The sequence below is a fragment of the Daphnia carinata genome, chromosome 4, assembly GCF_022539665.2.
Source record: "Daphnia carinata strain CSIRO-1 chromosome 4, CSIRO_AGI_Dcar_HiC_V3, whole genome shotgun sequence".
Taxonomy (NCBI): Eukaryota; Metazoa; Arthropoda; class Branchiopoda; order Diplostraca; family Daphniidae; genus Daphnia; species Daphnia carinata.
In genome coordinates, this window is record NC_081334.1 from 6,119,179 (window position 1) to 6,385,484 (window position 266,306).

Consider the following 266,306-nt stretch of genomic DNA (forward strand, 5'->3'; position numbering starts at 1 on the left):
TGCAAATGGCTTTTAAATGGGTCAAAAGCTTTGTTGATGTGTCTGTTGTTTTGCGCGCGCCCCCCCCCTTCTTCTTTCCTTGCGGCCCGAATTTTTTGTGTGTGCTGCTAAAGAAGAGAGGCAGCAAAAACAGAAAGACAAGAAGAAGAAGGCCTCTACTGTTTTCGCATCAAATACGACGGCAGCCCTTTTCTTTCTTTCATTTTTGCTTTGCTTATTTTTTTTTTCCCTAGTTCCCTTGTATGTATAATAACTTTTTTTTTTCTTCTGGTGCCCTTTTCCTTTTGGATGATGGGGATGGAAGCGGGGCGAGAGAGTGTACAGGAAAAAGGCACTTGCACCATTTGTGTCTTGTTGTTGTTGACTCTCTTTCCAAAGTCAGCATGAAACATTGGGGTCATTTGTTATATCGTCTTGCCTGTCGATGAGACAATTTGGAGGCTCCGTTTTTTTTTTTTTTTTTTTTTTTTTCTCTCCTTTGACTATGGAAACAACAAGGAAAGAAAATAAGAAATGAGAATCGACTCGTAAAAAAAATAAAGGGAAACAACAGTCGGAAGACTAAGGGATCCCCCGTTGTGTTTTTTAACGCTCGATGAATTTGCAGAAAAAAAAAAATAATAATAAATAAAAATTAAGACTTTGAGAAACACTTTGGGTGTCAAATGTTAAACACTTAAATGCTGGCAGCAAATTACGATGACTTTTGTTTCATTCTCACATTTCACGTGTCAAACGATATTATGAATCTATACGTCCCAATTAATAATCGCCGTTTTCAAGGTTCTCTCCGCGACACAACAAAAACATTAAGCCAAGAGGTAACTAGGGCCCAATCTAATAAGAGAAGCCTTCGATGTATCCCGAGCGAATGGCAAATGAATCGAAAAGGACGTAACGAGGGGAACACCAATTGCCTTTAAACCTCCCCCCCCTCAAAAAATAGCCGATGGGGTAAACAGCATAACAAAGTATGGCTTCTTCTATTCTTTCATCTTCGAAATAAATAGCTCATAATGAATGACACACACACACACAAAAAAAAAAAAATAGGTCTAGCTATTTCTACGTCTATGTGAACGATGTCGGGACTGAAATCAGATACGATGGAGCCAAAGAAGCAAAGAAAAAAGAAAGGGCTTCTTCTTAACCATTGAAAACTGTAATAATAATAATAATAAAAGTTAAAGCCTGAATGGGTCAAAATACACAGACAAACTATGTTCTCTTTTCTTCTACACATTCACCCATCGACAGGTTATTTTTGTTTGTGCGAAAAAGAGGTTGCCCCCAGACGGAAGTTGGGCCAGCATAACAAGTCAATAAAAAAGAATAAAATCAGAGGGGTACACACACACACACACACACACACAAAAAGAAAGAAGCCCGTCTCCTTCTTATAACCCAGCTGTTAAAATAGATATCATGGCGGCCAATGCGCAAGTGCGTACTAGCGAATATAAGAAAGAAGAGGCTCGACAAGAGAGTCATCAAGCTGCGACACAACAAGTTTAAACGAGACACATAATCATAAAAAAAAAGTTCCTTCAAGTACTGGAGACGATGGGTCAAAAACCATCTATTGCAAAAAATTAAAAAAAAAAAAAAAAAAAAAAAAGGATTTCTTTTTTCGCTAAAAGAGAAGAAGGCAATTTAAAAGAAGGGCCGACCTTTCTAAACGGGTCGTCTTATAACTCCCTCCGCTTCGGAATTGTACACCGACCAAAGTTCCCAAGCAACCCATTTTTGAAGCAGAAAGTGGAAGGCAAATAAAAATATCAGGTGGAAGTCTCTTTCTTTTGAAAATCTCAACGTAGAACTGGACCAAACATGGCGAAAAAGAAAAGGATCACAAAAACAATCTAACGATCTCTTTTGTTTTCTATCCTCAAAATAAGGACGTTAACCATAACCAGAAAAAAAAAATTCTTTTTTTTTTTTCTAAATAAGGGGGGGGGGGGGTATGCAGTTAGTTGCTGATGACGTGACAGACGAGATAGTCCTCCCTTCTTCCTATTTTCAAAAAATGTTGAAGAAAAAACGAATGACCAACAGACATAGAAAAATGATGTTTATCTCATAACGGCCCTTATATATATTTGTGTCTATTTTACCCTTGTACAGCTATGCCCAAACTGTGGGCAAAACAACAGCGATGATGATGACGCAACCCCTCAAAAGAAGAAGAAGAAGAAGATGATATGCATCGCCGAGTTATAGATGAGCAGACCCTTCTACCCCAAACCCAAGATTTTTCTAGCGAAAGAGAGAGAAACGTACGATGGATTGTTGCGCATATTTTTGCATCTCTCGCTTATCCCATATGAAAAAAAAAAAAGTGGCCGTTATCCGGGAGAAAATGTTGTTTACTTCAACGTAAGGGGAACGAGGAAGGTTCGCGGGATAAATAGAAAGGGCGCTGAAAGAGAAAGCCTAAAGAAAAAGCACAGGGGGGGGGGGGGATAGAAACCACCCCCCACCCGAAAGAAAGGTTTGGAGGGATTTTTCTCGTGTTTGAATGTAACAACACGAAAAATATCAAAAAAAAAAGAGGCAACAATTTTTCTTGCAAGAGGGCGCGAGCATAACAACATACAATGTTCCTTTTTTTTTTTTTCTTTTTGCCCTTTAAAAAAAAAAAAAAAAAAAAAAAAAAAGAAAAACGTCGACCAAGAAGAGATTCCTGGCCGGCTCTTGACTCCGGAGCGTTTCTTTTTCAAACTATGCGTTGCATGTTACATAGTTTTTCGGGTGTGCGGGGGTATGTTCCAAACTGAACCGCTTTTGGCCGGGGAACCGCCGACGTGTTGTTTTCTGACCTACATTCCCTTTTATTTTCTAGACTGTTGCGCCAAAATAAGGGCGGTGAACGCAACTTTTTTTTTTTTTTTTTTAGGGGGGTAGGGGTTGCGGTAGTGCGGGTTTTAGAGACACACACGTGTCAAGTTCACCCAACTCCTCGTTACACCCTCGACAGTGCACGTTTTAACTACACCCTTCTCCTTGTTTTTCCGCTTCCCTCACGAACCGAGACGCAGAGACATTGAGACCTTTCCCAAAATTCGAAAATAGATTTGCTTCTTTTTTTTTTTTTTTCCTTATTGCTGACGATTTTTTCGGTGTTTAACGAGGCGTTAGTCGCAATTGCATTTCGCGGGAAAAATGAGGAAATGATTGCACGCGTTACGATGGGCGACAAAGTCACAATGACGAAGCGAATCGTGCGATTGAAAAAGAATTTTTATGCAAGGACCTTTGAAACGATGACATTTGGGAAAAAAAGGCAAAGGTTGCATAAGCCATTTCGAGATCCGCATCGTAATGTCGAGATAAAGTACATCTTAACATTTTCTAGACACAATATCCACACGCACAAAGGAATTTTATCTACGCAATAAAAGCGAACTTTGGCATGATCGAAACATCCGTTTTTAAAAATGATTTTATACAACGGCTCAATCATAAAAAAAAAAGATCAACGTAAATCGTCAAATGGCGATGAAATGCATGACAAAATTGCCGCAAAAAGGTGAATAGGAACGCTTATCGACTCTAAGAAAATCCAAAAATAACATCAGGGCAACAACAGGAAAAACAAAAACTAAATTCAAAAATGCAAGGCGATAACGAAAAAGTTCACGGGTCCAATTTCTTTTGAATCGTTATCATCAATTCACACAAATCATTCACGAATCCTTGCTATTTAACCAAAACCACATTTCCCAATTTCTGTTTCTCCAACGGCCCATTTTTTTTTTTTTTTTTCGTTTTTCATTAATAAAAAAACAAAAAAAAAACACGATGGTGACGTCACATTCAAGGACACGGGAATCCTGAAGGGGGAATCCCTCTCGTGTTTTTTTTTTCCTCTTCCATTCTGTTTTTTTTTTCTATTTATATGCCCCTCTTAAAAAAAGAAAAAAAAAAAACAAATGAAAGGGGAGAGGGGCACTCTGTTATGTATTACATCACACACACACACACACAAAAAAAACGACGAGCTCTCCTGGCGAGTCAAAAGGAGCCGAGGGGAACACACACAAAAAAAAAGTTTGAAAAAAAATGTAACAAGAAAAAAAAAAAAAAAACACGCACGCGCTCCCGTCTTTTTTTTTGTCCTACACAAAAAACACGTGCTATTCGATAGCACACGCTCAATTTTTTTTTTCCTTCCCACAAACACAAAATAGAAGTAGGAGTCTCTAACACCTTGGTTTGTTTTTTTAAATGTATTTTCTCTTTGCCTACGTACAACAATCGACGAGTGGCCTACGACTATAATTATAGCCGAGAGGTAATTGACGCTTTTGGACAGTGTTAATGAGTTGGGGCAGAGTTTCTTTCGAACCACCCAAGGGCTAAACTCTTCTTTTGTTTCACGAAAAAAAAAAAAAAAAACACCTCCCCCATGCCCAGAAAAAAAAAAGAAGTAAAAAGCCAATTAAGAATCGTCTCGATCGATTTTCAATCGCTGATGAAGAGGCGGAGTTGGTTTGAAATTTACGACTAGTAGAAATACAATCTTCTCGCCTCTCTTTTTATAAACAAACCAGAAACATCTTCCGTCTTATTTTTACGTCTGTGATTGAATTACACTCGAGTAGCGATGCCAAGCTGCTGTTATTGCTGCCGTTGTTTTACCTCTCTTCAACTAACAATAGGGGCTTTTCAAAGTTAACGGAAATAAGTGTAACGAGTCAGGTTGTTTTTTTTTTGTTTTTTTTACTGCATTTCCCCTCGTTGCCGCCCCCACGTACAAACACACAAAAATCGGCAAAAAAAAAAGGGTGGGGGGGGGGATTTCTTTTCAAAAACCCGAAATTTTTTTACTGCCAATTTTTCCAATCGCCCTTTGCCACCATCTCATTTCCTTCCATTTTTTTCACAGCTTTCTTTATTCTTTATTTTATTTATTTTTTTAACACAAAAGCGCCATTTACCCTGTACCTGAACTCGTTAAATGGGTAAAAAAAAATAAAATAACGAAGGGGTTGAAAAAAAAAAGAAAAGAAAAGGTAACACAAAGATGTAAAAATAAAATAGGCTATTCACATCTGTGTAATGTAAATGAAGGTTTTCTTTACCTTTTTTTTTTCCGCAACAGAAAAACGAAAATGGATTCGGCGTATATATCCAGGCAAAAAGAATTTACGACGACGACACAGACACGCCCCGGACGTCTTTTTCGGTGTTAAAAAAGAAAGGAAAGGGGGGGGGGAAAGAATTCTTGATGCACCCACCACCACGCAAATCGGATGGTGCTGATTGCCACTTGACCAAAGACGAGAAACGAACAACACCGAAATGAATCGACTAGTAACCTATTACGTGTGTGCCCAACGAGTGGGATCAGACGGTCTCTACTGACCCGCTTTTATAAAAAAACAAAAAAAACACGAGAAAATGAAAGAAGATAAAGCAAACCGCTTTGAAATAGTTTTCTTCAAAGATTAAAGAGCAAAAAACTAAAAAACAAAAGGAATCGATCTTTTTGGCATGTTCTTTTCATAAATGACGCAATCACGGATGAAGGAAAGATTCATTATCGGGTCGGGTGAATATTGCATCTTAACTCACGAGATAAATTCAAGTTTTTGTTTCGTCAGATGACTCAACTCTTGCGTCTGTTTTCCGCGTGACCGTTTGGCCAAATTAACAGAGATTACACAAGGAAAAAAAAAAAAAAGGGGTGGGAGACTTATCAAAAGTAAACCTTTGTACACTTGTCTAGCGTTACCATGGTAATCGTATTTGTTTCTTAACCGACGCAAAACGAAAAAAAGAAAAGAGATTTTTGTCCAGACATTCCACAAGATTTTTCAGATGGACGCCAAATCGGAAAGTGCAACGGTCAAAAAATAAAAAAAAAGAATGGAATCAGTTGTGGAAAAAAAAAATGGACTGAAATCAGACACAACAACGGGATTGTTTGAATGGTGATGGACATGTTCTTTTCAAGCCTCCAAACGGGGGATACAAGAAAACAAAATGTTTTATTTCATTTTTTTTTTTTCAATTGAAAATATATCGGTAACAAACTAAACACGCACATTCCATATGACTCAACATCTGCTTTCGTTCCAAACAAAACAAAAACGCCAATATGTTGGTATGAAATTCGACCATTTTTTTTTAAAACCCCCAAAAAATGTAAAACTCAATCAAATAAAAATTGAATAGCAAAAAAAAAAAAAAAAAAAGGAAAAAATATTGCAACAGCTGTGGTTGCATTTATCTTTTAAAGAGAAGCCCCTTAAAAAGGAGATGAATCGAAACGTATGGATTTGTGGATGCAGAAATGAATCAAAACGAAGGCCTACCAGAAAGGAAAGGAAAAAGGTTTTTGTTACACATCAAGTCCGAAAAAGTTGAGAAGGTAAGCAAAAGAAAAAAGGATTGAATGTTCAGAAGGGAGGGGTTTGTATGGAAGACATCAAAGGGCTTGACTGGAACACCCCTGTTGTGCAATATAGCTTTCAAACTCGCCAACCCCTTTCTGCTAAAGGTCCTACGCGCCCAGGTGGAGGTTGAAAACCCTTACGCACAATCTATCGCATTGAATGAGTCAATTTATGTATTTAAAAAAATTCTTCTCACATAAATCGTCCCTTTAAAAGAACCCCCATTCCCCTCGTTTTCCATGTCGGAACTGAAAACAAAAAAATCTCCCAACGTTTCCTCCTCGAGGCCTCCTCGATCGAAAAACATTTAATGAACAAGCGATTCGGTATCATCATTGCGATGCCTAACGGAAAACGTATAGGGATATGCGTCGAGTTACGCATCCGGTAAAAAAAAAAAAAAAAAAAAAAAAAAAAAAAGATCCTATTCCCATTTTCTAATATGGTAGCAACTCGATCCACACAAAAACAAAAACCAGGTAAAAAGTCAACAACCCAGAAAATAAAAATAAAATGCGATGGGTCAACGAACGATCTAATCACAAAACTTAACCACTAAAAAAAAAAATGAAATGTTCCCAAAACTCTTTTACATCGCTCTTTCGTGAAAAAGGGAGCCTTTGATCGTCCAATCTTTCCCCCCACCACATCTAACAACATCCAATAATGGAAAAAAAAAGGAGGAACGACAGACGCAAGAGCAGCCGGTTAGGTCATCATTGGCAGATGTTACAAAACTCTTTGATGTCGAAGAGGGACACAACACGGCGTGTTTCTATAGAAGAACCACGTGAAAAATGAAAAAAAAAAAGGGAGGAAGCAGAGCGAAAAAGGCTTTCACCCAAACAAAAAAAAAAAGGACGTAAGAGTTATATACACCAAAGAGTTTCTCCGGTTTGGTATAAAAGAGTTGAATAGCATTCCGTAAACTGCCGCAATGGGTATTCCCCTCCCCCCTTTTTTTATTTTTATTTTCTAAACTCGTAAATCCATAAAGAATTTTCTTTGACCAGCAGATCGCGGCTCGTACGACACCCCTTTTCCTAGTCCTTCTTATGTAACAAACGTCGCGGGTTCTTTTCCATCCATTGAAAAAGGGGGAAAAAGAACTGAAATCCTTCTATTCAAACATGGGGATGATGTACCCTCCGCTGGAGAGCGAGAGAGAGATTTCAAAGACAACTTGGAAACCGGAACTCGGCTTTGCTAATCAGCAGATTGTCCCGTGTTAGTAAACATTTCTTTTCTTCATTCGTACACCACAAACAACAACAAAAAATTGATCCTCTTTTCAAAATGCTGCGCATTACAAACCATCGATAGCCCTCTGTTACTCTCCCACTCCTCCCAAACATCTCCTAAAAATGCGTGCGTTATTCCATGATAGGTAGGAAGAGAAAAAAAAATAAAAAATAATAATAATAATAATAAAAGGAAAACTAGATGGATTTTTAGATGTTGGGTTGGGCCTAATAACGAATGCATGAAGCGTGTGTGTGTCCCTAGCTTCGATGTGTGTGTGTGTGTGTCTATGCATCCGCAAGTGACATCAAACGCAACGGCCAGTTCTGTAACGAGAACAGTTCCGCAACTCTTACCTTCTGTATCGATCGTTGCTAAGAGATAGAAAAAAAAAAAAAAAAAAACCTAGGGAGATATTGGTAGGCCTACCTACCCCCCCCCCTTCCACCTACCCCCTCCCATTTGATACCATTCACCGCTGCCACCACGACCACCGCCCACGCACTCTGCAACTGTCCCTTTCTCCTTTTTCACTATTTAACAAGCTCAGTGCATCGGTGAGTAGGCCTATACCGGATGACGATCTCTTATCATACAATTTCCTCTTTATTTTCACCAGTCTCTCTCTCTCTCGCGCTGTACGTGTGTGTCTGTTTGGTTATATATATATAAAACTCTCAATAGGCCTACCTCCCTCGTGGTTCAGGAGAGCGCAGAGTTTCATTCATTATTCAGAGAAAAGCAGAGCTAAACCTTCGTCTCATTGACACACACAACAACCAGCAGTTGCTACTACCCCCTCCCCCCCCCCCCCCCCCCCCCCTTTTTATTCATTGTACGTCATACTAAATAGCAGCAAGCAGCTGAAATTAGTTACGTTTTTCAAACCATAAACCTTGACCCATTTCGATAAAAACAAATTTTAAAACAAAACAAAAAAAAATGAATGATATCTCGTTATCTTTTGGGTTCGGAGCAAAGTGATGGGCAAACGACGTCCGAGTCACGCTGATGAAATGGAAACAAATGAAAGTTTCAGTCATCTTGCACCTTTGTTAACAAGAAATTTCGATGGGTGCCCCGAGTTCAAAAACGAGCGGCTTCAATCCCCCCCCCCCCTTCCCGTTCTTGGGCAAATACGAACTTTGGAACCCAATAGACACAAACGACAACGAGAGAGACGGAGGGGATGCAAGAACGACATAACAAACAAAAGGAAAAAAATTTTTGTTTGAAAGATAAGATTGGGTACATTTTTCTTCTTCCTTAAAACACCCATTCCCTCGTGTTGTCGGCCGACCGCAACATTGTTATTGATTTACCCATTAAAATAATAGTTTTTCATCAAACAATTGAATACAGTTTTTTCAACAATCAACGTGCGCGAATTGCCATTGATCAGATATAAAAATACCAAAAAAGAAAACAAAAATGAACTAACGAAGCGGGTTATTGAAATCGACCGTTCCAGCGTGATCCACGTGTACGTTCCTCCCTCCCACCCTCCACCCTTAAACAAAAAAAAACCTTTACGCGATAAGATAGGCACCCCTTGGCGACGACGGAAGGAGCGCCCGTTACCAGAGGGGCCAAAACTGTACAAGAAAAACGGAGAAAATGTTTGCGCAAGAAGTCGAAGAGAAAGGCCTCTCTCCCGCGTTCTTCGCTATTTCTGTTTCGTCAAAAACACACACACACAGGGGCATCAGCACCCTCAGAAAAAAGAAACAAAAAAAAAAAGAAAGGCCCAGCACTTTTTAAGGTTTCTCTGACTAGGCCCCCTTATTTTTTTCCTTCCCCTAAAAAAAAAAGAAAGAAGCGTAGAGCCTAAAATATATACACACACACACACACAACATAACAACAAGCAAGATCTTGTATAGTTTTGCAGTGCTCACAGGAACTAGAAACCCAAGCGGAGCATTGATACATTTTTCGGGGCTATTTAGAGGTGTCGTTGTCGGCTAGTCGTCGTAACAACAAGAAAAAGAAAATAAAAAAGAGGAAAAGTAGTACAGTTATCCACACTGTTAAGACCTTTAGCTGAGATAAAGAGTCCGCCCCCGCCCTTTAGTACGTTAACGGGAATTATAGAGAGATGTCATTTGTCTTTTTTTTCTTTCCTTTCTATCCCTCAACGCAATAAGACTCGCTTATGATCCGCATGGATGAACTCTGATCCGAAACAGCGCAATCCACCTGGCGGCTGGAGTTTCTTTTTTTTTTTTTTCGAGATACCCTACACGAATTAGCATCGTTGGAGATTCTCTCTTTTTTTTCTTTTTTTTTTGCCAATGTTACACGAGGGCAGAGCTGCGCACAGTCTAGATGGCAAGCCCCACTTTTCGAAAGCGCCAAATGTATACAAGGGAGAATATGTGTGCAAGGAGAGAGGGGTGGGGGGAGAGAATAACAAGTTAAAGAAGAAGACGAAGAAATAAAAGAAGTAGAGGACCCCTTGCCTGCTTTTTTGGCCTATATCCACCACCCGTGGTCTCTCTTCTCCTTCCAAAAAACTTTTTCTCTCCAGTCCCTTCGGCCTATGCTGCAACCCTCCCCTCCTAGAGGCTCCTTTACGCGCACATTATCGTTACCCACCATCGGACACTGTATGTCTGCCGACGCGCTAATTCTTTCCAAGACATTTTTCAAAAAAAAAAAAAGCTGCACTACGAGGGGATCAAAAAAGTAGGCAGGAAAAAAAAAATGAGATAGAACCTTAGGCGATTTTGCGTTCTTATTACGTATGTTATGTACGCTCGAATGGTGCAGCGGCAAAAAACGAGAGGGGGGGGGGGGGGGGGGGGGCAGTTACCCGAAACTCAGCGAGATTTATACTTTTTTTTTTTTCGAGTGTCAAGTAATGAGACGTTGATTAGGGATAAGCTTTATCTCTGACCAGAAATAAAAAGCTGATCTTTCTTACAATCAATCATCAATTTAAAGCTTTTCTTTCGAGAGAAAAAAAAAAAAACCAACAATAGCGGTGAGCAAGTTGACAGCCATCAATGTTTAAAGAAGAAATATTTCGTATGTTTTCACTTACCCGATTCATGTCGATAATGGGCCAACTGCCATCACGTCGCCACCGGCTTTCGTGTTTCCCGTGTTGAAATCACCGAGACGAACTTGCACGCGCTGCTTTGTGTTTACGACCTGCAAAACACAATCAAAAATAGAAACTGTTAAAAATATAAAACCACGAATTTATTCCATCCATTGCTATTTTTTAAAAATGTATATATTACTACGATTTTTATTTATTCTCCGATTTCAAAAAAAAAAAATTATTTTTCGGGAGTCACCGATGGATCATCACCGGACGCGTTCAACTGAAATACTGAGTCCTCGGTTCACGTCGCTCGGCGTGCTAGTACACACACACACACACACACACACGGACTAGTAAACGACGACGACATAAACTAAAGCAAAAAAAAAAAAAAAAAAGCAGAGGGAGAAACGGAATAAGCCGCCGACGCAACAACAGAGGGCCTTTCTGGTTGAGAACGTAAAACCGAAGCGTTCAGAGTAGAGTCAAATAAGCATTACTACTAGTACACACACACACAGTGTGTTTCAAAGCGGCAAGTCTTGAGCCTATATGCAACATTTTCATAGTTCGGCCCCCTTTTTCACGATTTTTTTTTTTCTCTTTCTGGGGTGGGTGTGGGAGGTGTTTGCTTCCTCAAACATATCTAAGAGGGGACGAGTGCTGTCAATCCATAGAAATGTAATATACACACACATACAGAGATAGTAGAGTTAGTTGTCAAAAGACTATAGAAGTAGACCTACGTTATAGTCGGACGTGTTATCCCTTATCTTCTTTCTTTTTTTTTTTTTTCCTCCTACTTCCTCTTTCGGTACACATATAGAAAAAATACAGGCAAGTCGTCTCAGCAGGTACACAGCCGAACATGCACACACCTTAATCTCCCCCACACCCCTACAAACTCGATTTTTTTTTTTTTAACGTTCGGCCGTTACACACACACAAACGTTTTTTTTTTTCTTACAAGACATATCAGTAAAAACAAAATAGAGGCGTAATAAATAATAGTAGTAACGAAATGCCAATGAACTGAATTTAACTACTGATCTTATTAATCTGTGACGAAATCAAACGTATGCGATAATAAATATTGACCGTTATTTTTTTTTACTTTACTCGTATTGAAAAGAAAAGAAAAAATTGAGGTTGTTGTTGTTGTTTTAAGGAAAGGGGGAGGAAGACCCCCTTAAGTAATAACCACCTTAAAGGCTATTTTATCTCCATTACTTTCCTCTCTCTCGTACGTTCTTTCCTTCAGGGCTTTTTTGGCAAATTTTTTTTTTCCCCACAAAAAAAAAAATCCCCTTCTTCTTCTTGTGTTTCCTTGACGCAAGGTTACATACACATAACAACAGCAGGCCTTTTTTTTTTTTTTCAAGGGGAAAAAAGGAGGGGGTGAATTTCTTTTTTCTCTCGGTTATAACGCGCGGTCGGGAGGAGGTTACACCCACCGGGGTAGACTTTTTACCCTGCTTTACTTTGGCCTATATATTTTCTGGTTAGAAGAAGTCGTCCTTTTTTTTTCTCTCTCAACAACAACAACAACAATTCCCCCACCCCCTTGCAGCCCCTTCGCGGGCGAAATGCACGTATTCCTACAACATTCTGGCAACGCAATAGAAACCACCCTACTACACTCCAAAACTATTGCTTCGGTTGCTATCTCTTCGTAAATATCTTTTCTTATTTCCTAAAGACGGAGAGCCGTCATGGACGTTCACATTGCGATACGTGTGTATGCTCGGCCACACGTCACACACAGAAGAAAATAACAAACCCACCCTCCTCATCGAATATAATAAAAACACTTCCTGTCATTATATCAACTGGTACAACTGTCGTAGACGTATCCTCCTTCGTCTATTATTTGGGGTAGTCACCAAAAACCTAATCTAACGTAAATTTTCGGTTAGTTAGTTGGAAAGACGGATCGATCGGTTTCCCCCCCCCCCCCCCCCCATGTTTCGCCTTTTCAAGTATGGAAGATGTTGATTGTCCTAAAAGTCGAACGCACAAAAGACAAACAAATCAGTTGTCAAGTTGTTAGCGAATCGAGAGGATTGCCATCGTTGTTCTACCCTCAGAAATCGACATTCAATTTCATCGAGCACGATCATTGGCTCGAGAAGCTTTTGGCCTCACGCTGGCCCAAGATTGGTGAAAGGTAAAACTAACGTGAGATTGCGTGATAGTAGGCAAGGTTTACTTGGCTTTTTAGTTCAATTGCTACTGCGCCGTTGGGCGGAGACAAATCACAAACTGACAGATAGATATATAGAACTGAAAATCTAACCTTTCATCGTGAACTGGACAGTCCTCTGGTGAATCATTGATTCGCCAGCAGCAGCAGTCAAGAGAAGATGTTGGCCAGACGGGATTCACCCAGCCATTTTTCTCTTGTTGACTAATACATCGTGCACAGCTCGCCTCATGGCCGTTCCACCATGAAATCTATCTTACATGAAAGTTTGGTATGTGCATTTTTCAGTCTCAACCGGCGTCCAATGGAATGACGAGTCCTCCGGAAATGAAATGGTGGCATTTTTCTGTTTCTTTTTTTAAAATTCGTGTTTTTTTCACAGTTTCCATAGAGCCAGTTACAAGATGAAAGCACAAAGTTGCACGCACAAGCACTGAACACACACAAAATGGGGTAAATACACAAGTGGCTGTCTCGGGAACGACGCACAATCTCACATTGAAATATTTAATGTTGCACTCTCAACCGTCAATCGACTGATTCTGTTCGTACACTGATCTATTGTTCGACGTATTCACTAAAACAGGTTCTCATTTAAATAGATGAGTTCAATCAAAGATATGCCTTGACAAAACGTGGTCTCTTGATCTAGCACATGATTCAGGTTCCACCATAAAAACGAAATCATCGTTTTTTAGCCATTTTTTCTTTGGCCATTTTGATTGCAATGTTGTACATCTTTTAATCCATCTGTTATTTCCATTACATTTGTGGAAAATTTGGCGGATGGTTAAAGATAATAGTTCCATTATTCAACTTGTAATGTGAGCGACCATGCGTAACCCTTCTTCTTCGAAAACTGACTCACACATGTGCAGAATAGCCACCTAGCGTTGAATTGGCAAACTCGATTGGCTGATCCAAAACGGAGAAATTAATTGCCAGATAATAACAAATAATAACAAATAACAAAACACATACCAAAAACAGTTATTATATTATGGCCTAACGTTATTTTTTATGCAAGGAAGTATCCCTTTCATGTTTTTTCGAATGCAACGTAATGACTGGAACCTTTTTTACGACTTCACAACCTCTGTTGGGTAGGGCAAAAATCCTTTTCGCGACTAGCTGTCGTTTTACTGGCTGTAAACATACCAAATAAAATCGAGCTTTGACGGCTAAACCAAAAAGAAATGTCATGGAAGAGTTGAAACGCAGACACGAAAAAAAAAAAGTCATTTGCAATCATGAAGGCGGAGAGGCGGTTCAATTACGATCAACAAAAATAACTGGATATGTCATAAACGAGACAGCCGTGTACAGGTTTTGTTTGGATTGGCGATTTTGTTTGGGCACATCACATAGCCTACAATGGCTACAGAGTACGCCGACCTTGAGAATGGGATATAACATGTGTAATTGAATGCTTCCGCGTACTTGCTTATTATATACTGCTGACTTTTTTGTTTTGTATCTGTCTCGTCTCTCCCTCAATTTTTGCCCCCTTCGTTTCTGTCTCTACATTGTTGAGCAATTACAAAACTGCACATCGTCCGGCTGTCGTGTCCCCCCTTGGCGTTTGCAGGTCGGCGGGTGGTGTGTGGGAGAGCGGCGAAAGAAGAAGAACGCGGATTGTACAGGCGAGAGGAGAGGACTTGTCATTGAAATCGACAAAGTCAGGTTCCTCATCTCATCGTCTACCTGAGCTGCCAGCACAAAAGCCCCCGATGCTGTCTTCTGGAACAGACACAACGAAACCCCATTTTACCTGTTTCAACCCCTCGGCAGACCCTCTTCGTCGTTTTCAGCACCCCCCTCCAACCAGCCTCCTTCGACGGGCGGTCGGAATTGTTTTGTTTTTTCGCGTACATGTTGAGGGGGCAGCGCATCTTCTTCACCCCCACTAACTCCAGCAGCAGCTCATCCCCCCATGACGCTCAGCCGAACGTCACAGAAGCGGTAATTACGTCTGGTATGTTGAAAAGTAGCTAGAGAAAAAGAGAGAATGTAACCGACCAAGGTAGACGCGAGTCTTCGCTTGACTAGACAACTAGAATCCCATCCAAGGCCAAAAAAACGAAGATGAAACTCACCAAGTTGTTATCTGTGACCAACGGATGGAAGGGACCACGCTTTGACCAGCATCGGCATGTATTTCAGCGAATTCATTTAAGGTAAACAACAGAGGAAGTAAAGAGGCCGAGTTTAAATGAGAATTGAATCTAGAGAGACGAGGGAGGGGAATTACATATATCGCGATTTGACTGAAAGCAACAAATTCGGCGATTCCGCACGAAGAGGAAGTTACGGATTATCACAACTAGCTCGTTAGTTTTTATAAAAAAGGCAATTGCAACAGAACGTACACACTGCGAAATTCTGAGCGGTTTCGTCAAAAGAAAGAGGGAAATAATCCCGACGTTTAGAGAGGTACTTTTTGTCTGACGAGAGAGAACAAAATATTACACATTTTTTTTTTCTAAGGAATAAAATGACTTTAAAAACTTGAGGTTAAGTATTTGCGATTGAACGTGTCGCAAATACTCGACGGTCCAAAAAACTGTTTGAAAAATAAACTAATTAGATTCTCTATGCCAAGGAGATTTGTTACGCATCTTCTTCTTCGACGCTTTCATCTTCTGCAATATGAATGTCGACGAGCAAACTTTGATTGCCGCCATTTGGCACGGGTGTTGAGGTACGTTGAAGATCAGATGGTGGTTGAGATGCTGTCGACAAGCCATTGGCTTCTTCTGAAATGATGGATAAGGATGGATTTCGTACCATGGCTGATAGTTGACCGGACGAGCTAACTCGCTGACGGGATCGCCAATAGTCACGAGGGTTGTTCCATCCTTGAGCAGGCGGGCGAGGAGCTGGGGGCAGGATGTGCCCGTGCCCTGGAATGTAGAGCGTAGGCATCATACGACTGTTGAACAAATGGCGTGCGGAGAATTCCGAATTTTCAGAGTTGGTGGAACCACTATTGCTCCGACTTCGGGACGTACCCCCCAAACCCAAAATATGTGCGTTGTCATCAAAGACGTAGCTACGTAAAACTCGATAAGGCGAACCAACCGAGTGGCCACCGCACGCACCAGACAAACTCTGTAAGCAATAAATGTTATTTTATTTGCAATTGTAATTAAATTTGCTAAATGTAAACATACGCCACTGTGACTGGTTGCTAAAATTTCTGAATAAGATATGCCGGTTGGAAGAGGCTCGAGAACAGCTAGCAACGACCATATTGGCAAGCAAAATTTGAAGATCATGAACATGAAGAAAACTGGAGAATAGATAAGCTGGGTGTGAGCAAATATTCCACTGCAACCAACAACCTCATCCCCCACTGTAAGAAAATGAACATTTTTCTTTTAGAATTTGGTGCAAAAGTACAGGGAAACTCTCACTTACTTATTTTGATAGTGACATCATAAACCAATCCAGTGATGGCTGAGACTTCGAAGGCAAAAATTACTGCCCAGAGATTTCTTTTTTGTGTTTTCTTAACACACTCTAAGGTGGAAACTTCATTGATTTTTCGGGTAATGTAGATGCCTGCTATCAAGAAAAGCTGAACACCCAAAAAATCTGCTGCTGAGAGCATGACCCAATAGGGCTCTGCCATAGAAGCATTGAGATGTTAACTTAAAGTACATAATGTTGCAGCAATAAGAAATTTTATTACTGAGGCATTCGGTCCAGCTGGGTCCCACATCTAGGATGCCAATCGCTGCAACAGCAACTACGTAAGTTGAGAAAATACCCATCAGAGGGAACCAGACAGTTCTTGCAATGGTTTCCCTGTGAAGGATCCTGAATGCTTGAACCCAATGGAAGTGGCACAATGTAACAAGTTGTAGAACCTTCAGTGCTGTGGCACCCAAATCAAGTTCAGGATAGTGACCGCTGAGCATCCAGTTAACAACACTGCAATAAAATAAACAAAGCCATTTGAGGTGTTGATGTGAGATGATTTCTGAATTGTAGGATTTACCAAATAATGCACTCAACAAGTGCCATGTAGAAAATGACATAATGATGAATTTGCTCATGATGTACAGCATGGAAGCGTCCGACTTTGAATAAGCACAATACGAATGTTAATACCATAAGTGCTGACAAAACGCTCCTTCGGACACAGGCAACTGTGTCATAACCCACAAAACAACCTTTGATAGACACGTCCATCGAGTCATTGTGCCATGGAGGAACATGATTTTTGTCGTCGAACATGTGGAAATGATGCATTCTCTAGCGTACGATTCGACCCAATAGTCAGGGAAAAAAAATATCACGTGTTTACATCACCAGTAGCTGATTATCGCAAGAAAAGTACGTGCTGCTCTTTGATTCTTCTTCTCTTCTTTTGGTAAACAATACAGCTTCCGAATTGAAGACAACGCCATCTGCCAAGAGAACCATGAAATCGTCGCAATTATGCTAGAAACGTAAAAACCCAATTCAACTCAAGGGACATGCAAACAAAGCTTATGAAGTGATCGATAAAAAATTTAATCAAGTTACCTTATTTACTTGAAGAAAATAAAACGCGATTTCACTAGGATGGATGGACAAGAATGCTAGCAGACGCGGGACGCCTGATTCGATCCCGTCCTCTTTGAAAATTGAACTCAATCTCGAAATGGAACACGCCAGATACAGAGAACTAGGGAAGGAGCACAACAAATAACTCTTAAACTAAAACATTAAAATTTATTTTTCACCGCTACTATATTAAAAAAGGGCGTTAACCCTTGGATCGATGGCCACTCCAATTTGTTCACGAATTCAACAACTCTGTTATTTGGAGCACCCACTCATTCACTTGAAAAGGGTGGCGAAAGAAAGCAATTTAACTTATGACATTTTTCGCCTCTTCTTCTTCCAGTCCAACTAAAAAAAAAACTGTCACGCCACATTTTTCACTAGCAAATCGCCCTTTTTAAACCCACCAATTATTTAGAAGTGATGACCGCAGCAGTCAGCGGGACGTCTGCGCATGGCTTTAGATTTTTTTCACCCCACTTTTTCTTGAACATTGGACGGGACAGTTAACTTCTGCTTCGCAACCTTTCGAGACTCATTTTTTATTCGAATCAGAAAGCAGGTGACACGCGCCTATTTCGGTTATGCAGCGTTTCAGGTTAACATTGCTGCTTTCCCTCGCCCTAAACGGAACAATTACAAGGTAAAAACACATTTCATATTCAAAGTATTTTCTAGATCTAATTTTTTTAGTCAGTAAAAAAAAAAAATAAGACATCGGAAAAGAGTGTAAAGCATGCATAAATTATGGATATTAAGAAAGTATTAATTTATCACACATGAGATGTAAAAATTGCGAAATTGATACCATGTGAAATGAGTCGGAAAGGACGGATGGGTCGTACATGATTTCCCCGAGGTACGACAATGATCGTGCTCAGCTGGCCGGAACTTGCGTTCAGCAGAAAATAGTGCCTCTAGATGCGTTTTCCGCCGTCAGCAACCGCCCCGTGCTTTTCACGAACTTTGAACGAGTCTCCCCTTTTTTTTTGTCGCTTTTTCTTCTTTGTTGCGTTTTGTGCCCTCCATTGAATGGCGTGATCCGGACAAAAGAAGTTGGGAGCTGTTGAAACCTTCAACGGTATCGTTCGATCAATGAGGGGGGATGGGGGGACGACATAAGTGTAGCCCAGTAACATGAGAAAATCTCACAGTTGCCTCGTCACCATACGAGACCTCATCTTTTTACTTTGTTTCTTGCGCGAATCCCTAAAGCCAGGCGCTGGTGATAAGTCCAAGCAGGATCAGGAACAATAAGGAGAACCGTGAAGGGCGAAAGGGGACGTCTTCGCTTCCTACACCGCAGCACAATCGCACCAATGACGCTCTGAGGGCTCTTAGTCGAAATATAACTTCACTTTTGGAAAATCTCCTCAAAGATTATGATTCCAATCATCATCCGGGCTATGATTCAGGTTTCAATTTCCTAATCCATTTCACAATTTTGCAAAGCTCCATGCGTTTGCTGTTACATTTCTTTTTCAGGATCACCAACTGTGGTCAAAAGCAATATATTAGTTAGATCCATGGGTCCCTTCTCTGAACATCGAATGGTAAATCAATTTTCAGATATTACCTGCCATCTTAGTTTGTTTCATCACCTAATCATCTTTTGGTATCATCGACTAGGATTACTCGATGGACTGTTATTTTAGACAGGTATGTTGTTGTTCTTTTAATTCATACGTCTAGCGCTTTAAATGGATCTGAAATGAAAATTCATACAGTCCTGGCAGGACCGACGCTTGAGCTTTAATGGTCCCATCGAAACACTTAGTTTGAGTATCAAAATGCTCGAAGGGATTTGGAAGCCTGATACTTTTATTTATAACGGGAAAAAATCTTACCTCCACACGATTACGACACCCAACAAATTGCTGCGCATCAACAAGGACGGCAGCATCCTTTATTCTGTTCGGTTCGATTATATAAACCAAATGTATAGATTTGGATGTGAGTCATCAGAATTCTTGCATGTTGAGTAGATTGACCATCAAAGCCAAATGTTCCATGGACTTGAGAGAATTTCCAATGGATCATCAATCCTGTCCACTCATCCTCGGAAGCTGTAATATCAGAAAAATAATGAATAATAATGTAAACTAAAAAGAAAAATTAACTTTAAACAGACAGTTACACCAAAGATGACGTGATTTACGTGTGGGATGAAGACCAGGGTGTCAAGTTCTTGGGTGACGTGGAACTTTCACAGTTTGACTTGATCTCGAGTCCTTATCGTAATGCGAGCATCTCGCGCAAAAGAGGTATCATCGATTGTTTGCTGAAAACAAAAAAGCTGATATCCAGACTTCTTTTGTCTCTGGATGAATGCAGAGCTTTACTCGGTGCTCCAAGTGAGTTTCAATCTGCGCAGAAAGCAAGGATATTTTCTGATCCAAGTCTATGTACCATGTATCCTCATCGTGGTTTTGTCGTGGGTCTCATTCTGGCTCAACCGTGAAGCAACGAGTGATAGGATCAACCTAGGTAAATTTGGAATTATTGTTTGAAAGAAATATGAGATATAAAAAAAATAAAAATCGATCTGTGTACAAAGTGACACCGTGCCTTATCCATTCTCCAGTCGCAAATAATTTTCAATGTTTGTCAAAGGGATCACAACTGTTCTAACGTTGAGCACACTGGCTATCGACACGCGGACGGACTTACCCAAAGTGCACTACGCAACGGCCCTCGACTGGTTCATTTTCATCACCTTCGGTTACTGCATGGCTAGTCTCATCCAGTTTGCATCCGTTCACTATTTCACAAAGGTGATGTTAATTCTCATACAAAAAAAAAAAAAAAGAAAATTACCCCATCATCCTGTCAATCGTTTATATCGATTCGTGCTTTTGCTCCTTTGGATTCGATGAACCGGTTTGGTTATGGATTGATTCGGTTGTTCGGTTGACTGAAGCCACAATGTCGGCAATCGTCAAAGCCGAATGAGAATTTTTCTTTAAACGTCGTGACCGATTAACGTGACAAGAAACTACTGCAAACTTCCGGCTTTCAAGCCAATCATTCGATTTTCGATAGACTTCATTATAATCCTCAGCGGGACGGGGAAGAAAAAACTTCAAAGGCACGTTTCTCATTATTGGCCATTGAATGGCTCATTTTTCATCGGTCGTGAGTCTAATTCTCTTGGCATATGATGTCATATTGATCCGCCTCTTACTTGATGCCTGCCAACAACAACAAAAAAAGACTATTCATCCTGTCATTAGGTAGCATGTTTGGTCCCAAAAGTTCTCAATGACATTGCCGGATAAAAGGGGTCTACACAAAACTAAACATTATAAAAGAAACTGTACTACACAATGTGCCCTAATTCATCAACAACATGACGAATATTAATTTCCCCTCTCTAATGGGTTGAAATTCTTTTTAACGGTACATTTACCTCTCAAATATTTTTGAAAAGATTGGCAGCGGGGAGAATTATCAGACGCAAGAGATTTCGGTCTTGCATCGTAGACTAATGGAAATCAACAGAAGCTCTAGCTGTGAACCTGACGACGGTAGGATAATGACGACCGACTTTGCCGATTGGGAAAAGCTCGGGGCTGAACTGCCTCAATTGTTTAGCGCTGCCCCCGTTGCATCTATTCCTCCTGTTCCTCCGTCCACACCTTCCGGCAACGACGAAGAGGTACTAAAAATAAACAAGAAAAGAAATGTTGTTATTTCACAATTGAAATTTTTAGAAAACATTTCTGCAGACTAATGTACAAGCGATTCTCGAGGAGATAAAACTTAGCATTGAAATTTCGGACGAAGACGACGAGGACGGCGGTGCAACAAACAGCAAAGCAAAAATGCGCACCAATCGACGTCATCACAGTTCATCTTGCATGAAACAATTGTATTATTGCTTAATTGCTAATGACTCATTCCGAGCGGTAGGTCAATTACTACAACATTAATATTTTTTCAATCTGTCTTAACCGATTCTCAAAATTACGTAGAAACGGAAACGCCGTGCACTGGCCAAGGGGAACATCATCAATTCCGTCAGCAAAATCGACTCTGTTTCACGCGTTCTCTTCCCGGTGACCTTCTCCATCATTAATGTTATCTATTGGTGGGGCTTCATAGCGCAGAACAACGATTTTACTTGGAAACATTTGGACCATTATAAATTCTATTAAAACGTAAACAAAGATAAAAAAGAAAAGAAAAACGTTTGACCTAAAATTGACCTTCTCCGGTACAAGAGAGCCCAGCGGAGGATAGTAACACGATCAACTGGCATGTTGTGTCGCCATTGGTTGTGATGTTGCGCAAGGAATTTTTATGTCTATCATACTTTGCATGCTGTTTTAGCTCCAAGCTTCCTCAAGTCTCCCTTAAAAGGCCCATCCTAATAAATGAATTGACGGCAAGCGTTTTTGTCTCGATTTGTAGTTATTATTCACCTTTCGAGTCTAGAAAAACAAAACAATCCTTGAAACACGGTTTATGCAAATGCGCATTTTTGTTCTTCCAGCGGCTTCTGCGAAAAGAAGCGCTAAAACAAAAATTTACAGTTTTTACTTCTTTAAAAAGAAAACGAATCATTAGAGTGTTGAAATTCCCCGTAAGCGACAATTGCGCAGGTGTACATGGCAATGAGGGAAAGCGCAATATTTCCAACAAGAGAGCGACGTGGCAAACGGGCACCCAGCGATTAGGTCAGTTGCTCTAGGGCTTGGGTCATTTTCTTTTTCGTCTGGGAGGCTGGTTCTAAAAGAACTCTAGTCCCTTTTGGGGTAGAGACTCTTATGGCATTTCACCTTGGAGCTGTTTTTCTCAAATAATTCTCTTACATTGTTGGATTGAAACGAAGTTGGGATTCATTTGCGACTCGGCCGCGTTGCTCGTCGGGCTACTCTCAAAAAAACTCCATAACACACCATGGACGCCTCTTTCAAGGTAAGCAGTCGACGCCACTATGGCCCCCCTCTTTGTTGACATGTTTAACATGCCCTCACAATGGAGGCGAGTGAAAGCTCAACTTTCTATCGTAAATGGTGGGGAGGCTTCAGACTAAAATTGCACAAATCTTTTAAAAACGAAGACGTCGAAGGCCACAAAAAGAAAGCCCTCCCAAAAACATTTTGTAAAAAAATTTAATAATGTTTATTATCGACGCTACTAGCTATGAAATGAACTACTTTCCCCCACGCCAATTTAGTCAGGATTCTCAGCTTCGTTTCAGTTGTGAACCCATGTTGGCCAAAGTTACAATAGTGAGCCAACTTGTGGCATGCGACGCAATCTTCAGCTTTCCAGCATCCTTACAATATCTCTAGCAGCCTACACTGTATTTTTTTTCCCCTTGTGATTGTTTAATTTGTTTCCACAAAAAGGACAAGTCAGTTCAACGGAAATTGAGTTACATCATGGATAGCCCCAAAGCCTCCAACAAGGAAATCTTGCTGTTCAGTATGCCAGAGGAAGTTGGTGCACTGGCAAAAGCTTTAAAAATATTCGAGGTACCGTACCCTTTTTTTTTTTTTGTAACGAAAGGGAAATCCGCCTTTCCGCCATTGAATCTGCTTGTTGTTTATAAATCTTCTTTTGGAACCATTTTTCATCAGGACAACAAGGTGAATCTGCTTCACATTGAGTCCCGCTCGTCCAAGCGTTCAATCGGAGATTACGAATTCATCGTCGAGATTGATACTCTTTTGGGGGACGTGGCCGGCGCCCTGGAACAACTCAGGAAGCAATCCTCTTACTTCCAGATCATATCACGCGATCACAAGGATGGAAACGGTTGGACAACGAAAAAAAGAGATTTTTTTTACGTTCTTTTTCTCTAAACTTTAAGAACAACAAAATCGATTTAAACGAAATATGAACGACGATTTTTTAATTAAAAAAAAACAAACAAACAGAGGAGACTATTCCCTGGTTCCCCGGTCGCATTCAAGACTTGGATCGATTCGCCAATCAGATTCTGTCTTATGGCTCCGAGCTCGATGCTGATCATCCTGGATTCACCGATCCCGTCTACCGTGCTCGTCGCAAGGAATTTGCAGACATTGCATTCCACTACAAATAGTAAAGCAAAACAACAACAAACAAAAAAACAAACTTTGCATTCGTTAAACTATTTTTTGTTTGTTTTGTTTCCTGAATTTGCAGCGGCGAGAAAATCCCGCAAGTGGAGTACACTCCCGAAGAGATTGCTACATGGGGAACCATCTATCGGCAACTGACGAAACTTTACCCAACTCACGCATGTCGTGAATTCAATCACAATTTCCCGCTACTGATTGAAAACTGCGGCTACAAGGAGGATAATATCCCCCAACTGCAAGACATTTCCGATTTCCTTCATGGTAATCCGATCAGCCCCCGTTCTAATCGCGCACGATTGATGAAGTAATTAATATTAGATTGCACTGGTTTCACATTGCGTCCGGTGGCTGGATTACTATCGTCGCGTGATTTTCTTGCTGGATTGGCATTTCGTGTGTTCCACTCGACCCAATACATCCGCCACGGAAGCGTACCATTGTACACGCCAGAACCAGACATCTGTCACGAACTCTTGGGTCACGTTCCGCTCTTTGCCGATCCAGAATTTGCTCAATTCTCCCAAGAGATTGGATTGGCTTCTCTAGGCGCGCCCGATGAGTTCATTGAACGCTTGGCCACGGTATATAATAATCTGCGCTAAATTGCTGACCCACTCTCTCTTTTTTTTTCACACCCAAAAGTTTTTATTACCATTCATAATTTATTGTCATTAGTGTTATTGGTTTACTGTCGAATACGGAATGTGTCGTCAAGGAGGCGAATTAAAAGCGTACGGAGCTGGCCTGCTGTCATCTTTTGGTGAACTCGAGTATTGTCTGACGGACAAACCGGAAATCCGACCTTTCGAGCCAGCCAAGACGGCTTTGCAAAAATATCCCATTACTTCTTACCAACCACTCTATTTCGTATCAGAGAGCTTTGAGGATGCTAAAGAAAAAATGATGTAAGACTTTAAAAATCAAATTCATCTTCAGCTGTTACCATTGAATTCTTTATTTGTTTTTAAATTAACAGCGCGTACGCCAAAACAATCCCGCGGCCTTTCAGCGTTCGCTACAACCCGTACACGCTCAACGTCGAGATTTTAAATTCGAAGCCGCAATTGGAAAATTTATTGAAAAACATCAACTGGGAAATAACACGGATCACCGACGCTCTATGCAAAATGCGCTAGGATAGAGTTTTATTCCCTTTCATTTAGTTCAATAATAGCTACTACGTGATAGTATTATATGCCTTACATCCATTTTGTGAGGGGTTGTGGCATTTTTAATGTAACCCGCTGCTCTTTAGATTTACACGCAACACAACTTTGTTATCTTCGCTATCGTCAATCGTCTTCAAATAAATAGAGAACTTTGCTACAACCACCCAAAAGTTCCAACATTCAAATTTGAAGAGTCTCTCAATTTCCAAGTAAAACGGCGCTCGCTCCGCCAATTTCTTATTATACTTTAGGGAAATACGGGAAACGTTGTGACATGTAAACTAAGAAAATGAAAAGTTCGGTTTGACAAAAGATATGGCTTCAACTTAGCTGTATAAGCAATCCCACGCAAAGCCATATGCCGCGCGTAAAGGGGCTGGTTATATTAGCTCGGAGAATTGGAACCAAAAAAAATAAAATATTTTAGAATTTTGAATTCAAGAAAAGAGATTGAAATTTAGATAAGAAAAGTAAAAAATTCATAGGGTACAGCGACGAGCATTCAACGTTTTGTCACACAGAAGCAAGCTATCGTTGTTAAACGACTGTAAACGACGTTTCTGTCAATAGCTGACGCTTCCATCGAATCACAAGACAATTCGTTTCTTTTTATCCTGTTCTGCACGTAAAAAAATTTTCCCCAACAGCGAGTGACTTTACAATCGACAGGTACGCATCTGACAAGAATCTCACGCTACTTAGAAATGAAATCCGCTAATGATGGAACTGACATAAATGTTGGAAAGGCTCGTAAACATGGCGGTAGCGAGGAAGGTAAGAAAAGTGTAAAACCAAAACAACAGAAACCCTCTACCTCTACGCATCGTAACATATTAAAGAGTCTCCTTTGTTATGTTCTCCCTTTTTTTTCCCAGAACGCACAATATGGTTTCCACGTCGAGTACAAGATCTGGATCACATTCCAAGCAATACACTTTCGTTCGGTATAGATTTAGATCCTGACCATCCCGGCTTTAACGACTCCATTTATCGCGAACGCCGCAAAGAAATAATCGAGATTGCCGTAAACTACAGACAGTAACCTACATTTTCGGTGGCAAACAAATTCCGCAGGAAACTAATGAGATTCAAAATTGATAGCGGACAACCAATACCCAAAGTTGAGTACACTCCCGAAGAGGTAGCAACATGGAGTACGATTTTTCGTCGCATGACTCAAATGTATCCCACTCACGCTTGTCTCGAATTTAATAACATTTTCCCGTTAATGGTGGAGCATTGCGGTTACAGAGAAAATGCCATCCCTCAACTTCAAGATGTCTCCGATTTCCTTAACAGTATTTTCTTTTTTTTTTTTTTTGCACATTCGTTAGGGAATTTTTTCTGATTTAATTTTACGTCAGGTCGAACGGGTTTCATCTTACGACCAGTGGCTGGTTTCCTATCGTTTCGGGATTTCCTTGCGGGCCTTGCCTTCCGCGTGTTCCATGCGACGCAATACATTCGCCATAGCAGCAAGCCAATGTACACGCCCGAGCCTGATGCCTGTCACGAACTTTTAGGTCACGCTCCGCTACTTGCCGACGCCTCGTTCGCCGACTTTGCTCAACAAATTGGACTTGCTTCGTTAGGTGTTTCAGACGAATGCATTAAACGGTTGGGAGTGGTATGTTATGAAGGCAAAGAAAAATTGAGAATATTCCATTTAAAAGGTGCTATTTAAATGTGAATTCAGTGCTTTTGGTTTACGTTCGAATTTGGCTTGTGCCGCCAAGACGGAAAATTAAGAGCCTATGGTGGTGCTTTGCTTTCATCGTTCGGAGAGCTCGAACACTGTTTCTCTGATCAAATTGAAATGAAGCCCTACGACCCACCCAAAACTGCGCTAGAAGAACACCCGATCAAGAAATATCAGCACGTTTACTATGTCTCGGAAAGCATTGAGGAAGCAAAGCAAAAGCTGCTGTATGACGACTAAGAACTGTGAAAAAGATCGGCTTCTATCCATTCTCTTTTTATTTATTTACAGTGACTATACGAAAACCATCCCACGAAACTTCACCGTGAGTTACTACTCATCCAACCGCAGTATAGATATCATGAATTCGTAGGACGATTTATACAAGACGTCTTTAAGAAGAGTCGCAGAAGGCTAGAAAAAATAAGACCATGGAAAATTTTTGGGTACCATTAATAATCAAACAGTCTTATTTTGTCTTTTACCTTTTAAAAATGGTATTAGGAAAACATCTGTTTTCACGTTGTTGCTTGTGTAACTATGACAAGGTGAATAATACAACGCCAGTAGCATGGAAGCGACTATTGATTTTTTTTTTTTTTGAATGGGGAAGAATGCAATGAAATCTATTGAATTTCAACAATTTTAAAATCGTCACTGCATCAAGAAGCAATCAGTGAAAGCAAACCAGAGCTAATCAATTAAATTCTTTATCAAATTGGATGCAAGGGAGTGCCTCAATGTTTTATCATTAGGAGAGGAAGAAAACAATGGAATGAAAACGTTGTGCAAGGGCGCCATTGAGTAGCAGATCAAATAATAAAAGATTTTCGCAGGCTCGATTATAAAAAAAAAAAAAGTTAAAAGGTTAAAACAACAGTCTGTAGCGACACAAACTTTCATCACCAGAAATCAACCTCCCCATCGGAAGGGTTATTTTCAGTAATGGAATGTGCAACATTTCTATTTTCAAAAGAAGTGGAAGTAAGTTCTCTAGAGGCCATACATTATCCAGTTAAAAAGTTCATCTCAGCCATTCGTGACATTTCCCTATGTGCTTCTATGCAAAAAGAACATTTTGATTCAATGATCACAGCCGTAGTTGGTTTCCACACTTGAACAAACCCTTCAACTAAACCCTTTACAAGGCCAATATCTCATTTTGTTTACATTTGGCTTACCTCATTCAGAGATTGACAGTCATAGCAAATTGTTACCACCAATGGAGACTGCTTAATTTCTGCAGATGGCTGTTTGCAGACAATTACATGCACGAAATCTAAAGGCCATGCAACAAGTTGTGAAGGAACTTACCCTGAATCTGTGTACTCGGGATAGAGCTGACCTGTCCATAATAGGTTTCACGTGGTTTCAGGAAACACGTTCGATGGTTGCCTCGTTTGACGCCACAAGACACTGGAAATTCCCAGGTAAAGGAGAAAAGGTTCGTATCAATTTCTTTTCAGTTTTTGCTTTTCTTCTTTGTTTGCCTTTGTCCCCAAGCATGAGGTTACTCGGTTTCACTTCAAATGGAACTAGAACTGTCATTAAATCAATGGCTGCCCTAGTTCTACATTATAGGCAATTACCAACAAATAATTTTTAATAGCAAAAATGTGCAAATTGCCAATAAATAACCGAAAAATAGATCATTTAAATTGATTTCTAATAATATAAAAACTGATATCAATAACCCAAACGTTGTCTCACCTCCTTCTTTCTTAAGATTGAGATATTTCCGTAGCAGAAGTACAGCATCCGTTCCCCATGTTGCGTTGACATTGTAACTGATTCCTGCACTACCTACTGTTATGATTACGAACTCATTGTTTTTTAATCAAACGAAAGACAATGTTGCTTAGTTATATTTCCTGTCTTATTGGACAATAAAACAACACTTACTTCCAATAAGAGGCAAAACGAAGCTTAAACTTTCAGTCAGCAATTTTCCAACACAAGTTCCTCCTCTCAATAAGATCCTTTTGAGCCATATGGATAAGTTATATCTTTACTTTGCAATAGTATTGCAAAGCTTCGTAAGCATCGATATTGATAATCGATTGGATCTCGCAATAACCGACTTTCCTTATTTGGTAATATCGCGACACTTGATGACTGAAATAATAACTTCGAAGAGCTTTTGGTCAAGATATTGTTCAAGAATCCAAAGAATAAACGGGGGGCAGGCGAGTGCTGGAGAGTTCATAACCTTCTATGATATTGCAATGACGTCATCATCTGCGTTTGCAACAGCTGACCCAGCAAATTGGTTCTCTCTTTTCCACGCTAGGATTTCATGCTGTGAAAAACAATTGTACGTTTACGACTTCTTTTCACCCTACCAAAGTCATCGAAAACTATTCCCCTGTTCCGATTACTAACGCTATCAATTATTTACAGTTGCATACATACCCTGGGAGTGAACATCCGATAAATTGATGTTGCCACTTTCAAGTGACAATGTCTCCAATGACGATAGAAACTGTAACTCGAAAAAAAAAAAGAAAGATTTAAAAAAAAAGTGAAGAAAAACACGCAACACCCTTGCATTTCGATTGTTTGTCATCTGCTAACATGTTGCCGAGAAGAACATTTGAGATAGCAGCAGAATTCGCTCGAATAACAACAACGGAACACATATCACATCGTTGCACCGCCAATACGATATAGTTCCGAACACAATAGTTGGGAAATCTTGCACCATGGAGAAAGATTGAAGCCTAAAATTGATTTGAAAAGAGAACGGCCACGTACGCCATCGATTCGCATCTATTCGGGATCAGCGGCGTTCAAGGCATAGCCTAGTCGCTGTAACGCTTTTTTAACGCCAACATAAACGGTGGGATCTTCAATGGTCGGTGGAATCTAAAATCAAATGAAATGGGGGATTAGTGGGGAAATCGTAAACATTTTTACAACGACCGAAACTTATACCACAACAGATTTGCCTCGTGCCAAATCGGCAATGGATTTTCGTGCAATTTTTCCCGAACGTGTTTTAGGCAAGGCTTCGACTCCGCAGATAAGCCGGAATGCCGCAACGGGTCCCACCAACTCTCGTACCAATTGAACAGCCTCTTTATTGATTTCCTCTTCAGGTTTAGTGTTGGCTAAAAAAAATACGCATAAAACGGGAAGATATGCACGCCCTATCTAATGAAACACTGGATATAGCCTAAACAGTTTTTATGCAAATGATTACCTTTCGTTGTAACGTACAAGCCCAAAGGGAGTTCTCCTTTCATTTCATCTGGTACGCCCACAACGGCTGCCTCAGATATGCAAGGATGTTCGAGCAGAGCTTCTTCCAGCGCTGAAGTAGATAATCTGTGCCCTGCAACGTTTATGACGTCGTCGTCACGTGACATGACATAAAGCTGGCCATCAGCATCCATGATACCTGCATCCATACTATCGTAGAAGCCCTACGAAGCGATGATTAGAGTTGATTAGCTCAACTGGAATTTCTTATTTAAGATTCATTTACTGAAATCATACCGGATAGTCTTTGAAATAGATGGAGGAAAACCGATCATCAGCTCGATAAAGCGTGCTCATTGTTCCAGGAGGAAGAGGTAATTTGATGACGATGCGACCGAGTGTCCCTCGCTCTGCTTCCACCTTGTCTGCGTTTAGAACCTTCACTGGAAAAAACAGAATTTGGTTTTGCGAAGTCTTACAAAATCAGTTGTAATCTACCATTGTAGCCGGGCACTGGCACTCCACTGGCATCACGTGGCGGACTTAGAGAATGTCCCAATCCAACACAGGTGGATGTGATCGGATGACCCGTTTCTGTTTGCCACCAATGGTCCAACACTGGAACCTTCATAATATATTGTTTCGATGTAGAAACATGACAGTGAACAGAAAATCGATTGGACATACTTTGATCTTATTCTCTGCCCAGTTTCGTGTTTCGTAGTCACAATGCTCACCCGCCAAAAAAACAAATCGTAATCTAAACGAAACGAGACACGTAATATTACATAAGGAAAAGTGTCATGTTTCTTTTTAAAACGTTAGCTTACGAGGAAGTATCGTATTTTCGGCCGTATTCCAGCTCTGGATCCTCTCGACGGATAGCACGTAAGGCCGTTGGGGCGGTAGAAAATCCTTGGATACCATGATCTTGAATGACACGGAAAAATTGGCCGGCATCAGGAGTACCAACAGGTTTACCCTCGTAAACTAAGGTGGTCAATCCGGCCAAAAGAGGGCCGTAGCATATAAACGAGTGTCCGACAACCCAGCCAAGGTCGGACGCCGCCCACCTATAATTAAGGATCAAAAGCTGATACAGGCTCGCAAGAAAATCAATCAATATAATTGTCAAACTCACCATTTCTCTCCACTTTTCATGGCGTAAATGTTCTTCATGACCCACGATAGAGCAACTAGATGACCACCTGTCGGTCGCTGAATACCTTTTGGATCACCTACCAATTAAAATGAAATTAAAATGTTAATTTTACGGTTAAGAAAATTGATGTTGAAATGAAAGAATTATCGTTTTTAAATGCGTGCGTTACCCGTAGTTCCCGAAGTATACAAGATGTACATCGCTTGGTTGGCCTCAACGGGAACGCAATCGTGTGACCGATCACTATCCATCGCATCGTCCCACGACACGTCACGATCCGGTTTCATCGTCGCTACTTCCGGCAAGCCAGGCCGCTGATAGATGATGCAACGCTTCGGTTCAATGCCCGACATGGTGATGGCTTGATCCAGCAAAGGCTTGTACCTGCATGGATTAAAAGGAATGACAATATAGCGGTCCGACAAATGCGGTCCAACTGCAACACCCCAATCACTCGAGATATAACACACACACACAAAAAAAAAAAGGAAAATGTTTGGCTCCGTCCGGGGTTAGACTGATCGTTGTGGCAGTGGGACTAACTTTCAATCCACTTTGCACTTGCCAAAAACTTCTGTTCGTACGCAATAGTTTTATTCGGCCAGCTTAATTCAATTTCGTATGGCCGCCGGAGTCGGCCTTTTCAGTCCGACTAGCGACTCGTGGTGATTGAGGGAGCGTTCACAGAAATGGAACCGAACGGCCAGCGCATCGAGTACGGCAAAAACAAGGACCCACAATTGGATATGTAGTCCAGTTTTGGGATGAAAAAGAAGGATGGATAAGATATACAAGATATAAAGCAGGAAGGAAGCAATAGCGAAAGAGAGAGAGTGCCAATGTCCATAACAAGTTTTTACCGAATCAAGCGAGTGGGTTCTACGCCGCAAGAGGCACTGATGATCACTTTCGGCTCAGCGTGTTTGATGCGGACGGACAACTCACGGGCGGCGAAACCTGCGAACGAAACGCGATCGATTCTAATCACCATTGGCGCAACAATTTCTTTTCATTTTTGACATAAGCTTATTTTGCGCAACAGACACGCCCCATTTTTCTATTGTTTACCGCCAAAGACCAGCGAATGGACGGCGCCCAGTCGAACAACGGCGAGCATGGCCACGACCTAATAGAAAATTATTGTCATCAATTTTAGCAAACGATGTCACGACACATACATCAATAATGTTTTACCGCTTCAGGAATCATCGGCATGTAGATTAGCACATTGTCGCCCTTTTTCACGCCGTAAGAGGACAACGCGGCCGCTAACTTGGAAACCTGTTATTTATTGCAAAGAGCTCAAGTTTATCTTAGAATGTCAATTGCATTGACCCGTTCAATTTCGATTTTTCCTTTTTTTTTCACGCTAAAAAATAAAGACAACTTAAAGCGTAAGGTCTATCGACAAGCGACCGGAGGGGGGGAGCCTTGTTGGCTTACAAGTCGGGCGTAGGGGATAGACGTATGGCCCTACTAAATCGTATCACGCAAGAGCAGGCCTGTTGTCCCCCGATAAAGGTTTGGGACATAATGGAAGACTTCCGCTTTAAATGGGAAGTGGGTGGACATTTCTTCCTCATCCTTACACATTAAATTTTTTTTCCTAGCAGCGTGTGTTAAATCGACCCTTGAATTGCGTCATGATTCGTCATCGATCGTCCAGATTGTTCTACAAAATCTGTCGAATGTGGGGAACCTATTAACATCACAATTTCGAAGAAGATGAATACTGAACACAACAAATGCCGGATACGTCATTGGTGATCCGGAAACAATCACACAAAAGGCAGACAAATAGGACAGGGTGGAACGTGGACAACAGACCTGCTGCTGCAGCTCAGCATAAGTGATGGATCGTTGAGTGGACGTGACTGGACTGTCGTGAATGAGGGCGGCCCGTTGTCCATGTCCGTCAGCAACATGGCGATCGACCGCGTTGTAACAGGCGTTAGTCTCGCCGCCAACAAACCTAACGTGGGTGAACCCAAAAAGAAAACAAAACAAACGTAGAGAGTAATCTAAAATTGGAACCGCTGCGTCATGGATTACTGACGTTAAGCCGAGAAAAATAAAGCCAATACCATTTGGTGAAGGGTGGATTAGTATGATCTAACACCCGACTCCACGGCTTCATCCAACTAATTTTTTCAGCTTCTTCGGCCCAAAACTGTTCTGGATTAAGGATCGATCGTTCGTACACATCCTTGTAAGTTGGAGCTGCTTTTGCGTCTATTAAAGAAACATATTGATGTGATTAAAAAATTCAAAAATACGCGGTGCGAATTGAATGTCAATATCACGTGCTTACGAAAGAGATGGTTTCCTCCATGACTGGATGCTCCATGGCTACACCTCTGTGATTGCCACAGGCCGCGAAAATGTCCGACGCCTAGAAACGTACGTTGCTTGGACAGCAAACATCGCCTAGCACAACCCAACATAATCTTGTCACGACTGTATAGAGCCAAGACAAAAACAACGTAAATAAAAGAAAATAGAAAACTAAACACGAGATGAAATATTATCACATGCAACCTGACGGTAAAAGTTTCGTAACCACTGTTATCAACGTATCAAATAAGACTTATTTAATACAAATACACGAAGGGGAATTTTTCAGGTCCAATATCTTGTTTGTTTTTAGAGCTATTGAGTTGTTCTGTGCCTACTAGGCTAATCCACTGTCTGCACAATAGGGTTAACCCATTGGACTGAATTAGACTTTTTTTTTTGCTAGACAATTTTAGTTCATATGAGATAACAATCATTCAGTTAAATTGAGCGCAAACTACGCAGCTCACTGATTTTCTTGCTTTGGCGCCATATTCTAAAATTATTTTACCTCAATTGTTCCACAAGTAGCAAGGGATGAAGATGAAACTAGCACCAGACCAATGCACACACTTCTTCGCTTCACGTCTCAAACCTTGTTTTCTTCCACAAAAACCACACGTTCTGTTGCACGCCTAGCTTGTTGTTGACGACAAAAGCTGTAAACCACAGCCGACTGTATAATATGCAAGTCTTGTTCAAGGTCTCCTGACCAAAAAATGCTGTGGACTAAATGGAAAATAACGAACCTCACTTTTTCTTATCCCAATTCGCTTGTTGGTCGTCTTTTAGAGCCCTAAGGCAAAGGGCCAGTGACGTCACTCAGCTCACTACGAGACCCAAACACATATGGATGCTAAAAGATGGGAACAAAACAAACGATTCAAAAATGAGGCCAGTCAGAAAAACTTTCACTCTCAGCATGTTCGACCGAAATCGCTGGCGCTGAAAATCATTTATTTACAAATTGCGTACTTTGATCGTTCCACCAAAATGCCCGTCTGGTTACGACAAGCGTTGAAACGTGTACAAGAAAATAGTAGCCTGTGCAAATACGCGAATCCAGGTATGAAGGAACACATTAAATGGGTGGATCGAATGTCAACAGGCAAAGACAATGAGTTGGGGGCAACAACCTGCCAGCGTTGCAACCTCACCTGTCTTCTCTACAAATAGAACAAAATAAAATAAATGAACTGACCGAGTTGCCAAATTTAGATTTAAAATCCGTTTGTCAAAAAAAGTTCGTCTGTTATGATGTGTGCAAGAACAAACAAAAATCACACCCCGTTTTTTGAAAAAAAGGAATCAAAAATGTTAACAAAAAGAGTTTACCATTTAAAACGAATGGCTAGATTGAAATTGACATTGCACTTGCCGCAAATGGTGTGCCAAGTAATAGTTTGTTTGTCATGTCCATCACAAATATTGACTCGTTTTTTTCAATGTACACCCAGTCTGTTGTTAATGGATAAAATTGCAACCAACGAGGTAGAGTTGTACCAGATAACCGCATATCCTTATCTGCCTAGTACAAACTTGTTTATTTAGTTCGTCTCTCTACATATCATACTCTTTGACTAGCGGTATGAATATAACTTGATACGTCCCCTACCACCAGATACCATTTTCGACACACCATTTTGAACCGGACGGATAAAAGCCAACCACAAATGGATGTCCCTATGATTGAAAAAAAATATATACAACTAGCAATAGTCGATTGCCAACAGATGGTTAGCTTCTGGTGAGATATATTGGGCCGTCAATTAATCAAAGAACACTTTACCCTTCCTTTATACCGGCCAAGGGGAGATAAGGTCAAGAACAAATGCGTCCAGTGTCTGCCTTTATCATCCCATGGATTGTTCTTTAACGTGCTGTCGTTTTTCCAGTTGGTTGAGTTGATGACACTTTCGATTTGGACCAAATATTGCTCCATCGCGCTTACTATAGCCAATATGTCCAGCAGCAGAAATGCGGGGCTCAAACAAGGCAAATTCCGGGCCCATTTACTTCTCGTTTGTAAGCAACTCGTTCAACGATAAAGTGGAATTCCCCGCGAGGGATCAGCACAACAGGGAAATTTCCAAAGAAAAAAGAATGAAAGGAATAAAGCAACTCGTTCTGTTGTTTTCATCCAAGGCAACTCGTCATGATTACTCCACTAAAGGAACCCGTGAGCTGATAATACGAAAAAAAAAAACAAATTAAAAGAATAAAAAAGAAAAATACCAAAAGGTTACCTATGTCAGTTCGCCTTGATGATGACGGCCCTTAGTGCCTGATGGCTGGACGGCAAACTCATATAAATGGTATGCGTCTTCCTCCACCAAAAAAAAAAAAAACGGAATGAAAGGAACGCTACAGGTCTAACGGAACTAGCGGAGGAACGATATGGATACATGTGTTGGCAAATTGTCAAATTAAAAAAGGGTGATGACGGATTATGCTGTCGGAAGGGAGAAAAAAGAAAATTGCGTCTAAAAAAGAGCGAGAGAAGCTACGCCATCCTTTCGTAATTATTTCTTTATCGAGTAATTTTTCTTGTTTAGGGCATTACGTCAGTCCTTGCTCGATTGTTTCTTTCACGCCCTCTGTTGAACATTTCTAGCTACAGTTGTGCAACAATGTAGGCGGACTCTTTTTCGTTTGTAGGGACAGACTACGACGTCGCAATATGAACTCTATAGGGAACGACTGCATGCCGTGAGTCAAGAATACTAGTGCATTGCGGCATGCACGAATTAAAAAAAAAAAAATTTGATTGGGCAAGCCACAGATTTCCGGGGAATCAGACGTGAGGAAACTTCAGAAAGAGCCGTTCAATATACGTAACTGAGGGCGTCATCGATACGTACACACTTGTAGTCAACAATCGCCCGTTTAACCGTATGTTTGTCGACAGAAGATGAGCCATCGAGGCTGATATTGCATTTCTCAAGCATTCTCCAATGGCTCGTTGAAGATTTTGGATCGCCGTAGAAAAGAGAGCGATGAAAAGGGAGGGAAGATGGCAGACCAGACTGCGCTGCGTCATTCCTTAAAAGGTATGAAAATGTGATGGATAAGAGGGCAAGAAGACGAAGCCATTGTACAAGAAGGATGCGAGGATGGCCGTCTCAGTAGGACGACGAGCAACAATGTTGTTGTCTGCTACTACGTAGGCGGGATCCAGCCCAGGATGCGTCGCAACTCACAGGACCGGTTGTCTGAGGCGCAGCGCTACCCGCCCGCACGCTCTTTGGCCCCATAAAAGATGCGCTCCCCTACTGAAACAGACTCTAGTAAGCAGTTAACATCCGAGTGATCCGCTCTCTTCTTCGGACTTCCCGAGGTCTTCCGCATCTCCATATCCACTAAACGAAACTTAAACAGGTAAACCAATCATTGGAAAAACACAAGTTTCATTTAAGACGAAGCGTTTCCCTATCGACGGAAGCTGTTAAATGCGTTTTAGAACGGGAGGGTGCGGTAACGGGATGCGGGAGTGGTTCCGCTATCGCTGTACATCCATTAGCGTCGTTCACGGAACATTATCCTATGGCAGAATTGATGGGCCCCATTTCATTTGGAACGCTTGTTCAAATAACAATTCAGGTCACGGGGACACGTCGTAAATGGAAAGCTGTAAAAGGGTATTTGACATACTGTGACAAAATTCCAGTTGAAGGAACGAAAAAAAAAGTTTCTGGAACAGCTGCTTCTTGCCACCTTCCCACGCCTTTCCCTTCTTACGTTTAGTGGACGAATTACTTCGGCATTTTTCAGAAGATATTCTTCAAACGCATAAGCAAAACTCGTACTTTTACACACCAACTAATTGGATCAAGTACTTATTTGAATAGTTCACAGTTCTTACCTGACTAGTTCTCCAGTCCTCCTTTTTTTTTAGAAGAAAAAAAATTATCCTTTGAAGGAAATTCTTCGGTACGTCAAGGCAACTTGAACATTGCCTAACCGTAACAATGCAAGATGATCGGATTACAATCAAAAGTTGTTACATTTTGCTGTCCATATCAGCGTCTATCTTTTTCCTAGAAAAACATGCGGGAAAGCAAAAAGCCAATTCTTTATTTTAAGCGAAAAACAGTTTAAGAAAGGATTACTACTGTTCACCTGTTGGCGCGCTGCCTGGCTGGAGTTTGTTGAGAACAGACGACAAAGTGGAGACCTGCCAAAGAAAAATTGATTAACTCCCGAGTTTAATTGACATCTTACAGGCGGAAAAAAAAGGAAAGACTTTATCGCAAAAATCAAGAGCATAGCTTTATGTGAAAGATTACAGTACCCCAATGAATGACGTTCATTACGCATGGAACTGTAATTTATGTCCTTTTAATTAATTAGAGTTCTTTATAGAGAGGCTGAGAAATGAGGGTATTCTAATTTTGCATAAGCAATTAGCTTTCCGGGTGTAACTAAGGAGCCAATGCATGGCCATAAATTTCATTAAAAGATTGAATGAGACAGGAAATGAGCAAGTGTCCAGAACGTAAAATGAAAATGCACGAGGCCGTAGGAATAGATACTTTGAACAATATTGCTAATGAAAGAGGAAAAGACTGTACCGTTGAGATGCAGAAACAGCAATTTTCTTCTCACTTGTTTTGTCTCGTGCGCTTCTCCCTCGAGAAACGTAGAGCTCGATTGAATTAGAAATGTCTATCTTTCTTTTTCTTTCCGGAACGGGGGAGCAATTCACGCGACCTGCATTTTAAGACGAGACCCACAGAAGAAAGTACAACGCATTAAACCGAAATGCTTAAACGCTATTTTAAATGTTGAGGTTCCGAATCTTCTAAAGCGATCGATAAAGGCTGACTAATAAGCTTGAACTTACCGTTGCGGAGGCGCACCCATCTCAATTATAAATGTCATTTCCCACACATGTCAAGCTGTTGTCTTATTTCTCGGTTGAACAGAAAATCTCCATCCCCTAAAAAAGAAAATGCTCGCAACACGGGGTACTCATCAAACTGCAGCTATGTTGGCGACCGCGGCCGTTCTAGCCTTCGCAGTGATGGTCGTCGTCGGATCGCCAGTCGCCGAGGCCGGCAGCATCCCACCGCCGCACTGCAACCCGGAGGTCTCGGACGCTCTTCCGCCTAGGCTCCGTCGGATCTGCGCCGCCCTTTACGGCATCGCCGAGATTTCCAACGCCGTTGAACAATACCTTGACGATAAAAGTAATGCCACTTAATTATTGCAGTTTATACCTCTGCACGAAGCGCTCCAAACTTATTGCTTTTAAAGCTACTTACGTAGAGTTCCATTAAAGTAGTAGGGGATTTTTTCTTTCTTTGTTTCCATAAACAACATGGCAATATCACGGAGCTTTGATTGCCGAAAAGATTTATTTCCTCTCTATAAATCTCCCAATTTCAATTGCAAGGCGAACGCTGGATAAACAGAGAAACGGCGGAAGTGCACTTAAGACTATGGTTTCCACCAATTCATTCCGTGCTGTTCGAAATGTCACGATCAGTTGATTTCATTTTTTCCGTCCTGCATGGCCGCAGATTGTGGTCATTGCCGTTTGTTTTAAAGCTTTTAAAGTGTTTGATGAAGGACGTAATGGCTCTTAAGAGTTCTGACCTCCACTTGTGTGTTGCATGCCTCTTGACTTCTAAAGCGTCCGCACGTTTCCATCGCTACGGCTTTTACTTGTTCACATTATTGCCTAATAGTCTCTGAACGAAAATAATTACCATTCAGTTCGTTCTCGAATTGCAGCCATGCGAGATCCAATGATGGACAGTGACCGCGGCGTTAAACGACAGGACGTCGATCACGTATTCCTGCGATTTGGCAGACGTTAAAAAGAACATGTGTTAAAGCAGCCAACATACGTATCAATCAAAAGAAAAACGAACATGCAGCGTCCACATTTTTAAATCGAACGATGACATCCTCCAGGACGTGGGTGGCATACGTTAGCGGACAAGAACATCGGGGTCCTGACGACTTTTCCTCTTCTAAGCGTCTTCAATTTTCTTTGTCTTATTTTTTATCTGTATAAACACATGTATAAGCACATATTCACACGGAGAGACATACTTACAAATTACTAGATGTTCCATTTCCAAATAGTCGTAATCATCCGCAGCAAGGACGCGCACGTGGATCTCATCCATAATGAATCAACTGAGAAACATAAAGAACACAAGTTAGCAGATCATAAATCAGAAACTACAATATCCACAAAACACAGAAAGAAAACATACCAAATTTACGATGGCCATCTGTGTGGATCTAGTCAAACAGCGCCCAATTCCAGTCGGATTCATTTCCATGTCTTAGTTTTTGTACTTCCCCATTCTCTATTTGTCCTTGTTTCGGCTTTAATTGATTGTGTTCTCGCACATTCCTCCACGACATCAACCATTCCCCATCGGTTTTTAGACTCTTGGACACCATTACGCAACAAGCTAACAACCAGTCGTGGTCGCCGTTATGAAGGCATGAGGCCGGTCGTTTCTCTCTCACTTGTACTATTTGGTATCTATTGGTCGATATATTTATTCGATTTGTAACACACGCGGCAGAGGATTAATGTCCGCCAAGAATTAATGTTGATGCTTCAGAAAATAAATGATGATATTAATCACTTGTCTTCCATTAGCTTTCCACATTCGATGTCGTTATCAGCTGTGGGGTTCAGTGAAACAACTGATTCCACTTTTGACATCTCGCGAAAATTAAGACAAGATTGGTTTCCATGTGTTGGGCCGGGAAAAAATGGGGTACACCTCAAAGAGATAAAGGACGTTTGAACGCAACGTCGAACTTGAACGATCTACAGAATTCTGTAGTATATATCCTATTAGCCAACAAGGCAAAAGAGCAAAAAGGGAGTTAATATAACATGGCATGCGACATGAGAATAATACACGCCTCGCCTAGGATATTTCTAAAACCTAATAATGGAACAGGAGAATCTATCAATGAGCAATGAGGTTAAGGGCATGAAGATTAAACAATTGAAATTGACACCTTTCCCTCGGATGGAAGCGGTTAAGGAAGAATTCAAAGTAATCTCTTTACCGTGGATACAATCTACCGAAACAATTGTATAACGCCATCTAAACATCCTTTTCGTGAGTGCAGCGGGCAGCCTGGACGACATCCCCACCAACATTGATGAGACATTGACCCTTTTAAAGATAAAACAGAAATTGAAGGTCGAAAGAAAAAAATCTTATGAATTCAACATTCATAAACTTTTCCCGAGTTGAACCTGATTTTTGTGGGGATTATGCAGAAGCACACACTGCGTCATAAAGTACGAAACCATGGCATTTCCTCCTAGTGCAGAGACGTGAGCACGTACGATTCCCAGTACCTCCGTAATAAACGATTGCATGAAACCGCTCAAGCCGCCATCCTTCAATAGAAAAACGGCTATTCGTTAATGTTTGAATTACCAACAGAAAACGAAAGTTACCTCGCGAATGCTAGTGCTCTCTCGGATGAAGAAAAAATTGAGATGGCCTAGGTAGCGTTCGACTCGTGAACCGGGTAAATGGATTAGAGTAACGATATCCACAGGCTGCCGCTCCTTCTGTACCTAGATAAGAAAGCGTGACGTCAGCTTACAAGACGTATATACAGTAATTCTTTTTTTTCATTCAAAAGTTAAAGCAACTTTTGCTTACAAAAATCTTGGCTTTGTCGCCAGGAGTTTTTAACAGGCCCTGATTGGACGGAGGCGGAATATGACGGTTGGGTTGATTTACCCTTGAAGCGGCTTGCTCGTTTGACGTTGCCAATTGAACGTCATCCTCAAGATGAAAAATCATTTCGTTTTCAGTAGAGCCTTTTGACGACAACAAAAGAATTTGACGATGCCGTGATATTAACAACGTGTCAAATTTAGGGTGGGGGAAAAATAGTTTGGGAATGTACCAACGCCTTTGAGAGAAGTTCCTATGCATGGGGCAACCTCTATCATAGTTTTGTTGAAGGACGTGATGGCAGTACCTGATGTTTATGAAAAGGAAAAAAGGATAGATTAATATCCTGAAAAAATTAAACGCCAACATCAGCTATTGCAGCTGATGGATTACCTAGCACAGTAATTTGAATTTCATCATCTTCGGGCAAATCGACGCTGAATTCCAGGTTAGTGATCACACACGGACGTGCCTTACGCAGTTTGAAGTAAATGCTCTGACACAACAAAAAGAAAACGTCATCCTCCAACAAAAATTAAATGATTTAAAAATTTTTAAACCCGTAATATCATTTCAAAGCAGCGGTTTAGATATCGTGCAGAGTGTATGGTGGGGATCTTTCCCTTCCAAACACGGTTGAAGGCTTGAAGATTAAGACGCCGGCGAATGCTATCGATCGGTAATCCAGGAACCGACTCGGTAGTCACCACGTCAAAACCTTCCGGTGTTTCAGGATCGATCAGTAGCTCAATCACATCAATGTCTTCTATGTCGTCGATCTACCATGAAAACAAGATCAAACGAATGTAAAAAACAATACATTAAAAAATGTGATTAATAAACAAGACTACGCGTGTTTACCTCTATGACGCATGTATCTTTATTGCCAGTTGTTAGATCGAGATCATTGGCATCCTCGTCGGTATCATCCGAGTCAGTCCACTTGGGTTCTTCCACGTCGTTTACTTTATTCAGTTGTTTATTAAGACCATAACGTTCTTGGCTGGCCGCGTGGGCTTCAATCAATAACTTGTGAATACGTCCTCGTTTCGTCTGTTTCGAAGATATGCTAGGATTGCTTGGCTTAGGTAACGAGGGAGTCGGTAATGCGCTTAAAAAGAGCGCCGTACCTGTAGCTACTCCAACTACATGTCGTTCACCGATGCTGACTTGTACCTGAAGAAAAAAAATTGTAAGCATCTTTTACAAGCCAATTCGAAATTCTTTCATCAATGTTCTAAAACCAGCACAACATTGTGTTGCATAGCTAGAGTGACGTAGTTTCTAACTTGGTTACCTTTAGATGGAAGATGGCGTTCATGCCTTTGGTTCGTAATTTATTGATTAATTGTCTATGCAATTCGTATTCAAGGAACGGCAGTCCTTAAACCATTACCGAGTTAAAAAGGAAAATTAGGACGGTATATCACCATCATATTAGCATTATTTAATATACCGTCTGAAATTTCTTTCGCTTGCTGATCGCCTCGAGATTCGGCACGTTTCGGGCGGCAGAGCCGTGCCTGTATTAGACATCCGCGGCCCGACACGAGCATTCCTGTCGGCGGCTCGATAGTAGCTATTAACACGTCAGGAACTTTACCCTTCCTATGAAAGAGTTTAAAGCAGTCACCGTTATGCGCCATAAAATAAACAAAGGGAACTACAAAAACTTGCCTGCATACAGCACAGCGAGAGAGTTTGATGGGGAAAGGAATGCTGGCCTTGCTATAAGGGATATGGCACACGCGGCACGGCAGATTCACTTTGCTATCATCCATGTTAACGGAATTGCTTTTTCCATGGTTTATATCTTTGGTATCCACCTCATGTTGAAGTTTGACGACGGCAGCCGTACCGGAGGCACTCAGAACACAAACTTCTTCGCTGTTTAACGATACGCTCTTTCAATTTACGAAGAATTACGATAAACTGCGCTGCATAATACATACCTAATACTTGTATGCTCCTCATAGCCGAGAATGACGGAGCAACCGAGCGCTCGTGCATGTGAACGAACTTCCATTCGTATCTCCGTCCACCAATTATCTCGTGTTTCCGGTTCCTCTGAATTGTTGATTCGATCCAGCAACTTGACAGACCTTGCACTTACTGTGCCTCCTATAATTAGATCTTTTAGCGCATCTGTTGATGAAAAATTCCACCTGAAATTACCAACGTGAACGATGAATCCCGGTGGATATGTTTTCATTGTAAGAAAAGGATATTCGAGAGCATCCAAATTCCTTGTAACATCAACGCCATTGAGATATGTGTTAGTGGAAGCAGCAGGTACTGAAGTCTGGCGATGAGCCGCCGGTCGGCAGTTGGATGATATTCCACCTCCAGATGAACCAAAGCTATCAGACAAACTTGAAGCTGTAAAGGAATTAGTTTGAAAACAATTAAAAGTGTCAACTCTAAAGATCATTTAATTGATGAATTACCTTTTGGGGTTGTGTTGATTTCAGATTCGGATGAACGACGCGCACAAGGAGTTGGCCGTGAAGGTGTTGTTCCATGAACGACAGCTGGAACAGTGACGGTGGTACTAACGAGCGGTTTAATGACATCGACTGGCGAAATGGCTGTACAGCGGGGAGATCTAGTTTGGTAGGGAAAAATTGGTTGCATTTCAGGCGGGTAAGTGGTTGCATTCAACACTACGTTAGAGGAAATGTCTTCACTATCATCTATTAATAGGGACGATAACGACTGTTCAAACGATTGCCCAGCTTTTGATTTTGCTTGTAGAGCCAAGGAGTTAAGAGACATTTCCGAACCACTTGAGCAGGTCTCATCTTGGGCATTTGAAAAACGACAGCTTGATGATTTTTGGGGTTCTAATACGCTAAAGAAGCGTTCTGTTGGATCTAGCAAATTATGCGCAAGTTCAATGGGTAAACTTATGATATCAGTCGGCTGGATAATGGTTGATCCAAGTATCTTGTTTATAGGACTATTTTCTTGCGATTCGGTGACTGAGTCTCCATAACTCTCTTGTATAGGAGACATTTCGCAAATCATTGAACGCGAACGAATCCGAGTTTTTGGGCTGCCTTTGCTCGTTTCATCATCCCCGGGAACTAGAAGAGTATTTGATGACGTGGGGGCTTGCGGTCTAGTTATTTTTCCTTTGACACTGGATTTGGCGAAAAGATTACTAAGAGAGAGCTTGCGCTTTGCGGGCACCTTCACAACACCACAACTGTCCAACAGTTTAACGGACGAATTAGAGCCAAGAAGTTGAGGAAGTTTCTTTGGCAATTGTTTGGTATCTTCATGCATCGGTAATGATTGTAGCCTATAAAAGCGGGGCAGAGGGGTAGCCAAGCGTTCGTAATCATCAAGCTGGAGAACGGGCTCGCTGTGATGCAAACGGAGCCTATCGCTCTCGTGTCTATCGGTAATAATCGTATGTAAGGAAACCGCAAATCGACAAAAGCAATGCCAAAATGTTAAAGAAGTAGCAATGCAATTGATTGGCAGATGTAAAAAAGAGAAAAAAAAATTAACGAAGACGATGGTAAAAACGTAGCAGGTTCAACGGAGGGGATATTGAAATTAATGATTAGCGCGGAAAATAAAATGAAATTTTGTGAGAATTTCCTTAAACAAGAGATAACTTACTCTCGGCCGTTTCCATGATGCTGGTCTTTAAACCACGTAACAGCTGAGTTACCATCAGAATGGCACCGAGCCAAGGTTACAGCTGTCCCTATGCCACGCACTACTAGCCCAGTAACTCCTTCAAGGTCAAACATCTGTTGATACCTAAATTTTAAATCAAGTTTACCAATCTGGAGTTGAAGATAAGAGATTGAGCCATTTGATTTCACCCAACTACGGCATTCCCGCCTAATTCCAGCACCTTCAATCCGATTTTGCGACGCACTTCCCCAGAGAGCTGGGAAAAAAGAGTTTGTCTGGCTTCATTCGATGCTCTTGGTGTGCGGATTTTGTCTATCCATTGATATTCTGGATCGTCGTTGACAACAAGTTCTTTCACGAAACCCTGAATAGACTGTATTTTGAACCCATACGGTGTTGAGGGAGCTATACACAAAAGACATGTAACTTAAAAAGTACATATGCTTTTAAATCAAGCTGCTTACTGCTAAAAAACTGGACTCCACATGAACTTTGACGAAACTTGTTTACATCAGAAAATAATTCAACTTTTACTATAACAGACACTTCTCCTCTCATTCCATGCATAGTGTCATAAACTGGAAGCCACCCTGATAATACAGAACCTCCTTTATTAATATGAATAACAATTAATTCAGTTTTACCCACACAAGTATGCAGTACTTAATTTTTACCTGACGATGGGACCGAACAAGTTTCTGCTCTAGCAATTCCTCTTCCAGACAGGCCTGGAGTGACCAGAAGAGGATTTAAATCCAAATACACTTTCCCTATGGCATCATTAGCTGAATAAGTGTCATAATCCATCAATCTTATTTGGAGGGGCTCGTCCTGAAGCTCTGCATCATCAACCTAAGAAATACAAATAAACAACAAAGTGTGCAATATAATGTGTTTCCATATAAACTAATGGGAAGAGAAAATATGCCAAACATTTACTTCAAAGATGAACCACTCAGAGTTCCACTGAGGGTTGAGTGACTTCCGGAAGACATCTGTCTTGTGTGTAATATTTCCTAGTTTTATTTCAACATATGCATCCGTTGTGTCACTGGATCGATCCATTACAGGGAGATTCCTCCCAGCAAGGATTTTTACTTTTACTTTTCCCGGCATTGTTTTTTTATTTTGCAGCATGTGCGACGAGCTAAATTGTCAACAACTTGAAAAGGTTTACGGCTAGCAACTAATTAACCAAATTTTTCAGCTCCCAATATTCTAATTATTTGTCGACGCCCTTTTCTTTCTTTTTCCATTTACTCCCTTGTCAAACAATCATCTTTTTCGCTCCTTTTTACGAAAAAACTTGAAATTAATCGCTAATGAGATCGACAAACCGTCTGCTAGGAAAACACAAATCCAAATGTAAACGGTGGGAACTGTTTTTGCAGAAACTCATATGACGCTGAGGGGGATCGGCCCCGTGCCAATCAAGGAAGTTTTTTGCTGCGAGCCCCCTTTTTCGGGCGGGGCTTTCCGATATTTTACGCTCCCATTCAACCGAAATTATTAAAAATTTTAGTGATACAGTACTCAACATAAACGAACATGCATCACATTACAATGTAATCGAGCATATACCGAGATAACAAACCAAAACATGCTTTTTTCTACCACGTTCACCCCGAAGTTGCCCCGATTAGTAACCCGAAACTTGATTATTGTTTGCTCGTGCTTCATGTGAAAAATTTTCGTTTCTTTTCATTTGGATACAGGACGTTAATAAAAGTTCAATGTTAAAACGTTAATATGAGAGGTCTACTTGATGGCGACATAAAGCCTGGATGATGTACCAACAAACTTATGACAGGTTCTTGATTTGGTTATTGAACTCAAAGGTAAACTATATTGATAGATCAATATCCATCAACTATATTGATGGATCCCTTATTCTAAATATAGTTTCATACTACGCAATCCGCCTGTTTTTGAAAATGGAATCGGGTGGTATCCCAATTCCCAGCCTGCCCCACCTACCCCGGCGATGAAGTATTCGCCCCAATCGTGCTCGGTTCGGTTTTTGGGGCCGGTGCGAGAATCCGGATTAAACCCAGTAATAGCCATTCGAGTTAATTTCTAGAGAAACGTGCCACACAAATCAAATATTACGCTATTTTTGCAAAAAAATCAATGCAAAATTTATCGTAGAAATGCCCCCAGATATTTCTATTAGTGATAATTAACTTAAGCTATCTCCTTTTTTCATAATTTTGGGTACAAAACCAGGAGCTCCTATGGGGACTCCCACTCAATAATTTAAATATAATGACTTCACAACCATGTATTCTAGGACATACATATACTAATTATGTTCAATGAAGAGGCATAATTCGAATAATACAGTGACATTTCGAATTTAATACATTATACAATATCTTATAACACAAGGTTAACTTGAACTTCATTCAGAGTGACGGCTGACTTTTGAAGCTGAGCGCGTTCACCGTCTGTTAAAGTTTGTTGGATGATGTCGGTAATACCATTTTCACCAACTACGCAAGGGACGGAGAGGAAAACTGGCTGCTCTACTCCATGGACTCCCTATTTTTTTTTTAAAGTTAAGGCTTATGGAAACGAATCTCAAGGAAGATTAAGAAATAATACTTGGACAAAAGTAGAGACAGCGAACACGTTGCGAGTGTTTTTCAAAATGGCCTTGGTAAGAATGGACACGCTCAAACCAATAGCCCACGAAGTGTAGCCCTTCAAACGGATGATTTCGTAAGCACTAATGAAAAATGAATGATTATTAATTACTTTAGAACAGAAAGTTATTTCGAGAAATATGTCAAACCTTTGCACGACTTGTGTATGGATCTGACCCCAGTTTTCGGTGTCGGCTTCAGTTCCTGCAGCCGGGTTGAGATCTCTCAATCGAACGCCGGCAACATTGACACCAGACCAGACGGGAACTGAAAAATGTTACGAAATTGTAATGAAGCTGTGAAATGAAATGCAAATTATGATTTCAAACATACCACTGGAGTCGCCATGCTCTCCGATGATCCAACCATGGGTGGAGTTGGGTGCGATATTAAATCGCTCTGACAAGAGGAAGCGGAATCGGGAAGAATCAAGATTGGTTCCAGATCCGATGACACGTTCTTTGGGCAATCCACTGAGTTTCCAGGCAACATAGGTCAATAAATCGCAAGGGTTGGACACGATGAGGAGAATAGTGTCGGGGCTGTGTTGGACAAGTTTAGGGATCATGCCCTTCAAAATATCTGTGTTACGTTGAACCAAGTTCAACCGGGATTCACCCTCACGCTGGCGAGCTCCAGCTGTCACGATGCACAATTTTGAACCAGCCGAAAGGGCGTAATCTAAAACGTAGAAAGAATGGCAATTAATGACAATACAAGGATGAATATTGAACTCCTAGTACCTGAGCCAGCATTAATTTTAATATTGCCGAGGAAAGCCAAACCATGTTGCAAATCCATGAGTTCGCCCTTGAGTTTGTCCTCCATCACGTCGATCAGCGCCAACTCAGAGGCGATACCCTGTAAAATAAGGATTTCACTTCATATAATGCAACCAGGGATAACAACTGTAAAACAGCGTTTACCTGAGTCATTATGCTGAAGGCACAGGCCATTCCAACCTGAAAAAGCAAACCCGTTAATAACGTTTAGCATAAAACAATTAAAAGGATTCCTACCTGGCCGACACCAACGATCGTAACTTTGCTTCCTGAGTGAGCGACTGGGGCTTGGATTGCCGTCATGAGTTTCTGTTCGCTAGTCGCCATTTTTGTTTTTATCTGTATTTGAGAAGTAATAACAATGACAGTCGATCAACACAGCACCGGCAAAACGTCCGTCAGGGTTGTTCGCACAATCAAGACTAATCTAACATGTAACAACTGCCATCCGGTCACGATTCTTATTTTCAGCTACCCTAGCGGTTGGCAACGGTGTAATATAGGAATCCCGAAAAAGCTTCAGACCTGCACGTGAGCACGAAGGGCGCGCAGCCGCGTAACATTTATGAATGTCAAACTAAAGTCACCCAGAACACGTCTACCCAATAGTTGGCTCATTCGTTCTCACCGTAGGGCTACGCCCTTGGATTTTCAATGGATTAAAATCGTTCAATTGAGATTTCCCCTCCCACAAAAATCTTTCTTTGTAAGTTAATCTGGCTTCAAAATTAGAGAAGCATGTTGTACTAGCTGCCTAGAGAGTGGCAGATATCTGTCAATACTTAGCTTAAAAGTGAAAGAATCGTGATCAACACAATGTAAAACGTTGATCATGATAAAACTATCTTGAAACATAAATGGAATGTCGTTCGACAAACGTAAAACTGCATCAATATTTAAGCAAAAATAATTTAACTTACGTATAAAATTGACGTGAAAGAATACGGAACGTCGTTGTACAAGGGCTTCTTAGTGAATGATGCAAGTCCCGGTTCTCGTCTCTTGACCCACTGCAGATCTCTTTGTAACAATGCCTGATGGAACAGCTGATTCTGCTGTACACGCCGAGACAACCAGCCTGCTGACTATAAACTGCAGTTTCGTTATACGCAATGCCGGTAGCGCGTAGTATACTTTGCTATCGATTTTCTCACCTCAGGAAATCTTGGCGGTCATAACTTCATTGTTGTTATGAAACATCTTGATCAGCTGACAGTATACGCAAATGCACCGCCATCTATTTTTTACAATTAGCAAATAGATTTGAACTATGATGAAGTAGTTTTTTTTTTTTAAGGTTTTTGTTTCCTTTATTTTTCTTTTTTCATTACTAGTGACAATTACCTTCTTCAGTCGGAGGAAAGAGACCAGCTCTGAAAGCAAGACTAGGCTATCGAACACTTTTGTAGCAATTTAATTGAAACACTTGCAAGTATAATGAATTAGTTGTTAGTCTCTAGAACTGAAAACAACCCTCTGCTTCCGTAAGATCTAATCTTCTTTCTACGTCAAATTCAAGATTCTTTTTTCTTTGTTAACGCTTTAGTTTTGGTCCATTCAAACGTGTGCAAATATGTAGAATGCACTGATCGACCATTTCATTCTTCAACTAGTCTGCTTTATGGGCCCTACGCTTCTTTGGTTTGGATGCCATCGGACTTGATCGTGGCTTATTATCTGTAGTATTTTCAAGATGGCTAGCTTCATCTGGGTTTTCGAGGCGTTCATTCGACTCCGGGCTATAAATACCAAGCTCTATACTTTTGGCTCGCAACCAAAGGAGACGGCGGCGCTGTTCCTCTAACCATCTATCAGCATTCCTGGAACAGCAAAAGCAGAAAATGGGGTAAAATCGTGCAATAGTATTATTCCATGGTTGAATTACTTTTGCAGGTCACTAGCAATGAAGAATCTAAACACCGTCCATGTCACCAGCAATAAGAAGAAAATTGACCAAAACAGGACGACGTGCCTAAACAATAATTAATTGTTTTTAAAGTCATAATTTTGCTGCTCTTAAATTTTGAATTATTTACCAGGGCAATGGTTTGGTGATCGTTTCCCAATCAAAGCGCGCAACAATCAAAAATTCAGTTACGACAATCGCGAGAATAACCCAGGATTGGCGTCCAAAATTCTCGCAGTCTCTGTATAATAAAGAAGTAAAAATTTTAGCAACTACTCATTGCATGAATGTAATACAAAATGTTCCTTACGGATCATCAAAGTACTGGAAGGTTTCACGAAGGCCGACTGCTCCCCATAGCAGGACTAAGAATAATCTCACTAAATTGAGCCAGTGATCAGGAGGAACCCATAAGACGAACTTCAAATAAAATGTTTGAAAAAATAAATAAGTAAATAAAGAAAAGAAAGTAAAAGTATTATAAATACCTTCAAATAGAAGGTGTTAAGCTCTGTCAGCAAGAACTAGAGAAAACAAATTCAGGTTAGAGGCATCCTGTAAGATGTTTTGTGGCGTATCTATGGGACTACTCACAATGAACATAATCCCCAATGTAGCACACCAACGACCGAGTGAAGAGAGTGGTCGCCATTCGAACTGTACCCAGTTATAAGGTCCAAATTGAGCAATCATCCGCTTCAGTTTACCCCTAACGTGGAAACGTTAAGTTAAATTTTCGTTATGAGTTTATCGTTCCTTCAAGTTTTCACCTGTATGACGGTATGTTCCACAACCCCCGCCAATAGTAGGTTTTCATGGAAAAATATTTAAGGGTTTGAATTCCGATTATTATTCCGAGGCCATTGCACAATAATGCATCCATAATCCACTTTTTTTTAAATTTGCAAAATACATTATGCTTTTTTTTATACAAGCAAATAGTAAGTTAAGGGACAACTCACATGGTCCCACCAGCATTCACTGAAATTGGGAAGTTGATGCTCCAGTGTATACTCAAGGACTTCAAACATTATGGATATTATAGTACACAGCCACCAATCTCTCAGGATCAAAGTTTTCAACCACCAACCTATTTAAAGATATAATGATAAAGTGACATGAGAAAAATTATTTCCTTATTTTTTAAGTGTTACCAAAAAAATGGGTGGGAACAAAAGCATCAAATTTGTCTAGGACATTATGCCATGGGTTTTCTGGCACAGTCTCGTCATAGATTACACAGCTGCCACCATAGCTCCGTTCAGCTAAGGCTTCCCCCAGTTTGCTGTCAAAATGTTTCAAAAGTTTTCTAGCATCATCAGCTGTCTAAAAAAAATATCAAGATTTGTCTAATTAAATACTTTTTAAAATATAAATTTGTTGCCAAAGTACCTGAAACAGCACAAATATCAACACTAATTCATAAACTATGCTCAAGCTAAATGTAAATCTCCATAAAGCTGGATGGGGCCTTTTGAATGGCCCATTAGGTGTCACGGTTACACAGAGAAGAATAAATACAATTACACAGGCAACTAGTCCACTGTGAATAAAAATATTATTTTCAGTTTAAAAAAATATATTTCTTTGAAATTCTGTTCCATTGGGTTTACCGTTTGGTGTTGTATTGAGTGTCAAGAATAACAGGTTCAAAAACTGCAACATAAATTAGAGCTGCAATCATAACAAATAGCACTGTCAAAGTATGGGCTCTCCTAAAGATGAAAATAAAGTGATAATTGAATCCCGGTAAAACAACAACAAATGCTATTACCAAAAGAATGTCACAGTTCCATCATCATAAAATTCCACTTCCACAGGCGAGATTCCATCACTTCCGATTCCTTCTCTATTACTATATTTCCTCCAATCGTGAGCGGTTTTCGCGGGACTTGCTTCTTTAACGAAATTGCTTTTGCTCGCTGGCTTTTTTGTGGGAGATTTTTCATTTTGTTCGAGACCTGAACCCATCGTAGCAGCTTAACAACCTCCACCCCCACAAAGAACGACGATTAGACGCCCAATTTTTTCTATAACAAACGAAAAAGCCTAGATATAGGGTTTCAAAAGTAAAACAAATTTGTGCTTTTTTTGTGCTTTTCTAACAACGTGGTGGCCGAACATCACCAGACGAACTTGAGCTAAAAAAGGATGTCAAACACTAAGGCTAAAACGTGGAAGACTGGGAAACGGAAACTGCCCATAGCCAAGTTGATAATTCTGATCTCTTAAAATACAGCAAAGTTTACAAAGCAAAAATTATATTAAAAACGGAGTATGACTTATCAACCAAATTCCTTTATGGGTTACATAATAAGCAGTCAGAATCTATGAAAAGAAGGACTAACACTCATCCCCTTGGTAAGAATCGGTAGTCTTCGTTTAAAAGTAGTAAAAAACTAGAGTAGGTCAGACGAAAAGAAAGAATTTTTTAAAATGTAAACATTTACGGATTTTCGCCTTGTATATTGATGATCCACACAATCCGACGGAAAACGAGGTTTCTGGAACATAATGGGCGTTTTAGAAATGAGAAGGATGAATGAGAAAATTATTATATGGAGCGTCAGAGAGGTACAAAACCCAAAAAGAGTTTTGCATTTAAACTGTACAAATGTGTTTGGTAAAATCGAAATAAAAACGAAAAAAAAAGGAAAGTTTGTTGAGCTCCAACAATCCTACTCTTTACTGATTCCTCTATTTGGCATTGTGCTTCAACAATTATAGACTTGCTCGAAAGATATGAGGAAGCCACTCAATCCTGTAGATTCATCTGAATGAAAATGGAATTCCAAACTGGTAGCTCCGGGTTGATATCGAGCAAACCCTAAAAAAAAGTAGATCGTACAAAGAATTGCTAAAATTAGAAAAGGAAAAAAGTGGGACATACATGAAAATTCCATTTTCCCACAAAGGAAACCACAGGAAGGCATATGGAAAAAATCGGAACAGGCGCCACCAAAAGGTGTATCCATTGGAGATTGCAAATCAAACTTGATTGTCTTCATCCGCACTCCGCACAAATTCGGATTGGTCCTGAAATTATCTACAAAAATTAAACTGCCGAGATAAAACTAGCAAAGAAAGTGGATGTCAATACCTAACGAATTGGTAGACGCAATCCAGGTTTTCTGGATAATTTTTCGGATGGTAAGGAGTGTTGATAGTGCCGGAAGCCTCAGAGATACGCGTGAAACAGGTAGCCGAGCCCACATTGGGCGGAATGCCTGACGGCTGGATATCGAAGAAATAGCTACTGCAATCTTCCACCATTTTGTAGCGAATGCGGAAGCCTCGACCGTTACCAGACGAGTCGGAATGAAAGGCAAGTCGAATGGCCGTCGCTCCCGGTTGGAAATTGTAATGATCTGTTTGCAACAATACGATTCATAATAACAGACGTCGACTACCGTGGTTTTTACTATTATTGTTTTATTACGGGAAATGGCGGATTCGTTGCCGCAAAATCTGGCTCCTCCTTCCGGCACGCAAGATTCCACCGAGATGTAATCGTTCAAACAAACATCACCACCCTTGATGCTTCCCGGAATGTTCAGGTCTTCAACTGATAATGTGAAAAAAAAATGATTATTCAAGCGAATGAAGAGATAAAGAATGCATCAGTCACCATCAACGTACTGTAAAGACGGATGCCGCAGACGGATGAAGATGTCCGCACAATGTCATAATTACAATCCTGATTGGATGGGTAATCCGACGGATAGTTGGGGGATTCTAAAACACCTTCCTCGCCCTCCAAACGTGAGTAACAGGAAATGCCTAGACAATAATCACGAAAAGGTCACGTACACGGTCACCCTTATTTCAAAATGATTTTTTGTTCCATCGTTTATCAATGCGGATTTCCACCACTCATGTTAATTCAAGTCGTCATAATAGACCAACGTCAGGCCTATGTACTTTACGGCGCTAACTAATTGACAGCTGGCTGTAAAAAGGCCTTGTTTACGATGTGATAATGGAGTGGACTTGCTGCGGCAATCGTCCGATAAAAACACGTTGTGTAAGTGAAATGTCCACTCCGGACATTCCACATAATGATTCCGGCTTTCGGCCAATGAGACGGCGGTGTCATGCGGTGCGCGCTAGCAAGAAAGATAAGCTTTTACGACCATTTCCACAGTGAGAAAAAAAACTGTCGGTTCTTCTTTTTTTTTCTTTAAGTGCCGCCACCGCTTTGCAACGTGAATTTGATATTTAATGTTTTGTTTGGCTTTTTTGTTTCTTTTTCCTGAAATTTTTTTTTGCATTTAAAATTTGACACGCATCAAGGCGGAAAAGCCCAAGCCTTAACAAAGAATCCAACTAGCTACTTAAAAAAAAAAATAGACATATTTTTAAAGAAAAATATGGGTTCTTGAAATTCTTATAAAAAAAAAAAAAACAAAGCAAGAAAAATATCGAGAACGATTCGAGGAATGTGAGGTCGTCTGCGACTATCGGAAAGAGTTTCATCAAATGAGCAATTGATGGCATCGATCAATCACGCCACGGCCGTGAAAAAAAAAATACACGCTGAAAAATGTATGCCGTATAAGGAGGACCTCACGGGCAAGTCTTTCGACTAGCTGAGGTAGAGTAATAAAAAAAAAATCAACCATTCCATTCAAAAACAAAAAAGAACGAAAAGACAAGGACTATTGTTGTCCTCAGGCTAGCAGTCAACACTTTGGCTAGTCTATCGTTACCACCATCATCATTAGAACATGACGAAAGTGCAGACATCGAGGCAAAAAAAAAATTGCACAGGTTAAAAAAAAAAAAAAAAAAAAAAAAACAGGAAAATACCTTTGGAAGAGTTAGTCTTAATTTTGACTGCGTCAGTTTTCAATTGCGCCGTACATTCACCGATGAGAATGCAGATGAACGATGCCACTAAAGGTACTGTACTCCGCATGGTTGGCACACTGGATAGCGCTCTACTTGTTTGCAGGGTATACGAAAAAAAAAAAATATCCGTATTCGTTTTAAAACAATCGCAAAGGGAAGGCAACACGAGAATGACGAGACGAAAGGTACGTGGTGTTGAATTCTTTTTGAAAAAGACGGGACCGGAGAGGAGTCAGCAGCGTCGGCGACTGGCGGTCACTGTCCAAAAGATGCAAGACGCTCACGAGGGTCTTGAAGGTAGAGGGGGAGAGGCCACGTGCCTCCTATAGGTGATGAAAGTGCAAAGGCAAACATAACTCTCAAAAGAAAAAGAGAGACTCCTCCTTCCGCTTCCAGCTCTTGTTTAAGATCGCTCACAGAATAAAACATATTTCAAAATAAAAAAAAAGAGACGAAATAATAATAAAAAAAAGGCAACAAACTAGCAGATGAGTAAAAGTTTTGTTTAGCGTTTACAGAGACGCTTTATTATTCTTCCAACCATTCGGATGGCGAATGAAAAATGTAAGAAAAACTCGGGACGAGTTGGCAACAAGTGGGTCCGCGTTTGTTACGTATGGTAGCTTAATAGTAGGGAGCCAGGGTTTCTTTTTTTTTTTTTTTTTAAGAGACTTCTTTAAGGTGCATAACTGGTGGCATTGGACTGTTTTTTCCTTTTGTTTCGGTGAAGGCGGCGCAAGAATTCAAAAGAAAAAAGAACCCGTTTTCAGCTGACGGCCTCGTGTGGGCTTGTATAGCCTACGTGACTATTGAATGCGGGCTGCGTCCGTCATAGATGCAAGTAACGGACAGCACGATTGATGGGCCGACAACTAGTAAAAAAAAAATACAAGACAATGCGAGACGTGAGACGCATTTTTTGACCCGCTCGCGATATTATTTATGCACCCAAGTTTTTGCGGCGACGTCTCATCACGTCGCTCCCTATTAGGCCCGTGAACTGTCAATACGAAACAAGAATAATATCTAGAAAGGCGTGTACAGGTGAAATGCGCTATGTGAAAACCTATTACAAATTCAGTTATGTTCTGCTTCGTTTGTTTTTTTGGCTTTCCAAGTGGGTCATGGAGAGCTTACGAAATATCACCAGAACAAAGAACAAAAAAAAAAAAAAAAAAATGAAGCGTTGATGTACAGTCAGGAGCGGGCTATACAATCCCTTTTGTAGCAAAGAGAAAGAAAGAATACATAAAGCATTAATCTATAACGGCTATGGTAAAAGGACCAGCAAGTTGTGTAACATTTTCTGTTTGACGGATTGACAACTACTTATTAATTTGCATCTCTCGATAGCACAAGGACATCTGTCGAAGAATTTCTGTTCTCTGGTGTCTTTTCTTACAAAATTTACATGGTAGAATGGTCGACTGCGTCCTATCACGTTTTAGAGATCGATCAGGGTCGCAGCTAGTCGATGATGAAAGTTTCCCGTTTTTCCAGACGGATCATGGATGTGTTCTTTTCTTTGAAAAATTATTGAACAAAAATTGATAATATATTGCAGGGTTTTTCCCTCAGTGGCTCATCTAGAATTCACAGCTTATCACGAAAGAGCACGATTCCTCTTTTTTTAAGAATCGTAAGTACAGGTGCAACGGCCAAGCTAATATTGATGATGCAGGATCAACCTTGACCAGGTGGGGGTAGAAAAAAAAATTGTATCTAAAAAAGAAAATTACACACTCGGTTTGAGATCTTATGGCCATGAAAAGCACTCAGTCCCTCTCTTTTTAACCGAATTTTTCAGTTCGTTGGATATTGTGACTCTCCCCTATTGCTACAACGAGTGGATTGTCCTGTTACAACCTGAAAACACAGACAAAAGAAAAGTCTCACACCTCGCGTACGCAAGCTGACATTTAGTCCTTCCGTCCGCAGTAAATCATCAAGATTATCAACACCTGAGTGCCCAACCCCTTCTGGTTTTGCCCCGGCGTGAAAAATGGACTGCTGTCGTGTCTATCGTTATTAGTCTTGGATAATATGTACAAAGACCTTGACTTTCCCATAACACTCTCTCAGCCAGTATTTAAAAAAGGCCCTCGTCTTACTAATTTGGGAGTTGATGAATCGTCAGCAGTTACAGGTTTAGGGTTAGCGGCCTGTCAGGTCCATTCAACATTTCAAGGCGGGGACGGCAGGAGCGGCGACCGCGGCAATGTTGTTTTCGTTGTCATGACTGCCAGTCCCTTGTTGATTTTTATCAATACACACATAAAAAGAAACTTTTCGCCAGTGGATGGCATCGTGAAATATCACGAACGCTGTCTTTCTTTCAAAAAGGGCAACAGCAGACCAAGCCCCTTCTCTCCTTTTCGGATAGTTTCAAAAGATTCGTTTTCAACATAGTGACGAAAAAAAGGGAATCGATCGGCCCAGTCATGAAGTCGAGGAAGCAGTTGGAAGCGCAGCAGCGTTACAAAAAAGAACAGGAGGAGAGGCAGCGGATTAGAAACGAAGAATTGAGGTAATTCATCCATCATGCTTTGGGCTCTGATCGCTGATAGACGCAGGTGAGGCTTAATTATTCATGTGCACCGGAACTTTCAGCCACCTGCGGCACGCCCGTCGTTCGCTTCTCACGAGGCGGACGTTTCCATTCATAAATGATTACTCAATCTTTTGTGCGTGAACGAACTAGGGAAATTCCACAATGTCGTTTAAAACAATAGCACGTTTTTTTTTTTTTTTGGTTTCAAATAATGGACGATAGGTTGGAGATGGAACGTCGGAGGAGGGAGCAACAAGAAAAGGAGGAACACGAAGCCCGGATCAAAGAGGAGCGCCAAATCCGTGAGGTTGAACTATGTCGATTGCATTGTGAACGATCGACAGCTCTCCTAACACTATGCTCGGCAAGCGTGGCCAGCTGGGCCATCCAGCAATGGCAACTAAAAAAAGTAGGTGCGACCGCATTGATCGATGGCCCCCTTGTTTTTATTGATTCTTGTTTGAAATCCATCGCGCCCTTTTTTATCGACAAGTATCATTTCTATCACGTTTTTATAAGTTCCACTGGTGTATGAGGTGTGACGGCCTTCCGGATCCGAGTCACCTTCCGCAATTGAACGCCTACCGTTATCGATGGATCGACATTAGCCAAACTACAGAGCCATCTATGGAGCGACTACTCTCAAGAGCTCCCGAACTTAACCAAGTTCTTCACGACCTCAACGATCTACTGGAAAACACCCACGACATCCCGCAAAAGAAAGTCCAACAGCTCAGTCAGGTAAAAACAGAGACGTTAAAAACATTTTATCAACGATTGTTAACGATTGATTACGGTCTCAGATGCAACGAGAGTTGTCGAAACTCTTGAGCCAAGAAATCGAAGCCGCAGTTAAAAGCGTTTTGAGTGACGTGGAACGACATCTACTGCCAGACGAAACACAGCTTAATGTTCAGGTGGGATCTAATTGTAAACTACATCACTTGGTTTCGATATTTCATGCTTTTCAACTGTTCTAGACTTGTTCCAAGCTTTTCACACTGGCTTTAGGTACTGACACAGCTAAAAACAGTTCCCTAACATTACACGACTTTCCACGATTGGGCGTCAGGTTGGACTTGCCTCAAATTGTGTTAACTAACGCGAAACCTGTTGTGGCATCATTCGTTTGGTTTAAAGAGGGCCATTATCTTGAACCTCCATTGATAAATGGCGTTCCAAGTCTACCATCGATACTTCATCCCCGTACACAATACATTCTTAACATTTTAATAAAAAAAGAAATGTCTTTCACTCACCCATCACACGTTAACAGTTACTGAAGATGATCCATTGTACAATCTGGTGCCTGAAAATATGCGAGCAAAGCAAAAGGAAACTCCAACTGATGTTGACTTGGTGGCTGTAGACCATGATGAAGATCAGCGTGGTTCTCCAGCAGACGACGTTAAAGCAGACGTACTAGACCTGAACAGTTATCTGTTGGTGATGGGCATCTTGGAGCTCCAATTACTTCAACTGCCTGTACAACCGAGACGATTTGCTGACTGGACAGTAGCCTATTGTAAGTTGTATAAATAACATGTTTATCTAATGAAAGTAAATTGCGAAACGATGTTTAGTGGAGGATGGAGACGCTATCAAAACTTGCGAATTTCGAGCAGTGTTCTGCGAATCGGGAGCTGCTAAAGAAGCTGAAAAGGCTGGCAAAAGGGGAAAAAATGACGATGATGATGACCCTGGTGATGGAAAAGAGTCAAACGAAGAGCTTAGAAAATTAATCAGCTTCAAAATAAAGTATATATGAATTTATTATAATCAATGAACTCCAGTCACGACGTTGTCATACAGGTTACCACCAACAGCATTCTGGCTCGGTTGTCCGCGACCAGTCATTCATCAGAAAGATTCAGGAACATGGAAGAGCAAAGGTGTGTGGGACGTTCGCTTCTTTGAAGAAATTGGAGGTATCGCCGGATTCAATTAAGGACATGACCGTGTTCAGTAATAACCGAATAAATTGCAGGTCCTACGGTGCAATTTCGTCTGGAAGAACCTGCCATCGTAGCCTTCTCGCAGGCCAAACGTCTCAACTTGCCACTGGTATTTACGTTACGTGACTTATCTTTGAAGAGCTATGGGCGTGCTCGTAGCATGAAACTAAGCCAACACTATAAATCGACGCTTGTTATTGGAGAACACCTGGTGTTAGGACTACCAGTGTGCAGCAGTGGGGGACACCATAAACACAAAAAAGATCTTCTGGATTAATATATTTAATGCCTTTGAGTAAACAAAACATCCCCGAGGGCAAATCGTATTCGTGGTGTTACACACCCAGTTGAACTGCACACACGCCGATGATGTCATAAAAACATGCACGGAAGCCTGAACGTTGCCCATCGGGGATTAGCTTTAATTCTTATCCTCACAATGTTATTGTGTAAATCTTCGTAGTATTTACCAGTCTGATTTGTTCTAGTTATTTATGATGCCTAATTTAAATGCAGCAAGGATGGACACTGGTTCCTAGTCACATGAGGAGCTCAATAATTAATTCACTGGTGAGCAAACCTCCTGCTGAAGCTGCTAAGGGATCAAATACCAACGAAACGCGAGGTACTCTTAAAACAATTTTGCGTTAAAATAAAATTCTACAACTTACCTTATCCATTATAAAATCAGGTGCTGGAGGAGGAGGGGGTGGAGGAGGCGGCGGAGGTGGAGAAGGAGAGGATTGGAGTGATGACGAAGGCAGTGATGATGAAGGAGGGCGAGGTAACGGAACCGCCGTAGTTGAGGAAGCCGCAGACGAACCGGATGAAATCGAATATGATCCGGAAGCACGTTCCATCACGTTGACGCTCAACGGAGCTATAGTTTCTCTTGACATAGAAATTCAAGTAATTATTCAACTAATTGAAACATGTAAAAAACATTTCATTTTGTTTTACCTTTCACAATAGGAACATCAAGTGTTGCTCCGTCGTGTTAGGACTTCAGTGATTGTTAACGTTCAAGACTTGACTAATAAGCCGATGACTCCATTTGAGCTCATCAAATCGCTGAGACGTCGCGGTCTAGAGATTTCACCTAGTTACGAAGTCAGTTCTACAATTGAAGAATTGGCGAAAAACAAGAACAAGGCAGTTGAAAATCATCTCTATCGATGCATTGCAATATTAGCCGCTTCTGAAAAGTTTTCTTTTTTGCATAGTCGATGGAATCAGATGGCAGGCGACGAGAATTTTGTTCTACAATATCAAAAACTAGAAAACGAAACCATGGTATATGGCTGTCTCTCAACATCTGTTTCAGCCTAATTAAACGAATCCGCTTTACAGAGTCCACCTGCACTTGCCCAAGTCTCATTGGATCGAACACGACTTTTACCCTACAACGAGAGCAGCCTATCACTCGAGCAAGAAAATGTTAAAGATGCTGAACCACAGGTATGAATTTGTTCTTTCGTGTTGAAAACAATTAATAGACTTACCTTTTAGTTTTATGCCGATTTGCTCAACGCCTTATTCGAATCGTCGCCTGTTGAGTTACGTAACCAGATACTCGATCCATCCCCAGCATTTGTCGGCACTATCTACACCATGTTGGCAGCCACACGACCGGCTTCAACTGCATAATGTCTGCCATTAAAGCGAAGGTTTTTACGACTTCGCTACAAATACAAGTTGTGGAAAGGTTCGATCCGTTCTGTATTTTTTTTAATTTACGAAACTAGCCTTAAGCGAGGGCTATACATTTCTCGAATTTGCTATTTTGATTAATGATGAAGCTTTCCATAAGCTTCAGACAAAATCTGTAGACATGGTGAAGGCAGTTATGGTGACTAAGGTTTACGAAAGAATCTTATAAGGAATTTCATTATTTTCGTCTAAGTCTTCCAGGCGTCGAATAGTTCCAGCTTCGAGACGTTTGCTTTCGACCAGATAGGCCCGACGGCGATGCTGTCGATAACAGTAAACGAGAAGAACAGATATTAATGCAAGAAGAATTATAGAAACACTAACGCCAATGACTCCTCCGCGTAATTCTTTGGACATGTCCGTAGACTCGGTAGTTGTTGACGAAGATATAGTTGTGCTATCTGAGTCGCTAGAAATTGATAGTATAGTGGTGCTGGTAAAATCGCTGGAACTGTCTGATGCGATAGAGCTCTCGGAGTCCGTGGACGTTGTCGGATATGTGGAAGTGGCAGGGCTCGTGGAAGTGGCAGGGCTCGTGGAAGTGGCAGGGCTCGTGGAAGTGGCAGGGCTCGTGGAAGTGGCAGGGCTCGTGGAAGTGGCAGGGCTCGTGGAAGTGGCAGGGCTCGTGGAAGTGGCAGGGCTCGTGGAAGTGGCAGGGCTCGTGGAAGTGGCAGGGCTCGTGGAAGTGGCAGGGCTCGTGGAAGTGGCAGGGCTCGTGGAAGTGGCAGGGCTCGTGGAAGTGGCAGGGCTCGTGGAAGTGGCAGGGCTCGTGGAAGTGGCAGGGCTCGTGGAAGTGGCAGGGCTCGTGGAAGTGGCAGGGCTCGTGGAAGTGGCAGGGCTCGTGGAAGTGGCAGGGCTCGTGGAAGTGGCAGGGCTCGTGGAAGTGGCAGGGCTCGTGGAAGTGGCAGGGCTCGTGGAAGTGGCAGGGCTCGTGGAAGTGGCAGGGCTCGTGGAAGTGGCAGGGCTCGTGGAAGTGGCAGGGCTCGGGGAAGTGGCAGGGCTCGTGGAAGTGGCAGGGCTCGTGGAAGTGGCAGGGCTCGTGGAAGTGGCAGGGCTCGTGGAAGTGGCAGGGCTCGGGGAAGTGGCAGGGCTCGGGGAAGTGGCAGGGCTCGGGGAAGTGGCAGGGCTCGGGGAAGTGGCAGGGCTCGGGGAAGTGGCAGGGCTCGGGGAAGTGGCAGGGCTCGGGGAAGATGTGGAGGTACTGGACAAGCTTGAACTAATAGCGGTAGTAGCAGGCTGTGTACTTGATGAAGTAATAGAAACAGACAAGGAGCTGGAGCTCGTAGGTTCGCTGCTGAAAAAGATTACGAATTAAACCTCGCCAGTTTTTAATTGATATTAGATAAACGCCAACGTAAGATAGAAATAAAATTAAACATTCTGAGACAAGCGCCTTAGCACAGTCACATTACGTTGGAATTTATGTGAGATTTTGTTGGACCACATAATCCGTGACATGCAGAAAATGAATTGCATTACCTAGTGCTCAAGAGAGTTGTTGTTGAAACGGTATACGAAGTGCTCACATTCATCCCATTCTTGATGATGATTTTGCTAACAGCTAATCCAGTACTATTCAGGTTCGCCCTGTTGCCATCGAGACGGAGCTGTATGACAACGTTTATGGTTAGATGACTTCGTTTACATCGTTCTAACGTTTAACATGCGATAGCAGTTAAGTTAGCAATTAAATTTATCAACTCCACGTTATTAAGATGACAACTATGTGATACCTGCAGTCTAGACGGTGTGTTAATCCTAAGGTCAATTGGAACAGTAATCCAGCCGGATGATGGATCAGCTGGTGGTGGTGCGTTGAAAACCTGTACTATCTTAAATACATTTTCAACAGTGTAAAGATTAAGAACAGTGTTCCTTTGGAGGATAGCGGAGGCAACTACGTTCCAGTAGGTCAACGCAACAAAGGCGCCGGGCAATAGCTCGAACTCGTTGGAATAGATCTGTGCTGGTGAATCAGAGATTGGCACAACCTCGAGATAACCACCGCCATTTTCTTCCATCGGTGGTCGCAGCGAGTCGAATCCAAATGGAGGAGAATCACCGTGCATCGCCAAATTCCAATAAGTAAACGAATTGTCTTTTGGAATTTGCCAATAATTTGCAGTTCCACTGTCGAAATCGTCCACGAGTGTTTCGTTCTCATTCAGACCCACAACAACTGGTATTACAAAAACCATTAGATCAATTCCCCAAAACACAAACCTTACGGTTTTGGTTGAAAGAATCATTGTGGAGCTTAACTACTTCAAAAAACAGAAATTTTGTTACGTAGCTCTATTCAAGTCAACTAATAAGACGGATGTGACAGCGGACGCTTCTTGAACATCAAAAACGTAATAACGGAGTAATATAAAACAAACTACTCACATGATTGTTGTTATCGTCTGACGGAAAATGTTCAAAAGACTCACACACGTCAGTGTCACGTCATCAACTGTGGCAAACAAAGGAATTTAATTCATTTCCTACGAGTTACATCCTTGTGTTTTAGTTATATTACACGAAATGTCAAAGGAATTGTGAAAACTATACTTAGTAGGTGCATCGTTTACAATTACACTGTGACCTTTTCGCAGTGTTCGTAAATGTCAGACAAAACTCAACCACGTATATCTAGTGCAGTCAAAGACATTTGAGCAATGATGTCAGAACAGTATGATATAAATTAAAAGGCAAAAGGGGAAGATCTAGAAACCCAACGAAAAAGGATGCGTTGAGATCGTAAAACAGCAAAGAAATTCTAGACGTTACCCAATTCAACTTAGCTAAGTTGTAATATTTTCAGGTCAAACATCACCTACAATTAGTAAAATTCTTTGAGAAATACTCCATTCTCTGGACCCCATGAACCTAAGAGGCCTACCTCATTGCAAACTTTCCCAAACACACCAAGGTGTACGTGCCTTATCTCTGTGAAGCATAAGGCGTGATTATAGTAAACTAAAACTCACATAATAGTGAACAACTGGAGTCGGTGTCCGCCATTTTTGTTTTCACTTAAAAGTCAACACAATAAATGGAGCTGTTTGGTTGGTCGAGTAGAAACGCACCTGGTAGAACTCAATCACTGTTTACCGGGGGAAACAAAATTATATGACACGAACGACCATAAACAGAGCTAATAGACTTCGGTATCTCTATCCAGGGTGTTTGTTTTCACCATGATTGTTCTTACTAGATGTGGAACTATAATATCGGAGAGCATGTTTTGAGAACAAAATGTAACACAAGGATGTGAATTACTAATACATGCTGAGCCACTTACCAAATCACTGAAGGCCATTTTAAAACATACACCAACTAAAAATCCTAGCAACAATTTAAGCTTAAGACAAAATGCTAACGATACCTGAATTCCCACTGCGGGTTGGCAGACGACGGCAACGATGAAACAACGTTTAAATTCAATGACATGGCCATTAGCTTCAACGAGTTACGACTATACCTGTTCACGACAGATTCGTACAGTCAAATGCAAACTAGTTGGACAGTTGTAGCTACGTCACCTTCAAACGAAAAGCAATTCAAGAAGGTAGGGTGAGCAACGCGTGAAAACTCACCCTTCCCTTTTTTGTGCTACAATTCTTAGAAAATTTGTTTTGCAGCTAACGTTGCCATATCTTTGTATTTATGAACTAAATAATTATAATATTTAAGTTTTTATTGCGTCATTTGCCAATTGGTTAAAAGTAAACTGTTCATTTTTTGGCGCTTACCAAATTTTCGTATTTCATCTTAATTCAGTAATGAATACAACATTAATAATAATGTCGGTATATATTTTGCACGTATAATAACAAAGGATTAGAGATTGACATATAATACATATTTTCGAAATGGTAAACTTTTAAATGAAATTTCAGTTCATCTTGTAGAAGTTGCTATGCTCAGAGGAGAAATGGGCGGGGAAACTTCTGACGGGACAAGAGGAGCATTGGATGAAGTAGTTGAAGAAATTGAACGGCTATCAAGATCAGCTTTGTGTGGACTTGAAGGAATATAATCCGGTTGTTCCAATTGGCGAATCGTACCAGCCTCCAGCTGTGACTTCTCAATAAGATAGACACGGCGTCGATGGCGTCGGTAGAGGAAACCAAATAACAAGCAGGATAAAACAAGTAAAATAATAGAAAGACTGACACCAATAGCAATTCCACGTAACTGTGCTGACGTCAGTCCAGATGGCGCCGTAGTTGGTGAAGGAGTAGTTTCCATTGTAGACATGGTCGAGCTCAGTGAATTGGTATTACTTGATGGCATCGTGGTAGTTGAAGACCTCAGGGATGTGAAAACGGTGGTTGTACTTTCGCTTCCGGATGTAGTGGATTCAGAATAGCTGGTGCCGGTGGTAGGTGACTTTGTACTTGATGAGGAGGTAGAAACAACTGATGTAATGGAGCTAGTGGACGTATTTTCATTGTTCAAAGATGTTGTTTCGGCCATCGAACTCAACGTTGATGTTGAGGAGGACGAAGGCAAATATATTGTACTTGACGGTAAGGTTGTTGTTGAAGTTGCTGATGTTATTAATGGTGATGTTATTGATGACGTTGTTGACGTAGTAGTTGACGGAGGTGTTGATGATGATGTTGACGTTGTAGTTGACGGAGATGTTGTTGATGATGTTGTTGACGTTGTAGTTGACGGAGATATTGATGGTAATATTGTTGGCATTGGTAGTAAAGTTGTCGAAGTTGTTGAAATTTCTGTAGTCGTTTTTTCCACATCAAATTTCGATGGAGTTGGAAAAGACGTAATAGTTGTGATACTGGTGCTGTTGGTTTCCGTTTGACTTTCTTTTGTTGACGAACTAATGTCGTGTAATGTAGACATCATTGTCGTCGTTGATGTAGAAGTTGTGCTTCGATCTTCCCCGTTCTTAATGACGATCTTACTAATAGCTAGACCAGTGCCATCCAACTCAGCTCTGTTGCCATCCAAACGCAGCTAAAGAAAGAACACATTTTCATAAATTTCAGACTAGTTATCATTATTTTCAAAAACATTTCTTTGATTCAATGTAAAAATATTAAATGTGTTTTTGCAAAACTAACCTGAACTTTAGAGGGCTGGTTGATTTGAAGGTCCACAGTAACCGTAGTCCAGCCAGGTGAAGGATCAGTAGGCGTTGGTGCTCTAAAAACTTGCACAGATCTCTGAAAAGCATCGACCTGATCTTCGATATTGTCTACAAATTCAGTGTAGAGGATCAAGACCGTGTGTCGTCCTAACACCGTTAAAGGAATGAGGTTCCAGTATGTCAATTCTGCAGTTGCACCAGGCAATAGATCGAACACGTGGGTAAAGATTTGAGCTGGTGAGTCGGAGAATGGAACAACTTCTATGAATCCTCCTCCATTTTCTTCCATAGGTGGTCGAATGGATTCCAAATCGAATGGAGCTGGATCACCATGCATCGACAGACACCAAATGGTGGACGAATTATCATTTCCGTAGCCTTGCCAATAGTTAACAATGCCGCTGTCAAAATCGTCCACGATCTCTTCTTTCTCTTCAAGGCCCTCAACGAGAGCTGGATGACGCGCAACAAACACTACAAGGCCAGCAGCAATGATAAACATCAACCGTACGCTCTTGGTTGAACGGCACATTTTTCGTCAATAATTAGACAGCTGTTGAAACTCGATCTTAACCGTGGCTTTGCTTGGCGTTTTCTAATGATGCAAATTGAACAGCCATGCTTCTTAAAGACGCACCTGAATCTCTAAATTAAAGGGGAATCATCAAAATGCACTAAGATCTTGTTATCATCGGTAACATCAAACAGTTCATAGCCACCATAATCATACGAAATTAAGCTTACCTACATTGTTTTATCCATTCTTCATATCCCACCCCAAAATCTCCGACGTCACTGAGGCCATTAAAATCTCTCGATTGCGTTGTCATTTGCTGTCTGACGTCTTCAGTTGTGACGCCGAAGAAATTTAGAAGTTAGAGTTGCACGGGAACATTCTTTCACAACCTAGTGACGAAAATCGAACCGCGCAGCTTTTTGTTTTCACATTGCGGCAAGTAATACACAATGTTGGGTACGGGTTGGCTTCTAAACAGCACTAAAATCAACACATCGCACGTGCGTGCGATGTCGGCAAAATAATAAAACAGCGCATTTCGGTTTGCGTCCATTTAATTTCTCCGTAAATGTGCAACCATTTACGGAACTTCTTTTTAAACTGGAACTGGAACTTTGTCATTCAGTGTATAATTCATGACCAATACTGTTTGAATTTACTTTGCGCAGCTTGTTAATGAATTATTATCTCGCTTTGTAGGCAAGCATAATGGCATTAACATTTTGTAGATTATGAATTATGGTTAAATAGCGAACATGTTATGCGAAAGGCGCTTGAGGAACATTATGAAATAAAGAGTTTTGTTAAGGAAGATATTTAAAATACACAATTTCACCATTAGTTTCAGGCCAAGCTCTTTGTTTCCAGGGTAGGGTTGCTATAAAAATGTGGATCTAGCAGGTTGTAAACAAAGCAGCGAGATACGGAGGCGTGGACAGCTGAGAGTCTTATCTGGCGCTAGAAGATGTTGTAATACTAAACTTCTGTCAAACCGATTCCGTCGTCGTCTGCTCCATCAACCTGTTCAGCACCTTCGTCAGTATACACACACAAATTGCGCTAGATGATGCAATTAACGTAATTTAAAAAATTAAGAGACGTGGGTTTTAAATGTCATGCAAGTGTACCGGCCATTTTTTTGATGGGGTTTCAATGGACGTCGTCACTAATTCATCCGCCGGACCAGCAACGTAAAGCGCTTGTAATCTCTGCGCATCCTGTAATTGCAAAACAACACATGCTTTTGTCTTCCATAATCCAAATAACTTACAAATTACACATACCTCGATGTGAGATTGGAGCAACTTTGTAATGTCAATATCATCGTCGTCTTCTCCGAATGGATTAGACGCCATAGCTCCAAATCTCAACCAAGAAAGATAAAGAAAATACTTCAAACAACGTAATGCCGTTAGATTGGAATGCGTAAGGAAAAATGATAATTTTCATTCATACCTGAAAGGTGTTGAGCATTGGAAAGTAACCCGTGATAAAAGAAGTAGCCGGATTTTTATCAGCAAGCTGACGTGCCATCAGCGATGCTACGCCGATAGAGTAGACGGTAATAGTCACGACCTTGAATATTTGCAATTGTTGTGATGAAATTTGTCAACATTGACGTCTATTTCCGTACCTGAATCAAAGCAACTGGTATGTTCTTGGACGAAAACTTGAGAGTATTACAACAGCTTTTTTTGAAGGCCATCAGCGCATCCACTTGACGATTACAGTCGGCTGGAATCGTGAAAAGACCTTGTCGGCTACAACGCTTTAGCATAGCCAAGTTCCAGTCCAGTACCGCTAAAGAGAGGTAATGGTCGCTCTCGCTAGCGTGCTTCGACTGCACCTGTTCCAGGTGTACCCGTTCGTGTTCCAGCAAAAGCCCTAAAATGTAAAATTTGCTGGAGGAAATGAATTACTATATTTTTAAAAAATGGGAAATTCTTTTTACCAGCATTTTGAAGGGACTGTAAATCAGGATAAAGTTTCTTCAAAGGCTGGCAGATTAAACGGAATGTAAAAGTCCAGCTCAATAAAACCCATCTAGAGTATTGCTGAATCATCTGCGCTCCCTATTTTGGTTTTAAAATATCGTTATAACAAAGTCTCAACGATCAACAAAAGTCCCTTACGTCTGCTGCGTTTTCTTTCAAAGCGAGAACGAAAATGGCAATCACTTTAGCTGTTCCAGGCATGGTATTGAAGACAGAGAACCATCGCTACATTGAAATAGTCCCGCAAAAGAGACGAAACAAAATTAAAGTGGAAATAACACAAACTGAATTTTCGTACTGACCTGCATAGAAGTGGATGTGAAAAATCCCAACAATAAAACGATGGGAAGTGAAGACGTATATTTGGAACAGTAGGCGGCTATGGCTTCAAAGTCCCTAAAAATTCAATGTCATGTCTACAATTACACGCAGGCCAATACGATAGGAAATTTTATATTGCCATTGTTACAATATCTACTCACACTCTTGCATTAGCGCTGAGCACGTAATCGTAGAGCAGCGAAAGCGAAATGTAGGAAATCACGTAGATCAAAAACGGCTCCCAAAGAAGGCGGTAAACACTGTGTTTCCATCTGAAATAAACATCGTTAGTGTTCAACAGCATAATTAGTGACATAAAATTGCATAACGTCGTATCCGTTGCGCCCTACTTCCTCAATGATCAGTGCTAAGCCTACCAAGCGGAAACATGAACGGAAACCGAGATAAAGTGCCGACTGTTTCCTTTTAGTAAGTCTTGCTTCAGTAAGATTGGTGCATTACAATTAGCTTAACAACAGTCTTTGTTAGGAACTCGAATAATTTAAGACCAATCGAGATTTCCTCGTTTGTTATTGTTTACCTTGTTGATCAGAACGTAATTAACATTTTAGTGCTCAGTGAAGCGTTGCAAAGACTACGATTGGCACAAAATGGGAGTCATTAAAGAACTTGTACGACCGGAAATTTGCATTATTAAAAGGAGCATTGACTTATGAAGAGAATCGTGAATATTTCGCTATCAAGGAAGCCTTGAGGGCACTGGAAACGCGTAGGGGGTTAGCTTGTTGGTGATGTAAATGTCCTGGAATGCTTCTGCATTTAGAAACGGCTCATCGCAAGCTGGCAATGCCAAAGGTATGCACGAAAAGAAACTAAAGAACTATGACTCACTAAAAACGTACCTGAATAATATTTTGAAGCTCTCGCCGAATCCACTTGCTCTTCCCGAATTACTCGGAGATATATCGTCAAACATTGTGCTAAAAGAGGTTTCACTAAACCCGTTGCGTACAGACGACTGTCTGGAGCACACTGAGGAACCTTCTAAGCTCTTACAAACCAACAAGAGGTCTTGTCTTTCTTTCTCCACAGCAATACAGTTCCTTTTTGGTTCCGCAACTACACCTCGTTCAAATTCGTTGTCGGGAAATCCGCCTCGCCTCCACGCCTGGTTGCACCACCATGTCTTATTTCCGATTGGTCTTCATATCCAGGACCTTTGTGCTTGCATAATGCAGCGGATACCGAATTTTGCATCCAACATATTTCTTTGAAGTTTTATCTCATTGCAGACTGGTCAGAATGGGGAAATTCGATTTTTTTTTTGTCTGAGAAACGTGCCAAGGCTTTTTTCGGATGAGTGAGTATCACACTGCGCCTGTAAGTCATAAAAAGTAAACGTGAAAATGTCCAGACCTTGCAGGGCCTGTAGCCTGAGGATAGGCCCTAAAGGGATACATGGAAATGGTATACAGCATGTGGCTTTTCACCAGGAATACCTTCACAAACCGCGAGGCCAGTGGGCACTTAATGAACGATTTTTCAAGATTTCTAATTTTCATGTTGCCTTCACACAACTTCTACTATCTCTTATTCAACCCTAGTCCTACCAGTTCGTTAGCTTTGCCTCGGTTTTTAAAATGTATGAATTGAAATCTCTGAACTGGGTATCATGACATCACTAGCACACTGTGCAGCTTTGCCAGAGTTACAGATTGTTCTATAACTCATTTCAAAATTCAATTTTCAATAACTAATAAAAATGTTATCTGGCAATGCCGATAAAAACCGTTGTTTACTAAAGACCAGACGATCTCAGTGGTCTTTTTTGATTCAGTGTGAATTCAAAGAACTTTTTTTTTTCTTGAACTTACAATTGCCGGGGCAAGTGACAGAACTAAACCGGAAGAAAATGACTTCCGATTCGTCTCTATTACCTAGTCTCAAAACTTTGTTTGCCACTGTCACTGCTGGAATTACAGGAACATTAGTGTATCACTACATGAAAACAGTATGATACTTTCTTTTGATCTGTACATATGTTTTCGGTGTCTAATGCTACACTAACAAATAACCATACTGTTGTTTCCCAGAATTTCTTTACTGCAAAAGACGAGGAGAAAATTAAAGAATCTTTATATGTTGAGGTTCCACGGGACACAGTAGCTCACCTCATTGGAAGGAATGGTACTAGTATTAAACAGATTGAGGAAGAAACCTGCACAGCTGTCTCTTTCATTGATCCAGGTTGGGTCCCTTATAACAAATTTCAAATGATAATTCAATAAGTTAATAACCATTTTGAGTTTAACAGGTGGTGCTTGCAGACTTGCAGTGATAAGGGGTAGCAAAGATGGAGTACAGCTAGCAAAAATGCAGCTTTTAAAATGTGTGGAAGAACATGCGCAATTGGAAACCACTGAAATATTTGTTTCTGAGGTATTACCTGTTTTGTTTGATGATGAAAACAAAGCTGTTGTGTGCTCTTCTAATAGTTTGTGACAATAGAAAACTATTGATCGCCTGACAGCGCAAGAAAGCAAAAAATTAAGAGAAATTGCGGCTTTATCAAAAACACGAATTTACATCGATGGCGTCCGAGAAAAACGGACAAGCCTTCTGGTAAGAGGAACCTACCATCAAATAGAAAAGGTTAGAGAATTTTTGAAAGAAATGGTTGCAGAAGAAATACCTGCAGCAACTGAAACCAGTAACAATGTGCCAATGAAACGTTCGCCGAATGCTGCGAGAACTCAGCCAGTGAGTAAACGCACATCATTTTAATCTGATACGTTCAATATAGTGCAATTTTAAAGATTCATTCAATTAGGAGAAAAGTACACCCACGGAGTACGAAAAACTTGAGCCGACTAGTTCCGACGGGTGGGAGAAAAATTATATCAAATACCGTGTAACTAGTTTCCTTATCCTTCAAATATCCTTGATCGCATTTCTAGATTCTGCGAAGTGATGGTATCTTTTGTAGAAAGCCCATCGAAATTTTTCGTCCAGAAGGCTGGACCCTGCTCCAAGGAATTGGATTGTCTGATTGATGACTTAACAGACTTTTATTCTGTGAAAGAAAATCGCCAGCAATACGCCATCTCAAAGGTAAAGCTTTCAGTCATTAAATAAGATTTTCTTCTAAAAAAAAATCTTACGTTTGTCGTTTAGTACGTAGTCGGTTCTCTAGTTGCTATCCTGGCACCGGACGACACTTGCTGGTACCGCGGTAGAGTTGTCTCGATTGATTTGGAAGAAGATAGCGACGACGATGGTATCCTTTCGGTCAATCTCGTCGATTTTGGTGACACCGTCATTGTCAAGCAGCCTCATGTCGCTATTTTACGTCCGGAATTTTTATCGATGAATTTTCAAGCTATCGAATGCCGCATGGCTTACATCGAACCCATAGGGTAACAAAATTAATAGCGCTTGATTTTGAATAGCAGTGGTGTAAAATAATGATATCTAGGGGTGGAGAATGGAGTGAAAAGGCAATCGAAGCATTTGAAACTTTGACGTATTGCGCCAGTTGGAAAATTTTGATGGCTCGCGTTGAGTCTAACGCCACTATGAACAGCAACTGCATCCACGTTTTGAAGCTCGTTGATACCAATACGGAAAAAGTAGCCATTTCAATTTTTCTCTACGTTCTTCCTCGCCATCTAACGTACTTTTTTTTCTACGAATCTAATAGGATATTGACATCGCCACTGAACTTGTTCGGCTGGAATTCGGATACAGTACTGCCTAAGAACGTTAATGTGATATTTGCGGCCTTACTTTAAAACTCAGATTACCTTTTGACCAGGAAGAATCTCAAATTTGATGCCAATCCATATGTGACATTACTGTTTTTAAAATTAAATTGGCTGGACTAATTAGCTGGCAATTGCCAAATCTATATTCACAATATTATTTAAATTAAAATGGGTAATTTTGAATGAGTTTGTAGCCAACATCTGAGAATGTGCTGACAATACATGGCTGAATAAAATTGTAAAAAAGAAAAAAAAAGATCACATCTTTTCGTACTCTTGCTGAAAAGAGCACGTACTGCACTTGCGATAGTAAAGATCTCTTTCAGCATCAAACTTTTCCTCTCCAAAGACATGCTGGTGGCCGGCCGTTTGTTTTTTGTAAACGCTACTGCGTACTGCCATTCGCAAATCTTTAGAAAACTTAATTTTAGTGACTTTAAATTAAAGAGAAACTTTAAGCTATTTACTTTTAACTTGTTGGTTGAATTTCTTTATTTTGGATTTTTCTCGTTTGGTTTCGCGAAGTTCTTTTTCTTCTTCTATCTTCTCCAGGGTCTCCCACAATTCGAGCGCTCGTTTTTCAACCTACATCGAAACACAAAGACAATGAAAGTTTTGACGAGCTAGTTACTTAGGTATAAACTAGCCTGTAATCTCAAGTATAGTTTCATATCTCCCCAGTTGGGATTGAGAGGGTTCTTGCGCAAAATGTAACGTAAAATTGGCTCTCGCAAGTCCAAATCACAATCTTTTAGGAGGTACTCTTGACGTGCTTCTGTTCGCGTAATTAGACTGTACTTTTCGTCATTTGTATCTCTGAAGATTGGATGAATCAAGTTAAAATAAAGTTTTGAATTTCATAATCAGCCACCTACTTGCAAGGGTCACAAACAGGATACGAAAAAGAGCGGTAAAGTAATGAATCGTGAAGGGGCTGCTCGCATTCATCACAATGGGGACGATCAGGCAAAATAATTGGGGCAGGGTCTTCAGTGATCACTATCTAATAATTCCATTTAAAAAATTGCATTAAAACATTTGCATTGCACAATGCATTTAGCGAAGTTAGAAAGATCAAATACTTCTCTTTGTTGTTCGTCTTCAAGTTCTTTCTCATTAATGAGAAATCCACCCCCTGAATCAATAAGTCTTGAATTTTTTATTCTGATTACAGAATGCTCGTCTGTGTTGCCACTAGATTAGAACAGTAAAAAAAAAAAAGAGTAAAAGTGGTTGTACTTAGGATTAGAGTCAAATAGTAGTCAGGTTCAACAAGATAGTGAAATATGAATAACATGCATGGTTGGCTAAACATAAGAATTTTTTTATTAAAAAAATAAATACCAACAAATTCTATAACTGACATCGAGAATTTTCTAAATAATTTAGCTTACGTTTTATAAGGATGAGCTTGCAATCTTGCCTGGCGAAGGAGGAGAGCTTTCTGACGATTTCTTTCTATCCTGGCCTTCTGAAATGCACTTAGACATTGTATGTTGTCTCCGGTGTCTTTAACAGGTTTAGAGGTATCGGGATATTCTGGAGATAAAGCAATCGCTTCCTGTTGGTCGAAGTTATCGCCAGCTACTTCATGATTGACTCCTTTGTTATTCCGTATGGGACTGGCTTCAAATGAGGCGGCGAGACCGCTATCACCCTCATTATTTTGGGTTTCTTCATCTGATTCCAATTCAAATATCGATTTGGTTTTTGATTCAATGGCGTTCTTTGCACTCTCCATCAGTAAAAGATGAAGTATATAGAGTTTGTTACTGAAGTGCACTATTCGTTTTTAAGTTTTGACTCGACTGCTCACGCTAGCAGACCAAAACCAAATGACAGAAAAACGAAAAAAGATTTCGGCAATGCCAGACTTGGAAAATCGTTGCATGTATTTACAATATTGCCCCGTTTGAAAGGAGTTATGTAACAAGACATAAAATTTATTTTAAGGTTACATAAGAGCACTTTCCTGATTGTTGCCATTTGCCAAAGGTTCGCTTATGAGGCCTCGTTGTGCTTTCGGACATGCAAGATTCTTTTGATTTAAACGGATTATAGCTTTAACCAAATTTTGCTTCAGACCAAAATAAAATTATTTACCATCCATTCGTGTGAAGAACTGTGAAGAGAATGCGACACTATCTGCTCTGTCAAACCGGGTGAAGAATAAAGTGATTGCCACCGGACAGCATCCTGCAAAGAAGTACAACATGGCAAGGATAGATGTGGTGTTCTCCTGCACGATGCCCATTAGAAAAATTAATAAATATCTTACGTCTACGTGGGCTTGCAAGAGTCGCTTAATATCAATATCGTTCTCGTCATCTGAAAAGGGATAGGCTGCCAATCGACCGAATTGCAACCACAGGTAATAGAGAAAATACTGCCAAAAAATAGCAACAGAAATTTCAAAAACAAACGTGGTTTATGCACATTTATGAAGGCTACCTGGAATGCGTTGAGGACAGGAAAATACCTTATGGTGAACGAAGTTGGAGTATGCTCATCTGTCAGTTGGCGCGCCATCAACGATGCTAGTCCGTAGGAGTAAACGGTAATCGTTACGGCCTAAACGTTAATTACAAATAATGGAAACACTCAATGAACAAGTCAATAACACTATAGAATACTTGAATTAATGCAAATGGGATATTTTTGGCAGCAAATTTGATTGTGTCTCCGCAACTCTTCTTAAAAGTCATCAAATTATCTTGGTTGCGCTGGTAATCGGAGAAATCCATGAATATTCCTTGTCGGTTACATCGTTTCAACAGGGCAAGATTCCACTGTACAACCACTATAGGATGGTTGGAAGCGAGCTCACTTTCGAGTTGCAATCGTTCATGTGGCAGCAATAATCCTAAAAATGCGATTAAAACTCTATTGAACGAGGAATCTTATGACATTAAGAAATCAATAAAATATGTTACCAGCATTCTCGAGAGACAATAGAGTGGGGAATACTCTTTTCAACGGTTTGCAGATAAGACGGAACGTTAACGCCCAACCTAGTACGATCCACCGTGAGTATTGCTCCACTATTTGATAACCCTTTCGGCACAAAAGAGCAATGGTAATTTGACAATTGTGCAGAGCAACAAGCTTAATGGCACAACTTACTTCTGGCTGACCTTCTTTGATTGACATGACAAAGCTGGCTATAACTCTTGTCGTTCCAGGCATGGAATGCACCAGTGAAAACCATCGCTACAATTCCCCAGGCGAAAACGGTTGATCGTGATTATCAGAAACAATAAAGTAATATACTGTATTTTATGTTTTTAACCTGCATAGAAGTTGAAGTGAAGAAACCCAACAGCAGAATAATGGGTAGTGATGAAGTATATTTGGAACAGTAGGCGGATATATCTTCAAATCCCCTGTAGATACAAAGAAATGATGCTCATTAAATAATCGATTCACTGAATCATATTAAAATGAACCATATACTTTTTGCCGTCGTCATCCAGTGCAAAATCGTACACAATTGAAAGTCCTATATACGCCATGGTGTAAATGATGAATTCCTTCCAAACAAGCCGGTAAGTACTCCCCGTCCATCTATATTACCAAGATTAAATAAATTAGTTAAGAGCTGCTAAGTTGATGAATAAAGGAAATCTGCAAAAGAACGATACCTGAATAACGTTTTGATATTATGACCAAATTTAACTGTGGATCCAAACGAAGAATTATCACACATTTCTTCCACAAAGTTTGGATCTCTAAAGGTTAATCTACTCCGTAACTACTGCACTTGAAAACAACCTCACTATAGCTAACAGTGAACTGATCTACAAAACGCAACAAAAGAAACTGGTACATGGAGACCTACTGGACATAATCCTTAGGGAATTTCGACCCAGCTATCGGTGGGCATTACTCTGTAACTTTTCCAAGACGTTGATATTACGCTACTTTTCCAGAGGGCTACGAAAAGAAATTTCGAAGTCGCATTGTTGAGGGAAAGAGTGAACTCGACGGAGTTAAATCTCGTTTAAACCTTTTTTCCAACATTAGATGTTTGCTCAACTGTACAGTACTTACAATTCTCTATAGTGTTTGAGATATAGATAGGACATGTTGAACTTATTACTTTTATCAAACTTAGTTTAACAGCTATTAGCATTTGCAACTTAGACATGTCATTATTAATAAAAGATTTAAACATCTTATTGGAATTCGTGGTTATTTCTAACGCTAGACTGTCCCGTTTACGGAAAGCACCTCACAATAGCTGACGCTACCACAATTGGACGGCATTATTACAAGATTTGATTTCAAAGAAATGAAAATACCTATTTTTAATTGCTACCTGGAAATGAATGGGATGTCTGTCATATAAAGGAAAGAAAGAGCCATACGATTACCTGTAGTGCATATTCCTGTTGAGCAGAGAAATGACATTGGCTTATGTCCTTTTCTTACTGGCAATCGGTACCTTTCCTGTCATCGCCCAAGGTAGTATCCCAATTCAATCTAAGACATCCGAAAAACGTGATCATTTGTCTCGAATTTGTTTTCACTTTACTGATGCGTACTAACAGATGACTTTTGCACTAATGCACAAGTTGATCCGATGCCAGCAATGAAAACACACTTTCTCCTCTGGACCAGGTGATGCGCCCACTGGCACCTATAACTTATATCCAATCGCTTTTTCCTTTTGGGGTTTGTGTGCTTATTTGTTTGTTTTAGACGCAATCCTAAAGTATTTGAAGAATTACAAATCGGCGATGTATTGGGCCTGACGCTTTCAAATTATGTTCGGACGAATCCCACAAGGATCTATGTCCATGGTTGGACAGAAAATGGCCAAAATAGTTTAAGCCGCAATTTACGCGATGGTAGGTTACTATAAGTAAAAAAAAAACAGAGGATTAACCACTGACCAAATTAAGTTTAAATTGAGAATACCATTTCTAACAGGTTTCCTACTGAGAGAAGACTGTAACTTTATTGCAGTTGATTGGAGTTTGCTAGCTCTCGCCCTTTCCTATCCAACAGCTGCCTCGAATGTCCAGTCAGTCGGTGTACTTACTGGAAATCTGGTGAACTTTCTCATTTCACAAGGAGCTGATCAGAGCCAATTTCATTTGATGGGTTTCAGTCTAGGGGCACACGTTGTTGGCCGAGCAGGGCTAACCACAAACGGCAGACTCCCTAGAATAACAGGTATTACAGTATACGAAATTAGCTTATTGTCAGGCAAGTTAAAACTCCTAAATTACGTTTTACCTATACGAAGGGTTTGATCCGGCATTTCCATGTTTTGATAAATCCGAAGTTGACGATATCCTGGACAAAACGGATGCCCAATTTGTTGATATTATCCATACCAATGCCGGTACCATTTTAGACAAGCGTTTCGGATTCCCACTGGCACTTGGACATGCTGATTTTTGGCCTAATGGTGGGTCCCTGCAGCCGGTATGGGATTCAAAAAGCTAATTCCTTCCAGTTGTTACACATTTACAGTGTGCCATGTCGTAGGGATGCGGTCTGGTCGAGGAAAGTACTGCTGTAAAGATAGGGAACATTCTTGACATTTTTGACGAAGGTAAAATTCTGTTGCATTATTTTTACCATGTTACGATGGAAACAAGATGATTCTTACATACTGATCAAATTTTAATACTGCAGCGTGTAGCCACCGACGGGCGGTGCAGTATTTTGCAGAATCAATCAACAGTGCCGTTCCGTTCAACTCCACCCAGTGCGACTCGTACTCCCAGTTTCAGCTTGGATCCTGTCCTGAAAATCTCAAGACCTCAATGGGTCTGTTCGTGTCAGCAACGTAAGCACACAATTCTGCCTATGATACCAGTTATAATTTAAAGTAATTTTCTTTAAACTAGAGCCACTGGAAATTTTTTCCTCAACACGAACTCTCATAAGCCTTTTGCAGAGGGTTAAAGAAACCAATGCATTTCAAGAAGATCATTTGAAATGTATGATTATTTAAAGTCATTCAAATAAATTAATACTTAAAAAGAAAAGGTTAGATCAACAAGCAATTTTTTCCATTGGGTTTCCTGGTGCTTACACATGTAGTAAGCTACTACTTATTGAAGCTTATTTCGTTAATTCGATGTCACCGAAAGAATTGCGCCTTTCCTCCAACATTCGGCTCTTGGCGTGCTCCTTGATGATAAAAACCCGTTATAATTAATACAAAGGTTACTTCCCTTGGCAAGCTTTGAAACTACTCACAATCCAGATATGAGATGGATTACGAATGGAAGTCATAACCACTTTTTCGATGGGAGACGCCTCAACGTAAATTGACTGTAATCGAATGGCGCCCTGGAAATAAGGGAACAATTTAGTTATCTATGTCAACTGAATGTAGCGTATAGTAAGGGCTACAGAAATAAATAAAAAGCAATACTTCAATATGGGAGTAGAGCAGCTGCTTCACATCGATATCATCCTTATCTTCGCCGAAAGGATAGCTGGCCATGCGTCCGAATTTCAACCACGAATAAAACAGGAAGAACTGCATTTCGTTCAAGAAAATTCGTGACAGAGCACAGTAAAGGGCAAATGCGGCAAACGTGTTTCTAATAACTTATGAATAATTGCGAGTCAATTTACATACTGGAATGAAATTGGCGACAGGGAAGTAGCCAGAAACAAAGGACACGACAGTGGATTCCCATCTTCCATCAGGCGCCAGTTTTGAAGGCATACGAGCCATTAATGACGCTAAACCATATGCGTACACAGCAATAGTGACTACCTGTATTTTGAAACCGATTAAACGAGCAAAATTGATTGACTATATACCGTTTGGCAATCATCTGTAGAAAACGTACCTGAATAAGGGCATGCGGAATGTTTTTAGTGGCAAATTTGATGGTGTTATTGCAATTTTTCTTGAACAGCATTAAGCAGTCGAGGTTTCTAGTGTAGTCAGCTGGGACGTAATACATACCCCTCCTAGCGCATACTCGCAATAAGCCCAGATTCCAGTTGACGACGATGAGGGAATGATTTTTAATGGATGGTTCCATCTCCAGTCTTAAACGTTCATGCTCCAATAACAACCCTGCGTACTTAGGCCATCTGAAACTGTTTTGGCCAGATTAGACGAGGTGTTATACCTTCGTTTTGAAGGGACATCAAATCTGGGTAAGCTTCTTTTAGTCCTGGGCAAACCAAACGAAATACCAATGCCCAACTCAAGACAATCCATCTAGCGTATTGCTGAACGATTGCTTCTCCCTTAAAAAAAAGTGATATTTTAAGAAGAATTATTCTGTGCAAGTGATTTTAACACAATCTTACGTCTGGTTGATTTTCTTTGAGTGAGTTGACAAAGTAAGCTGTTACTTTGCTGGTGCCTGGAATGGAATTTACCAAGGAAAACCAACGCTAAACAGAAGCATTTTCCGTTTAGTGGCATATTTTACTAGATCTGTTTCATCACCGTACAGTACCTGCATGGCAGTTGAAGTAAAGAAACCTAGAAGCAAGACGAGTTGCAATGAAGAGACAAACTTTGAACAATAGGCAGCTAGATCTTCAAAATGCCTGCAAAGCAGAAAGAACTACGTGAGTGAGAGTTGAAAATTACAATAAATAGTTTTACTATCATCTGACTGTTTATCGGCATTCGTTAACGCGAAATCATGTACGATGGTGATAAAGATGTAGAGGGACATGTAAACCAGGAACTCCTTCCATATAAGACAGTAAATACTTCTTTTCCACCTGAAAAAAAGGGAATAACAATAAATAAGATGCTAAAAAGACAAAAATGTACAATTTCTTCAGCATTGCTGTATGGAATTCAAACCTGAAGACAATTTTAATGTTTTCACCAAAGCGGCTAGCCGTTGCTGTTCCAAAATCATCATATTCTCGCGAAAACTTTTTAGACAAACGGAGAGCGTGGCCAATTTTTTGCATGTTTGTCCGTGGTTTTGGAGGTGCTTCTCTAGCTGGTGTATGCATATTGGCACTTGCAGGCCGTGCAACAAAACGATCGTCTGTTCAACCTAGTTACAAAAATGTTTCTGTTAGCTTCAATTGGGAACAGCGATTTACTCAATGTAAGACCTATCCCTGAATGCATTATTTTCTTCGTTTATCGCACATCATCCGGAAGTTGTGGTAGACATTTTGGCTTCACCCTACCCCCGCCTAACAAAGGGAATGTGGTAAGGGGTGTAGAGGTCGTCGTTAACCGTCAAGTCAACGAAAACCTTTAGTATACGGCCAATACAATTTCAATATTTCAATAAAGCAAACCAAAAATGCCATTTTTTTTCCATGGTTCAAGGGTTCACCACCACTTCCTTTACTGTATACCATTGTTGTGTAACTGTGTAAGTTGTTCTTGAATTTCATTGTGCAATATTTATCATTGCTGGAGAAAAACACAACAATACCGAATTTCAAGTTCTTAAATTTTTCATACATTCGTCAATCCTCACGACCCAGCGAATAAAGTCTCAGAGGGTAGATAGGAGACGACACTACCTGAGTGGCGGGAAAAAATCATAACAAAAATGGCGCGAAGGAGATTGCTATTAGTCGGCAGTACAATGTGAGGCGACGAAAAAAATTGGTCAACTACGTTTGATGTTAAGACACCTTGCCCAATGAATCCTACAACAAATGAAACATATACACATAAATATTATGGTAAGAACTAAGTACTGCTTTCCGATGCAAAAATTTCTTATTTACCGGCATGGTTCGTAGCCTCCACCGCCTCCAGCAATGGCGGCAACTTTGCCATTTGAAGCCTTTCCCCAAACAAAAAGTTGAGGGCTGCTTTACAGAAGCTTTCAACCACACACTCTTTGAAAAGATAACACATTTCCGAATCGACTCATATGATTGCCATGCTAAATGTTACTTGTTCTAGTGTTTACTGGTTCTAAAGTATGATGAACTTTTTGTTTTTACCCTTTTTGTACCGATTGGTGAATGACGATACGTTGTTTCTCCAAAATAGGAAAGCCAACATGTAATAACCAACTCCTCAAGGGCTTCGTCCACTCAGTCTTCTGGGTGATTAATACATTTTTTTTCCACTTTCAGGAATTGCTGGCCGGAACTATTACTGAAGAAAGCAACCTGTAACAACTAACGAATACGCCACACTGGAGATAATAACCAGGACGTCTATGGCGTGGGCTGCGGTAATTGGAATTTGCTGAGCTCTGCACTGACACCTGACGAGAAAGATTCGACCTTTAGGATACGTAAATAATAAACGAATGTTTATGTGTGCTCAGTAAATTTTGCTATTTGTAAGTGACTGTAAATAAAATGCTAAACACATATTTGGTAAGAAAAAATGTAATTTATTTGACTTTATTTGCCGAAAATGTAGAATTTTGTGGAGAAAGGTTATCGTGAAATAAAATTTTGACAGAGTATGAGAATTGAATTTGAAATATATACAAGGAAAATGGGAATGGAATTTTGAATATGTACACGGAAATTGTAATTGAATTTGGAATGTGTACATGAAAAATGGGATAGAATTTCTTTACGGACTATATACAAATTTCACCAAGCATTGTGAAGAAAATACATCACAAAATTCGTGACAGGGGCACCGTTTATAGGCCGCGGGGATGACAGATCGCGTAATCCCGCATAGATTTAGGAGAAATGGGCTGACACAAACAGCTTGTTAAAGATTTTTGCATACAAAGTTTGTAGGATAATGCGACATCAATTCGACCATGTAGTCAGCCGATGGCACAACTATCATGTTCGACGGAGGGGCATTAACCCAGTCAACTTTAAAACAACCGTCAGGTTCAGGTAGCTTTACGTCCTTAGGGTACAAGCGTTCTCCGTTCACGAACAACTTGATTTTCAGCTTCCGGCCTTCGATAAGCGTTCCATCATAAAGCAGGAAAGCTTTTCGAGCGTCGTTAGGGCGACGGAAAACCACGTTAGCCTTGCCATTGTACACGCCGTTCTCATTCAAATGCATGCTGAAAAATTGCACGGGTCCTGCAAGTTTTTCAAACAAGCCAACAACCTCTTCGGAAGGTACAGAAAGAGGAATGTTGGATACATGCAAATACTCTTCGTCCGGTTGTCTTTTGACTTCGTAAGTAGGTGAAGAAATATAAGGCCGAATACAGTCCATAACGAAAACGTAAGGAAGAAAAGGTGGATGACCATCTTCCAAACGTTTCAATGGTGTTTTCTCCTGATATTTCTCACTGTTAAGCTGGACCGGCTCGGCGTCTGCGAATTTGGACACAACAGATGTTTCGCTGGAGAAAGGCGTCACTAGCGGTGCGGATATTGCGATATCATCGGCAATTTCCGTTGACGAGGGGACATCACTGTCCAACAACTTGGCCGCTCGTTTTTTGGCCTTTCGACGCTCCTTCAGGGCGGCATTTCTCTTCTGTTGTTTCGATGGTAGAGGCACAGTTGAAGCTTCTAATAGCTGTTCGGTAGGAGCAGTAGCTTCATCATCCAATGGTTCAAATGTAGGATCAGAGACGACACTCCCTGTGGTAGGTTGGATTTGCTCTGCTCGTCCAAAGGCTTCCCGAACGGGTATGGGGGAAACCGGTTCGGCTTTCCGAACGGGGATAGGAGAAACCGGTTCAGCTTTCCGAACGGGGATACGGGAATCCGGTTCGGCTTTCCGAACGGGGATTCGAGTCTCATTACCCTGATGTTCTGGGCGACCGATGGTGCTGGAAGGGATACGCACCGGGATTCGAGAACGAATCAATTTTACCTCTTCTGGTTGCTTGAGGAGTGCAGAAGCGCATGGTGGCGTCTTAACTGCGAGAGGAGATGTTGTACGCGCCTCTGTCGCGGAAGGTTTCGCAGGAAGTGCAGGTGTCGTAGAAGTAGCCGGCCTGGCAAGGGACTTGCGAATGCCCGATGATAAGGCACGGCCATGCACTTCTGGAAAAGCCTTCTTCTTCCCCGGGAGTGGTAATGGGGTTGGAAATGCTGAGCTGAAAGGCATTTCGATGAAAATGACACACAATGAAGGTGACGATGGAGGAAATGGGGTGAAAAACGAGGAGAGATGGAATAGTTCTGAAAAGAACTGTTGATGAAGACTGTGGTGGATGCGATGAATACGAGGAGGTTTGACACGAGGTGTGGTAAGAGGTAACTGCGAGAATTCGGAGAAAACTGCGATTACTCTTAGGAGAAATGGTGCTTCCTTTTGTACGATCCATGGTGTGCCTATCACCCACCATGGTCACTTCAGGCTTCCTTTTTCATTTTTGACGAAATGTTTGCAAACCTATGGCACTCCGAACCCCATTTTTGTGAACTTAATATTATTTCCCACAAAATTCAAAATAGAAATGATTGTTTTTGTCAACCTATAAATATTAAAACTTAATTAATTGGTTGGGTTAGCCAAGTTGCAAGTGTATCATTACACTTGCATTACCGAAAGGTGATGTGGCAATGCCGCTGCACAAGCGGTGGAAAAAAAAATAAAAATACAAATTTTTAAAGGATTGCTATGTTTATTTTATTTTTTTAACAACAAAAAATGACTAAAAAAAAATTTAAATATAAAAACAAGAGTAACAACGAAGAGACTTAAATCAAGTTCTATTAAAATCCTGTTATAAATGTCCCAATGAGAAATGTTTTCCATTAAAATGCCCCAGCATCCGTAATAAAGATCAGCGTCAAAACGATTTAGGTTCTTCACGCACAAAGTCCATCTTTGGGTACGGTGGGAGATGGACAAGCCGTGGCAGCCGTACCAGATTTGTACACTGGTGAAGAGAGATAATTTCCAGCAATGGCATCTGTAAATTATACACGCGAAAAAACCATAGCTTCAATAATATTTCTAGATGTCTATATGGTCAACAAATAGTAGGAACTTTTGCACCACCACTATTAGGGCTAATTGAAATTTTAAAAAATTAAAAGGTATTTTGTTGGACTTACAATTGCAAACGTAAAATAGTTTGTAGGGATATTGTGGTTGGAAGTTGGTGTCATAATACGAAACAATTCCGCAACCAATCTTGAACGTTGTTGCCCATACCATTTGGGTGTAGTGACCAATCACTCCTGCCGGGCTTGAACTGTGACATTTCATTTAAGATATGCTTAACTTAAATTTTTTTAAATTAATATTCAATGACTTACGGGAAGGACGTCACGTAAGACTGCCTCATGATTGCTACTTCATTGTACCAGCTTTGGATCATACTTGTCCAGTTAGCCGTCTTCATTTCTCTAGTTGAAAATTGGATGGCCAAGTTCTGACCAACTTTAAAGCGAGCTAAATCAAAATTACTGTAAGATTAAATCAATCTTAAATTATTAGCATTGTGGGGTAATCCCCCCAAGAATTGTGTTTCAGTAACTTACCAACATTTCGATCGGCATCGTGAGTGAAGACGCATTGCTGCGCGTGAGTCTGGGCCATAAGAGCTATTTCGTCATCCCAGGTCTGTGTGTGAAAATTTGGATTTAGGTGATGGCCAAACTAGCTAAAGAGCAATCGTTATGTCAAAGTACTATTTCTCTCATGTTGGCAGCAGCTGGTTGAGGTCCGGGAGATCCCCGTGTTTCCAGTCCTTTAGCAACTCGACGACGCAGTTGGTTATGAATGCTAACGATCAAAGTTTTGTCAGCAGCTGTAAAATTCAACGGAATGGTCCTCATACACGCAGTTCCGTACGATGTTGGCTAAACGTTTCATAAATTATATTAAGAAAATTATTTCGCGAAAAAAATGAAGTCACATTGTTTTGTGATAGTTACTTGCCTTATACTTGCACATAGTATTCTGGGCGCTTATGGTACAATAGTCGAAAGACATGGCCGAGCTAACCAAAAGGAAAATTACGGAAAAACGCAACATGCTCGGACTTTTTGCGTTATTTAGGAGAACGTGAAGACAGGTAAGGAAGAGATGATCACCAGAAGGCAACTGTTCGACTTTATATAGTACGGTCGCCTATGGTCGCTACGCCGATGTGGCAGGTGAAGACTATTCCAGGCGAGCTCATTTAAAACAAATGAAATAATTATGCATAGCTTTCAAAGTTTGTTCTAATCAAGGGAAGAGCAAGAAGTTGACTGACCCCTTCACCTGAAGCATGCTTACATATAATCATACGCGAAATGCTCCAATATGCAATTTGTCTTTCCGGTACCGTAATGATTGGTTGTAGATAGAAGTCCACCTTGGAGTTCAACAGCCTGTACAACTTTGAATGAAAAATGATACTTCTGGATTTACGCATTTTCACTCAACTGATAGTGTTAAACCCATTACAGGCCATGTTTGTCTACCATAAAAATGATTGAATTATTCATAATCTTACTTATATATGCTGATGACAACAACTGGTACCAGCGTGAACCAATCGGCAAAGGTTTTCCCGGATTTTGATTATTTTTACTTATTACAATGTAGATAAAACTGGTGCCAAGTAGAGAAACAACCATTTGAGTTGCACTAAAACCAGCATGCGGGACGCGGGTAGCCTAGAAAACTATTTCTTCATTCCACCCCTTTCACCTTACTAGGTAAAACATTTCATTCTTTGTTTTCTACGGTTTCTACAGTGCTGTTTACTTATGTTTGTTTTATTTAGACGAGATGTCTTATTTTAGTTTTCCAGGTGTCTGAACGATGCAGGTTTTGCTTTGTCCTTATGGCAATAACCTACAGTAATTTTTTTCTTCTTCTTGAAATCCTACTAATAATTAAACAAACAAGGTGAAGCAAAAATATACTTGATAATTTGTCCTGCCTGCTTGGTAGCAATTGGGATCCCATGGCTTACGAAATGACATTATGTATTAAAGAATGTGAAGTTCAATACAAAACAGCAATCAATCTCTCATCTCTCCTTCTTCATCGTCTTCTTCCACACCTCGGATGTAAAGCACATTGTTACATCTGACAAGAACTTCCCCCAAATTACCAGTGCAGCTCCCATCTATATATTCTTCTGTGTTTGCCAACTATACAAATATAGAGAAAGAAAAAAGTGTTAATTTCCGCTAACCTCAATGCACATGTTAACTGGCATATTCATTTTTCTTTTCAATATCCTATCTGTACTAGCAAAGAATTTTAAAGTTGATTACCTGAAGGTTCATGTATCCATCAACTGAAACCAAATAACCTTTGTATTCATGGCCCCACTTCAGTTTAACCATGATAGGTTTACCGGTAAGGCTGTTGAGAAAAGGTTTCGGATTTATGGGCATAGGGGCCTGTAAACATGAAATCAACATTTTGAATTTTAGAGGAGACCATCAAGTAAGATTTCTTCTTTTTACTTACTGCCATGGCTTTTGTTTTGTTGCCTCAACGAATTAACCAAATAGATCGAATGTTTGACAAGAGTCCAATGCGGACAGCGTTATTTTACACGGTCGTTCTAAAACGCACGGCTTATATTTTAAGGAAGTTGCCAAATTGCCTAAATAAATTCGAAATACACACACACACAAAATATTAATTTCTTATGCTTCAGTCCCTTTCATTTTAGAAAAGATGTTACACGAAATACTGTAGAAAGAAAATTAACAAGATAATTGGTTTTATATAGCTTTCTAATACTGTGCAATCAGATACTGGGAGCAACGATCCCGGATCTCCGTCCCATATCGTAGTGAGAACTTCCGTCACTGATCTCATTTTGTAAACAAATTCCTCAAAAAATTTATGAGCAATAATATAGATTACCATAAATGTAGATTATTTTGCGTACAAGTTTAAAGGGTTTAGCACGTAGCCAAAGTGCCAATCCGACTTCGTGTAAGGCAAATTAACAATGCTGAATTTAGCCTTTTAGCCCTCTATAATAAAAGAAAACTATTCACCTTCGTTTCTCTCTCAGTTTGTTAGAAGGCAGAACATTAAAAAGCTTCGACCCTCCAAAACATTTTAGCATATTGAGCGGTTAATAAACCGGTTCCGGTTTCGTATGGCTGTTCGTTCCGCGCAATTTCCTTAAGGTACGATACCGAGATAAAATCTGTGCAACTTACACCGCCAAGGATATATCCCTCTGCCCAGCTGTGTCACGAACCGTTATACGTGGACACAACAAGTTGCTGACACTCTGCCTTTCATTTTGCTCTTTTAGCTTTGACGTCACTTTTTGATTGTTTTTCTTCCTGTTTGTTCAAAGACCCTTCAAGACTTTGCTTTGAACAAACATTAGAATTGAGTCTGCCATGGAACTATTTTGATAAAACAAGCTGTCTTGTCTTTCCCTTCCTCCTGTTGAAATAAGATGTTTGGTGAGTAAATAACTCTCCCTTTTCCCACCGCCGTTGATTGTTTTTTTTAGTTGCCGATAGCCAGGCTTTTCAGTCAGAGCTTGATTCCAAAAGAGGCAAATATGCTTGAACTTATACATTTTTTGTTTTAAATATTAGGAAAGGTATGGATTTTGATTCGTTGGGAACCACATACGTCTTTCCAAATGTGATGCAACCCCCTATAGAGCTTGAAACTGTCAACCCCTTGCCCAGCAGGGGTTGGCCAGGTGGAGTCAAAGGACATGTTCGCTCTGCAAGTCATGGTGTCATTGGTGTTTCCTTATTAAATCCCACGCTTCATCCACAGCCATCTTCTCCATCTCCCGCAATTGGATTATTAGAGGCAGCTTCAGGATTGAACAAGGCAGAGAGGTCTTCTCAAGACGTTTCTTCTACCAATCCAGCAGTTCTAAAACTTCCATATACAGGTACCATTTAAATTCTATCATTCTATTCTTCAAAGTTACATACTTCCCATCAATGTTTAACGACATTACTTAGCTCTGATTTGACGTCTTGTCAACTTTCTTTTTGCCACCTATTTCCCATTTATTAAAGTGTTCATGTTTTTAACAGGTATTTTACGCCAGGGCCACACTAGAGCATTGTCACAAGGTCAGATTCCTAATCAACAAGTCCAGGCAACTAAAGGACACAGCCGGACAGGATCTCGGACTGATTTTCTCCTGCCCCCTGGTCACCAGGATAAAACTACAAGCGGTGCGGCCCATGGTACCAGGCATAACAGGCAGGTTTCGCGAACCCTCTCTAGTGATATCTTCACTAAAGGCCACTCACGCCAAGCCTCGCGAACTGAATCGATTTACACGATTCGACAGACGCGAATCCCATGGGTAAATCGGTTTCTTTTCTGGAGACAAGCAAAAACTCCCGAGCCTCCACGGATGCGCACGGTCGTACCGAATCACATCGTGCCGCCCGGTATTAAAGCCAAGCATCATCCAAATCGGGCCTACACCGACAACGCCATTCGCACGTCTAAATACACCCCACTCTCCTTCATTCCAAAAAACTTGCTGGAGCAATTTCACCGCTTCGCCAATCTCTATTTTTTGTTCATCGTGCTTTTAAATTGGATTCCTGCCATCAGCGCATTTGGCAAAGAGGTAGCTATGATCCCAGTCATCTTCGTTCTGGGTGTAACAGCCATCAAAGACGCCTTCGAAGATTATCGACGACGACAATCGGATTTGCGCATTAATAATTCGACCTGCCGAGTTTATCGAGTTGACGAAGATCGCTACGTTCGCGTTCTATTCTCCGAAGTGAGAGTGGGCGATATTATTCACCTCTCCTGTGATGAAATCATTCCCGCAGATCTTCTCCTACTCAAGTCTTCCGAGAAGCAAGGGCTCTGTTTCATCGGTATTGTACATAGAAATCCGTTACCGTGTCCGCGCAAATTCTAATCATTCTTATTTTACCTCAATACTGTGACAGAAACTTCCAATCTGGATGGAGAGAACAATCTGAAGCAAAGGAGTGCGCCTCAAATGATGTTGGCTAAGCAGCAGCACTTCCAGCCTAAAGATTTTGTTAGTCACATCGAGTGTGAAGCACCTACCACAAAGATCTACCAATTCCATGGCGCCATCGTCAATCCGGACGGTTCGCGAGTTGCAGTTGGCCGAGAAAATCTTTTACTGAGGGACTGTGCTCTGAAAAATACGGACTTCGTTGAGGGCATCGTCGTGTACGCTGGCCACGAATCCAAGGCCATGCTTAACCACGGAGGCCCACGTTATAAGCGTACACAGCTGGAACAAGCCATGAATGTCGACGTCGTGTGGTAAATAAGATAAGCCATTTTACGTTTTCAGAAGAAATTCTGTTAATGACTCACTGAATATTTCGCAGGTGTGTGGTGATTCTGGTTTTGCTGTGCCTAGCTGGTGCGTGTGGCTGCGGACTGTGGTTGAAATCGTACATACCGCATCTTCCGGTTCCGTTTCTGCCACTAGTCGAATTTCATGCTGGTGCGGATGTCCTAGCCGGCACCGAACCCGACCCGTTTTATCAAGCTTTTCTTGCTTTTTGGACCTACGTTATTATTTTACAAGTGATGATACCCTTGTCACTCTACGTGACTATCGAGCTAGCCAAGCTTTTGCAAATCTTTCACATCCATAACGACCCCCACTTGAGGGATCCAGTCACCAATCAAGCGATCGAGTGCCGAGCACTCAACATTACTGAAGAGTTGGGTCAAATTCAGTACATCTTCTCCGATAAGACGGGCACATTGACTGAAAACAACATGATTTTTCGACGCTGTTCCGTTGGTGGTATCGATTACAATCACCCGCAAGTTAACAAGGATGTACTTCCTTTAAAGCCCGGTGAACGCCAAAAGATTTATCCAAATCCAAGACTGCAAGAAGAATTGAGACAGTTTGAAATCCAACGTCGAGCCACCAACGAAACTTCCGACTCGGACGTTGAGAGCAGGTTGGCTGAATTTTGTGTCATGTCTTTAGCATTTTTTTCTAATTCCCTGTCATTTATTTTTTTTTACCTTAGGCCTCACATCAATGTTCAAGCTAGAAGACTAGAAGAATTCTTTCTGTTGATGGCAGTCTGCAATACAGTGGTGGTGGCAAAAAAACCTCATCGTGATCGCATGAATGAGGTTGGCCAAATTGAACTTTCGGGCGTTGGTTGTTCTGTTCACATTGCTGTCGACGATGGTGAAAGCTTCTCGGATCATGGACCGTCACCTTCTATTGAATCGGGGTCTGTTAGTATGTCTTCCACAACGTTAATGGTTCCTCCTAACTTGACTAGCACCCCGCATTCCAATAACGTCCTCGACCAGCACACAAACGTAACACCTAAGCGACCAGGAAATTTGTCTTTCTTTTCTGGTGAGATGTCACTATTTAGCCAATCTATAAAATTTAAACTGATGTGAATCTTTATCGTTTTGTTGCTGTAAAAGCAGGAAGACATTCAGCACGTTACCGGCCGTCCAATCAACATAACATTCAACGGCCTCTATCGCCAATTGACTCTTCTGCAGAAACTACACCATCTGAATCGCCAGCTCCCCCTCTGAGGCCACGTTTTCTCCAGTTGCCCAGCTTGGCTTCTGCCCAGTCATTTTTCAGCTTAAGGCGATCATCCACCCCTACGTCCGACATATCAACTTCACTGCCGGCCACGCCGTCTAGTGATAGGAAGAATTTTTACGAGGCCGAAAGCCCCGACGAACTGGCATTGATTGATGCGTCCTGCTGTTACAACATCCGCTTGTTCCAGAGGTCCGTCCACCATGTCGCCGTTTCACTACCCGGTATTATGGCAAAAAACATAAACGTAAAATATGGACAGCCTTGACGTATGCTTTCTTGAACAGGTGAAGGAACGCTGGAGTATGAAATACTGGAAGTTTTGCCTTTTGACTCTACTCGTAAACGGATGTCAGTCGTTTTGCGCCGGCCAGAAACACGTCAGATTGTCGTTTATTGCAAAGGAGCAGATTCTGCAATCCTTCCCCGCTTAGCCTACACTCGTATGCAAACCTTCGGCTATGATTGGCACGTTTATGATCAATGAAATGTGTTTCCTCTTTTGTGTACACAGAGAGTTTTGCCGAGAACCAAATTATTCAAAGGACGGAACATCACGTCAATCAGTACTCGAAGCAAGGCCTTCGAACGCTGGTCATGGCCAAAAGAGTACTTAGTGAGGAGGATTTCGCCGACTGGTTAGTGGCTCATAACGAAGCAAAGGCTGCACTTGAAGGTCGCGAGCGCCTTCTTTACGAGTCCTACTGTCGAATAGAAAGGGATTTGAGTCTTCTCGGAGCGACTGGCATTGAAGATAAATTACAGGATCAAGGTGAGTTTTATAGAAGCTAATTGGACATAACATGTGATGTAAAAAATTGCCCACCTTTCCAGTGCCTGAAACTATAAGCTGCTTGCGTAAGGCTGGCATTGTTGTCTGGGTACTTACTGGTGATAAACAGGAAACAGCTGTCAATATAGCGTACGCCTGCAGTTTGTTCGCTGCCGACATGGAAGTGATCAAGTTAAACGCTAGAAGCAAGAACGCGGCTGAAGCCGCCATCCACTGCCATCTCGACGCTATACAAAGAGAGCTGGTTACTGTTGGTATGACGCGGTAATACATTTATCTCTCAGTTTTAATTTCATTTTCTCTTTCTCGTTCACAGCAAATGCGAATGAAACAGGCAATAGGCTACGGTCCTTTTTTCCACTGGCATCCGACAATTCCAGTATGGTAGTCAAGCGTAAAGCTTTGGTTGTTGATGGGAAAACATTGCTGTAGGTTCTGGTCGTAAACATGCGATAAGGCATTTGATTTTAAATGTTTCTTGTGTGTACAGGTATATATTGGACAAGCGCTCGAATCTACAAAAACCGTTTCTCCATTTAACGCGTCATTGCGCTGCGGTTTTGTGTTGCAGAGCTACGCCACTCCAGAAAGCGTTTATTGTAAAAATCGTCAAGCAGCAGTTACACATCCGCACACTTGGCATCGGTACAACGCCACAAAGTTTACGGCTGTTTGAAAACTAATAAAATAAACTACTTAATCCTTAGGTGACGGAGCCAACGACGTCTCGATGATCCAGACGGCAGATGTAGGAATAGGCATATCAGGTGTAGAGGGTAGGCAGGCCGTTATGGCCTCGGATTTCGCAATTCCGCGCTTCAGTTTTCTTTTGCGTCTTCTTTTGGTGCATGGCCACTGGTGTTATGACCGTTTGGCTCGCATGGTTTTGTACTTCTTTTACAAGAACGCCGTAAGCTATTTCAACGCTTTATCATTTCGGCTGTACTTGGCTCATTTATTACAATTTTATTTATTATCAATTTTTTTTTAAATTTACTCCCAACAGAATTTCGTCTTTGTGATATTCTGGTATCAGTTGTACTGCGGCTTCTCAGGAACAGTGATGGTTGACCAAATTTATTTAATGTTCTTCAACCTCTTTTTCACGTCGCTCCCTCCTCTCGCCATGGGTAAATTATATAATCTGCTAGTTTATTTTAATGCATAAAAACAGTAATGCGTCTGGATTGGTTTGTGTTTTTTAATATCCATATTTTATGCGTTCACAGGGATCTACGACCAGAGCGCTTCAGCGGACTTACTTCTCTCTCAACCGCCCCTATACGCCGTCGGGCGTGAAGCGCAGCTCTACCGCTCACACTCGTTTTGGGTGAACATCATCGACGCTCTCTATCAAAGCACAGTGATTTTCTTCATAGCTTACTGTGTAAGTGCACGTTATAGGTGGCGAAACGAAAGAAAGCGGCTTTTAATATGATTCGCTCTTCGGATTTTTTCGTGAACAATTTTTTTTAGGCTTACAGTGACACGGTCGCCGATTTATGGGAATTTGGCACAGTGGTGACGTCATCCTGTATTTTTGTCATGTTGATACACATGGCATCCGAGTTCAAATCCTGGGTAATAAATAACTAGATTTTTTTAGGTTACATGATTACATTATCTTTCTTTTTAAATTTTTCAGACTGGGCTTCACTTCCTATCATTATTTGCGTCCGTCTCGTTTTACATGGGATTTGCCCTAACCTACAATGCCGTTTGCGTCGATTGTCCCGGCCTCCCGAATCCATATTGGGTTATGCAGCATTGTTTGACCACGTTACTCTTTTGGGTCACTCTTATCCTCACCTGCGTGTTGGCTTTCATCCCAAGGTAACAAGGAATTTGTTGCCATGGCAATTACCTCGTCTTTCTATTCCCTTTTTTTTGCTCTCAGGTTCACCATTAAAGCTTTGTTCTGCCTAACTCAACCTTCGGTCGTTCATCAAGCTCTGCTGGAACAAAAGAAATCGGAACGGAGCAAAAAACAAGACCTGAGAGTCTCCTGGTCACGAACTTCTACGCGCTTGACGGTTGTTCGTACCACCGACCCTTAGAATCATCGCTCGTAACCAAAGCTTTTCTTTTTTTTTTTTTAGTTATTATGATTCAGTCTGACATTTTTTTCCAATCACTCGACCTGATGAATTTTGCTAGCCAAAATCTGTTGTGCCGTCTAACGGCATTTTACTTTTTACGATTGGTTTCAAATACGCACTAGCGAGAATCTCTTTATTTTTCATTAGAAGAAAAGAAAAAAAAAACTAATAACAAAATAAAGCACATCTTTCAACGATTCCTATGACGCGGTGGAATGACGTAATCGACGAGTGCCTTAAAGAAATTTTTAGATTCGGTGCTTTATTTTATTGTTTTGTTTTTTTCTTAGTTGAAAAATCATTTTCCGCTATCGGAATTTTTCCCATCCGGTCCTCATAGTTCCTCGGGTAAGACCAACCGCGAACTTATATTCCTATCTCATTTCATCTTTCTATAAACAATCTCGAATGTGGGCTGCCCCATTCTTCTTTGCCACCTGGGCAGAAAAGAAAAAGTCCAATGGCCGGTGTACTACAGTTTTTCTTCCGTTTGTCCTTTGGGTCTTAAATTCCTTGTCGTGCCATATTTATACAATCATGTGCAAGATGCAAAAAAAAAAAAAATGGCGAGGAAAAAACCCAAGCGCGCCCGATTCAAATGGGAAATGATGCAGAGGGTATCTCTCTTTAACTTACCACACGTTTCTCTCTGCGTTCAGGAAAAAACGATTCAAGGTAAACTTAAAAGCAGTCGGCGTTGTTTTAGCCTTTCCAAAAACTAGTTGACTTTGGTATATTTCTGATATACCTGAACGATTTACCTATGAAAAAAAACACGTAATATTACCGTTTTTAATTTTTCCGTTTTTTTTTTAGTGTAAAACATGTTCCAATTGTCATATTGTACCTTGTCGCTGATCGAACATTTTTTTTTTGGCTTAACTAAATCGTAATTTTCTTTTGTTTGTGAAAAAAGGCAACGAATTGGATTTTTCGTTCGTTCGTGAGCCGTCATTGCAGCCCTCTAGCGCGTTATGTGCGTCCCACAATTGTGATGTGCATGTGTGTTTGAAATATATATATTGTTTTAAAATGAGCATTTTCTTGGTGGATTGACAGGATCAGAGAAAAATTTTTTAGAGAAGAAATTCAACTGATATAAGGTAACTCTTTTTTTTTTTTTGTTTTTGTTTTCTTGTATCTTTCAAATTTTCTAATGTTTTATAACAATTGAAATTGTTTGCAGGTTTGGGGGGATTTCTTTATGTTAACACCGGAAGGAGATGAAACTATGCCCGGAGGAGACGAGCTGAAAATTAAATCTAGGTAAAAGATGGCAAATAGTAATTTTTAAAGAAAAAAATCAAATTGAATTGTGCTTAAATAGTCCAAACTTGAACTTTTTCGGCTACGACGCAGTGATTGCTCCTGTCATAGTACGAAGAGATGATGTGAAGACTATCCACATAACGTTCAATTAATTGGTCCAATTCGCCCTGACGGAACACGTGATAGTAACGATGAAGAGTGACGGAATTGCCTCCACCGCCATCGCCCGTGTTGCTTCCGGCGGCGTCGCTCGGCAACGAATCCTGCGAAGTGGAAATGCTCAGCGACGAATCGCGATCGCCGCTTCGCTGTTCTCCACCGCATCCGGCCAGGAGCATTTTATTGAGCGGCTTAGAGCAATACTCGTCGTCGCCAGAACTGATGGTCTTGTTCCCTAGTGTACGGATACAAGGGCCCGATCCGGTGGTGGAGGGAATTTGACGGAATCCGGCCACGGATGAAGTAGAAGCAGCGACGGATGCAGCAGCGCAATTTGCGCCTCTCGATCGTAAGAGCGGAAGAGTTGACATGAATCCCGCCGAATCGTCGGAATTCTTCCGCATTTCGCTGGTTGTACTGACGGCGGAAGCGCTCGAACTTTGGCGGGCACTCGAATAAGACGGAGCGCTAATCGAAGAATCCAAACTCGACGTCGAAGCTGAAAAGGAGCCTTTGACTTTGTCCAGTTTCCATTGTTGCTGTTGCCCGACCAACGGTTGTTGTTGTTGCTGTTGCTGGAGCGATTTATTGTACTGGAACGCGTCCGCGAGTTCGGCACCTTCTTCTTCGTGGCATTCATCCAGAGGTCCTAACGAACTTCGTATTTTCCATTCTTCCACATCCGAATGCACTTCTTGTTGATGTTGTTTGCTACCGCCGGATGAAGATTCACCTAACGATTTGGATTCTTGAGAATCCAGCGGTCCTGTAGCTATCGAACTAATCGGCGAAGATTGATTGTTACGGGAACAGCAAGTCTGCGACGAACTTCCCGTCAATTGAGCCGATGGGTCTTCGATGGACGCCGGCCAACTATCGCTGGAATCTTGCTTCATCAAACTGTCGGCCGGTTCGCTGCTGACCAAATCACAAGAGGCAGAAGTTTGGATGTCCAGTGAAGATCCGCTGAGAATCGTTTGTCTCCGATCCTGGAACGCCGGCCACATCGGATCACCCACACTGATGACGCTTCCGGCTGAATTGCTGGACGAGCTTTCGCTGGTCGTGCTGCCGCCGTCGCCGCAATCACTGTCGCTGTCCATGTCGTCCGTTTCTGGATTGAAAACTTCGAAGGAGAGGAGCCGATGGACGGGCCGTGTCTGTTGCTGGAAATGCGGAGTTTCCGATCTAGTTGAGCTCTTGTCGTCGGTTTCACTCAAAGGGGCCAACGCATCCGGCTGCCTAAGGCACGATTGTCTCTTGGATGGAGAGTTGGTCGTCTGCTGGCCCTCTTGCTGAACCGTCGCCATTCCGGGACTCTTAACCGCCGCCGCATTCGCAGATTCCGCCAATTCCGACGTGAATGAAAGCAAAGTCGGGAAGACTTTGACTTTAGGCGATCCGTCCGAACTGCTGGATGAATTATTCCGGGTTTTAGCCACAGATGGATCGACTATCAATCCGGCCGTCTCGTGTTCGCTTTTGGGATCCGCCGGCCTGGGAATGTAAATGACAGATACGCAACTGTCTTCCGAGTCGACACTGGTGTCACTCTGCAAACTGCTGTCTTTGGACGACGAATCGGATCCTTCTTCGCGGTGGTAGCTCAGCCGGTGCGGATGGACCGATCGCGGAAAGGCCAGATCCTGATCGGCGCAACATCGAGGCAGCGAGAAATTGAAGAAATCCTCCTCCGTAGCCACGGGAGGCAGACGTCTAGGTGATGGGCTCATTGGTCCGGCAGCCGATTCTTCCGCTATGCCCCATCCGCAGAACGATTTGATCCGCTTTTCAAGTAAGGACGGTGGCCTACGCGCAGGTGGCAACGGTCGACTCGATGCCGGATGTTGTGCGTCGCTAGACGTCGGAGAGTCCAGCAACCAGGGCTTGTCGCAATTGCGCTCGTCCAGCAACAAATGAGCTTTGGATGAAGAGGAGGATGAAGAAGAAGAAGAGGACGAATCACCGCGGAGCGTCTGCCAAATGCGGACGAATCCGTTGCGGAGCGAAGAGAAATCTTTGAGAGCTTCACCAATATCGGACGTTGCGGCTAATGGAGGCGGAGGAGATGGTCGCAGAACCGGAGGCAGTTTGGCTACTGGCGGAGGGATTGAAGGCTGTGGCGGTGCTATTGGTTTTGGGGCCAGTTCCGCAACCGGTACAATTAATGGACAACTAGATGGCGCACCTGACCAGGTGACTTGACGCGGCAATAAACTCTTCTTCAAATTTTCGCGCTCTTTCAAACGGTCGGCTGATAATAACGAATCATTCATCGATCCTTGTTTGAACACCCTGGGTTGCTGTTTTGGCAGTGAAGGTTGAAGGACATCTGTCGGAGGAACTGTTAAACCTGCATCGTCCTCTTCTTCGCAATAGGATTCGAAAATTTGGACAACTCTCTTTTGTTTGGTCAACATAGGCCTGGATGGACGACGCATTTGGTCCTGATCCGTTGGTGGTGGCGGAGGCGAATGGGCAGCTATCGGCCGGTCCATTTCGCTGCCGGGCGAGATGAGGCTACTGCTGGCATCCTCTTCCGAAAGCCGGTGCTTTAACCAAGAACTAACAGAGACGGGCAAAGAATGAAGCAAATCGCTGAGGCTCAGCGACCTATTACCGTGCGTCTGCTGATGCGGATGTTGAGTTCCAGCCGAAGAAGAGCACAACACTCCCCCTGCAGCTAAAGAAGAGGAAGAAGATCGTCGTGGCAAAATGGGACTGATGCTGGACGAAGAGTCGGCCGGGGCAACTACCGGCTGTTCTGTACCAAAGAAAATGCACGAATCCCCTTTGCCACCTCCCAGAGATGGTGGACTACTCCGACTAATGCGCTCGTTTGTCTGCGTCGTTCCAGTTGCCGAACCCAATCCGCCGTCCTCTTCCGAGTCCAAATGACGCAACTCGATGGGCAATTCGGTGGACGGGTCGGTCGCCTCCAGCGCTGCGCAACTCCAAGCTCCGTGCTGTTGTTCGATACTTTCGCCCAAGGTGAACCACGAACGCCGTTGATGTCCGTTACCTACCGCCCGTCTCGTACTCGCCAATTTCTAACCCGATAAAAAACAAAACATATTCAATAATGTAAACGACGGAAGTTTTCCCAAATCGATCCGTGCAGTTTTTGCAGCGGGAATCGATCCCCCGGGGTTCTTTTTTTTAATGAGATGCGTATCTCTCTAGTGGTTCGCTCGTTATTTTTTTTGTTGACACTATTTATCTTCTTCCCTTTTGTGTAAGTCGAGTGAACAAAAAAAGATGGGAATGAAAGACAAAGAAATGATTACTTGCAGAGCTTTGCGAACGAAACTGTAGCAAGAGTCGCTGGGCGATGAAAGGTCGGACGAACTTTGTGAACTGCAAGACGGCCGGTGTGGGTCGAAGGATCGTCCTTTGTGATGATGTGGACGATGATGTCTTCGTCTCGTGCAAGACGCTGCATCCTCAACAATGGAAGGGACTCCGCTGGTCAGACAATCGGACGGACTTTGCTGCTTTATTCTGCAATCGCCAGTGACATCCAGGTGCTTTCTACACGATTCATTTTTGTTTCGTAGATGACATAGATTGATCCAAACTAATTAATTTTTTTTTTTTTTTTTTTTGCCTACTTGCTGCACGAATAGCAGGAATCACTCTCTGATGTTTGAGTGTAGGCGTGGTAATGAGTGACATCCTCGTCGGACGTTGTCGTGGTCGTGATGGACTCGTGTTCGTTCCCGCCCACTTCCGCCTTCTCTTCGCTGCTGGAGCGGTCGGGTGTGCGCCACGGAACGAGAATATCTTGCGATTCAAACTGTTGATAAACAACCCGCATGTTTAGTTTATTATCAAGCAAAAAATATTCGTTTCCTAAGGAGCAAGCGACTCCCCTAGATCGTTACGTAAACCAGCTCTGACACATGTCTCTCTGATTTGAACTTAATGGCATGACAGGCAGTAGTTCCCTATTTTTTAGCATCTCATTTAGATTTTTGATAACAGGAAAAATCGTAATAGTCGAGGGATTTGCGATGATTTTTGCGCTCAGGGTGACATTTATGGAAGGCAAAGAATAGCGAATGAAACAGCCGTTTTCCCCCTAGAGGAAGTGTAGTAGTACAAGTAGACATCGTGATAGATCCCGCAGCCAATAAAAAAAAGCGAGTCCTCTCTCTAGTTACGAGTTTCTTTTTCTTTTTATAGTTTCAGGATGCGTTTACAGATTTATAGAGCTGCATTTGCGGGGGTGATGAACACGATTCGTCCGAGTGCTTCAGAACCTTTTAGTACCTCAATTTAGCTCACGTGGATCTATTGGAACCTGTAGGAGTATATGTGACAATGGATAGGTTGTGTAATCAAACCCCGCGCTATTGATTGCCCCGACCGAAAATTGCGTACATCGGGACACATACGAAGCATCTGAAAAAAAAAAGGGAAAGTATTAAAAGCTCCCCTAGTCTGGACGGGAACTATTGATTCTCCGTTGTTGCTGACTGCAGCCTACTCACATAGCCGTGTGAATTGCGCTCTCGCTCTCTTTCTCTATTTATAAATAAAGTGGTCGACGCCACGCTTCTTTTAATGCACGACTGCTGTCTGGGAAGAATCTTTTTTTTTTGTTCTGTGACATTGATCCAGTGAAAAGCAAACACTTTTCCAAGCTTCTTTGATGCCTTTTTTATGTCACCATCATTTGAGCTTGTTGATGTATTTACACGCGTAATTTTAAGACTGACCTTTCGATGCCGCTGCTCTTTGGCCCACACGGTGATGAGGATGCGGCCGCCCACGCGCAGAATCCTCGCCAACTCTCTCAACGCCCGCACGCGCCTGTCTCGCGTCGCCAGGTGACTTTTGAAACACAACAAGATAATGATGAGTTTCCCCCCTTTTTTTTTCTAGGAGATACGGAATGAATCGACTCACTGAATGACGGCGATAGACAATGCCGCATCGAAACTCTCGTCGCGGTACGGCAAGTGAAGAGCGTCACAAATCAGCACCTGTTCATCGGCGATAATGCAAAACAAAAGCAACCTCAAGTATGAGAAATCCTTTTACAGATTACAATCGTTTCACGGTTGGCCTTTTTTCCCTACTAGAAAACGCCGCCATTTTTATTGAATCAATAAAAGATCCGGGAAAGTTAAAGGGGAGAAACCTAAAACTCCCCGTCCATTCATTGACACCGACCGTGTAATAATGAACACCCCATTTAATATTTGATTATTGACGAAACCAGCCAGCACCAGCAGCCCCTGTGTTAGACTTTTGACTCGGAAATCCCCTGTCGGCCGGCCCTGATGACTTAGTCATGGAATAGTATGTGTAAGTACAGTTATATATTTTCCTCTCCATTTTCGAGCTACGTTATCTACCTACACCTCTATGGAAACGTGTCATTTTTTAATGGCTGATATTCATTGTTTAAAAAAAAAAAGAGGCATATTACGTAAGTGCACTGAACTCAGACAACCAGCAGGAAATTGAAGGTTGCTCTAATCCTTATTTTCTCTCTTCGGATTATGCATTAGGATTTCTTTGTTCGTCTGCTGTAGTACATCAAATATAAAAAGCGTGTACACATATGGACAGAGAGATATCGATCGAACGGGAAGATGCGACTGCCAGACTTTTTTTTTCTTGCATTGAGTAGAATGCGGAACTTGCCATTTTTTTTTTCTCGTGTCAATCTGACAAGGAAAAAAAAGAAAGACATTTTTTGACTTCACCCGCATCAGTAGCCTCTCGATCGATTCATCAATCTCCGTTTGACTCTCGCGTTTCGCATGTGGATGGATGTCTCCCTTTTTTTTTCAACGCACAAAGTTTGTGTGATACGCCATAGTGTAATATGTACATACATTATGCGGCTTGTGCTCGATGAACTGTCTGCCCGAAAAAGGAAGGAGCGGATGGTGTGTCATAGCTCATGTATCACTACGTAAAACAAAAAAAAAAGCGAACCAATACCTCGTGATCTTTCCGGCGGGCAACTTCGACGGAGGCGGCGCAACGGTCCGAGCCCACTTTGAAGACGGATGGGTTGACTTGGAGGTATTTACCGTTACCGCAGCCTGAAGCGTCCATAGAAAAGAAACAAATAATTATGTTATTAAAATGTTATCACATCCTACGCAGGCGCACGTGTTAAAGGTGAATATGGGGCCCCTCGTTTCTCCCGTTGCAATGTAAATAATATGCCTATCCATGTTTTTGATATGATCTGACTACGTGTGTTTGAAAAGCGTTGTTTGAATAGCAGAGTATTTGAACGTAGGAGGAGGTACCCGCATCGCAGACGAGGGATCCGGGTTCGAGCTGTTCCAGGAACTGGCGGACGCGCGGCCACGGACGGTAGCGCTCCTCGGAGAAGTGATGCGACAGCTGGTCGTAGACATCTGTAACGGATATTCAATATAGACATATTTACTGCAGCTTAGGAGGTAAACTGAAGCATAACAATGTTCGTTTTTTGTTTCTAATATATATTGTTGAATTGAATGTACCGTGCACGTAGGCTTTTTCCAAGGCTAGCGAACGTGATTCCCTTTCGCATCGTTCCAATTCGCTGCTCTCCGTCGTCGATTCCGCCGATGTTTTCATATCGGCGGCTCGTCGGCCGCTCTGCCACCAGTTGGTGCACTCTGTGTGCCGGTTTTAGCACGTCGTCATCAGAACCAACAGACGCAAAGTATTTGAATAGTTCCGCTCTCCAATGTTGCCCTCTCCACTAACCTGATTTTTTTTTTTCAATATTTAATCAAATAGAAAAAACATCAAAATGAAGCGCGGATGCACATTTTGAGAACCGGTAATTCTCAATTGTCATGTGCGGAATTTCCTGCAATCTAATAAAAAATTTTTTGTTGTTTCGTTCCAGGAACATAACAAAACGAACGAGCATTCGACGCTGTTCAAATCGATAGCGGCGGGCTTTTTGAATTTCGATTCCAAGAAAAGAACGCCTTTTTGACGCGAGGATCTGCACGAAAAGGTAAAACTTTATGATAGATTGAGATCCTGTGCGATGGGACCATCTTTTCGTTGATATCATAAGAGACGAGCTAAAAAAAAAAAAAAGGTCATTACATACACCAAGTCAGCCGGTAGGAAAACAACCGCAATCGATTTTTTGTCCCCTATCGTTCGTATGCCTTGCCATCCATCGGTGCTATAGCGGGGGTATCGTTACCAAAAAGTCTAGGGGGATTATTGCCATGGATACCTGAACTATGTAGAGCTGCGTGTATGTGCCAGCTGTATATGTACAGATAGAGACAGATGAATCAAGCGCGGGATTACGTTCAAAAACTGGCGTCTAATATTCACTTTTCTCCCCACCATTGCAAAAGCAATATGAGATATATTTTTTTTTATTTCGTCTTATTGGATAACGTGAAAGGTTACAACTTATATCCGACCGCTATCTCTTTATTTACTAACTTTTTAGTTTTTGAACGTTCGGATTGGGATGAATTATGTGTTGACACGACACTATTGAATTTAAAATATTTGCGACGTTTTCAACAAACTAGGGCACAACATTTTTTATCTTTTTTCGGAATGTTGATTAATGATGTGACGTCACTTAGTTGTCTAATACACGCGCACATTTCCGGTTTCATTGACACACAACAATTAGACGTTGGCCTTTGCCGGAAACGATTTCTTTCACACGGCCGGCTTTCGAAAGAAAAAAGAAGATTAAACCATCAGTCTCTTCTTTTTTTACGCTTGACTTACTTAATTACATCAGCGATTGTTATTTTCATTCATTCTTCTATGTTAAAAAGAAAAGTTCGATCGTGTGTGAAGCAATCGTTGTGGCGTTGAAATTATTAGATGGCGAGCAAACGATCGACATAGCAAATACAGGCCTTTATAGACACACACACGTACTATTTAGATATTGTATACACGGTGTGTGAGATGATTCGAAGAGCGTATGGAGTATATAGCGTTTCTTTTTATATATGTACATAGACATTGGGGGTGGTGGTGGGTATAGTACACCCGAAGAGCTACAGGGAGGGTTGGGCAAAGAAGAGAAATCGATTCGAACCACCGGAGACACAGAGAGACAGAGGAGGTTGGCTGCTTACTAACCCTGCAGGGTTCTCTTGTTTGATATACGCTATTTGAACTTGGGACAACAATAGAAATACTCGAAATCGTTCTGATGGATGTTTAATTTTTTTTTTTTTTTTTACCTTTTGTCTCTCTCTCTCTTTGGCAGGGATCAAATCCGGTTGAATTCGACGATTCCAAATAAAAGGCGAAGATTGACGTGCTGCTGATTGTTACTGCTACATGATCGTGAACTGAAGAAGCACTGCATCAGTCGGCATTTAGCAGCGGGACCAACACACACACGTACAGCGACTCCACACTCCCGCTCTGCACTGTTACCTCGTTTGAGCGAGGGCAAAAGAAAGGAGAACAAACCTCAAAAGAGGGACAAGCGTCGTCTTTCTCTTATACAACGGTCCTGCGTGCTGCTCTTGCCCTGAACGCAGACATACATCCGCGGCTGGCTTTTGTGTTACACACGCAGCCCGATCCTGCGCACTAGGTACCTACCTACCTTTCAGTCTTTTACCCACGCAGCATGGAATATAATGATGAACTTGTTTTTTAAAAGATGTAGGAAACAAAAGATCCCGTTTTTTTTTTCCTTTTCTTGATTGATGAAAAGTTGAGGTGGTGTGTCGCGTGCCCTCAGGAGGGGCCAATAATCTCGTATTTTTATAATGCTGTTATATTTATGGTTTAATTTACACTGAAGAATTTTATCGTAGGTAAAAAAAAATAAGAAACGAGAACGGCACCTGTTCGATTCTTCTCGAGCGCACCGAGTCACGTAGAAAAATGATTTACAAAATGTCAAAGGCTGTTAGGCGGTGATCCGGGCCAAAGGTAAAACTCATTTCGTGCCTATCGATGTCAAGCGTTCGTGATTTTCAAAGCTGGGCTTATTCATCATCGAAGGCGGGTTTTCCGTCATGTTTCAGAGGAGGCTGGCCGATTCTTTTTTTTCCGTTGTTGTTCTTGTTGCTAAGGCGTTTGTACAGCAAAAATTCTTGCTACCGTACAGAAGGGACGTGATTAATTCACGCTCTTCCATTGTTCGTGTGTGTTGGCAGCTTAAAAAATTCACAGATGGTAAACATAATTGTTTAGCGTTTCTTACTTAGACAGTTATTGTTTTCATTATGAAAATCTTAACGGCCCAGAAGCCCCACAATAGTTAAATGGGTTATCTGCAGCTACCATACCGCTGTTTTTAAGCCAACACTTAAGTCTTTCTTTTGCCCGTCACTCACAAGGAAATGCTGTAATTGTTGCCGGGCGCAACCGCTGCTTTCGATATATTAATGCGGACTAGTAATTTATTCGGCCTTTTTTTTTTTTTCTCTTCATCCTATTGTGTATGCGGACACGGCAGGAGACGGCGCTGCATGACTGAAATTCAGCTCGATGCACTATTGCCCTTGCCCCTCTTTTGTAATATAATCTCGTTTAAAAGCGGATCGATTTTCTACCGTGAATCTCTTGGCCGATGCGACCCTTCCTATCTAGTGGCCAATTAAAATTGTGCGCTCCATTTGTATTTGCCGTGTTGTCTATTTTATTATCGGTAATCGTTGCTATCGATTTCTTTTCCCGATGGATCGGAAGCTTAAAAAAAAGATGCGCAGTGTAATAAAGAGCGAAGATTTTTCTTTTTCAACAAATGACGTACGTCAATCAGTTGTGTTTTTAACGATTTTCTGTCGCTAGATGTCGTTGTTGGTCTTGTAAAATAAAGTTTTATTTTAAAAGGTAAATAGTTATCATAATTCATATCAAATCGTGAAACCGTTTTTCCGATTATAATTCGATTAAGCTTGCAATGCCGACCGCTAGATGGCAGTTTTCGCGCGTAAGCGTCATCTCTCCCTCCAGAAAAATTCAAAAAAAGCCCTTTCATTTTTTTTTACATTCTAGCCTGCAGCTAAATAAGAAGGTGCGGACCAAGGGGAAGGGGCGGCCCAAGCAGGAAGGGGAGCCAGCGGTCAGTGGCTATTGGACTGTCGAGAGGTTCGCTCTCTCCATCTTTGCACTCCGACAAGCGGTTTCACCAACTTGTTCTCACACCATTTGTGTCTTTGAGTTGAAATATTTCGAAGCCGATGCATTCCTAGACTTTCAACTGAATCTTAAAGTAATGGACAACGACGAAAACGTGACCATGAGTTCTCGGCCGTAAGTGAGATCATCGTTTGTGATTAGGCTGTGGGAAAATACACCGACCACATGTGTTGTTGCTGCTTCCCCATTGTGACTATGGTGTGACCCTGGATTAATTATTATGTTCTTCATTTCAAACAGGTAGGACATTTTTCGAAAATGTGTTTTCTACTACGTTTAATTTTCATTTCGAAAAAAAATGTGATCCTAAGGAGGGGGGGGGGGGTAAACAACGCTTTTTTTTCGAGATGGGTCCTCGAGGGCTTTTTTGAGAAGACCGCCATGTTTTTTTTTATTTCTTTTTTTTTTTTGGCGCCGGAATTGTGTTCTTTTTTTCGTAGAATGTGATGAATTTCATCTATGCTCGTCGTTACGTGTAACACGATTATCGTTTGGGTGTGTACCACATTGCCGCCGTTACAGAAACGTTTCCAACGTGTCTAAGAAATCGAAACGAAATCTTTTTTTTTTCTACGGAAAAAAAAAATGTTAATCTTAAAAAAGAAAAATTTTCTGATGCAACGAGACGTTGGCAAACGGTTTGCCCTTTCGGAAAACGTCAAAAACATTACACGCTTCGTGTTATGAAGAGGGCAAACAAAACCGAGACCAATTTACTCATCCACTAACAAACAAGTTGTCCGGCCTTTTTTTTGTTGTTGTTGCATTGAATCCGGTTTTGTGAGGGGGGAAACAAAATTTTTAGGGAGTTGTTCATTTTTGTTTCAAACACCTGTGGTGAATGTCAATTCAAACACTCCTATTTTTCTAGGCCTTTTTTTTTTATTATTATTTGAGTGTGTATATGCGTAACAGATGTTGAAACTTTCTAAAAACCCCGATTCGAATATTACGCATTTTTTCGAAACTCTAAGTCACCACCTTGCATCTTATGATGCTCGATCTCAATTAACCTGAGGGTCCAGTCTCCACGTTTGGGGACCACCGTGGTGGCCCTTTCTTCAGTCTTCTCATAGAAAATAAAATATTATATAATACAACCTTTGAATAAAATAGCCGGCAATCACGACGGCCGGCTATTTTCTTCTAGAGAAAAAAATATATATAAAAAATGACTTTGTTCGTGCCGCTTTAATTCCTCCCCTCGAAAAATATTTTCGAATGTTACAAGAAAAACGGGTTTTCATTCTTCCATCTGTATTTTCTTTTTAAACGCCCACTAATAGCTCACGGAGATATTTTTTTTTCTTTCCCATCTACTGGCCAGAGTAGGGAAAAAAAAAAGCCTTCAGAATTGTTGAAAAATCGAAGCTATATGTCTTGTTACATTGTGTGTCTATTTACACACACCTGTGCAGCAGACAGTGTTTTGCCTTGTGTAGGTATATTTTTTTAAAAAAGAAACACCTTTCCTCGATCTTCATAATCCATCATTCCGTTTTATAAATTCGGGCTGGATTTCTTTTTGCTAGACGCGGGGTTGCCATTGATAATCTTCGTGAAAAAAAAGAACGTAGTCCTAATCATCATATTTTCTTAAACATTCTAAAAACGAGTGTAACAAAAAAATTCCGTGTGCTTGTTTGCCTTCAACACGAGATCACAAAAGAGACGTTCTATTCAAGAATGTTCTTGTTGTGTAGACGAGGGTTAGGGTGGTTTATAAAAGAGAGAGCGGAAGTGACCCCCAAAGTCCAGATTTATGGCCATGTTATTTTTCTTTTTTGTTGTTGTATGTCTGTGCGTGTATCGAACAACAACAACAAGTCGGGAAAAATACCTGAGGGTGTCTACTGCGTTCAATAGATTCTTCTTAAGTCTATCCGATCTTGGCGGTTATTGGGGGGAAAAGCTTTTTCCTTCTTTAAAGCTGTCGGGATTGAACCAGCACAACCGAGAATTAACTTTTATTTAAAATTTATTTCACGTACTTTTTTTTGAGGGTTGAATTAAATCTTCCATACCACCCGCAAGGCCACCTCTTTTTGTTGTTTTCCTTTCAAAAATAAAATAGGAGGAAAGAATTGATTGAATTATGCAAAGAAGGAGGGGATTTTACACGACCGCTGACGTCGTGGCGTACCAACATGATGAACGAGACGTGTCGTTTGGTGTGTTATCTTTTCCCTTGGCCGCGCGTACGTCTTGCTTGAGCATTCTCGTCAGAAGAGCAATTAGCGGAAAGGAAGAAGAAGAAAAGTTGTGACGGACGGGTAGATTATTGGTAAAGCTAAGATGGCGCCACCATGTACATTTTGGCTACGATGATGGAAGAATGAAGAAAAGGGAATTCATGTTTGAATAGCCTCCAGTCATGTGTGTGTGTTGAAGAAGAGGGGGGAAATAAAAATGGTGGGACGCACCTGTGGTGGTTGGGAGGCCCCATGCCCAGGTATTTTCTCTTCTTCAATTCTTTAAAATATTTTTATTCTTTATGGGGTTTTCTTGCTGGCCCTTTCGGATGGGAAAAAGGCCAGCGACCTGGGCATCTTTTGGCTCTTCCCTTGAGGGCCAGCTATTTTTTTTTTTTTTTTTTTTTTTTTTAACCTTTTCAAACAAAAGAAGGTGTTCTTGTTGGAGGAGGGAACATTCACTTTATTGCCGTGTTCTATACATACGTTCTTTTTTTTTTCTAAATGTGGGATGCATCGAAAGATGAAATAGTGCGCCATTTTCAGTATTTTTCATGTACCTGAAATCGGAATTCCCAATTGGTTAATTGAATTTGGTGACAGTTACATTTTTGTCTATTGATTGTTGAGGTTTTAACTTTCTTAAATTAAATCCCCTCGTCTTTTATTGACCCGTTTTTAATGACTCGAGTCATTTGATTTGTTAAGTAGAAACGAAAAGGACAAAACATTCGTGCTGATAATTGAGAGGTAAAAACAGAAGGGGAAAATTGACTCTTGTTTTTTTTCTCTCTAATACCTGTCGAACATTAAAAAAAAAGAACCGGGTTTCAAATTTATACAATCAATTTTGGAAACAAAAAAGTTGGGAAAAATAATTTTTTCGATAAAAAAAAAGGCGCTGTCTGAGTTCCCCCCGCATATGCGACATCCAGACATCGTGAAAAAACAGCAATTGTATGGTAATCAGTATGGTAATGACATTGGGAATTGAAACATTTTTTCTTCTTAAAAAAAAAATTCGTTTAAATTAAAAAGGAAAAAATCGTGAGCTCACGATTTCAATCGGGATATGCCCGCAGTCCGTGACACACAAGTCACGCTGTTGACCTGTGATGCATTCTCACGGTCCCCATCTTTCTGGTCTCTTTGATTTGGAAAAAAAAACAAAAAACAAAAGATTCCTCTTAATGAATCCAGTGCCAACTAGTTTTGATGAATTCGGACAGATCCGTTCGGGTCACGGCCTTTTCGTTTCCTATTTTTACGCCCTTCACATTTTTGTTTGTTCGCTAAACGTTTCGCAAACGAATATATACACGCACAACATAGTAAAATAATAATAATAAAAAAAAAAGAGTGGCAGCTCGCTGTCACGCTAAACCACAACCGCCGGCTCGTGCGCACTTTGTCTTTTCTCTCCGTGTTTTTTCTTTCATCGATCGTTGTGCCCACCTGGCGATTCTTCTTTTTATCAACCGCTCGCAATTTCGTTTCCATGAAAACAGAATTAGTTTTTTTTTATTACGTCGTAGTCATCCATGTTTTTTTTTTTAGAAAATCCTTTGACGGATGTCCCGCCGGATAAAAACCGGACAAGGAGCCGGCGCGTCTTTTTTTTTTTTGAATTTAAAATATTTCAAAATGATTAAGTTTCTTTGGCGGTTAAATTACATTAACCTCGACACTGATGTGTTTCGAACGCACCCATTTTTGTTTGGCCAAGGTTTTCTCTTGTCATCTCAACTCATGGTCAAACGTTCGTAAGTTATATCCAAACAACACGCACACCCAATTTTCTTGTTGCGTAACTTAAGCAAAAAAAGAGTATCTCTCCTCTTTTTTTTTTTTTTATGTGTGTGCCAATTTCCCGTTGGGTCGCACGATGACAAATGGATATTGGATGTTGTTGTTTTTTCCGAGTTGCGTTTCCTGCTTGTCTTCATCCTATGGGATGGAACGAAGCCGAAAATAACTTCCGGACCGATGTGTTTTTTTTTTTTTTTTTTTTTGTCCAATGCGACTGTCGAAAAAAAAAGCCATTTCGACTTTCGGATGGGCCAAAGATATGTTTGGAATTGCTGGACATCGTCAAAAAGCGAATGGCATAAATAAAACACGAAGGTGGTGGGGGGGGGGCAGGAGCTAAAAAGAAAAGGTGACGTCAGTCGGAATAGATTAGACATTTCGAGACTGGATGCAAGAGGAATGTATATCGAATGGATTAGAGAAAAAGAAGTAGCCTTACATGGCAAAAAGGAGGGAAGGGGGGAGAGACGGAAAAAGGAAAGAGAATCAACTGTGACAGGCCGTGACCAAGAATTTCACTGTGTGTCTGTGTGACACTGCAGCGCAGAAATGCGACGGTCTTTGCCAACTTTGCCTGACGAACGGCTGGAACATCCATCATAAAAAAAACAAGTAAATAATAGAAGGGGGGGGGGAAGAAATTAAAGTGTATCAGAAACATTCCTGAATGAAGATCGAGTTACTTTTTTTTTTTTTTTTTGAAGCAGTTATCAGATACGCTTGGACCCTGGGTCATTTTCACGTTTGTTTTCTTTCCTCCCCCTTCAAAGAGAGGGCCATGAAAAAGGAATTTGCTGACAAAAGAACAACGATAGCTAGTTGTGTGTGTCTGGAACACGACCAAGAAAAGAATCTCAGGCTTCCGTTTCGCTCTTCTCCCCCCGCAAAGCCCCGCATTACACGCTAATCTCATCAAATATGGCGAAAAGAAGTGGTAGCCAACGATCCTGCGCAAAGAACAAAACAAAAGAAAAAGAGGGGAAGATTTAAAAATTGTTTGCATGTCCCTCTTCCTTTAATTTTAATTTTTTTCGAAATGCATTCAAGGGAAAATGTTTCATTGGCCGTCTGGAGGCCACACAAAAGTTTTTCAGACGTCTAAGAAACAATGTCTTGTGGCTTCACTTTGGGTATTTGTCGTGCGTTTTATTTTTTTTTGAAAAAAGAAAGGAAGTTTTTGAAAACAAGAAGAATACGGAATGATGGTCGTTGACATTCACTAACGAATGAAACATTTGAAAAAGAAAAGAGGGACGAAATATCTGCGCTTTCAGCAGAAAAAAAAAACAAACGAAACAAGGTAGAACGTGAATAATGTAGACCAGCGTTCTGTTGCGGGATTCTTATGGCGTCCGGGTCTAATCCCGAACTGTCATCAACCGTTAATGAGTCAACTTGACGGGATTCTTGCCTCTCCTCGCCGTTTCGAAAGTGGACGAAATTGGATCCGCGCACACATCATTCCGGAAATAAACTTTCCGTGCATACCTTATGGTGCCATCTGTCTGTGTGTGGCACGACGATAAACTATAAATAAATAACATTTCTTTTTTTTTTTTTATTCTGTTTTTTTTTTTTTTTTTAAAGATGGTGGCCAAAAAAAAAACACGAGAGATAAACCAAAGAGTCATTTGGCAACGTCCTTGGCTTTCCCGTCATTAAATGAAATGTTCGAAAAATATTTTAAAAGAAAAATGAAATAAAACAAAACATTTTTTTTTCTTCCAGAGAAAAATAATAAAAATGCATCGAAACGGATGCCAATAGTTTTTTTAAGTTTACCAGACGGAAACTTCCTGGTCGGCTTTTTTTTTTCCCGTCCGCACATCGTTACCATTTTCAAATGTAATCCCGATTCGGTTGGTTCCGCATCACTCGCTTGTCCGCTCACTAACGCGTTTTATTTTATTTTATTTATTTTTTTGGCCAAATGTCTGTTGATTCCTAAATGTAATCGAAGGTTTTTTTGGGGGTTTCGGTTCCATTTGAACGAAGCCTTTGGTGTGTCACGGTCGAATCGACATTTTAATTGTATTTTTCTTTTTCTTAAATTTATTTCAAAATTATCTACGCTGTTTGAATGTATAAAAAAGATATGTTAACCGATATGCATTTTTTAAAAACAGAATTGAAGGAGAAGATATTTGACGGAAAAGAAGAAACGCGGGAGCGGGGGAGTCTTCTCTCCTCCTCCTGGTCCGCCAGACCGTGCAGCGTCCATGGCCAGTCCCGAGGGCAGCAAAAAGGTAAAGTGGGTAACTAACCCCTTATCTTCCTTTCCCCTTTGTTGTTGTTTTTCCTTTTTTCTTTTCTTTATGATGTTTAAAAGAAAGGAGAGAGAGAGAGAGAGACAGACCTTGGTGTACCTACACCGGGTGTAGGAAAGTTTAGAAAAAGAAGGCCGTGCATAGTTATTATTATTATGTACCGTCTTGTGTTTTGTTTTTTTCGTGTGTGTTTCGATTCTTTTGTTTCTCGCACGTAGCCTTGTCCGTTTTATTTGCTGTAAAACATTTTTTTCTTTTTTATTCTTTTGCATCTTTGTTTTTTTTCCCTTTTCACTTGACGTACAAGTTTCTCCCTTTCTTGTAACTGTTTCCTGCCCCTTCGGGCAGGGTTAAACCTTGTTTAAAGTTGTTTCAAAAAAAGTTGGTCGAAAAAAAAGGGAAATACGGTACGGACGGCTGAGGGTTAGGAGCCGTGACCATCTTTTTACACGCATTCGGACTGAGATCCCTTTTGCCTTTTTGTTGGTGCGGCAACTGCAATGCTGGAACGACTCAAAAGCAGCACAGGTTTTCGTGTCCGTTAAATAGAAATGTACAGAGGGGGGTCCCCATTGAAAAATGAGGCTGTCTCGACAGAATATAAACTGGGTATGTTACATTTATAACGTACAATGGCGACGTCTGGTTTCGGGGTTCAATAGAAACCAAATCGAGTAGTCGCCGTAAGGTAAACCACGGTGTCTAATAGCCTAAAAACGTCCCCTTCCTACTTCTTTTTTTTGGGGGGGGGGGAGGGCAGGGGGGTTCTCTTAATTGGTTAAAAGTTTCAGGTTGTGTCAGTTTACAACGTTTGAATGTTTAAAAAATGCGTGCTTTTCGCGTTTGTTTCCATGTCTGAATCGTTGTGGAACCGTTGTCAGCGTCTGCCATCTAGCGGTGGGATATTGAAGGTGTTGCAGAACGAGTCCAAAGAATTGTTTAAACCTAAACGGAGGGAAGAAAAAAAAACCCTGAATGGTAAAAAGTTTAAATGGATAATAGTAGAAATAACGATGATACAGTTCCGCTTGTTTATTTTTAGTTTCTTTGTGTTTAATTGGAGAGAACGATAACAAAAAATTTTTTAAATATGGTAAAGAAAAGAAGACAAAAATGGAAAGAGAATTCATATTTTTAGAAAGCCAGTCACGCTAAGTGTAAAAAAAAAAAAAAAATTACGCGACACGCTAATAGTTTCACCTGTAATATTCTTCGCTTTGAACGGGAAATGATGATTCTCTTCCTTTCCCCCTCCATTTTTTTTTTCACATCGCCTCGCCGGGTCGATTATGTAAAACGACAAACTCTGGAAATCTTTGGCTGCCGTGCAAAAAAGAAAACAAAACAAAAAAAAAAAAGACTATTCTGCATAATCAAAACAACAAGAACAAAAGGGAACAAGAACTTTCTCGATTTCGCAGAGGTTACAACATCCTTCTGATTTAGCAAAACGGATTGAAACAAAAGACACGCCGTACACACAATGTCTGCTCCGCCTCTTCCATTGTTTTGCTTCGCACTAGATCGAGAGACAATCATCGACAAACCACGCTATTTCAATGCCACAAAAGAGTAGCTATACAAAAAGTGTAAAGGAAAAAGAACTAAGGTTTTCTAGTGTTTTTAATGAATACTCACGGCCTCGCTACACGTACGATACGTCTGCCCATGTATACACTTAACCCCCCACCAAGTTATGTTTCCGTCTTTGCGTGCATGAGAACACGACCTTGAAACTGCGCAAGTTGATGATTTTCTTTCTTTCGTTTTTTCCATGGTGTTCGCTTGTTGTCTGTTCCTTTCGGGAGAACTAATAATTTTTGTTTTGTTTTTGTTTTCGTTGTTGGCTTCGGTTCGTGATTGCGTGTAGGGATCATCGTCGGGAGGTCAACAACAACGTCGACGGAGCCACGGTAACAGCCACAACAACGAGAACAGCCCGCAGAGCTCAGCCAACTCTTCATCCAGTCATCATCAGCTGAGTCTGCGGGCGCCGGTGATCCGGCACCGCGATCCCAAGGCTCCTGTCGTCATCAGCGGCTGGCTCTTTAAACAAGGCAGCGATGGCCTCATGTTGTGGAAGAAGCGATGGTTCGCCCTGTCGCAGTATTGCCTCTTCTACTACGACGGTACGTCCTAACAAAAGACTCTCGCTTTCTTCTTTTTATTGCCCTGAAACGCGGAAATGCGCATTAGAATATCGTTATCAGCCATTTTCTGCCGTGATTAGATGAGACGAAAAACGGAAGTTGCTCAATAGAGAAAATCTAAATGTCAAGGGGGACTTGTGCTCCCACCTGCCGTGAGATTCTTTTAATAGGGGGCGACATGTATACGCAACGGAGAAACGAAAAGGTTGAACAATTCAGAAAAAAAAAAAAAAAAACGGTAGACAGTTGACGTCTGTGATTCATCCGGTGCGCACGAATAGAAAACGGCGGGTCCATTTTCGTTTGTCCCCCGAGTTTTTGAAAATTTCTAATCGAAACAAAAAATAATAAGGTGTCTTGTTTGTCATCGTCAAGGAAAATCGACTTGGAGAGTGAGTTTGGAAAGTACTTCCCTCGTCCATTTTTTGTGCTTGTAAAATTCAGGTGATGCGGGGAAGGGAAAGCTTTTAGATCACGACATTTCGATGGTAGAACAAACCAGCATGCATATATCGACTGCTGTAATCACGCTACATTTCTATGTAGTACCACTGACGTTAATGTAGAAACTGAGGTCACTTTTTTGTATGTGTGTGTGATTTTTTTTTTTTAAAGGCTTCGTTATCGCTTGGTGGCCTCGTTAGATATGCTGATGGAACCAGCGACGTTCGACGTTAAGTGTCTAAGATGGGAACGAATCGATTTATCGAATGTTAGATGAAGATTTTTTTTTCTTTTTTCTCGGATGGTGTGTTTTCATTTTCATGCCTGGAAGGGTTGCTAGCGCATTGGATTCTCTTTTTTAAAAGAAAAAAAAAAAAAAAAAGAGAAAAACACGAAAGTGATTGTGTTACTTCGTGGTCCAAGGTTCCGGACGTGACTCTGGTCTTTGTCACGACCTGCAGAACCCGAGAAGAAGAAGAAAAAAAAAACATTTCTTAGTTTATTTTATTTATTTTTTTTGCTGATTCGCCATTTGCTAAAACTTCTTTTTCTTTCTTGTTCTTTTGGTTTTTCCTAGGTCCCGAAGAGGAGAAAGTCTTGGGTTCGTTGCTACTCCCCGGCTACACGATCCGTCCGTGTTTGGCGGGCGATCGGGACCGTTTCGTTTACCGCAAATACGCCTTCAAAGCCGAACATCGCAACACGCGCAGTTTCTACCTGGCGGCCGATTCTCGCCCGTCTATGATTCAGTGGATGAACGCCCTCAGTCTGGCAGCCATCTTGCAAGATTCCAAGAGCCTATCCATCACGTGAGCAAAGAGAACTTCACGTTTTCTTTTATTCATTTTGTTTTGTTTTTTTTAAATTTTAATTCTTCATTTCCTCTTTCTCAACTTTGACAGAGCCGAGTTGAATAGAAGCCAATTGGACGAGTCTACGAGCAGTGGATCCGTCGCTCTCAACGGAAGTCGCCGTTCTTCCAAGGCCGTCGCAGAGAATAAAGGGGTTGATGCGTCGTTCGACTCCACGGCACCTGATCAACCGACAGGTGCGTTCATTTTTTTTTTTTCTTTCTATTCTTGATTCCATTGTAGCGTGTGGTAAGTATCCCCTTAGTCGTATCTTCTTTGAAAAAAAAAAAAAATAGATATAAAATGAACACTTTTGGTATACACGTTATAGACCTAGCGGGAAATGTGTACCGACTCGTGACAATTATCCGGACAATGGCATCACTGTCTGATGACTTTTCTTTTTATTATTCTTTTTCTCTTCTTTTACTCCTTCCCCCGCTAGTCGTGTTTAAGCATCAGGGAAATCGAGAAGCGACGCTGTCCCGTCTCCCTCTTTTTTCTTTTTTTTTTATTTCGCCTTTGTCAACACAAAGGATTTTTTCTGGAGACAGTTCTTAATAGAACACGTAACGGTTTCACTATTTTGGCTTTTTTGTCACGAAAAAAAGAACATTACGGTAGTACTATGACGTGATGTCTTTTTGTCCATCAAATGTAACCCGAATGTTGTTAATTAATTTTTCTTTTCACGTCTCATTTTCTTTTGTGGGGTTGACAGGTCAAAGGCAGCCGTTGTACGCCAACGCTCCGCCTAAACCGCGCCGGGCATTAAACACGAGCCGGGACTCGCACTGTTCCAGTTCGCCGGACCGATCACCGGAACGTCCCGCAGTATTGGCCTCGTCAACGCCGGCCGCGGTAGGAGCTGCGGGATCATCCGCGTTTGAATCGCAAAACAATAATCGCACGTCAACGCCATCTAGCGGCATGTACGGACACCACCAGCAAGTGGCTGTCCGCCAGATGCAGCGCGGCAGCCAATTTCACAACGGCAGTCGGGTCTGGCCTCATCATCAGAAGCAACAACAAGCGCACGTGCCACAAAGGCCCGTCTCGGCCGAAGTGACGACGTTGATGCAGCAACAGCAACAACAGCAGACGATGATGAGGCACCGGAATAGTCCCCATCAGCCGCAGGCCGAAAGACGAACGCCGGACGCGTACGGCCGCTTCAAAACCGAGTACGAAGATGTGTACAACAACAGCAGCACGGCCAGCTCGACGAATTCACCTCAAATGCCAACGACCGGAGCGACACCGGCCAATCCGTCCTCCAAGGGATTTGTGGTGGCGCACAGGAGCGAAGTGGCCCGTCGAGTGCCGCCTAGGCCGCACAGTGTAGATTTTCTTCAATACCCTAACGTGTCGGGCACTCCGCCGCTGCAGCAGCAACCGCCCAGTGACTATTGGTCTTCGGAACAGAAATACGCCCAGCAGGTGCGCCAGTCCGTTATGCGCAATTATCCGCGTGACCATCAGCCGACGGACAGTGTTCAAGTGGCGTCAAAGGAGCCGGAACAACCACAACAACAACAAACGATTCGTCGAGTGGTGCGTGATCCAGCGGAAATATCTCGTGACGTCAAAGAGAGCGCCCTTTGGTCGTACGTCCAAGCGGCTGGGCAAGCCCATTCATCCGGTGCTCACCACCGCCCACCTACCAAAACAAATATGTCCGCCTCGCAGGAGAATCTGATGGCGGAAGAATCGCTGGCCATTTATAATCCATGCGAAGGGCAGCTGCAACAACAGCAACTCTTTCACCGTTCGGCCAGCGCCCGTCTGCCCAGAATTGCGAAACAGCAGCCGGATTTGCTCAATTCATCGCTGGCCGATCACCCGCTCGAACTGGATAATAAACGCACCGAACAGGTAAAAATCATTTATTTATTTATTTATTTATTTGTTTATTTATTATGATTTTTTTTCTTCTTTGAAAACCCATTCTTCAATCACGCCATCTATTATCAACTCGTCATTTCCTGATTTAAAACGCACTGTCAGAGGGAGGAATCAATGAAACGCTTGCTGGAATGGAAGCAGAGGATGTTGCAATCACCACTGACGAGGAAAAGTGGCAACAGTGTCATCAGTGGAGGAAGTGGCGCCCGGAGCAGTGAACGCAGCACGCCAACGACGGCCGATAGAGACGCTCCTTCTCCAAGGATGCGGATCGACTCTCCTCTTCATCCTCAACAGCAGCAACAACAACAACAGCCAAGTAAGTTATTTTAGTCTCTCTAGACTCATCGTCGCACAGATCACACTTTCTCCTATCCGCTTTGGTGGCATGTTTAATTCCCGCACGCAGCAATTTTTATCGTTTCCGTTTTTTGAATTTATTTGTCGGGCATCATTTTTTAAAAAATGGCTGGCGTTTCCCTTACCTTTGCTGGATGCCTCTCCCTATTATTCCCGATCCTTTAATCAACTAACAATACCAACATACTCCCCCTACAACAACAACAAAAAAAAAAAACAAATCTCCCCTGGATGATGGCATCCGCGCGATGGATGGCTAACGGTCTCGAAACAGAACTTACTAACTCACGCCAGCCTCCCCAACGTTTGCGTTTGTGTTCTTTGTTGACGTTTGCGTTTGATTGTTCGTGTCGTTGTCTCTCTCCACCTTCTTCTTCCATCCACAAAACAAACCCATCGAAAAACGAAAAGATCCCATCCAGCTGACGGATTATGGAAACGCAAACGCCGGTATGGGAAATTTCGCCACGATGAGGCGAACGGTGGCCCGGGCGGCGCAAGATCTGCTCCATCAAGAGCAAGTGTATCAACAACAACAGCAAGAGCAACAACAGGAGCAACCTAGCCCGCTGAACGTGGCCTTTCGCGCCTCTCTGAAACGGCCGGCCGCCAACGAGAAGATCAAAATCCAACTGGACGAGGAAGCCGACGTGCGCAAGGAATTCACTTACGAATACGTTCTGACGGAACCGTCCCGAGAGGCGGACGGAGCTTCGTGCCAAGAGCCGGAAGATGCCGTTCCAAAAGTATCATGGCCCAGGCCGTCGTTGATGAGAGAGAAGTCGAGCGCCGTGGCCGATTTGAGGGCTCGCAGTGAAAGCCCTTCAGCCAATCGAATATTATTTTTGAAAGACGTCCAAGAAGCTCAACAGATGTCACCGCTGAAAGCCCGTCCCAAGCCGCCGCCCAAGCCGAGCCTTCACGACTTGCAGCAGGCGTTCCAGATCAAACGCAATGGATTAATGACCCATCATCACATGATGATGCTGGAAGAGGCTCAGCTGTCGATGGATCAACAGCAACGTTTGAGCTACGCCGAGTCTCTGCCGGAATCGCTGGCCGGTTTCGCCGCGACGATCGTCTCGGAGGACGGAATGAGTCCTTGCCCGTTCGAGCCGACCGTTTCGCCGCTGATTTCGGAATGCGACTGGCCGCACAACACGACCGGAACGGGCTCGTCTCCGGCACCTCTGCCGGACTTGATGTCCCTGGCCTCGGTGACTTCCGGCCAGTTGCGGAGTCGCAGTCGCAGCTGCGGCGGAAGCGTGCACGCGCCATCCGAGAATCTCTACATGAACACGCAGATGGCCGAACAAGAGGCCGATCAATCTGGATCAGCATCGGTCATGGAAGATCATTATCTGCCCATGACGTCGACTAAATTGGTGTCTGCTCGCTCCCCTCCGCCGCTTCCGGCCGCCAATCATTATCATTTTGAGGAGAACGCCTACGTCGAAATGACGGACAATGGGAAAATCAAAATTTCGCCACCTGGCGGCAGCGCTGCGAGCAATCGCGGCGGAGGAGGCTGCAACGGCAAACCTTCCACGTCCGTCTTTGCCGGAGTCTTCGATCCGTCCTACCGCTCGCCGGAGAGCCCCCGCTACAGCGAAATCACCGATTGTCCGGTGACCGTCAGACAACAACAACAACAAGATGAAGACCAGCCGCACTACGAATTCATTTACAAGGCGTCCAGCCAAGCGGAGCCGGTCTACATGGAAGTGCCGCAAAGCGAAGAAGCGGAAGAAGAAGAAAAGAGGATCAAAAAAGAGGACGGTGCGGATGAAGGACGAAAAGCGGATGGCGATGGGGAGCGAGGAGAAGAAGAAGCGGAATCGACGCAGGAACGTCAGACGAGCAGCGCGCTGGACACGACGGCCATGGAAGAGATGGATGACGGCGTGCGATCGCTGGAATTGATCATCACCCCGCCCCGACATCCGCGTTTCAGCATATCGGACACGTTCCGGCCGGCTTCCTATTTCCTGAGGTTAGAAACGATTCCGGCGACGGAAGAGAACGGCCTGGACGATCAAGTTTATGGACAGTCGGACGATCAATCGGATGGCGAACTTGTCTCTCCTCCGCCCATTCCGACGAGTCCGCCTCCGACGGATCACCAACACCACCACCTCCATCACCGGCCGCCCATCCATCACAGCCGGAGTCAGAGTTTGGATACGTCCCAGGACTATTTTCAAGGACGCACGTCCCGGAATAGCATCGCGTCCGAATTGAACCACAGCGTGTGCGGCCGGCCGCCTTCGGATTTGTCCCAGCGGCGGAGGCCGTTGACGATCGTCCGCAGTTTGGAGGATTTGCTGGTGGATTCCAGCGACGATCACCTGGCCGCCCTGACGTCCGCGCACAACACGTCGCGAATATCTGCCGCGTTCCAGGGCAGCACTCAGAGCTTGGCTTCCAACGGAATGCGCAACGCTGATTCGTGGAACCAACCGCTGTACGAGAATGTCTCGCAGCCCGTCGGAGGGCACGTCCGACAAGCGTCGAGGATTAGTATCGCGTCGAACGCGAGTCGGCGGACGAGTGCCTCTCCAGCCGGATCGATGCACATGGAACAGCAGCAACAAGCGCAACCGCAGCAGCAGCAGCAGCAGCAACAGCGATCGCGTTTAGGATCGGTCCTCTCGCTCAATTCCAACTCGTCGTCCGTCTGCCGGAGCGAACAGAGCGCCGGAGCGCCTTATTACTACTCTGATTTGCTGGGCAAAACAACGGCCACTCCGCCGGACGTTAGTCTGGAGGACGGCAATTGCAGTTTACGTTCGTCCAGTTCCAGGAGCGCTCAAGCGCAAGCGGCCAAACAGGCCTATCAGCACAGCATGGATCGACTGCGCGCGGTCCAGAAAAGATCATCGCCTCAGGACTCGACGCCTAAATTGGGAAGCACTTCGAATTTAGAGTGCCATCACACGTCGGCTCAGACGCCCACCAGTTCCGGTCAATCGCGTCCGGAGCCGAGACAGCTATTGGAAACGTTGCGCAAGCAGCAACAGCCCAACCAGCCATATCAGAGAGCTCAAACGCCCGATTTGCTGGCCAACCATCCGGAACAAGATTCGTTTTATTACGCCAATGGAAGAGGAACGGCCGCGAGTCGTCCATCACCTGCCGGCGATGTGATGCGTCGCGTCCGCTCGCTCGAAGGCCTACTGGATGAGGACGCCAATCGATCCGTGCCGAGATCGGAATGGACGGACTCTTCGCATCCCAATCGATCATCGGTGGCCTCCCACGCGAGTTACGTGACCAACGGATCGAACGGCCACGTTCATCCGCCGGTGGTAGCGGCCGAAGCGCCGCGTTACGCTCGAGATCCGACGATGCGGAGCCACGCTGCTACGAAGAGCCTTCCGGCGCGGGCCCGCTCGCCGCCAGGTAGCGCGTCGGGCGACTTTGTCGGCGGCGAATTCTCGCCCTGGGACGAGGACCAATTGTGGCGCGATAAGTTGAGACGGGCCAGTATCCGGCACACGCGCTCGATGGACATGCTGGACGAGATCCATCATGACGCGGGCCAGACGAACGGCAAATCTCATCTTGCTCCGGCCGACGAAGATTGCTACGAGCGATTGCTCCAGTACTCGGCCACCCTGGAGCGGACCAAGCGCGGCCAGACTTACCTGGACGGCTACACTTGGGACGAGATGGAGCAGCGATTCCGCAAGCCGGGCCGTACGAAATCGCCGAAAGAAACGGCAGGCCTGCCACCTTTGCCTCCGCAGCTGGTGCCTCCGCCCAATCAAGGGACTCCGTCCAACAACAACAACAACAACAACAGCAATGGGTCGCATCCTTTTTTAGAGGACGGCCTCCCCCCTCCTGCTTTCGAAATTGACCGCGAGAAATTGCGTCAATGGGATCTCATGTCCACGGCGCCCGTCCCGGCGCAGCCGGACAACCGAGCCATCAACAAGGAGGGAGGGAGGCGTCCGGCTGCTGAGACCAGTAGCAACAACATAACGAAGGCCGTCCACTCCAAATCACCCGTACCGCCATCATCATCGAGCGATGCAATTAATCGAACAACAACAACAACAACATCATCATCATCACCATCACCACCAACACAACCACCACCCCCTGTCCCTTCCACACCAATCCAGGCCATCCGTCCGTCCCCGTATCACCAGCCAGTGCTACCGCCCGACCTTGTCCGCACTCCCGGTAAGATGATACGATAGTCTCACCTCTCTCTTTCACTTTCTATTTTATTTATTTATTTTATTTTTATTTTGCTCAAATTCCCCGCACCGTGAAAACTTTGTGTTTCGTTCATTTTCTTTCACTCGGCTTGGCTATTCCCCCCCACCCCCTTTTTTTTTCCTTTTTGTGATATAACACGTGTGTTACGTTATACCATTGCTATCGTTTCTCGTGGGAATCAACAACCCCCTCCCCCCCCACACAAACCGAAACCCTATTTTTTTTTTTTTTTTTTTTTCCTTTCTTTCCCGACCAAAGTCATTAGAGCATTGAGACGATGTCAGTAGTGCGTGTTTACATCGTACTAAAACGCAGACACATAGGAGGAGGGCGTGTCTGTGTTTTGTCGCACCATATGTGTCTATTTTCGAGATCGACTTCAAATCTTTTTTTTTTTTTTTCCAGGGTGGTCTCAGATCGTTCACGGTCGAAAGCGTTTCACGTTTTGAAACATCGTGCGTTCTTGTCTAAAGGTTGTAAGGCGAAGCACTGTGCAGTATTTAGGCGATACGTGTATATATATATATATATCTCCATTTCCCCCTGCTATGTTTCTTTTGACGTTTTCCCATTCCTTTCATTGCGGGAATTCCGACACCCACCAGCCGCGGGAGTTCCGCGGGCGCTTTTTCCTTTACCCCACTAAATCTCTTTTCATTTCTATCTCTGACTGGCAAAGTCATTCCGACAAGCGGAGATGCATTGGCGCAATCGAGCGCGTGTGCCAATGTGCTAAGAAAACGTTACCCGATTCATCTTACAGACACTCCCTTTTATTTTTGAAGATACCCGATTCATTTCGGGATTACAACGAAAAAAAAAAAAAAGAGAAACGTATCCAACCGGAAGTTTGCGGCTAATAGTCAAACTCTTTTTGTTGTTTCTCAGCTCATCATATCTCCATTAGGATAGATGTTTTTAGACAGATAGAGCGTGATTAAGCCAACTCTTTTTTTTTTTTTTTTTTCGTGAGCGTGCACGAAAAAAAAAAAAAGATAACTGCCGTTGCAGCTGTTACGGATTTAGAGGAAGGAGATAATGCTGCTGCCGGTGACTTGTGTTTTGTGTCTATGTTGTTTGAGGTGGTGGGGGGGGGGGGGAGTGTTGCTGCTGTTGCTTTATCTTTTTTAGCCTCTTCATCTGCTTTGAGCACACGTATAAAAAAGAAATTTGAAAACGTTCTTTTTGGTGACTCTTTTTCCTATTTCGGGGAGGGAATTGTGCGACTTCTTGTATCCCGTTAGGCGGTCCGGGATTGACTTGAAAGAAACTTTACCTATGGTCGTTGGCCTCTCTTTCAGACCTCACCAGGAGGGCAGAGCTGCAACAAACGTTTTTTCTTTTTTTTTTTTTTTATTTGGTTTTATGTTGTATGCTTCGATTTATTGACTAGTCATCATCAAATATGGTCCTTCTTTTTTTTTTTTTTTTTGCTTTTGACGTCGCAGCTTGAGGCTAAAAATCCTCCTACGCTTTTTGGAAAGCATCTCCATTTTGTCCTGTCTCGTTCACGGTTATCGTGCCAGTTTAACTCGGATGACGTTGAGCGGCGTCTTTTGACTAGACTAATGACACACAGCCTTTTTCTTTTCTTCGTCTTCTAACCCATCGATCGTCTTAGATGCCATTGTCTCCCTTTTTCTTCTTCTTTCTTTTTCTGGGTGTAGACAAGTAGTGGAAAGAAGGAGAGAGAGAGAGATAGAGAAAGAAAGAGAGGGGGGTCGTCGTGTAACGGATCGATATAGGCCGGCCATCGATCCGTTTGCCCCTAGTCTCTGACGTCATTTATACATAGATCAAATGGCCGTCGGGTTTCTAAGCTCCTGTCGACTAGAGCTGATCTCGGGTTTCTTGGCGACACCAATTGAATTTCTTTTATTTAAAAAATTAAAAAAAAAAAAAACGAAGAAGGGTTTTGCGTTTTCCTGTGTTTATTTTATTTATTTTTTTTGCCATCTTGTATTGCGTGTAGTATTGGCCGAGAGGAAGATAACAGACCAGCAAAAGACTTACATAAAAAAAAAAAAAAAAAGAGTAGAGGGAAATAAAAAAGGCGAAGCTTGTGAGCGTTGCCAACTGGGTCGCTACGGGTCGTGCTCCGCCTCCCCAACGCTTCCGAGTATGTTGGTTATCCACCAACATCTTGATGCCCGGCTCTTCTGTTCAGTATGCGGCCAGCGCCCGAGCCGAGCTGACGGCCCTTTTAATTTTTCTGTTTTCCTTTTTTTTTTTTTTAATTTTTCTTCAGTTTTTCTTGACGAAAAAAAAAAAACGCGTGAAAACGACTATGGCAGAAGCAGGTTCTTAACACGTGCTATACACGACACGCATGTATTTCGTGAATAGTTTCTGGACTTTGGGGAAAAAAATTGAGGGCAGGTGTTTGTGTGCCTGTGCCGTAGACGTCTGACAGTGAATCAACTTATTGTGGAGGGCTATTTACGCATCGTTGCGCACCGTTATTAATACAGAAGAGCACACACATCCTTCCTTAGCGAGTGCTCGTAGTGCGTGTGGTGGAAACACAACGAACCGTGACGGAATAAATAAAAGAAAAATAAATAAAGGAGGAAGACACACACATGCAAACATTCAACAAGAAAATGAAAAAGACTTTAGTGTTGTGTGTCTTTTGAAACTGGTTTTTTTTTTATTTTTCTGGTCGTTTCTCTCTCTCGTTCTCCATCTTGTGGTTGTGTGTGTGTCACACTCACGCGGTCTTCACGTCTGTGTGGGGGCTATTGATCACAAATAAAAGAGAGGGGGGGGACCAAGAAGGGGGGGAGAAGCGATCTTAAAGAAACCGGTTTTTTTTTTTTGTGGAGTTGTGTGTTGCATCGTCTTTTGTTTTGTTTTTTTTTTTGCTTCGTTTTTAAGTGTTGTATTTCTTCCACTTGTGTCGGTTTGACTTTGTCCGGTCTCATCTCTCACCATCTGGCCATCCGCTTGAGTGAAGTCAGCTGACCTGGAACCCGGCGCTTTTTTTTTGCCTTTTGAATGGTGAATTTTTCCGCGTGTCGAAATGCAAAGGCAGCAAAAGAAGCAAAATGGCCCAGACATAAGGAATGTCGTCAACACATCATTCTTCTTGGTTCTTTGAACCGTAAAGCGTGACACGAGCGTCCGGAAGGCGAGATATAGATTTAAAGAAGAAGAGACACAGAACAAACAAAACGAATCGAAGAAAATTCTTATCTCGCTTCGCTCTGCATTTTCTATAATTATATACGTTAGACGTTCGAATCAGCCGCAGAGAAAAAAAGAGAGAGAGATGGATGCAGCAATGTGCCTTTTCTGTTTCCGATGCATATCGGGTAAGAAGAAAATTGTGGAAACAAAAACAAAATTCTCGCACGCTTTTTCTTTTTTTTTTCGGCGACATTCCCTTCCTCCTTTTATTTTCTTCCTTTTTTCCGGGATTGTGTTGATGGATGGCTACGCCTTTTTATGTTTAATTTAGGAGAAAGAAAATAACAAAAAAAAGAAAGGGTCTCCTTCTGTATACGAAAGAAAAAGAAAAATGTGAGAGCCCCCCCCATCGTGATCGATCGCGTTCCCGCCGGCCAAAGTTGACATTGTACATTCGATTGGAGATTCATCATCTTATCATATGTATATCTCATAAAGTCCTATTTTTTTTATTTTTTTATTTAACGATCTTCGTATCGACTAGACGAGTTTCTCCGAAAACGGGCAAAAAACGCTTTTCTTGAGGGGGGAAAGACAGCAAACTCTATGATGAAAACGATGTTTTCTCAAACGCGCTCTTTTCAGAATGTTCTATCGCTCCTCTAATCCTATTGGACATTTTCTCTCTCTCTCTCCCAATCCTGCCCGTTTGGTTATTCTCGGACCAACGAGCCCAGTTCGCTTCGTATAGCATTAAGCGCATTTCAACCCTGGTTAATTAGATTGCCAACCGTCCCCCTCTCCTGTTTTTCTAAGGATGCCTTTCGTATCCACCCACCTACCACCTTTTCCTTGTCAAAAACATACCCTTCTGCTGAGGAAGATACTGATTGCTTTTTTTTTTTTTCTTCTTTGTCCGTCTGCGTGTGTGTGTGTTTGTCGTCTTTGGCGTTTGTTTGTAGGTGGATCGAGCCCCGTTGATGCTGTGGCGGCTGGACTGAATCATGCGACGACAGGAGCAGCCGGCAAGGCAATCAACGGTCTCAAGGTGGCCTATAGCCAGAGTGGTTTGACGGGCAAAGTTTCGTCCAGTTTAGTGACGACGCAGCAGCCTCCGTCAAGCAATCAGATGATGACGGGCGAGGTCTATCACTCGGACACGGACGTGCCGCCTAAAAAAGTAAGAAACACTTCGATAAACGGGGCGGCCAAAACGAATTGAAGAGAAGGAAAAAATCTTGAAACGTCTTATTTCGGAGTTGTCCCGCCGCCCGTCGCGTCGGCTGGGCTGCCCGTCATGTCACGGTGTATATTTAATTTTATTTTTCCCGTTTTTTTTTTTTTTTTTTTTTCCTTGAAAAGGGTAAATTACCTCCGATGATCGGTCACGACCAGCCGTCAACCAACGGCAACCGCGCGGGTGATAATAAAGTGCAGCTGTCGGCGGGAGACCTGCTGGGCCGGACACACGAGGAGCTGGTCTTACTCTTGATCCAGCTGAGGCGCCAGAGCTCGGCTTTGGTCAAAGCACGCGACGCCTGCCTACTGGAAATGGAGAGCCAGGTACTAACTGATTTATTTATAAGCATTTTGTGTGTACGTATTTATACAAATGTGTGGAGGTTTTTGGTTGGGTGGGAGGTTCACAAAAAAAAAAGAACCCTGGAACACACAAACGCAAAGAAAAAATCATCACCATATTGGGGCCCCGTTGTCTTTGTTCGTATTCAACGGCCGTTAAGTCGTGGCCAAGTTGCCCGCAGGTGTCTTTTCTTTACCTCCGTTTCTTACATGGCCATTAGAATGTCGTCGCCCCAAAACTTCCATATGATAAACCCGAGATTTCAGTAATCGTGAACGAGGAGGGGGGGGTGGGGGAAATGCATCTCTGTCTCTGAATTTTCTCTTTTAGTTTCATAGATTCTTTTTTTTTTTTTTTTTTTTTTTAATGCCCCGGCTCGTCGTCGGAAATGATATACGGGCTGGCTCGTCTTGCGTTTCCCTGTCCTCATTTGAATTTCCAACCAACAACTCTTTGCTGTTTTATTGTTTGGGAAAGAGATAGAACCGGTGGCCCGTACGGATCGTTTCTGAGGAAAGAGAGAGAGAGAGAGAAAAGAAAATTCAAAGGGGAAGTCATCCGTCTTGGGGATGGTTCTCCCTAGATGTCTCCGTTGTTTGTCATCGTTCACGCTTCGATTCCATCGGAATAATCAATGAATGACATAACAAGAAGCTGTTTTACTTTGCCCATCAGCAAGATACATCAACTAAACATAAAAAAAAAGAAAGAAATTAATAGCCAAGTAAGGATCCCCCAAGACTGATAGATCTTTAGGGAATGAGCATAGCAAATAGGACGGCCAGCCATTCATAAATACAAGTTGGAAAACGAATACCAAATAAGCCCGGGTCATTCAAAGTAAAAGTTGTTGGGAAAATTGAACGTTTGTCCTAATTACCATTTTAAGACGTCTGCCTTGCAAGAGATTTTTTCTGTTACTAAGGCCGGCCAACATGTTGTGAGAAACACTCTTGTATTTCGAATAGTTACAAGATGTTTATTTAATTTTTCCTTTTTTTTTTTTTGGTTTTTGTACAACTATTTAGAATGCGTGAAATGTTTGTTCAGGCCGTAGAAACATTGCCCAATAGTTGCATCCCTTATCAACAGTGAATCGAAAACTCGTTGCGGCGATAACTAACGTGACGGAATCTTGTTTGGTCTTCGTGACAAGCGCAAAAGAAAAAAAAAACCTGTCGTTTGGAATGATGTGTCATCAACGGTAGATTGGCTCTCATAGAAAATGTACTAATTGAAAAACACAAAAGAAACCGTTGATTCGGAATTGCGCATTCCACCAGTTGCGGAGTACATACACAAGTTCAAAATGAAGATAGCGGATCATTAAATCGATAGGTTAGACATGATTGAAAGGATCCTTAAAAAAAAAAAAAACCAGTCCACTGAGATGTTGAAAGTTAACTTTTATCGATCGATTGGAAAAGACCTCCGTGAAGGACTCGTTCCATAAAAGACACGTTTTGTGCCTGGAAATATTTGCGACCCTTTTTTTTTTTTTAATGAGAACTGAAACTTTCATGTTTTTCTTATTCTGTGAACATTTTCGAATGAATTTTTCGAACTTATCAGCCTTGTTCGTGTTTAAACTACCTACCACCGATTAGAACTTTCAAATTGGAAACGAGTTGTGACTGTTAAACCTAACGGCACCATTTTTTGTTATGACGACAGGTCAAACTTGCTGCGCTCGACATTTCTCACCGGCAAGAATGCCTGATCAAAACAGGCGAATTGAAACACCACGTCAAGGAGCTCGAAAAACAAGTGAGTTATTAACCAGATAGACTTAAAAAAAAAAAAATTCCCGCAAAAACGAGCTTGTTTTGACACACGATTTTTTTTTTTTTTTTTTTTTTATAAAACTACATCCAGCTGGAGAAATTGAAACCCATGATTAGCTTGGTAGATAACATGGTCAAACTCGGTTCGTCGATGTCACCGCAGCGACACAAGAAATTGCCCAAACCTGAAACGAGCACGGCCGTCAAGCGGAATTTAACTCCGATGCTTCACCAGCAACAACAGCCGAAGTTTAAAACATCGCCTTACGAACCGCCGGCGTACAGCAACGTCCAGCAGCAGAGGAACGCGACGATGGTGTTCCATTCGACACCGAATCGCGCGGCCGATAACGACGCGGCCAACGCGTTTTACGGTGCGTCCGTTCAAGGGTGGCAGGAGGCGCAGATCTCGCAGCTCGAATCCAAACATCACCAGCTGGCCCAGCTGGAGAAGTTTGTGCGCGAAGAGGGCGCGGCCATCCATCGGTTAACGCGCAATCAGCAAGTTTTGAGACTGGCCATTCGGGGAATTCGTCAGCAGACCAACACGGCCCTGCAAACCGCCGATTATGGCGAGGTGGAGCGTTGTCGTCAACAGCAGCTTTTCCTGGAACGTGAACTTAGCCAAATCCACTCGTTACTGGCACTCAGCTCCAAGCGATTGGAAGACGCCGCCGTGGAAATCAGTCGAATAGAGCGGGAAATATCCGCACTTCATCAGCAACTACATCGCGTCGGAGCCAACAATCGTCAACATCAATCTGCCGGGAGTGGCAATCACTCGCTAAACAGGTCCAGCAACAACGGCAGGGAAATGGTGTGGCTCGAGGCGGAATTGAATCGTGTTCAACAGCACGTTTCTCAACTGCAGAACAAGCGACAGGAACTCAGCGCTCAAGTCAATTGCCTGACGTCGGCCGATTACTTCCTCGATCTCGACGAATCGTTTAGCAGCACCGGAACGGCCAAGCGCAAACCCATTAGCACATGGTCAATATTATTTTCTTTCCTTAAATTTTATCAATTTAAATCATTTTTTTGTTTTTTTCATTGGTCATTGCAGGTGTGAAACGGATCTAGACTCGCTGAACACGATCGATCGTTTAACACGGAACCAAGATCCATCGGCAATGTATTTCAATACTAGCGCTGGATCGCAGCACTATCAACAGGAACAAGAGCAGCAACACGAGCAACAGTACCAGTACGACGACCCTACGATGCCTGTAGATATCAGCGAAGCGGATGAGCGGATGAAACGATACTACGGTATCGTACCTAAACAGCAGCAACAGCCGGTGGCTCCTAGCGCGGCAGACAAGGCCGAAATCCGCACGGTGCGCATCGTCAAACGCGAGTCGGAGAAGCGCCAACGCGACAAGACGAAGTCGCGTTACGACGACAATTCTTTCGCCATGGACGAATTGGCCGAAGAGGATCAAGCGCACGGCGGCTCGAACGGCTTCTGCAGCGAAGATCCCATCATGGATGATCCCGTTCTGTCGCAGTTTAGCCACGTGCTGACGCTGCCGAGGCGTGGCAGCAAGCGGGACGAGCAAGGCAGGCGCTCCCTGTCTCAGCGCAATTCCATCGCCATGACGGAAACTCCAGCGGATGCACGAACTCAACCTCCCGGCCCAGATCAGTGGAAGGGCTCTCTTCGTCCGCGTCGCAACATGTCTTCGGTAAGTTAAACCCTTTCATTTTATTTTATTTTAATTTTTCCGCTCGTTTCAAACACACCGTATCCGCTGTACAGTTAAAGGTAAGTGTTGCGTAATGAAGCATGCATTTTTTATTGTACTTTTATGTACGTAGTACATGTCCCGTTTTATATTTGTGTGTGCGTTTGTTATTGTGGTTAGTTGATTTCTGTTGCGTAACAATTGTCCGTTGCTTTTTTCGTTTTTATTATCGTTATCCGTCTATTTGTTTTTTGTTTTTTTTGTGTGTGTTGCTTTCCCACCCCGTCCCGGCACGGTTGTCCCGCGTTTATTTATAGTTGTCGCTTGGCGATCGTAATTCGTCCACCAGCTTGGACATGGATACTGCCGAGTCGATCGAAGAAGGACTGGGCAGTCTGGATTCGACTCAGCGCTCGCCCGTCCTTACCCCCGTCTATACTAGCGATGCGGCTCGTGAAATCGTCGAAGAAATGCGCCGACAGGACATGATATCGGCTCGGCGTGCAGTACCCCGGCATAAAAGACGCCACATAACCATATCCTGTAGTCAACCCCTTGTCTTAGAAGCCCTAACCTCTGATACGGTTCGTTTCTCTTTTGTTTTTTGTTTTTTTCTAAGTCATAATCCTGCTTCTTTTTCTTTGTCTATTGTTCGTCTCTGTTTCATTTCGTCGTTACAAAAAAACTAACGAGGTCGAAAGGGAACCATTGATTTTCCCTTTTGGTTTTTATTTGGACGGATCTTTGTTAATGCTTCCGGTTTTTGTTTCCATTTACAGCGCATGACGCAAGGACGGGCCAGAGATGACGTGGATTTGCAGAGAGCGTTACGCTTTCATCATCCGTTTGCTCCGGACGTTGTCCGATCGACCATCACGCAAGCCATCCGCATTAACGAGAAGACGATTGATAATATACTTTGCGCTCCCGATAAAATCGTCATTCCCGAGCGTTACGTGCCCGAACAGGAAGTGGAGGAACTCGGCGAAGAGGAGAAGCAAAAGAGGCTCAAGAAAACCGAATCCATTCGACGCATGCTGACGGGCTATTCGACTGGTGTTGATCTTCCACGACCTCCCTCCAGTAAGTAACAAGAGCCTTTTGTGTTTTGCCTTTGTTTTTTCTAAGCGTTAGGATCCGCTAACCGTCTGTTACTGCTTTGACACTAGTCGCTGCTGCCAACGACATTGTAGAACTGTCGGAAGCCAAACAGCTGCTGGCCAAGGAGCGTCAGCAACGCGATCATTTCATCGGCCTCAACCAGATGTTGGTCGAGGAGATTAAAGAGAAGAGCAAAATGGCAGCAGGTAAAACAAGAATTTGGCATTTCAAATATATTTTCGCTTGTAGCATTTTTGAATTGTTTTTTTGTTTTTTTTTTTCAATTACTTTTTGGCACGCATTTATGATTTTATTTTTGGTTCGTTACATTAGCTGATGCATGTTGTTGTTTTTTTTTTTTTGTTTTTATTTCTTGTTTTTTTTTTTTATTTGCCCGACACACAGCGCCGAGCCTGAGCATGGAAAGCCAGTATGCGGCTTGAAGCGAAACGCAAGTCAATAAATTGCGCAACTTCTCCTCCTTGCCATGCCTTCCTCCTAGCGTAGAGTTTCCCCCCACCCTCATCGGTTAGTTTCCAAGTCTTTTCATTTTATTTTTTTTTACATCATGTTACAACTCTGCCGCTTGGCTGCAGCTTTAACACGAATGTCGCTATGTTCACGCCCCGTGCTTAATGAACGATGATGACGATCCGATTGTTTCATAATCGCAATATTTTAGTTCACGCTTTGGCCAACATGAAGTCGCGACGGGAGCACAGCAGCGAAGAGGAAGACTGGTCACCGCCCGCCGATCCATTGCCCATCTATCAACAGCGCTACAACTACCTCACATGAACTGACATGGTGGGACGACGACAGTGACGGGCGTCGTAGATGAGCGCGATCTTGTAGATGATTTTTTAAAAGAAATATTTACAGGCGCATATTTCTTTAGGATTTTTAAAAATGTGTATCTCAACCCGCCTACGGTTGCGGGTTAATGAACCCGCTCCAGAATTAGATTGGCCAAAATTTTTGTCGTCAGATTAATTGAAATAGAAAATCCTAAGTAATAACGAAAACGTAGTGGCCTTGTTGCAAATGATTCAAGGGTATTGACGTTACGCGATTGTGTTGTTGATTGTTATAAATAATCACGTTTTAAAACTTTTAAGGCAGTTTGGTGAATCGTTGTGTCCCTCTTTCCTTGTATGTTGACTAGGGCGAATGGAGTTTGAATTATTGTGAAGGGACATTGCCTTTTTTTTTTGTTTGTTTTTGGAACCGACTGGCACGATGCCCAGTGCCCAGTGTTAATGGCCCGTTTCACGTCATCTTTGTTCAAATCAGGCTTTAATCTGCCTGTTTTTTTTTTATCGATTTTTTTTGTTCTTGATTTTTTTTTTTTTATCTCTTTATATAATTGACGCGGCGTAGTATTAAGGCCATTATATATCCATCGTCGCTGCAGCTTTATTTATCTTCAACGGACTTTATTGTTATTTTGACCAATGCTGATTTACTGACTTGACACATATTACATCCTGCCTGTTTATGAATAAACAGAAGTGATATAAAAAAAAAATGAGGGAAAGATGAACTTTGGAGCTTGTTTTCTGTACTAATGGTTTTATGCTTTTTTCTAAAGCTTTGCCAATGTATCCTTTTTGTTCTCTTGGGCAAAGTCGTGACATGGTATGTTTGTATTTACTTAATAACTTAATACCGCTTATCTTGTTCCCATCTATATTTGCTTTTTTTTTCATTATTACAGGTAGACAATGTTGACTGACATTTTAGTTCAGTTCACCTTGTCCGAAGCGAACAGACGTTTACGTCCATGTCTGCGGCAATGAAAACTCTCGTAATTGTGCTTACCTCGCTGGTGGCTCTTTCTGCGGCAGGTATATTTTTATCGATTTTTGATCTGGTGTTCAGTTTTCTCTCTATCTTTGATGCACTTTAGGATCGATAGCTCGCGCAGAAGTGAATCCTGTCGACGTCGTTTTTCAGCTGTTCACTCGGTGAGTTCGTCTGTTACATAATTTGGTAAACTCGCCATCAAAGTATTTTTATTCATTTACTTTCATTTTAGTGCAAATCCAACCCGAGCACAGCTTCTTTACTTGAATGATGATGCCGCACTCGGACAATCGTATTACAACCACAGCCTGACAACGAAGATTATCGCTCACGGTCATTACGGCTCTCCTACATTAGCTTACTCCATGAGAGATGGTATGTCAGAATTACAGCAAAAGATCAATCTGTGAAGTAAACCGTTTCTTTTGTGTTTGTGGCTATCTATCTAGCTTATTTGGGCAAAGAAGATTGTAATGTCATTTCGGTTGATTGGTCGGTGCTTGCTGCCGGGGAGTACGTCACCGTGGCGCAGAATGGCGTTCCCACAGCGGGACTTACAACGGGCGAATTCGTCAACTATCTAATTGAAAAAGGAACGCCATTAAATGCCTTCCACTTGATTGGCTTCGATATGGGGGTAAGGCAGTGTCGTCATGATTTTTATGTAGCATAGTTTTATTGAAATACCATTTCTTTTCAGGCTCATGTTGTTGGCGATGCTGGTGCTGCCGTGACTTCGGGCAAAGTCCCAAGAATCACTGGTAAGATTAACTAAAGAATACCAATTTTGAACAGTTTTCATTTGATGTTTATTCTTCGTGTTATCCTCTTAGGTTTAGACCCGATTGAAGCGTACTTTTCGCTCGAATACGTCGATGAACGTCTCGACACGACCGACGCATTGTTCGTCGATATCATCCACACACAAGTCACCTATTCCATTCCCATCGGACATATCGATTTTTATCCGAATGCTGGACTGGTTCAGCCGGGTTGCCCTGACCCTGACACTAGTATTACGAGTGTGCATTTTATCTTTATGACATTTACATTACCAAGAAATTTCTTTTTTTGTTTTCAGCGTGTTGTAGCCATTGTCGTGTGATCGATCTGTTCGCGGAATCCATTAGCAATCCATCTAGTTTCGACTCTTTGCGTTGCAGCACTTGGGAAAGTTACATCAATGGTGCTTGTGCTTCGAACAACCATGCATTCATGGGCGAAAATGTTAATATCAAGTAAGTTTTGTTTCTAGAATTGCTGCCCTCATTAGCTGAACAATTTTGCATTTTCCAGCGCCCGTGGATCGTTTTACCTTACAACAAATGGCCAATCACCGTACTCCCAAGCCTGATTCCTGCTCTTATCACTATTGACGTTACGGCTATTCGTTTTTACTACGTGTTACGAGAATTCTACTATAATGCAGTATTTTGTTAACATTTTATCATAGTCTTAATAAGCATTTTCCCAAAGCCGCTCCCGAATGCCAGTCGAGTACTTCCTTTCGTTAATTTTTCACAAGAAAAAGAGTACTTTTTATTCGATTATTGATTATGACAGTGATAGCAATGGGTTCAAATCTCGTTGCATGGTAAAGATGAAAGTTGCAGTTAAATTCAATTGATTGTTCACTTTGCTCAATTCATTGAATTTATTGTGCACTGCGTCTATAGTTTGCAACTGGCGCGGTAATTTTTAGCGGTTGACTTCATGCAAAAAAAAATGTTGCCCGGAATCAGCTTAATGTAGCTAAAACGTTGATGATTGTCGTCAGAAGTGGTTACCATTTTTGGCAAAATTTAAGATATACGTAAAAATTATAATTTGGATTCAAAATTCATCAAAAATGACGAAAATCACAATTGCACAATGGCACCAAAGTTTTTTTTTACAAGTGTAAAAAACAGAAGAAAACAATAAATCGTAGTTATGGGTCACATGACTCGTGGCGTTCGTAGCGGACTTCTGGCGAACCTTCTTTTATTCTGCTCTCAGCTAACAAGGTAAAACAGTGAGCTCGTTTTAACATAATCCAACTTCCAACATAGTCCAACTTTTAAACTTTGATGTATTATGAAATACGTTTCAGTATTCAGACCGTGTTGGTAAGTTGAAATATTTTGTTACAATGCTAGTCTTTTGTTGGTTTCACAGTGAAAAAACAAGTAACGTAAAGTAACGTAACGTAAAGTAACAAACAACGTAAAGAAGAAGTTGTAAAGTGTAAGTTTTGATACTTTATGTTGTAAAACAGTATATGGACAGAACATGAAGAGAGGAGAAACCAAAACTCCATTCTAAATAAGTTTCAACATCTCTGGTCACCAATAAAATGTTCTTCCCTTTCAACCGACAGCCTGTAACATACCTGACTTCGAATTAAATGTTGATGGCAACTCTTACACCGGAAATGTTGGTTGCACACACAAATTTACTATGACAGTAACACAACTAAACAATAACTTTCATCATGTTTATTATTTAGATGCCAATCTGAAAGTACACTGAAGTTTTCCTCATTTCCACTGCTCGACCAAGCACACCGACAATTATGGTAACATCACATAACAGTAATTATATCACTGGAATAAAATGAGAAAATTATAATTGCACAATTTCATACACAGATGCTTTTAGCTTTTACTCAACAATATCTTTACTTATTTTCTAATAAAATTGGCAAATGAAGTAAAGTAATTTAAGTCAGACTCTACATACCATAAAGTACGGGGCTTCCTGCTGTGGCCGTAGGATGAAGTACTGCTGCAAAGAAAGATACTTGCATGACTGTGAATTGCTGTGCTACCTGCCGTCCTTATATACGCGACGGCATATATACTATATGTTTCACATTCTACCTTGACCTTTTGCAGTGACCTCGACTAGAAGAATAACCTAAGGCAATTCTATTACAGAGAATAAAATATCCTCTGGCTCTTTAATTGTAGATCTGCCGTGTTTGGTGCTATTATGGTGTTTCAGGCCTTGGAACGTGGATTTGAAAAAAAAATTCACATGCTAGGCACCTTTCGTAATTTTTGGATATACTGATCACACACCATCACGGCGAGTATTAACATTTGATTTTTTCTCTTTGCTGGTTTAATCTAGTCATACATGGTAATTATACCGATATCTATCGCTCAACTAGGCGACCAACAAATGGGCTTTCTGTAATTGATCCCTAAGTAAGAGACGGGATACGAGAATCCCTTTATTTTTTAAATTACTAGGCTGACGAAAAACTAATCTATTTTCGGAAATCAGCGTTCAATTCTGAATAAAGTATATGATTTTTGTTGAATTCCACGAGGTGTCGTTTTGGCGGAATTTTGGCAAAAGTGGAAAGGGCCTTCCCACTTTTCATTTTTGGCAAAATTCTAGATATAATTAAAAAAAAAGAGTGTCGATTCAGAATTCAACGAAAATTACGAAAACCAAGTTTCTTTTTTCATTGGGATCATAGTTTTTTGTATAAGTGTAAAAAAACAGAAGAGAAAAATAAAAATATGGCAAACCGTTTTACCCAAAAAAAAAATAATATCGGCCTTCTTTTCTAGTAAAGAAATCTGCCCGGCAAAATACCGGCTAAATAGCCCGACTAAATAAGCCCGACTAAGTCGGTCTTAAAATTTGTTTCGGCTGCATCGCGCTAGCGCTGTAGCGTACTGGCACGCTAGCATTGCGTCAAATATTCGATTTATTTCAAAAGCGATTAACTTAATGAAAAAAAATAGCAATTTTACCGGAATTAGCATTAAATTTTTAGTATATCCTGTGATATCCAATCAATTCCGATGAGTGTCGGTTTTTGGGGGGAAAAATTTTAAGCCCGACGAATTAGGCCCGGGCGTAGTCGGGCTTATTTGGTCGGGCTTAAAATTTTGCCATAATAAAAGGCAGATATGGGCAGCACTACTCGTGGCGTTCGTTGCGGACTTTTAGAGAACCCTCTTATGTTCTGCCCTCAGCTAACATCTCGTGTACTCTAGTAAGCAGTGAGCCTGTTTTTGCGGTATATATTTCAGGAAAAAAAACAAAACCAACAAAACTAAAGATGTAAAAACAAACATTTGATGGCTAAAGAACAGTATTGTGAAACTAACTATCAGGAGAGCGTACGTTTTACCCAATTTTTCTACTATCTTATGTATTATATAAATTTAAACAAGAAACTTAATTATATCACAATATTTTATAGCACGACAATAAAAATTTTTTATCCTTTTTAGCTGATTAATACATCTGTGATCCAGAGGATAGATTTCAGTATTGAGGTTTTCAACAAATACAAAATCCAACCCATTTACCAATTGTAATTCAGAAGTTGTGCAGCCGTTATTGATCCTGAAAGCCTTTTAAAAGAAGAATGCATAACAGGTAAAAATAGTATTGTAACACTCCAGAAGTATCTGTTATCTGTGTTCTTTAGAAAAAATTATTTCTAGGGAATGTGAGTAAAAGAACCCATATTTGAGATTTGTGAGAACCAACATACGGGTAGGATGCCTTTTTAGTTATTAGCAACTTTATGCAAACAATTTGCAAGATATGTATTTGTGCTATTCTTGACTGAACATAGAAAGTCACTTACAGCATACATTTATCTCTAATACTAAAACTAAAACATTTACTTTCCAACTCAGTTAATATATGAAACCAAGACCATGGGTTTTGGCTGTCGGTGCTTTAGAACAAAGATATTGTATGATGAAATTGTGTACGCTATTTTTTGAAGCTTGTGAAACTATCTGTAAATCAGTCTGAAATCATGTAAAACCAATAGTTCTGAGGTAGAGCGTCTGCCTACTGAAGTCGAAAGTCTAGAGTTCGAGTCAAATCAGAGAAATGTTCTTTGTAGTCCGATGTGGATGTGGATGTGGATATAATGAATCAATATATTGTGAATTGGACGCATTAGAATATTATTACAAATGGAAATAGGTTTCCCTCAAAAGAAATGGAAAAATAGTTAATGTATAGGCAAGACTTGTGGCTCTATGGTTGAGCGTTGGCACCGCATGCCAGAATATAAAGGATCGATTCCCAACAGAGTCAAAGAAATGCAGCAATGAAATATGTACGTAAATTTAAATGTCGAATACAAAATTTCACTTGACCAGAAATCCATTTCATTTATAGCATGCATTTTAAGACGGAAATATTAAGTTGCATTGGGGCGCACTATAGTATTATTACTTGTGCAAATAGGTTATCTTTAAGAGACATGGGGAAATGGTTAAACTGTTTGCAAGACTCATGGCTCAGCGGTTGAGCATCGGCATAGTAAGCCAAAGGTTGAGGGTTCAACTCCCGAAAGAGTCACATGAATAACAATGATAGTTACCGGTGAAACAACTTAAAACAAATGCATATACTATCAACTGAATCAAGCACCAAACAAACGTTTTCCAAATGTTGGATTAAATGTCCATTACTATGATTTATCTAGAAAGAACTTAATGGCTACGGTTAAAATCCGTTGTATAGTAGTAGTAGTAGTAGTATTATAAATATACTAGTTTCTCAATACTCAATAAAGAGGAACTTAACTTATTTATTAAAATTTGTTACTGGTTACGAGATTAACTGTTAGTAAAATATCCGTTCGCGTGCTTCGCACGAAGTTTCCCAACCCGACTGGCCCCGTGGAATCGTGACACCTGGGAAGGTAGGAAGCCTGTGGAATCGGAAACCTGACTGGGAATCGAACCAGGAACCTTCGAGTTGTGAAGCGGACGCCTTGCATTTCTGGCATCTGCCCCCCTATATCCCCCCATTGGGATTTGGTTTTCTATTGACTCGTCGCTATAGCTACCTTAATGTGTTGAAGATACAGATCTTTAACATACATTCATTGTAGCTCAACGGTAGAGCATTGGAACGTTAGCTGGGTACCTTGGGTTCAAATCCCATGATTGTAAATATGTAATTACAATGTCCGTAGCGGTTTGCTCTAAAGGTTCAAGAAATAAATTATTGCTTTTTTTTCAAATTGATAAATTGACTTATATGTTTTCATTTTATCAAGTAAGTGCCCTCATGATGTTGATTTTACACACTTTTGCTTAGGCATTATTAACTTTACTCATACAAGGTTTCATATGAACGGAATTTTCACGAGTGAATTTGTTATCACATCAGAATGTAACTTGACTCTTTTGGGGATCGAACACCAGATCTTCGGCATACCTCGCCGATGCTCAACCGTTGAGCCATGAGTCACACATATAATAATGATTCGTTTTCTTGTCTATTTTAGGAAATCTATTTCATTAGAAAAAATTCCTGTTCGTTTGCATGTGTCGCCCTATATAAGGTTTGAACTCACGACCTTCGGCACCGCAGATAGACCCTCTACCAACTAGCCATTACCACTATGAACTGAAGTTACTTATTCTTATATAAATACTAGTTGCATGGTCTTCAATTTCTTTCTAAGTTCAACAACCTTGTCGTAGAGACACAATGAAAAAATAAACATGACTCACAGCTCAACCGTTGAGCACCGGCATCGCACGCCGAATGTATAGGGATCGAACCTCGAGGAGTCTTCTAAAATACCAAGGTAATAAATAATATAAATTAGAGATCTACAGTGCATTGCTTGTACCATTACAAATGTTTACCAATGGCCAGTTGATGGCTCCGATGGTGTTTCATAGGAGAAAACTTTACAAGTAGTTTCATCTTCAAACGGTGAGCGTCACATCAGCATTTGAATCCTACAATTCCAAATTAGGACAACGTCTGATAAGACAAGTGCAGAGCAAACACAAAGACGGTAAAAAAGACACAACCAAGGCAGCAAGTCCAAAGTTTAATTCAATGCTTACCATCAAAGGTGGCAAAAACATTAAAGGTGAATTGAGCAAGATAAATAAAATTAAAAAAATAAATGTAATGCGTGAACACAGCGAAAACAGTCAATGAAAGAAACAAATTTTGGAAAAAATATTTTATAAAAAAAATTTTATTGACAATTCTCTGCACATTAGAATTACATTTGCAACTTTAAAAAGGCACAATAGCCCTTTCAAAAGTTGCCGTCAACCCAGGCAGGGGGAGACACTGCCTTGTTGACCCACCGGGGAGATTACCCGGTGATTGGCTAAGAGAAGCCGGAAGAAGAGCCGAAGATTTGGAACATTTTTACTGGAGCGATTAACCTTTAGTTCGGATTTGTGGTTAGCCACTTCGCCCTCCGTGAACACATCATCGGACTAAGCGGACCCCCACGTCCCCTTTCCGGCCAGAGCCCTCCAAACCTCGGTATATGTTGTTTTTATATATACCGTACAGTAGGGGCATGACCCCCTACGGGCTTATTACGAGTCAAGGGGAAACGGGGCTACGGAAAGGAAGGGAGCCCAGATATGCACTTCAATTTATGAAAAATTAAATACCGTTTATAAATGAGAATCTGAATGAAGTCTGGAAATTCCATGTAGTGTATCCAAAAATAATAATTTATTCAGGACCTTGCCCCAAACAGAAACCTTTTCAGATCAAAATTTATTGTTCATCTATAATAAGACAGTAAACACCATTAGGCATAAAAACTCTTAATTCATATATACAGTTCATACCTTACATGATTCGTGAGTTGATTGCGAGCATATTCTTCTGTCAGAAGCTTCGAAAGAGACATTTACGATTTTCGTTTATGCTCACCATGGATGCTGGTAGACTAGACATTTAAAGTTAAGACACTTTGCCCAATTCCAACAGTTTTGATTCTTACTTGTAGGTTGTTATTGCACGAGAATGCAGCGACGAAATCCGCGGTCTTTTTGCTGTTGACAAAAAGGATAGTCTTGGCACCACCGAGATCTTGTAAAACTTCGATCAGCTTAGCTCTCTTATCTCTTTTCGAGCACTGAAAAAACAGCTGTTCAACATCCGGATTGGTGCCACCGACAATGCCTGTTGTGACGAATATGTAGTCTTCCATGTACGTCGCAGCCAGCGCTTGCACTTCATCTGGGAATGTAGCCGACAATATACAAACACGACGGATTCCCTACAGAGAAACAAATAGTATTACATCAGTCAAATCTCATATTCAAAAGCCATCGAGGACATACTTTCGGATGCATCGTTGGATGATTGACAATTTTTTCAACATTGGGACCGAAACCCATATCAAGCATTCGATCAGCTTCGTCCAAAATTTAAAACCTGACTCCCGAGAAGTCAAATACTTCACGGTCGAGAAAATCATTGAATCGCCCCGCGGTCGCGACAAAAATATTGCACCCAGCTTGAAGATTTGACCGCTGATGGCTCGTGAGAGTTCCTCCATATATAATCACAGACTTTAAAACCGAACTGTAGGAGAATTTACACGCCTCGCGGTGAATTTGAATGGCCAATTCACGAGTGGGTGCGACAATTACAACTTCTGGCTTATGCCCCATGGCATGGGACGCACCAACAACACCTTGTTCTAACAATATGTTCATAACCGGTACCAAGTACGCCGCCTGCATGAAAAAATGTAAAATTTTAGATGAGTTAATCAACGAATATCACGAAGGGTTTCTTGAGTATCTTAGATGCAATTGGACCTTTTAGTAGTCGCAATCACCGGCGTTCCCACTCAAAATTACTTTTACTTCAACTTACCCAGTTCATACCGACCCATTCGAATCAAGTCAGTACAAGGGCATCAAGGTTTCAAAGTTACACAGCGTTAATTAGTTGGATTACCGTTTTTCCGAAGCCTCTTTTGGCAAGAATAACTACAACTGAAGCTTTCTGAACAGGTGTTGGTTTTATGTAGCCAGAATTCTTAATGTTTTGAAGTAGTAGTTGGTGCAGGGCGGCTTGTTCGAATGATGTTATGTATTGAAGTATATCTTTTCCTGTAGCCTAAAGCAAACACAATAGATATTTAAAAAAAAATACAGTTTCGAGAAATGGCTTACATGTAGGACGACTTTATCAAAATTGTTAAAGCCTTTCCACATAGACAATGCCCTTAAACAGTTCCTTTTCGTCACATGTCACAGCTTCTGGAATGTATTGCTCATGTGGCTTTCCATCTTCCGTCAATTCACTGAAGAGATTCGGGCAGCCTTTCGAGGTGTGGTCAGCTTCATTACACTAGGAGTAAAACAATGAACACTGCAACATAATATATTTTTGTGAAGATATAATTGATGTTTACATCGTAACAGTTGCTGCCACCAATGCTTCCTTCTTGAGGAAAATCCCTTGCTACATTGCCCTCTTCTTCGTTAAAAATGAGCACTAAAAATGATGTTTTTTTTTGTTTTTTGTTGATCTCATGGCAGGTACGACTTCCACCACCGCCACGACCCTCTTGTGGACAATCCGTCGAGAAATGTCCCCCTTCCCCATACTATAAAAAGCACCAAGAAGTTAAGTTCGAACACATGTTTCGATATTTTCATCTTACTTTGTGACGTCAACGGACCACTACCGCCGCCCCACCAGCTTGTGGACACTCTGGCAAAATGTCCTTCACACTATTAAACAAAACCATAGTTTAAAGTAATCACACTAGGAATACAAGAAAACACTTACCTTGTGACCCTGGACAGAAAAGATGTAGAACAGAATGAAACAAATAAGATTATATAAAGAGGTAAAGAAGTAAAATCTAGCGAGGACGGTCTATCTAGCGAGTTAAGGTAGACAGCAGACTACACGCGTTAAGCCAATCTAACAATATGCCTGAAAAAAAACTGTCCGATGAGCCACGGTTTAAGGCGCCTCTCGTGGACGCAAAAGTCATTACGAGAAATTTTATCCGCCACAAACTAAATGTTTTTAAACATTTAAAGTACTTTTCCAAATGAAAATTTAACTTAAGAAAATTAATATGTTCGAGAAATATAAAGACGTTATTGTGTATTATTTTCACATCGCAACAACCAATAATGACTTTATATTACTCAAACATATTATCTATACCTAAAACAAGCAATTATTCTCATTGCTATTAGAATTACATTCATTATAATTGCTGCAGCTCAAAATGGAAAGTTAATAGTTAATAGTAATAATAATGAAGTTAAGTAAGTAGAATATAACAAAATAATTATTTTATAGTTGTATTGTAATCAAATAAAGTTATTAATTAAAAAAATTATATATTTATATGGCTAGAATGCGTAAAGTTGTATTTAGAAAATTAAATAGAAATCCGGGCGATAGATGGCCATAGCTGTAAAAAAGAAAAAAAAGGCCGAAATTTTTCTTTTTTTTTCAGCATTCGTGGTCTATTTCGGTCAAGGCCTACCCTACAATAGGATATAAATTGTTCGTAGAATAAACACGTCATTGCGTTATGTGAGTGTCATTCTGTTGGTAACATATCTATTGACGTTTGAATTTGCGCTGCAGGTTTTCGATAAATTCCCCTTACTAAATGGTTAACTAGAGAACAGGAGCTGTCTATTAAAAAGTGTGTCCAACTACGTTCCGTATCTTTGATAATGCTGAAATTGCTCTTCGGTCGTCAAAAAAGAGCTTGAGATTCGGAATCTATCACCTTTTTAAAAAACCGGATACTACTTCGTCCAGAAAAGAAACACTGACAACATTTCGGATAGCTGAACTTGCATTCACAACTCAACTGCATGTGGGTTTGACACAGTTTCATCGTTTCCAAAATACAACCTTCGAACTGAAACAACAAAAAAGTTAAGTTGACAGCAAAAAATTTGGTCAACAAAAAAAAAAAACGAATTTCAAAATAATGTAGCAACAAATCAAGAACAACAAGAAGTAAAAAAAAAAAGCAGCGCCCAGTAAATTCATGGCATTAGGCCTACATAAGGTGGAGAGCGAAGTTTGCCTCCTTCTCCCGTCGTATAGTGCTAGACAGATGACTTAGAAGCATTTGCGGTGGACAATGCCAGGGCCGGACTCGTCATATTCCTGTTTGGAGATCCACATCTGTTGGAAGGTGGACAGAGAGGCCAAGATGGAGCCACCGATCCAGACGGAGTATTTACGCTCAGGGGGAGCGATGATCTTGATCTTGATGGTGGATGGGGCCAAGGCGGTGATTTCCTTTTGCATACGATCAGCAATACCGGGGTACATGGTGGTTCCGCCGGAGAGGACAGTGTTGGCGTACAGATCCTTACGGATGTCGACGTCGCACTTCATGATCGAGTTGTAGACGGTCTCGTGGATACCGCACGATTCCATACCCAAGAATGAGGGCTGGAAGAGGGCTTCGGGGCAACGGAAACGTTCATTACCGATGGTGATGACCTGTTAAAACAAGGAGAATATGGTCACAATCAAGCAGCTGAAATAAGACGCATCAATCAATGCCAGCATACCTGGCCATCGGGCAATTCATAGGATTTCTCAAGGGAGGTGGAGGCAGCGGCGGTGGCCATTTCCTGCTCGAAGTCCAAAGCGACGTAGCACAATTTCTCCTTGATGTCACGAACGATTTCACGCTCAGCTGTTGGCCACATCAAGCCCGAAAGAAAACAAGAATTTCCATTCAATTCGTAAGCTCTTAACAGGAAGCTAAGTTTGCATCGTTAAAGCAATCTTTTCATTTTTACCGGTGGTGGTGAAGCTGTAGCCACGCTCGGTCAAGATCTTCATCAAGTAGTCAGTCAAGTCACGGCCGGCCAAGTCCAAACGAAGGATGGCGTGGGGCAGAGCATAACCTAATTTGTTCAACAAAGATAATGTAATCATTTTCCTACTTGATTATTCGTAAAACATTTCGCTTTTCGTAAATGACAAACCTTCATAGATGGGAACAGTGTGAGAGACACCATCGCCAGAGTCCAAGACGATACCGGTGGTACGACCGGAGGCATAGAGGGAGAGCACGGCCTGGATGGCGACGTACATGGCCGGGCAGTTGAAGGTCTCGAACATGATCTGCAAAAACAAGACAAGCAAACCAAAGATTGAAACCCAATTGATGATTCAGGGAGAGACACTACCTCAGTTGACTCACCGGGGAGATTACCCGGTGCGTGGCTAAGAGAAGCCGGAAAAAGAGCGAAGGTTGCGGACAAGCTTTTACGTGAGCGATTAACCGTTAATTTGGATTTGTGGGTAGCCCCCAAGCCCTCCAAAAGATATCATCGAGCCAAGGGGACCCCCGCGTCCCCTTTCCGGACAGCGCACTCACAACCGTTACTGCTGATCACAGTAGGGGCATGACCCCCTACGGGCTTATTACAAATCTAGGGGAAACGGGGCCACAGAAAAGAAGGGAGCCTAGATATGCACTTTAATTTATAAAAATATTATGTTTTACGTTCTGGATGAATCAGCAATTAACCGTGAAGTGGCAGTAGCGTTCTTCGAAAATCTAGCATCTCTTTTCGTCTTCTATTTCTAAAACAGGGAAATATAACGGCTGGACATCTTTTATGGTTAGCTGCAAAATTTCATCACGAAATCTGGAATGAAAAAGAAAATTCAGTTCAAATTCAGAGCCTATTAATTGTGCTTCACTTTGAATGAAACAAACACCATAACATGGGAGATTTGGATAACATTTCAATGGGAGCTTAGCTATGCACTTCACTTTGAACATACCATGGGTGACAGTTGGACCAAAATATCCATACCCTTTAAACGATACTAATAGTTTTCAACTACAAATGTGTCAGCCTCCACAAACTTTGGGCTTATCATTTGAAATTTTCCTTTCTGTAATTCAAGATATTTTATTTAATAAATGCATGATATCTAAATCATCAATCAAATACCAAATTGTTTAAGAAGACATCTTTAGCAGAATGGCAGCCACAGATAAAAAATCAATAATCTTTGTGGGTCTCTTCGATTGCTAAAAAGGCAAAAAAAACTCTCAAGAAAGAGGACAAGATCCAATTATTGCAACTAAATATTATCAGAGTAACTCCAACCAAATATTCCAAAATGTTTTCAACTTCAGGCAACAGGTCAGGGAAAAGTTCACTAAAGAAAATGTGAACAGTCCTTCGCTACACAGGGAATGTTGATGTAGTTATAGCAAACGATCAAAGTTGTCTCACAGGGTGGATGGGAAAATGGAAAAGGTTTGTCCCTAGATAAGCCCACCAACCAGTACTGTCACATCACTGCCAATACAGAGAAGGAAATTAAAAAGTTATTTAAAATTGAATAGACATTTTACCATTAGAATGACGTTGCAACACATAGCTGTGGCAGATGCTTATTCTACGAAAAATTTATCCCATTGTACAATAGGCCTTGGCTAAAATGTAACGCGAATGCCATCACCTAAAATTAGAAAACTTTGATTATATGCCAGCATAGCAAATTTGATGCAAGCTTACATATGGTAAACCTTGGATTTATATCGCAGACGACCCACCAAACGGTATAGCCATCTACTGGTAAGGTATCCAGTTCTATTTCACTCAACGGCTCCCGATGTTCAAGAAGCTAGGGCTAGAAAATAAGCCCGACAAAATAAATAAGCCCGACTTTCCCAAATCGAAGTTGGCGCGCCAGTAGGGTACAGCGCCCCTGCACAAAACAGCGTATCGTACTATTAAATATATTTCAAAAACAGCTGCTTTGGCGAGAAAACGAATAATTTCCCTGTATCAGCATTTCACTTTGCGTATAACATGTGAATTTCACCGAATATTTGGCGCAATGCTAGCGTGCCAGTACGGTACAGCGCTAGCGTGATGCAGTAGAAATATTTGGTGTATTTCAAAAACGATTAACTAAATGAACAAAATAGCAATTTCCCCGGAATCAGCATTCAATTTTGAGTATATCGTGTGATATTTATTCAATTCTGATGAGTGTCAGTTTTTGACGAAAAAATTTTTAAGCCCGACAAAATAAGCCCGACTTTTCTTATTGTTTCGTTTTTTACGTTTAAATAAAAAACCATAAGGCCCATTGGAAAATAGATTTGATTTTCGTGATTAGCATTCAATTCTGAATCGAAATCATGCCTTTCAAGTCAAGTTTAGAAATCTGGCCAAAAATGAAAAAAGTGGGAAGGTAGTGCTGTAGCGTACTGGCGCGTTAGTTTGAAGGGTTGAGTTAATAACAAAGAACAGCTTACCCAGAATCAGCTTAAAATACACGGATTTGATTGAGAATTGAATGCACCGAGTATTTGTTCTGCATCGCCCTAGCGCTGTATCATATCCGCTCTACGAGAGTCAGAGTCATCATCACCATATGTCAAAGCCAAGGCAAATAGCTTTTTTAAGCTTTCTAACATGGGCCTTCTGCTAGCGGCTACATTATGAGCATTCCTTTTATTTTATTTTCGCTTTCTTTTCTCGTGGCTGTAACTGTTGTTCGGCATTTGAGGAACACAGACAATGGGACGTTGGCCGAATTCCTTATGGCGATTCTTTCAAAAGAATGCGGACCTTCTGCTCTTTTCGACAGGCGCCGCAATGACGTCCAAAGCAAATTAGCTGCAATTTTTCTGTTACAGAGACAAGGGGTCAGATGATTCCTTATTAGTTTACAATAAGGAAACACGAATGCATCAAACTATTTTGTAATCGTTTGACATAAACCGGTTAAAATTATTTACATGGGCATGAGAAAAAGATACAAAAACACACACAAGATTTGAGAAACATTTCAGAGTTAAACAATATGCAAAGCGAGACGGAATTAAAAAAAAAAGAACAGCATGTCGGCCGGATACAAATTCCGTTATCAAAAGTCTTTTTTTTTCTCTCTCTTCAACTTACGAAACGGTTCTGCACATTGTAAAAAAAAATGTTTACCGTTTTACTATTTTTCTCCATCTTAAGAGAGCCTTGAGACAGGAACGGGAATTTCACGAAACGATGGTACAAAATGAATCCAAACACGTACGATCAATCAGGTACAAATCCACAAGAACATTTTCTTTACAAAAAAAAATTAAAAATAAATCACGTATCAAACTAACGTAGCCGGTTTAGAACGGAACTCTGGGGCAGGTGGGTTCGTGTGATTTTCACCGAGACTATTGGTATCAGCTGCATGGGAGCCCCCTCCGCCACGAGCGGAGTTCATCGGATGACAGGCGAGCGGCGTGAGTGGCTGATAAAGACCTTTGGTCTGCTGTTGTCGGTACTTGGCGCTATATTTGTAAATATCCGAAGTTTCAAAAGGTTTCGACACTTCCCTGTAAGGTTCAAACTTGCCGGGCGCAATCAGTTCTAAATTCTTGGGCGATTCGAAAGGCACTACTGTCTCAAAATCAAAACTGTCTTCTTGTCCAGGTTCGGCTAAACGTACCGGCTGCGCTCGGACGGTACTTGTTCCATTGCCCATGGTAGGAGTCGGAGCTGAAGAATTAGAGGTCGAAACTGTCGGCAACGAAGCTGGCGGCTTGTCCGTTAAAGTCCCGTTCATCTTTGATTTACGACCAGGAACAGGGGAATCCAGCGAAGTTTCATACCAGTCTTTTTCTTTCTTCTTATTCGAATGAAGTGACGTCACCGACAGGTTGTTTGACATTCTCGTGTACACGGCGCTATCAATGTCAAACACGGTCTCCATCCGACTAGAACTGCCACTGCGCTCTCGAATGGAAGCCCCGAAATCCGGATAATCCGGATACGTCTGATTGGGCAACAACGTCAGTTCAGGTTCATTATAACTGGAACTTTGATTGCTGCTGCTGCTACTGGCTTTGCGCATGCCCCGGCTGCCGAACCGTGGGCCGATAGATGAACCATCAATAACATCAACTGTTAACGGAGACGGTCCGTCTAACTCGTCCATACTTCGCGATCCTTCGTAAACCGCTTGTTTCGCACAGCTTTTCGCATCGGCATCCATACTGGCGTTCATTAAACGCCTGCGTCGATCTAAACTGCCGAACCTGTGATGAACCAACTGATCCAGCCGACGGGTGGCGGGCGCATTTTCATCACCAAAGTCCCACTCGAAATCAGCCGATGTGTTTGGATTGGAATCCTGAGCCGGAGAATGTTGGGCCGACGTCATTAGGCTGCGAGGTGTCTGATCACTGTGATCGGATGAAGCTCCCGTCAGCCTTCTCAAGCCAATGACTTCTAAATCATCCATGGATGCATGGGTAGGAAAATCATGGCTCGCTCTCTGACGTGCGATATTGTACAATCCTCCACCAGCGGAAGGATCGATGCCAATAAGTTGGGGGCATGGTACACGATTGGCTGCCATTCCTAGATGAAAAGAGAAACTTTGTCAATGCCGCTCGTAAATCATTGATGCAAATAGGAAAACTTTCGTTTACCATTATGATGGTGAGGGTCCCAAGACATGTCTTGGATGACGTAAGGCGGAGTTGATTGGCTAGACGTAAGCGTTAGATACTGTTTAGTACGATAGGATGATCGCATCATTGGAGTATTCGGCGTGTAGCCTCCACTTGTTTCCCTGAATTATTTCAAATGAAAAAGAGTGGTTTGTTAAGATGATGGTACCAGTAGCTGAAGAAGAAAAATTACGAGGTACCTGCGGAGTTCGGGATGATGTGGGTGATGATGATGGTGGTTGCTGTATCCATTAGTGTACTGCTGCTGATGTTGATACATTGCACTGTTTGCATGACGATTCTTTTGCGGGGAAGACGGAGCGCTTCGAGGCATTTGTTCTGATCGCGAAATTGAACTAGGAACAGCGCTCGAGACGGGCACTTGAGTGGGCGATAGAGACCGATCTCTACGCATAGGAGTGGCAGTGATAGGCTGATGATGGTGATGATGATTGTGGTGATTGGTCGCGTGCTGTTGTGTAACGGCAGGTGAAAGGTTAACACCGTGGTCGTCCAAATAAAGGTCATGACCGTCCAAACTCGTTTCTGTCTGGATAAATCCGGCTTCTTCGTCCAGGGTTGCATCTGATCCGCCATTGGGCCTCGGCTTCTTTTTGACTTTGCTCCACGGGCTGGTGGTGGTTACTGGTACTTGAGGCTGTGCTTGCGTGCTGTTGTACATCTCGGCTAAGCGCAAAGAACGCAGTTTCGTTTCGATATCCTGGAGGGGTTCAACAAGAATAAGCAATCACATAAAAATTGGAAGTTACTCTCTTCGATACACCTCCCGCGGCGAGAAATGTCGTTACCTTGAGTTGCTGCAGGCTCTGCTGGTAAATCATCTTGCGTTGACGCTTCACAGCTTTCGACGGGCTACCGTCTGTGGCAAGTCTCAGAGCGGCTGAAGTAATTTTGCGTTGAATCTCGTATTCAAGCTCCATGGCGGCCAGAGATTCCTCCTGCAACATCAAATATCGCGTTGCATAAAACGACTTTCTTTTCTTATCAAGCAGCTGATTGCTTTATACCTTTGAAGACTTGGCTTTATTGAGAAGATTCTCTGGTAAGGTGAATGAGGTGCCGACCCTTCTTCGGATAGTGGGCAAAGCCTCGCCCGGGTTGAGTGGATATTCAGGCGGAAGTTGGCCGCTTAACGCTCCTTCTTCCAAACAGAGTTTCTTGAGCTCTTCCATTTTGGCTTTGAGTTTCTCTTCCATGGCTGCTTTGCGCGATTTGAGCGCCGCAACAATTTCCATGCGAGCGGCCCTTGCTGCCTCGCTTTCTTCCGTTTCTGTTACGAAACAAACAAATAAAAGAATTAGTTGTCAATTGATTTATATAATAAAAAAATGTAGTGACTAATGTGTGATTGCATACCTGGCGTTTGTCCCATTTTGCCGTTGAGACTAAGCGTGCTGCCGGAGTGACTGAGATTGGACTGCGAGTTGGAGCTAGCCGTCGACAGCGAGAGGCTAGTGCTCGACTTGGATAGATCCAGGGCAATGTCGTTGAGATTGCGAGCCTTAAGCTGTCGCGCCTTGGAATTCCTACGGTCCAGGTAGAACTGATGCTGGCAGATGGCCATGTGCCAAATGTTCTTGGTCAGCGCCTGTGTCTGGCCAAACCACACGATGACGCTTATCGTGCCCGCTTGCAGTCGACGGTTCACCGATACCCTGCAGACACAACAGGACACCAAATCAAATTCCGTCGTAACCCTCTCTACTCGATTCCACCGCATCGTAAAAAGAAAAACAACAACAACAACCGGCAAATAAATAAAAAAAAAATAACAGAAGTTTTTCGAAGAACCGCAAAAGCCAAAAACATAAAAAATTCAGCGAGTAAAAAAAAAAACCATACATAAATAATATATAAATAAATTTTTGTTTGAAAAACGTTCTTTTCTAGACAGGCAAAAGGAAAAAAAAAAGCCGGAGGAGGTAACTTACTGCGCCGAATCTTCTGGAAATGCTTCAGTCAGACCATCCTCTACCAGATCGGCGGATTCGGGACACGCATACAAACTGCTGTGTACGGCATGCACTCTACACGAAAGGGAAAACCCAAGGAGTGTGAAATGCGGTGGAAATAAAAAGAAAAAGCAGAAAATCAAAATATAGCAAATAAATAAAAAACGAACGAGAAAATAGCACCAAAAAAAGGGGTGCGCGTGCTTTGTTGTGTGACACTGTGCTTAACAAAAGTCATCGTTCTGCACGAACAACTTTTGATACAAACAGAAAAAAAGAGAAATAGATTTGACTAGACAAGCTTGTAAAGAAAAATAAATCCAGGCAAAGCACACACACAAAAAAAAACGATACTAAACGACCTTCGAAATACTAGTTTAACAATCACATCAACGATAAAGAAAAACCAACCAAGGATGGAGAAGAAAAAAAACTGGAATGGCGTCTATATACGAAACGTACGTACAGCAAAAGCTCGGAAAGGTTGAGCCACTCGAGGCTACAGAGCTCATTTCCAAACAAGTGGAAAGTAGCTCTTTTTTTCTTATTATTACTATAATATTCTCCAAAAAGGAGAAGAAGGAAAACCCATCGTCGGTGGAGAAAGAAGGAGAAAAAAAAAATGAAATTTACCGTTTGGGGTCGTGAACTTCAATGGAGAACTTCCGGTCGCGAAAGTACAAGTTTTCCAACTGTTTCCATTGAAAAATCTAAATAAGAAAACGAGAGAAAATAAGACAAAACAAAAGAGAAACATGTAGCCCAAACATATAATGACGACAATTTAAACGCTCTCTCTCTCTCTCTTTTCCCTCATCAAACTCTCTCTCTCTGTCTCTTGCATGATTATAAAAGAATAAACCTAAATGACTATCAAACCCGCCCCAGTGAGTTTCTGACGCACGATTTCAACATCAGCATAGGTGTGCAGTATTGCTAAGCGTTTTCTTGGCTTCTGCGATAAAGAGAGAGTTTGAGGCGGGAATCTCAAAACGTTCATCAATAATACACATCAACATCAAGCAAAGGAGAAGAAGAAAAAAAAAATATATATATATAAGATGATGATGGATGCGAGCATTTACCCTGCGGGGATGTCTCCGATCCGAGAAGTCGTACTGGGCAATGCCTTTGTAGCTGATGCCCAAATACCAGGGCGTGTTTCGCTTGTCCGTTACACTATAGTAGTGAACGCCGTAGTTGGGAAGCGACTCGACTTTCGACAGGTAACTGTTTAAAGAGAAAGAAGGAAAAACACACACGTCAATTATTCGGTTATGCAAGTCGTAAATTGCGGACCTTAAAAACAACGTTTAAACTCACTTGACGATGACTTGACCGCGGCTGTGGCCCACCAGAGTCTTGTAATTCTCGATGACTCGATCCTCACTATAAATAACACAAACACAGAGGGGGCAAAAGAGCGTAAAGGCTCGTGTTAATAGTTTTCTTTTTCTAAAAAGGTCGTTTCAAATTAGACGTGTTTTGATGATGCGCTCACCATTCAGAGAGAGACTGGTGTTCCTTGAGGGCACTGACGGGCAAAATGGGCGACTTTTTCAAATGATTTCTCGCTGTTAAATCGCTGTGCAACACAACAACAACAAAAAAGATGTAAATGAGCCGGGAGAAAACCAAAAAACCAAAAAAACACACTGCAACACGCAACCGAATAAGGAGCGAATATTACAAAGTCTTAACAATCGGCACAGACAAAAGTCATAACAGGATGTTTCGGGAAAGTGAACCGCCAGGTAAAAAAAAAAATGTGGCTGTGCACTTTATAATCGAACATTGTTGCACAACGCCTGTAATCAGCCAGTGACGTCTTCCGATCCGTACGGCCCAGCGTGAGTTTCAGATATGAAATTAACCTACTAGAATCGACTGCGCACCTGGCAATTGAATGGGCGGGTAGAAAGAATTTCAAACTTACTCAACGTAATCTCCGTAAGCAGCTTGAAGAGCCCAGGCAGCTAAAATGCAGACGCAATCACTGCCTACTTCCAATTGATCCTGTAAATAAAATGGAATTTAAAAAAATTTGAATTTATATGCCATCACAAATAGGGACACCCAATATCATGAAAACAACAACAACAAACAGATCGAAAATTGGGCGTGGGGAGTTACCACCTAGAAATAATTGCTCTCAGCGTGTGGTTGGGTTATCCTTGCCACTTACAATAGGAAGCGCTAGTTCTTACTAGGTGAACAGGTGCATTCATCCATTGTTCGCTTCTACGCTATAATCCGGGATTTTGGCCAAGATTTTCTTGATACCCTTTTTTTTTGTCACCTGACTTTTCAAAGGTGGGTCATTTCCGCGACAACTCCATTTTTTTTTTTAAAGAAAAACAAGTGGGAATTTTGACTTTTCAAAAGGGCAGATATGCATCTGCCCCCTCCCAATGGACGATGGCCATCAGGGAGGGATGCGCACACATGTTGCTAGGCAACAACAGGTATGTTGCTGGCGCCTTCTTCTTCCTCCAGCCCCCTTTTTTGGAAACACCTCCTCTCCCTGAGGCTATGAAAAAAAAAAAGTCTGAACAAATTATACTCTAGAATCTTTCTCGCTCTGTTGCTGCTATCTCTCCCCGGCCAAGGATATAACGGTGCCGGGGCCAGCAACAACTATTTCGGGTTTTTTCTTTTTTTATATTTATTCTGTCCAAGGGGTATCTCTCTCTCTTGCTGTGTGTCTTTTTTCAAAAGATAAAAAAAAAACCCAACTACTAAATATAAAAAAAAGGAAGGGGGGGACATAGTATTTGAAAGGTATGCAACCCTGGGATATGGGGGGGGGGGGGAATTGAAATTTCTTTCCAAAGATTTTTGTTCCTTTCGTTTTTTTTTGTGAGCTAAAGAAAAAAAAACTATGGAATTGTCCTGGAGAAGTTGGAAGAAGAACCGGAAACTTTAAACGCGGCTTTTGATTTTCTTGGTGGGTAAGCCAAACATTACAATGACAATGCTTTGGCCATCAGACCCTGAAAATTCAAGTTCGCCTCCTACGAATGAGTCAGAATATGATAACACGAAACTCTGAGGGCGGGATATCCATCGACAACAAAGCCCAGCAAAAAGAAAAAAAAATGGCAAAAGAATTTTAGAACAAAATAAAAACCTTTTAAACCAAAAAAAAATAGAAACCGATGAAAGTCTATAATAATCCAAATGTCAAACTGGAACTATCACTTGGTCCTACAAAACCACTTTGATAAGTCCCAACCACTCGAAAAAAATGCAGAAATTCGAGAATACACACACGCACAACACACACACACACACACGCGTAAACACACAAGTCGAAACACACTGGTAGTAGTGACGAAGGTTTGGTGGCGTCTGACTCGTGATTCAGCCACAAGCAACAACTCGAGACTCTCTCTCTTTCTTGAAGGAGAATTCTCTCTCTCTTGGGGTGGGCGGAGTCTCGGCGGACCAAGGAGATCAAGGTGGCAAAGGGCCTGGGCCTCGACAGGCCATAGACACAACTTGTTTTGTGTGTGTATGTGTGTGCGCGGGGGGGAAGAGAGACGGAATGGAAGAAAACCCCCTCCGGATAAGAATCCACCCCAACAAAAGAAAACACTGACCAACTGGATTCCAGCAGCCACACCATCTACCTCTCTCTCGTAGGCTCTTACCGTCATTATAAAAGAATCTTTTTTTTTGAAATTCTCTTGTTGTTTTTTTTTCTTCTTCGTGCGTTTTACCTTTGTTTCTCTGTTTCTCTCTGTTTTTATGATGATTACTCACGAGATGCGCATTCCGAACCAATTGCACCGCTCCCGGCTGCCCCCATTTCTCGCTTTAATTAATCAAGTAACCCCCCCTTTGGCCTCACTCGTCTTTCACGTTTGGAACCTCTTCGTACATCATATTTTTTCAAGAGCAAACCTCAGAAAAAGAAAGGGTGTGGATGAAATGATGATGGATAATCACTTCATAATAAACTAATTCATGAATCAAAAATTTTAAACAAAAAGCCAAAAAGATTGTTGAAATATCTTTCGTCCCTTTGTTTTTTTATGTGGAAGTCCCCCCTTTCATTTTTTAAGGTTCCAGGCGTGATTTCGAATGGCCGCTCCACGGTCCAGCTTATGGGGTACCCCCTCTCTCTCTTGAAGCCGTCAAAAACTTAAATTATCTTCCAACTACATCCTTTTTCTGACCCCCTCCTATTTCTTTCAAGAGTTTAGTTAACTGTACAAATCGATGAGTTTTTAACGAAAAAAAGTTTTCAGTTTCTACACGTCGGCTTTTTTTTTTCTTAACGTACAAAAAGAAAAAAAAAGGGCTCGGTCGAAAGAGAGAGCTTTACACGCGAGCGCGTTCGAGTGACTAATCGACAGTTACTCTCCTGTATTATGCATGAGCCGAAGGCCCAATATAGGAGGGGGGCAAAGGAATAAAAAAAAAAAAAAAAAGAGTTCCGGCATTTTCGAGAAGAATAATAATTATTCCATAAAAATCAAATCCACAGGTTGGCCGCTTCGGAAAAAAAAAAAAAAAAAAGGAAGGAGACATTCCACTGGCCATCGATCAACCGTGTAGTTTCCAAAAGAGAGCGATGATAATCAATGATTGGTCACGCTCCGTTCTCTTAACGTATTTGAGGTTTGCCCAGTGAGTCACGAACCAACGCCCATTATAATTGTAGACGAGTGAACACACACACACACGAAAAAATAGGGGAATAGGGAGAGAGTTTTGCCCTACGACTTCCGAATTTAACAATCGGAAAAAAGGGGGGAGATCTTAAAAAAAAAAAAATAAAAGGATTTTTAAAAAAATATTTTCTTTTTTAAAGCCTCGTTTACTCGGTGGGGGTAATAGAGTTTTGTGGTGGCGTCGTCATCGTCGTAACTCGAGACTTTTCCTTCTCCGTCTCAAACTATCACATTACGTATATATTGCGCCATTGGGCCTCGTCAGCTTCTTTTACATCCCTGCGTCCGTTTTGCGCCGTTTCACGTTTCATTTTTTCCGAAATTTCTCGTCGCCTTCGTACTCATCTCTTTCATTTGCGGTGACGACGAGTCGCGACTTCATTTTAACTAGCGAAAAAAATTACACAAAGACTCGAACGTCTCAAATAAAGGCCTTGAATAAGAAGCGAAAAGGGAATTCAATAAATTCCATGGATAGTAAAAGGTAGACTTTTGTGAGCTGATTTCTGTTCATTAATCAGAGCGGCCTGATTTCGTTCCGTGCGCTGACGAAGGGCAAAGAAAAGAAAGAGAAAACTCTAGGGGAGGAATGAAATATCTAAATATTTTCTGTCGAGAAAAAAATATATATATCTAAGTGACTTAGAGCAGCTCCTGCGGCAGAAACCCCAAGTCGGTGATTTTTTTTTCTTTCTTTCCCCCCTGTCTTTAGACTCTATCCGCCCTTTTTGCTTATGAACGACGACATAACAATCAAAGTCCGACGTAGGCCCTAGACCGAAGAAGTAAAAATTCCTCCATTTTTCCACAAGAATGAAAGAAAGGAAGAAGACGAAAACTGGTCGGAAAAGAAGGAGGAGGAGAAGAAGAAGAAGAAGACGATAAAAGAAAAAAGAGCCTTTTAATGACAGGTTAGCCCGAGGACATGCGCCTCCTACAACAGAGGGAATCAACTCTACCCGCCCGTTCAAAGTCATCTTTCGTCGAGTTTTACCTTGAACACCATGGAGCGCAGCTGGAGGTAGAAATGTTCAACCGTATGGCTATCCCTCAGCAAGCTGATGCTTTCCACGTAGAACCTGGAGGACCAGACAGACAAAAGAAAAAATCAAATCAAAGAAATGTTAGCAACGCCATCTATGGGGCTTCACGAGAAAGTCGAATTAACAACTCATTCACGAAGATCAAAAGTTCAATGGTCCCGCCACCATATCCAGTTAATAATCTATATAGCCAACCCCGCTATTGTTTACATACACACGAACACACAATGCAGACACTGATTAGAGAACACACACACACACACACACACACACAAAACAATCTCCCTTCTTTGAAAGAAAAATACAATACACCATTTTCTGATATAAAAGAATAAATATAATTAAAATTGATGAAAAAAAAATGATAATAAATTTTTTCCCCTGACATGATGGCATAGAAAATTGGGCGTTGCGTACTTGATGAGGAAGTAGAGAACCAGAGCGCATTTATTGCCATGATTATTGTTCGGCTGTAACTGCTGCAGGTGATGGTGGACGGTCGGCGGAAGTGAATTTTTCTTGGGGAACTCGTGGTCCAGCACCCTCCGGTCGTATTGAAGCCAGCTATAGTGTCCACTAGACCGTCAAAATCGAATTTAAAAGAAAAGAGAAAAAAAAAATAAATTATTTAAATTCCTCAATTGACCAACAGGAAAAAGGGGGGAAATAGAACAATGGATCGGAAATAAAAATAAAAGCCGCACAGTTTGTGTTGATCCAAATAGACTGTCATCAAATGCAGAGCTTCCGATTGACCCACATAAGTCGACACGGGATTTATTCTAGACGCAATCGTCAAAATGTTCCAATATTTCTTCCTTTCTTTTCTTCTTCTTCTTCTTAAATCGTTTTCAACGTTGTGCTCATTTGCCCAAGTGGAACGCAAGAAGAAAATAAAAAGAAGGAAACACTGGCCCTTGACGAAATAGCTCTTTTTCCTCCTCCTTTTTCTCTAAATTTCATTTTTGCACCCAGCGTGCCGACCTGTAATTTAGGCGGAAAATGTCTGATTCACGGTTTTCTGACGACTCCTATAAACAAAACGAAAAAAAACCCCTCGTCACCATTTTAAATATCTACAACATGGCCCGAAAGACGAATGAATATTTTTAATTTGATGACTAATCCTACGCTTGTCTTGTTTTAATAGAAGGGTGGCAACCCACTTAAACCGTGAGCGATACTTTTAACCTCGACTCAAATTTAGCCACTCTCATGTTCTTTTTAATTTTTCATCGTAGCGTCCCTATCATAAAAAAAAAGGTTTCTCTCGACTGAATTTATGCCCCCCCCCCTTCTATTACAGTTGAAGCCTCATGCTTTCCCGGTGTCCGTTCAAAGCGGATTAAAAAAAAAAAAAAAAAAAAAAAAAAAAAAAAAAGACGTGTCCCCGATATAATAGCTTGCCAGTACTGGGCTTCACCAAACTCGTATAAGATTTCCGGCTAATCGGACGGAATATAAGATTCGATCGCGCATTCCTGGAATGACGTATTTTTGTTGTTGTTGACAGGAAAGAGAAGAAGAACGTTATTTAGTTGAATACGTTTCGTCCAAGTAAGCAAGTCCGAAGAATTCCTTTTCTTTGAGAGCCACTTGAGACGTAACTAGGTCCAGTAAGTCCGACGAAAGCAGATTGGGCTGAACCAGCAGTTCCAGGCGGCGTTCGTCGGGCAGAACGATCAACACTCGTTTTCCTTCGCTCATCTGTGAAACGAATGAACCCAATTAATAATCAAGTCCAGCACTGAGAACAGTTTGTCACTACATCCAACTATGTAAGTCACTGCGCTTATCAGATAACACTGACACGTACAATCCGACAAAGAAAGGGTTCTCCAATTCCACACCCTCCGTGATAAAAACGAAAAAAGAAAGAACACGTTTTCCCCCTTATCGCTGATATATGGAATACATCGCACTCACGTAAAACCAAACCAAACAACAACATCAAATCACGTCAACAATACCTTAAATTTTTTAGCTATTTCTTTATAGAGACGATCCGAACCCATGACCGTACCCACTGACACACGTTATGCACGGGTTGTCATGACAACAACAAACACTGTACACGTAAAAACATACACACACACACACACACGCACACTAAAAACTGGGAAAACGAGCACGTGCGACTGTTCGTCACTGCTGTCCGACTGACAATGATACATTTAGTGCTGCTCAGTGTGTGGGCCCACAGTGGAGCCTATTACTAGTACACACATACTACGCAAGAATTCCCCCCCCCCTTTCCAATGTGACGGGCGTCGCGGTGCTTACCCTCCGGGATGGATCCCCCCCTTATTTATTCGTCTGACCGGGATAACGGTTATTTTCACACAGTGGAGAAACAAAAAAATTGCTTACCCGTAGTCGACCCACACATATGCCACTCACGCATAATCACGCTTGCTGCATGATGTGTACGAAGGGTATATACGTTACAAGTATGGGTATATGTAAGTGCGGCGCCATGTACCCAATTGCACGAAGTACAAGCATGGAACAAATCCCGAACAATTGCGATGCGTGTAGGGCTATATTTACGATTATTATCATTATTTTCCTTCTCTCCCCTCCCCCCTTTCGCCATTCCTTACGATTTTGTTTTTGTTTCGCTCGAAAAATTGCCTCACGATCACATAATTCAAAAACACCCACTGGGTTGGAAGAATGAAACAAAAAAAAAAAAAACAAGACGATGGGCAAAGATCCAAAATTCCGGGAATGAACTGTTGGCGATTCCATCTTAATTTTCGTTCGTTCGCTTCCTTCACCTCCCCAATTATAATTTCAAATATACCCACCCCCTTGGCCTGAGAGAAAGAGAGATCGACAGGTATATATTGGCGGTGTCCCGTTCACACTGACATGAAAGAGAAAAAAAAAAACAGAAAAATATCAACAAAGCGGCGCATCCGCTAGAAACACGAGGTCAATTCTCACGCCGGGTCACGATGTTTCTTTACTAAAATAAGTAGTAAATGTTCCATGATTTTCGCGGAGAGAAAGATAGAATATCAACAGAAAAAAAAAATACAGGTCGCGAGCAAACACAATGGAAAAATATAACGACGACTTGTTTCTCTCTCTCTCTTTCTCCACTATTTATCCCGCCATTTGCTGTTTCGCTCTCACGAGGGAGGTGCGTTTCCCGTCCTGATTAGAATCCATCACACGACGGCATACAAAAAACACAAAAGAGAGAAGATTATTCTATCTACAGGGAGAAACACCCATAGAGCACACACATACACGTACAATTTTTACGTTTCGAAAGAAAAAATGACCCTTCATCCATCACACGCAACCGAATGGCATCTACAAACACACCCAAAACGAGGTGGTATTCAATTCCATCTTATTTGAAACAATCGATCACGAATGCCAGCTATAAAGCGGAGGCATGTCTTCAAACATGTCGGTTTTTGGATACTCGGCTGTACGGCTTGTTATTATCATGTCTTTCAGTGTTCACGATTCACTCGTTTCGGAAAACTGAAAGAATTAATAATCATTAGGGAAGGTATTAGAGTCCGATGCATAATTCAAGTGAACGGCAGGGGGTTGGTTACCCTAACAACTAAAGAAAATACAAACACTCGGAATGTTTTTTTTTCTTTTCTCGCTCTCACTCGGTGTGTAGACATAATTGAAAAATAATCGTGAATTCTTTTCGACTTTTCACAAAGCCATATTACACGCACACACACAGAAAAAAGGTTGGATGACCGCCAGGGCTGAAACATTGAACAAACGGCGCGGCATGGGAATGGTTCGCTCGTTCCAGTGCGAGTCTTGTGGTTTTTGGGGTTGGGCGACTATGCGGAGAGACGGCCGAAGCAATTGTCTTGTTGTTGTACAACATCTGAGAAAGTGGTTTCCTTTTTTTTTACTGTCTAGCAAATCAGATGTTTTAAAGAAATTTTTCGAAACATATTGAACTTTGCTCGACACGGAATATTTGCCTTGAAATGCATAACATTACTAATACCAGTTCCCTTAAAAAAAAGAAACAGAATGAATGACGTCGGTTACTTCCTCTAGGGCTGGCCTTCGCTGGTTTCATCGACATTCTCGACCACCGCAAACAATTGAGTCACGCCTTCTCATTGGAACGCAAAAAGTTCATTACTACCACCGTGATCGGCTTGACGGTCTTCCTTCCCTTCGCACTACAGGGAAACCCCATAAGAGTTAATGGCATTCGGAAATCCAGTTAAGAAACCGGAAGAATCATAGGGTATGGGCAAATCATTCTCTTTGGACCAGCTGGTCTTTGTCACGATTTTCTGTTGTTGTGATTAGCGAAAGAAGGAAATGGATGACGGCGACCCTGGGGTTAGCACATGTTTAGGTCTAGATACGAGGGACTCGAAAAGACGAAGGGGAGGAAATAACAAATGGGACCGGCGCAGTTGGCGTCTACGGCGTCGCGCAGCCGCGACCTCTATTGGGCGCCAAAAATGACTCAGCTTCAAACTGTTCTCTTTATCATTAGTCACACATGCATAGTCACCGGTTTCTTTGTCTAGTCAGACCGGTCTTATTCTAACTGTCAACTAGTTGCAATCTGATTAAAAGGGATATAATCATGCTTCACCTTGATGGGCACGATTTGTGATGGATGAAGAGGGGTGAGACAGCAATAACAACTGTCAACTTGTTGCACTACCTGAGGTTATGTTGGACTACGATGAATGAATGAGATACAGAGAAGCAAGTTTTACCTTGAGTCATGAGTAGTTTGTATCAACGATGAGGTGCAACACCAAAGTTCATTGTAAAGCCAAGTGTTTGCTGAAACACTGAGAGCAAGTTAAGAGAGAGACTGTTCACTATCGTTTCCGATCACGGAATAACTGCCATCCAGAAAGATTTCAGCCCACGTATACACACAACAGACACGCAGTCGCACACACAAACAACAACCGACTGGCCACTCTCACGAAAGACTGAAAACTCTCTCCTTTTTTCCCTCGGTCTTCGTGCCCGATGGTCCACTGGTTTCGAAATCAAGTTAAAAAAGATATAAAAAGTCTACTGGGAAAAAAACAGAAAACCTCTTTTCTAAGACGAACACAGCAAACGTCAATGTTTTACTGCTTGTCGCCATGTTCAAACTGAAAAAAAAAACGGTCGCTCTCTGGGAAAACCGCAGCCATCTGTCGGTCTTGAGAGAACCACCGAGAATGAAAGGGGGGATGGAAGTTAACGTTCCGACACCACCCCCTCAGGGATGGAGAAAAAAATGTTATTGTACTACTTGATTGAATGAAAGTAAAGTTTTTTGTTTCTTTTGTTTCCAACGTTTTTTTTTTTAGCTAATAGCGTTTCGCTTTTTTTTTCACATCCACCTAATACAAAGCAGAGTTGTTTTCCTCCATAACCGCGCCAATGTCCGACAATCGACGCGAGTCAATAAATTCGACTGTGGTACGCCGTTTATATTCCCGAGATAATAACTGCCGTGCATGACTAACTTTGGATAAGGTTGCGCCGTGGAATCCGGTGCGCGGAGAAATTGGAGACGCAAGCACGCGTTCCACTCGACGACACTTGAATGAGATAACTATAAACAAAAGTATACGAACTCCAAAATTTTTAGGCGAAAACAAAATGCAGTGTATTTATTTGAACGATCCCAAAATTGGGCGCGCGATGATGTTCACTGAATGCGCTTTTGTTTTCCACTTGACACTTTGAGATTAAATTTGTGTTCTTTCAACTTGTCTCTGAAAGACACACCTGGGTCCACGAGGTAGACGAGGATAAAAAAATTAAGTTAAAGGGAAAATTTTTTTTAAATTGCTCAAGTGGAAAAAAATGATGAGAAACATTGAGCTTGAGACGCACGAATGTAATTTGTAGTTTGATGCACTGTTCTTTCAGACACACACGCACACACAGATTTTTCCTGCTAACACTCATCTGGCTTGAACAAATATGGTGTCGTGAGGAAAAAGACCAGCGTCTTTAAGTGTCATTTCACTGTCCATGTTTAAGAGAAGCCGCTTCGGGAAGTTAGCCATCAGCTCGAATTTATCACGCGGAAATCCTTTGCTGGCCGCATACTTGACTAACGCCTGCAATATATCAGAAGAGTAATTAAATTTAAGAATGGAATTCTTAAGTTAAAAGTAAAAACTGTGTTTGTTTTTTAAAAAAAGCAAGTTTTAGTGAGACCACAGCGCCAGAATGCTGTAACATTTCAGGTTACGGAACATAAAGGAGCTGAAATGCTTTCAAGGTTTTGGAAAAAAGAAACGGTTGGAACTCAAGAATGCTGATTGAATGATTTGATTCGGTAGGCTGAATCGTCTCAATTGACACAATGGCTTACCGGAATAGAATAAAACAAAGCTTTTGGTTCACTTCAGGTATTTAGGAAAAGGGTACTTAAGCTCATCATGCTTGAAACTATTTGTTGAATTTTTTTTTTTTTGTTTATGAAAGGTAAATAATTGAAAAAAAGTTGATGGTGGTCGTGCTTACCATTAGGGTAGAAGAGCAGGGAAGAGTTTTTTGTTCCTTGGAACCGTCTGGAAAGCGAAAAACAATTGATGAGGTTGGGTCTGCTTCGGGACCTAAGTGCCTTTTCCAGTCGTCATCTGTTGTTTCTAGGCGGTTTTCCAGTTGCTGTGGTTGGGGTTCACATGGATCCACACCTTCAGTTTTCTGAGGTTCGCTAGCCCGGCTGTCAGATTCAGAGTCAAACCAATTTGCCTGTTGATCATCGTCTTCATCACTGACAGACTCATCGTCTGATGCGAGTGTTTTACGATTTTGGGCGGCTAACGAGGCTCGAATTGCTGCTTGTAACTGATCATCTTCACTGGCATCTAAAATGGTTTCCTAAAAGAATATAACCAATAAATATTCCCAATAAAAATAAAAAACGTCTGCGAACCGAATGACTGAAACGTTCAAGAATCTTATTACCACTCGTCTCTTTTTAGGTTCCGATGCGCATCTATCTTCATCTCCCCATGAAGAGGTTGCCAAAAACTCACTGATGAGTGTTTCGTAGGTACTGGCGTCGGAATAATTCCATTCAACCATCAACTCTCCAGTTCTAGGATCCAAAACGGCAACATATGGCCATTGGTTGACCTTGTAGAAAGTCATGTATCGCTGTCCTTCCTCGCTGTCCATATACAACTGAAATAAAATTCAAGAGTTATGCATGGATTGGTTTTCTTTTTTCAAACAGCTTTAGCTTTCATAAGAATGGTTATTAACTAAACATCACAAATAGTACAAATTTTATAGCTAAAGGAATGAACGTGTTGATGATGTTACCTGGAGGAATAGAAAGTTCTCTCGAACGAGATTTTTGATTGACTTTTGAGACCATACATCGCGATTCATTATCTGACAACTAAACTCAGATACATTTTGAATGTTGACCATAATCCATTTTTTTAAGGTTTTCCCTGTATCTCTGGCCTGTAATACACCACAAAAAATTATTAGTGCAGGTAATTGATAATACCACACTGAAATTTTCATCTTCTCTAGACAGTTCAATGCATACATTGAGGAGATTTCCATTGAACATCATGTCTATGGGTGGTCGAAAGAGTTCTTCTAAACTCCTTTTACCAGATGTGCTGGCTGAGGTAATGGATGGTGTCAGGCCATTAGTTTCTCTCAGACGGGATTCTTGCAACTCTTTAAAATCAATTAGATTAGTAACTCACACTAATTTTGTCAACAAATTAAATATTACTTGTCTCTACTTCAAAATTTCTAAAGGAATCAAAAACCGATTTGACTATACGTCTTTTGCCCTTGAAGCCAAACCCATATCCTTCATATCCAGATTCCACCAAGACTTCTTGTTTTTGAGGGATAGGTGCTCTTACATAGTCATCTTCTTGTGCACCTGATGCACTTGGATTTTCTGTAAGTCCTTCCATATGCATGTCAACAGCTCTCTCAAGGTTCCCCCTGCATGCTTCAATCAATGTTCGTGCCACATCTTCTGTGCTACCTATATTGAAAGATATAGTTTATAATTGTTTTTTAAGGAATTTTGAGTTTCATTTTATACCTGTAACCGCGCAAAACTGCTCTATCTGCTCTCTGGTCACTGTACATGATTTCGCTTTAGACTTGGTGCTTTTTTCACTTCCGCTTCGAGATTTGCTCCGGCTAGATTTCGAAGATGAACCTCGAGAAGAATCGTCAGATAGATCCATTGTGAATTAGTAAAATTAAGCAAATCTAATGTCCTTAACGCTGATTACGTGCGTCAGGTCTACAGCCGACAACCAAAAAAATTAGAAGACAACGCCATCTGATGTTGATTCAGAGAAAGTACAAACATAAATTTGTATTGGGGGCGCGATATTTTTTTTTAACAAGATAAGCAAGAAATCTGAAAGCTTTCAACATGAAAACAGCAAACAGTTATAAAATTAAACTTTACTATGCAATCGTGCCGCCCAATTCATCGTAGTGCCTTGCATAGTTAGGCATACGAACCATTGTAATACTCGGGCGCCGGTTTTTGGGAGTGGCATTATGATCGCTGTTAGAGATATCTAGTGTAGGACTTTCGTCTTTCAGCCTCCGCGAAATGGTATTCAAAGAATATGACACTGGCCCAGATTCTTGTTCAATAGATCTTTTCCAATGGAAATGAAGAAGGGGATCAACTGGGCCCCAGTTTCTGTCGGGTTTCATCGAATTAACCAACTTTTTTATCAGCTCATATTCGGTCTCGTGAACCACTACTCTAATCATGAAGATGATCGCTACCACCAAAGCTAGAAAATAGAGAGACCACCCAGTGGCTACCAACCATATGGGATAATGGCAATCCACAGTTCCGTCCAACGGCACGCCCAAGAAACCCCAAAGTTCTGCGACCTGAAATTCGTTCGGTAATTAAAGAATACAATTTCCAGAGGCAATACGCTGAAATCAAACTTACGAGAAGAAGGACGATAGTAACATAGCTCCACGATACGTTCCAAAAAAAGTTTATAGGTCGGCTGAGCATAAATTCCAGATTCTTCTTCACATTTTCCCTGCCTATTGGAAATCAATATTTAAATAAAATAAGATATCAATTTTAACACTTATCTTACCATAGACCCACATCCAACCGATTAAATGAACAATTAAACAAGTAAGTACAGTGCCTCCTGCTGCGTAATGATCCCACATCGTTAAAATTTCATTTCCAGCCTAAACGGAAACAATTGTCGGTTATTGTATGGCAATTTAAGAAGAATATCTGGGTAAAAACGAAGCACCGGAATAAGACCAGGAACATTTACAAGCCAGATGGCCAAAAACACCAAGCAGTAAGTCAACTTTCGATGGTGTTCTTTAAGTGCCGGAAAATTCTCGTACACATTCTGGAAAATTGCATACGACAAGGGTAGCTATAAATGTAATAATCCAATCGATTTACATTATGGCTGTTGCAAGTAAGCAAATTTGCTTTTCTATTGTTACCATGCTATTGATTCCAGCAAGAAAGATGAGTCCAAAAGTGAGTCCAGCCCATAACGAATCGGAAACGTTATAGTACACAGAGTATATGAAGGCGTTGGGTTGGGCTACATCATTTCCATCAAGTCCAGAAATTCCAATCCATGCAAATGCCGTAATTACGGAGATAATGGCAAAGAATAGGTTAATTAACCAAATTAAAATTCCATCTCTAAATAGTGGGGGAAATGAAATCAAATATTCCGTCACTGAAAGATGAAAGCGCGTTAGAATTTAAATACCGGACAATGTTTCTGTTGAAATAGCTAGAAGATGTTAGCGTAGGCAGAGTGCCGAAACCTATCGCCAATGAAAATAAGACCTGTACCATAGCGCCATACCAAACCTAAAGTACAGCCATAATTATAAGTCACAAAAATTAATAGATATGACAATGACGATCGGTACCTCTCCGCGCCCAAAGCCCCATAGCTCGTGAGGGACAAGCAAGTTAATTCCCCTTTGTGCAGTGTTGTTTACATTCGAGAGTAAATTGTTTGGGTGAGATAAAGCTAAAGCCATCACCACACCAAGTAGAATAGCAGAGATGATTCCAGACAGTGACAGGATAATTTTCATCACCTTGGCCCCGAAACAAATACTGTTTATCAAAAAGTAATCCTTATACGTGTCAAAATGAACCGATGCGTTTTAAATTTAATACGAACCTTAGAGCAACTATTATCAACACAGCTGCAAGCATGGGCAGCATCTTAAAGTTCATTAGGTCTTGATATTTGTACAGGACGCGATTCCTATCAATGAATTAAATGGTTTCTCGAACAAATGGAACATATGCTCAAGTAATTATTCTTACTCGAAACAGAATTCTTCTTCAGAAATCACCCCATATGAAGTACAATTGCTACTTTGAGGATCCTGGCACTAACATTAAAATTATAATTGAGACAAAATCAATAAGTTTTTTTAATAACTCATTCTTTACGTTTTATACCAAACAAGTGGTGAGATTTTGACTGGACGATAGTTCACAGCCACTCCAGCCGCTAAATCCGACAATACCAAATTGAAAAGCCCACTAAGAAAGAAAAATATTATTTCAGCATAAAAGTAAATGAAATTTTCTTATGGACCACGAAGTACCGTTGCGAGCGTAGGGAAATAACAAGCCTGATAAATACCAGCTATCACTTGCGCAATACCTATGCCTATAAGAAAGCACACAAAATAAATGGTTGATAACTTAAGGTTAAATAAATATTCTTGGATCCCCTCTGAGATGGAAATCTCATTTGACGCGAAAAGCAATAAATAAATCATTTCATTCTTTCACACGACATCCGTGTTTCACAAACACTTTTATCTCTGTTGGTCAAGGCTATGCAATACGCCGCGAGATGTTCTCTTTTTTTATAGTATCAGAAAAGGTATGTCGTAATGCAAGTATGTAGAGATTATCTAGATAAGTAATAAATTGGGTTTAACCGTATGATCGTTTACCTTTAAAAAAAGGGACAGCTCTCCATAACTGGATGACTCCAGTTTGTCCAAACTGACCCAATGATAGCTCCAATACAAATAAGGGTAACCCGACAAAGACCATCAGTATTATATAGGCAATAAATGCTTCCCCTGCAAAGACTCAAATTATTTTGTTTCAATTTACAATATGATTGCAAAACACTTTTACCAGAATAATTAAAGTACACAAATGTTGGTAATCTCCAGATGTTACTGAGTGCAAGACTCATTGCCTGAAAAAGAAAGAGATTGATTAGGCAATTTAATAAGAAAAATATCAGTTACACTTACCATGAGACTTGCGTTATCTAACCATATGATTCTCTGAGATTTCTCATCCTTGAAAGCAGCAATGCTTAATGGAGTCAAGTCGTTGGTTGAAGAGAATTCGGGTATATCTGGCAGACCATTTGCAGAAATGTTATTTGTTCGTAATTCTGCTAAAGGCCTATGCGATGATAAGAAAATTCGTTCGGTTTCATTTCGCTGGCGAACAGAAGTCACGGATCTGACTAATGAGTCATCATCTTCCATCAACCCCAAAGGAAATGAGGTGAGTTCCAAAGGTTCCTGCAACAAGATAAAAGAATAATGTTGTATAATTCTGGTGTAAAAATTATTTTTAAAACACACTTCGATCACACTGTAAGTTAGCTGTTTTTTGGTACGTGAACTCTGCCTTTCGATTGGGCCTCTCATCGAATCGTGTTTGTTTTCGATTTCATTATGGAATTCCGATTCCATATTAAAGGAAATGCTTGTTATCTGAATTTTTTACCGTCAGAACACGTTGAGTTGGCAAACACTAGATCGCTATATGAGAAAAAATACGTGTACCTGATTGTCTCGTATGTCGGCCACTTCACGTAGTTGCTTATTCCGCTTCATGTCAAAACTCGTTTTAAAACGTATGGAATTTTACCAAAATACCAACGACATCGATGGTGCTTTCCCCCGGTACGAACAGGCGGTAGAAATTTGTGCGAACAAAACACTAAAGTGGGCAGCCTAGGAGTCACCAAGGCAACGTACGGGATTGTTAGATCAAAAAATCAAATATTGTAACGGGAATTGTTAGAAAAACGTCTTAGTCACTTTAGTTTTTGAGTAAAAGAGAAACGTAAGCGAATATTTGTGCCTATGAATCTCTCAGTCGAACTTGAAATGCGATTTGAAACAAAAATACTCAAGACTGAATTTCAACTTAAAAAACAGTCAACTAGTGGGATCGGAAAGCGTAAGAGGTACTGAAATCATAAAACGTCACTGGGTCAGGGAATAGCCAACGCACACGTTGCAATCCTTATCTTTTTTTTTTCTTTTATCACACATCTCCAAGTCATAAAACAGTAAGCGCAGGAGCTTGTTACGATAAGATGACGCATAAGAAAACAAAAGTTCATACCCAGGAATGTACGGTATGCAATCATACTGACTAAGCGACTTTTTAAACGTAAACGATTGGTAAAAATTAATGTTACGGTAGCAATAGCAAATGAGTTCAGCATGTACTTTTGGCATGTACTGAGATACTGGATTGTTAGGTATCAATGTTATTAAGTTGTTTCAGTAGCAGAATATTATTTCACTGCTTCCAAATCGTTTTTACCAAAAACCATGCTCAACTTACTATAGGCAACACCCAAACCCAACAAGGGCAAAACATGTCTTGTCTCGAATTACAGGTAATGCACTTTATCGTATCAATTACTTAACATTATCGACAAGACTTTTATAGCCATGTTAGAAAACGACCTGTAAAAAACGGCTTCTTAAAATTATTACAGAAAAAACGATGGCTTGACATACCGAAGTCACGCCGTCATAATGATGTCAAAATATTTAACAAATTTTCCCAATGAATCCCTGATACGGTCACGAAAAAGGTTGTTAGAAATGGGGAGCGATACCAGACATCTAAGAGCGTGTCACAGTTTGTAGACGACATTCTACGACACAACATTAGTGGAAGTTTGTATCGCGTGTTCGCCATAGGGCGTCATTCTGTCTGCAAAACAACCCCATCCTCTCACCAGCTTTGTCGCACAAAATTTTCTCGTTTTTCCTTTTCATCAAATTCGTCAACTGTCATTAACATAATTTTCTCTATACTTACTACTTTTCTTTTTCCTGGCTGGGTCTTTTTCACTCCCATACAATCTAGCAGCAGTCCAGTCTGACACCGGGTCGTGCCTTGTCTCCTCCATCGCCGATGTTCGACTGCAGTTGATCAACACGTGCATTTGCCCGAAGTTCTTCTTTTTTTAATCTCAAGTGACTCGCTTCAAAACCACAACATATTGATAAATACGTCAGTTACGTGCAACTTGTTGAAAATCTTTTTAAATATCGAACTTTTGGGCATAATTCACGTAAGTTGTCTTTTCAATTAACAGTGATTTTTAACCTGAGCAGACGATACATTTCTAAAATGTCTCGCCTTCTCGAAAATTACATGGAAAATTCCAGAAATTTGCAAACGTAATATTTGTTTTACGACGGCATTTAGATAGAAATGAACTTAAACGGCAATAAAAAACGCAAGAGAAGCATTTCGAACGAGAGGAAAAAATTTCGGACATTGAAGAAATGGAAAGTGACTAACATCAGTAAATATTTGTCAATTTTATGTCAGAAAACAATATTACCTTATGAATGGAAATTGTGAATTAGGACCAACCTTTGTGGAAGATCGTGATATCATTCGACGCTTGAATGGGAATGGAGTAACACACATCGTCGAGCACATTTTCAGCTATTTGGATTACAAAAGCCTATCGAACGCCGAGAGTGTGTCGTCTGAATGGTGCGAAATCTTGAAGAACGAAAGAATTTGGAAAGCATTAATCAAGAGAAACATCGTTGTAGACCCAGTTTGGCGTACATTGTTTATGAAATTCAAACAGCCAGTCGAAGGTGGCCAACATGCGGTCGGTGACGATGTTTTCATGACAAGGAAAATTTGCCAAGATATTGGAAAATTGCACCAACAGTTTGTCGATCTAATGTCGTCGTCAGTTAACTTACTGTCTTCTTCTGTCAAACTCATATCCAAGATGTTGGAATTGCTCAGATTCGTTGGTTTTAGTCTCGCTGATCATTACGAAAGTGACCATTCTGAAGAAGATTAACTCAGTTCCTAAGATATGCGTTTTTTTATAATTTGTTTTGTTCACAAAAGAAACACACGAAATTATGTTAATAAAAATGCTACATGGTTACTAGTTTTTTTTTTATTTAGCTTTATTGGCCCAGAGAGGAGGAAAACAAGAATTATCATACGGGGACACTTGCTGCACAACTAGGTTTTTTTTTATCTTTTTCATCTCGTTCAAACATGCCAACAAAGGTTCCAGCAAGCTGGAAATTATTACAGAAAATAAAAGGGAAAGGGATAGCAAAAAATTCCAAGGGACAGAAAATTGTTTCCCGACCGTTGGAACTTTGACAACTTGTTTCAAGCTGGGTAATCCCCGACACGGCACAATAAACGAGAACAGAATTCAAGGACGTTGGAAAAGAGAAAGATAAACTTCCACTATGAAAAAACACGAGTTTGAATATTTGTTTATATATCTTGAACGCCTGCTTGACCAAAAACTGTTAAATAGTTGAACCAAGGTAATATTTTCCAGAAAGGGGAAATTGTTATCGACTTCTTTAAGGAATAGAAAAATACAAAAGACAAAAGAAAATGGAGCTGTGAACTGGGACAACTAAACTCTAAGCCAACTGTTACAGAACTACCATCAAAATTTTGGGAGGGAAACAACTACCTAGCTATCTTCCTCGGCGCCACGTGCAAAACCCACAGCTTCCTGCGCGACTGGGAACTCAAATAACTAACAAACTGAAGCTGTAAGGTTGTGGGCAGTTGCGCTGTACTTAGTTTACACCAAGAAAAATTCATGGGCTAGTTTTTCTCGGTTGAATGCTTTGCAGAGCGCTGTATGAAAAAACAAACAATGAAAAAAAGGCGGAGAATAATTTCGTCAGAAAACATGAAGGAGACTTGAAATGAAGAGATATATTAGCCCTATTCCCTTCCCGATGGGTAAAGAAAGAATAACAATATACCACCTCTCGGTATAGTTCCTTTCTTAGAAGAAGAGCTTCGCAATGATGATACCCAATAAAAGGGCGACCACAATATACAGGACGTTGGGAGACGATACTGTCGCTACTGAATCCTGACCTGGTTGGCGGTACATAGGAGGAGGCTGCTCTGCCTTGAAGCCTGATGAATCTGTACCGGAAGAAACATTGCTGCGTCTTAGCCGTAATCCCTCTTCCTGTTAAAAGAAAATAGTTAAAGGGTTAAGAAAAGGAATAATAAATACAAACTAAATGATCTATGCGTCTCACGACAAAGACAATATATACTTTTAATTGGATATTTTCTCTCGTCGCCGAGCTAAGCTCTTCTCTCAATCGGTTTATCTCTTCGGATGCTTTACGGAGCTCCACTTCCAAATTGCTGACCTGCATGATGCCAAAGCTTAGTAGATACAATTTAACAACAATATGATTAGATGACAAAATACTTTTTGCATAGAGGCATCTTTTGAAGTTTTATCTTCAGGTTTGACAACTGGCGCAGCAACTGGAGCCGTAGCTGGGATTGCTGGAGCAGAAGCTATAAGATTGACTGTAAACATAAGAATGTCTTTCATCTTTTATGGTAACATAATGGTTACCTGAATTTGTCACAGCTACTGCAGGTGCTGCAGCCGCAGCAGCAGTACCAACTTCATCTGGTGTTTCAAGTACACATTTGAGTTTCCAATCATTGATTTCCAACGAAGTTTCTTTCCACTGAAACACGGACAAAAAAAAAATTGAATGAAGGAATCAATTGATATGCAAACTTGAGGCAAATGAAATAAATTACCAATGTCTCAATATTAAAATCTCCTTCTGGGGCCAGCACAGACAAAACTTGGAACTTGTGCTTTCCTTTTTCATTTGGATCATTTGGATCAAATGGTTGAAGAGTGACTAGGATTGTGACAGCTCCCTTTGGGTCAATAACTCCTGTTGTCGGTTTCACACAGTATCGTTTGGGAGCAGTGGTTTTCACCTTGAAGCAGACTTTCTTCTCCACATTGTTGGACAGTTTCATAACCACTGAAACTGGCTCTTTAAATGGTCCTGAAAGTCAATTTATATTTGAAACTTCTGTCATATAAAAAACAATATTTTGTTATTCCTAGCCAGGCACGAATTGAACCATTCTAGCATTACAAAGCAAAATTTACACCATGGAATTCATGTTTTCCTAGAGGAATATTAGTTTTCCTTCACTAATCAGCCTTCTGTTTCTATTTTATAAGACTTTCCAAAAGGTAGATGAATAACAAGGGTAGCGGCGGAGATTTGACACGTTGGATATCTTTAAAGGTTGCTTAACTTTGGAGAGTACATGATAATTTTGTCTGCATAAGTTTTATGATTTACCTCGAAATCGTAGCTCATTTTCAGGCTCGATCTTCAGAATGGCCTCAGCTTTCGACATGACGCACTCCAATGTAATGTAAAAATGATTAAATTTGGGCTGATTTTATTCAAGACTCTTCTACAACGGCTAAATTCACCATTGGATTTTCTTTCTGAGCTGTCGCTGGGTTGCCACACCGACGTAAATGACTCGTCGTTTTGGCTTCAGGCGAGAATGCAGTTGGACCGTGGTCTCCAACTGGCAGTTGGCAGATTACCAACTTGACACAGTAAACATTTTCACCAAGACATATGAAAGGAAAGCGATGGTTGTAAAAATTGGCGGAACTCGGATGCCGCGGAATTCCTATTGTGCTTTTCTTTTCACTCTACAATTACTGATGGACTTCGGACAATGACATGTAGGATTCACGTCGAGTACTGCGTATATCTCCTATTCAAAAAAAAAAAAAAAAAAAAAATCAACAAGCTCAGTAAATTGTTTTTATTTGCTTCGTTTGATTAATTTTAATTATTGTAATACATAACGAACAATATATAAAGTCACTCGTGGGCCACATTCTAATGCTACCATTTTTTTTCTTATTTACCAGGGTAATCATTCAGTGGTGTGTGAGATAAGTTGACGTTTAAAGTCTTATGAAGGAAGAAAATCAATATTGCAGGTTAGATGAAATGCTTGCATTCCTGTTATCTATTGTACTAAAGCTAATCAGCTGCAATTGCTGATCAATAAGTGCATGGCTGTTTTTGTAAGTGGCAGCTGTTTCTCCAGTTTTAAGCCTAATTCACGCTGTTTGAGCTTATACCTCTGGAATTGGTTTCTGCAACGTACAACTTATTGATTCAATGGTATACACAAAAAAGTGGCATGAGTTGCAGAAACTCGTTCAATTTTGCAAGTACAAACAAAAAATTGGCTGTAGTGTGACGGGGCTTTAATACCGTATCTCTGAGTAGCTGTGGAATTTCCGAAAATAAAACTCAACACAGGCTTTCCCGGTGCGGAAGTCGAAATTCCATGTTTGTGCAAGGCGGCGTACAGCAAAGAAATTCAAACAAGACTATAAAATTCAGTATTTGAATTTTCGCGTCAAGTTTTCATTAGTCTGATGATCTCCTTCTCGACACCAAAATTTGTGCCATTGTTTCCAGGCAACAGTTTTCTATTTTTCCTATAGCTGTTCCTTTTATCGTTTTACAACATGAAATTATGAAACACAAAGAAGAAGAGCTTCAACAAAATTATCTCCAAACGAAGTCATTCAAGTATTCACGTTTCTTGCATTTGTCAATTTCCCAATGGTAAATGTATTTACTGGAGTCTCACAATCGTAGATGATTTCCTCGAATAATTCGTTACGACGTAGCATGTATTCAAAATGAATTAAACGTTCGGAATGCGAGGGAAATATCGTTAAAAAGAGAACCCGTGACTAAAAACTGCATTTTGCATGAAAATAAATCATTTGAACAAGTGAACAGAATTTTTGGTTGTGTACGGAAATAAGCTACAACTCCCTACTCGTTATTAAATTACGTACGTCGGTGGTGGGCATCGATCGATAATAAGGTTCTTTTTCATACAAGCAAGTCGGAAGATGTGCAGTTGTCATTCTCGAATAGGCAGCAAGTATTCAAAACCTTTAAAAAATATCAAAGACAGGCAAACTTTCAGGCTGCGCGTACCTTTTTGTTTTCTTTCAGATTAAAATGAAAACAAGTACAGAGGCGCACTATCTGGTAGTAGCATGAGAAGCAAAGGAGAAGCATCCACTTTTCTCCGCTCAATATTGCCTCCACCCGAACGACGCAGGTACGGATATCAATACCCATCGGCTTTTTTTCCGCTTTATTTTAACCTCCGTAGCTCGTGAAAACAAAGTATCTGAACATTTAAGCCCTGCAGAATTGCTATTAAAAATCTGTCGGTGCCACAGCGGCGGCATGTCATTTTCCAAAGTTGTTTTTCTTTTCAAACAGGAGAGGAAAACGTGTAAAAAAAAAAAAAAAAAAAATACAAAAAAAAAAAAAAGAAAAAGAAAACTGGCTTGTTAGGTAGCTATTCTTCCCCTCTGTTTACGTCGGTATGTTATGTGTGGTTTTGCGGTTCCCCAAGCATAAAGATCACCCCTGTGTTCGAGGAACCGGATCCTGCTGGCCTTGTTGAAATGCCTACTCAACAACCCACCCATACAACACACGTTTTAAATCGCTGAACGATTTTCTTTTTGAAAACCAGTTTTTGTTTTGCCACTGCTATATTGGCCATCTGTCTCCGACACGTACTAGTAGTCTATAGTGTTAAACAAGAAAGCATTTTTTAAAGTCTAATATTAGCCAATAACAAACAGAACTAATTTTTTTCCCCCGGCAAGATGTGCTCTAGAAAAACAAGATTCTACCAAGCAGGTGCCACCACCTGTCTTTCAAGCAGCCTTAAGTTTCTTTACGGCACGTTCAAGTTCTGGAACGTAGACGCCCTTTATTACCCATAACGTTTTGCCGGTCAGGGTGAAACGGGCGAAACTGGGCCAGTTTGCGTCATCGGGCAAGGGCATAAGTACGTTCGACATGCATCACAATCATTTGCAGTGATCGAAAAACAGCGAAAAGGCGAGTGAAACAAAATTCTAGTTTATCAGCTGCGATTGCAAACCGACTGCCTTGCAAAACATGAATCGACAATGTGCATTCCATTTGACTTTGTCAGCAATTCTGATGTGAATTGCGCCAATAAATAGGACAAATGAATTGCGCAATTTAAGAGAGTTACAGATATCAGTTACAGAGATAGGAAAATCATGATCAATTGAATAATTTGGAAAAGGGCAAGGCTGTTTGTTTTGGGAATTGCAGGACATAAAAAAAAAGATGGGCTGACATAAACAACCACACCCTCGTCCGGCCGTCGTTGTTAAAAGGGATTTCAAATGTACTGTAACAGACATGCCTATCGGTAAAAATCTCCAGCAATTTTATGTCACAACCCATAAAGTGCATACGACGCAGTTGGTTTAATAAACCCAGCAGAGAACGTGAGGACAAATTTACATGTACGAACAGCTTTGTAAAAATGTTGTCAACGCGCTTTTATGCTTTAACCAAGATATGGTTTTGAATAGAATGTAGTGCTTAACTGTTTACATATTCATCAACACGAATTGAATTCTACATCACGCACGCTCGCTATCGGTACGTCCGTGCGGCGGTGAACATCTTTCAATTGATAGCGTAGATGTGAAGGACTTGGTGGTGGGGAAATGTGGAATAAAGGAAGCTACGATGTTTCAAACAAACAATTTGCTAACAGCCATCTGAGTGTTGTGCTATCTGCCGATGATCAACACGGACAAAATACCAGTAGGTACATTTAAATACGGTGCAAATTCACGCAGTTCGAATTTCTTCTTAATAAATCATTTAAATTTAGCGGTTTTCTAACAGTTACTTTGGAAAAAAATGAACCGGCGTGGAATCGACTGAAATGGATTTTAAGAATACAAGAGAGATTAACGATATGGCTGATGTGCGCATTATTCCTAATTATTTTTGTTTTGATCGGAGTTATTATTTGGTTAAGCGTATCGATCCACCTAAACAATCGGGAAAATATCCGCACAATTTCAACTGCCATGGGCTTGTTAATCAGCCATAACTTCAAGCAAAATGCAAAATTAGAACACTATTCCACTGATGGAATAGAAAGCGATATCGGTCAAAGTTGTGGCTTTTCCTGCGCGGAAATACTAAAAGCTACCTTCGATTTTCCGTAAAGTTTACTTCAAAATAACTGTATCTGATTAGCTTGATTTCTTTGTTCAATTTTATAGCGAAGACGAGATAACAGACTCGGAAAAAAGTTCACTACCCAATCGTCAATATGGAACTGCTACAATACAGTCTTCGCCAATTGAAAGCTTCCCATCGCTAGAAACAAGTCGACGCGCAAAAAGTTCTAGTTGTAACAATAGCGAAATTATCTTGGAAAAGTTTTCGGTAAATAAAATTGGCGAAACGCGGAGTGCGGAAAACGATTCTGTAGAAGACTCATCTGACGAAGAAGACGGTAAGTAACAAAAAAAAAAAATTGATTTGAAAAATGCAGTAACATCATGTCTCTTTCTTTTCCTCGCGGAAAAGCAGAGATAATGAATGATTAACGTAACCTTCAAAAACTTATCTGATCGACCAGCCAACAAAAACTGATTTAACTTTTAAACGACATCCGCAAAGGGTACGTAGCTAACATGGGCAAAATGTATCAACGCAGAAACCTATGTTATGAAGTCTTTCATGATTCATGTGTAACGCAGTTAATAAAAATGTCAGCAGTGAATGAATATTACGATTCTTTTTTGTTGGGTGACTTACTGCCATGATTAATCTGTGTCACAATGTTCTTGCTACTTAATAAAAAAATCAGCACATATGCTACAAAGAGTCACAACGCCATAGTTGCCCAACTCTCTGGTTATTACAAATTGCCTAACATTCGAAATCTAATCATATAGATTTAACCACATCCAGTTACTCAAGATTTCACCCAAGTTTGAACACTTGAAAATCGTCTAGCCGCAATAATGTACTACAAATAGGTTTAAAACTGCGATCCCTTAAACAAGTAGAGAACAACCCGCCAGTCGGAGTTGACTGACATTTTCTGATTCACGCATCATTCGGAAAACCATTAGCAGGTATTTCCCATTTCACAGCCACCTCAGTGTCGTTGTTCTTCCTTATTTATCATCAATAGATTTGCAAAGCGCTTGCATGTTTTCAAGTTCATGCATTTTTCTCTTTTTCCTAAACATTAATCTTAAATCTCGAACTAGAAATAGAACGCGCACATGCAATTATTAAAGAAGGAAATGCTTAATATATAAATTAATAATATTGAAATGCTACGTCAAAATAATGGATGACATTTTCTTTCGACAGACAATGGGCAAAAAGAAAGAATACAATTTGTCTGAAATCGATACCAAACAAGCCGAGGACGCTAGCACCGACAAAAAAGAATCGTTCACTGTACAAGAATACGATGGTAACACAATATTGACTTTTATTCGTCATCGTTTAGATATTCCTATCCAAACGATCGTTACACGCGCTATCGCCTGACGAGGAAAAAAAATGTTTTCAGGCTGACCCCTCAACAAAAATATCATCCGTAATCTTTCTTTGCGTTTCATGTTTTAGCGATTGTAAATGACGGGGTAACTGACCAGCCATGTAAACAATCAGCTTCAGATGACGGCGACAAAGGCAACACAGAAAACGATAGTTCGAACGACGAGGACCAAACGAATGGAGAAGGTAATTTTAGCGCATCCCAATGACCGCTTAACGATCTATTTCCTGTTCCGTTTATCTTGCAAAACCGTGTCTCTCGTAACTAGTTATAACTCAACATTTTACTCATAATGCCAGAAGCTTAAGGTTATTAAGGGCGCGCTTGTTTAACTATTTTTAGAAGAAAACGAAACGATCCCAAAACAAACTGATTGTGAAGCCGGGGATAATGTTGAACTTCAAGAAATAAATGGTTCCCAAGACAAGCCCACAGATAACTCGGATAATACTGCGACCACCGAGAAGCAAATACAAACTTCAAAGGCCGAGGAGGAATATACGACTAGTAATAATCTAAGCGTTAAAGTTCGACTTTCGAGTCTGGTGACGTCACCTTACTGATTTACATTGTTTTCTTCTAAAATAACAGTTGATTTAGAAGAAACCACGCATGCCCCAAATCCTTGTAAAACAAAACCAGTTGCTTTCTGGCTCAGAAAGAATCTGTTTTTGATAATAGGCATATCGTTTGTTATCGCACTTATTGCAATCATTTCAATAGCTGCTTCATCAAAGAGAGGGTAAGTAAATGAATTTTACCTTGTGAAACGACGTGAATCTATAAGCCAATATATGTGTTCCAGATTATCCAACGAAGAGGACGAATTAATGGCTCGGAAAGCAAATATTCCGGGATTCAAACCTGCAACAAATGATAATACAAACAATAAAGATAACAATTCAGAAGTTGAAGTTACAACGCCAACGTTTACATCTACAGAAAGTAGGACATCTAATCAACTAAATTAACTATTCAAACAAGATATGATGTAATTGAAACCCTAATAACAGGCGATATTGCAAAGCTTCCTTGGACGACTGTTTATCAAACCGAAACAAGCCAAAGCCATGAAGCTTCAACTATTGAAAATACTGAGGAAGTAATTATACTTGGATAATGAATTCAAAAAAATATATATTACACTGAACATTATTTACCTGATTGTGAAAGGTTGTCAATGGCGTGACTGAAGACGACGAAAACTACGAATATCCCGATGCTTAGGGATTATGTCCAAATTTCTTACAAAGCCGGAATCTGGAGTGGTGATCTACAAATATTTACACATTTCAGTTGCCATGATGAATTTACAATTAAAGACGTCAGGAAAACGTCTTCTCACCCATTATTGTATGTCTGAATAAAATAATTTTCCACGATTTGATTGAGTGGAATGTACGCCAAAAATGAATATATCATCTCCCGATCAATATGGAAACTAGAGTTTCGTGAGAAATGATAATTAAACCCCTAGGAAGATTGAACTGTCAAAGTAAAATTTCAAACAAATTATAGTTACCTAACACACGTCGGAATTCGGGTAGTACTGCAGAGCGGGATTCCCGCGCCGGAAGTATCATCGGATGCAAATGAGGGTACAGCAGAAAAGGTAACGAAGAATTCGTTCTCAAGATGCATCTCGTTCAATGTGATCACACTATAGTTCCAATTACTAGCCTTCAACATTCTCTGGTTCACAACCGTGCCGGTATACTATAACGATTCAATATGATGCCATATCGTCTGGCGAGCCAGGCAACAGCTGAGCAGACCACTGTGCTACTTCCCGTATGTAAAAGTTTTTCATGTGTGAAGGCGCGCATCCGTTCGTCTTAAGTCGATAGATGATAAAGCAGATCATGTTCACATCATCCCACCTCATCAGATATCCTTACATTTCCCTTGCCAGTTGGTCACTGCTTACTGGACTACACGTGCTTCTAGAAAATGACGTCTCTCTTCCGGAATCGTGAGTCCCTCTTTCGATTTTCGTTTGCTTGTTTCTCAGTGTGCAAACTACAATCGTTTTGATTTGTCTCGCAAAGTGTCTGGCTTTTAAATTATTTGTTAACAGATAGCAAATCGTTCGTTAACTGTTGTCCTGCAACAATTGAAACTGGTTACACAAATTTCAATTGACATTTTATAAAAGGATTTTACTTACGAAGTTTTGTTGAATTCTTCAATTTGTCACATTGATTTTGTAGCAGAAAACGAGAATACTACGATAGCAAAAATTAGTAGTGGCCCATCTGAAACGGAAAAAGAAAGTTTATCAGCACAATTTCAAGGTAAGAAAATTTGAATAATTTTAGCATACCTTTAATCGACTTTGGTAAGACACTTTTGCAACGGAGAATTCAGTCGTTTTTCGGAAGATAGTTTAGCCATTGTGGCTCAGCGAACGAAACTAAATGTAAAGTGTCGAAATTAGTATTCGAAAGACTCAATGGAAAACAAAATTCTTAGTGTGATTAAGTCAGCGTCGCAGTTAATAGATTTCTCGGTTTTTGGGACATTTTCAAGCAAACTTCTTAACTTCAAATAGAAAAATTTTATTTTATTTTAATTCTGAAGCTTTTACTCGCACAAACCAAGGGTAATCGTGTGTTGGTTAGAGCTGTAACACGGTTCAAATTTTTTATTATTACTTTTACACCCAGAGGTTATCTCCATGCTGGGTTCACGCTATGGGAGGATTAGATTACAGCGTCACGGACGCCGATATATTTCCGAACTGCTGTATGTGCACTTAGTTTGTTTATCTTTCTAGCACGAAGATCTGTCATGTCTCAAAATTTGTGGCGGTAGAAGAATTATTTAATGACAAGGTAACATTTAGAAAGGAACCATATTACTTATTTCAGTTGCAAAATAAAATCTTGTCAAAATGCGAACCGTCTCGTGAAATTCTAAACGACAATTAGTAGCAGACTACAAAAATCCATTAGATATTGGGTTTCTGAAAACTACCACGAAGCAATTTGCACGAATTAAACTAATGTAGTGAATGGTTACCATAAATGGAGTTGCAGTATCACTCTGTTGGAAGGATGTAGCAAATTTGGGCATTTTCCGATCAAAGCAGGTAGAATATGTAGATAGCCTAAACACGACAGCAACGTTCGTGCAAATTCAACTACGTACAAAATTTCAGTCAACTAGTTCTAGTTCCCTTCCTCAAACACAGTTCTGGTTGTTTGGTTTCAAATCAAATCTTATGCTGTTGCATCCACGGTGTCCGGTGCACGTGTGTCAATGCAAAAAAAAGGCATGTATTGTTCTATGCCTAAGCGCTGCAAGATTTCATTAAATTCGATTTCGAACATGATGCCAAAATTTATAACAATTTCAATGTTTTTCGTGTAACAGAGAAATATTTTCTGTAGTATCTATCTAAATTCTAAGTTATAAAAAATTTTTTTTGAGAGACTTTTGAAACTTTTTTTAATTTCATAACTAAATGATCACACATCACAGTTAACTGATGTTTAAGGGATCAAAAAACATTCGGCAGATTGTTTCGTGTCAGTTTCCACAGCATTTTGACACAAAATTACCTTAAATGCCAAAATTTGTACCATTACAGTCCACGAGAATCAGCCCACCTCGTGCAGTAATAAAACACAGGCCAGGATGTTCTTGAGAAGACGAATCGTATTGCTGACATTGGCTCTCATTTTAGCCATTGTTGTCATCACCGTAACCATTGTTGGACTCTTGATCTCATCATATAATGAACGGTATATAAGTAAAATTGCTCAAAGTACAATAAGGGATTCATTGCTAATATGTTTGTTTTGTTAAAATTTCATTATTTATTTACATGGTTCTTTTTTACACCAACAGGCAGCAGGCAGAAGCAGAAGCTAGGGAAGCCACAGGCCCTTTTATGGAAATGGCAAATGAAAAGAAAGTGAGTTCGATAGCTGCAGGATTTCCTGACGTAGGCGATCCAGATGCAGACAACGAACAAGATACCTTTTTGCCAGTATCACCAGGTGTAGTCGTAATTTTTTCATCATCGCATTGATCGTCGTTGCTGAAATTATTCTGGTTAACTATGATAGCTAGAAAAATTCCGGACACTGGTAGCGGTGTTAAGCCATTGGCTGCTGAAAAAACTGCGAAACGCGGGAAAACACCTGTTCTTCACGTTAAAGACGAGGTGGAAATATTTTCCGAGTTGGGTAGTGGTGATTCCTCCGGAGACCAACATGAAGCTGGCAGCGGAGATTCTTCCGGCGACCGGCATGAGGTTGGCAAGGGCTGCGGCAGTGGTTGTGGCAGCGGAGCTGAACAGCATCGATTCCTATAACTCGTCACAAGAAAACAATGTCATTCCGAATTGGCCTTCTATAGCTACATAGTTCTGTATAATTAAAGCTGTTTTCCTTGTTATTGTTTCCCTTTTGGTAAATTTTGTATGTTGTGAAACCCATGTTGATACAAAACAAATTCTTGTACGTTCTAAACATTCTCATTAAACGACTGTTGCTATATCTATTCTTTTGCAATATTTCTTCGATTCATGGAAGCTTGGAACAGGTCAAGGTAACACTGTGAACTTGGAGACTTTCTTATCAGCTGGTATACAAAAACTGAAGTAAATAGCTACAAAGTTTGCATTTCAGTTGAACTTCTTGAGGATAAGCAAACTAAAATGTTCCAGTTTTACTTTTTAACTAAATTTGTTCTTGTGAACAAGCATTTCTAGTAAAACACATTGAACAGAGATGAATCTTCTCGGGTATTGAATGACGTTTGAAAAAGGAAAAATAAAGTAATGTTTGCCAAGGCCGACCAACTCGGCTACAAACTAACTAATAGTTCATTATTTCGTCGCTAAGCTTTCAAAAGCTGTTGTGGTGCGGCTTGTTTTTCAAATAGTCGTCTGCTTTAAACGCTCTCTTAATGTGCAAAATTTCGCGTGAAATATTAACGTTGTTTGATATTTGTGCTCCGTTACGACGCGAATTCCCCAAAGCTGCACACCTTAAAAACTGAAAAGTTCATTATAGCCAACTGAAAGAATGACTGAAAGTATAGAGCAAAAGCTGAAGCACTTGATGAGGAAGGCTTGGAGGGAGCGCTGGACAGATCTCATGTGGGGTATTTATGTCAAAGAGGTACTGTAGTGCTTTGCTGTGAATAACAATTCATAACTACAAAACATTAATTAACCATGGTAGGTCATTCCTGCGGGATCAACAGGAGACACCTATAACTTAGCGGAAAGCATTCTCAAGCAAGCTTTGATTGGACCATCCCCAAACTCCAAGTTGCTTTCTTATTTACAATATTCTCTGAATGTTCAGGTATTATTATTGAAGTTTTTTATCAAAGTTATTAGAGTAATTCCTAAATGGATTTCATATGTAGATTGTTTCATATAGTGCTGTCTTTGAGAATATTTGCCTTCAAGGGAGTATACAGAAGACTAGATGCCTTTTAGAGTTGTTGCATCTCCTAGAACAGTCATTGGTAAATCTTATTAAATTTTGCTTGGAAACATATCAGTATAATACTAAAACTATTTAGAAACACATATCATGTTCTGGATCTGCGGATGAGTGTGCAGCGTTAGCATCGTCTCTTATGTCATTGGAAACTTGGTTGTGGAGTATTATGTCCGATGGACTCAAGAAGTTGTCTGAAGCTAGTAGTACAAGCAATAGCTACACAGTCATCTGCCATTATACAACAGGGCTGTTGGGCACTTTGTATGAGGAAAATTATTTAGTATCTCTTCTTTATATCGCACGTTGCTGTACTAGTGATCAGTTTGCGGCAACTAATCTTGCATCACTTGTAAATCAAACTGAATCAAACATAAAACATCTAGCTGGTACCGGAAATTCATCGTTGGAAAACTTAGTGGAACCTGTTGAGAAAGTCATCCGGTAATTACATTCACAGATAATCATGCATTTCAGAACATATTCATTTTGTAACTCTTCTCGGATTCTTAACAGGCAATGTCGATTGTTTGAAAATGACTTGTTCAAAGAAAACGGTCCAGAAAAGCCGTTTTATGAGAACTCGTTGTGTACAGACATACACACTTTAATATCTTGGGAGGCATTGTTGCGTCCTACGTCAGATGGTCTCGAACTAACACGTCAATTAGAAGTGCTACAAAAACTAAGGGGATATTCTGCCACTCAATTGTACTGCGAAATCCTTCGAGCTTGTTGCCTGGGTTTAGCTGAAACAGCCGATTCACCTGGAGAGCTACGATGGGCCGTCTTCACTTTTCTTAAGGCACCTTTACTACTGCTTCGACTTCACCGATCAATTTTTGGTATGAAGGAAAGCCCATCTGTATGATTCAAACTTTTTAAATAAAACTCCCCTCAGGATTGGATCCGAATTCTCCTATTGGCGAACCAAGCCCTGAAGTCGCCGTGGCGTTTGAACGACTCTTATGCTACCCAGGTCTTCTAGAAACTACAGATGCGAAATGCCATTGCAACGTTGTCGAAGGGTTGCTGAATGAAGTGAAAATGCGCACATCTCTGCTATCCGAATGGCATGTTACTAGTATTCTAAGCAAAAGGTAAAAATATTGGATTTTTCTATTGGCAAATCTAAAAAAATTCTGTCTGCATTTTGGTCTAAAACAGAGAAAGCCTATCGCGCGGAGGCCTGAAATTGGAGACTACAAACACTCAAATTGCTACTTTAGTGCTTCGTGCCGAACCCACTGTGGCCAGTATTTTAAAAACTTTGGACACGGATTACGCGAAAAACCAGGCAAGGAGTTAAAAATGTAAGAGTGAAATAGGATTACTAATAATAGCGTTTTCTTTTCAGGACACGTTATTAAAAGTTTTGTCTCATTTGCTATCGGGCCAAAGCTTTGAGCTGATACTAAACGCCGCTACAGGAACAGGTAAACTCCGGGCATTCGCCACAAAACTAGTGCGCTTCAACGAAGCGAACCGCCAACCGGCTGGCTCTGATCCAAGTAAAACGGCAAATTCAAGGGCATTGCTTTTTGACATTTCTTTTCTAATGCTTTGCCGTATTACGCAGATGTACGGCATCGAGGTAGTACCATTATTAGATGTTATTCCCTAATCGTTTCATAACGTGTTTTTGATGGATAGGTTATCTTAAGTGGCGAACAAGGAGGGGAGACTTTTTTTGAACAATGGGCTTCAGAATGGTTGAAACCAAACCAGGCACCCGATCTTTTATTAAATCGTTGTGATCCCATGTTGACTGATCAGTTATTAAAGGCGCTGACATCTGGTGAAAGTGACCTTAGATCTGGGTAAACTATATCGTAAAATCTTTAAATTACAAGACAAGTATTGAAATAAATCAAAATTGTTGTCTTTTAAAGGAGCGTTCGGTGGCATGATGCCTGCTTTCATGTCCCGGCTGTAATACGTGAAATTTTAGCGGCTTACGAATCACAGTTGGTTTCTGACGAAGAAGTCGAGAGAATTCTCGATACATTACGGACTCAGATGTGCTGCCTTTCGGTGTGCGCTGCCGCTTGGTTGAGATTTTACATCCAAGTAAGATTAATTGAAACAAATAGATGATGGAGAAAGTTACGATAGTTCGTCTTTTTGTTTAGGTTCAACCAATGAATTTAAAAAGCAAACCCACTATGATGCTAGACCATTTGATGACTCCTCTTAGTCTGGACGACTCTAAAGAGCATTACAGAGAGAGGTAAGTTACATTCTTCTCCGCGATCCTAATTACGCATCTTTGTCATCGCAGTGAATCTTTTAGATCAGTGTTAATGCTGCAAATCATTCGCCGTCTGGCTCAAGACGAAAACCCTCTTCAAAGTGTTTCTGACAATCAAGACCAAAGTTTAGATCATCAGCTGGTCAAACTTTGGAGCAAAATTTTGAATCACGGATGGTCAGACCACTGTACTACAATGGGAATCGATCGACTTTATAAAATTGGCGGAGCGACATGGCTTGTCACTTCTTTAGTGAAGGTGACACATTACGGAAAAATTTCACTAGTTCTATCACATTACTTGACTGCAAATTCTATTTTATACAGGCAGTTATCAAAGAGCAATCTTCTGACAAAAGACAACGTTGCGTCGAAGGGGCGCTATCAGTAGCACACTTGGATTTGGAAAGCTGCGCAATTTCTTTGGCCACTAGAGTCCTACCTTTCTTACTAACTCACTCGTCAATGCTCGCAAGGTAAGAAAACAAAATAAAACAAGAAGTCTTCTATTCCCCAGCTCCGTCCTAATTTTTTAAAATTAAAGTGACGAGGAAACAGGTGGACCAGGTGGAAAGGCTTTAGCGCAGTTGGCTGTGCTGCTATTTACTGCTGCATTGAATAACCAAATAGCATCAGACTCAGATCCTTCAACTGCCTCCAAGAAATCGGGTTCAAAGCGCGCCATCGATTGGGATTTGAATACGCCTGGTTTCCGCTATCCTCCTTTGAAAAAAGTGGCTTTGCACGATGATGAACTGGAGGCTCTCTGTGTTGCTTCTAGCACATGTAAGCATTCCATTTTTCATCATGAATTTTAAGCAAAATGAAAAAATTTTCTTTTTAGCCCACGAGAACAAACCGCTATCTAATGCCATTGCAAACCTGATGCAATTAATGACCCGAGTTGCTGGAGATGGCATCATCACCCCACAACTGGCATTTATCAGCTATTTCATTCACACAATGGCAGAAATAACATCGCTTAAAACCAAAGAGGTCATGAAACCCCTTTTGAGTTTAATACCTCCAGCGCTGGTAAATGGCTTTTTAAAGTTACTTACTTAACATTTTATAACAGAAAATCTATTCTTTTAAGGTTTTTTACATGCTAGCCGCTTGGCCTGGATTAATGTCTATTTCAGACGTGGCCAAGCTCTTAGCTCATCCTGGCGATGAAATGGGTGTCGGAAAAATCGCTGCCCGAATTGTTTGTGCATTTAAAAATACAAACTAATGCATTATACCAACTTCCATCCTTTGGAATTGAACAGTGGTTGGAAAGGACCACAAGCGCAACATGTTCCGTCAAATTATCGAAAAACTCTCGATGATCCTAATCGTCTGGCCCTAATTATGAGGAATATGTCAACTGTTACGTATTGTGCTAGTCTAGTACGATGAAAACAGTTGTAGCGTCCAAGCAACTTTGTATTTTCAATTTTTGATGAACAGTTTTCGGAAATAAATTAATTTTCGCAAAAGAAACTTTCTCGTTGCCAAAAAGCTAGGACAAGGAGAATGCGCTACTGTCAGTTGATGGGATTGTTATTTTGACACCGTAGCAATTACGTAAGCGCATCGCTCCATTAATGTGGCCATCGAAAATGTTGAGTATATCGATATCATCTTCATCGCTACCAAATGGATCAATGGCGATTCGACCCACTTTCAGCCAGGCATAGTAGAAGAAAAATGGTAAAGCTAAAAATAATTTAAAAAAACGCAAAATTAACAATTGCTTAAAGTGTAACAGTAAATCTTAAACAGCGTTTCGTACCGTAGGGTAAAGGAAAGTAGCCGCTAAGCACGGATGTCAAGTAATGTTTTTCTATTTGATGTGACAAGACGGACACAACCCCGTAGCAGTAAATAGCAAGCGTCACAGCCTGTATCAAAGCTACAGGAACGTTCCTAGAAGCAAATTTGATGACGTTCCCTCCCCCTTTCTTTAAAGCTTGAATGGCATCAATGTTTCGACCGAAATCGTTGGGAATAGCGAAATACCCTTTTTGGCACGTATCCCGTAGCAGAATATTTAACCAGTCGTAAACTACAAGGGGCAAAGTCTTTGAACCACCAGGTTGCTCTTTGTGTTTTTCAAGTAAAAGACGTTCGTGATCACGAAGAAATCCTGCCGCTTGAATTGAAAATAAACTCGGGTATCTTTTTCGCAACGGTTTGCATACGATGCGGAACGTAAGCAACCACATGAGAAGAACGTAACGGATGTAAAGATCAACTCTAGCACGGCCATCAGCTGCATCTTCTTTGAGCGATATAACATAAAGTGCAATAGGTCGATTAGTGCCCGGCATGCTTGCCATTATGCTAAACCAACGGTTAAGGGCTGTTGACGTGAAGAAGCCTAACAGAAGAACGACCGGTAAACTAGATGTGTAACGCGCAAGATAGCTTGTAATAGCATCGAAATTAGCCTGATTGCCCCTGTCCAAAGCAAACGAGTAGAACAGCGTGATCGACACGTAGATGATGTAGTAGACTATCGCTTGCTTCCAGACCTAAATATGTTATACGTCAAAATCAGCAAGTTTGAAGCACATGAAAAGAGAGGGAAAAAATTACCAGTTTGAAAAAACTTTGTTGCCATCTAAAAATACCACGAAAACTTTCGCCAAATTTGGTTGCTGTTGCGGAGACTCCATCAACTTGAATAGATTCGTCTAGTTCGATTCCAAAATTAACTTTTGAGTTTTTCTTGTTCATTTTCGTAATTCCCAGTCTTAAAATCACTGAATAAACGTCGGGTTTCGCGGTTAAGTGATGGTCGCAATATTTTTCGAGCTAACACGGTAAAATTATTTTTTTTAAAGGTGATTAAAAAACTTGAGAGAGAACTTGAAAAGAGAGCGAAGTTTCTGGCCGCCCTCCGATGAGCGCTTTCTACGTTAGAGTGCGATTTGTAATAAAAGAGCAATACGATGGCATTTCCGAAACGATTTTAAGTTCAATTGTTGCCCCGAAGCTTGCTTTCACCCTACTTTAAAGGCTCCAACAATTACATACGAAGAAATGAGAAATGTCAACAACAAATCAACAATAGCCAAGCGGCTAAAGAACATCAATGTGGCAACACTGTTTTGTTGATATCCGAAACGTCAAAATTATTGTTCTTCTGCTAGTTATTTTCGGATACTTGGCGAATACATTCAAAGACTTTTTACTTTCAAAACAATGGCCGTTTGTATCGGTTTCATTGGAAAAGAGGTACCAATAAATTTCGTGAACTTTTTTCCAATGGTATAACATATTTCTTTGCAGAATTCACCGTTATTTCTTCGGTGCATAAATCAATCCCAAGAACTACAATTTCATTACATAGTACATACATGCATAGATTTTGTTGAAGAAAAGATCATTCAAAGCAACAAATCTGGAAGTGATGTTCGAGAACTGTACCTTGGCCTTCTGTATTCAAGCGAAGAAGTCAAAGCGTAATTGATTTGTTCTGTTTTCTTAATGTGCCAAGAATTTAACTTCAACTTTCATTAATTTTTAAGGTATGGCTTTGTCACTAATACCAAGATCAAAATTGTGATTATAATTGACTCTACCAACTCCCTACTGAGAGACAATGAAATTCGAGCAGTAAGTATTGCCTCTGTTTAACTGCAGAAGACAATAGGGACAAAAATTACAAGCTCTACTTGTTTTTCAGATTTTCAGGAAGCTGCACAATGCCTATACGGAGTTAGTTTGCAACCCATTCTACACGCCAGGAGATCCCATCACCGCCAAGTAAAAAAAAAAACCGACGACATTACATTCCATTACATATTTACTTTACCTCTATCTATTTATCTTGCATTATCTACAATAGGTCGTTCGGTGCACTTGTCGACGAGTTGTTGGCGTCATCTAGTTAAGATATAAATAAATACTTTGCCACTGTACTTCTCCTATCATCTCTGTTTTTCTATCACGGAAATAAGAACATTCGTAACCTAGCTTTTCCCCACGTAAGATGAAAATTTTGCTGGTCCTATTGGCTTTATTGTTTTGCGGTTTGGGTGCTCAGGGTACTCCTCGTAATGGCAGAGCTATCGCTTGTCCCGATTCTTTTCTTATTACGCCCTGTGTTTGCACTCTAAATGGTCAACAGATTGACATGACCTGTGCCGGCCTGACTAGTTTGAAAAGTTTGACGGATATCTTCGCCCGTACATTTCCTACAAACGTCTTGCATTCCATCGTCATTCAATCATCAACTCTTGGACCGTTACCAAACAACGTCTTTAATGGCAAATCCTTCGAAATTATTAGCTTTCTAAACAATCGTTTAACATCGTTCGACAATACTGGCATTCTTTCCTCATCTTCAAGTACACTAAGATCGCTTACTGTCAGGCAAGACACAGATGATTGGACATTCAATTTCGCAAATGTACAAGGCTATAATTTACTGACCAGCCTAGAACTTTCGGGCTACAGTATGGTGCTCTCGGGCACATTGTCTAGCTCATCGCTAACGTCCCTCACTCTCCGAAGTGATTTTCTAGCAGCTCTGCCGCCTCTGGGTTCTCTCCCTGCTCTCACGCTTCTAAATTTAGACGGAAGTGTTATCACAACTCTGGCTGGAAATTCGTTTGCTTCGTTTGCTAGCCTTTCAGAATTGTATCTTGGTCACAATAAAATAGAGTCGCTTACTTCTGGGTTGATGTCTCTTGCCGGTAGCATAACCCAAGTTGATTTATCAAGTAACCTTATCGATACTGTTCAGCCAAACTGGATAACAGGTAAACAAATAGGGCTTTATCAAGTATAACAAAATCATTTAATCAACAACGAATGCATTTGGTTTTTCCTGTTTCTAATAGGAGTGTCAACAGCGACATCAGTCCAACTTGTTAACAACTACATCAGCGTTCTGGATCAAGCTTCTTTTGAGGGGGTCATTCAGGCACTAATGCCATCGGGAAAAATGCTTTTGGATGGCAATCCTTTAACATGCGGCTGCGAAGTGGCCTGGGTTGTAACGAATTCTGCCTATTTAACTGTCGCTAATGACGCTCGGTGCGTTAACGGGACTCGTCTGGCTAATTTGGATCCAAATTATTTCCTACAAAATTGCTAAGATTGTTGAATTATTCGTTATGCAGCCTTCAAAAATAAAATACACTAAGCAACTGAAATTTATCTATGTGTCAAAACAAAAACAAAACAAAAATGAGAATTGACGACATCCGAATTCCGGAGGAAATGAAGACAGCATTTTGAAATGGGACAAAAACTCGGGTTAACCACTTCCTTTCTTTAGTGACGCAAAGCTGTAACAAGCCCAGATGCTAATCATTACGCCGCCTGAGTCTCTTTGTAAAATTGGCCGTTGAAGATGTTACTTTTGTTTAAGCTTTTAGTACTATTAGGATTTTCCCTATTCAAATGGACAGAAGCTCAACGATCAGACATCATGCCTCGAAATCTTGCCGAAAAAAATCGTTGCATCGGTTACAAGACCTGTAGCGAATGTCTTCAACTGGCAGGATGTGCCTGGTGCTCAAAAAAGGTAAAAAACGAACCCACTTGATCGGTAAAAAAACGTTACTATTTTTTTCTCAATGAGGCTCATTTCTTGGCAGGATTTCTTAAATAACGGAAAACCTTTAGCTCGATGTAACCCTGTTGACTGGTTCAATTCTAATGACGACCATTTGCTGGAAGAAAGTTGCAGTGGTTCGATAATATACTCGACTACCAACACTACGATTCAAGCAATTAAAGATGAAGTTCTGGGACAAGAAGGAAGTGGAAATCAACTAAAACCGCAAAAAAATGTTAATTAAGACGAGTCCACGTAAGATTACCCTCAGTGGAAGTTACAACAATGCAATAACATTAGAGGCATTCAATATTTCCTTCAGATAAGCCTGTCAACTTTCAAATCAAGTTCAGAAGGGTATCCGGATACCCTGTGGACCTATACTATATTATGGATCTTTCTACGTCGATGAAAGCTAGCAAAGAAAAACTTGTCAATCTGGCAGCCTCATTGGCTGACGCCATGCGAAACATCACTACAGACTTCAGAATGGGGTTTGGTTCCTTTATCGACAAGCCCATTAGCCCTTTTGCCAACGAAGTGCAACCGTAAGCAGTCAACCCTTTTTACAATACTTCAGACTTTTTACAGCATTATTTCAAACAATCTTATGTCTAACAGCTTGAAACCATACTTGTTTCGACACCACATGAAACTATCGAAAGATGCCACTACGTTTGCTGTAAGTATGAACCCCAAAAGCCGTGGCAAATAGCAACTAAATAAAAAAAAAGTGGAATAGTTTTCTTGAACTTACTTTTATCGTCGATACAGCTGCAGGTTAACAGTGCTCCCACTTTCGATAACTTGGATTCACCAGAAGGAGGTTGTATTTTCTTTGTGCACTTTAAAATATTTTACTTGCCACATACAAACCACGTGTTTACTTGCTAGGTCTAGAGGCCTTAATGCAAGCCGTCGTCTGCACCCAAGAAATTGGCTGGAGGTAATGTCCTTGGCGAGTCGTACCCTCTAAATGTTCGAATAAATCCAGGTTTTCTCATGTAGGAGCAATTCTCATCGTTTAATCATTTTTTCAACGGATGCCCCTTATCACATTGCAGGAGATGGAAAGGTATTATTTCACAGCAGTGACAAGTGACACTTATGCTAGCCTTGTTTGTAGTTGGCAGGAATCTCGTTACCCAATGATGAGACCTGCCACGTCCTACAGGACAGAAATGGCCAATTTTATTACGACCATTTTCGCTGGTTGGACTATCCAAGTATGGCTCAGATAAGCCGTCAAATCGCCAACAATTCCATGAATGTTATTTTCGCGGTTCCGGGTTCAATGGTTACGACCTATCGTGATCTTAGTGCACGACTTCTGGGAGCCTCAGTGGGAGAATTGACAAACGATTCGTCCAATATTGTAGCTCTTGTTCAAGACCAGTATAATGTAAGTAATTCTATTTATTATTCGTTGCACTTCCTTCGTATGATGCTGACATTTTTGGAAGCAGAAAATTAGTTCGTCAGTGAAACTAACGCACAGAGCATCAGAATACGTCAGTGTCAGCTACTCGTCCTCGTGTTCCACTAACGGTCAACCCATTAACACAAACCGTTGCGATGGAATCAAGACTGGATCAACGGTGACGTTTGATGTAACCATCATTGTAAGTGCCTACCATTTGCTATGCAAATAACTACAAGTCGTCTTGTAATAAATTTGATATCTTTTGCAGGTGAAGTCGTGTCCTCGAGGAAGCAGTTTTCAAGAAGTGGTCGAATTCTTCCCCGTTGGTGTGAATGAAGTAGTAACGGTTGAATTGGATGTAATCTGTCAATGTCCTTGTGAGGCAAAGGACCAGTGGGTGAGAAAATACTTCCAAAACTTTAAATGTAGACACTAAGTTGAATTTTTACAATCTATTCGTAGACCACGCGTAGTGAATGCAGCGGTGCAGGGCAATACATGTGTGGTTATTGTGTTTGCGACCCGGATTTCTCAGGTTCTTCATGCGAGTGTGAGGGTGGCAATGCACGAAAACCAAACCCTTTAGCTAAGGGCTGTAAACCACCACACCAAGGAAATACTTCATCCTTTCCTAATTGCAGTGGTCGCGGAAGCTGCATATGCGATGCGGCCTGCAATTGCCACTCGCCTCCTGGTAAAACCAATTAACTATACAAACAAAATAAAAATAATAAAGATTGTTTTTTGTTTCTTTACGAAATCAGGTAGGAAAGTTTGGGGTGATTATTGTGAATGGTAAGATGGAATAGAACATTTATCCTTTTAATCTTTTAATGTTACGTTCTGATTGTTATTAGTGATGACTTTGCTTGTCCGGTTTCACCCATCAACGAACTCGTTTGCTCTGGGCCCGAGCAGGGCATTTGTCCTTGTAATGGTGGAGGAGTTTGTGAATGTAAACCAGGATGGCAGGTTGGAAAACTGGTAAACCATCATACTAGACACGCAACTTAATGACTGTGTTTGTCCAATAGGGTAACAGTTGTCAAACTAAATGTCCTAAAAGTCAAGAAACTTGTTATGAATCTGGAATAGCCCAGGGTGCAAGTAATAATCCTGTTAATCATTATTCTCTATAATACGCGACATTCAAATCTTTCTACAGTGTGTTCTGGCCGTGGAACTTGCAACTGCGGTAAATGCTTGTGCAACAAAACAAAAGACGGAGATACCTATACTGGAAATTTCTGTGAAGTCCCACCGGTAACATTCTTAATTTCAGAAAATTGGTAGATTCATCCTAATAAGAGCAGTCTAAATTGGGGCCCAAAACAGTGTAGAGAGCTGAAAGAATGTGTTCAGTGTTTAGCTTTTAAAATCGGACCGTTAGCCGAATATGATTGCCGTGGCTGTAAATTCAATGTTACATTCGTAGCAGTTGAAAAAATCAAAGGTTAGTTTAGTAAACATCTCACTTAAGTAAAGTGATTTTAATGATGTTATTTGTTAATCCAAATGAAGAAACCAAAGAAGGCGATCAAACCTGCTCTTTCCAGCAGTACCAAGACGGATTGTATTGCAATTTCTTTTTTCTTCACAACAGACTGAAAATGGAGTCTGTTATTCCTGTCGGCGAGAAGGGTGAATGTTCGGAACCCCCTAATGTCATTGGTATGCGTCAACTAGTGTAAAGAATTAGTTTAAACGGTCGGAAGTTTATGCTGAATCACGTTTTATTTGCTGTTTCCCCAGCCATAGTAAGTGGCGTTTCCGGAGCTATATTGGGTAAATACCGTTACTTTGACATGTTTAATTTGCCTGACGTTTCAATGCGATTTCCTTTCGACTCCCCCGATTTAGCTATTGGTCTTCTCCTTCTGCTTTTGTGGAAAATTCTAACAACGATCCATGACCGCCTGGAATACGCAAAATTTCTTCGTGATCGTGAACTAGCTAAATGGCCGCGGGTATAAAAATCCTGTTTATTAAGTTTATCAAGTTGCAATTTCATTTGTTAACGATAGGGAGAAAACCCAATCTACAAGCGACCAACTACCATCTTTTTAAATCCTGCTTACACAACGGGTTCCGAGAACTAAAGTTAAACGAAGACATTTATCCGCATGAACTTTCTCTACGTTAAGTTCCCTCATTGACTCTGTCACAACTTCCAGAAGACAGAAGGATTCCCTCTCCCAAAGACAAAAAAACCCAAGCAGGAAAACCCTAAACTTACAACTTTCACTACATTGTAACACTTCATCGTTTGTTTGCCGATGTGAATACATGTATAAGAGATTCTTTTTATTAGCATGAAAACGATAGAAATTTTTTTTAAAAACCTAAGAAGCGCTCAACCGTCTTGGGAAAACCCCAAAACTGTCGTAATTCCAAATGGGCGTGATCGGAATATTAAGTGCTACAAAGAGCTGAAATGCAGTATATAGGCTACGTCGATGTCGTCCCAGCTTCATATGTGCTATTGTTGATACAAGAACAAGTGCTAGAGACTACAATGGGCGAATTTGGCAAGCGGTTGCTGATTTTAGCAATTTGCATAGCACAAAACGCTTCGCTATCTCCAACGAAGGTAATCCTTACCCAGAGAACTCGAGACGATCGGCAAAACATACAGGTAAAACGATTCCATTAAAAAAATAAGCCAATTTTCTATTAATAAAAATGATATATCAGCTTATAGAATTCTTGACTTCTGTGCCTAATCTCCAAGATTTTACCGTGTGTTACTGGTTGAAATCCGTCAACACCACAACTCGCCAATCGACTTTCTCATACGCCGGTAATTTCCTCTCATATTACGAATACTAAAAAGATATAAGTTAAAGTTAACTCCAATAAAAAAATAGCACCCAACCATCCACTTGCAATCGCAACATGGATCGAGCCCACCATTTTCGGACTTCAGATACGTATGGCCATCAACAGTATGGAAGTATATTCAGTGCCATATAACGTAGCTTACCACCACTGGTACCATTTGTGCCATTCCTGGGAAGGGGCATCTGGACGTTGGCTTCTCTATGTTGACGGCGAATTAATTGGACAGGGGTTCGACAGTACTGTGCGTCCTCAATGGATTCCAGGAAATGGAACTGTTGTTTTTGGACAGCAACAGAATAATTTTGACCTCAGTCCAGATCGGCCCGGTGGATTCCAGTCGTCCGCGGGAGTCGAGGGAGAAATGACCCTCATGTTCTTTGACAGCCGACCATTACGCCATGACATCCAAAGTCTTGGAGCTAGTGGGAATGTTAAAGGTGAGATCTTAGGTACGAAGTTGACAAGCGACATCGACCGCAACGTATGGGAGGTAAAACCAGGGAGCGTCGATTGTTTTAACCAGCCCCAAGGCGACATCGTTGCATGGGGCGTCACACAAATCGAACTGATGGGTGGTGCCCTCATGGTTGAGGCGAAACCATCATGTGGTGACTTCTAAGTTCCCAATTGCTGCTATTTCAACATGCCCGAAAGCTAAGCGTGAATTCTGATTAATAAATATATAAAGTTTTAGACGTTATACGAACCGTTGTATTACGCCAACATTTTACATTACAAAGGTTTTAAAAAGCATATCGTGTACGAATGTCTTCCAGTTTCTTAGACACTTCATTTGGAGCACGGTCGAGATCGTCGGCTACCGCCTTTTGTTTACTTGAATCGATCGAGTTAAACTGTTCGCAAAGATCGCCGTCGATTACATTCTGTAACAGAATTTCAAAAATTAATCTTTGCTGTGTAAACATAGAAAAACAAAACATTACCTTGACTGGAAAATAGAAGGATCTAAACGCTAAGTGATCGCGCCCACACAGTGGTGGGTTTTCAGTCCTTAAGTGCATTTCTAGGGCTTGGAAGAAATCATGATCCTCTCTTGATGTGAAAGGAACCAGAACGCCTATTGAACCAGACAGCGTCGTGTAGACAAGTGATTCTGACCCGCCAGGAATGAGTGTCGCTCTCTGCAGAGACAGGGCTGTCTCGCCTATGTGGATGTTACATAATACTTCGGCCTTGTTGGACGCCCCGTTAAGTACACCACGATCCCAAAAAGATTTGTTTCCTGTAGGATCCTCATCCACGTCGTCTGAAGTCCGTGGTGGCAATCGCAACTAAAAAGAAAAACGAGAAGGAAATCAAATTCCTGTCTCTTCATCGACCCTTAACTTGGCAACTAAAGAATGCTCAGCAATAGATTATAATCATTGTAGATCAGTAGTCTAACATGTTAAACCATCATGGAAACAGAAATGTTTTCAAGCAAGAAGCGTTAATTACCACTGAGATGTTGCCGAATTTGTCCGCCACAGCAACAGTGTCATAATCCAACAGACACATGGTCGTGACATAACGCGGATGCGTGTCATCGGCAAATATAATCAGCTGATTTTCCATGCGTTTATAGCGGACGAAGTGGATACTCTCCTGAACATCAGCTACATACACCCTCTGGCCGAGAGCTTGAATGTTAACGACGCAGCTAGGCAGATGTTTATTTTCGCATTTCCGCAGCAATTTCTTCTTGCCCATGTCGTAAAGCCTCAGTAGCCGACCAACACCGATTAAAACTCGGCCCTGATAGGCGCATATGGCGTAGGGAGTATCTTCAACTGGCGTTTTGTGAATTAATTCAAGTGCCGACCAATCGTTAATCAACCTGCAAGAACAAAGCTTAGATAATGAAAGACTCGCACTAATACAAAAAAAAAACTAATTATACTAAAATTCAGTACTGCAGAATTTTCATCCGAATAATCAGAAATTGCTATTTTCATCATTAATTCTAAACCCACAAAGACAAGAAGAGGAAACTCACTTGTATGTGTAGATGAATCCTCCGTCACATTGTTTGGGATTTAACTTAAGATCTTTGGCAACACCAACTAGTACGAAGTAATCTTCCGGGTCCTGGTTCATAAAACGCGCAAGCCCAATACTCAATGCAGCTTCATTCTGTGGCAGGCGAATGACGTGCAGAGAGTTGCCGCTGGTAGGGTCCATTATACGGATGATAGACGCCCACATGCCTGCACCGGCTTTCGGAGCACCGAAATCGCTTTCAGGCAAGTCTTCATTCAGGAAAGCATCGGCCATCTGATGCGCTAACTCTTGCTCCTCTTCCGTGGCAGCATCCCTCATCTCTTGTGCAATTTGTTGCTTCCTTTCGAGTTTTGTTTCTTCTGTGTATGCATTGTGGTCCGTTTCGATTATGATCATACGGCCAGAATCGTGGACAACAAACTTCCTAGGGGTATACTCCAACGGATAAGAAACTTGGTTGAAAACCGCGCCCAGTTTCTCCAGCGCCAAAATGCGGAGAGTATTAGATGCAATGGCAACGACACCCTCCGGACACTGTTCAGATGCGAATCCTGAAGCAAATTCCAGCGAGTCGTACGACAAGGGCGCAAGATGGAATCGGTTCTGGAAGTAATAACTCAGCCATGTACGTGACGATATAGCAAGAACGGCCTCGTGGTTCTGCGTCATGACACGGAAAAGCTTAACTGGTCTTGAACCAAGGTACCGTGTTCTGGTGTCAGCTAAATCCCCCGTCACTGGATCCAACACAGTCCTCAACAGAACACCATTCTGCAGACCGATATTAAGGAAAAGCTGTCCAGAAGTTCCCGTGCTCTCGGCATCCTTGTCATGACCACCCATCTCCACAATACACAGAGATTCGGGGGTAGCTGGCAATGCTTGCATGCTCAGTGGTGTAAGACAATCCTATAAAAATATTTGACAGGTTAGGGAAGGCCACCAGTATAAAATACACCATATAAACTAGAAATTTCAGTAATGAACGAGATGGGATATTTTCAAAAGAATCATTTGAAACTTCAAATCTCTAGCCTAGGTTGTCATCATATAAAATATACGAATAGCAAAGGGAAGGGAAACTTACATTAGGATCCAACGAGATCACACGGACAGTGTTGTCTGCCAAACCGACAGCTAAGAAACGTGACCGCTGCTCGCCTGATGGAACATTGGCCAAAGCCATGCACACAACTTCCGCCGTCATTTCCTTGCGCTCTGTATACTCATTAAGTTGACCAGTCTATATAATAATAAAAAAGTTGAAATGTAAAAAATGGGAAGTATGGAGCACATACTAAATCCTTACTGGATCCATCTCGAAGTAGACCAATTCCCCTCCAGCCAAGGAAATAACGACTTGCCGTTGATTGACAGCACACCGAGAAATCGCCCGTTTGCCAGGTGATTTCCATTCATTAATTCTCCGGTCTGCTCGAATGTGTCGAATTCCTTCGGGATAGACCTATTAGAATATTGTAGATAGGACACAGAAAAAAATATAAAAGATTTAGATGTTACCTGAAGCAACGCATTATCCCCCAAAGAAGAACAGCCAAGGGTTGGAGTAGTTCCCAAAAACCCGGAATCCGTCACTTCCTCGACCGTTTCACCGATAGACAACACCAGCGTGGCATTCACGAATGAGACAACAATGTAAGCATCGAACTCGTCTGTAGAGATAAAAAGGCGAGAAATTAGTGAAAAATCCAACGGTCATCACAGTAAGTAAATTTAAAGCAAGATCAAAGGGGGAAGTGTACAGCTGAGCAAACTGAGGCATTACTCCACTAGGTTCCAGGGAAGATCAAGGATAACCTGAAAACAGTAAAAAGACTGGCGTTTGAACTATGGTCCAACCACCAGTCACTCACGAGTGCGCATCACAACGTGACACGCCCGATGAGCACAACACAAAATAAGAATTACCGTCGGCGCGCTTTCTGACAGTCCATACTGCGTTAGGGTTGCCGGGAAGTTCAGAAACGGCCATCTCAGATACTTCCAACCCATGACGCAACACACGTAGAGAAGAGCGGGCACTCCTACCGCACAGCGCATACAGCTGAGGCGTATCTTCGTTTGCTAAAGGGAGGAAAAAAAAAATGAAAAGCTATAAAATGCGAGGCAAAACATAGAACTTCGCACACCCACCAAGATCAGCTATATGGCAGGTCAAAACGGGCGACAAAGATTCCATTTCATCTACCAGGACCAGATTTTTCAACGGCCTTGGAGCGAAAAAGAATGTATCCCCCTCTTCTAATGGTATATTAGAGCTGAACTCAGGTTCATCGTCGTCGTCCCCCAAATGCGCAATCTGATAAAGGTAACTAACAAACAAATCTAGTAAGTTTATGTAGAATGTAAGCATTGCTAACTACTTAAAGAGTTAACATCAGAGTCAACAGATTATAATCAAAGTTTTACCTCAGGTGAAACACGGATGACAAAATACATCATTTTACAATCAACTAACAAAATTATAGAAAACTTACTGGTTGCCAAACTCGGAGGCCACGAAAAGAAATCCCGTTTTCAACACGCACATGCTAGAAGAAACGGGAACGGTGTCGAAGTATTTGATTTTCAACTCCCTCACAACCTCCTCATCCATATCCATGGTAATCTTGAAAATATCGCCCTGTTCCGTTTGGACAAGGAAAAAGAACATGGCTTTGGTGCGATGTGACGCTGAACAGACAAATATCATGCCCCGTTCAGGATCATCCAGGTCATTCTAAAAAGAACATACATCAATACAGGCCGAATAACAGCCAATAAATATTGTTGGAGGTTTATTCCAGGACGGCATGGAATATGCACATCGCAGTCCAACGATGCAAACTTCTCCGATCATTTAGGCACTAGTCGACCAGCACGTGTATAAGACAACGGCTGGAGATACCGCGCGCCATTTATGTACACGAAACAAATAAGCGTACCCTTCTCCTTGGGATTGGACAACGAATGTCGTGCTGCTCCCCCAAATTCTTGTAGGTAATGTAGTTCTCAGAACAAACTAGGACACCCGAAGGGCCATCATTACCACCCGGAACGGTGATCAAAAAATTTGCGTGTTCTTCTAATGGTTCACTGTTTAGAAAACAAAATACCCATCAGAATTGTCTCCCATAGTTGAATATGGTTTTCTTGGGAAAATAACGAACCTGTATTTTCTCACGACGTGATTCAATCCAAGGTCGAGTTCGTAGAACGTTAGGGTTTGCTGTGTCTTCTGAGCTGCTTCGCCGGTATGATCACCATCAGCTTCCTCATAATCCATTTCGAGACAGGCAAAAACGGGATTTTCGAAACCGACATCGACACCCACGATGTTGTAGACAAGCGTGTTTGACTTGTGGGCCTCGAGGGGTGAAGAAATGGTCAAATGTGCTTGAGCGTCACGATTCAGAATGTAAACTAGCTTCTGCTTTTCAATGGCACCTGAAAGATAAGAAAAATTAGGGCGGGGAATTGAACGGAAAACACTGACATCGATTTTGAGATCTCAGTTTTACGTTTGATTTACTGCATTTGTTTCTCAGATGGGGAAAGAAGACATAAATAACGTAACTCATCATTTGACCCAATCAAAATCCAATGAAAAAACAGAAACTTACTGATCATAACAGCACGGCCTTTGGGATCGATAGCCAAATACTGTCCGGGCACAATACGACGACAACCACTCTTCCCGTACGTCTCCTGATGCACCTTCTCGAACACGTTTTTAGCGGCATTGTATTCCAAGATGACAACTCGACCAGAGTCTGATCCAACCACAACATAATCTAGAAACATGACGGAACATTAATAAGATTCCAAGAAGTTAAATAAACAAGACAACCTACCCTTGTTTCCTCCAGTCAGCCTGAAACTAATGATGGATCTGATGATGCCAAATACTTCACAACTGAGGAGTGTATGCACTTTACCAGTGTTGGGGTCTGGCTTGACAATCTCAAGCACCTTACCCCTTGCAATGACAATCTCTTGCTGCTTGGTTCCACTGAAGTTCCCCTGCACAGCCTGAATGATGCCAGTGGCACGCTGAAGAGTAAGATTGTAGAGATACATTTTCTTTCAAGTTGATTTGTTCAATCCAGAACTTGAATTGCTATCCGTGCATCACCTAGGAAAATGTTATCAGATAAAATTCTTACATTTGTCAAACATGTTATTGACAATGTTACACACCATTTGAAATATAATTTCTCCCCTATGTATAACCACCCATCTTAATTGACAGAAAGGCAGTAAAGTTAAGGGATTGACAATCAGCTAAGAATGCATAACTTTGCACTTACACGGCAAAGCATTTTGTAGTTAAGGCATGGTTTCTAGCATGAGAGAGGTACTAAAAAAAAACTCTACGACGCTAAACCATATCTAACAATGCATGTCTATCAACTTAACAACACAGAAATAATGTATCGTGAATTAATTTACCTTTGGATGTTAGAGATTTTCCATGATGAAATGCACAGCAAATGAAAATGATAAGCTGTGGATTTCAGAAGCCGGCGTCCCGCTCGATGTTTAGGGTTCGAGTTCTCGGGCATTGTGTGATAGGCAATATTTTTGAGGATCTGACAATGACTCGCTTTCCAGATTTCCCTAAACACACTTACATGCCGTTTTGTTTTTCAATGCTTGCCCACTTTACCTCATGTGGTATTGGCGCCACATCCACCAGACGGCCAGACCAAGTTGAAATGGCGTCAATTTTTAAAGTAATCCAAATGAATTTCAAAGGAAAAACACACCAAAACTCATTGAGAACAAACCAATTGGCTTATTCTGACACGTGTAATCAAGTTAACGTCTTTATAGCAATGCAAGATTGACATAAATAGATCTATCGAATCGTGTGTGAAACCAACTCTTTCTGTTTCAAAGTAGTGAATGGAACTTGTTAGAAACGTTAACATTTTGAAGAATTTGTCTTCCTTGGCATTATATGGAAGGCATTTGTTGCAGTACTCCAAAAGCAGAGGTGAAATTCATCGGATTCTACGACCTGGTTTTTAAAGTAGGTGGATTTTGAAATTTTTAATCGAAAACAACAGGAGATTAAACCTGTGTAGTGTCATAAATGTGTTGAGATAACGTGATTGGGCGCGGTATTGAGTCCCCACAATAATGTATGCTGCAACTGCTGTGCCATATCTGATGAAATTCAAATTTCCATGCCAACTTAGAAAAAAGAGAAATACGAAGAAAATGTAGAAAAAAAAGATCCTTTAAAGGACGTTAACACTCACGGTGATGGATGCCAGAACCGAACTACTTGATACGTTGATTTTCTCAGTTGGTGCAGAAATCCCAGAATCAGCTATATTATGCGGGTAATCAATGCCCCGAATATCTACCCATGGTTTCATTATTGTGTTTATCCGTTAGAATAATCAAACTGTTGATGAGAAATTGGCAGCAAAATTGCAGAACATGTGGGAAACGCCTGTGTTGGCCATGTTGTTGCACTTTTGCCAAAATGTCTCGATCAAGAGATTGAATCGCCTGGCATAAATATTTAGTATCTTTTGCAAATCCACTTGTCCCAATGGCCGAGACATTGCATTAAAACCAAGAGAAAGTAAATAAAACGTCGTGATCGTTTAGGACAAACGTAAACATTACATGTAAATGCATAAACTGACTTTCGAAATCAGGCGACTTGTTTCTTTTTCTAATTCAAAACGAACGAGAGAAAAAAAAACAAGTGTTCATCTCGAAGGATGGATTAATTATTGTCGTAATCAAACTTTGATTGTCAAGACTCGGTCGATAAGAAAGAAGGGATTTGTATATTGAAACGAGGATTCCAGCATGGAGAAATGGCGTCCATTTCACAAGTGCTGTTCGAAAGGATCACACATATATCAGGCCCTTGTGTCAGATTCATTTTAATAACAAGATATCGATCAATATGTAGAAGACAGTTTTAAGAGGAGCTATATCATTTTTCTCTTTTCACCACGGACACAAAGCTACGTATAGAAAATCAAAACGATGCAACATCTTAAAAATGTAAGGGTCCAACGAATTCGGGGAAACCGTTCGTGGAGGTTCGTTTCCCCGCTGTGACGTATTCGCTGCTGGCTCTTGAGTCGACATCAGTCCCGAAAACAAAGAGAATCAATCCGTGGGGGGAAAGAAAAAACAAAGCCAACAGATGGATATCTTCTCAAGTCGTTTGTGCGTTTAACATTCTACGGCTGTCACAAATGTCAGCGTTTCCACCCAACCAAATTCATAGAGAAAATGATGGGGGGTCGGTATAATAACGAGGTAAACTGGCCAGCGTCGGCAACACGCGACTAGCCCACACCCCAGCAGCAAACACGAAGATTGATTTCAACCCAAAAAAATTTTTATTTTTCTTAGTTCTCGATATTTTTATTTTTCAAAACGCACAGCCACGTCGTCGGTGTATCGCTACACAAGGCAGCGGCTTTGTCAGCCTATGACCAAAATATAAATATGGGTTTGAATGGAATGCTTCATTCAAACGGCAAGATCGATGCGGCAATCGTCACTGTCTGTGCATTACATTTATTTGAATACAATCAACTTTTCCTGTGGCTAAAGGAGGTAAACAAAAAGAAAAACGAACTGCATAGAGAGAGAGGGATAGAGAGAAAGAGAGAGTCTTTTTGGAACATGTACCGGTTGGGATAGCTTGATAAGAGCGCAGGGTCCTCCTATGCCAAGAGTCAGTCGACTGCCAGTGGTCAAAGAGCCAGGTTCGCTCCGGTCCTACCCTCATTCAAAATTGTTTCCGGTTTTTTTTTTTTTTCCTTTTTTTTTTCCTTTTTTTTCTTTTCGTTCGACATTTTGTTAATGGGCGTGTTTTGGAACTATTAACTAATGGCCCTGTGAACACGGCTGGTTTTTCTCCTCCCATTCATCTGTGGTGCGTGTGTGTCAGTGTGTCATCACGACAGAGTGCAACGTCTTGTATGTCAACGGCTCTTCATTACAGCTAATGCCGGCTTGCCTCTGACGATTTTCTTTGTTTTGAACAACGTCCGCAAGTTGTTGAAAGCTTACCAGTGTTGCGTGTAATGTGAGTCAGTAATTTACAAGACGACGTGGCACCTTTTCTTCAAATCCATTCGAGAATGAACGGTACGTTCCGTGTCGCAATTAATTTCTAACGTTGAAAGAAAAACAAAACGAAATTTTTGATTTTGTTGAAAAATGGGAGAGAGCCCAAAAAATCGGGGGAACGACAGAATTTGTCGCCCATGTCAAAGAAAAAATGTTTTGTGTTCGTGTTTCCTGTCCCGGAAGCATTTCCGCCGCGTCGTTTAATTATTCATTCCGTCACCACACGGGTCATTACCTTGTATCAACTCAAGTCCCACTCCCTTCTTGGCATTAGTTACGCCTGCCCATTTTCATTTCTTAATATATTTCTTTCCCCCCTTTTTTTTGGGGGTATTTCTTTTTTTTTGAAGTTGAAGAAAAAATTGACATTTTGTACGTGCACGTACATATTGTTTCAATTTTTGTTTGCCTACCCGATATATTGCATTTATTATTACTTTTTCTGCCGCATTCAAATTCGACGACAATTTTGGATATCAAAACACAAAAGAAAATTGTTTTTTTTTTTGTTTTTTGAGTTGGGAAACAAATTGCCTCTCCCCGTCCGCGCTCTCCTTGACAGGCTTGAATGAATCGTTTACCAACCGGCGGCATTTATCGTTTTGTAAAAATAAGAAAACAAAATAAAAAAAAAAGAGAGACACTCGTCCCTTTTTCTTTTTTTTTTTTTTTTTTTTTTTTTTTTGCTTAACAACCATAATATATACCGTCTCCATCGCGTTTCTTTATAAAAGACGAAATATTTTTATACATAGACGACATCGGCATATTATTGTTCTATATTCATACCAGCGTGTTTTTGTGTGTGCGTGTGTGTCATCGTTGGCTGTTGCCAGAGAGCATGAACAAGTTTATATTTACACGAGCTATAAATGACCGAGATAGATCCTTGTGCGACCAATTCGTTCTGCCCTTGGCCGTTGCACCCAACGCTCATCTTTTTTTTTTGATGTCCTTATGTAAGGATCTAAAGTTATGCTTGGTAAAACGCGCGCTCGTAAAAGAAAAAAATTTGCCGTAAGAGCGGCTGATTCGCTTCCGCTTGGCATCTGCAATGGTTAACCCTATACAACACGGTTTAATGTCTACGTAGACACATCGTAGACTTCCAGCCGCATCTTTTTTTTATTTGAGTATCACTCTCGGTGTAACTGCGGCAAAAACACACAGACACAAAAAGGAAAGTGTAAAGATTAAACCCCATAACAGACAAGGCGCCGGCGGTGCGACATGGCGACAACACCGGACGTCAACAAACGTCCTGATAAGCTTAATATCCTCGTTCACATTGATTCTTTCTCATATCAGCCCACCTTTTTTTTTTTCTTTGGTTAAAATCCCGATTTATGTGACGCGATAAACAAAAAATGGTGCAATTCAAAAGCATTAAGTGCGAAAGCCGATATTATTGCTGAACTGATTAACGATGATGTGTGGGGAATGGGGGAGGTGGTCGTAGAGGGTTGGTGGGAAATACCAAAGAAGGGGGGGTGGGGATGAACAGACACAGTTGGGTCAACAAACGCCGACAAAAATCACGACACCCTAACGGACTGAGCGATTTCTGTGGCGCGTGTGTTTATCCAACAAATTTTCCACACTTTCTGGTGTCACCCTAGTTATGTACACAACAGCTGAGGAATGCTTTGCTCCATTTATCTTAATTGTTTTTAGTCATTGAACACTTTGATATTTACAGGTCAGCGAGGCTTCGTGTTTCTCGTGGTGATGGTGGTGGCGCTAATGGTGTCGGCCGAACGGAGACATCGTAATCGCGTCGATAATAATCCATCATCATCCATCCTGATGAACAATCTTTTGCTCGAGTTGGACGAATCTCTTCCCGAATGTTCGGCCGCTTTCCGGCGGGTCCAAAACGGTGAACGCTCAGCTCACGCTTCTTACCCGCCGGACATGAAAGGTCTTTGGGTCTCGCAAGAGTAAGTTTGAAATTTCTTTCATTCCCTTTTCTTATTGAGTTCATCGTCGCTCGACATGGATAGGGTCGACGGAAGACGTTTGTTCGTCTATTGTTATTTGAGCTGTTGGCCATTTCGCCATTTCCCATGTGCATAGTAATTAAAAGCAACACGTTGTCGCATGTCTCCCAATTCTTTTCGGGTGGGGTTGAAACAAGAAACGAATCGAACTGACATCCAGTAGGTTTGTAATACGATTCGATGGTGGACAATACGCCCTTCTGGCCATCCGCCATTGAGGTTGTTCTGAAACACATTTCGGATTCGATTTCCGCTAAAGGCCGACCCCTAGCAAGTAGATCCGGTGTGTAGGAAAATGGATGTCGCGAAAAAAGAAGGGTGTGTGTGAGATAGGTTGACACTGTTGGGTTCGACACGGTTTCTCGTTAGAAGCCGTTGTCTCTTTTTCCTTCTCGCTGTTTTGTCATGTGACAGCTGGGGATGTCATCCTAAAAGGAAAACCAGAGAAGCAAAAAAGAGGGAGACACACAACGCTTTTTCTTTTTTGGACTAACAAAATCCAAGCGCACAAACGTATATGGTCCTCTTGTGTGATTGCGTCGTTAAGCGGGACGAGTGCGGGGGTGTATGTGGGGGAATAGGTTATTGAGAGGGAAGCTTTTATAGACCAGTCGAAAATAGGGAAGGCGACAAGAGCTGTCAATTGCCGTTGACTGGAGTGAGACGATAAGAGGGCGGACCGGTGATGAAGTCTTATTGTATTATTGTGTTTTGTGCGTTTCCGGCAGGGACGGAGGGATGTGGGACAGAGAACGTTAAATAGAATTGTGATTTGATTTCGATGTTGGTCTTACTAATCATTAAACGTATAGAATAAGTTGAGATGGAATTCTGTGTGGGGAAATTTCATTTGTATTGCTGCTGTCAAAATAGAAAAGATGGAACTATATTACGGTGGAAGATATTTTCTGGGGGTCAAAATATTCTTATCTTTTAGTTCTATTTCTTGTTGTCCCCTGCAGTCGGACATAGGAGGGGGTTGGTTTGGGGGTTAAAAAATTTTAATACCTTAGGTGGTCTCCAGAAGCTCTTCTTTTCTATGAGGGTTGTCTTTAGTTTTTATTTCAAAGAGGGTAAAAAATAAAAACCTTTTCTTTTTTTACATTTCCAGTAGAGTTAGTAAGAAAAAGGGAAACTGTAAGACGTGTCACTCGAGTCCTCCTCCATATTTTTCTTCATGTCACGAAACCACTTTATGGCTTTAGCAGAAATCTCCGTTTTTTTTCTTTTTCCTTTTTCCTCATTTCAATGGCTGCCTCAGTTGAAGAATTTTTTGGGAGACTTGGATGCGTTTTACAGACACTGGAATGTATTGGAAGCGTTTGACTGGAACCCCTCTTTTTCCCTTCCATGTCTGATTGGAATAGCGTGGGCTCTTAAATGGGTCCACCGTCTTATGAACCATCTTTTATTCACCATTCTCTTTTTTCCTTTTTCATGGTCTGCGGTCACACAAGAGGAGCGTTTCAAGACAATCTGAATAACCCAGTCATAAATTAGCGATGAAAGGTTGTGTCTTTTTTTGAACAGCGCCAAAGTTTTGATGTTCATTTCTGCGCGCTGGCCGTCTCGTTGAAATTGATAAATTTTCCGATATCATTTTGATTTAGATTTATTTTTTTTTATTCAACAATGGAATTACTCCGACGCACGTGAAGTCTCATTTTTCATACCGTTTTCGGTTGTTGTCACACACGCCACTATCAGTTTCGATGCGGACATTGGAGAAAAGAGAAGAACCCCTTTTTGACAAGAACAAAAACCCATTGAAAGAAAATTTCGGCTTTGATGGAACCTGCGTGTATTTTTATGTCAGTGCGGTTGTGCAGCGAACGAGAGAAACCTTTTAAGGAGGGGGTTGCTGTTTACGCCGCACTGTTTGTATGCGTGTTATATACACCGGTGGCTGCTGGTGTCTTTCTTGAGGGGCTCTACGCAGCACAAAAAAGAGAGAGGCTACGTCCCCGCTGTGCCGTGTATATCACGTGCGAGCCTCGCACAAAAATATTTCCGACTGTGCTTGTCTATGTAAACAATTCCTCGCTGAGCTGGAACTTCCTCCCCCCCTTTTTTTGTGTTCTGGCCGTATTGCGGCACAACAAACCGTGGGGATGTGTGATGCGAGACAGATAGATTTGACACGAACAGATCAAAACAACATCACGGCTAATGGCCTGGATAAAGAGCCTCTCTTCGGCCAGCGCATCTCTGTCTAGTCTCAGTAAACAGTCATCCTCCAGCAAACTAGCGCTAGAGTTATTTATCGTGGGTCCAAAAACTTGGGTTGTTATATATGCCCCAAGTTTTGACGGGCTTGGAAAAATAGATGTTGCTTCAATTTCTTTAAAAGTAGGTATAGAAACAGTGGAACAGCGCCATACCTGACCGCGTGCGCTTTAAACGAAATAAAAGCAGAAGCTCGTTTTTTTTTTCTCTTTCGTGTGGGGAGATGTACAAACAAAAACACTGGAAAGACGCTGTTTAATCTATTACTTCGATCTAAATGACTTGGATTTTGGATAACAATAACAACATTCGGTTAAAATATTTTTGAAATGCGATCGATATGTGTTTTACGTTAACTTTCGTGTTCTATCGATCAATGACCTTTTTATTTCTTTGGGACTGATTGTGTGCTATGCAGATGTGAAACGCGACCCGGCCCGGAATTTGTCCTGCGCCAGTACCAGTTCGAGCGTGACGGCAGTTTCAAATTGCTCCAACATTTCTACGGCGACGAGTAAGATGAACAACTTGGATCCTTTTACATCGTGTTATGCAATCACGTAACATTATTTTCCTTTTAAATAAAATGTCAGATGGTGCACGACGCCGGTGTACACGCTGACGGCCAGAGGCCAGCTGCAGATGCGCGAGCCATCGTGGGTCGTTCCAGGCGCCGCCGAGTCCGAGTACACCCTACACCGGGTCTATTTGGTGGCCTACAGCGAGGATGTCGTCGACGAAGTCATGCAAAGAGTCAATCGGTAAACGGACCATTCATATTTGTTTTTTGTTTTGTTTTTTTTTGTTCTGTGTTTTGTTTACATTCCGTGTTCCATGTCGTGTTCCAAAATAGGAGAAATTTTCCCCTCCTTTAGTACGAGAAAAAATACGCTTATCTCCGTTTGACAATCACTTTGTGCCTGTTGTCATCGCTTTGTGTTGATTCGGTTATTCTTCCTTTCGAGGGGAGAAAATAACACAAGGATGGCGCATCAGCGTGACTCGCAATAGTTTCCACGAAAATCTTAACAACAAAGACTTTTTCTTTGGTGGCAAACGATAATGTGTGATAAACAAGTGTACCGAGAAAAACGAGGGCAGAAAAAAAAAAAAAAGTCTTGTATTATTTATCCGCTAAGTAAATCTCTTAACTTGCAGCTGCCTCCGCTCACACGCCAACAGCTTATAACACATCGCGTGTGTGCATTGGGTTTCAAGTTAAAAAAGAAATTGGTTTATGTCTATATACCTGATTTTTTTTTTTTTTTTTAAACTAGACCCCAGATATTTTGACTTGTTTCACTTAGCTCTCCCTTTCTTTTTTTACCTTTATTTATGGACGGTACACGTAAAGTACTTTTTTCAGTGGGAGGCAGTTGTTAAACTAAAAGTTTTTGGACAAGGACTCAATTTTACGTGTAAGTGAATCCGGTGTAGTAAAGATAAAGCATCAATGTATGGTCCGTTGATAAGGGACGTTATCCTAAATGGCCATATATTTAAGAGTCAAACATCTCCATAAGCGATGAAGTAATTAGGCGTGGATAAAGAGCTAGAAGGATGACTTGGTTTGTGCCTAAGAGCATTTGATATTCGTTAGATCTTCTAGCCATAAATTAAGATGCGCTTTTATTTAACCTTTATTGCTTTCTAATGACAGGTCGTGTCCAGGGTATATAACTCGCCCTTGGAGAGTTCGTAAAGAGTACCTGATCTACAATTACGCTGTTTCCGGCGAAGGTAAATCTGGCCAAGTGAAACAAAGCAGCGCCAAATCAAGCCCGTCTGATCGCCACTGGATGACGGCCAGCAACGGCAAGCGTCACGGCAATGGAAGCGGTCGTGGCAACAAGGTTGGCGGCTCCACTGGTGCGGATCAGCGTTCCAAACGCGTCTCCCACAACGGTTCGCATCATCATCACGCGTCTTCATCAGACTTTGCAACGTCTGATACGGCCGCCCATCAGATGGCAGCTTTGGACGAGATCGATTGCCTGTCGGCTTTCCACGCCGTCTACCACGAGTTGCAATTGATCAGGACTGTCCGTCGACCCAGGGATCTTTTGGCTCACATGGATCTTCCGTTGGCCGATAAGAAAAAGAATTTCCATCATCCGTCAGCCGACCAGCAAATGCAGACGCTTCTTTTCTTAGGTAACATTCATCCACAGTTGGAACAACGGGCCTCTTACCGGCCCACCTCCTATCAACCGGCGCTTGTTCGTCACGATCATCAGGAGGTCAGTTGTATTTCTCGTTATTCTTTTATTCTAAGGGGGGGGAAAGGTACCGCGAGATTCGAACGATAATAAAGCAATTACACGTTCGATCCCGTCGCTGACAGCGCTGGAATCCAACCATTTAGTCGTTTGTATTTCTGTTTAGAAATTATTGAACAGCATCCATATGGTAGAGATTATGATCCATGTATGTTTTTTTTTTATTATTATTATTTTCTCTGGCGGTTGCATCGTCGTTATAAAAAATCCGAAAACTTTGGGTCCTAGAGGGGGGTCTTGTGGTTCCAGGAGAGGGGGGGGGGGGTATGACGTATAGGGTTGAATTTATACGTGGCACCGACGCTAGACAGAAAAGAAGAAGAGGAGCTTTTTTTTTTTCGCAGCGTGAATTCAGTCCATGTAAAGAATTCCGCTACGGCTTCTCTCCGCAAGGGAGGCTGAAAAAAACAAGGAACAAGAATTTTCAAACAAAAGGGGAATCGGACAAGAAAAAACAAATACCGACCAAATACCCAGCAGGATGTATTTTCTCTTGTTTTTTTTTTCATCTTCCTCTTGTTTGAATTCTTTTATTTGCCTCCATTTTCTTCTTGTCGCTTCTATTTTTTTTTTGTTTCCCCTGTTGAGACAACGAATGAGCAGGGAGGCTATTGAGAAAAAAAAAGAGGGGGGCTTTCGTGTATTAAAAGGTCTGCATGACCTCCCGCTGTCAGCAAACGGGGCAGGCGAAGAAACTATTGAAGGGAATGCGACCCGCGTGCGCTGCTCCACCTATTGTTTTTTTTTTTTATTCTCTATATTTTTGCCTCTTTTTTTTTTTAGTCATAGAACAGCGGGTTGCATTGTGTGTGTCTGTTCACTTTAAATTATCGATTTCAATGTTTGAATTTTTAATATTGGACTTTGTCCCAAAACATCAGGGTGGAGGGGAATAAATATTCAAAGAAAAAAAGAATGGAGATGAAATCGACACCACTTCCCACGGCCATTCGTTTATTGTTTTCTTATAAATTTTTTTTTGTCTGTTTTGCTTTGTTTCTTGTCGTGTTTTTTGGTTGTTGCGTGGAATTATATTTCGCGTGTTCAATGTCCATTAGTCAACGGCCAAGAAACGGCAATCAGATGGGAATAACCGATTCTCTGGCATCTTCCACCTGTCCCACCTAACCTTGTTTTTGTTTTTATCGCTCCTGTCCAAATTTGGATGTCCTTTGTTTTTGTTATTTTCCTTCTTTAAAATTTTTGGAAGATTTATGTAAATACGAAAAAAAAAAAATACGCTGCACATAAAATTCCGTTCTTTTGCAGCGTGAAATTCATTTGCAATTCAATAGTCGGGAAATGAAAAGTTTTCTTTCTTTTTTCAATTTCTTTCGTAGGCAAACGATTGCCACGTGTGTCGGTTGGTGGCCAAATCCAACGACAAGTCCCCGCCCCACCTTCACGCCCGTCCTCGCCTGCCCGTCTACCCAATGGGCGACTGGATCAGCTCTTCTTGCGAGACGCGGCCTATCGGAACTTTCCTTATGAGACGGATGAAATTTACCGATCACCAAAATGGTAATTGTCAGACATAATTTACTGCTATCGATTGAACTCAATTTCACTTCGGAAATATCGCTACAGGATTGAACGCGGGAAAATATTCGGCTGCCGCGTCATCGCCGACATTCCAGGCACTCTTCCACTATTTCGCCGATCCAGTTTGCTCCAATGCGACGCTGACGGTTTTGGCCGCAGGTCATTATTTGCCCGGCACTGATTCCGATCGCGTTCAAGGCGCCACGGAGTTTGACTTTTTCGTTCAATCGGTCGTCATTACTGTGCACGACGAACCCACTGCCCGCAACCTGAACGGACTTAAGGTGCATTGCATAACCTGAAACGCTTATAATGATTTAAAATTTTAGATAGAAGAGAATGTCTAAACCAATTTCTTTTTTTTTCTTAATTAAAAATCAGGGCAATCAATGTGCCATGGATGGCAGTTGGAGAGTGGACCGACCGCAAGACGTCACGCACACCGGCGGCTGTATTGGCCTGGGAATCCGAGTACCCACGGTAGCCAATGGTAATATAATGAGCACATCTTACCGTCTTCCAAGGCGTCTACGCCTTTTTATTTTTTTAGGGATGGCCCGTTCAGTCGATAAATAATCAGGGCGGGGTTGTTATAATATCTGACGATAAATGGGGCATCGAGATGAATGCACCACTTAAGACGCCATCCTTAAAAAAATAAAATAACTAAAATCTTTGTAGTCTTTCTCTCTTGACTAAACGTCGGAATTTCTCGAGTGGAAATGCGAGATCCCTCTTTCGTTTGGAAAAAAAAAAGATAAAGGAAAGAATAACAAAGAGCAAAGGAAACTGATAAAACGTAAGGAAAACAAAACAGAAAAGTTAATTTATTTTTCGTTTTCCCCTTGAAACAAAACAGACTTGTTGAAGATGGATGTGAATGGAATCGGGCATCCGCTTTTGTACTTTGGAATTGCCGAAAATCCGAGCGAGCCACGAACGCCGTCGAAATCATCGGCATCGGGGCTCGACCTCGTCCGCCCGACGTCTTATCTGCCGCCTCTGCAGCAGTGCCAGAGCACGTGGGAGGATTTGAGTAGTGTCAACGACGCTTCCAACGAGTTGGGCCCCATAATCCCGCACGCCAGAGTGTCGGGAGACTCGAGCGGATCGTCATCTGTCACGCTCAGTTACGTCTTTTGGGGGGCTTTAACACTCACCAACGCCATCTACCTTCTTTAATTTTAAATACTTTTTTTCCTACAGATATCTTTTGTTGTTACGACAAACAATCCTTCCTTTCGTTTTACAAGCAGTAATTAATCAATATTTGGAAAAAAAAATCATTTTTATTTTCTTTCTTACGATCAATGTTGTGTCGTCCGTTATTGTGTTTTGATTGCCGTTTTATTTTGTATCTATGTATAACATTGTCGTACGTCTAAAAAGTGTGGGATCTTAACGGGCGTAGATCATTTAACCTCTACGTGTACATAGAAACATTACATGTGCATTTAATTGTCGTATTAGAAAGCGATCAAACGTAAGGTAAACTTTTCCAACAGCTTCACGAAACACATGCTTCTCCGTATTTTATTCTCTACCTTTTCTATTCGATGTAATTCTTGTCCGCGTAATTCTGTGCAACGATTTTGCCCAACACCACCGTCTTTGACGTTGTCATCTTGTATTCACACGATAATCATTTTGTGTACACCCCTCAATTGAGCCCAGTCTTTCTTTTTGATTGTTTTTATCCAACAAAACACGGGAAAAAGAGAAATCAAAATTTTTTAGTCGAGCTGGTAAGATTAGATGCTTTCCCCACTACATTTATTTGTTGCCATCCGTCTGTGTACGCAATTTTTTAAAGCTTCTCTTTCACCATCCGGATTTTGTTGTTGTTCGTCACCACGTTCTTTTGCAGCTCCACACACGTGTAACAGACTCGTGCATCCACCTTCATTCATGTAACCAGACTTTAAGGGGAAAAAAATGAATTTTCATTTGTATCGCGAAAAAAAAAAATAGACAAACATTAAAGGTAATGCTTCAAATGTTTATTTTCTACGATAAATTAAGAGTAGTAAACCAGAAAATTTAATAGGTGGCACTAGATTATGAATTATATGAATTATTACTCATTTTCTGCTGCGTATATGTACGCAACAAAATTAAATTGGTATAATGTAAACAAACAGAACGCTGAAAAAGTGCTCAAGCATGTGCTGCCACCTAGCGGCCACCACGACAACTGAATTTTTCTATGTCTAAAACTAAGTTTCACTTTCGAATCGCAAGATTATGAATTAGATAACCTATAAAACGAAGAACAATATCAAATTTTATGTTATCTTAACAATAAGAATTTTGGCGTGTTTTATTCTGCAATTTAACCTGTTTGCAAACAGCATTTTTAAAAGTGCCCAAGCAAGTGCTGTCACCTAACGGTCACCATAATTACTGGCTTATTATAATAAAGTTGTTTCGTTTTTAAATAACAAGGTTATCGATTAGATAACCTATAAAACAAAATTGCAGAATATTTACAATTGTTCTGTTAGCTAAAGAATATGAATTGTGTTATGTTTGATCCTGCAGTTTTAATCTTTTTGCAAACAGCATTTTTGTGGGAACATTCTTCGCGCAAGTAGGGAATCCCGAATTTTAAAAACTAGATTATTAACCTAGTAGGTAAAGACCACGTCTATGTTATTAGTTCACATACGAGAACTTCCTCATCTAAGAAAAAGAATTGCTAAAAATATTTGTTGCTCTCTTGCCCATCAGATGGCGTGGAAACTGTTTAGGCGCATTTTTGTAAAACTATTTCGTAAAACAAAATAATTGTTTCAGATTCCTTTTTAAGTTATTTAAATACTATAAAGTTCATTTCATACAATTTATGCGCATACCGCAAGGTAGAATCAGAAATTTAAAAAACATACAACTAGATAGCCATCTTCAGTCTGTTCAATGGCGTTTTTTCCATTTGTTGTTGTGGGTTTCCCCTTATTGTTCCAGGTCGTTATTGGCTTGCTCCAAGGGAAATTCAGTAATTTCACTTCTATCACAGAAAGATAGGTTCAAACTCTAGAATTCTCTTTGAACTTGACTGAAACATAAAATCATCACACAGATCAGTCACCCAGAGTCAGATCATTAACTCTCCTTGCAAGTTCTTTTTTGAATTGTTTCCCATCAAGTGGTATTGTTTTACGGCTTGCAGTTCATTGTTTTACAGTCGTTATGTAACAGGATCGACAAAAGACAAAAACATGCCTCACGAGAAGTAAATTCTTTTTCAGTAGAAAGCTATTTCCACTCCATATCCAACTTTGTTTCCTTTTTTGTTCAAACATCGCCATATCAAATTAAACATGTTTTTCCGACGTTTTCCATATTGACCATCCTGGTTGTAAATGATGTGTGAAAATAAGTGAAAACTCCCCGCCGTGAAAGATTGCTGATGTCTTTCCCAAGCATGTCGAGTAGATTGCATACACTGGAGTGGCCATCGATTTGACCACCATCACGTAATTTGACGAATTCAATGCCAGCTGTTTTTCTGATTCAGCTCAATTCGGCCAGTACTAATATTACAAACACTCTGGCACACCAGCGACGTCTATGTGATGGATCGGAATAAATATTTATCATTTTCTTTAAAATACAAAAACCCAACTTACAGGCAAACAAACAAAATTGAGTGGTGTTTGGTACCGACAGATTTCTAAAAAAGGGTAAAACCGTCTGCTAAAATAAGCATGCGTGGCCCACTGTCATGGCCAATGATTTCTTTTTGACATGCATATACCATTTGTGGAAGAGTGTGAGTTTGACCAGTCTGATTACACTTCTGCAATGAAATAAAAAAATGGTTTCAAAATAAAATATACATATCCATCATACGTAACCTGTGCAGCAGTTACATTTTCGCTATTGAAAGTCCGACGTCAGGAGCTCGCAACACTCCATGATGCACACGGCGTTGTCGAGGCCATTTGCAGCTGACGAATCTTTTCGTCTTTTTTTTTTTCGTCTCGTTTCTATTCACAAAGCAGTACAAATTTAATGTTGAACATGAAAACAAAAATAAAAAAGCAAAAGATATGTCATGATTTTGCCTAGTATATGTGCCATTTTTGGTTGTTTGGCCTTGAAGGATGAAATCATAAAAAGCAAACGTTGTTGGAAGCTGTGCACAAATCAGCTGGCAATAAAAAAAAATGGACGACGTCAGATGTCATTTTAACGGTTAAAAAAACGAAACAAGTTTTTTTAATTGTTGTAAATGACGTAGGTAGTTTCAGTTGTTTTATTAACCAAAATCTGTTTAAACATTTAAAACTTTAACTTAATTAAAAAAATTCTTGACCTTATTGTTTTACTTAATTAATTGTTTTCATTGTCAGCAGAATGACTTAAGTCGATTAGGCAGCGATGCATTACCGGAAATTCAAAAGAAGGGGTAATCAAAAGTTTCTTCAGGCGCTTAGTTGTTCATAATGATCAGTCCTTAGCTGCGAGCAGCGAGGTAAACTTATATATTTGTGTGCGGTGATAATTTGTGCTTTGTGTTTTGTGGGCGACTTTGCGCGCCAAATTTTTTTTTTTCTGAGAGTGCCAATTCTCATGATCCTGTTCCTGAACACCCAAACCGTTAAGACTTAACATTATCCTGAACAATCTAACAATGAAACTGAGTGTGTTTTTGAAACTTTTGGTGTTGAACTACTAGTCAATCCGCCAGGTCAAAGTTTTTGGGGCCAAGAAGAAATGGCGGGAAGCTCGCGGCACGTGCCCCTATCCATTGTGCCGTTCGGTAGTATTTTCTTCGTTTTTTTTGTTTCGCTTTTTATTTTCGTTTGCATAAATTTCGCCATTGCTTTAGTTGATTTTATTCCAGTTCTTATATTTATTTGTTTCTACCTGCGTAATTATCACGAGGCTCTTTTTTCCTATCGGCCAGGTTTGGGTGATAGGATCAAACATTTCCAAAAGGAATTCACAGTGCAGGATCATTGGTAATTTGCTTTTTGGTTTTAAATATAATCATTCTCATGGTTAATTATTCAAATTGTTTCCGTAGGATTCATGGATGTCATTGGATAACATAGTGAGGAGAGTCCAACAGTGACCGTTGGCTGATCACCTGGCCCATGGTGACTCATCTTCATTTTGGCCAATCACTAACTCCACCGATGGTAATTAAAATTCAGTGTCCTTTTGTCTTTCATTTTGCTTAATTCTTTTCTTGTCTTTTAGTCAGCTGTAGTCCAACCAGACATGTGCCAGCCAGCCCACCCTACAATCACAATGGATGTGATTCCGCTAATCATCCAAATAGGTAGGACAATCAGATTGATCTTATTGTCTATGTTGTGGGGATGTTTTTGTCGTAGGCTCTTGCATGGTTGATTCACAGCATCAGGATGGTAGTACTGCTGCTTCATTGGGCTACTGATTAAAGATTGTTATCGAGTTCTATTCTTTTTTTGCTCTTTGGATTGTAGAAAAAATGACAGGGCTTATTTGGATTGGAAATTGTTGAGGGGTTAGGTCTATAGAGAAAAGATCTGGTGTGTATACAGTTATATACAACAGAACGCGCGCCACGTTTGCTCGGGAGTGATGTTGAATCTATACCCTTCCCTCCAGATGTTGCGTGTATGTACCGTTATATCTGCTGCTGCAGTTATCGATTTTTTTTTTGTTGTATTTTGTTTTGTTTTTTTTTACTTCAGCCTACAGTTAGAAAAAAAAAAGGGGAGAATAAGAAGAGAAAGAGAAACGAACTAAGAAGAGAGTAAAAAAAAAGAGTACTTGTATAATGACTGGCGGATAGGCCTGTAGTTTTCTTTCACCCCCACTCTTCCCCTCGTCACTGGACCAGACGGCACATCAGCAACGGGAGGTTTCAATAGAGCGGGGGTGAAATAAAAATGCAAGTGGAGGGGAGAAAAAAAAATCCCCAAGTGAAAAAAATCATCGTGAAAAAAAATGTAGAGAAGTGATGGGGGGGGGGTTGCTTAATAATAGGAGAGGGTGGAGGCTTTTAAAGATGACGGGCCTCGGCCTACACACGCCGGAGAGCAATCAATACGGTTTTTTTTATCCCCTTTCGAGTCTCCAAAGAGAAAAGAATAAGCCATCATCGATTTTTTTTTTCTCTCCGGAGCGCACGAAGCTGTGTGTACCGCACGCTTTTGTTCGGCACGGACCAGCTTTTTTTTTCTCCCCTACACATACAGCCTATTTTTTTTTGTCTCCCCTCTAACCATCAGTTGATGTTGTATGCATATAAGAACCTCGTGCCAAGTTGGTTTCCATGTGTGCAATGGTGGTGGCCCTCTTCAACTAGGCCTCGAGTTTTTTTTTTTTTTTTTTGGTTGTTGTATAATTCTTTTGATTCTCCATCATATGCGGGGTGTAGTAGTATCCCACCCTTTTTTTTTTACGGCTCATTAATATAGGCCCGGTCGGTTGGTTTGGGTGGAAAAAAAAATCCCGCGTGTGTTTCATGTGAAATGTTTTTTTATTTCTAATTTGGGTGTCGATTGGTTCGGTTTCATTTGACTTGTCAGGTGGTATAGCGCGACCTCTAGTGGCAATCTGATTTTTTCTTATGAACGTGTTAGGCAAGGGGGGAGTGTGTGTGTTAACTCATCCAAAAAATGCGGTTCCATCACGTTTGATGTCGTAGGTGAGTTTTAATTTTTGAATTACTGTAGTCCATGTGAGTCATTATTTGAATTGAGTTCGTGTTCGGATCGATTTTTCAAGTTTTTTCTTTTTCCATGGATTCGAGAGATGACGGCTGGATGAGAAGGGTCGAATCCTGTGGGAAATCCTGCAGCTTTTTTCCTTTTTTTTTAGTGCATATCTCTCACACTTTATATATAAAACGTGCTGCACGCCTTTACTTTATATAGGCAGCAGACGATTGTCAACTTTTTTTTTTTTCTCAATGCCTCGGGAGGCTTTTTGGATGAGCAATGGTGTAGCGGGGTTGGGAGGGGGGTGGGAGATCGTTTGATTTCCATGCAGCACATCGTGACTTTCTTGTAACTGGATGAAAGATTTCTTTTTGTTGATTGACGTTGTTGGCTTATTCTGCTGAACAAGTAAAGAAGCGCGTTCTCTATTCTCTCATTTCGTCTGTCAGTATGCCCTCTTTTGTCATCAAAAACTCTATCCTTCAGTTTTTTTTTTTATTCTTGTTTGGGAGGGTGTATATCCTTCGATGGGAGTCGAGGCAATTAGTTGACACGTGTCGCTTTGCCCTCCCTGGGAGAACAAGTAAAAAGAAAGGCCATGAAATGAAATAACTCTTACTCGGCGTCGCGGCAACGATTACAATCAAAGACGATATATCACGAACAATAGAGGGGCATACGTAAAGCGTATCAAGAGGATTACAAAACAAGTTTCTTTAACCCAAAACGATCGATAACAGCCGTCTTTTTTTTTTGTTCGTATCGTTTGTCTATCGGTTTTTTTCGTAATTGACGACGCTACCTCTGTTGTGGTCGAGTCATGTGGTACCGTTTGTCTTGATTTTCTGTTGGATGTAAAACACGTACAGGTAGTTGTGGTTGTTTAATTGGTTGATCCTATTCGCTGAAGGGGTAAGGGGGGAAAGGGGCGCGGTCGTCCTTCTTTGCAACCGGTTGAGCGTGCATTATGTGTAATAGAAAGGGTACGGGGAGCGGATTGATGACGAGGGATATGCAAATGAAGTGGCTGTTGTCTAACGAAGGGATAGGGGGGGGACGTAAAAATAATTGGTTGCGATTGTGCGTGCGACTCACTGGGCATTGGTCGGAGAAGCTCATTGGGACCCCTTTGCGAGGGGAGACGTGAAAAAATCGGGAAAAAGGGTTGAGCTCCGAAATAGAATGGATTGAGGGGAAGGGATTATAAGGCAGGGAGCGTGAGGACGTTGTTGATTGGCTCCGCTCCAATGGCCAGTGATGATGCCCCCGGATTTTTCATTTTCCATGGAGCATCTTCATTACGCATCGTATCTAAAGGTGGTGGTGGGCGTCGTCATTAAAACAGAGCGGACTCTTCTCGGAGGATCGTAAAACAAAGATGGTGGATACCCCGCTCTATTCTCTTTCCAAGGCTGTTTGTTGATTGGTTGATTCGCTTCGCGTGCGTTTTCTCGTCGACTTGATGAAACTGTTGTTGATGAATTCTCGCCCAAGAGAGAAGGAAAAAGTAATAAGACGAAAAATGTTTCCATTGGTTGTTGCCGAGTAAACAATCCGTTTTGCTAAGGAACGTTAATTAAAGCTTCGTTTCTTTTGATTTTTTTTTTTTTTTTGCGCTCGAGTTTTGTTCGTCGTTTGTCAATTATTTAAAAAGGAGCTATAGGGAAGTGTGGACGTAATAATTGTAAAGAAAGATGGCTGCCGTGTTGAAACTTGAAAAACTTTCTTTTGTGTTTTTTCTGTAGACGCGTTGAGTTTCCTACGTAGTGTCTTCCATTTGATAATGGCGTCTCCTGTTTTTCTCTTTATTGCCTCGCTTTTTTTTTTTTAATGAAGTCTTTATTTTGAGAGGGAGGAGCTTTGTTCGTCGTTTTCTTGATTGGCGTCCGATACCCATCGCCAAGTTCTTTGTTTCCCCCTTTTTATATATATATATATATATCGAACTCGTTGTTTGCGTCCTCATTCGAAACTTGAACAAAGAAAGTCTCGCTCTCTTTTTTATTCTGCCTTGACTTTAAAAATCCAATTTTACGAAAGAAAACGAAACAAAAAAAAGGGAATAAAAAGGAGGCCGGAGAAGTCAATAGCCAAGACTGCATCTATATATTAGACGTCCAATCAGACAATGCATGGCTCGCTCTTCTAGTTTTTTCGTTTCCTATACGTTGTCTATCTCTCATCCTTTTCCAAGTTTTTCTCTGTTTTAAATCGATCGCACGCGCGCCTTGATATAATCATAGACTTGTCTTTTGCTTACAACTTGAAATAAAACAAATGCAGTAGTACAAATTCGCTTGTTTTTCCATGTCATATACGAATAAAAAGAAAAAACATAGGCAAATGAGAAAAAATCGTGGCTCCTAGAGGCGGGGACCTTTCGATCGACTGTTGTAATAATTCCAAACAACGACAATAACGTCGTACACAGGAGAAGAGAAAAACATGTATTCGAATTACGCATTATAGAGTTTCTCGAGGCAAACATGAAAGAGACCTATGAGCAATTGGGAAGTGGGAGGGCTTTTTTTTTCTTCTTCTCCTACTTGTACAGTTATATTGCACTCCCCTATTATTCTCTTGGGTTTCATTTTTTTGTGTGTGTGTTCTCTTTACGTTTTTTTTTGTCTACCCTATGACGTGTCACCGTTATGACGTCAAAGCTCATTAAAAGACACAAATGCTCGCGCCCGCTTGGGGGAGATGTATTGGACAACGGGATCAAAAAAAAAAGTGGATGGAATAATGTTGTATTACTGTGAGGGGAGAAAAAAAATACCCATCTGGATGTTTCTGTTCGTTTTCATCATCAAACTTGTATAATGTAATACTTTCCCCTCTTGGTTTTTTTTTCTCCCTTTTTTTTTGGGTGGGTTATGGTCTTTCTCTCATTTCGTTCGTTTGGTTTTTTTTTTTTTTTTGGTCCGTCTCGGATGATATGATACACAGAAGGCGGAGAGATTGGGTGGGGGGGCAGTGGGCTCTTGAAGGTGGAGCCTTGGTGTCATAAGAAATGGACGTTGGGTGAAGGAGGAAAAAGAGCCAATTCCGTTTATGACATCCCCAACGAATCAACGTGGGAGTCGTTGGACGAAAGAAGAGAAGAAGTGGGCAGCCGGCGGGAGAAGGGGAGGGGGACTATCATCTACTATATAATAATACTTTTTATTTCACGGAGGAGCTTCCTGTCTTTGTTTGTTGTGTGTGCCGTACCCCACACGTTAGAATCGTATAAATCACCATAAAAAAAAATCTCAAGCAAGCGAAGTTAGTATAATAGTTCACGTCGTTACAATTGGATCATTGATGGGGGGAGGACTGGATGACGTTATACCCGAGATTGACGGATCTGGCCGCTTTTTTTTTTTTTTTTTTTTTTTTTTAATATATAACCATGTCTGTTAACTAGGTCTATTACAAACTTTTTTTGTCATTTGTTGTCTGCTTACACAAACACAAGCTGATTTTTTTTTTGTTGTTGATTCTTTGGGGAGAACAAGATCAAGGTACCGTTCTTATGCAATCAAATAGTCTCTGTGTTGTGATGAGTGAACCACAGCCCGGAGTAAATCCTTTATTGTAAGTCGGGACTTTTTTTTTTGGGGGGGGGGAGGGTTTTGATTGCCATGGGAAAGACAATAGAGAGTATACCAATCAGTGCGCACTCTTCGACCGTGTACTCGACTTTTTTTTTTTTTTCTTTTTCTCCATATGTTGCGTATGATTCATCATCAACAAAAGATGAGACAATTCCTCTGGGGGTTGGCTTAGTTATTAGGAAGACCGACAAAAAAAATCAATTGGCAATTATATGGGAAAAAGAAAAAAAGTTTGTTTGATTAAATAGCCGACCCTTTTTTTTTTTTTTTTTTTTTTTTTTTTTTATATCCCGTTCCTCCCCCCTCTTGCGTTGTTATAATCCTTCGTCCGCGCGCGCGTGTGTAGGTAGAATGCATGGTAATAAGGCCCACAAAAAAAAAAAAAAAAAAAACGGTTCTCCCTTCGACGTCTGCGATGGTGATTCTTGTGTATTATAAATGTAGGCCCGTAACGTGTACAAAAAAAATATAACGAGATGTGGTGCGTGTTGTTTCCGTACACACACACACACACACAGCTTGAATGTAATTAATTACTATCCATCAGATGATGAAGAGTCGCCTTTATTTTTTTTTTCTCCCCCTCGCTACTGACGCCCCTTTGGCACGGGCGCCACGTAATAAGTCGACGTGTGTCGTTTTTTTTTTTTTTTCGTTTATTTATTTATTTTTTCTTTACCAGGGGTTCGTTTCCTTTCATCCATATTCTTGTTCCGTTTTTTTTTTTTTTGCGCCCTTTACCCTCGCTCTTGTAATATTCTCATCCTTTCCATCAGAGTATAGAAAGAGAGACTGTACGGTTGTTCACAGGGGGAAGAAGGCAGGGAAGGTTATAATTTATTGCCGGAGCTTTACCGAACCGACGTTTTATTATACGTGTCTGCTTGCTTGTGTGTTGCGCCCACGATGTCATCATCGCCTGCCGAGAGAAGCTTCTTTTTTTTTTTTTTATTCTTTTCTTGGGTGATGATACACACCAAGTTGTTGTAGTTCTACAAACACACACACACACACCGTGATCCCAAAGATCATCCATTTAGGTCGATCCTTGAAAAAAAAAAAAAAAGAAGGGTCCCTCTTCTTCTTTTCTTGGATAATGTCTTTTTATGTGTATTGCTGGAAATATGGTTGTCGTTTTGAGGTTTTTTTGATTGGAAACGAGTCAGGCAATTTGATGGGTAAATTAAAGTTGATTGGTTTGATAACGTACGTGCGATAATTTTATTTTATTTTTTTTGAAAACTGAAGTCTCAGGAGCCAAGAGATTTCTGTTTTCGTTTTGCTTTTGACGCTGGCCCTCTTTTGGCGAGATGGATCGCCGCCATTCTTATTTATTTTTTTTTTTCGCAAGAAAAATTGAGAATCTTAATGTGGGAAGCGAGATGGGAGAGCCCAGCTTCAGGAGCTTTGGGATTGATTGCTTTGAGCTTCATTGAAGTGGAAAAAAATGAGAAAAAAAAAGTTTGTTTCAACTTTGCAAAAAGGGAAAAAAAAAATTGTAATTCGGGGGCCAAAAAAAAAGGGTGGGGTAGTTGTATTCGTTAGCAGCGCCACCGCTGCGTCCCATATCGCACCGGCTCCTCCCTTCGGACGTTGGAGCTCCACCCTTTTCTTTCGCCAACAGACAAATCGCCCTGCGCATTATGAATGCAATTGGAGTAGTAGTTGTACTCTGGTACAACCACTACGCCAAAAAAAACACAAATTCGCCAATCGTCATCGTCCAAATCGTAGGGGTTACATGTCGCAAAATTGTTCGTTTATTAACAATGCGCATATAATCGTTCACATCATCGTTCAAATCATTGACGTTTAAAAAATTCGATAAAAAAGGGGGAAATAAAAAAAAAGTTTTATTACTCGACTCTCGATAAGTCTATTGCATAAATGTACATATATCTGTATATTTTCTAGACGTGATGTCTGGCGCACTTGCAAGCCGCTTTATGAATACCTAATGTATTTTATTATTTTGTCGTTGAGAGAGGGTCGAGAAACGGACTTTTTTTTTTTTTCTTTTTTTTTTTTTTTTTTTTTTTCGTCTATGCATTAGAGAGTGGCTGCTGGTCTTTGGCTCTGCGACTGATTCAATTTGCCTATATATGCCGTGTGTCTTTTTTTTTCTCTCGCACGGTTCCGTGTGAGGGTCCCTCCCGAAGGGAAAATTGGATTGCGAGATGGCGCGCGTCAAATTATGCATTCGGAGCGTGCCACTTTCTTAAAGGCGAGAGTAGTGAACGAGTCTCCGAGTAAAGTCTCCCATCTTTGTTCTTTCTTTGCACAGTGTAAGCTCATTGGCTGGTGAAACAAGGGGCCATTCTCGTTGTCAAACCGAATAATAGAAGCCTGCAGCTCTCTCTTTACACGCTCCTTCCTCTTTGCGCCCGAGTCTTTTGCTGCTATTGCACGATATTTCCTCGTGTCCGTTTGAGGATTTTATTTCACGATCTCATTTTCTAGTTTCATTTCACGTATCAAAAGAATGAGTATCTCTGACGACAACTCAATTCTTCGTCTCTCTTTGCTATTTGCTTTGCTTGTATCTGGAATATCTCGGATTTCGATATATATATGGAGGACGTCCGGAATGCCAAGGCAAATGCAAATCATTCCGCCATTTTTTTTTTTTTTTTTTTTTTTTTTCCTTCCCTCTTTTGTTGAACAAAATGACGTTGTCATCATCATCCGTCTACTGTAAATATACATGCACGACAAAAAAGAAGGGGTCTGCATCAGTCTAGGCAAACATTGATCGCTGGACGGAGGATGGAAAGAAAAAAAATTGGATGGTTTTTTTTTTTTTTTTTTTTTTTTTTTGGGTTATGTGGACAACGACGAAGAGGAGGCGTCCGGCTGCAAATCGAAATCGATAATTGAGTTTGGGAAGATGGGGAGAAAAAAAAAAGAAGCGCATAGTTAAGGACGGGGTAGAATGAAGAATAAAGAAATAGTTTGGCTAGCCGCATGTAGTTCTCAATATATTTTGCCCCGTTTAAATAAAAGATCGAGAAAAAAAAAAAAGGCTAGTGTTTGCCACGTCAAGTTTTTTTTTTTTCTTTGCTCCCTGCTGCCTACTGCGATTGCCACCTTAATATTTCACGTCCAGTCGAGTGAGTCGCCGGTCCGTAGCAAAAAACTAAAGCTGATTTTTGTTCTTTTTTCTTTTTTAATCTCTTGCGTCTTTTATTGTCGTTTCTCCCTGGGCCTTTAACTTTTCTTTTTTAAAATCTGGCGCTTTGGTAGGAAAAATGCAATCAAAAGAAGAAGCGAAAGAGTCAATCCACCATCCAATCATTTCACTTAAATAAAACACATCTCTACGAACCAAACAAACGAGAGCCACTATGTACACACACACAGACACACACAGCCCTTGTCTCATTAAGAATCGATTGCCTTCGCTCGTGTACACACACGAGCATCGGCTCTTTCATTGGTCCAGCCACCGTTTGTTTTTGTTTTCCCTCTTTTTCAATCAAGAATATCTGCCAAATCCCTTTGTCTCTTTGATTTTTCCTTGGCCCCCTCCAATCTCATCAATCTCGAATCAAAAGACCCCATTGGCCGGTGGTCCCCCCCCCCCCCCATTGACGTCATTGAATTTTACTCGACTAAAGGAGAAATCGATTTTTTTTTCCTTCTCCATTTGTAAGAGGATTGGAGACCTTCCTATTTGCATTTATCCTCGTCCCTTATGGACAAACTTTAACCCATTGCAGTAATGAAAAGTTGTTTATCTTATTGTTGCGATGGCGCACACACGCACAAAACGGAAAAAAAAAATAAAGCGCAAAACTTTTTTTTTTCTTGTTTTTTTTTTTTCATCGTAAAATGGCGGAAATGATGGCATAAATCATCGGCTTTTCCCTACCCGCGAGTCGCAGCTTTTTACCCCTTTCTTTTTTTATTATTATTATAATACAACAACAAGGACAACTCTTTTAATGGTCGATAAATAAAATATTCGTGAAAGAGGAGGGCCACAACAAAACTGCCACGATTGCTAAAAGGATAGCGTTCAACGAAAAATAATAACAAACGAGCTGCAAGCCTTATTTACAATCAAACCGTTTTTTTTTTTTAATAGTCCAAACTGCGGTGAAAATCATGAGGCGGGCAGGTCCATTTTTGGGGATTCTCGGCGAGGGTACCCTGATGTAAAATGAACGCGTGAATTTGATTGGTTGCTATTGAAAAAACATACAGCAGGGCGTGAAAGCATTGCTAAAATTTTGTTTCTTTCTCTTTTTTTTTTTTTGGGTTGAAGCCATCAGCAAATCAAACGGTCATTCAAGTCTCGAATTTCGCTGGTACAGCACCCCCCCCCCCCCCCCTCCCAATATAGTCTTTGTTGCCCAGTCCTATATAATCGTTTCTTTCCAATTTTGACCGGATGAAAATCAAATCATCAACAACAAGCGAGTAGCAAATGACGGATGAAAAAGAAGAAGAATCATGTGAATGATTCATGTCGGCTGCCTAAAAATTGTCTACGGTCTATGAAAGCTGCAAATCCGATTTGAAAAAAAAAAAAGTGCGGGAGGGGAAGCCAGTCACGCTGACATGACTGGAGCGTATAAGAGTGTCTCTCTATAAGAGCCATTTCTGGGTGGCAGGTTTCATTTGCTAGATCCCTGGTTTTTTCTTTTTCTCCATCTTTTTACTTGCACTCAACTGCCATCCAACGGAAACGACGAGTTCGTGCCCTCCTAAACCAAACGTCTTTATACGTCGAAGGGGGTAGAGCCGGCAAAAGTCAACAACAACAAAACAGTCAGTAACCCACCCTCCAAAAGAAAGAAAAAAAAAAATAAAGAGAAAGGAATCAAGATTCCCGCGGGAGTCGTGCACACAGCCGACGTCAGTTAACCCTCTCTTTTTTTTTTCTTTCTCTCAATACATTATGATAACCCTCGTCTTTCAGTTTCCATGGCAACTAAGAGCAGTTTGAAATGATCCCATTTTTATACGAGTTCGATAAAATTTATTCTTTCACCCCCTCTCTCTCCCACACCCCCAATGTTTGAATGTGCATAAAATTATTGACTCAGGCCACTATTTTTTTTTGTATGTGGCCCTAACTACACAAACTCTTTCTTTTGATGATAAAATGATATTTTAATTCAGTTTGCTTAATTGGGTTGAGGAAATTCAAGATCTTGACTTTTTGAATAGTCTTTGAAGGCGTCGATGGAGTGGGGGAGTATCTTTCACATTTTTTTTTTTTGGCGTCATTTTCTTCTTTCAATTAGAGAAAGGCGCGTGTTTTGAAATTAACTCTACGCTCCTAATAACCTCGTTCCCCGCTCTTCACACACACACACACACACACACACACACACACACAAGAAATTGCTAGTCGAATTTGTATATAGACACAGGCGCTGTAGAGAGAATAAAAGGATCTCTCAGATGTTGACATGGCGAGTTCATTAGTAGCTAGTTTGCTGTATCGCTCCTGGTCTCTCTTTCTCTCTCTGTGTGTGTATGTTCAGAATGTGGAACCGGGTTGTTGACATCTGGCAGCAGCTCATTAAAAAAAAACTCCGAGTCCAACTTCTTTTTTTTTTTTTTGCTCGTCTTCTACCCCTCGGCATCTCAACTTGTTTCGCGTTACATTTAAGATGGATGACACGATCAAGAGTTTTTCCTTTTTTTTTTAAATGGGAAAAGTTCTTGTGATGTTGTTGATGAGACCGTTGCAACAGGAATCAAACCGAATATGTATCTATGATGTATTTTTATCTATAAATAAAGATCAGGTGGGAGGGAGACGGGGCGGGTTTGTGAAAGGCGAGAGAAGAAACTGTGGAGATGTTTTATTTATTATTTTTTTTTTCTTGCTCGTTGATTATCGGACGCTGGAGTGGTGGGATAAGAGTCGTCGCTGTCGGGGATTGCATTCGATTCGCTCTGTGATGAAGAATAACGATCGGTCGATTTATTTCCATCAGAAAACGGTGGCGGTCGTGTAGCAAAAGTCTATCGCCTGATAAGCGATAATAAAGACATTGCGAGCCAAGTCAAATGTCGAAGCCATATAACGTTCTTGATTTATATATAGGGGGACGCGCGTGTTGTTGTGTTTGTTTGTTGCTTTTCTTTTTTCGATTTTGTTTTTTTCTAGCGGCCAAAACAAAAGAGAAAAAGCCAAAGCGAACTTGTGTCATTCAGGTCGGCCTGCATCTTGTCTATATCCATTTCAATGGATATATTGCATTATAGTCTACGACCCGAATTGAAATGGGAAAGGAGAAGGGAAATAAAAAAAAAAAAAAAAAAAACTGGGCGGGAGCGTTGGTGGTGGCGCCACTTGATAAGTGGCAGCAGGTATTATCAGTCCATGTCAATTAGACGGGATCAGGATCCACTCTTTGCATCCTCTCCAGGGTCGTCGTTGTCGTAGACATTCTTTGGAGAAAACGGATTCTCTGGGTTCTTTTTTTTTTTTTTTTTTTTTTAAACAAAAAGGGAACGCGTCAATAAATATTAAAATAAAAAAGGATGGGATATTTGCATATTTGGTGTAGATGAGCGCGCGTGCGCTGCCGTTATCGGGAGGAAGGACAAGAAGAAAAAAACGAAATGAAGTTTGCATACGTCAAGGGCGTCTCGCTGGCAAACTCAATTAATGCCACGACGACGACGCTGACGACGCGCATCCAATAGATTCGAAGGAGGGGGGGGGGGTTGATGATTATTTTTGTATTTAAAAAAAAAAAAAAAGAGAGTAGACGACGCTTTGGCTCTTATTTACACGGACGGAGCTGATTGGCTCTTGCGACTTGATGATGATGTGGCCCCCGCTTCTCTAGTTGCTTCTTTTCGTCTCCTATCAACGCATCATCAAACCTAATTGGGGCAGAGTTCTACTCCTCCTCTTCTGTTGGCGTTCTTTTATTAGACTATGTAGCGTTTTTTTTTTTTTTTTTTTTTTTTCTTTTTCACCATTTCACATGCTTATTTTCTCCTTTATCTCCCCATTTTCCCTCCTTTTTATTATTTCGCATTCATTAATAACGAAGAGAAAAAGAAGTGGAGGATAATTCCTGTTGACTCGGTCCCTGTTGACTCGAAGAGTGTCGTCGTCGTCAACAAGAATTTTTTTTTTCCTTGATGAAATTTCTTTGCCGTCGGTTCTATACTCCCCGACAATGTTATTTCGAGCTCATCATTTGAGAGAGATGCTTTGACATTAGACTCTTTTTCCTATTTTTTTTTTTTTAATATGCTGCTACTCGGTGACATCTGTTACGAGCTAATAGCTTTTATTTTTGTTAAAGACTTGTTTTTTGTGCATTTTTTTATTCTGAGTCCCTTTTCTTTTCTTTTTTTTTTTTTTTGTGAATAACAAGTGGATCACGGGTCATCTTTTTTATTTATTTTTACCACATATGCGCCCCGGCAGAATGATGCGCTCACTCAGGAAAATGGCCGAAAGCCAATTAGGATCGTATTGTTGGTTATCACCTCGTATAGTGCAACGGCTTCGACGTCGCGAGAGCGTGATGCAGATGGTCGTGAAGAGGATCGCCTTTCCCTGTTTTTTTTTTTGCCACTCGTAAAAGTGCGGTCGAAAGAACAAAAAAAAAATTGGGGTGGGCGCGTCAAATAAGATGATACCCCCGACAGCAAAGAAAAAAAAAAAGAATAATAATACCCCAAGCAAGGAGGACAGTTCGTGTGTCTGAGATGACGATACTTTATGACTAATCTGATCGGGATGGAGATGCATTAGAGGGGGGGAAGGGGGGGCACGACGCCGCAAGTCCAATTTCCTTCGTTCGTTCCTCATCATCTTCTTACGGACAAGTCCTGGGAGGGCGGGTATAGGCGATATTACTATGGCAGCCAAGAAGCACTTACACACGACAAAGCGAACAGAGAGAGAGAGAGAGAGGGACTATGATATGGATCTTTAGGAGAAGAAGAAGAAAAAAAAAAAAACAAGCGAGAGAAGAGAGATGATTGCCTTCCAACTGAGAATTGCATCCGAGCAAGCGCTGTGGGAGGATGCTAGTAGAATAACTACTCGTGTTGGTACTATCTCTACCTATAGGCAGATAGGCTAACGCGTACACACACAAACTATGTAACGTTTTTTTCTTTTTGATGGCGTCTTTTATTCTTCCCCTCATTTTTTTTTTTTTTTTTTTTTTTTTTTGGTGAGGGAGATTTTGTCTTCCCCCTTTTTTTTTGTCTGGGTGTGGGGGTTGAAATCATCGAGTCCACTCGTGGCGTCCTTTTTTTTTTCTTTCATTTTTTTTTTGTATTACGAGGAAGAGAAAGAGGCCCATCCCGGATGTTATATAGATCCGTACGCTTTCGATCTTTATATGATGCATCAGCGCCCCTGCTTTTTTTTTTCTAGTTTGCTTCTACTTCTTAAGTCGATGACGTCCATCGTTCTCATCTTGCGTCCAATCTTCTGCAATAATAACGTTTTTTGTTTTTGTTTTCTCCTTTGCCCATTTTTTTTTTTTTGTTGAATTGAAGTTTTATGTGCGGAAAAAAAAAAAAAACAAAGAACGTTTGAAGACCGGGAATGGTTGTACTATGCATCTAATTTTAATAATACATTCACGATGATATGCGAGCTGCGTATATACAAGGCTTATTACATCCCGACGTATGTACGCAGAGTAAATATTGTTCTGTATCGTAAAGAAATTGGGGTACCCTGGAACGCCGCAAGGTTCGCTTTTTCTTGAATAGCAAAAAAAAAAAAAAAAAATGGGTGCAGTTTTTATGTATGTATTTCTAATAGAAATTTATTTATTAAAAAAAAATTAATTTAAAAAAAAAGAATCCTTTTTTTTTTTGCTGTTGTCTTCCCTGGAATTGGGGCTAGGGTGAGATTGTGCGCCGATGGGATATTATAAAAGCATTGATCGGTGGATATCTTTGATGTTGATCTTTTTCTCTCTTATTCTCTATACTTTTTTTTTTTAAGGGGGGGGGGGGGGGGAGATATGCGTTGCCCGAGAGGAGGAAAGTGGAAATGAGAAAATAGCCAGCTGTGTGCATAGAGCTGCTCGCTTATTGGACCTTGAAGCGTCGTCGCCATATACTCCTATTTCTGGCAGGGAGTGGGGGGGGGATATCTTTCATGGGTGGGAGTTCTCCCTCACCCTTTTCTTTTTTCCTGCGTCCTCTATGTGCTTCATTCTACTGGGATAGAGAGAACGGTCCAATGGCCTCGTCTGATTAGCCGCCCGCACTCAGCATGCGCTCACGGACGCGCACCCCACCCACCGACGCCCACTTTGCTTAAGACCTCCATCTTGCACCCAACCCCTTTAACTCTCTTTCTCCCAAAAGGCTTGCGTCCCTCCTCGTGTCCTTTATCTCTACACTCTTCGTTACATTTCTTATTAGAGTCCACTCTGCATGCATGTTGTTTCCCATCCCTCTTTCTCTCAGAGTTTTGTCCTCTCTCTCTCTCCTATTTAAAAGTCCTCTCTCCCCCCCCCCCCGTCCTTTTCTCCTCGGGACTAACTCGATTTTTTTTTTCCTTCATCTCCTCTCTTACGTCTTTTTTTTATTTAAAACTGCTCGAGTTTTTTTTTTTCCTCTGCTAAAACGAAACGCCTGGCCGCCGCCATCATGGAATTGAAAGGGTCTTTTTTTTTCTTCTTTTTTATATTGCGTATATCAGTGTTTTTTTTTTTTGTTTAGTTGGGGGGGGGGATACGTCAGGCGGAGGGACTGGACTGGTCGTCATGACATTTCTCTTCGTTATCGAGAAAGAACAAAAAAAAAAAAAAAAAAATCGAAAGGAGGGGCTTATAATATCGCACGCGCACGGTTTGTTATTTTGAAATATAATTCAAATTCTTTTGATCTTTGAACAGCAACGTTGTCGGCTTTAAGTAAAAAAAAAATGGGGGGAGGGAAAGAGGAGGTTAGGATCCCGCGGGACTCGACACACACACACACACACACATAGAAGACAGCCGGGACTGGGTTTGGAAAGAAGAATGGAAAGGCGGTAGTGCGCGCAAATTTCATTTCCAAACTGCACTATACAATTCCCTCCCTCCCAACTACTTTTTTCTTCTCTTTTTCCATTTATATTTATATAAATGTGTTCGTATTGTACACACATGCGACATTTATATTATAACTTCTTTTGATCTCGGAGGGACTTTTTTTTTTTTTTTTTTTTTTTTTTTTTAAGTTTCTCCTTTTTTTTATATTTCTTTTGAAAAGTTGTGCAGCACGCACTGGCCAGTTTGATAAATTTCTTCTTTCAAGAATGGGCAGCGCGTGAAATTGCCTTTCTCCCGTTAAATTAACTTTTGTTCTTTCTTCCTACGCGTTTGCCCAAGTAGTTTTCTTTCAAAATTAACCACCAAAGTCAACGTGATTGATTTGTTTCACCTATACATTTGAAAAGAATTTTTCGCCCAAGTTTGTTGATTTTTGCTTTTAGAGTTCCCAAACACGTTGGTTTCGTTGAAACGATAGCCAAACTGAAATGCTTTATGAATTTACATGTTAAATAGTAGTCAGCGGCATGCCGTTAGTGGTAGCCAACGCCCTTGATGTGGTATCGAACGATTCTGGCCCTAGCCGCAATTGAAATTGTTGTTTTGTTTTCTTCCCAATTCCGACAATTTTCGTGTCCAAACTCAATTGGGCGGCCCCAACGCGTACGCTGAGTCCGTACGCCATTTCGGTTGTGTATCTGTATTATAGATTGGATCGTGATTGCGCATATCAATTGAATTATGCATACGTGCAGTATCCAAGTAGCCATGGCGAGGGACATGCAGCGTACGCGCCATCTTTGATCTGGGCAGGATGTAGAAGGGAAGATCGGAAATGAAAGAGAAAGGGTGGGGTGGCTGAGAGGCGAATTGAAATGTTGAGGGAAAAATATTTAAATATATATATTTTTTTTTTGTATAAAAAATAATCAGATTGGAAAGCTGCCTGCCGGACGAGGTGGACGTGCTCTGAGCCCTATTCGTTATTACATGTATATCGGGAAAGAGGATGGTTGGGTGGCTGATGTGTGGGGTCGGGTGGTGGAGAGTTGAGAGAGGAGGGATAGGTTTAAATTTTCATTTCTTTTGATTCCGGATTTTCCATGATGGGCTCCGACAACACAAAACTTTGCCTCGTTTGTGCTGTGTTGCCCCGTGGCCGGCCGTGGTTGTCCGTTCGTCCATAGAGTCAAGGAAACGAAGCAAAAAAAAAAAAGAGGGTGGCTGGGATGGGTGGGAAGGAGATGGTGCAGAGTGATTGAAATACAAGAATAAGGGGAGCGAAAGACGCTGCTTTGCAAAGGAAAAAAAAAAAAAAATACTAGAAAAAAAAAAAGAAATGTATGTATACCCCTTCCGGATGATGGATGGAATAAAGTTTATTCCTTTTATTTTTTTTTTTTTTTTTTTTTTTTTTTTTTTGCTTTCCCCTCTTCTTCGTTTGGCTTGGTTATTTATTTAAGGCTATTGCTCTGGACGGACGGAGACTCGGACGAAGATGCAAAGCGTGCTCGCCACCCTTCTCTTTCTCTCTTGTCTCGCCTTTGTGAGTTTCAAGTATATAGATCGCTCTTCTTTCTTATTTTCACTCGTGACGTCTCGGGAAAAAAAAAAAAAAATCTCTTTTCTGGCCGAAAGAAAGAAATGAAGCTGCCTATCTTTTTTTTTTTTCGGGTGCTCGATAACAATAGGCCTAGCGGTGTGCCCACACGCGGCTATTATTAGTGACGATGGCTACGGTCGAAGAAGCATGAAGACACACGCGTACGATGCAAGCGGAAAGTGGGGGGGGGGAGGACTAGGCCTTTAATAAAAGGAGACAAAAGGATCGGGATCCACTTGTCGGTGAGGCTCGTGACTTTTGACTCTGATCCTAATAGCGACCCTATAGGCCGTTGGCAGGCTCCACTCAAGTCTCCAACTTAATCACTTTGGACGAGAGAGAACGGGCCGTCTCCTTACACATCACGTACAACTCTGGTCCAAACAAAAAAAAAAAAATGAATAGATCTAATGGTAATCTTTGAAAAAAAAAAAAAAAAATCTTTCAAGTGGTGACGTCAATTCATCAGCGTGCGTCTCTCGAATTCGACCATGGTTTCTAGTTTTGTTCGTTTCTCATCTCGTCGCTAACTAGGATGTCAATTTTTTAATGCGGTAATTTGTAGTTTGCCAACGAGAAGAGCCTCCGGGCTAATAGCTTTTTTCATGATTTATCCGCACCGTGAACAATTCATGGCTCTGTGACTTGTAAATGACAGGAGGACGACTTGGAGTGTGTCTGTTTCTACTGGCTCTTCGTACACGATGAGCCCTGGGATTCTTGATTGCCGTACCGACCTTTCCGTAACATCGAAAACAACACGTAAAAAAATAAGTTGCCTCGCGTTTCTCTTTTTTTTTTCGCGTACAACTTTTTAAATGGCAACCAAGCCCTCCGTGGTGATTACACATCGAACAAGAAACTTGAGCAAAAGGTTCCTTTTTTTTTTTAAAGGGAAGAGGAGGGTCACGGTGTCGCGGTCCGTCTAGCAGACGCTGTCCGAAATTGCGTGAGGAAGTCCGTTGATGGACCGTGAACCTGTGACCAATCGAGTTGCAAACTAGGAGCGTTTGAAACAGTCCCCGCCCTAGCGAGTCCCGGTCTTGTGCGGCACCTGCGTCCGCAAACGTCAATTTGTTGTGTGTGTTAAATCTTGTTTGAAATTTGTGGATTGATTTCAGGAAAGACGTTTGTCTAATTTTAAATTGTTTTTCTTGTTTACTTCGCTTCTGTTTGGTACGCGTTACGTTTTGTATTAACTGTCGGCGTTGTGATGAGTTGCTTGGCACACACTGGTCAGGTCATCCATGCGCATGTAAGGGAGGTGTGTAAAAGTTGCCCGGGTGACACGCGCGCTCTTATTGCTAACCTTTTATTTATATTTTTTTTTTATTTTTAATATTTCATTAGAAAACCAAAAGACATTATTTATTGCGACATGACAATGCAGCTCTTTTTCTTTATTCTGTTTCTGTTGGATTGTCGCTTATTGTAATTGAATTGATATGATGATGGTTTTTTTTCCCTTGACGTCCAGAATTGACTGAACTGTGTGCAAGTCCGTAAAAAAAAATGCGAGAGATGGACTCGTAACTTTTTTTTCTTTTTGGTCCAGTCAGCTGTCTGCTTTTTGGTGTAGGAAATTTGCTCTGCGCATATACAAAAAGGATTCTAGTCCATTCTCTTTTTTTTTCGTCTACCGACACGTGATATGGAAATGAATTCAAGAAAAAAAAATTTGCCTTTTTTCCTTGCATTGGCTGGACTTGAGATATGGTTCCACATCGCAGCGTCACTTTTGCTGATGTGAGTTGGGAAAAAAAAAATGTGAACGTGGAAAAGAGCGAGATGTATAACGACGTATTGTGTGATCGAACGGCCATTTTTGATAGTGCTGATCTACGTTTAAAAAAAAAAAATAGAATTTAAGATATTGAATTTGGGAAATTTCTGTGACCCCATCGTCCCTCAACTTATTACATTCTCTGTGATTTCTAGCACTGAAGAAAAAAAAAAAAAAAGAAGGGGGGAGGGTGAGTTGAATAAAAGAGGGAAATGAGGTTGTGGCCAGCGTGGGGAACGCGTCCGGAAGTTGAGTCCAGCAGATTCACTTTTTTTTTCTTTGCTTTTTCATAAAAGTCGTGTGTGTGTGTGTGTGTGTGTACGTATACATTTATGTATGCAAAATAGGTTACGTCGGCACCCCTTAAAGCCATCGTTGATTGATTGAAAGTTAAAGTCGCGATGTCGAATAGAATTGTCGCCCAAACTCATTTCCATTTCTTTTTTTTATTGGGCAACTTTTATCAAAGTCATTTTTTGTGTTGTAGTTCACCAAGTTCACTGATTATAGCTGAATTAAATTGAAGAAAAGGGGAGGATGGCGATCGTGAAATCAATTGGTACATGGAGGATGAATTTGTTGGTCCGATAAGCGGCGAATCCCCCCCCCCCCCCTCCTATGTCCATTCGTTATTACTTTATTGATCTTTTTTCCTCCCTTTTTTTTTTGGTGCTTCTTTTTAAACTATGTGATTTCTCATCTTTGGCTCTTTAAGGAACAACGAAGCAGAGGGAGGGTGGAGATTGATATTGGGGGCAAACTTGGGTTTCTCCGGTGGTGTGAGAAATAGATACTCCCTGGACGCCATTAAATTCGATCATTAAATGTTGATGCTTTGCTCTGGTGTATTGTGCCAAACAAGACAACAACACGGGCCTGGCCTTTCCGTCTACTAAAAGAAAGTTGTTTCTTTCCCCCTTCTTGTCGAATGAAAGAAACTGATCAAAAAAAAGAAAAAGAGAGAGAAAAGGTTAGAGAAAATAAAAGTTTTGGGGATATGTTGTGTACCGCTTGCTCCCATTAGTCGGCGTGGAATGAGACATTTATACTCGACCTGTACTGCTACCAGTCTATATAACTGCGATATATTTGTCCGGGGAGGATGGCCGTGTCAGATTGTTGTTCTTATTACCCTGATGAATGTTCGATAGCGACGAACGATCATTTTCAAAGAATTAAAGGTCGTAAAGGGTAAAACAATTGGGTGTGATCTTGATGTCGGGAACGATTCATTTTTTTTTTTTTTTGTCCTTTTTGATGGGCGCCCTAATTGCGTCTTTGATAGCACTTGTCTCATTTGAAACACTTTTTTTTTAAGGGAACGTTAAGCCCTCGACTTCTAGTCGGGTATAATGAGGCCTCATTTTTTTCTTTTTCATCCAGTTGCTGGAACTGGCTTTGACTTGTCTTGATGAAATTTAAAATCTTTCGTTATGCTGATGTGTTTGTACGAGTCAAGTTGTCTTGGAAAGCTGTTGAATTTTCTACTTGGAGACAATCAATGAAGTTCGAGTTTCTTGTATTTTCAACATAAAAGTTCAGTTTTTTTTCCCTCCGCTTTAGCTTGCAACGAAAAAGTTTTATTGCAACTGTTTAAATTCTTTCCGTAATCAAAAGATTCGAAGGGGAAAAAAAAATTGGACAAAAATGACCGAGTGACGTGTGGAACTTATTGCTCGGTCCAAAACTTTTAATTTCTTAACTTTGAAAAGCTTTTTTTTTTTTTTTTTTTCTTGTTATAAAGAGGAAACGACACACTAACGTACATGCAATTTAATCTTGATGAAAACAATCTTCTTTTGTTATTTGAATCACGGCTAGGTCAATTGATTATACCTTTCAAAGAAGTTTGCCACTAGATGGTGTTGTAGTTCTAAATTCCCCAGAGGTCTTCTTATCGAAGCGGTAATTTCGAATGTCCATTTCGTCTGCAAAAAAAATTATTGACGATTCTTGCGCCATTCGCCTCTCTCTATCCGGAAATGTAAAAAGAAGTTGCATGCGTGACGTCAAAATTGCGGAAGCGAAACGATCAATGTCGCTCATTATAAACGAAGCTAAAAAGAAATGCCTCCTACCATGTTCCATTTCTCCCCTCTTGCATCTCGATGGCGCAGTTCGTTTCTCATTTGAATATTATATAGAATATACGACTGTTCCGCTCGCTCGGTTGAGCGGTTAATGAGCTCGGATGAATTGGCTGAGCTGCTCATTTCTTTTTTTCTTTTTTTTTTTTTTCGTTAAAGCTTCCTGTGTCTATCTCGAAGCTAATATTATTCCCATTCTTCCTCTCTTATCATTTATTATTATTATTTTTTTTTATATCGCGCTCGTTTTCTCTGTTGCTCTACCCAATTTTCTCGCTCGCTATTTTTCAATCACCAGCAATTGATCTGACGCTCTTCTGCGTTTGAGTAGGCTGTCGGATGTTATTTTTTTTTTTCAACGTCTCATCTATACGCGCGTATAGATAAATCGCTTTCTTTATCTTTTCTTCCTCTGTCCTAATTGGTCGGGTTGAAATGCCGCCGGAGGAGCACAATGCTGATCGATCTCGACTTGCTAGTCTCGGATATTGTTGAATGTAAATGAGGCCGCTTTTTTATATATATATATATATATATATATATATATATATTCTTCATCATCTGGTGTGTTATCATTATTTTTCGTCTTTTCTTTTGCCAAAGTTATTTGATGAAATTCCGCCTTTGGCTAAATGTGATGAAATGCTGTAGTCCGAAGAAAAGCCTTAAGCATTTCCTTTTCATCATCTTTTTTATTTATTTGTTTATTTATCTCTCCCCCCTTTTTTATTTTGAATTAACGGAAAGTAGTGCTGCTTCTACTGATGAATCAATAACAAACTCCTTCAGTAGATTGGGCCGGCATTTTTCACATCAACGTTCAATTAAAAATCGTTTGATTCGTTTTTTTTTATGGCGCCAGTTATGTTCTCGTTTGCATCGACTGGTAATTGGAATCGGAATTAAAGAGGACGTTTGGTTGGATGTTAAAAAACGGTGGGCGCACAAAAACTCATCATATTGACTTGGATAGATTCTTAACGATGATTGGCAATCAGCGGGGTGATTGCGATTCAATCAAGCATCGGGGCGAAGGCGGAGTCGTTATTATTCATTAAAAGCGATAGAATCCGTTTAAAAACTTAAACGTTGAAAGTCATTTTGAGTACGTAAAAGAGGCGTAGAAAATTATGAACGAAATAATGAAAAAAATTCGCTAGATGTGGAACGCTAAGGCTCACTAATTGGCGGAACGGATGACGTTGAAAATGGAATTTGGCGTTCGTTCGCTGGAGACTAACTATGATAGACCATCCCCGTCTCTCGTTTGTTAATTGCCATTTTTCATCCAAGGGATTTTTTTTTTCCTTTAAACGGCTCGAAGCATCGCCGTGGGGAAGAGAGAAATTTGAATATCTTTTTTTGTCGATAGAGTATTTAACGTTTTAACTGCAAACAGTGAAAATGGTGGAGGATAAAAAATGACCGCTGAGTGGCGCTGCCTGATGACGTCGTCACAGGATGTGAAATTCTTTTTCGCTTCTGATTCCGTCCCTCGTGTTCTCCCCATTCCACCTCCTACGCCTTACTGAAATGGGAGTGGGGGGGGGGAGGATGGCGTTATTGCTGCTGCTGTTTTCGATTGATATCGAACGAGAGGAGGTGAATTGAAGGAGATGGGGTGGGTGGACGAAGTTGTGCCGGCCAGCACAAAAGAAAATGGCGAGTCTAAAAAGAGAGCCGATGGCAGGGGTAGGAGGAGAATAATCGCTTCATTTTGAATGTGACAAGAGCAGAGGGCGCCCGCGCCGCAAAATCGCTGACCCCTGGCTTCTCTCTCTCTCTTTTTATTCCTCCCGTTCTCTTCTTGTATGTGTGTGCAAGTCCCAAGCCGATGATTTCATACAAATACTGATGACCGCTGCAGTTGGACGACTTCTCTCCCTTCTATTCGCTCATGACGATGATGATGATGATGGCCGAAACCCCTTGAATGCCCTTCTTTCTTATTTTTTTTTTCTTCTTCTTCTTCTTCTTCACTGCGTTATTATTATTAAATGTACACATTCAATCTACGGGCTGTGCAGCACAGTTCGGACAACAAAGATGCAAGATGGATGGACTGACAATGGCAGTATTGAGATTTTATATGTAGACTTTTAGCCCCTCGTCTTTCTCTTTTTGGGGGATTTATGCATTAGATTGACGATCAAAAAGGATGTTTGAAAAAAAAAAAAAAAAAGGAGTGTGGGGAATGGTCTTTACGGACATTGTCAAGGACCTGATGGTTAAAATGGCGACTCATTTTCTTCCTTGGCGTTTCCTAGTTTGACATTTGACTCACTTGTATCCAACAATCTTTTGTTTGGCTTTTTCGCACATTTTTTTAATTTCAAAAACGAATTTTCATTTGACATTTTCTGTGACAACTTCGTTAGCCATGCTGTTGTTCACCGGTAGGAATTAGTGATACCGTTAGGTAGCGGTCGCCTGAAAAACAAAAATTAGTGGGCTTCGTGAACGCAGTGCTGGAAAGAGATCCTGGTGTTACTAATATAATAATAAAAACTTGCTACTACTTCACGCGATAGCCAGGGCTGGACTTAACAGCATAACCGATCAATAATGATTATCACGCTGAGAAATAACTATAGCAGGGCGACGATCCGCAAGGGTCACTCCCCTTTTTCGCTTTTGATGTAAATGTGCGCTCATCCTTTTTGCTTTTTTAATGCCTAATTGTTAGTTATGCAAGAGAAAAGCCAATCAGTTCGTAAATAGTAGGTGATGCGGTGTGTACGCAGGCATCATAGGGTTTGCGTATTTTGCCTCTCACCTGCTTTACGTACATCCAATTAAGAGGTGTGTAATTCATATTGCAAAGGCTGTCTACCATTAAATACGCAGCTCTTCTGTGTTGCTTATTACGCTTTCAATTTTTTGTTTTTACGTGGCGGATATTGACTGTAAAAAAAAAAAAAAAAAAGCTTTGGAAGAGTTGGTCTATCATTTCCAAGCGAGGTCTTTTAGGTTTGTGGGATGGAAAGAGAGAGGGTGGGCGATGACGATCTATAAATTTTTGCCACTGCGATCAAGGAAAAAAAAAAAAAATCTGTGAAAATAAAAGAGAAACGCGTGTCACTAGCAGCTTAGAAGCCGAGCCAGTGTTGCCGGTGTGCGCTTTTCTAACTCTCTTTTATAATACACTTCATTTGCATTTATATTATATAGGCTGGGGTTTCTTTTTATTTGCTCCCCTCCCCGTCACTGTATCGAAAGTCAACTGGATCCACAGTCTTATGGTTCTTATGAAAAGAGGAGGTTGCTATCTTAGTTTTATATAGAATGGTATAAAACGTCGACGTTCTGATGCAACATTCGGCCGTGTGTGTGCCTTGTCCCTCGTCGAAAACTTGGCCCGACCATTGTACGATGTCATTTTTCTTTTTGTTTAATATTATATACTACTGAACTTGGACTAATACTAGTAGGATGATTATATGGCTTGATATGAACCCTACAACTTGGACACGATTTCCTCGACGTATCCAACCGATTGGGAAAGAGGTTTTGCGTGACTTGTGGGACTTTTGCTCTTTTTGCTTCTTGATTCTTTTTTGATTTCTACACGATTGTAAATAACGTTCACCTTTTCGACGGCGACAGCCGAGACACGTGTGTGTTGCTTATGATGGTGATTAGGCAAGGACGGGAACGCTATACTATCTGAATGAGACTTGACGATCTGGAACATTACTAGTCCCCCCCCCCCCCCTCCCTTTTTTTTATTATTATTATTTTTTTTTAAAGTCAGATGCAATGACAAGAAGGATAGTGCTTCCAATAAGCCTCGAGAGAGACGGCACGGGTGGGGAGAGTTTGATATTAGACGAGATGGTACTCGGTAACCCTTTCACGGTGGACGATAGACACTAGGAGACGCACCGGGTCATCCATCACAGGCAAGGCCAAAGGTTCTCTTTCCTGGACTACATGCAAAGGGTTCTTTTTTTTTTTTTTTCCCCAGTCCGAAGTATAGCAAAGTCGTGTATAGTGGTAGGTTGACATCTTGGTCGACTGGCTGACCACCCCTTTCACTCTTCCTTTTTTTTTTCCAAGTCGTCTAAGGCAAAGAAAGAAAAACGGGAAAAGCTTTTAGCTCAACCGACCGAGCTCATCCCCTCGTTGATTCTAATAATTATAATGGATCATCGCTACTTTGGGCGTCCCTAGTTGCGATCGAAAGGATTAACGCGTATGTGCATTAAAAGATATTGTAATTTAAAAGTGCGTTAATTAAAGAAAACGTTTTTATTTGCCATTTTTTTTTTTAAGGGGTGACATTCGATTCGAAGAGTGACGACGCATTTAGTACCTACGTTTTATTTTTTATGTTTCTGGGTTGGGAACGGTTGTGATCGTGTTCCTTAAAAAAAATGCGCGCGTTTAATTAGAATTTGACACCCATTAAGTAAAGGACGACTCGTTAAAAAGGGCGTCGTTTGTTTTTGAATATGCGCCAAATTGCCAGGAATGGTTCGTCAACCCACCCCCCACCCCCCTTTGTTTTGTTGTTGAATTATTTTTTTGTTCTCTTTTGCTTTCGATTTACTGACTGTATGCAGTTGTAAATCGTCTTAATAGCGTGGGTCTTTCGGGTCGTTGGAATCACGACCCAACTATTTGCCGCGTCCGTGAAAACCGAGATCCTATTTTGCTTTTCTTCTTCCCTTTTAATTTCATTCCATTTTTTAAAATTTCATATATTTTTCGAGTGCAGGAGGGGGATTTAATAGGCTGCGTGCAATAAAGATCTCCAAAATATTTGAATTCGATATTCGCGTCCCTCCTCCTTGTTGGGTTATGCGTGAGTGGCGTGTTCCATCCCATTTTTCGTATAAATGTTATTTCTTTCTTTCTTTCGTTTACAACTATTTCCAATATCTGACGCTCTATCAAGCCGTACCTGTAGTCTTTACATGTAATACGTGGCGGAATGTAACATTTCACTATGTATTACATGTAAAAGTTTGATTGATCTTGTTTTTTTTTTTTTGTTTTTTTCCTCTTGAATTTCTAGTTTTTTTCTTTTTTTGTTTTTTTATTGTATTCCTGATGTTTGGTTGACTCCCTGGGAAATTGATAAAAACGCGTGCAATATAGAAAACTTGTCAGGCTTTCTCTTTTTCCCAACAGCGTCAAAGGCATTTTATTTTGCAAGTGGCCACATTATTCAGATATTTTTCTAAGTTTTATGCAAACGTACCTAATCTTGACAACAACAAACAGAAAACAAAAAAACGAGATACATGTACATGATGAAAAGACATTTCTCTTTCATTCCAAAGATCAGCTTTTTTTTTATATTTCTGTTTGCTTTCGGAATGCCCGAACAGTTTTTTCGTTCGTTTTGCACCACTTTCAGACGACGATTTGGATGGTTGACGCTATTCTGATAGCGAATCAAACGCACAGATTACAAACACCGGATGTTGTTAGTCTTTGTACAACTATCTTGCGGATTTCGCGTAGCTAACGCTGACATTTCGGTACCTTGGAAAACAATTGCAGCAGCTTTTCCTGTCCCCAACATTTCGAAATGACCCCCGATCTTTATTAGTTTATAGCCTGCCCGTGTTGGATGGTGTAGGTGAAGACTCGACCCACCGAAAGACGCACGAAGAAGAGTTTGAAATCTGTTTCCCCTCCTCATTTGTGAAACAAGGCGAAGGAATAGGAGGAGAAAGGGGGAGGCAGTCGATGGTAGTTTGGGGCTGGACTTGGAAAGGGAAAAAGAAACGACGTGAACGAGACAGGCCAGGCCGACGACGACGACGTCGTCTCGGTGATCGATACCTAACATGTAAGTTTATTCCGTGAGCGGCGCGAGCTGCTGCTCACAGGACTAGCCTACCGTGCATATATGAGACGGGGATCGGCCAAAGTCGGGAGCCAGTATATATGTATAACGAGCATAAGACGCTCCACCCCGCGTAACATAGACACTACCATAATACCCGCAAGCCTTTGCGTCCATGTTTTTGTTTATTTTTCTTTTTTTTTTTTCTTCTTTTCTTTTTTTCCTTTTTCTGGGTTTTGACGGTGCAAAGTGGTTGACATCTTTCATTTTGACCTTTGCTTCTTCTATTTCGCTCGTGTGTTGGCGCAAATTGGTGTTTGTTATTTGTGAGGTTGTGAATGGTTTTCCCTGTTGTGCGTGTGTGCCTCACGTGCTTTTCTCTCACTGAAAAAACCCAGTCTTCGAATCAGACGAATCACAACAATTTGAAAGGTGGAATTTTTCTCGATTTGGGACGACTGCGAGTAGTGTCAAGTTTTTTTTTTTTTATGACGGTGATCTTTCTATCGAATTCAAGTTTTATCTTTATTATCGTCGATTAGTGTGGAACAGAATTCACCTTCAACGTGGAGGGATACAGTTGCATTTCACTTGGCGCTTCGGTAATAAAGCAACAGTACGGATGAAGAAAGGGGAAAGAAAGGGGAAAGAAACAAAAGACGGACGTTAAGGCGATCCAATTAAGACTAGAGAGAAAAAGAACGTGTATTTTTTTGTTTTGTTTATAATAGGCTACTCTCACTTTGAATGTTGGATGATAGTAAGAGACCCTAATGAGGTTATTAGCTCTGTAGTTTCACTTGTCTATTTATATGTGTTCTTTATGCGCGCGTGTGTGTGTCATCCCATTAGCTAAAAAAAAAAAAAAAAAAAAAAAAAAGAACATGAAGAAGCGGACACACACACACGCTGGTCACTTGTCACGAAGCTTTGGCGATATCCGTTTGTTTTTCTAGTTTTCTTTTTTACCCCGTTGAAACCCCTCCCGAACCAATTTTTCCGTCTTCTTTTGCGTAGGAGATAATCTTTCGATTACGTAACGCGCCCCCTGTTAAGTAAGCTCTTCTAACGTATTTTTTCGTCTAGGGGATGTAGTTTAGTTAAATGTGTGTAATTAAATGAATGCGACTATTGTTATTCACTATACTAACCAATTCTTTTGTTATTCATTTTTCAGGTGTGGTTTGTCAGCGAGAGAAGTTGGAGAGCAACTCTGCGCTGGAACAGCTGATATCCGCTGGAATACTCGTCCTATTCGCTGCAACAGGTAAGAATCGCCATCAAATTCTTGTTATCGATAAATCTTTTTTTGGTGGCGTAGGGAACTAGGGGGGAGGGGGAGAGCGTTTGTTTTGTGTTGTTCACATTGAGTATTGGCTGTGACGGGAAGTCTTACCTTTTGTGCAAGGAGTTTCTTCTATGACCGGCGCTTTAAACGTTTAAAAACGCGGTGAACAGAAATGCAACTGTGTGCTGGGGAAGGTTGGACAAGAGATTTGCTACGCGGATATTTACGTTTTGTTTTTGTCTCTCGTTTCCGAAGAATCGTAACGGCGAATCAGTCTCTCACGGAAGAAGAAGCGATTGAAAAGAAATCTTGCGCTCTCTTGCCCTCCAAACAAATATTTCGAGTTGAATGGAAAGATGAAAAAAAAGAGCGTTCTGGGACAGGATGTAGGTGCAGACGATGTTGATGATGATGATGAGCCAGGGGCGTACAGTAGAACGGATGCGGATCAATCATCATCGGTCCGGATCAAGAATATTGTCCTCCTGTTGCCATCGTGCCGTGTAGTCTTGTATCTATGACGAGGAAGGGGGGGGGGGTAGGAAGAGGGGGTGCCTCTGCGAGGGGCTCTATTGAGCACACACATAGTTTGATTCGATGACTGAATGGATGGAACAGATGTTTTATAAAGAATTCTGGAAAACGGTGCAACTGGGATTTGTGTGTGTGTATATGTGCATAGTTTTTCGTTTCCTTTTGTTCCAGCCTTGATACGGCCACGTATTCTGGAACCTATCTTTCTCTCATCATTGAGTTATGTCGAAACAATCAGTTCCAGATCTCTTTGTTGCGCTGAAATAAATCACGTTTCTTTGGTCCATGGTGGACGTGATCCAACCGCCAGGTGTCTCTTGCTGACGTTATTTAGGCATTTTTTTTTGTTGTTTTTCTCATTAAATATTGAAAATTTTTTTTGCATCCTTTTGATTATGCACAAGACGATCATCGTCTGTCTAAAAATCTGTTGATTTCTTTTTTTGACTATTTTTTTCCCTCTCATTTGATATTTTCACGATTTGAAAAAAAAAAGCATTGCGTTTTCCTCCTTTTTTTTGCGTTAAATAATAACGACGCACTACCGATCGATCAAAAGAAATGAAATAATGGCGTTATAAAAAAAAAGTGTTACACGCCATCTGCATTTTTCCGGATTTATATATATATTTTTTTCCCGTCTTGGCGGTTGACTTTGAATTTTTCTACGAGTTGTTTTGTTTTCTTTTGCTGCGTTATTTTTTTTTTTTTTTTTTTTTTTTTTCATTTTTAATTTCTTCGTCTTTTCGTATTATAAAGAGCGCATGAATTCGCTGTCGGGGGTCTCGCATCTCCTCAAAACGAAGAGGGAAGGTCGGCAAGACACGGTGGGGAGATGGGGGTCACGTTCGTTTCATCTCTGCGGAGATGATCGAGAGAAGGAGACGGGGCCCCGCGCCGTTTCCCGATGGATTGCGCGCGCGCGTGCGTTTCGCTTCGCGTTTGGTAATATATATTGTCCTGTCACAAGGAATATATATCTATCTGTTTTTATTTATACATATATATTTCTTTTTTTTTTTTTCTCTCTCTCTCTCATTTTTGCTCTGTATCTGTTTTGTGTGTGCGAGTTGGAGAAAAAGATGAAACAAACACAACACAAATAAGATAGTACTAGATGAACGAGATAGCTGAGAAGGTTAGGTTGTGGGAGAGGGACACAACAACATGAAAAGGTGAGAGAGAGGAGATTTTCTCAATGATGACTATCAGTGACAGCTTTTTTTTTCTGGGGAGGAGAAGGTTCTCGTCCACGTCGTTTTCATTTACGACTTGGTCTTACCTGATTTTTTTTTTTCTATCTCTGGGAAATGTGTAAAAAAATTGTTTAAAAAATGTATAAGAAGGAGGAGAGGAAGAAAAAAAAAGTGATAATGACCTGGAAGAATCTGTGATTGGCCATACGAGGAATTTCTGTTGTAAAGAGCACTCACCAGTGGGGGTCGGGGGTGGAGGGACTCTGGTGAGCTTCGATACATATGGGTTTTCTTATTCCTTCCTTCTATGCAACGCACATCCACGCAGTTCTTCTCGAGCTTTTCTTATCAGCCGTTTTTGATGGCATATAATGGTGCTGCACGAACTGCCGCATTCCACTGGCTCTCTTCTTTTTCTTACGTCTCTTTGCCTTTTGCTTCTTACCGTTTGTTTGATAGGAAAATAGAAGAAGTAGAAAAAAAAAAAGGGAACAAGGCAGCTAGAGAAATGCCACACAATACCATATTGGGTCTAGTTTCTAGCCTCCATTTTCCTTTTTTTTTTTTTTTTTTTTTTTTTTTTATAATACTTTTCGCATTTTTGATTGTATCACTCACACGGGGGGCACCGCCTTTTTTACGTCTGTGGGATCGTCCCCTGTGAACGCATAATTGTAATCCGGATTGAAGATGGAGGAAGGTCTTTGACTAGAGGCTTATGGTCTTGCTACGTCTGCGTGCAGTTGGGTCAGCTTCATTTGAAGAGACAATGTTCTTTCTATCCACCTATCTGTCGTTTAATGGATTGTGAACCGGAGCTGATCATCTCTCGGTCCGTCGAAAATAAAACCCGACAGATGTTGATGTTTTGCGGCGGCGGCGGAATCTTTGCGGCCTCTACTAGGATGTTGAGAAAACTGATCGTATCCGTTAGATTAGAAGGAGGACCAATGGGGCGAGACCGACCACTGCTGCGAAAGATGGAAAGGAAGAAAAACCTTGTCACGCCGCATTTCGTATCCTTAGAAGAAAAAGAAAAAACGGTGACACGCTGTCGATAATCAACGGCGATGCATCGGCCAGATGATGGATCTTTGTCTCGGTTCGTTCAAACTATTTGAGATCTTCTTGGGAGTTTTTCCCTTTTATTTATTTTTTTTTTGCGTGAAGGTTACGATGCAATCAGTTTGTGTGCCGGGCGTTTTGGCATACGTTTTTTTTTTTTTTTGGCGAATTTTTACGTTTCCCCCACTCTTGTAGATGTTTGACTGATTGTTTCGTTATGTGCGCTCAATTCGATCGGAATGTGAATTTTTGAAAATGGCGCTGAAATAGTCGTCTGTTGCAGCAGACGACTTACACACTCGTCTTGTTTTCTTTTTTTTTTTTGGTTGTTGCTCGCATTATGCGCAGCGTAAAAACAATGGCCGGGTTAGGTTATGGACGTGGTGTACGAGAGGCTCTAACTGGAAAATGATGCGCTACATTGTACGATTTTATTTCCAACAACGGACGTCCCGCGTTCTCTTTTTAAACATTTTTCGAATGCAAAGAAGAAACGTTACAATTCACCAAGCCTCTTTTCTCTCTTGTCTGTTGCACATTTTTTCTTTTCTTTTCTCTACTCATTTATTTATTATCATGATTATTACTTGAAATTTATTTCCTTTTTTTTTAACTTTGAAATTCATTCGACTTGCAGAGTGGCTCGATCTTTCCGCCAATAAAATAAAAACAGTTCGTGACCAATTGCCATTCGATTCGAACTCTGCCCTGTGTTGGCTTTGTTCTCTTTTTTTTCCTTTTCGTAACGGCGAATAACATGTGTGGATCGTAGGTGATCTGACACTACCGGTTCCAAACTGTTCTTCGTGTAAATTTGATTTTTTTTTTCTTGTTGTGTTTTCATTTCATCTTTTTTTTATGCATGTGCTGATGCCGTTTGATTCATTTCGTTTCGTTCTTGTTGCTTGAGGAATGCATCCAAGTTCAAATGGATGTCAGGTCTGTTTGGAGAATCACATCCGGATAGTCAGGCTCTCTCTCTCTCTCTTTTACAGTAATAAGGATTTGACACATTGTCCGAGTGCTTGTCCACTAGCGAAAAGCACGAGACACAATCGATATTTTTGATCTCTGGTAAAGATCTTAGTGATCTTTGTAGTCCCTCGTTTGGCCGGTTAAATGTTAAACATTTACATGTCTTGTCGTTCGAGTTTTGATCCTAACCTTCGATCAGCAATAACAAACAACAGGAAGACGTGACGTGCAAAGAAGAAAAGTAGAAAAATCTTTTTTTTTTTTTTTTTTTTTTTTTTTTTTTCTTTCCTTCCTTTCATTCCACCCCAAGTCAAAAACTGAAGAAATATTTAAAAATCAAAGTTTGTGATTGACGGACAGGCCGGAGAGTGGCGCGCTCGGCCACCACTCACAATCGGCGTTTTGGGGGTTGTATGTGTGGGAGAATGAAAAAAAGAAGAAGAAATGAAATAAGAAAAACACGACTCCCAAATAAAGAAAAGGAAGAATCTCGTGTCTTCGAAAGATCGACAGGACCAGCAGTCGTCAAGAAAGAGAAGAAAAGCTTTTGATGATTTTGATGGAGAGGAGGCAAAAACGTTAACGACGACCAACCAAAGAGGATCGTCTAAGAACGAAGAAAATGAAAAGAAGGCAAAAACCCATTGGTTGGCAAGAGGGGCGATGATGATCAGACTGTCATATTTCTCTCTCTCTTTCTTTCTTACTGTTGGCTGGCTGGTTGGGTCTCCATTCAAAGCCACGTGAGAGAGAGAGTTATGCCATCGCTTATAATCTGTGAAAGCTCGGAACGAGCCAGTGCTCAAGAAGAAGAGGCCCTGGCAAGAAGAAGAAGAAGAACCATGGTGAGATCCCTACATCTCAGCGGGGGACCTCCTTCTCTTCCAGATTCTTCAGTCCTTTTTTATTTTATTTTATTTTATTTTTTATTCACGAGCGCCACGAACCGTGTTGTTGTTGTTGCCCAGGTTTTTTTTTTTTTTTTTCTTACGAGAGGGGGGAAGGTTTTTTTTTTTTTTTTTTTCGCTTCACGTTTCTCTTACTGGATTGTGTCGTATAGCTCCTGGCAAGACTCGCACTTGGACCTCCAATGGATGAATATGGTTTCTTCGTCTCTTTAAGAGACTGTATCCGCAAAAAAAAAAAAAAAGGAAAGAAGAGACGAATGAGAAAAGATGGGAGTATTATGTGCCTTTTGTGTCATTGGTAAGAAGAAAAACGCGCAATATAGCGGCGGTATTAAGCGTTTTGTCCGGCCTGCCCCGTTTGCGCCGTGCGTTCCATCACACTCCATCACCAATACAAACAACCGCACTCTATAGGCGTAAAGCCTCTATCCTTACCCACATCCGCATGTACTTCCCTCCGCCAATGTCGCGCGTTCCAAAAGGGCACCTATAGGCACTTGCAAAGATTTTTTTTTTTTTCTCTATTCAGAAATCAAGAAATAAAAAAAAGGGAGGGGGGGGGGAATGTTGTTGACCTTTTCTTTCATTTTTTTTTTTTTTTTCAAACATTCTGCGCTTCTTGTGTGGCATGGTTTCTCGCCATCCGAAAAAGCTCTTTGGTGGTATACCATTATGAATGGATGACCTAATTTGATCGGCCCGCTCTCACTGATTAGTAGTTCCCCATCTCTTCCTTCATATTTTTTATTGCGTCTGAACATCTGCAAAAACCCGAATCTATTTGGAATTGTGTCGTTGACGTGAACCTTGCGTCTGGTTTCAAAAACTAAAAAGAAAAAAGATATTCTTACGACCGATGGTTAATGGCACGAGAGGTGCGTGCGAGCGTGCCCACAATCACTGCGCGCCACCCAGAAAAAACAGCTGTGAGTGGATCCGGGTTTTTTTTTTTTTTTTTTTTTGTGTGTGTGCCTCGATTATAATGCGACGTCTGTATAGTACCTCAGCCATATACTTGGATAACGTATTCTTTTTTCTTTTTCTTTTTTTTTTTAAACCGTACATAACTTGATTGAAGAAAATGAGGTAGACGGCGATCGGTCATAAATTGGTTGCATCCGCACATTATGGAACTGTCGAAATCATCATCGACGCTCGCTCACGATGGCCTTTCTTGCATTTTGGCTTCTTTTTATTTCGCCATTTTTCAAGCCAATGGGAATTGTGGACGCTTTTCTTTTTCTTTTCTTTTTTTTTAATCCTGAAATCAACTGAGGGAACTAATCGCTCCGAATGATCAATTCATTTTTTTTTTTTTTTTTTTTGTGATGATGTCGTCCCCCTGTTTTTCCGCTGGATCGTTTTATTAGGAACAAAACAAGAGAAAATAAAATTAAAAAAAAAACCCGGTGCGTCTTTTGTCCACTGAGGTGTACATTTTCTCTGGTTTTTTTTTTTTTTTTTTTTTTTTTTTTTATATTCTTCTGGTACCGTTGGAAAAATTCTTTTGTGTTTGATGCTGGGTGACATAGAGACAGAACGAGAAAAAATATCTTTCACATGTTAATGAAGAATTTCTCGCCCTGTTTTCACAATGTATCCATTTGGATTTTTTTTTTTCTCTCTCTCTCTCTCTCTCTCTCTCTCTATCTCTCTCTTTTTCTGGAATGTATAGAAAAATAATTTCGTGGGGGGGGGGGGATTTGTGAGCTATAGAGAGGGGAGAGACATTTAGCCTGAAGGAAGTATTTATATACGATTCCATATGAAACAGAATAAGAATTTGAGATTGACAATAATGGCGACCTTTCCTTTCAGTATAAAGCAGAGAGAAAGAGAGAGAGAGAGAGAAAAAAAAAACATTACAAACTAACTATATAATAATACAAGAACGAAGCGCAGCTGCAACCATTTTTCACTTAAACACACACACACGCAGACACAAGAAAAAATTAACAACAGTCGCCAGAAAAACGACATTTCCGGTGTTGGGTTTTCATACAGTACATCATCTCGAGAATCTACTAGCACTCCATATCCCCTCTCTTATGTGGCGTTATTGTTTTCTTCATTCGATGCACGTATTTTTTTTTTCCTGCCCTAAAAGATAAAAGGTAAGATGGCCAAGAACTCTCCTTGTCCCTTAGCCATCAGAGTGTGTAGCAATAAGTATTATATATACTATGCTACGCTGCAAGATTTGTCGCCAGTTTGTCTTTTGTGACGGCGACCCCAGTGCGCACAGAAAGGACGGGGGGGGGGGGGTGGGTGTACGATTGCATAGTCTACTTTAGCTCTTGTCTTTTTCTATTTGATATTTTCGTAAGAAAAAGGAGGAAATGGGGGGAAAGGACAAATAAGGAAGCCATTGAAAAAGTGTGTGGTGCCAATCAGAAAAAGGTTCACATCTTTGAAGACGATCAGCTTATGCGTTTATTTTGCCCGTCTCCTTCCTTCCAAATCTTTTTCCCGAGTGCTGCATACTTTTCGTCTCACTATTGAATGGGATCAATCAAGCGAACGGGTCGCATCGCAAGGGGGGCGATGTTACAAGCGAATGACGGAACTCGCGGAGAAGAAAGAAAAAAAACAAAACAAAACAAAACAAAACAGATGCCGCCGTTTCTATCCATTTTTCCCATCGCGTAATTTTCGTGTCGTCTTTTGCTGCGTTTCCCTAAGTCTCTTCTCTTGTTTCCTACTTTTCTTCTTTTATGTATATATAATATTATATATATACAAATTGGACACGTTTTGCATTTTTTTTTTTTTGTCGGGGGGAATGGAGCGTTCTAAATGATGGTTGTATCAACGGTACGATTTCTTTCTTTTTTAGCGATGGTTATTTTTGAAAACGACGCTTATAGACTTGCGTGTTATTATCGTTTGCTGGGGGGAAGGTGGAGGGAAGGTGCTGTAATCTTTGATGAGGTGAAAGACGGGGTGGGTTACGAGCAAGAAGGGACATGGTTTCTGTTTACTTATTCGAAAGCTGTAAAGTACCGTATAATTTTCGAATTTTGGTTCGGTTCTTTTTTTTTTTTTTTTTTTTTTTTTTTTTTTTTTTTTTTTTTATTTCTCTTGTTTCGTTATTTTCTTCGTTTTTACCTAAAGACGAGATAAGGCTGTGATTGGTCGACGCTTGTCTCTGCAATTCGAAATGGCGCGCCCCCATTATTACACAAGAGTTTGAACCCATTCGCCGTTTTCCATCACGACTAATGTCAACTATTCTGCTTTCGACATGCACGAGAAACACGAAATGGGAAACAAACGAGTGAGGCGGGGCGGTTCTTATTGCATTTCCTTGTTGTTCTATCGGTTCTATTTCGGTGGTAAAAAAGAAGTCTTTAACCGTTCGAATCGATACACGCACAAATGTTTTAAGGTGTGGCTTTCTTTTTTTTTTTTGTTGCTGAAATTTTTGTTTCTATTTTTACGATTGCGTCTAGAAATAAAAAATGGAAGCAAGACATTATGGACGAGAATTTATCACGTGATGATTCGGTACCTACTCGTCGGAGGGAAGTGTACGGTAACACACCGTTCCGATCGGTCCGCTCAGATGTATAAATTATAATCTGGTACTATCATCGGAATGTCTTCTCTCTCTCTTCTCTATGTCTGTAAGGCTCAACGTTCTTAACACACACACACACACACACACGAAAAAAAAAAAAAAAAAAAAGTAAAGATGGTGGTTTTTGGTTATGTGTGGCTGCTGCTTGGTTTGGTTTCTAATCAGTCTGTTACCATCTTTTCTTTTGCTGGGACTTTTCTGTATCACCGCTCGAACAAAACACAAGAAAAAAAAAAGATGAGGAATCTTCTTCCTCTCCTTTTCTTGTGTGGGCCCCAGACCGCTTTCGGAGGCGCGCATACATTCCACAGTTTAACAGATGAAAATCTATTATAACATCGTTTCGTTGTCCACGAATTGTGAAATGCTGCCTGACTAAACTAAAAACCATCGCCGTATGTCGCCAACGAGAAATGTTAGAAGGGCATCGATGAACAACAAACACGGACCAGCGACGACACAAATATTTTTTTTTTTTTTTGTTTTGTTTTGTTCTTCTTTTTTAACCAATCGATATCTTTGATATTGAAAATAGACTCTTAACTCGAAACTATGCGTGGGGGGGGGGGGGGGGAGGGGAGGTTGTCGTACATGTGTAACACTCCCCCCGTATTTTCAAAGTGGGAGGGGGTCTTTCGACGTAACGCCCAGAGTTGCTATGGAAACAGTTTTCTGAAGCTATTGTTCCTTTTTTCGCCATTTGGAATTTTTGTTTTCTTTAGAAAACTTGTTCCCATATGACACATTTTTCTTACCTTTTTTTTTAAAAAAAAAAATCGTAAGTTTTTTTTTTTTTGCCTATTTCAAATGTTTTCCTTTTGTTTGTTTTGTATTTCTCCGACCAGATCTCTCGTGAAATCAGAGACACTTTTCCGGCAAAAAAAATCTCAACGTTTAGAATTTTTTTTTGGAGGGTCCAAACATGGTGACAGTATATTTTCCTTCGTACGAACATTTCAGTGCCAAACAACTTTTTTTTTTTTAAATGAGGGAGGAATAGAAGAGGATGATTTATTCGACGAATAAAAACAACTGCAATAGACACACTTGTATAGATACATATAAAAACAGGCTTCTTTTTTTTTTTTTTCTCTCTCTCTTTCTCTCTCTCACTTCTAATATCACTGCACGATGGGTATGGTATTTTACGTTGTTCAATAGTTTTTTTTTTTAAAGGGGAAGAAAAAAGGCGGAAAAATATCGGTTGGTTGGAGAAATCCGTCACGGTTGAAACCCTGTTTAGGAGCGGTCAAAGAGACGTCCAAAAGGGAGGGGAAATCAGTCGTTAAGTCAACTCGTTTGGATAAAATTAAAATGAGAAAAGATGAAAAAAAAATGCATTTTTTTTTTATCATCTCGTATAATAAATTATTATTTACACACACATACACACACACACACACGGAGGTTGTTTCTACACGTTCACATCAATAGGCATTGATGTGATTTACTATTTATATTTTTACGTACCAGTTGCTGCTGATGTAATTGACAGACCCCACCCCCCCCCCCCTCCCTTTGCTCTGTGTTTAAGCGTGACCAGGGGTCTCGACCTGACAGTCCAGGCAACTATCCCCCTTCCTCCGTTCTTGTAACCTTTACTCATCCAATCCTCCTAATCTATACTAGCCCGGATTTCAAATCACCCTTCTGTATTTATTATAATACTCGTCGTAGAGACACACACACACACACACATACACATACATACACTCTACTACTGCCGTGTTATCGGAACGATTTGTTTCCCTGGACATGGCGCCCCACGATGGCGTCGACCCTCTTGATTCCCATGGAGACGGGTGCTTGCATTACATGTACAACATTGGGGAATCTACGCTATCGAAAAGCCAAGGCGTCGAGCCATTAGGTTGATTATCGGGAAAAAAACGTTGGGGTCAAACTGTTAGCCAAAAAGAGAGAGAGGGGGGGGGGGTGGTCTAAAATCAGCGCCACTTGATCGAATTGCATTTCTGCCCATCGCAGGCTGGGTTCATCTCACCCCTTTCTTTTCTTTTTTTTTTTCTTTTACAAAATGTTTGTTGGTTGAATAGGCCTATTAAACTGTAAAAATGGGGGGAATTTGCCTGGCTCGGCTGTTTGCAGTGCATGTTTATAGATTTCTGATATTGATTGAAAATGTCCTTACATATTGTATATATATGTAAAGTTTGAGCGGGTAGAAAGCGTAGAGGAAGCACATCTGTCGTGTCAACGGTTCCGCGTTTTTCCCAACTAGCGGACGATCTGCTGTAAACCCCCCTGCCCTCCTCCAAGTTGTGATTATATTATTCATTGAATCGCCCAGTCGGCTGGACACGACTTGCGACACACACACACACACACACACACACACACACACACACACACACACACATATTCAATTGGATTCACTCGTCGTTTTTTTTCTTTCACTCTTGTGGCGATTCACATGGTGTGTGTGTCTTCCTCTACTGGCTACCCTCTTTGTCAGATAGACAAATGCTGGCAGACACGGTTGTTTATAGGCCCAACTAGTTGTCGTATAAAAAGCTCTCGGATTCCTTTTTACTTTTCCCATCATGAATTAACTAATTGTGTCCGAGAGGGACCACGGCACAAGGTAAAAGCTAGGGGATTTAATTCGATTCGACTCTGATGCCCATACCGGTGCTGTTGGGAGTTTTTTTTTTCTTTTTTTTTTCTTTTTTTTTTTCTTTTTTTTTTCTTTTTTGTTTATTTTTAAGCCTTGGTCCATTTTTGGATTGTTGACGATAAATCAAGTTCACGATGGCAGAGAGATGCTCGTGGCAAGTTTTGGTTTCACCCACACGAAAACTGGGGAGCCGAATTGCCCGCCGCTTTTTTTTCTTTATACTCTGCTCTCATTTTCCTAATGCAGTAGGACAAGAGGCAAGTTTTCTTCCCTCGGAATGGTAGGAGCTATTCTACGAGTTGATGGACGTTGGTCAACAGCGATCCAACACGCTCCTTATAGTCAAAAGAGAGGGGGGGGGGAACATCGATTATCCCGATTGCATTATAGATTCTACCGTCACCCCATCCCTTTTGCATTCTTATTTACATCGGCGCAATGACCGTCCGATCGACCCCTTTTTCTTCTCTTTCTACATGAAAAACAAACAAGGCCAAACCATTGTGCGTACATTTTGTTCCAGCATCTATTTTCTTTTGTTTTTGTATTTGTGTTTTTTGAGGCTGGACAAACAACAACAGAGTCGTATATATTCACTTTTTGAAATAGGAAAAAGAAAAAGTTTGGGCTTGTTTATGACTGTGTGGACTCTATGAATCGTCAATTGATTGATTTATACTCTTTGAGCTATCCTTATAGTGCACTCTTTCTTTTTTATTCATCTCCTGGATTGCTGGATGAGTCGTGTTGTTTTTCGAGTTCCTGTCGTGGGGTACCATCAGCGGTCATTCATTAATAAGGGAACGATGATCCCAACTACCCTCCGGTAGATAAACAAAGTCTTGTGTTGTTGACCATCATCAATTAAGAAACAAGGCCCCGATGATTAGTTGATTAATATAGACGGAGCAAAGAGAATTGACCGCGACTGATCTATAATTCAATTAATTCGAACTTCTCTTTCTTTTTTTTTTCTTTTTTTTTTTGTTGTCTTCCTGCTTACGTGCAGAGGGCAGCAGTAACAAAATGAGGAAGTTGCATCACCGTGTTCCGTGTATCGTCCCGCACATTGGAAACGAATTTCGATTACTTTTCGTTTTCTGTCTTGTTTTTTTTTTTTTTAAATTTTTCTTTGTCCTCTCAATTTTTGTTTGAGTGCCTCGTGTCTCTTTGTCTCTGATTATCCCCCGTGATTACCTTCTGATTGAATACTCGATCAACCTACTTAACGTCTAGTAGCTTAAATAACTCTGGAAACATTAGTCGGTACCGTCGTCGACTGGTCATGCGACCCAGGTCATCAAATTACATTTTTAATCAGCTGCTGGCGCGGGGCACACATGCAAAGATGCATAAACACACATACACACACACACACACACACATATACACACACAGACCGTAGAGGAGGGATGAATAAATAGTGAGGGACTAAAGACAAACGCAATAGGCAACAACATCAGCCTTTGATGATGATGTGCATCATCAGTGGGGTCGCCGCCGCCGAGACGCCCGCGACCCCGTGCACGTTAAAGGTCTGATTAAGACTATGGGTCTAGTCAACGTACACGCTCGGGACAGGTGCGCCTCAGGTGTGACGAGCTCGTAGAGGGACGAAACCAAAAAAAAAAAGCTTGGGGGGCTCCTGTGGACATTAAATAACAATCAAAAACAAAAAAAAAAGACTTGCAACAAACAGAGGGAACAGTTTGAATTGAGGGCGGCTGTGTGGTGGCGACGGGCCGGTCATCATGATCCTATTTGAATGATTTTCTTTTCTTTTTTTTTTTTTCTGTCTAAAACAGTCGATATTATTAACGCGCAATATATGTAGTTTTTTTTCTTTCTTTCTTTCCCGTTTTTTTTTTTTGGGGGGGGGGGGGGGGTGTGGGCTCCACCAATGTAGGTAGGCACGGAATTGGAATAGAATAGGGAAGGAACAAAGTACGTTTTACGGCTCTCAGCGGGGTGTAATTTTAATTCAACCGGCGTGTGGCGCCATCGCGGACATCAAATAAGAGAGCAAGAGAGAGAGTGTGTGTGTGTGTGTGTGTGTGTGTGTAAGTCGTAGGGTATTGTTGCAGCATTTGGAACGGATCTCTTATTTCTTCCAACTTCCCCTATACTTCGATACGACCGAAATTGCCGGACGATTGCATGTACGTTTGTCTGTTGGGAGTGAAATTCCTTTTTATTTGTTTTCTTGTTGATGGTCCTCCCAGGTCTCAATCTCGGTGCACATGCCGTCGGAAAAAAATGTTGGTCCACTCTGGTAGTTTGAAAAATCAAATGATTTCTCAACAACAATAAAAGAAGAAAAAAAAAAAAAGGAAAAATGTCTTATCAGTATGCAGACATTCGTCCTTAATCTGAGAGAGATGCACTTCCTTTATATTCATCTAGAAGACGAGGGAATGGTGGTGGGGGGGGAGGAGGAGGGTTGGTCTTGGCGTTTGGCTATTCAACAACAGGAATGTTACGTACGCATACTTTATGGTACGATACATCGATTCTTTTGCGTTTTTATACACTCGGTACTGATAGCGTAGTTTGGTCGTGACTATAATGGCGACCTATTGTTTGATCGGAAACGCCACACGATGACAATGTCATCGGAGCGTTTTTAAGGTTTTTCTTACAGAAATTCGGAGGGGGGGGGGTGCCATTGAAGGTGAACAGTTTTTCTTTTTTCTTTTTGTTGAAGCGTCGTGACGGAACTCGTTGCAATGGCACCAGCCAATACGAAAAGCATTGGAGAATATGTATATATAGGCACATACACACCATGCCGCTATATACAACGTCAAAGCTAATTTGATGGATTGCCGCATTCCGAACGAATGAACGAACGAAGCCGGTTTGCACGAAGGATTCTCATTGTTCTTTCGTTTCCATCTGTTTTGTTTTCATACCCTTTTTTTTTTTTCTTTCTTTCAAGTCTTACCTTTTATTTGTTTATTATTTATTTTCTTTTATTTTTTTTTGCTTTTTTTTGCTTTTGTTTTGGGAGACATTCGTTAATGGCGGAAAAAGAGACGAAACCTTATTCCGGTACACTTTTGTGTGTGTTTTTTTGTTTTCTAAATTTATTTTGTTTTGATAACCGTTTTATTGTTTTCTCGCGAGTTACCGCCGCCGCCGCCATGTTGGTTTGCGTGCACGGCTACATTGAAAACCAGCTGTTGTCAATAGACGAAATTGAAAGGTGCACATATACATACTGTATATGTGCGTACAATAGAGTAGATTGTAATATGCATACCGTGTTTAGCTTGTTTGTTCAGGGAGGACAGAATTCATTATGCGCGCTCGTTTTTCTTTTTCTTTTTCTTTTTGAAATATTTTCTTTGATTGGTTTTCCGTGCATCTGTTTCATCGATGTGGTCGTCCTCCCTGCCCTGCTGAGGTGGGGCTCAGCGGACTATTGGCCAGGTGTGTGCTGGTCCGGTTGCACGCGGAGGCAAAAAAGGGGGAAAAATGTGTAACAAAAAGGGAGGAATACAAAAAATAAAAGGCGCAATGTAGAAAGAAAAGGCGTAAGAGTAACGACGCGGCGCTCTCTCAGTGTCGAGGCGCCGCCGGCGCCTCTAGTCGGCCTCTATCCGCCCTCCTTTGCGTTTTTTTCCGCCTTTTTTAAATACGTGAATTGTCCCTCGTTTGTGTTAGTGTTTGTGAATGTGTATCGGAGTTGCAATAATTTTTTGCACAGCTGACTTTTCATATTTTTATTTTTACAAGTCGAATAACGTAAAAAGCTGCAGTTTTGATTAATGCATTTTGTTTTTCGTAAATCTAAGAAAAAAAAAATAATAATAAAAAAATAAAATAAAGGGAGTTATGGCAGTTGATGTGCGATATCGCATTCACGAACAAGGACAGAGATTGTGTCAGGTGAGGTACTATTCCCCGCTTCTATTGAAGCCGCTTCCGGGCGGATGTGTCACGCATGCCATCTCCTATTTTATGTCTTGTTTCGCCATTTTTTTTTTCCCTCCCTCCTCTTTTTTTTGTTTTGTTTTTATTCGATATTGCTTTTAAAACGTTCCCAAAAGCTCTGGGTGACATTTTCTTGTACTGCAGTGGCCCTCCCACCTGATGACATCCCCCCCCCCCCCCCTATTTACACTGACGATATGAAAATGATATGATAGACCTCTGGTGGCACGTCATTTGCATCGACCCCTCATTTGACTTTGTCGGTTTGGCGCATCATCTCCTAATGTCTGTCTCCGTGTCCGGGGTGACGCATCCAATAGTTCCCCCAAACGCATTTATCTTAAGACGATGAATTGTGGAAAGGAAACGAGAAGCTTCAAAGCATAAAGTAAAGAAATAAAACAAGAGGGTTTCACGCCACTCACGCGACGCTTCCATCATCGGCCTCTTCTCCCACTACACACACACACTAATTCACGAGAGTCGTGCGCGACGACGTCGCTCAATCGCTGGCGTTATAGGTTACGTTGCTGTTAGCGTAAAAGGAGGCCTCTACTGGTTTAGGAAAGAGGGAAATTTGGAGCCTCTCTTGATGTGTATCGTTGATGATATTATTATTTCGATTGCAGTTGTTTTTATTTCTTGTTCTTTGTTTTTCTTTTTCGGCTCTTGTTTGTTTCCTTGATCAGCACGAGGAAATTGAAGAGAAAATGGGGAGAAGGAACTTTCCATCTAGGAGCGGAGGCGTGTGCCTTACCCTCCAAAATGATTGTGATTGCCTTTCGTGTATCGCACGATGAATGACGTCATCGCGCTTTTTCTTGTTATTATTATTATTATTATTATTTCTTATTATTTTTTTTTCTTTGATGCCGTTGACGTTTTCTTTTTTTTTTTTTCTCCTCAGCGCGTTTGCTCTTTGATCTACGCGGCTACATTTCTATTTTTAAACTCCCGTCCGTGTTACACGTTCGGGATTTGACCTTGTTGATTCTCTACGTTTTGCTAACCTCTGTTCTGCCCTGAATGAAAGGGAAACAGGGCTCTCTAATGGGCTCGTCTTGGGACTGTGGAATCACCTAATGTGTAATGCGATTGCCCCAATCCCCTCCATTTACTCGTCTCTTTTTTATTGATGTTTGACCTCTCGTTAGCGGCGACACCGTGTTTCGCACCCCCCCCCCCCCCTCCGCTCTCGTCTTTGCCTTGTTAATCCTAACTCTATACAGCGCGAATTTTCGAATTGACTTACCTCATAAATTTCCCAGTCCACCCATTTTTGGACGGACGCTTGATGGACTCGGGGGGGTAGTGACTCGTTTGTGTCTTTGCGTGAATGATGCGCGTTTTTAGACGGTTGACTTTGGTAGGGTGACGCCGTAGGGAGCTCTTAGTGATGGTGGGGTGGGTTAACTGAGAGTCACGTTTAGTTGGGGGTTGGAAATACGGGGGTTTGTTGATTCAGAATAAAAGGCCCGGAGAATCAATAGATTTTAATAAATTCTTCGATTGAATTTTGGTTAAAAAAAAAACAAAAAAAAAAAAAACAGACAAAGCATTTATCGTCCTCTCCTGTATTGAGCCCTTACCGAATTTTAAATGTGCCGCTGTGGAATGTATACGAAGCGTGCCTGGCCAAAAAAAAAAAGAAAAAGAAAAGGAAATTGCTGGGCAACTGGACACGTCGTTGTTTGTTATCGTCGTCTACCGTTTAGTGTTATTAAGTCTAGTCAATGTCTGCCGGTTGTTGTCGATTGCCCGCTCTTGGCACCGATCAAAAGCCCACCTTGGAACCTAACGAAAACACAGACCCCAAATGGGAGAACACACGAAAAAAAAAAAAAAAAAAAAAAAAAAAAGGAGACCGGTTGGGCAGAATAATATGGTTGGCTTTATTTTTTATTTTATTTTTATTTTTCACTGTGCCTAACGTCCAGTATTGATCGCATCGCATGTATAAAAATGGAGGAATAAGAGGGGTAAAGGACGGTGGGGTTTTTCGTAGGAGGTGGAGTGGAAGTGTAAAAGCAAAAAGGGCCGGCACACACAGTTTCTCTTTTCCACGCGTTTCAGTTCTCTCTCTCTCTTTGAACCTTACTTTTCGCCACTAGATACACACACATCACATATAGTCTATATACATTTACTATACAGACTGGGGCAACTCTGTGTGTGTGTGCGTGTGTGTACACAGGGAGAAAGAGAGAGAGGGAGAGAGAGGACCACCCTCTCTTTTCTTTTTTGCTCTTGGACTATAACGACCTTTCTCTCATTCTCTCTTTAGCTACAAGAGAAGCCATTAACCGGTGTGGCCGGTCCATTTGTGCCAGCACTAGTATTAGTAGTAGTGTGCCTCGAGTAATTAATTACTGCGCTGCTCGTTAACAGTATTAAGCCCACCCGAGAGACTTGTAAATATATCGACTGGGAAAACGAGAGACGGTGTGACGTGTGGAGTAGTATCGTCGCATTAGTGTAATAACTCTGCCACATCGCCGCCATCATCGACTGACCCGCGCTGCCATTCTTTACTTGTTTTCTCTCTCAATTCTTTTTTTTTAACATGTCTGGACTACTTGTTTATTTTTATATGTACATTTTTTTACTCATTTTCACAGCTTATCCGCTTTTTGGTGCGTGAGTTGTTGGAGGGGTTCGAAAAGAAGAAGCAGAAAAAAGCGGGTCGATATATCGATTGCGCTATTGATTAATTAACAGAGGGCGAAGGAAGACCATCGGTCAGCGCCTCAACACTGTTGCGACGCTTTCCCGTGGGTGTATGAAATTTCTAAAGCGTTTCCAGTAGGGGGTAGTTGAGGGAGGGTAGGAGGCCGAGAGCGCGGAATATAAAAAGGCCGTACAGAAGAGGGAGTACGTATCTATATATATACAACAACTTTAATAATACTGTCGCTGGGGTCAGCAGCAGCAGAGATTGTAAAAGAAGGGGAGAAAGAAGTTGTACGTAAAATATATATGTATATATATAAAAAAGAGGAGAGAAACAGAAAGAAACGAGGGTGGGAGAAGAGGGTGGGAGAAGAGGGAAGTGTGTGTCCGAGAGATGAATCTCGGTGTAGTGTGGTGTAGGCGCTAATGGGGATGAAGAGAGAGAAAGAGACTTGTGTGTGCGTCTACACAGTACATGGAGTATTAACAAGTCCGCCGGGATCGTGTTATATCAGCTTAACCTTCTTTCTCTCTAACTTGGGTAAATGACGGGCGGGACGAGGGCGTGGAATACGCGTACATAGACTATGTGTACGTGTGTGTGTGTGTGTGTGTGTGTGTGGAAAGGAAATGAAAAGAGGTTCATGATGAAATGGGAAAGGGCAACCATAAAAAAAAAAAGAAGAAAAAAAAAAAGCCAAACAACAACGTGTGACGACGAGTTAGGACTAATTAATCGCCAGGGAACTCTGCGTTGTGTAATGTTTTGTTTGCTTGTGTGTGTGTGTGTTTACAGGGATCGGGTGTGTAAAGTAAGGGCAACAAAAAAGCGATGAGTATATACGCTGGTTTGCTTAGTTCCCTTTTTTTTATGTGTTATTATTTATTTTTGTTTCGTGTGTTTGTGTGTTGGGACAAATTAGTCGTTGTTGGGGCTATTGATTAAACAAAGAAAGAAGTGGAGGAAGGAGGTTGATCATGACGTCATCGATCGAGGGACATCGAGGGCTGAGAAGTGGTGGGGGATTCGGTGAAGAAAGAAAGATGGGCGCTTAGAGAATGCGTTGCCATTAGATCTATTGTCGTTGTTCTCACGACCATAGCGCACAAAAACGGCCAAACGGCCGGCTAGTGGTCCGGCACGTTGCAAGGTGTTTTTCCTGTAGACGTTCTTCTTCTTCTTCTTCTTCTCGATTGACCATTTCAAAAAAAAAAAAAAAAAAAAAGAAGAAGAAGAAAACTGTTTTTCTTTTTTTTTCGGTGGCTGGTGGACGGAATGGCAACAATGCTGCCAAGTCAGCTCTGTCCAATGTAGGAAAAGGCATAAAAGCTTGAGCTCTCTTTTCTCTTGGGCTCTTGCGTCTCCCTCTTGGGTCGAAACAGGAAATTGGGGGCTTCATAATTGTTGGCCCATTCAATGATGGATGATGAGAGACAGAGTCGTCGTCCGGACTCTTTTTTTTTTTTTTTTTGGCTATGTGTCTAAAGCTTCTAAACACACATAACCAGTAGCTCTCTCGTTCGTCTCATATTCTTCTTTTCTTTTGGGCCGTGGCTGCTGCGTGACCGCCAGTTTGTTTTTATACCGAAACGGTTGGCTTGGCTAGTCCGTTCCAGCACGATCATCTCACTCTCTACGTTCCCCTTTTTTTTTTTTTTTTTTTTTTTTTTTTTCTTATTCAATCCGTTCATTCATTCTCTCCCCCCCCCCTGAAAAAAAAATGCCCGAGAGGAGCTCAGGGTGTTCATTGCTCCCACTCGTACGTCGGGGAGGAGGGAAGGCACATAAAGAAGTAAGAAATGTCTGCTCATTCAACAGATGAGCAATGATGCTGAATTCTCAACCGACTCGACTCTGACCGTTGCTTTGGAATTGAATTCAACAAATGAATAAATACTTTGTATGTGTATCTTCTCTACCCTTTGGTCCATTCGTCTCTCTTTTTGGGAAATTCTTTTCTTTATTGGTTTGAAAGAATAGAAAGAAAAGATGGATGGAGGACGCTTCTATTTAGCAAATAACCACTTGTATAGGAAGCGCAAAACAAATGTGCCAACAAAAAAAAAAAAAAGAAGCCTCTTTTGTGCCATTGTAGTGTGTCTGGCCTTCTTCTTTTCTAGCTGATTTGCATGTGTTGCGAATTTGCGATGCCCGCCGTTTATGGGTAAGCGAATGCTTACATCCGACGTCGGCGCACCGACCGCGAACCCCTTGAGGACGGGAATCGCTCTTGAATGCTTGCGCAATCATACCTCCAAACACCCTTTTTTTTTTTTTCTTCAAAATAATAATAAATGTCGCAACAACCAATTTTATTTTCAATTCTTATTTCGGAGCGCTTGTTGTTCAACACGTCGTGTATCCCTCCTTCCTTTTTTTTTTTTCTCTCTCTCTCTCTTATGTTTCACGTACGGCTCACCAGAGAATGGTGGCCCGTTTCTCCTTTTTGAATTCCAATCGACGCCATTGATCAACGTCGCCAGACAGCGCCAGGTATACAGATGAGAGTGATACTCTAAACGCAAAAGGACAGACGATATTTTCAAAACAGTGCGCGTTTTGTGCCAGTGTCTCTGGATTTTCCCAAAAGCTGACTCGATGATCTCTTGGACGTTTGCCAGCAGCACTCAGTTTCTTCGTGACTGTTGATGATGAAGGCTTTTTTCCCTCCTCCCCTTTAAACACGTCTCTTTGTGCAGTTGAGGACGTCTCGCGTTACCTTGCAGTCTAGAAGAGCCTGTTGTGTTTGATCAGGTGATATTTCATCAACACCTGAACGAAGCCCTTCGCTGTCGAGAGCATTAAGAAAGAAAAAAAAATGTGTTGGATTAGTTTGTAACAATTGGATTGGGGGAGGGAGGAGGTTGCGAGAGAAGAAGAAAACTCTAATTAGACGTTCGTGTGTTGTGACGCGCAACTTGTTGCCAGCTCCTCAAGTAGATTCGTTCTATTTTGATGTCCTCTATAGTCCCGATTTCCTTTTTGGTATTATTATTATTATTATTATTATTTTAAATATATAAACACTATGTTTTTTGACACGGTTTGAGGCGAATGAACTCGAACGCGACGACGAGACAGGCCAATTTTTCGTGTCAATCCTTTAGCGCTTTCCAATTGTGTTTTATTGAGGAAGTAATCGTTGTCCATTTTGAATTGGATGTCATCTTTTTTTTTTTTTTTTATCCTGTATTTGCCCGT

At 41.1% G+C, this 266,306-nt stretch overlaps 41 protein-coding genes and 4 long non-coding RNA genes across 69 annotated transcripts; 20 read left to right on the forward strand and 25 right to left on the reverse strand.

Annotated features, from left to right (window-relative positions):
• Window positions 1-15,034: 15,034 nt before the first annotated feature.
• LOC130687174 (uncharacterized) lies at window positions 15,035-17,337 on the reverse strand. The gene is made up of 5 exons (XM_057510317.2): window positions 16,902-17,337; window positions 16,593-16,834; window positions 16,319-16,525; window positions 16,072-16,253; window positions 15,035-16,009 (listed from the first exon to the last, which is right to left on the reverse strand). Exons 1-5 carry the CDS (start codon window positions 17,153-17,155, stop codon window positions 15,509-15,511), a joined length of 1,386 nt encoding a protein of 461 aa, XP_057366300.1. The 5' UTR covers window positions 17,156-17,337; the 3' UTR covers window positions 15,035-15,508.
• A 616-nt stretch (window positions 17,338-17,953) lies between these two features.
• Window positions 17,954-21,676, forward strand: LOC130687169 (gamma-aminobutyric acid receptor alpha-like). Of its 2 annotated transcripts, none has more exons than XM_059495182.1 (12): window positions 17,954-18,095; window positions 18,668-18,867; window positions 18,938-19,005; window positions 19,082-19,111; window positions 19,180-19,370; window positions 19,438-19,520; window positions 19,582-19,716; window positions 19,787-19,939; window positions 20,066-20,226; window positions 20,883-21,110; window positions 21,166-21,360; window positions 21,427-21,676. In XM_059495182.1, the coding sequence occupies exons 1-12, from the start codon at window positions 18,037-18,039 to the stop codon at window positions 21,607-21,609; spliced, it is 1,686 nt and encodes a 561-aa protein (XP_059351165.1). In that variant the 5' UTR covers window positions 17,954-18,036; the 3' UTR covers window positions 21,610-21,676. The 2 variants fall into 2 exon arrangements, with proteins under 2 accessions (XP_059351165.1, XP_057366293.1); XM_057510310.2 differs by having other exon boundaries at window positions 21,181-21,360.
• A 539-nt stretch (window positions 21,677-22,215) lies between these two features.
• On the forward strand, window positions 22,216-24,886 carry LOC130687176 (protein henna-like). The gene is made up of 8 exons (XM_057510318.1): window positions 22,216-22,372; window positions 22,810-22,935; window positions 23,041-23,218; window positions 23,341-23,506; window positions 23,591-23,787; window positions 23,845-24,107; window positions 24,202-24,431; window positions 24,503-24,886. The coding sequence occupies exons 1-8, from the start codon at window positions 22,355-22,357 to the stop codon at window positions 24,660-24,662; spliced, it is 1,338 nt and encodes a 445-aa protein (XP_057366301.1). The 5' UTR covers window positions 22,216-22,354; the 3' UTR covers window positions 24,663-24,886.
• A 458-nt stretch (window positions 24,887-25,344) lies between these two features.
• Window positions 25,345-26,798, forward strand: LOC130687180 (protein henna-like). The gene is made up of 6 exons (XM_057510328.2): window positions 25,345-25,469; window positions 25,571-25,733; window positions 25,797-25,993; window positions 26,060-26,322; window positions 26,392-26,621; window positions 26,686-26,798. Exons 1-6 carry the CDS (start codon window positions 25,400-25,402, stop codon window positions 26,765-26,767), a joined length of 1,005 nt encoding a protein of 334 aa, XP_057366311.1. The 5' UTR covers window positions 25,345-25,399; the 3' UTR covers window positions 26,768-26,798.
• A 1,445-nt stretch (window positions 26,799-28,243) lies between these two features.
• Window positions 28,244-33,818, reverse strand: LOC130687168 (acyl-CoA synthetase short-chain family member 3, mitochondrial-like). Its single transcript, XM_057510308.2, has 16 exons — window positions 33,603-33,818; window positions 33,069-33,214; window positions 32,842-32,989; window positions 32,585-32,729; window positions 31,952-32,038; window positions 31,826-31,883; window positions 31,618-31,714; window positions 30,927-31,141; window positions 30,737-30,833; window positions 30,426-30,668; window positions 30,283-30,355; window positions 30,094-30,220; window positions 29,893-30,038; window positions 29,597-29,819; window positions 29,329-29,504; window positions 28,244-29,259 (listed from the first exon to the last, which is right to left on the reverse strand). The coding sequence occupies exons 2-16, from the start codon at window positions 33,199-33,201 to the stop codon at window positions 29,164-29,166; spliced, it is 2,064 nt and encodes a 687-aa protein (XP_057366291.1). The 5' UTR covers window positions 33,202-33,214; window positions 33,603-33,818; the 3' UTR covers window positions 28,244-29,163.
• Window positions 33,819-39,597: 5,779 nt separating this feature from the next.
• LOC130687187 (C2 domain-containing protein 5-like) lies at window positions 39,598-45,693 on the reverse strand. Of its 3 annotated transcripts, none has more exons than XM_057510337.2 (19): window positions 45,358-45,693; window positions 45,093-45,270; window positions 44,883-45,026; window positions 44,607-44,823; window positions 44,398-44,541; window positions 43,215-44,167; window positions 42,943-43,146; window positions 42,720-42,888; window positions 42,441-42,654; window positions 42,224-42,371; window positions 42,065-42,150; window positions 41,629-41,943; window positions 41,328-41,546; window positions 41,161-41,263; window positions 41,000-41,074; window positions 40,750-40,910; window positions 40,539-40,661; window positions 40,332-40,478; window positions 39,598-40,248 (listed from the first exon to the last, which is right to left on the reverse strand). In XM_057510337.2, exons 1-19 carry the CDS (start codon window positions 45,553-45,555, stop codon window positions 40,177-40,179), a joined length of 3,870 nt encoding a protein of 1,289 aa, XP_057366320.1. In that variant the 5' UTR covers window positions 45,556-45,693; the 3' UTR covers window positions 39,598-40,176. The 3 variants fall into 3 exon arrangements, with proteins under 3 accessions (XP_057366320.1, XP_059351158.1, XP_059351157.1); XM_059495175.1 differs by having other exon boundaries at window positions 40,539-40,655; window positions 43,215-43,372; window positions 45,358-45,685; XM_059495174.1 differs by having other exon boundaries at window positions 43,215-43,372; window positions 45,358-45,684.
• A 991-nt stretch (window positions 45,694-46,684) lies between these two features.
• On the reverse strand, window positions 46,685-48,912 carry LOC130687178 (L-lactate dehydrogenase-like). Of its 2 annotated transcripts, none has more exons than XM_059495197.1 (8): window positions 48,766-48,912; window positions 48,083-48,184; window positions 47,990-48,025; window positions 47,807-47,924; window positions 47,397-47,744; window positions 47,213-47,330; window positions 47,023-47,146; window positions 46,685-46,959 (listed from the first exon to the last, which is right to left on the reverse strand). In XM_059495197.1, exons 2-8 carry the CDS (start codon window positions 48,170-48,172, stop codon window positions 46,795-46,797), a joined length of 999 nt encoding a protein of 332 aa, XP_059351180.1. In that variant the 5' UTR covers window positions 48,173-48,184; window positions 48,766-48,912; the 3' UTR covers window positions 46,685-46,794. The 2 variants fall into 2 exon arrangements, with proteins under 2 accessions (XP_059351180.1, XP_059351179.1); XM_059495196.1 differs by lacking the exon at window positions 48,766-48,912 and adding an exon at window positions 48,371-48,484.
• Window positions 48,913-49,243: 331 nt separating this feature from the next.
• Window positions 49,244-51,873, reverse strand: LOC130687171 (phosphatidylserine synthase 2-like). The gene is made up of 12 exons (XM_057510313.2): window positions 51,526-51,873; window positions 51,365-51,466; window positions 51,144-51,294; window positions 50,906-51,077; window positions 50,714-50,841; window positions 50,522-50,640; window positions 50,346-50,460; window positions 50,240-50,275; window positions 50,062-50,171; window positions 49,882-49,992; window positions 49,731-49,817; window positions 49,244-49,665 (listed from the first exon to the last, which is right to left on the reverse strand). The coding sequence occupies exons 1-12, from the start codon at window positions 51,720-51,722 to the stop codon at window positions 49,455-49,457; spliced, it is 1,539 nt and encodes a 512-aa protein (XP_057366296.1). The 5' UTR covers window positions 51,723-51,873; the 3' UTR covers window positions 49,244-49,454.
• Window positions 51,874-52,196: 323 nt separating this feature from the next.
• On the reverse strand, window positions 52,197-54,959 carry LOC130687192 (cubilin-like). Its single transcript, XM_057510342.2, has 6 exons — window positions 54,561-54,959; window positions 53,391-53,531; window positions 53,191-53,316; window positions 52,852-53,119; window positions 52,642-52,787; window positions 52,197-52,578 (listed from the first exon to the last, which is right to left on the reverse strand). The coding sequence occupies exons 1-6, from the start codon at window positions 54,667-54,669 to the stop codon at window positions 52,466-52,468; spliced, it is 903 nt and encodes a 300-aa protein (XP_057366325.1). The 5' UTR covers window positions 54,670-54,959; the 3' UTR covers window positions 52,197-52,465.
• Window positions 54,960-56,907: 1,948 nt separating this feature from the next.
• Window positions 56,908-60,816, forward strand: LOC130687190 (dynein axonemal intermediate chain 7 homolog). Its single transcript, XM_057510340.2, has 14 exons — window positions 56,908-57,129; window positions 57,376-57,562; window positions 57,673-57,894; window positions 57,957-58,070; window positions 58,134-58,359; window positions 58,430-58,678; window positions 58,737-58,911; window positions 58,966-59,081; window positions 59,141-59,217; window positions 59,625-59,733; window positions 59,800-60,017; window positions 60,081-60,401; window positions 60,459-60,566; window positions 60,618-60,816. The coding sequence occupies exons 1-14, from the start codon at window positions 57,044-57,046 to the stop codon at window positions 60,753-60,755; spliced, it is 2,346 nt and encodes a 781-aa protein (XP_057366323.1). The 5' UTR covers window positions 56,908-57,043; the 3' UTR covers window positions 60,756-60,816.
• A 10-nt stretch (window positions 60,817-60,826) lies between these two features.
• Window positions 60,827-63,096, reverse strand: LOC130687550 (uncharacterized). The gene is made up of 3 exons (XM_059494987.1): window positions 62,552-63,096; window positions 62,298-62,425; window positions 60,827-62,112 (listed from the first exon to the last, which is right to left on the reverse strand). Exons 1-3 carry the CDS (start codon window positions 63,065-63,067, stop codon window positions 60,969-60,971), a joined length of 1,788 nt encoding a protein of 595 aa, XP_059350970.1. The 5' UTR covers window positions 63,068-63,096; the 3' UTR covers window positions 60,827-60,968.
• Window positions 63,097-64,597: 1,501 nt separating this feature from the next.
• Window positions 64,598-67,161, reverse strand: LOC130687170 (uncharacterized). Of its 2 annotated transcripts, none has more exons than XM_057510312.1 (3): window positions 66,668-67,161; window positions 65,894-66,564; window positions 64,598-65,786 (listed from the first exon to the last, which is right to left on the reverse strand). In XM_057510312.1, exons 2-3 carry the CDS (start codon window positions 66,449-66,451, stop codon window positions 64,704-64,706), a joined length of 1,641 nt encoding a protein of 546 aa, XP_057366295.1. In that variant the 5' UTR covers window positions 66,452-66,564; window positions 66,668-67,161; the 3' UTR covers window positions 64,598-64,703. The 2 variants fall into 2 exon arrangements, with proteins under 2 accessions (XP_057366295.1, XP_057366294.1); XM_057510311.1 differs by having other exon boundaries at window positions 66,664-67,161.
• Window positions 67,162-67,301: 140 nt separating this feature from the next.
• On the reverse strand, window positions 67,302-70,074 carry LOC130687179 (bestrophin-3-like). 2 transcript variants are annotated; one of them, XM_057510326.2, is made up of 10 exons: window positions 69,615-70,074; window positions 68,913-69,023; window positions 68,733-68,826; window positions 68,569-68,655; window positions 68,388-68,508; window positions 68,070-68,320; window positions 67,892-68,011; window positions 67,720-67,827; window positions 67,564-67,653; window positions 67,302-67,467 (listed from the first exon to the last, which is right to left on the reverse strand). In XM_057510326.2, the coding sequence occupies exons 1-10, from the start codon at window positions 69,686-69,688 to the stop codon at window positions 67,423-67,425; spliced, it is 1,101 nt and encodes a 366-aa protein (XP_057366309.1). In that variant the 5' UTR covers window positions 69,689-70,074; the 3' UTR covers window positions 67,302-67,422. The 2 variants fall into 2 exon arrangements, with proteins under 2 accessions (XP_057366309.1, XP_057366308.1); XM_057510325.2 differs by having other exon boundaries at window positions 67,302-67,495; window positions 69,615-70,070.
• Window positions 70,075-70,515: 441 nt separating this feature from the next.
• LOC130687172 (tudor and KH domain-containing protein homolog) lies at window positions 70,516-72,732 on the forward strand. The gene is made up of 9 exons (XM_057510314.2): window positions 70,516-70,723; window positions 70,806-70,959; window positions 71,027-71,151; window positions 71,221-71,472; window positions 71,543-71,595; window positions 71,670-71,823; window positions 71,887-72,128; window positions 72,188-72,341; window positions 72,413-72,732. The coding sequence occupies exons 1-9, from the start codon at window positions 70,625-70,627 to the stop codon at window positions 72,467-72,469; spliced, it is 1,290 nt and encodes a 429-aa protein (XP_057366297.1). The 5' UTR covers window positions 70,516-70,624; the 3' UTR covers window positions 72,470-72,732.
• Window positions 70,884-71,759, reverse strand: LOC132087953 (uncharacterized). Its single transcript, XR_009420948.1, has 2 exons — window positions 71,621-71,759; window positions 70,884-70,968 (listed from the first exon to the last, which is right to left on the reverse strand). It is a non-coding gene; the product is annotated as an uncharacterized LOC132087953 (long non-coding RNA).
• Window positions 72,597-76,300, reverse strand: LOC130687191 (bestrophin-1-like). The gene is made up of 16 exons (XM_057510341.2): window positions 76,118-76,300; window positions 75,930-76,040; window positions 75,766-75,859; window positions 75,600-75,686; window positions 75,410-75,530; window positions 75,110-75,339; window positions 74,928-75,047; window positions 74,755-74,862; window positions 74,580-74,672; window positions 74,435-74,514; window positions 73,871-74,209; window positions 73,559-73,670; window positions 73,352-73,479; window positions 73,124-73,292; window positions 72,944-73,061; window positions 72,597-72,886 (listed from the first exon to the last, which is right to left on the reverse strand). Exons 1-16 carry the CDS (start codon window positions 76,180-76,182, stop codon window positions 72,735-72,737), a joined length of 2,127 nt encoding a protein of 708 aa, XP_057366324.2. The 5' UTR covers window positions 76,183-76,300; the 3' UTR covers window positions 72,597-72,734.
• An 857-nt stretch (window positions 76,301-77,157) lies between these two features.
• LOC130687551 (inactive pancreatic lipase-related protein 1-like) lies at window positions 77,158-78,401 on the forward strand (the record flags this gene model as incomplete). Its single annotated transcript, XM_059494988.1, has 6 exons — window positions 77,158-77,278; window positions 77,409-77,654; window positions 77,728-77,909; window positions 77,973-78,039; window positions 78,123-78,276; window positions 78,338-78,401. Coding segments are annotated over 6 exons (828 nt in total), but the record flags the coding sequence as incomplete, so codon positions are not given.
• Window positions 77,521-80,922, reverse strand: LOC130687177 (bestrophin-4-like). Its single transcript, XM_057510320.2, has 13 exons — window positions 80,544-80,922; window positions 80,281-80,482; window positions 80,085-80,195; window positions 79,922-80,015; window positions 79,770-79,856; window positions 79,586-79,706; window positions 79,298-79,530; window positions 79,081-79,221; window positions 78,871-78,978; window positions 78,693-78,785; window positions 78,066-78,623; window positions 77,718-78,000; window positions 77,521-77,642 (listed from the first exon to the last, which is right to left on the reverse strand). Exons 2-11 carry the CDS (start codon window positions 80,436-80,438, stop codon window positions 78,555-78,557), a joined length of 1,215 nt encoding a protein of 404 aa, XP_057366303.1. The 5' UTR covers window positions 80,439-80,482; window positions 80,544-80,922; the 3' UTR covers window positions 77,521-77,642; window positions 77,718-78,000; window positions 78,066-78,554.
• Window positions 80,923-83,992: 3,070 nt separating this feature from the next.
• On the reverse strand, window positions 83,993-85,401 carry LOC130687184 (venom allergen 5-like). Its single transcript, XM_057510332.2, has 6 exons — window positions 85,234-85,401; window positions 84,984-85,154; window positions 84,834-84,915; window positions 84,609-84,744; window positions 84,405-84,544; window positions 83,993-84,259 (listed from the first exon to the last, which is right to left on the reverse strand). The coding sequence occupies exons 1-6, from the start codon at window positions 85,327-85,329 to the stop codon at window positions 84,156-84,158; spliced, it is 729 nt and encodes a 242-aa protein (XP_057366315.1). The 5' UTR covers window positions 85,330-85,401; the 3' UTR covers window positions 83,993-84,155.
• Window positions 85,402-86,256: 855 nt separating this feature from the next.
• On the reverse strand, window positions 86,257-86,881 carry LOC130687186 (small nuclear ribonucleoprotein F). Its single transcript, XM_057510336.2, has 3 exons — window positions 86,767-86,881; window positions 86,568-86,696; window positions 86,257-86,441 (listed from the first exon to the last, which is right to left on the reverse strand). Exons 1-3 carry the CDS (start codon window positions 86,770-86,772, stop codon window positions 86,310-86,312), a joined length of 267 nt encoding a protein of 88 aa, XP_057366319.1. The 5' UTR covers window positions 86,773-86,881; the 3' UTR covers window positions 86,257-86,309.
• A 567-nt stretch (window positions 86,882-87,448) lies between these two features.
• LOC130687552 (phospholipid-transporting ATPase VD-like) lies at window positions 87,449-94,378 on the forward strand. 2 transcript variants are annotated; one of them, XM_059495172.1, is made up of 18 exons: window positions 87,449-87,731; window positions 87,870-88,180; window positions 88,329-89,138; window positions 89,214-89,562; window positions 89,631-90,221; window positions 90,294-90,637; window positions 90,712-91,065; window positions 91,129-91,284; window positions 91,356-91,613; window positions 91,676-91,888; window positions 91,951-92,062; window positions 92,125-92,279; window positions 92,342-92,544; window positions 92,641-92,764; window positions 92,864-93,021; window positions 93,111-93,215; window positions 93,280-93,467; window positions 93,532-94,378. In XM_059495172.1, the coding sequence occupies exons 2-18, from the start codon at window positions 87,877-87,879 to the stop codon at window positions 93,689-93,691; spliced, it is 4,584 nt and encodes a 1,527-aa protein (XP_059351155.1). In that variant the 5' UTR covers window positions 87,449-87,731; window positions 87,870-87,876; the 3' UTR covers window positions 93,692-94,378. The 2 variants fall into 2 exon arrangements, with proteins under 2 accessions (XP_059351155.1, XP_057366710.1); XM_057510727.2 differs by having other exon boundaries at window positions 87,451-87,731; window positions 90,715-91,065.
• Window positions 94,379-95,052: 674 nt separating this feature from the next.
• Window positions 95,053-101,909, reverse strand: LOC130687553 (uncharacterized). Its single transcript, XM_057510728.2, has 8 exons — window positions 101,656-101,909; window positions 101,437-101,547; window positions 101,120-101,223; window positions 100,073-100,149; window positions 99,883-99,997; window positions 98,773-98,957; window positions 98,449-98,692; window positions 95,053-98,211 (listed from the first exon to the last, which is right to left on the reverse strand). Exons 1-8 carry the CDS (start codon window positions 101,750-101,752, stop codon window positions 95,053-95,055), a joined length of 4,092 nt encoding a protein of 1,363 aa, XP_057366711.1. The 5' UTR covers window positions 101,753-101,909.
• A 3,282-nt stretch (window positions 101,910-105,191) lies between these two features.
• Window positions 105,192-132,295, forward strand: LOC130687164 (uncharacterized). Of its 2 annotated transcripts, XR_009000067.2 has the most exons (18): window positions 105,192-105,520; window positions 111,408-111,527; window positions 113,419-113,677; window positions 114,720-114,951; window positions 115,045-115,190; window positions 115,715-116,868; window positions 117,001-117,217; window positions 117,670-121,449; window positions 125,580-125,797; window positions 125,980-126,180; window positions 127,874-127,966; window positions 128,075-128,973; window positions 129,047-129,668; window positions 129,986-130,252; window positions 130,448-130,751; window positions 130,838-130,975; window positions 131,452-132,042; window positions 132,150-132,295. XR_009000067.2 is itself a non-coding variant. In XM_057510302.2 (17 exons), the coding sequence occupies exons 2-17, from the start codon at window positions 111,501-111,503 to the stop codon at window positions 131,565-131,567; spliced, it is 8,673 nt and encodes a 2,890-aa protein (XP_057366285.1). In that variant the 5' UTR covers window positions 105,192-105,520; window positions 111,408-111,500; the 3' UTR covers window positions 131,568-132,295. The 2 variants fall into 2 exon arrangements, 1 of the variants encoding a protein (XP_057366285.1); XM_057510302.2 differs by having other exon boundaries at window positions 131,452-132,295.
• A 172-nt stretch (window positions 132,296-132,467) lies between these two features.
• Window positions 132,468-134,050, forward strand: LOC130687181 (phospholipase A1 member A-like). Its single transcript, XM_057510330.2, has 8 exons — window positions 132,468-132,616; window positions 132,679-132,736; window positions 132,808-132,950; window positions 133,025-133,212; window positions 133,276-133,336; window positions 133,409-133,588; window positions 133,657-133,813; window positions 133,872-134,050. The coding sequence occupies exons 1-8, from the start codon at window positions 132,553-132,555 to the stop codon at window positions 133,927-133,929; spliced, it is 909 nt and encodes a 302-aa protein (XP_057366313.1). The 5' UTR covers window positions 132,468-132,552; the 3' UTR covers window positions 133,930-134,050.
• Window positions 134,051-136,529: 2,479 nt separating this feature from the next.
• Window positions 136,530-137,582, forward strand: LOC130687196 (uncharacterized). Its single transcript, XR_009000073.2, has 3 exons — window positions 136,530-136,696; window positions 136,811-136,958; window positions 137,027-137,582. It is a non-coding gene; the product is annotated as an uncharacterized LOC130687196 (long non-coding RNA).
• A 2,591-nt stretch (window positions 137,583-140,173) lies between these two features.
• LOC130687197 (ATP-dependent RNA helicase DDX4-like) lies at window positions 140,174-141,081 on the reverse strand. Its single transcript, XM_059494917.1, has 3 exons — window positions 140,666-141,081; window positions 140,323-140,601; window positions 140,174-140,268 (listed from the first exon to the last, which is right to left on the reverse strand). The coding sequence occupies exons 1-3, from the start codon at window positions 140,729-140,731 to the stop codon at window positions 140,230-140,232; spliced, it is 384 nt and encodes a 127-aa protein (XP_059350900.1). The 5' UTR covers window positions 140,732-141,081; the 3' UTR covers window positions 140,174-140,229.
• A 2,070-nt stretch (window positions 141,082-143,151) lies between these two features.
• On the reverse strand, window positions 143,152-144,483 carry LOC130687182 (actin, muscle-type A2-like). Its single transcript, XM_057510331.1, has 4 exons — window positions 144,326-144,483; window positions 144,137-144,244; window positions 143,903-144,030; window positions 143,152-143,831 (listed from the first exon to the last, which is right to left on the reverse strand). The coding sequence occupies exons 1-4, from the start codon at window positions 144,459-144,461 to the stop codon at window positions 143,442-143,444; spliced, it is 762 nt and encodes a 253-aa protein (XP_057366314.1). The 5' UTR covers window positions 144,462-144,483; the 3' UTR covers window positions 143,152-143,441.
• A 2,574-nt stretch (window positions 144,484-147,057) lies between these two features.
• Window positions 147,058-161,415, reverse strand: LOC130687188 (FERM domain-containing protein 4A-like). Of its 3 annotated transcripts, none has more exons than XM_059495146.1 (16): window positions 161,247-161,415; window positions 158,060-158,220; window positions 156,931-157,089; window positions 156,465-156,549; window positions 152,728-152,807; window positions 152,293-152,376; window positions 152,115-152,180; window positions 151,877-152,021; window positions 151,425-151,501; window positions 150,771-150,866; window positions 150,196-150,494; window positions 149,847-150,109; window positions 149,628-149,777; window positions 149,019-149,539; window positions 148,798-148,940; window positions 147,058-148,726 (listed from the first exon to the last, which is right to left on the reverse strand). In XM_059495146.1, the coding sequence occupies exons 2-16, from the start codon at window positions 158,218-158,220 to the stop codon at window positions 147,471-147,473; spliced, it is 3,585 nt and encodes a 1,194-aa protein (XP_059351129.1). In that variant the 5' UTR covers window positions 161,247-161,415; the 3' UTR covers window positions 147,058-147,470. The 3 variants fall into 3 exon arrangements, with proteins under 3 accessions (XP_059351129.1, XP_057366321.1, XP_059351130.1); XM_057510338.2 differs by lacking the exon at window positions 161,247-161,415 and adding an exon at window positions 158,484-158,647; XM_059495147.1 differs by lacking the exons at window positions 150,771-150,866; window positions 161,247-161,415 and adding an exon at window positions 158,484-158,647.
• Window positions 161,416-162,355: 940 nt separating this feature from the next.
• LOC130687173 (UBX domain-containing protein 7-like) lies at window positions 162,356-164,795 on the reverse strand. Its single transcript, XM_057510315.1, has 7 exons — window positions 164,573-164,795; window positions 164,249-164,512; window positions 164,054-164,190; window positions 163,819-163,965; window positions 163,459-163,677; window positions 163,012-163,371; window positions 162,356-162,602 (listed from the first exon to the last, which is right to left on the reverse strand). The coding sequence occupies exons 1-7, from the start codon at window positions 164,718-164,720 to the stop codon at window positions 162,444-162,446; spliced, it is 1,434 nt and encodes a 477-aa protein (XP_057366298.1). The 5' UTR covers window positions 164,721-164,795; the 3' UTR covers window positions 162,356-162,443.
• A 44-nt stretch (window positions 164,796-164,839) lies between these two features.
• Window positions 164,840-169,745, reverse strand: LOC130687166 (sodium-dependent noradrenaline transporter-like). Of its 6 annotated transcripts, none has more exons than XM_057510305.2 (16): window positions 168,343-168,974; window positions 168,139-168,270; window positions 167,797-168,075; window positions 167,675-167,738; window positions 167,485-167,625; window positions 167,128-167,192; window positions 166,979-167,062; window positions 166,841-166,908; window positions 166,692-166,778; window positions 166,432-166,624; window positions 166,266-166,369; window positions 165,988-166,195; window positions 165,783-165,914; window positions 165,615-165,714; window positions 165,458-165,558; window positions 164,840-165,393 (listed from the first exon to the last, which is right to left on the reverse strand). In XM_057510305.2, exons 1-16 carry the CDS (start codon window positions 168,391-168,393, stop codon window positions 164,950-164,952), a joined length of 2,253 nt encoding a protein of 750 aa, XP_057366288.1. In that variant the 5' UTR covers window positions 168,394-168,974; the 3' UTR covers window positions 164,840-164,949. The 6 variants fall into 6 exon arrangements, with proteins under 6 accessions (XP_057366288.1, XP_057366287.1, XP_057366289.1 ...); XM_057510304.2 differs by having other exon boundaries at window positions 168,337-168,974; XM_057510306.2 differs by having other exon boundaries at window positions 167,485-167,616; window positions 168,337-168,972.
• LOC130687185 (F-box/WD repeat-containing protein 11-like) lies at window positions 169,380-170,648 on the forward strand. Of its 3 annotated transcripts, none has more exons than XM_057510333.2 (3): window positions 169,380-169,877; window positions 170,019-170,114; window positions 170,179-170,648. In XM_057510333.2, exons 2-3 carry the CDS (start codon window positions 170,021-170,023, stop codon window positions 170,634-170,636), a joined length of 552 nt encoding a protein of 183 aa, XP_057366316.1. In that variant the 5' UTR covers window positions 169,380-169,877; window positions 170,019-170,020; the 3' UTR covers window positions 170,637-170,648. The 3 variants fall into 3 exon arrangements, with proteins under 3 accessions (XP_057366316.1, XP_059351169.1, XP_057366317.1); XM_059495186.1 differs by having other exon boundaries at window positions 169,384-169,884; window positions 170,015-170,114; XM_057510334.2 differs by having other exon boundaries at window positions 169,385-169,877; window positions 170,015-170,114.
• Window positions 170,649-171,200: 552 nt separating this feature from the next.
• On the reverse strand, window positions 171,201-173,214 carry LOC130687554 (vesicle-associated membrane protein-associated protein B-like). Of its 2 annotated transcripts, none has more exons than XM_059495185.1 (6): window positions 172,963-173,214; window positions 172,397-172,656; window positions 172,203-172,320; window positions 172,050-172,129; window positions 171,889-171,987; window positions 171,201-171,797 (listed from the first exon to the last, which is right to left on the reverse strand). In XM_059495185.1, exons 1-6 carry the CDS (start codon window positions 173,018-173,020, stop codon window positions 171,606-171,608), a joined length of 807 nt encoding a protein of 268 aa, XP_059351168.1. In that variant the 5' UTR covers window positions 173,021-173,214; the 3' UTR covers window positions 171,201-171,605. The 2 variants fall into 2 exon arrangements, with proteins under 2 accessions (XP_059351168.1, XP_057366712.1); XM_057510729.2 differs by having other exon boundaries at window positions 172,050-172,141; window positions 172,963-173,207.
• A 2,888-nt stretch (window positions 173,215-176,102) lies between these two features.
• LOC130687619 (uncharacterized) lies at window positions 176,103-177,301 on the forward strand. 3 transcript variants are annotated; one of them, XM_057510787.2, is made up of 4 exons: window positions 176,103-176,329; window positions 176,396-176,734; window positions 176,796-177,031; window positions 177,109-177,301. In XM_057510787.2, exons 1-4 carry the CDS (start codon window positions 176,226-176,228, stop codon window positions 177,123-177,125), a joined length of 696 nt encoding a protein of 231 aa, XP_057366770.1. In that variant the 5' UTR covers window positions 176,103-176,225; the 3' UTR covers window positions 177,126-177,301. The 3 variants fall into 3 exon arrangements, with proteins under 3 accessions (XP_057366770.1, XP_057366771.1, XP_057366772.1); XM_057510788.2 differs by having other exon boundaries at window positions 176,105-176,325; window positions 176,410-176,734; XM_057510789.1 differs by having other exon boundaries at window positions 176,204-176,329; window positions 176,410-176,734.
• Window positions 177,302-177,525: 224 nt separating this feature from the next.
• On the forward strand, window positions 177,526-179,480 carry LOC130687618 (uncharacterized). Its single transcript, XM_057510786.2, has 8 exons — window positions 177,526-177,659; window positions 177,904-178,009; window positions 178,165-178,281; window positions 178,439-178,603; window positions 178,688-178,838; window positions 178,902-179,041; window positions 179,110-179,198; window positions 179,270-179,480. The coding sequence occupies exons 2-8, from the start codon at window positions 177,907-177,909 to the stop codon at window positions 179,321-179,323; spliced, it is 819 nt and encodes a 272-aa protein (XP_057366769.1). The 5' UTR covers window positions 177,526-177,659; window positions 177,904-177,906; the 3' UTR covers window positions 179,324-179,480.
• LOC130687622 (uncharacterized) lies at window positions 179,454-180,353 on the reverse strand. 2 transcript variants are annotated; one of them, XR_009000197.2, is made up of 3 exons: window positions 180,264-180,353; window positions 179,619-180,200; window positions 179,454-179,537 (listed from the first exon to the last, which is right to left on the reverse strand). It is a non-coding gene; the product is annotated as an uncharacterized LOC130687622 (long non-coding RNA). The 2 variants fall into 2 exon arrangements; XR_009420950.1 differs by having other exon boundaries at window positions 179,503-179,537; window positions 179,628-180,200.
• On the forward strand, window positions 180,010-182,601 carry LOC130687620 (uncharacterized). Of its 2 annotated transcripts, none has more exons than XM_057510790.1 (5): window positions 180,010-180,068; window positions 180,307-180,390; window positions 181,689-181,842; window positions 181,949-182,100; window positions 182,170-182,601. In XM_057510790.1, the coding sequence occupies exons 1-5, from the start codon at window positions 180,047-180,049 to the stop codon at window positions 182,415-182,417; spliced, it is 660 nt and encodes a 219-aa protein (XP_057366773.1). In that variant the 5' UTR covers window positions 180,010-180,046; the 3' UTR covers window positions 182,418-182,601. The 2 variants fall into 2 exon arrangements, with proteins under 2 accessions (XP_057366773.1, XP_057366774.1); XM_057510791.1 differs by having other exon boundaries at window positions 180,014-180,068; window positions 180,310-180,390.
• Window positions 182,602-183,012: 411 nt separating this feature from the next.
• LOC130687593 (mediator of RNA polymerase II transcription subunit 24-like) lies at window positions 183,013-187,052 on the forward strand. Its single transcript, XM_057510765.2, has 16 exons — window positions 183,013-183,228; window positions 183,292-183,417; window positions 183,482-183,583; window positions 183,641-184,002; window positions 184,075-184,403; window positions 184,460-184,658; window positions 184,726-184,855; window positions 184,916-185,152; window positions 185,212-185,378; window positions 185,451-185,628; window positions 185,691-185,788; window positions 185,852-186,068; window positions 186,137-186,285; window positions 186,354-186,595; window positions 186,654-186,844; window positions 186,906-187,052. Exons 1-16 carry the CDS (start codon window positions 183,133-183,135, stop codon window positions 187,041-187,043), a joined length of 2,961 nt encoding a protein of 986 aa, XP_057366748.1. The 5' UTR covers window positions 183,013-183,132; the 3' UTR covers window positions 187,044-187,052.
• Window positions 187,053-187,269: 217 nt separating this feature from the next.
• On the reverse strand, window positions 187,270-188,889 carry LOC130687555 (bestrophin-3-like). The gene is made up of 4 exons (XM_057510730.2): window positions 188,809-188,889; window positions 188,393-188,611; window positions 187,587-188,328; window positions 187,270-187,510 (listed from the first exon to the last, which is right to left on the reverse strand). Exons 1-4 carry the CDS (start codon window positions 188,887-188,889, stop codon window positions 187,314-187,316), a joined length of 1,239 nt encoding a protein of 412 aa, XP_057366713.1. The 3' UTR covers window positions 187,270-187,313.
• A 9-nt stretch (window positions 188,890-188,898) lies between these two features.
• Window positions 188,899-189,720, forward strand: LOC130687594 (trafficking protein particle complex subunit 2-like protein). The gene is made up of 5 exons (XM_057510767.1): window positions 188,899-189,034; window positions 189,089-189,261; window positions 189,328-189,415; window positions 189,486-189,565; window positions 189,648-189,720. Exons 1-5 carry the CDS (start codon window positions 189,002-189,004, stop codon window positions 189,691-189,693), a joined length of 420 nt encoding a protein of 139 aa, XP_057366750.1. The 5' UTR covers window positions 188,899-189,001; the 3' UTR covers window positions 189,694-189,720.
• Window positions 189,679-190,959, forward strand: LOC132087711 (oplophorus-luciferin 2-monooxygenase non-catalytic subunit-like). Its single transcript, XM_057510766.2, has 2 exons — window positions 189,679-190,563; window positions 190,645-190,959. The coding sequence occupies exons 1-2, from the start codon at window positions 189,792-189,794 to the stop codon at window positions 190,899-190,901; spliced, it is 1,029 nt and encodes a 342-aa protein (XP_057366749.1). The 5' UTR covers window positions 189,679-189,791; the 3' UTR covers window positions 190,902-190,959.
• A 191-nt stretch (window positions 190,960-191,150) lies between these two features.
• On the forward strand, window positions 191,151-194,952 carry LOC130687556 (integrin beta-PS-like; the record flags this gene model as incomplete). The annotated part of the gene is given in 21 exon segments (XM_057510731.2): window positions 191,151-191,333; window positions 191,407-191,595; window positions 191,597-191,621; window positions 191,689-191,914; window positions 191,988-192,048; window positions 192,141-192,192; window positions 192,261-192,312; window positions 192,375-192,441; window positions 192,493-192,768; window positions 192,833-192,988; window positions 193,058-193,186; window positions 193,252-193,483; window positions 193,554-193,584; window positions 193,647-193,761; window positions 193,824-193,896; window positions 193,955-194,052; window positions 194,125-194,242; window positions 194,311-194,460; window positions 194,542-194,574; window positions 194,650-194,756; window positions 194,814-194,952. Coding segments are annotated over 21 exon segments (2,448 nt in total), but the record flags the coding sequence as incomplete, so codon positions are not given.
• A 317-nt stretch (window positions 194,953-195,269) lies between these two features.
• Window positions 195,270-196,269, forward strand: LOC130687611 (neuronal pentraxin-1-like). The gene is made up of 3 exons (XM_057510784.2): window positions 195,270-195,424; window positions 195,484-195,589; window positions 195,657-196,269. The coding sequence occupies exons 1-3, from the start codon at window positions 195,305-195,307 to the stop codon at window positions 196,247-196,249; spliced, it is 819 nt and encodes a 272-aa protein (XP_057366767.1). The 5' UTR covers window positions 195,270-195,304; the 3' UTR covers window positions 196,250-196,269.
• Window positions 196,270-196,318: 49 nt separating this feature from the next.
• Window positions 196,319-202,242, reverse strand: LOC130687610 (splicing factor 3B subunit 3-like). The gene is made up of 15 exons (XM_057510783.2): window positions 202,084-202,242; window positions 201,486-201,766; window positions 201,255-201,425; window positions 200,802-201,078; window positions 200,577-200,727; window positions 200,130-200,371; window positions 199,786-199,964; window positions 199,561-199,716; window positions 199,153-199,304; window positions 198,941-199,096; window positions 198,719-198,874; window positions 197,627-198,540; window positions 197,089-197,467; window positions 196,575-196,922; window positions 196,319-196,514 (listed from the first exon to the last, which is right to left on the reverse strand). The coding sequence occupies exons 2-15, from the start codon at window positions 201,709-201,711 to the stop codon at window positions 196,374-196,376; spliced, it is 3,648 nt and encodes a 1,215-aa protein (XP_057366766.1). The 5' UTR covers window positions 201,712-201,766; window positions 202,084-202,242; the 3' UTR covers window positions 196,319-196,373.
• Window positions 202,243-202,493: 251 nt separating this feature from the next.
• Window positions 202,494-214,768, forward strand: LOC130687682 (protein APCDD1-like). Of its 2 annotated transcripts, none has more exons than XM_057510853.2 (9): window positions 202,494-202,666; window positions 206,447-206,687; window positions 209,392-209,487; window positions 209,567-209,734; window positions 210,634-211,213; window positions 212,593-212,773; window positions 212,840-213,078; window positions 213,176-213,284; window positions 213,654-214,768. In XM_057510853.2, exons 2-9 carry the CDS (start codon window positions 206,476-206,478, stop codon window positions 213,974-213,976), a joined length of 1,908 nt encoding a protein of 635 aa, XP_057366836.1. In that variant the 5' UTR covers window positions 202,494-202,666; window positions 206,447-206,475; the 3' UTR covers window positions 213,977-214,768. The 2 variants fall into 2 exon arrangements, with proteins under 2 accessions (XP_057366836.1, XP_057366835.1); XM_057510852.2 differs by lacking the exon at window positions 202,494-202,666 and adding an exon at window positions 204,372-204,765.
• Window positions 214,769-216,069: 1,301 nt separating this feature from the next.
• Window positions 216,070-216,911, reverse strand: LOC130687781 (uncharacterized). Of its 2 annotated transcripts, none has more exons than XR_009000258.2 (3): window positions 216,667-216,911; window positions 216,424-216,593; window positions 216,070-216,362 (listed from the first exon to the last, which is right to left on the reverse strand). It is a non-coding gene; the product is annotated as an uncharacterized LOC130687781 (long non-coding RNA). The 2 variants fall into 2 exon arrangements; XR_009000259.2 differs by having other exon boundaries at window positions 216,652-216,911.
• Between the last annotated feature and the right edge of the window lie 49,395 nt (window positions 216,912-266,306).

Excerpts from the sequence above, each read along its gene's own strand:
- LOC130687174 (XM_057510317.2), bottom strand. The coding sequence starts at position 17,155 with ATGCATCATTTCCACATGTTCGACGACAAAAATCATGTTCCTCCATGG. Across the intron at positions 16,526-16,592 it reads CAGCTGGACCGAATGCCTCA|AGCCCTATTGGGTCATGCTC; the intron begins GTAATAAAATTT and ends CTTCTATGGCAG. Across the intron at positions 16,010-16,071 it reads TAGCAACCAGTCACAGTGGC|AGTTTGTCTGGTGCGTGCGG; the intron begins GTATGTTTACAT and ends TATTGCTTACAG.
- LOC130687169 (XM_059495182.1), top strand. The coding sequence starts at position 18,037 with ATGCAGCGTTTCAGGTTAACATTGCTGCTTTCCCTCGCCCTAAACGGA. Across the intron at positions 18,096-18,667 it reads CTAAACGGAACAATTACAAG|CCAGGCGCTGGTGATAAGTC; the intron begins GTAAAAACACAT and ends GAATCCCTAAAG. Across the intron at positions 20,227-20,882 it reads CCGTTCACTATTTCACAAAG|ATTGGCAGCGGGGAGAATTA; the intron begins GTGATGTTAATT and ends ATTTTTGAAAAG.
- LOC130687176 (XM_057510318.1), top strand. Across the intron at positions 22,936-23,040 it reads AAGCTTTAAAAATATTCGAG|GACAACAAGGTGAATCTGCT; the intron begins GTACCGTACCCT and ends ATTTTTCATCAG. Across the intron at positions 24,432-24,502 it reads GATGCTAAAGAAAAAATGAT|CGCGTACGCCAAAACAATCC; the intron begins GTAAGACTTTAA and ends TTAAATTAACAG.
- LOC130687180 (XM_057510328.2), top strand. The coding sequence starts at position 25,400 with ATGAAATCCGCTAATGATGGAACTGACATAAATGTTGGAAAGGCTCGT. Across the intron at positions 25,734-25,796 it reads ATTGCCGTAAACTACAGACA|CGGACAACCAATACCCAAAG; the intron begins GTAACCTACATT and ends CAAAATTGATAG. Across the intron at positions 26,323-26,391 it reads GCATTAAACGGTTGGGAGTG|TGCTTTTGGTTTACGTTCGA; the intron begins GTATGTTATGAA and ends ATGTGAATTCAG.
- LOC130687168 (XM_057510308.2), bottom strand. The coding sequence starts at position 33,201 with ATGTTGGGTTGTGCTAGGCGATGTTTGCTGTCCAAGCAACGTACGTTT. Across the intron at positions 31,142-31,617 it reads GAACCCACTCGCTTGATTCG|GTACAAGCCTTTGCTGGATC; the intron begins GTAAAAACTTGT and ends TAATCCATGCAG. Across the intron at positions 30,356-30,425 it reads CGAAAATACGATACTTCCTC|ATTACGATTTGTTTTTTTGG; the intron begins GTAAGCTAACGT and ends CGTTTCGTTTAG.
- LOC130687187 (XM_057510337.2), bottom strand. The coding sequence starts at position 45,555 with ATGCTGCAAAATAAAAAAACAATGCCGGGAAAAGTAAAAGTAAAAATC. Across the intron at positions 44,824-44,882 it reads TGGAGTCCAGTTTTTTAGCA|CTCCCTCAACACCGTATGGG; the intron begins GTAAGCAGCTTG and ends TTTTGTGTATAG. Across the intron at positions 41,264-41,327 it reads GCTTTGAAATGATATTACGG|AGCATTTACTTCAAACTGCG; the intron begins GTTTAAAAATTT and ends TTGTTGTGTCAG.
- LOC130687178 (XM_059495196.1), bottom strand. The coding sequence starts at position 48,463 with ATGAGCCAACTATTGGGTAGACGTGTTCTGGGTGACTTTAGTTTGACA. Across the intron at positions 47,925-47,989 it reads CCTTCAGCATAATGACTCAG|GGTATCGCCTCTGAGTTGGC; the intron begins GTAAACGCTGTT and ends CTTATTTTACAG. Across the intron at positions 47,147-47,212 it reads CATACACAAGTCGTGCAAAG|TGCTTACGAAATCATCCGTT; the intron begins GTTTGACATATT and ends ATTTTTCATTAG.
- LOC130687171 (XM_057510313.2), bottom strand. The coding sequence starts at position 51,722 with ATGGGTTCAGGTCTCGAACAAAATGAAAAATCTCCCACAAAAAAGCCA. Across the intron at positions 51,295-51,364 it reads ACTCAATACAACACCAAACG|TGGACTAGTTGCCTGTGTAA; the intron begins GTAAACCCAATG and ends TTTTATTCACAG. Across the intron at positions 49,818-49,881 it reads ATCACCAAACCATTGCCCTG|GCACGTCGTCCTGTTTTGGT; the intron begins GTAAATAATTCA and ends ATTATTGTTTAG.
- LOC130687192 (XM_057510342.2), bottom strand. The coding sequence starts at position 54,669 with ATGCGGAGTACAGTACCTTTAGTGGCATCGTTCATCTGCATTCTCATC. Across the intron at positions 53,532-54,560 it reads TAAGACTAACTCTTCCAAAG|GCATTTCCTGTTACTCACGT; the intron begins GTATTTTCCTGT and ends ATTATTGTCTAG. Across the intron at positions 53,120-53,190 it reads CAACGAATCCGCCATTTCCC|ATCATTACAATTTCCAACCG; the intron begins GTAATAAAACAA and ends TGTTGCAAACAG.
- LOC130687190 (XM_057510340.2), top strand. The coding sequence starts at position 57,044 with ATGAAGTCGAGGAAGCAGTTGGAAGCGCAGCAGCGTTACAAAAAAGAA. Across the intron at positions 57,130-57,375 it reads ATTAGAAACGAAGAATTGAG|GTTGGAGATGGAACGTCGGA; the intron begins GTAATTCATCCA and ends AATGGACGATAG. Across the intron at positions 58,679-58,736 it reads TGACTGGACAGTAGCCTATT|TGGAGGATGGAGACGCTATC; the intron begins GTAAGTTGTATA and ends AACGATGTTTAG.
- LOC130687550 (XM_059494987.1), bottom strand. The coding sequence starts at position 63,067 with ATGATTCTTTCAACCAAAACCGTAAGGTTTGTGTTTTGGGGAATTGAT. Across the intron at positions 62,426-62,551 it reads ACACACCGTCTAGACTGCAG|CTCCGTCTCGATGGCAACAG; the intron begins GTATCACATAGT and ends GTTGTCATACAG. Across the intron at positions 62,113-62,297 it reads ACAACTCTCTTGAGCACTAG|CAGCGAACCTACGAGCTCCA; the intron begins GTAATGCAATTC and ends AATCTTTTTCAG.
- LOC130687170 (XM_057510312.1), bottom strand. The coding sequence starts at position 66,451 with ATGTGCCGTTCAACCAAGAGCGTACGGTTGATGTTTATCATTGCTGCT. Across the intron at positions 65,787-65,893 it reads ACCAGCCCTCTAAAGTTCAG|CTGCGTTTGGATGGCAACAG; the intron begins GTTAGTTTTGCA and ends TTCTTTCTTTAG.
- LOC130687179 (XM_057510325.2), bottom strand. The coding sequence starts at position 69,688 with ATGTTTGACGATATATCTCCGAGTAATTCGGGAAGAGCAAGTGGATTC. Across the intron at positions 68,509-68,568 it reads TGAAAGAAAACGCAGCAGAC|GGAGCGCAGATGATTCAGCA; the intron begins GTAAGGGACTTT and ends AAACCAAAATAG. Across the intron at positions 67,828-67,891 it reads CAATGCTCAACACCTTTCAG|TATTTTCTTTATCTTTCTTG; the intron begins GTATGAATGAAA and ends CGTTGTTTGAAG.
- LOC130687172 (XM_057510314.2), top strand. The coding sequence starts at position 70,625 with ATGACTTCCGATTCGTCTCTATTACCTAGTCTCAAAACTTTGTTTGCC. Across the intron at positions 70,724-70,805 it reads TGTATCACTACATGAAAACA|AATTTCTTTACTGCAAAAGA; the intron begins GTATGATACTTT and ends GTTGTTTCCCAG. Across the intron at positions 71,473-71,542 it reads ATGCTGCGAGAACTCAGCCA|GAGAAAAGTACACCCACGGA; the intron begins GTGAGTAAACGC and ends TCATTCAATTAG.
- LOC130687191 (XM_057510341.2), bottom strand. The coding sequence starts at position 76,182 with ATGTGTGATAATTCTTCGTTTGGATCCACAGTTAAATTTGGTCATAAT. Across the intron at positions 75,048-75,109 it reads TCCCATTTGCATTAATTCAA|GCCGTAACGATTACCGTTTA; the intron begins GTATTCTATAGT and ends ATTAACGTTTAG. Across the intron at positions 72,887-72,943 it reads ATTCAACCAACAAGTTAAAA|ATTTGCGAATGGCAGTACGC; the intron begins GTAAATAGCTTA and ends AGTTTTCTAAAG.
- LOC130687177 (XM_057510320.2), bottom strand. The coding sequence starts at position 80,438 with ATGCATACACCAGCTAGAGAAGCACCTCCAAAACCACGGACAAACATG. Across the intron at positions 80,196-80,280 it reads AACATTAAAATTGTCTTCAG|GTGGAAAAGAAGTATTTACT; the intron begins GTTTGAATTCCA and ends CCTTTTTTTCAG. Across the intron at positions 79,857-79,921 it reads TTACTTCAACTGCCATGCAG|CGTTGGTTTTCCTTGGTAAA; the intron begins GTACTGTACGGT and ends GCTTCTGTTTAG.
- LOC130687184 (XM_057510332.2), bottom strand. The coding sequence starts at position 85,329 with ATGTTGCGTTTTTCCGTAATTTTCCTTTTGGTTAGCTCGGCCATGTCT. Across the intron at positions 84,916-84,983 it reads CTGCCAACATGAGAGAAATA|ACCTGGGATGACGAAATAGC; the intron begins GTACTTTGACAT and ends TTTCACACACAG. Across the intron at positions 84,545-84,608 it reads TCTTACGTGACGTCCTTCCC|TTCAAGCCCGGCAGGAGTGA; the intron begins GTAAGTCATTGA and ends GAAATGTCACAG.
- LOC130687186 (XM_057510336.2), bottom strand. Across the intron at positions 86,442-86,567 it reads ATGGATACATGAACCTTCAG|TTGGCAAACACAGAAGAATA; the intron begins GTAATCAACTTT and ends ATATTTGTATAG.
- LOC130687552 (XM_059495172.1), top strand. The coding sequence starts at position 87,877 with ATGGATTTTGATTCGTTGGGAACCACATACGTCTTTCCAAATGTGATG. Across the intron at positions 91,614-91,675 it reads AGATAAATTACAGGATCAAG|TGCCTGAAACTATAAGCTGC; the intron begins GTGAGTTTTATA and ends CCACCTTTCCAG. Across the intron at positions 92,765-92,863 it reads GCTCCCTCCTCTCGCCATGG|GGATCTACGACCAGAGCGCT; the intron begins GTAAATTATATA and ends ATGCGTTCACAG.
- LOC130687553 (XM_057510728.2), bottom strand. The coding sequence starts at position 101,752 with ATGAAAACATCGGCGGAATCGACGACGGAGAGCAGCGAATTGGAACGA. Across the intron at positions 98,958-99,882 it reads AAGAGCAGCGGCATCGAAAG|TTTGAATCGCAAGATATTCT; the intron begins GTCAGTCTTAAA and ends GTTTATCAACAG. Across the intron at positions 98,212-98,448 it reads TCGTTCGCAAAGCTCTGCAA|AAATTGGCGAGTACGAGACG; the intron begins GTAATCATTTCT and ends TTATCGGGTTAG.
- LOC130687164 (XM_057510302.2), top strand. The coding sequence starts at position 111,501 with ATGGCCAGTCCCGAGGGCAGCAAAAAG. Across the intron at positions 114,952-115,044 it reads TCCAAGAGCCTATCCATCAC|AGCCGAGTTGAATAGAAGCC; the intron begins GTGAGCAAAGAG and ends CAACTTTGACAG. Across the intron at positions 127,967-128,074 it reads TCAAGGAGCTCGAAAAACAA|CTGGAGAAATTGAAACCCAT; the intron begins GTGAGTTATTAA and ends AACTACATCCAG.
- LOC130687181 (XM_057510330.2), top strand. The coding sequence starts at position 132,553 with ATGTCTGCGGCAATGAAAACTCTCGTAATTGTGCTTACCTCGCTGGTG. Across the intron at positions 133,337-133,408 it reads CAAAGTCCCAAGAATCACTG|GTTTAGACCCGATTGAAGCG; the intron begins GTAAGATTAACT and ends TTATCCTCTTAG. Across the intron at positions 133,814-133,871 it reads GGCGAAAATGTTAATATCAA|CGCCCGTGGATCGTTTTACC; the intron begins GTAAGTTTTGTT and ends TGCATTTTCCAG.
- LOC130687197 (XM_059494917.1), bottom strand. The coding sequence starts at position 140,731 with ATGCTTGATATGGGTTTCGGTCCCAATGTTGAAAAAATTGTCAATCAT. Across the intron at positions 140,602-140,665 it reads ATCCAACGATGCATCCGAAA|GGAATCCGTCGTGTTTGTAT; the intron begins GTATGTCCTCGA and ends GTTTCTCTGTAG. Across the intron at positions 140,269-140,322 it reads CGTGCAATAACAACCTACAA|TCTACCAGCATCCATGGTGA; the intron begins GTAAGAATCAAA and ends TTAAATGTCTAG.
- LOC130687182 (XM_057510331.1), bottom strand. The coding sequence starts at position 144,461 with ATGTTCGAGACCTTCAACTGCCCGGCCATGTACGTCGCCATCCAGGCC. Across the intron at positions 144,031-144,136 it reads CTACAGCTTCACCACCACCG|CTGAGCGTGAAATCGTTCGT; the intron begins GTAAAAATGAAA and ends TGTGGCCAACAG. Across the intron at positions 143,832-143,902 it reads ATGAATTGCCCGATGGCCAG|GTCATCACCATCGGTAATGA; the intron begins GTATGCTGGCAT and ends TTGTTTTAACAG.
- LOC130687188 (XM_057510338.2), bottom strand. The coding sequence starts at position 158,528 with ATGGGTTCGGATCGTCTCTATAAAGAAATAGCTAAAAAATTTAAG. Across the intron at positions 158,221-158,483 it reads AAATAGCTAAAAAATTTAAG|ATGAGCGAAGGAAAACGAGT; the intron begins GTATTGTTGACG and ends TTCGTTTCACAG. Across the intron at positions 151,502-151,876 it reads ATCGGAGACATCCCCGCAGG|ATTTTTCAATGGAAACAGTT; the intron begins GTAAATGCTCGC and ends TTTCTTATTTAG.
- LOC130687173 (XM_057510315.1), bottom strand. The coding sequence starts at position 164,720 with ATGGATCTATCTGACGATTCTTCTCGAGGTTCATCTTCGAAATCTAGC. Across the intron at positions 164,191-164,248 it reads AAATTTTGAAGTAGAGACAA|AGTTGCAAGAATCCCGTCTG; the intron begins GTAATATTTAAT and ends TTGATTTTAAAG. Across the intron at positions 163,678-163,818 it reads AGAACTTTCTATTCCTCCAG|TTGTATATGGACAGCGAGGA; the intron begins GTAACATCATCA and ends ATTTTATTTCAG.
- LOC130687166 (XM_057510304.2), bottom strand. The coding sequence starts at position 168,393 with ATGAAGCGGAATAAGCAACTACGTGAAGTGGCCGACATACGAGACAAT. Across the intron at positions 167,063-167,127 it reads ATTTCCCTACGCTCGCAACG|TGGGCTTTTCAATTTGGTAT; the intron begins GTACTTCGTGGT and ends TTTCTTTCTTAG. Across the intron at positions 166,196-166,265 it reads TTCAACAGAAACATTGTCCG|AGATGGAATTTTAATTTGGT; the intron begins GTATTTAAATTC and ends CCCACTATTTAG.
- LOC130687185 (XM_057510333.2), top strand. The coding sequence starts at position 170,021 with ATGAACTTAAACGGCAATAAAAAACGCAAGAGAAGCATTTCGAACGAG. Across the intron at positions 170,115-170,178 it reads ATGGAAAGTGACTAACATCA|GACCAACCTTTGTGGAAGAT; the intron begins GTAAATATTTGT and ends ATTGTGAATTAG.
- LOC130687554 (XM_057510729.2), bottom strand. The coding sequence starts at position 173,020 with ATGTCGAAAGCTGAGGCCATTCTGAAGATCGAGCCTGAAAATGAGCTA. Across the intron at positions 172,657-172,962 it reads AAATGAGCTACGATTTCGAG|GACCATTTAAAGAGCCAGTT; the intron begins GTAAATCATAAA and ends ATTGACTTTCAG. Across the intron at positions 172,321-172,396 it reads ATTTTAATATTGAGACATTG|TGGAAAGAAACTTCGTTGGA; the intron begins GTAATTTATTTC and ends TCCGTGTTTCAG.
- LOC130687619 (XM_057510787.2), top strand. The coding sequence starts at position 176,226 with ATGTGGAATAAAGGAAGCTACGATGTTTCAAACAAACAATTTGCTAAC. Across the intron at positions 176,330-176,395 it reads CACGGACAAAATACCAGTAG|CGGTTTTCTAACAGTTACTT; the intron begins GTACATTTAAAT and ends ATTTAAATTTAG. Across the intron at positions 176,735-176,795 it reads AAAGCTACCTTCGATTTTCC|CGAAGACGAGATAACAGACT; the intron begins GTAAAGTTTACT and ends TCAATTTTATAG.
- LOC130687618 (XM_057510786.2), top strand. The coding sequence starts at position 177,907 with ATGGGCAAAAAGAAAGAATACAATTTGTCTGAAATCGATACCAAACAA. Across the intron at positions 178,010-178,164 it reads CACTGTACAAGAATACGATG|CGATTGTAAATGACGGGGTA; the intron begins GTAACACAATAT and ends TTCATGTTTTAG. Across the intron at positions 179,199-179,269 it reads CTATTGAAAATACTGAGGAA|GTTGTCAATGGCGTGACTGA; the intron begins GTAATTATACTT and ends TGATTGTGAAAG.
- LOC130687620 (XM_057510790.1), top strand. The coding sequence starts at position 180,047 with ATGACGTCTCTCTTCCGGAATC. Across the intron at positions 180,069-180,306 it reads GACGTCTCTCTTCCGGAATC|CAGAAAACGAGAATACTACG; the intron begins GTGAGTCCCTCT and ends TTGATTTTGTAG. Across the intron at positions 182,101-182,169 it reads CTTTTTGCCAGTATCACCAG|CTAGAAAAATTCCGGACACT; the intron begins GTGTAGTCGTAA and ends TAACTATGATAG.
- LOC130687593 (XM_057510765.2), top strand. The coding sequence starts at position 183,133 with ATGACTGAAAGTATAGAGCAAAAGCTGAAGCACTTGATGAGGAAGGCT. Across the intron at positions 184,659-184,725 it reads ACTAGTATTCTAAGCAAAAG|AGAAAGCCTATCGCGCGGAG; the intron begins GTAAAAATATTG and ends GGTCTAAAACAG. Across the intron at positions 185,153-185,211 it reads CGCAGATGTACGGCATCGAG|GTTATCTTAAGTGGCGAACA; the intron begins GTAGTACCATTA and ends TTTGATGGATAG.
- LOC130687555 (XM_057510730.2), bottom strand. The coding sequence starts at position 188,889 with ATGTTCTTTAGCCGCTTGGCTATTGTTGATTTGTTGTTGACATTTCTC. Across the intron at positions 188,612-188,808 it reads TAATTGTTGGAGCCTTTAAA|CTCGAAAAATATTGCGACCA; the intron begins GTAGGGTGAAAG and ends TTACCGTGTTAG. Across the intron at positions 187,511-187,586 it reads CTACTTTCCTTTACCCTACG|CTTTACCATTTTTCTTCTAC; the intron begins GTACGAAACGCT and ends AATTATTTTTAG.
- LOC130687594 (XM_057510767.1), top strand. The coding sequence starts at position 189,002 with ATGGCCGTTTGTATCGGTTTCATTGGAAAAGAG. Across the intron at positions 189,416-189,485 it reads GAGACAATGAAATTCGAGCA|ATTTTCAGGAAGCTGCACAA; the intron begins GTAAGTATTGCC and ends CTTGTTTTTCAG. Across the intron at positions 189,566-189,647 it reads GGAGATCCCATCACCGCCAA|GTCGTTCGGTGCACTTGTCG; the intron begins GTAAAAAAAAAA and ends TATCTACAATAG.
- LOC132087711 (XM_057510766.2), top strand. The coding sequence starts at position 189,792 with ATGAAAATTTTGCTGGTCCTATTGGCTTTATTGTTTTGCGGTTTGGGT. Across the intron at positions 190,564-190,644 it reads TCAGCCAAACTGGATAACAG|GAGTGTCAACAGCGACATCA; the intron begins GTAAACAAATAG and ends TGTTTCTAATAG.
- LOC130687611 (XM_057510784.2), top strand. The coding sequence starts at position 195,305 with ATGGGCGAATTTGGCAAGCGGTTGCTGATTTTAGCAATTTGCATAGCA. Across the intron at positions 195,425-195,483 it reads ACGATCGGCAAAACATACAG|CTTATAGAATTCTTGACTTC; the intron begins GTAAAACGATTC and ends ATGATATATCAG. Across the intron at positions 195,590-195,656 it reads ATCGACTTTCTCATACGCCG|CACCCAACCATCCACTTGCA; the intron begins GTAATTTCCTCT and ends ATAAAAAAATAG.
- LOC130687610 (XM_057510783.2), bottom strand. The coding sequence starts at position 201,711 with ATGTATCTCTACAATCTTACTCTTCAGCGTGCCACTGGCATCATTCAG. Across the intron at positions 199,717-199,785 it reads CTGCCATATAGCTGATCTTG|CAAACGAAGATACGCCTCAG; the intron begins GTGGGTGTGCGA and ends TCCTCCCTTTAG. Across the intron at positions 196,515-196,574 it reads CCTTCTATTTTCCAGTCAAG|AATGTAATCGACGGCGATCT; the intron begins GTAATGTTTTGT and ends ATTCTGTTACAG.
- LOC130687682 (XM_057510852.2), top strand. Across the intron at positions 209,488-209,566 it reads CAACATTTCTACGGCGACGA|ATGGTGCACGACGCCGGTGT; the intron begins GTAAGATGAACA and ends ATAAAATGTCAG. Across the intron at positions 211,214-212,592 it reads TTCGTCACGATCATCAGGAG|GCAAACGATTGCCACGTGTG; the intron begins GTCAGTTGTATT and ends TTTCTTTCGTAG.